The sequence below is a fragment of the Paralichthys olivaceus genome, chromosome 6, assembly GCF_024713975.1.
Source record: "Paralichthys olivaceus isolate ysfri-2021 chromosome 6, ASM2471397v2, whole genome shotgun sequence".
Classification (NCBI taxonomy): Eukaryota; Metazoa; Chordata; class Actinopteri; order Pleuronectiformes; family Paralichthyidae; genus Paralichthys; species Paralichthys olivaceus.
The window spans coordinates 3,777,594-4,047,652 of NC_091098.1; the positions used below are offsets into that span (position 1 = coordinate 3,777,594).

At 44.7% G+C, this 270,059-nt stretch overlaps 17 protein-coding genes, 10 long non-coding RNA genes and 97 other non-coding genes across 135 annotated transcripts in view; 36 read left to right on the plus strand and 88 right to left on the minus strand.

Annotated features, from left to right (window-relative positions):
* Positions 1 to 582: 582 nt before the first annotated feature.
* LOC138410516 (deoxyribonuclease gamma-like) lies at positions 583 to 6,556 on the minus strand. The gene is made up of 8 exons (XM_069526894.1): positions 6,360 to 6,556; positions 5,605 to 5,693; positions 5,360 to 5,449; positions 5,149 to 5,261; positions 4,935 to 5,047; positions 4,652 to 4,809; positions 1,935 to 2,031; positions 583 to 1,801 (listed from the first exon to the last, which is right to left on the minus strand). The coding sequence occupies exons 1-8, from the start codon at positions 6,507 to 6,509 to the stop codon at positions 1,652 to 1,654; spliced, it is 960 nt and encodes a 319-aa protein (XP_069382995.1). The 5' UTR covers positions 6,510 to 6,556; the 3' UTR covers positions 583 to 1,651.
* An 8,290-nt stretch (positions 6,557 to 14,846) lies between these two features.
* Positions 14,847 to 23,799, minus strand: LOC109646484 (deoxyribonuclease gamma-like). Of its 5 annotated transcripts, XM_069527106.1 has the most exons (10): positions 23,641 to 23,727; positions 22,645 to 22,742; positions 20,587 to 20,755; positions 19,830 to 19,918; positions 19,627 to 19,716; positions 19,416 to 19,528; positions 19,202 to 19,314; positions 18,919 to 19,076; positions 16,208 to 16,304; positions 14,847 to 16,073 (listed from the first exon to the last, which is right to left on the minus strand). In XM_069527106.1, exons 3-10 carry the CDS (start codon positions 20,734 to 20,736, stop codon positions 15,924 to 15,926), a joined length of 960 nt encoding a protein of 319 aa, XP_069383207.1. In that variant the 5' UTR covers positions 20,737 to 20,755; positions 22,645 to 22,742; positions 23,641 to 23,727; the 3' UTR covers positions 14,847 to 15,923. The 5 variants fall into 5 exon arrangements, with proteins under 5 accessions (XP_069383207.1, XP_069383206.1, XP_069383208.1 ...); XM_069527105.1 differs by lacking the exon at positions 22,645 to 22,742 and having other exon boundaries at positions 23,641 to 23,799; XM_069527107.1 differs by lacking the exons at positions 22,645 to 22,742; positions 23,641 to 23,727 and adding an exon at positions 23,459 to 23,620.
* LOC109646485 (uncharacterized) lies at positions 21,870 to 25,413 on the plus strand. Of its 3 annotated transcripts, XR_011243248.1 has the most exons (4): positions 23,721 to 23,851; positions 23,970 to 24,107; positions 24,206 to 24,318; positions 24,420 to 25,413. It is a non-coding gene; the product is annotated as an uncharacterized lncRNA (long non-coding RNA). The 3 variants fall into 3 exon arrangements; XR_002203924.2 differs by lacking the exons at positions 23,721 to 23,851; positions 23,970 to 24,107 and adding an exon at positions 21,870 to 22,010; XR_002203923.2 differs by lacking the exon at positions 23,721 to 23,851 and having other exon boundaries at positions 23,861 to 24,107.
* trnal-cag (transfer RNA leucine (anticodon CAG)) lies at positions 23,969 to 24,051 on the plus strand. Its single transcript has one exon. It is a non-coding gene; the product is annotated as a tRNA-Leu (tRNA).
* A 312-nt stretch (positions 25,414 to 25,725) lies between the features above and the next one.
* On the minus strand, positions 25,726 to 25,797 carry trnaq-uug (transfer RNA glutamine (anticodon UUG)). Its single transcript has one exon. It is a non-coding gene; the product is annotated as a tRNA-Gln (tRNA).
* Positions 25,798 to 26,761: 964 nt separating this feature from the next.
* Positions 26,762 to 26,833, minus strand: trnaq-cug (transfer RNA glutamine (anticodon CUG)). The gene has a single exon. It is a non-coding gene; the product is annotated as a tRNA-Gln (tRNA).
* A 346-nt stretch (positions 26,834 to 27,179) lies between these two features.
* Positions 27,180 to 27,262, plus strand: trnal-cag (transfer RNA leucine (anticodon CAG)). Its single transcript has one exon. It is a non-coding gene; the product is annotated as a tRNA-Leu (tRNA).
* A 689-nt stretch (positions 27,263 to 27,951) lies between these two features.
* Positions 27,952 to 28,023, minus strand: trnaq-uug (transfer RNA glutamine (anticodon UUG)). The gene has a single exon. It is a non-coding gene; the product is annotated as a tRNA-Gln (tRNA).
* Positions 28,024 to 28,987: 964 nt separating this feature from the next.
* On the minus strand, positions 28,988 to 29,059 carry trnaq-cug (transfer RNA glutamine (anticodon CUG)). Its single transcript has one exon. It is a non-coding gene; the product is annotated as a tRNA-Gln (tRNA).
* A 346-nt stretch (positions 29,060 to 29,405) lies between these two features.
* On the plus strand, positions 29,406 to 29,488 carry trnal-cag (transfer RNA leucine (anticodon CAG)). Its single transcript has one exon. It is a non-coding gene; the product is annotated as a tRNA-Leu (tRNA).
* Positions 29,489 to 30,177: 689 nt separating this feature from the next.
* trnaq-uug (transfer RNA glutamine (anticodon UUG)) lies at positions 30,178 to 30,249 on the minus strand. The gene has a single exon. It is a non-coding gene; the product is annotated as a tRNA-Gln (tRNA).
* Positions 30,250 to 31,213: 964 nt separating this feature from the next.
* Positions 31,214 to 31,285, minus strand: trnaq-cug (transfer RNA glutamine (anticodon CUG)). The gene has a single exon. It is a non-coding gene; the product is annotated as a tRNA-Gln (tRNA).
* A 346-nt stretch (positions 31,286 to 31,631) lies between these two features.
* Positions 31,632 to 31,714, plus strand: trnal-cag (transfer RNA leucine (anticodon CAG)). The gene has a single exon. It is a non-coding gene; the product is annotated as a tRNA-Leu (tRNA).
* Positions 31,715 to 32,401: 687 nt separating this feature from the next.
* trnaq-uug (transfer RNA glutamine (anticodon UUG)) lies at positions 32,402 to 32,473 on the minus strand. Its single transcript has one exon. It is a non-coding gene; the product is annotated as a tRNA-Gln (tRNA).
* Positions 32,474 to 33,437: 964 nt separating this feature from the next.
* On the minus strand, positions 33,438 to 33,509 carry trnaq-cug (transfer RNA glutamine (anticodon CUG)). Its single transcript has one exon. It is a non-coding gene; the product is annotated as a tRNA-Gln (tRNA).
* Positions 33,510 to 33,855: 346 nt separating this feature from the next.
* On the plus strand, positions 33,856 to 33,938 carry trnal-cag (transfer RNA leucine (anticodon CAG)). Its single transcript has one exon. It is a non-coding gene; the product is annotated as a tRNA-Leu (tRNA).
* A 687-nt stretch (positions 33,939 to 34,625) lies between these two features.
* Positions 34,626 to 34,697, minus strand: trnaq-uug (transfer RNA glutamine (anticodon UUG)). Its single transcript has one exon. It is a non-coding gene; the product is annotated as a tRNA-Gln (tRNA).
* Positions 34,698 to 35,661: 964 nt separating this feature from the next.
* trnaq-cug (transfer RNA glutamine (anticodon CUG)) lies at positions 35,662 to 35,733 on the minus strand. The gene has a single exon. It is a non-coding gene; the product is annotated as a tRNA-Gln (tRNA).
* A 361-nt stretch (positions 35,734 to 36,094) lies between these two features.
* Positions 36,095 to 36,747, plus strand: LOC138410543 (uncharacterized). Its single transcript, XR_011243250.1, has 2 exons — positions 36,095 to 36,456; positions 36,662 to 36,747. It is a non-coding gene; the product is annotated as an uncharacterized lncRNA (long non-coding RNA).
* A 125-nt stretch (positions 36,748 to 36,872) lies between these two features.
* Positions 36,873 to 41,490, minus strand: LOC138410540 (uncharacterized). Its single transcript, XM_069527104.1, has 4 exons — positions 40,115 to 41,490; positions 39,200 to 40,001; positions 38,914 to 39,123; positions 36,873 to 38,821 (listed from the first exon to the last, which is right to left on the minus strand). Exons 1-4 carry the CDS (start codon positions 40,130 to 40,132, stop codon positions 38,319 to 38,321), a joined length of 1,533 nt encoding a protein of 510 aa, XP_069383205.1. The 5' UTR covers positions 40,133 to 41,490; the 3' UTR covers positions 36,873 to 38,318.
* Positions 41,491 to 44,882: 3,392 nt separating this feature from the next.
* On the minus strand, positions 44,883 to 44,954 carry trnaq-uug (transfer RNA glutamine (anticodon UUG)). Its single transcript has one exon. It is a non-coding gene; the product is annotated as a tRNA-Gln (tRNA).
* Positions 44,955 to 45,918: 964 nt separating this feature from the next.
* On the minus strand, positions 45,919 to 45,990 carry trnaq-cug (transfer RNA glutamine (anticodon CUG)). Its single transcript has one exon. It is a non-coding gene; the product is annotated as a tRNA-Gln (tRNA).
* Positions 45,991 to 46,336: 346 nt separating this feature from the next.
* Positions 46,337 to 46,419, plus strand: trnal-cag (transfer RNA leucine (anticodon CAG)). Its single transcript has one exon. It is a non-coding gene; the product is annotated as a tRNA-Leu (tRNA).
* Positions 46,420 to 47,106: 687 nt separating this feature from the next.
* Positions 47,107 to 47,178, minus strand: trnaq-uug (transfer RNA glutamine (anticodon UUG)). Its single transcript has one exon. It is a non-coding gene; the product is annotated as a tRNA-Gln (tRNA).
* Positions 47,179 to 48,142: 964 nt separating this feature from the next.
* trnaq-cug (transfer RNA glutamine (anticodon CUG)) lies at positions 48,143 to 48,214 on the minus strand. Its single transcript has one exon. It is a non-coding gene; the product is annotated as a tRNA-Gln (tRNA).
* Positions 48,215 to 48,597: 383 nt separating this feature from the next.
* LOC138410591 (uncharacterized) lies at positions 48,598 to 49,214 on the plus strand. Its single transcript, XR_011243298.1, has 2 exons — positions 48,598 to 48,926; positions 49,132 to 49,214. It is a non-coding gene; the product is annotated as an uncharacterized lncRNA (long non-coding RNA).
* Positions 48,921 to 52,715, minus strand: LOC138410590 (uncharacterized). Its single transcript, XM_069527395.1, has 4 exons — positions 52,585 to 52,715; positions 51,670 to 52,471; positions 51,384 to 51,593; positions 48,921 to 51,291 (listed from the first exon to the last, which is right to left on the minus strand). Exons 1-4 carry the CDS (start codon positions 52,600 to 52,602, stop codon positions 50,789 to 50,791), a joined length of 1,533 nt encoding a protein of 510 aa, XP_069383496.1. The 5' UTR covers positions 52,603 to 52,715; the 3' UTR covers positions 48,921 to 50,788.
* Positions 52,716 to 57,354: 4,639 nt separating this feature from the next.
* Positions 57,355 to 57,426, minus strand: trnaq-uug (transfer RNA glutamine (anticodon UUG)). Its single transcript has one exon. It is a non-coding gene; the product is annotated as a tRNA-Gln (tRNA).
* A 964-nt stretch (positions 57,427 to 58,390) lies between these two features.
* On the minus strand, positions 58,391 to 58,462 carry trnaq-cug (transfer RNA glutamine (anticodon CUG)). Its single transcript has one exon. It is a non-coding gene; the product is annotated as a tRNA-Gln (tRNA).
* Positions 58,463 to 58,808: 346 nt separating this feature from the next.
* trnal-cag (transfer RNA leucine (anticodon CAG)) lies at positions 58,809 to 58,891 on the plus strand. The gene has a single exon. It is a non-coding gene; the product is annotated as a tRNA-Leu (tRNA).
* A 689-nt stretch (positions 58,892 to 59,580) lies between these two features.
* trnaq-uug (transfer RNA glutamine (anticodon UUG)) lies at positions 59,581 to 59,652 on the minus strand. Its single transcript has one exon. It is a non-coding gene; the product is annotated as a tRNA-Gln (tRNA).
* A 964-nt stretch (positions 59,653 to 60,616) lies between these two features.
* On the minus strand, positions 60,617 to 60,688 carry trnaq-cug (transfer RNA glutamine (anticodon CUG)). The gene has a single exon. It is a non-coding gene; the product is annotated as a tRNA-Gln (tRNA).
* A 346-nt stretch (positions 60,689 to 61,034) lies between these two features.
* On the plus strand, positions 61,035 to 61,117 carry trnal-cag (transfer RNA leucine (anticodon CAG)). Its single transcript has one exon. It is a non-coding gene; the product is annotated as a tRNA-Leu (tRNA).
* Positions 61,118 to 61,807: 690 nt separating this feature from the next.
* trnaq-uug (transfer RNA glutamine (anticodon UUG)) lies at positions 61,808 to 61,879 on the minus strand. Its single transcript has one exon. It is a non-coding gene; the product is annotated as a tRNA-Gln (tRNA).
* Positions 61,880 to 62,843: 964 nt separating this feature from the next.
* trnaq-cug (transfer RNA glutamine (anticodon CUG)) lies at positions 62,844 to 62,915 on the minus strand. The gene has a single exon. It is a non-coding gene; the product is annotated as a tRNA-Gln (tRNA).
* A 346-nt stretch (positions 62,916 to 63,261) lies between these two features.
* trnal-cag (transfer RNA leucine (anticodon CAG)) lies at positions 63,262 to 63,344 on the plus strand. The gene has a single exon. It is a non-coding gene; the product is annotated as a tRNA-Leu (tRNA).
* A 690-nt stretch (positions 63,345 to 64,034) lies between these two features.
* On the minus strand, positions 64,035 to 64,106 carry trnaq-uug (transfer RNA glutamine (anticodon UUG)). The gene has a single exon. It is a non-coding gene; the product is annotated as a tRNA-Gln (tRNA).
* Positions 64,107 to 65,070: 964 nt separating this feature from the next.
* Positions 65,071 to 65,142, minus strand: trnaq-cug (transfer RNA glutamine (anticodon CUG)). Its single transcript has one exon. It is a non-coding gene; the product is annotated as a tRNA-Gln (tRNA).
* A 361-nt stretch (positions 65,143 to 65,503) lies between these two features.
* LOC138410593 (uncharacterized) lies at positions 65,504 to 66,156 on the plus strand. Its single transcript, XR_011243299.1, has 2 exons — positions 65,504 to 65,865; positions 66,071 to 66,156. It is a non-coding gene; the product is annotated as an uncharacterized lncRNA (long non-coding RNA).
* Positions 66,157 to 66,281: 125 nt separating this feature from the next.
* Positions 66,282 to 69,696, minus strand: LOC138410592 (uncharacterized). Its single transcript, XM_069527397.1, has 5 exons — positions 69,566 to 69,696; positions 68,651 to 69,452; positions 68,365 to 68,574; positions 67,746 to 68,272; positions 66,282 to 67,596 (listed from the first exon to the last, which is right to left on the minus strand). The coding sequence occupies exons 1-5, from the start codon at positions 69,581 to 69,583 to the stop codon at positions 66,514 to 66,516; spliced, it is 2,640 nt and encodes an 879-aa protein (XP_069383498.1). The 5' UTR covers positions 69,584 to 69,696; the 3' UTR covers positions 66,282 to 66,513.
* Positions 69,697 to 74,329: 4,633 nt separating this feature from the next.
* trnaq-uug (transfer RNA glutamine (anticodon UUG)) lies at positions 74,330 to 74,401 on the minus strand. The gene has a single exon. It is a non-coding gene; the product is annotated as a tRNA-Gln (tRNA).
* A 964-nt stretch (positions 74,402 to 75,365) lies between these two features.
* trnaq-cug (transfer RNA glutamine (anticodon CUG)) lies at positions 75,366 to 75,437 on the minus strand. Its single transcript has one exon. It is a non-coding gene; the product is annotated as a tRNA-Gln (tRNA).
* Positions 75,438 to 75,783: 346 nt separating this feature from the next.
* Positions 75,784 to 75,866, plus strand: trnal-cag (transfer RNA leucine (anticodon CAG)). Its single transcript has one exon. It is a non-coding gene; the product is annotated as a tRNA-Leu (tRNA).
* Positions 75,867 to 76,556: 690 nt separating this feature from the next.
* Positions 76,557 to 76,628, minus strand: trnaq-uug (transfer RNA glutamine (anticodon UUG)). The gene has a single exon. It is a non-coding gene; the product is annotated as a tRNA-Gln (tRNA).
* A 964-nt stretch (positions 76,629 to 77,592) lies between these two features.
* trnaq-cug (transfer RNA glutamine (anticodon CUG)) lies at positions 77,593 to 77,664 on the minus strand. Its single transcript has one exon. It is a non-coding gene; the product is annotated as a tRNA-Gln (tRNA).
* Positions 77,665 to 79,035: 1,371 nt separating this feature from the next.
* Positions 79,036 to 83,460, minus strand: LOC138410561 (uncharacterized). Its single transcript, XM_069527295.1, has 6 exons — positions 82,465 to 83,460; positions 82,046 to 82,373; positions 81,131 to 81,932; positions 80,845 to 81,054; positions 80,268 to 80,752; positions 79,036 to 80,118 (listed from the first exon to the last, which is right to left on the minus strand). Exons 1-6 carry the CDS (start codon positions 82,986 to 82,988, stop codon positions 79,036 to 79,038), a joined length of 3,432 nt encoding a protein of 1,143 aa, XP_069383396.1. The 5' UTR covers positions 82,989 to 83,460.
* Positions 83,461 to 87,824: 4,364 nt separating this feature from the next.
* On the minus strand, positions 87,825 to 87,896 carry trnaq-cug (transfer RNA glutamine (anticodon CUG)). The gene has a single exon. It is a non-coding gene; the product is annotated as a tRNA-Gln (tRNA).
* A 361-nt stretch (positions 87,897 to 88,257) lies between these two features.
* Positions 88,258 to 88,910, plus strand: LOC138410596 (uncharacterized). Its single transcript, XR_011243300.1, has 2 exons — positions 88,258 to 88,619; positions 88,825 to 88,910. It is a non-coding gene; the product is annotated as an uncharacterized lncRNA (long non-coding RNA).
* Positions 88,911 to 89,035: 125 nt separating this feature from the next.
* On the minus strand, positions 89,036 to 91,054 carry LOC138410594 (uncharacterized). Its single transcript, XM_069527398.1, has 2 exons — positions 90,500 to 91,054; positions 89,036 to 90,350 (listed from the first exon to the last, which is right to left on the minus strand). The coding sequence occupies exons 1-2, from the start codon at positions 91,052 to 91,054 to the stop codon at positions 89,268 to 89,270; spliced, it is 1,638 nt and encodes a 545-aa protein (XP_069383499.1). The 3' UTR covers positions 89,036 to 89,267.
* A 50-nt stretch (positions 91,055 to 91,104) lies between these two features.
* LOC138410595 (uncharacterized) lies at positions 91,105 to 93,010 on the minus strand. Its single transcript, XM_069527399.1, has 3 exons — positions 92,320 to 93,010; positions 91,405 to 92,206; positions 91,105 to 91,328 (listed from the first exon to the last, which is right to left on the minus strand). Exons 1-3 carry the CDS (start codon positions 92,335 to 92,337, stop codon positions 91,105 to 91,107), a joined length of 1,044 nt encoding a protein of 347 aa, XP_069383500.1. The 5' UTR covers positions 92,338 to 93,010.
* Positions 93,011 to 97,079: 4,069 nt separating this feature from the next.
* trnaq-uug (transfer RNA glutamine (anticodon UUG)) lies at positions 97,080 to 97,151 on the minus strand. Its single transcript has one exon. It is a non-coding gene; the product is annotated as a tRNA-Gln (tRNA).
* Positions 97,152 to 98,115: 964 nt separating this feature from the next.
* trnaq-cug (transfer RNA glutamine (anticodon CUG)) lies at positions 98,116 to 98,187 on the minus strand. Its single transcript has one exon. It is a non-coding gene; the product is annotated as a tRNA-Gln (tRNA).
* Positions 98,188 to 98,533: 346 nt separating this feature from the next.
* Positions 98,534 to 98,616, plus strand: trnal-cag (transfer RNA leucine (anticodon CAG)). The gene has a single exon. It is a non-coding gene; the product is annotated as a tRNA-Leu (tRNA).
* Positions 98,617 to 99,306: 690 nt separating this feature from the next.
* On the minus strand, positions 99,307 to 99,378 carry trnaq-uug (transfer RNA glutamine (anticodon UUG)). Its single transcript has one exon. It is a non-coding gene; the product is annotated as a tRNA-Gln (tRNA).
* Positions 99,379 to 100,342: 964 nt separating this feature from the next.
* On the minus strand, positions 100,343 to 100,414 carry trnaq-cug (transfer RNA glutamine (anticodon CUG)). Its single transcript has one exon. It is a non-coding gene; the product is annotated as a tRNA-Gln (tRNA).
* Positions 100,415 to 100,760: 346 nt separating this feature from the next.
* Positions 100,761 to 100,843, plus strand: trnal-cag (transfer RNA leucine (anticodon CAG)). Its single transcript has one exon. It is a non-coding gene; the product is annotated as a tRNA-Leu (tRNA).
* Positions 100,844 to 101,533: 690 nt separating this feature from the next.
* On the minus strand, positions 101,534 to 101,605 carry trnaq-uug (transfer RNA glutamine (anticodon UUG)). The gene has a single exon. It is a non-coding gene; the product is annotated as a tRNA-Gln (tRNA).
* Positions 101,606 to 102,569: 964 nt separating this feature from the next.
* Positions 102,570 to 102,641, minus strand: trnaq-cug (transfer RNA glutamine (anticodon CUG)). Its single transcript has one exon. It is a non-coding gene; the product is annotated as a tRNA-Gln (tRNA).
* Positions 102,642 to 102,987: 346 nt separating this feature from the next.
* Positions 102,988 to 103,070, plus strand: trnal-cag (transfer RNA leucine (anticodon CAG)). Its single transcript has one exon. It is a non-coding gene; the product is annotated as a tRNA-Leu (tRNA).
* A 690-nt stretch (positions 103,071 to 103,760) lies between these two features.
* On the minus strand, positions 103,761 to 103,832 carry trnaq-uug (transfer RNA glutamine (anticodon UUG)). Its single transcript has one exon. It is a non-coding gene; the product is annotated as a tRNA-Gln (tRNA).
* A 964-nt stretch (positions 103,833 to 104,796) lies between these two features.
* On the minus strand, positions 104,797 to 104,868 carry trnaq-cug (transfer RNA glutamine (anticodon CUG)). Its single transcript has one exon. It is a non-coding gene; the product is annotated as a tRNA-Gln (tRNA).
* A 346-nt stretch (positions 104,869 to 105,214) lies between these two features.
* trnal-cag (transfer RNA leucine (anticodon CAG)) lies at positions 105,215 to 105,297 on the plus strand. The gene has a single exon. It is a non-coding gene; the product is annotated as a tRNA-Leu (tRNA).
* Positions 105,298 to 105,987: 690 nt separating this feature from the next.
* trnaq-uug (transfer RNA glutamine (anticodon UUG)) lies at positions 105,988 to 106,059 on the minus strand. The gene has a single exon. It is a non-coding gene; the product is annotated as a tRNA-Gln (tRNA).
* A 964-nt stretch (positions 106,060 to 107,023) lies between these two features.
* Positions 107,024 to 107,095, minus strand: trnaq-cug (transfer RNA glutamine (anticodon CUG)). The gene has a single exon. It is a non-coding gene; the product is annotated as a tRNA-Gln (tRNA).
* A 666-nt stretch (positions 107,096 to 107,761) lies between these two features.
* On the minus strand, positions 107,762 to 111,967 carry LOC138410598 (uncharacterized). The gene is made up of 4 exons (XM_069527402.1): positions 110,541 to 111,967; positions 110,255 to 110,464; positions 109,699 to 110,162; positions 107,762 to 109,549 (listed from the first exon to the last, which is right to left on the minus strand). The coding sequence occupies exons 1-4, from the start codon at positions 111,259 to 111,261 to the stop codon at positions 108,467 to 108,469; spliced, it is 2,478 nt and encodes an 825-aa protein (XP_069383503.1). The 5' UTR covers positions 111,262 to 111,967; the 3' UTR covers positions 107,762 to 108,466.
* Positions 111,968 to 116,218: 4,251 nt separating this feature from the next.
* Positions 116,219 to 116,290, minus strand: trnaq-uug (transfer RNA glutamine (anticodon UUG)). The gene has a single exon. It is a non-coding gene; the product is annotated as a tRNA-Gln (tRNA).
* An 819-nt stretch (positions 116,291 to 117,109) lies between these two features.
* trnaq-cug (transfer RNA glutamine (anticodon CUG)) lies at positions 117,110 to 117,181 on the minus strand. Its single transcript has one exon. It is a non-coding gene; the product is annotated as a tRNA-Gln (tRNA).
* Positions 117,182 to 117,527: 346 nt separating this feature from the next.
* On the plus strand, positions 117,528 to 117,610 carry trnal-cag (transfer RNA leucine (anticodon CAG)). The gene has a single exon. It is a non-coding gene; the product is annotated as a tRNA-Leu (tRNA).
* Positions 117,611 to 118,300: 690 nt separating this feature from the next.
* Positions 118,301 to 118,372, minus strand: trnaq-uug (transfer RNA glutamine (anticodon UUG)). Its single transcript has one exon. It is a non-coding gene; the product is annotated as a tRNA-Gln (tRNA).
* Positions 118,373 to 119,336: 964 nt separating this feature from the next.
* trnaq-cug (transfer RNA glutamine (anticodon CUG)) lies at positions 119,337 to 119,408 on the minus strand. The gene has a single exon. It is a non-coding gene; the product is annotated as a tRNA-Gln (tRNA).
* A 346-nt stretch (positions 119,409 to 119,754) lies between these two features.
* Positions 119,755 to 119,837, plus strand: trnal-cag (transfer RNA leucine (anticodon CAG)). Its single transcript has one exon. It is a non-coding gene; the product is annotated as a tRNA-Leu (tRNA).
* Positions 119,838 to 120,527: 690 nt separating this feature from the next.
* trnaq-uug (transfer RNA glutamine (anticodon UUG)) lies at positions 120,528 to 120,599 on the minus strand. Its single transcript has one exon. It is a non-coding gene; the product is annotated as a tRNA-Gln (tRNA).
* Positions 120,600 to 121,563: 964 nt separating this feature from the next.
* trnaq-cug (transfer RNA glutamine (anticodon CUG)) lies at positions 121,564 to 121,635 on the minus strand. The gene has a single exon. It is a non-coding gene; the product is annotated as a tRNA-Gln (tRNA).
* Positions 121,636 to 121,981: 346 nt separating this feature from the next.
* On the plus strand, positions 121,982 to 122,064 carry trnal-cag (transfer RNA leucine (anticodon CAG)). Its single transcript has one exon. It is a non-coding gene; the product is annotated as a tRNA-Leu (tRNA).
* Positions 122,065 to 122,754: 690 nt separating this feature from the next.
* trnaq-uug (transfer RNA glutamine (anticodon UUG)) lies at positions 122,755 to 122,826 on the minus strand. Its single transcript has one exon. It is a non-coding gene; the product is annotated as a tRNA-Gln (tRNA).
* A 964-nt stretch (positions 122,827 to 123,790) lies between these two features.
* trnaq-cug (transfer RNA glutamine (anticodon CUG)) lies at positions 123,791 to 123,862 on the minus strand. Its single transcript has one exon. It is a non-coding gene; the product is annotated as a tRNA-Gln (tRNA).
* A 346-nt stretch (positions 123,863 to 124,208) lies between these two features.
* Positions 124,209 to 124,291, plus strand: trnal-cag (transfer RNA leucine (anticodon CAG)). Its single transcript has one exon. It is a non-coding gene; the product is annotated as a tRNA-Leu (tRNA).
* A 690-nt stretch (positions 124,292 to 124,981) lies between these two features.
* Positions 124,982 to 125,053, minus strand: trnaq-uug (transfer RNA glutamine (anticodon UUG)). The gene has a single exon. It is a non-coding gene; the product is annotated as a tRNA-Gln (tRNA).
* Positions 125,054 to 126,017: 964 nt separating this feature from the next.
* trnaq-cug (transfer RNA glutamine (anticodon CUG)) lies at positions 126,018 to 126,089 on the minus strand. Its single transcript has one exon. It is a non-coding gene; the product is annotated as a tRNA-Gln (tRNA).
* A 346-nt stretch (positions 126,090 to 126,435) lies between these two features.
* trnal-cag (transfer RNA leucine (anticodon CAG)) lies at positions 126,436 to 126,518 on the plus strand. The gene has a single exon. It is a non-coding gene; the product is annotated as a tRNA-Leu (tRNA).
* Positions 126,519 to 127,208: 690 nt separating this feature from the next.
* On the minus strand, positions 127,209 to 127,280 carry trnaq-uug (transfer RNA glutamine (anticodon UUG)). The gene has a single exon. It is a non-coding gene; the product is annotated as a tRNA-Gln (tRNA).
* Positions 127,281 to 128,244: 964 nt separating this feature from the next.
* trnaq-cug (transfer RNA glutamine (anticodon CUG)) lies at positions 128,245 to 128,316 on the minus strand. The gene has a single exon. It is a non-coding gene; the product is annotated as a tRNA-Gln (tRNA).
* A 346-nt stretch (positions 128,317 to 128,662) lies between these two features.
* trnal-cag (transfer RNA leucine (anticodon CAG)) lies at positions 128,663 to 128,745 on the plus strand. Its single transcript has one exon. It is a non-coding gene; the product is annotated as a tRNA-Leu (tRNA).
* Positions 128,746 to 129,435: 690 nt separating this feature from the next.
* On the minus strand, positions 129,436 to 129,507 carry trnaq-uug (transfer RNA glutamine (anticodon UUG)). The gene has a single exon. It is a non-coding gene; the product is annotated as a tRNA-Gln (tRNA).
* A 964-nt stretch (positions 129,508 to 130,471) lies between these two features.
* trnaq-cug (transfer RNA glutamine (anticodon CUG)) lies at positions 130,472 to 130,543 on the minus strand. The gene has a single exon. It is a non-coding gene; the product is annotated as a tRNA-Gln (tRNA).
* A 346-nt stretch (positions 130,544 to 130,889) lies between these two features.
* On the plus strand, positions 130,890 to 130,972 carry trnal-cag (transfer RNA leucine (anticodon CAG)). Its single transcript has one exon. It is a non-coding gene; the product is annotated as a tRNA-Leu (tRNA).
* Positions 130,973 to 131,662: 690 nt separating this feature from the next.
* trnaq-uug (transfer RNA glutamine (anticodon UUG)) lies at positions 131,663 to 131,734 on the minus strand. Its single transcript has one exon. It is a non-coding gene; the product is annotated as a tRNA-Gln (tRNA).
* A 964-nt stretch (positions 131,735 to 132,698) lies between these two features.
* trnaq-cug (transfer RNA glutamine (anticodon CUG)) lies at positions 132,699 to 132,770 on the minus strand. Its single transcript has one exon. It is a non-coding gene; the product is annotated as a tRNA-Gln (tRNA).
* Positions 132,771 to 133,116: 346 nt separating this feature from the next.
* trnal-cag (transfer RNA leucine (anticodon CAG)) lies at positions 133,117 to 133,199 on the plus strand. The gene has a single exon. It is a non-coding gene; the product is annotated as a tRNA-Leu (tRNA).
* Positions 133,200 to 133,889: 690 nt separating this feature from the next.
* trnaq-uug (transfer RNA glutamine (anticodon UUG)) lies at positions 133,890 to 133,961 on the minus strand. Its single transcript has one exon. It is a non-coding gene; the product is annotated as a tRNA-Gln (tRNA).
* A 964-nt stretch (positions 133,962 to 134,925) lies between these two features.
* Positions 134,926 to 134,997, minus strand: trnaq-cug (transfer RNA glutamine (anticodon CUG)). Its single transcript has one exon. It is a non-coding gene; the product is annotated as a tRNA-Gln (tRNA).
* A 346-nt stretch (positions 134,998 to 135,343) lies between these two features.
* On the plus strand, positions 135,344 to 135,426 carry trnal-cag (transfer RNA leucine (anticodon CAG)). The gene has a single exon. It is a non-coding gene; the product is annotated as a tRNA-Leu (tRNA).
* Positions 135,427 to 136,116: 690 nt separating this feature from the next.
* On the minus strand, positions 136,117 to 136,188 carry trnaq-uug (transfer RNA glutamine (anticodon UUG)). Its single transcript has one exon. It is a non-coding gene; the product is annotated as a tRNA-Gln (tRNA).
* Positions 136,189 to 137,152: 964 nt separating this feature from the next.
* On the minus strand, positions 137,153 to 137,224 carry trnaq-cug (transfer RNA glutamine (anticodon CUG)). The gene has a single exon. It is a non-coding gene; the product is annotated as a tRNA-Gln (tRNA).
* Positions 137,225 to 137,570: 346 nt separating this feature from the next.
* Positions 137,571 to 137,653, plus strand: trnal-cag (transfer RNA leucine (anticodon CAG)). Its single transcript has one exon. It is a non-coding gene; the product is annotated as a tRNA-Leu (tRNA).
* Positions 137,654 to 138,343: 690 nt separating this feature from the next.
* On the minus strand, positions 138,344 to 138,415 carry trnaq-uug (transfer RNA glutamine (anticodon UUG)). The gene has a single exon. It is a non-coding gene; the product is annotated as a tRNA-Gln (tRNA).
* A 964-nt stretch (positions 138,416 to 139,379) lies between these two features.
* On the minus strand, positions 139,380 to 139,451 carry trnaq-cug (transfer RNA glutamine (anticodon CUG)). The gene has a single exon. It is a non-coding gene; the product is annotated as a tRNA-Gln (tRNA).
* Positions 139,452 to 139,797: 346 nt separating this feature from the next.
* Positions 139,798 to 139,880, plus strand: trnal-cag (transfer RNA leucine (anticodon CAG)). The gene has a single exon. It is a non-coding gene; the product is annotated as a tRNA-Leu (tRNA).
* Positions 139,881 to 140,570: 690 nt separating this feature from the next.
* Positions 140,571 to 140,642, minus strand: trnaq-uug (transfer RNA glutamine (anticodon UUG)). The gene has a single exon. It is a non-coding gene; the product is annotated as a tRNA-Gln (tRNA).
* Positions 140,643 to 141,606: 964 nt separating this feature from the next.
* trnaq-cug (transfer RNA glutamine (anticodon CUG)) lies at positions 141,607 to 141,678 on the minus strand. Its single transcript has one exon. It is a non-coding gene; the product is annotated as a tRNA-Gln (tRNA).
* A 367-nt stretch (positions 141,679 to 142,045) lies between these two features.
* Positions 142,046 to 142,645, plus strand: LOC138410541 (uncharacterized). Its single transcript, XR_011243249.1, has 2 exons — positions 142,046 to 142,352; positions 142,558 to 142,645. It is a non-coding gene; the product is annotated as an uncharacterized lncRNA (long non-coding RNA).
* Positions 142,646 to 150,760: 8,115 nt separating this feature from the next.
* Positions 150,761 to 150,832, minus strand: trnaq-uug (transfer RNA glutamine (anticodon UUG)). The gene has a single exon. It is a non-coding gene; the product is annotated as a tRNA-Gln (tRNA).
* A 964-nt stretch (positions 150,833 to 151,796) lies between these two features.
* Positions 151,797 to 151,868, minus strand: trnaq-cug (transfer RNA glutamine (anticodon CUG)). The gene has a single exon. It is a non-coding gene; the product is annotated as a tRNA-Gln (tRNA).
* Positions 151,869 to 152,235: 367 nt separating this feature from the next.
* LOC138410432 (uncharacterized) lies at positions 152,236 to 152,835 on the plus strand. Its single transcript, XR_011243126.1, has 2 exons — positions 152,236 to 152,542; positions 152,748 to 152,835. It is a non-coding gene; the product is annotated as an uncharacterized lncRNA (long non-coding RNA).
* A 1,500-nt stretch (positions 152,836 to 154,335) lies between these two features.
* On the minus strand, positions 154,336 to 156,825 carry LOC138410567 (uncharacterized). Its single transcript, XM_069527318.1, has 5 exons — positions 156,578 to 156,825; positions 156,159 to 156,486; positions 155,244 to 156,045; positions 154,958 to 155,167; positions 154,336 to 154,865 (listed from the first exon to the last, which is right to left on the minus strand). Exons 1-5 carry the CDS (start codon positions 156,823 to 156,825, stop codon positions 154,405 to 154,407), a joined length of 2,049 nt encoding a protein of 682 aa, XP_069383419.1. The 3' UTR covers positions 154,336 to 154,404.
* A 4,120-nt stretch (positions 156,826 to 160,945) lies between these two features.
* Positions 160,946 to 161,017, minus strand: trnaq-uug (transfer RNA glutamine (anticodon UUG)). The gene has a single exon. It is a non-coding gene; the product is annotated as a tRNA-Gln (tRNA).
* Positions 161,018 to 161,981: 964 nt separating this feature from the next.
* Positions 161,982 to 162,053, minus strand: trnaq-cug (transfer RNA glutamine (anticodon CUG)). The gene has a single exon. It is a non-coding gene; the product is annotated as a tRNA-Gln (tRNA).
* Positions 162,054 to 162,420: 367 nt separating this feature from the next.
* Positions 162,421 to 163,020, plus strand: LOC138410431 (uncharacterized). The gene is made up of 2 exons (XR_011243125.1): positions 162,421 to 162,727; positions 162,933 to 163,020. It is a non-coding gene; the product is annotated as an uncharacterized lncRNA (long non-coding RNA).
* A 1,500-nt stretch (positions 163,021 to 164,520) lies between these two features.
* Positions 164,521 to 166,189, minus strand: LOC138410526 (uncharacterized). Its single transcript, XM_069526965.1, has 3 exons — positions 165,429 to 166,189; positions 165,143 to 165,352; positions 164,521 to 165,050 (listed from the first exon to the last, which is right to left on the minus strand). Exons 1-3 carry the CDS (start codon positions 166,147 to 166,149, stop codon positions 164,590 to 164,592), a joined length of 1,392 nt encoding a protein of 463 aa, XP_069383066.1. The 5' UTR covers positions 166,150 to 166,189; the 3' UTR covers positions 164,521 to 164,589.
* A 4,941-nt stretch (positions 166,190 to 171,130) lies between these two features.
* On the minus strand, positions 171,131 to 171,202 carry trnaq-uug (transfer RNA glutamine (anticodon UUG)). The gene has a single exon. It is a non-coding gene; the product is annotated as a tRNA-Gln (tRNA).
* Positions 171,203 to 172,166: 964 nt separating this feature from the next.
* Positions 172,167 to 172,238, minus strand: trnaq-cug (transfer RNA glutamine (anticodon CUG)). Its single transcript has one exon. It is a non-coding gene; the product is annotated as a tRNA-Gln (tRNA).
* A 367-nt stretch (positions 172,239 to 172,605) lies between these two features.
* Positions 172,606 to 173,205, plus strand: LOC138410430 (uncharacterized). The gene is made up of 2 exons (XR_011243124.1): positions 172,606 to 172,912; positions 173,118 to 173,205. It is a non-coding gene; the product is annotated as an uncharacterized lncRNA (long non-coding RNA).
* A 1,500-nt stretch (positions 173,206 to 174,705) lies between these two features.
* On the minus strand, positions 174,706 to 177,195 carry LOC138410570 (uncharacterized). Its single transcript, XM_069527320.1, has 5 exons — positions 176,948 to 177,195; positions 176,529 to 176,856; positions 175,614 to 176,415; positions 175,328 to 175,537; positions 174,706 to 175,235 (listed from the first exon to the last, which is right to left on the minus strand). The coding sequence occupies exons 1-5, from the start codon at positions 177,193 to 177,195 to the stop codon at positions 174,775 to 174,777; spliced, it is 2,049 nt and encodes a 682-aa protein (XP_069383421.1). The 3' UTR covers positions 174,706 to 174,774.
* A 4,118-nt stretch (positions 177,196 to 181,313) lies between these two features.
* Positions 181,314 to 181,385, minus strand: trnaq-uug (transfer RNA glutamine (anticodon UUG)). The gene has a single exon. It is a non-coding gene; the product is annotated as a tRNA-Gln (tRNA).
* Positions 181,386 to 182,349: 964 nt separating this feature from the next.
* Positions 182,350 to 182,421, minus strand: trnaq-cug (transfer RNA glutamine (anticodon CUG)). Its single transcript has one exon. It is a non-coding gene; the product is annotated as a tRNA-Gln (tRNA).
* Positions 182,422 to 183,672: 1,251 nt separating this feature from the next.
* LOC109630604 (uncharacterized) lies at positions 183,673 to 185,351 on the minus strand. The gene is made up of 5 exons (XM_069527328.1): positions 184,724 to 185,351; positions 184,581 to 184,633; positions 184,349 to 184,417; positions 183,829 to 184,256; positions 183,673 to 183,742 (listed from the first exon to the last, which is right to left on the minus strand). The coding sequence occupies exons 1-5, from the start codon at positions 184,830 to 184,832 to the stop codon at positions 183,673 to 183,675; spliced, it is 729 nt and encodes a 242-aa protein (XP_069383429.1). The 5' UTR covers positions 184,833 to 185,351.
* A 9,973-nt stretch (positions 185,352 to 195,324) lies between these two features.
* LOC138410427 (uncharacterized) lies at positions 195,325 to 196,125 on the minus strand. The gene is made up of 3 exons (XR_011243121.1): positions 195,657 to 196,125; positions 195,469 to 195,541; positions 195,325 to 195,378 (listed from the first exon to the last, which is right to left on the minus strand). It is a non-coding gene; the product is annotated as an uncharacterized lncRNA (long non-coding RNA).
* Positions 196,126 to 200,036: 3,911 nt separating this feature from the next.
* Positions 200,037 to 203,723, minus strand: LOC138410574 (uncharacterized). The gene is made up of 3 exons (XM_069527330.1): positions 203,670 to 203,723; positions 203,101 to 203,338; positions 200,037 to 203,008 (listed from the first exon to the last, which is right to left on the minus strand). Exons 1-3 carry the CDS (start codon positions 203,721 to 203,723, stop codon positions 202,527 to 202,529), a joined length of 774 nt encoding a protein of 257 aa, XP_069383431.1. The 3' UTR covers positions 200,037 to 202,526.
* A 3,938-nt stretch (positions 203,724 to 207,661) lies between these two features.
* cfap206 (cilia and flagella associated protein 206) lies at positions 207,662 to 214,883 on the plus strand. Of its 2 annotated transcripts, none has more exons than XM_069526862.1 (12): positions 207,662 to 208,051; positions 208,257 to 208,340; positions 208,653 to 208,743; positions 209,112 to 209,300; positions 210,192 to 210,359; positions 210,663 to 210,877; positions 211,112 to 211,189; positions 211,987 to 212,185; positions 212,303 to 212,443; positions 212,754 to 212,947; positions 213,592 to 213,735; positions 214,392 to 214,883. In XM_069526862.1, the coding sequence occupies exons 1-12, from the start codon at positions 207,944 to 207,946 to the stop codon at positions 214,611 to 214,613; spliced, it is 1,833 nt and encodes a 610-aa protein (XP_069382963.1). In that variant the 5' UTR covers positions 207,662 to 207,943; the 3' UTR covers positions 214,614 to 214,883. The 2 variants fall into 2 exon arrangements, with proteins under 2 accessions (XP_069382963.1, XP_019944528.2); XM_020088969.2 differs by having other exon boundaries at positions 207,663 to 208,051; positions 211,070 to 211,189.
* An 861-nt stretch (positions 214,884 to 215,744) lies between these two features.
* Positions 215,745 to 215,816, minus strand: trnaq-cug (transfer RNA glutamine (anticodon CUG)). The gene has a single exon. It is a non-coding gene; the product is annotated as a tRNA-Gln (tRNA).
* Positions 215,817 to 217,713: 1,897 nt separating this feature from the next.
* Positions 217,714 to 224,866, minus strand: rpl10 (ribosomal protein L10). Of its 2 annotated transcripts, none has more exons than XM_069526863.1 (7): positions 224,670 to 224,866; positions 221,412 to 221,443; positions 220,498 to 220,556; positions 219,651 to 219,758; positions 218,658 to 218,796; positions 218,262 to 218,424; positions 217,714 to 217,912 (listed from the first exon to the last, which is right to left on the minus strand). In XM_069526863.1, exons 2-7 carry the CDS (start codon positions 221,432 to 221,434, stop codon positions 217,757 to 217,759), a joined length of 648 nt encoding a protein of 215 aa, XP_069382964.1. In that variant the 5' UTR covers positions 221,435 to 221,443; positions 224,670 to 224,866; the 3' UTR covers positions 217,714 to 217,756. The 2 variants fall into 2 exon arrangements, with proteins under 2 accessions (XP_069382964.1, XP_019945128.1); XM_020089569.2 differs by lacking the exon at positions 224,670 to 224,866 and adding an exon at positions 221,567 to 221,606.
* On the minus strand, positions 218,015 to 218,147 carry LOC138410640 (small nucleolar RNA SNORA70). The gene has a single exon (XR_011243341.1). It is a non-coding gene; the product is annotated as a small nucleolar RNA SNORA70 (small nucleolar RNA).
* LOC138410641 (small nucleolar RNA SNORA70) lies at positions 219,916 to 220,046 on the minus strand. Its single transcript, XR_011243342.1, has one exon. It is a non-coding gene; the product is annotated as a small nucleolar RNA SNORA70 (small nucleolar RNA).
* A 14,847-nt stretch (positions 224,867 to 239,713) lies between the features above and the next one.
* flna (filamin A, alpha (actin binding protein 280)) overlaps positions 239,714 to 270,059 on the plus strand; it is a 46,919-nt gene continuing 16,573 nt past the window's right edge. For all 4 annotated transcript variants that reach the window (XM_020089065.2, XM_069526864.1, XM_020089066.2 and 1 more), the window contains exons 1-21: positions 239,714 to 239,990; positions 247,069 to 247,546; positions 259,143 to 259,394; positions 260,459 to 260,556; positions 261,782 to 261,929; positions 262,205 to 262,323; positions 262,418 to 262,495; positions 263,163 to 263,325; positions 263,481 to 263,681; positions 265,730 to 265,867; positions 266,194 to 266,320; positions 266,407 to 266,543; positions 266,667 to 266,863; positions 267,003 to 267,116; positions 267,286 to 267,429; positions 267,732 to 267,855; positions 268,197 to 268,357; positions 268,480 to 268,570; positions 268,926 to 269,095; positions 269,436 to 269,553; positions 269,950 to 270,059. The exon at positions 269,950 to 270,059 is cut by the window's right edge and continues 3 nt beyond it. In XM_020089065.2, the coding sequence (XP_019944624.1) occupies positions 247,177 to 247,546; positions 259,143 to 259,394; positions 260,459 to 260,556; positions 261,782 to 261,929; positions 262,205 to 262,323; positions 262,418 to 262,495; positions 263,163 to 263,325; positions 263,481 to 263,681; positions 265,730 to 265,867; positions 266,194 to 266,320; positions 266,407 to 266,543; positions 266,667 to 266,863; positions 267,003 to 267,116; positions 267,286 to 267,429; positions 267,732 to 267,855; positions 268,197 to 268,357; positions 268,480 to 268,570; positions 268,926 to 269,095; positions 269,436 to 269,553; positions 269,950 to 270,059 (3,060 nt within the window). In that variant the 5' untranslated portion in view covers positions 239,714 to 239,990; positions 247,069 to 247,176. The remainder of the gene's footprint in view (positions 239,991 to 247,068; positions 247,547 to 259,142; positions 259,395 to 260,458; positions 260,557 to 261,781; positions 261,930 to 262,204; positions 262,324 to 262,417; positions 262,496 to 263,162; positions 263,326 to 263,480; positions 263,682 to 265,729; positions 265,868 to 266,193; positions 266,321 to 266,406; positions 266,544 to 266,666; positions 266,864 to 267,002; positions 267,117 to 267,285; positions 267,430 to 267,731; positions 267,856 to 268,196; positions 268,358 to 268,479; positions 268,571 to 268,925; positions 269,096 to 269,435; positions 269,554 to 269,949) is intronic.

Genomic DNA, 270,059 nt, shown 5'->3' on the forward strand with positions numbered 1-270,059 from the left:
AGTTTGAAGTATGATGGAACGTAAATGTATTGAGGAATTATGGTCAGTAATGGAATCTGAGTAAACATATTGTATATCAAGCAGTCTTGTAATCATAGTCCATGATCAGCAGCCACCACGATCAGGATCCACCATCATAATACATCATCATGATCCACTGCCGCCATCAGGATGCACCGTCAGCTGCCACTTCAATCAATGTCCACCACTATGATCAGAGGCCAGCACGATACAGGATCCGCCATTATGATTATGATCTCTGATTCGCGATCCACCATCATAAACCACGATGTGGATGATAAGGCACAGGGACTCCGGGGAAGAAGTGGGAAGCTAGCTCAACAACTCAACAAGTTTTTGACATTGCAGTGAGTCGCAGATAAAAAATTAGTTTGGTAAAATGTGTAGAATCATCTTCAATCCTGTGCATCAAGTACACAGGCATAATCATGAAAAGGATGCTTTCTTTCTTTTTCACAAGAGACCATGTTCCCTAACACTATCAAGGTTTTAAGATACATTTAAAAAGAGGGAGAACATCTATTCTCAAAACACACACAACGAGAGAACCAAACCAAAATGTCAGGAAAAGTATTTACAAAGTGCAATGTTTATTCCATTCATAAGAAATCAACATTTAATAATAGTGCTTTGTCAAAGATAAGATTTTTTCGAATACAAAATGTCATAACAAACCTTTTACACATATGCATATGGGAAGTGAATATTGCAGGTCAAAGTTCACTAAAGTTGAACTCCACAGGAAGCCACGCTACAGATTTGCTGCAGCACATGTTTATTCGCCTCCTCACTTGCACATTTGTGTATACGTGATTATGCTATCTTTTGTGTTTACTTGTTGTACTCATATGAGCAACATGAGTTAACACCATCTGAAAATATTTGCCCAGGGACTGCTGGATGAAGTGACAACTGTTTCTGCATTGTACGTGTTGTAGAAATGCTGGAGAAGCCAGCGTAGTTGTGTGATGTTCCAAAAGAGCATCCGGAGGTAAACACAGCTTGGGGAATTTCCTCCAGCAAACGCGTCTGGATGACTGTTGTTTCTAGGGCTTCCTGAGGATGACTAGATAGCCTGCTAAATCGGGTTGAACTTGTTCAACTGTGGGTTTCATTCTCAACGCTGCTTGGCTTTCGTGACATCAAATCACACAAATCTTTCGCTCAAGTTTATTAAATGGAATATTTCAACTCAAGTGAGTGAAGTGAGTAATGCTAATTATGCATCTATTGCGTCACATTTTTGACTGGTTTGGTGTGAATGCATCGTCATGCTTGACCTATCATCATCATCATCATCATTAAAAGAGCTGTTTTCCTGAGTTTTTATTGCTATAGTGCTATAATGTAAATATTCTTTTGTTTGAATCATACTGAGGACTCCTGCAGGAACACAGCTATGAATTACTGCGCAATATGTTGAATTATAGAACAGTTGTGTAATTCCCAGGTTTTTTCTTTTCTAACCCTGAACCTGAAACATGGAGGGCTATTTCTGTGGAGTGTTCACAGTGACAATGTTTGGCACGTCTACACATTGCATACTCATACAGTTCTCATAAGTCCATGAAGTAAGCTGTCCTGAGATTGTCCTCAAACATAAAGCTGCACAGGGTATATTGTTCAGTTATCATGTGAACACTTGAGAGAAAAAATGACTGAGCACAAACAAAGAGAGGAACTTTGTGCTGGTTAGAGAAGTTGCATCATTGAAAGGGAATCTTGACTTGACGACCTTCAGCAGAACCTCCACTGGGTAGTGATCACTGACCTCCAGTGCCTGAGCAGAAACCACATAAGAAACAGTTTGCAAACCACACACACATCCACAGACCTGAGTTTGACCTTGATTTGTTTTTTTGTGTGTATATTTTACTGGTTTACTTCAGTTGGTCTAACACACAAACTGTTACCTGCTCTTCTGTGAGTCGGTACTCTGTTTGGAAGTTAAATGGTTTGGCTGAAAGAGGTACAATTTCCCTGGTAAATGCTCCCCCGTGCACAACGATCCTGAGAGAGAATGGACATAAAGTGATATACTGTATACTTATACTGATATATATATACTGATATATTCTCATTTCAAATAAGAAAGGTATATTAAAGTGTGAAAAGTCAGCTATCATTTGTTTTCCTGTTCAAAAACAACACAACAGGCCAATTTAGCATTTTTCTAATGTCCATAAACATTAAAAGCTACATTAAAAACAGTGGAAAAGCAGCTCGTTTTTTGATTTGATGTAGTTTCCATTTTTCAGTTTTCCCTTGTGAATCAAAGACGACCACTGACTGAGATCAAAGAAAAGGTTGAACAGGAAGTCAGATGAAATTGTCATAATAAAGGTGAAAGGTGACAGAACTTTATTGTCAGAACAATTCACTTTTGGCCCAGGCCCGGCACGTCCATATAGGCGAACTAGGCGATTGCCTAGAGCGGTACTTTGGCAAGAGCGGCGAAATGTAAATGGATGAGGAAATGTCAATCACGCTGCATCCCCAGGTGCCTCTTTCGCCATTTTACATGTGCTGTAATGACTCATGATATGGATCTGCAAAATGCATGTTGCGCATTCATACTTCAATACTGTTGGCACTTAAAGCACACTAGCGTTGCACTAGCACTTAGGCCCAATCCCATTTCACCATCATTGCCCCTACCCCTTAGCCCTTCCCCTTCGTTTTGCGCATTCACGTGAAGGGGTAGGCTGTCCCAATACCTGTAGGGCTAAGGAGTAGGGCTCTTATAACCCTAGAAACTGAGATTTTTCCGACCCTCACTTCAAACGAAGCGGTAGCCAGAATGCCTTGTGAATCACCAGCAAGCTGGGAGAGACCCACAAATGTAGTATTTTCTCCATTAATAAAGATTTAAAAATTCTGATAATGATTGTATTATTTTATTTAAATATCACACATCAATATTGTTGTTGTTTTTCACAACAACCTTTTTAAAAAAAGATCACAACCGCGCTTGTGTTAGCATGCTTGCATTTTTTTTTGCATGATAATCCCGTATTTTCACGTAATTTCATATCTCTCTTTGAAGACACCCGATGTATTTAATTAAACCAGCATATAGAAGCAATGTTACTGTACTGAAATGCTCCTAATAACAAAGCATCCTGGCAGGGTTGCAAACAGACCACTGCTAGCCGCCTGTGTGCTTTTGATTTATATGTGAAATAATGCAGAGTATCCAAGCTTTTCAATTTCAAATGTGATCGATTCACCTGCATTAGCATAGATGCTATTTTGATATTATAGGTTTGTCACTTTAGTAACTGCAAACAATAGCATTGGTTTATTTAATACCTCAACAATGTTATTACAATAACATCCCCGGCAAAACTTTGTCTCGACTGTTTACATTGGCGATGACTTTTGATGACTTTTCGCCACAACTTTATGATGTAACCGCTTCTTGAAGGGCAGTCCCAATTTATAGGGGAAGATTTCAACCCCTACCCCTTGTGACTCCGTTTCAAAGGGCAAGATAACCCTCGAAAACTAGGGGTAGGGGTAGCGCCAAGGGATGAATTGGGATTGGGCCTTTATGTGTACGGCATATTGACATTTGTGTTGTTGCTGGTATGGTACGTTGCAAAAAGAGGGGCAGCAAAAAATGTTTTCAACAGAAGTGCACACACCAGGCCTGCTCTGGCCTGAGATTAAGATAAAGTTCCATATTCCCTGCCTAAATAAACTAGCAGAGGTCCTCCTGAAGGTTGTGATATTGACATGGTTTTCAATAACAATATACAATAATTAATAAAATAACTTTGATAATACATATTAAATTAGGTCCATATCCTTTATCACTGCATGCTGACATTACTGACTAATTTTTATCTACACGTTATAGCAGCTAACGAAGGCTACTACCAATTAAACTATATTTATTTGACATAATTTAAAACAGCATAATTTCAGTGTGATATAAATTCATTTGAAAGGAGTTGTTGGGATCATTGGCTTCGGCGCTATTTGCACATGAACAGTGCGACAGGAGCTTCTCTGCTCAGACGTGTTCACAACAACACAGAAATCTCTGGAGTATTCAGCTGAGGGGTGGTGCAGCAGGCAGAGGCAGGATGTAACATATTCATTCTGCTTTGGAGATCACATGTTTTTGTTTACAGCACCAGCATTGGCCCTTATCATCAAAAGCTCTCAACATCTTTGTCAGTGTCTTCTAAGGTTCACTGTATGGATCTGCCTTTTTCGTCCTGAGATATATGCATTTTCTTTTTCAGTTTTGCATCTGTCACTTGTTAGTAATGTCAGTCTCCTCCAGAGAATCTCCTGCTGTTCTCTTACATCGGCTCAATAGGACACTCTGTGGATTTTTTTACGATGGCACTTGCCGGAGAAACTCCACAGAAAATCCAGAGGTTCTCACTCAGATGTTTGCATTCTCATGTACAGCCCGTCCGAGGAATGTCTGGACAATATATTTCACTGAGTTCTAAAAGCAGCTATTGAGAGGTGGAAGGATTGAGTACACACAGAGACACAAACCAACAGTCACTGTGACAGTACACTAAGCAATGCAAATACACCACCTTTAAGTGAAGACCAAATTTATATGTAAATGACATTGAAAAGCGTGTAGTAATATGTGTGAGGTCACCTGTCGTAGGTGCAGGAGGTGGTCGATCGCACGGTGGTGTCAATTTTATCTTTGATGAGCCAAACAAGATCCGTGTCTGTAATCAGACGCACATTCTTCCTGTTCTTCTTAGCAAGGTAGCCACAGTCAGCATTGAAGTCACCAAGAAGCATCACATTCTGCTCACATGCACACAAACACAACAACACTCATGGTCACAAAATCTTACATGACTGAGCTTTGAAATTCCGTTATTTCAAAAGGATGCCAGTTGCCAGTGACCTTCAGCAGAACAAGCTTTTACCTCAGTTTTCCACATCTTTTTCACATGTTGTAAAACATCATACAGTGCATCAAGCTCCTTAGTGGTGTTGACTGGAGTGGTGTGCTGAGGTATGAGGACAAACTCCTTTATAGCTGAATATGTAAATAAGAGAGGAAGGATACAGGTGTTTATATTCAGAATCATCACCATGTGTTTTATTTTTGACATGAATAATGAGTGTTTGATAACTGACCTGTCTTGGGGGCTTTGAAACGGACAACAAAAGGTTCTCTGGAAAAAGCATCAACATCTCCTGGTCGATCATCGGGATATTGATACTGGCCAGTGAGACTCACTGTATCAGTCCTGCACACATCAGCATACAGACACAGTACAACATCGACATTACAGGCTGTACTCAAACACTCTGATCGAGCAGCAAAGTAGCCAGTCAATGATATCACCTGTAAACGAACACGTACTGCTCCTGGTATGAGTCAGATCTGCCCAGCCTCTCACTGGCTGCAGCATCGTACTTATGTTCAGTATCATAGCTGAGGATAGAAGAGACAATGGAGGCAACTGTTAATATTGCTCTTTCAGTTCTGTGTGTGTGTGTGTGTGTGTGTGTGTGTGTGTGTGTGTGTGTGTGTGTGTGTGTGTGTGTGTGTGTGTGTGTGCGTGTGTGTGAAAGCAAGTGATTATTCACCTGTTGAGGCGTGTAAGCAGCTTTGGTAAAGCTGTCTCTTTGCTGTCTCTCACTTCCTGAAGCAGACACACATCACAGCGAGCGATGATCTGGAACAGATATATAATAAAGGTATAAACTCTGAAAAAGTTTCATGCCAGTTTTTGTGTTTATAGCTCACGAATCACAGTGTACTATGAGTGCTGCAGTGTAGTAAGTGAGATTCCTGCTACATTTCAACTGCCTTGTCTTGCTATAAATACTGAAGTCCTCAGCTGATATCATGATGTCACACGGTGACGTGTCATTTGTTTCCTTGATGAATTTGTAAAACGATTATTCATACCGAGGGCCTGTGAGCCTGAGCTGATATCACAAGTTTTCACTGTTCACCAGATTCCTATCATCTTAGTAACTGAAGTGATAGCTGCACACTCTCTCCTGGCTGAGCCAAATATTTTGTTTCACAGCAACAATGATAGTATATGCTCTCATATACTCAATGTCATTTATTTCTTAGTGTCTCTTATGAACAAATTAGTTACCCCCTCATTCACTAACTATTGTTCTCTTACTAATGTTTTTTCCCTGATTTCAGTATCCAGACAGTAATTTACTGATACACTGCACATATCAAATAATTACACAGTAATTTGAGGGCTTTAATCTAAAAATAAAAATAAAAAAGAATACAATAATTTACCTATAATGCTCAAGACAGAGATAAGAAATACAAATATCAGTATTTCAGGTAAATCCATCTGACTTAGTCCTACCCTGGTAAGAGTGTGCATGACAGTGCTCTTCTTGGACTTGGAATCCCCAAAGTGATGGAGGTTGAAGGCACAGACTCTAAAGTCCGAACCCCCCCGAACAATCGTCACACCAGAGAGGAAGGAGAGCAGGACAAGAGAAGACCACCTCATGGTACAGAGTTGTAAGAGACTGTAACATTTGAGAACAATGACAAAGGCACAGTTACATTTTATTATTATTCATTTTAGATTTCTTTGCTGTAAATTGTCTGTCTGTATTTCTGCTTGTTCTTCTGTAATTGTTTATTGATCTATCTAATTCATTGTACAGTGGGCTTGTCTTCTAGTGGGGTAGGGATCTTCCCTGCTGAGTTTTTTTTTTTAATTAGCTGGGGTTGAGTATTTTATCTTTTGTGCGTATGTATTATTGAAAGTGCTCAATTAGCTAATTGTTTTAGATGATAAATGGCTGATTCTACAGTAACAAAAATCCATTCTTAGCAATTATATGCGAATGATAACATCATTGTAAATATGTCCTATAATTTCTCCTAAATGCTACAAACTGGACCTTTAAAGCAGACAAAAACATGATTATATTCACTACAATTTTTTGGTATTAATTGCAATATTTATTTGTTTGATATTCAATGTTGGGACTGGTTTCTCCCAGTTAAAGAGGGAGTTTTTCAGCTCCACAGTCGCCAAAGGGCTTGCTCATTGTGGGAACTGTTGGGTTAATATGGCAGCTTCTGACTCTGCAACCTATGAGAGTAGGTATTTAGTTCAATTTAGTTTAAAAACAAATAAATACATAAAGAGAATAAAAAAGGCACAGAGGTAATGACATCTGGTCTACTGAGTGGGCCACATGGCTTTCACAGCACTGCCATACAAGCCAGTAGCCAGTCAGATTTACTTTTAGCCTTTCTCAACGCTATTCAGATTAATAGGCTGGAATACTTGATTACACCAAGGTACAATTTAAGTTATTATTTTCATTACAACAACCTGTTATATTCTCCCCTGCTTTGTAGCATTAAATTGATTCATTTTCAGATCCTCTGTCAGTTGTTTAGAGGATCTTGTTTTTGTGTGTCACATAATTTATCAGGCTCTGTAAATTCATTTTTGGAAGTCTCTATGCCAATCTAACAAGTGCAGCAAAAACAAATTTACTAAACAAATCCTTGCATTTTTAGTCATGAGGACGTACACACCAGCCAATTAAAAACATATTACTATAATGTCACTGCTGTCCACATTCACATTAAATAGATTATATTTGATCATCAATTGTATTGTTTCAAGTCGTGGTGTCATTTCTTCAAAATAAAATAAACTGAGCTGCCAACAGTCAACCCTCAGAAGACAATGCATTTCCAAGCAGAGGTTGAATCCTTGCCGAAGGTGGATGAAATTAATTTCGCATCACTTCCTAAAGGCATCTCCAAACAGGACAGAAGTGAGAGAGAGGAGATTCAGTTTAATAATTATTTAATAATAATTAATAATAGTTTAATAATAATAACATTTATTTTATGGATTTTACTCTATTTTATTTTTCACTTGAACACAGAGTTAAAAAGACAACATTTTGTGGCTGGTATGTATATATGTAATGTATATGTAAAGTACAAGGTGACATATTGCATTTCTTTGTGACACTGTATATTCACAGAATCACTTCCTGTTTATCAATTTGACCTCAAAGCTAAATGTTTTTGTTTTGATGCAGTTTGATGTTTGAATTTCAAAAAGCTGTGAACTATGGCCTGAAGGTTGTGTCAATGGCTTAACAGACCTGAAATAGCTGCAGTGTTGTGTATGTAAAAATAACATCATTCAAACCTATTCAAAGCCACACACGTGAACAGTAAATAAGCAAATTCTGTTTCATCTCATGTAAATATTGAATATAAAATCTTAATGCAGATAAACCAGGTGGGATGAATGAAAACGTAACACTACATCCTAGACTGTTAATAAAAAGCTGTGCACACTACGTCCAACACGCAAACGATAGAAAGGCCTGGAGTTTTTCTGTTTTACTACTATTAACATTTGCTTTATTCTATGTAACATGTTTCCAAACCAAGGTAACAGTTATTTGGGGTATTTTTTCAACAAGGGATTAGTTAGAGATATTGCAGGGAGAAATGGAACAGTCAGGAGCAACCCTAGTGAGCTGTTAGATGAAGAGGTGCAGTCAACAGGCCACACATCTCGTTTTCTCAGCCAGGCAACCAATTATTTTCTCTTTGTGCTACTATTAACAGAACAGAATTGTCAACTTCAACAGGAAATCAGATCACAGTTGCACACATAATGATGTAAGAGGCCAATTTTGGGCCGATGTCTTTATTACAAACATCTAGGATCATTTGTTCTATCAATATTCCATCCTTTGAGTTTGATGCAAAGGACACCATTCTCTGGGGCTTTGATTTTGATGTAAAGGCATTCTTCTTTTGTGCCTTCAATGTGCTTTGATGTTAGGGTTTACAAAGCATCATTTTCCCCATAGTAGGTGTAATGCCTCACATTGTTTTATCATTAATATTTACTTAGAGACATTTCAGTGAAGAGGATCGAGTAGAAATCTCAGCATGAATAGGAATAAAGTGACCGAAAGCAATGGAACGCTTCTAACGTTCAATCAATCAATGGATGATATTAATTTCCCACCACTACAAAGAGAGATCTATAAACCAGACAGAAGTGAAATTGGGGAGAATAATAAGCCAACTACATCTAAAAAGAAGAGGATTGTCCTGAGTATAAAGTCAGAAGAGATAAATGAAGAAAAGATTATCCCGAGGACAGAGTCAGCAGAAACAATTGAAGACCAGACTGTCCTGAGGAAAGAGACAACAAAGACAATTGAAGACCAGACTGTCCTGACGAAAGAGACAAGTGAAGACCAGACTGTCCTGACGAAAGAGACAATTGAAGACCAGACTGTCCTGACGAAAGAGACAATTGAAGACCAGACTGTCCTGGGGATGGAGGAAGAAGCAAAAGAGTTTCAGCCTCCATCTCCACAGGCAGAGGCATGGACTTCTCAGTCCACAGGAACACAGTTTGCTGGGACAGCTGATGTTTCTGCACACACAGAGGCATCTGCATTTGTGTCTGCATCTGTGCCTGAGTTTGAATCTGGCAGTGGGGTTGATTTGACCACACATGCCTACTCTGAACTCTTAAATCAGCTCCTGCATGAGAAGCACATGAAAAGGACCGCTCAGGTACAGGAAAATGAAGACCTCGTCAGAAAGGCAAAGGATATAGAGCAAGAAATTGTATATATTTATGCAACTAAAGTGGGTCTAGGGAAGGAAGTTTCACGACTGAGGATGCTTCAGTCAAGTGGAAACCAAAAGGTCAGCGACCTTGAGAGAGCTGTCCAAACTGAAAGAGAGAAAACAATGGAGGAAGAGACATGCCTCGCCAGAGAGATTGAGGAAAGATCCAAAATCCAAACCTCCCTGGTTCAAGCCCATGACCAACTGGAAAAGTCAAGATGCCTTTGGGAGCATGAGAAGTCCCAAATCTTGGCTACACATAGTCAGGAAACCTCCAGGCTCAAGGCAGCTCTGCTACAGGAACAGGAAGGAAGAAGGAAGGAAAGACTCCAGTGGCAGTCGGAAATGTCCACACTTCAGGTGGCTCTCAACACCACTAAGCAAGCTCTGAAGGCAATGGAGGAGAAGGTGATAGAGAGCAAATCAAAGAAGCCATCTTTGCTGAGACGATTTTTCCAGCTCTTTAAAAGAACCAGGAAAACAAACACTTGCACTTAATCACTGTTGTGACTATGTACTCATTAAACGTGGCACCATTAACTGGTGTTGTGGCAGTCGACCATGCCACGGGGTACCCACCACGACAGCCGGAGATGAACCAGTCCAACTGGGAGCACTGGGTGCTCAGCAACATCTTTTTATTTAATTTAATTTACAAAGAGAACTGACAAAACACTTAACTTAAAGGGTCCAGCACTTTCTGCTGGACCTTTAGCTTCGCCCAGTCTCTTCCCCAGTGTGTTCCACGAGGCAGCTCTGCTGCTGCCTTTTCAAGCATGAGGATCAATCAGCTAACACCCACCCTTCAAAGGAAGGGAAAAGATTATTGAATAAGTCTCATGAAATTACTGACTACAAATTTGGAACTCTGATTAATAATTAAATAAATAACTATAATCAGAATTACCAAATGTGCATGTCTATGAGCCCTTTTTGTGTGGGATTGTGTTTCAGGGTTAAAAAAAAGTGCATCTAAAAAAACGAGTGTAAAAAGAATTTACCCTTGAGGGATCAATAAAGTATCTCTTCTCTTTCTTGACAGTATAGAGGTTGGCAAAATTCACACTGATGCAACATTTATTATGAAAAAATAAAAGTATAAACACACAAACTAACAAAAAAGTGTAACTACCATATACATATGTGTGTGTGTGTGTGTGTGTGTGTGTGTGTGTGTGTGTGTGTGTGTGTGTGTGTGTGTGTGTGTGTGTGTGTGTGTGTGACTGAGATTCAAAATGGCAGCTGGCCACTATGAAGACAAAAGGCCCCCCGGAGTGAGACCATGTGGCTGAGATCACATGTAGGTGTTAAGTTTGTGGAGATGAGTGTGTGAGGTGTTGGTGCCAGGTTAAAGAAAGTAGTAAAATGCATGCAAAGAAAATGAAAAGCCTAACAGAACAAACATTAACTTTCAAATAACAAATTACCAAATATCACAACAACACAAGTCAAACTTCTAACCCATCCATGAAAAAGGGGGAAAGATCCTTTTTGGATGTGCTGTGTGAAGTCCAGTGAAGTGGTCTTGTTGGTTTGTGGCTCCTGTTGATCATCTGCTGGTCAGACCTTGTGTCCTGGCCAGTTGTGCTGAAGTTCTTAGGCAGGCTCTCGTGTCACTGCCTTTGGAAGGTTTTAGCAGTCTGCTCCAGGCAGGCCTGCTTGAAGTTGAGGAGCTTGTGTAGGGAGGAAGTCTCCCTGGCTGGGAGAGCAGGGCCAGAACCTACTCCTCCAGGAGCGGTCAGCAGGGGAAGAGGCAGAAGAGAGAAGAGAGCCAGAAGAAGGGAAACTCATTTTATATTGGCCTTGTGACCTCATGGGTCATGGGGCACACAGTGACCAATAGTGGTTGAGAGTTGTCTTCAGGAGCAGTTTTACCACCTATGTGTGAAGATGAAGCACCCTGGGAGACTGAGTTCTGGAAGCTCTCCTTTGTGTCCAGCGCAAAGGAGACATGCAGTCAGGCTTTTGCCTACACATGTAGGCCCAACTATGGTTCACCAATAACAGGTCCCAACAACTCAGAACTCTCCTTCATCCTCTCTCCTGTTGCTCTGACCTTCTCCCTTTATCCTTTTAAGCTGCTCCTCACTTTCAATGGGACATTGTTGAAGCCTGCAGTCTTATATATATATACATATATTCAATTCAATTTTATTTGTATAGCGCCAAATCATAATATACATTATCTCAAGGCACTTTATATAGAAGGTCAAGACCTTAAAATCGTATTAATATAGAGAAACCCAACAGTTCCCACAATGAGCAGCACTTTGGTGACTGTGGAGGAAAAACTCCCTCATTAACAGAGAGAAACCTCTAGAAGAACCAGGCTCAATGTGGGCGGTCATCTGCTTCGACCGGTTGGGGTGAGCAAAGAAAAAGGGGGGAGGAGAGGAGAGATGGGTGGAAAAGAGGGGAGAGAAGAGAGAGGGAGATAGTGGAGAGGGGGAAGTAGGGGAGCGATAAAAGACCGGGAACACTTGAGCACCATCAGGTATTAGATCTGACTAGTTAAAATGTAAACAACAGTGTAAAGACATTTAATTATTATTGATAACAGACACAATTCATATCATAATGAATTACTGAGATATTGTAATTAATAATAGTAATGATGGTAAAGTTGTTGTCCTGAGGTTCCGGGGTCAGAGATATCTGAAATGAGAGAGAGAAAGAGAGAGAGAGACTATGGGAGTACAAAGTGAACAAGTCATTGACATGTATTAAAATAAATAAATGAATGAATGAGGATCAATCAGCTAACAGTATATATACAATACAGCGACATGTCCTCATCATACGCACTGATGCGTGCTCGGACGATACGTACAGCGCGGGGGGAAAAAAACAAAACAAAAAACAGCGCGCACATGCCGGGAGGCGCTCCCTTAAAGAGAATCAAGATGTTCCTGAGAAAATACAATGGGACAGGAACGTCTGAATGCACTGGCCATGCTTTCCATGCAGAGAGAACTTGTCAGGAACATGCCTGATTTCAATGAGAGGGTAATTGATCACTTTACCTGCTTGAAAGAGAGATGAGAAACATTTCAAGTGATAAGTGAGTGTGTTATTAAATGGTGAGTTGTGTTATGTTGTACTCTCCAAATGTTGAATCATAAATAGCTGTATTGTATATATACTGAATATGTTCTGGAAAAATTGGATTAGTTACAGTTTTGATGATAGTGTGGAAGTGTTTTATTGTGGAACCAAATGTATTGTATTTGAGACATTCTGGTGTTGCCATCTAGTGGTTGAACATGAAAACCCAATTAAACAATGCAATGTAACACTGTAAAGTTAGCCATCTGACTTTTATTTGTTATTATTTTACCCATTGAACAGGTCATCTCAGCCATCATTGCAACAGTTGCCCCCCCTGAGAAATTTGTCAGGAGCTGCCACTGCCTAGTAGTTACATTAACATCTGCATATACTCAATATCTGACTGTTAAATCAAATGAATTCAGTATGTTTCAAAAATATTATTGTCACGTAACATAGAACTGAACATATATGTATTGCAGATATGTATAATGTTCTCTTGTTTAAATAAATAAAAGTAGGGCTGCATTTCTAAATAAATAAAATGTAAAAATTGTGCATGTTCAAATAAAGTGCTTAACTTAAGATAAATCAAATAAAGAAAGCAAAGGCTTGAATTTCCCTTTTTCTGTTTCACATCTTGCCTCAACAGTCTCAACCAATTTTACAGAGAATAAATCTCAACACATCTTAACAACTGAAGTTTTAGAATCACTTCTTCCCCTCTTTTATCCCACTCCTCCACTTTTTTGCTCAGTGAGAGAATTGAGCTCTAGCTCGTCCTGCCAGGATTTGAAATCTGGGTTTCAAAGGAGTCAGGGCCATTCTCATACAGATGTGGAGGTGCTCATTGGTGAGCCTTGAACAATATTTACTTTTGATAATGTTCATTATGGAGCAAGTGCCACAGTTTCTGAACGTTGGCTCAGTAGTATCACGTGGGGTGGCTTAACGCGCATGCGATTGGTCTGTGCGTTTTAAGTCTAAATCATAACCATCTGTTTTGGCTGTACTGTAGGTCCGGGTCTGGGACGGCTTCTGGGTCTGGATTCGGACCGCGGTCTATCTGTTAGTGACCTATGCCATAAATGATTCATGCATGTTGACAGCACAAATGTAAAACTGGATTTTAATCTTGTCCTGTAGACAGCATTTTTATTCAAGTTTCCTAAAGTTTTCAAAAACATTTTCCTCATTGGTTTTAACGTATTTATCCTAATGTAGATTCAGTGTGGAGCATGTACAAGATGGTTTCACAGGCAGTGCCTTGGAATGACAGCAGCTGGAATACCAAACAAAGATACTCCTTGGTATTTTCAGTCAATCAATCAGTCAAATTTTATTTGTATAGCCCATATTCACAAATCACAACTCGTCTCATCGGGCTTTAACAAGGCGTGACATCCTCTGTCCTTTACCCTCAACAAGAATAAGAAAAAACAAACAAAAAAAACTTTTAACGGGGGAAAAAGTGTGAGGGATCCCTCTCACAGGACGGACAGAAGTGCAATAGATGCAATGTGTAATGGAGAACATCAGAAAAATATTATTTACATCATTGGTTAGAATAAACAGTTTGAAGTATGATGGAACGTAAATGTATTGAGGAATTATGGTCAGTAATGGAATCTGAGAAGATATATTGTATATCAAGCAGTCTTGTAATCATAGTCCATGATCAGCAGCCACCATGATCAGGATCCACCATCATAATACATCATCATGATCCACTGCCGCCATCAGGATGCACCGTCAGCTGCCACTTCAATCAATGTCCACCACTATGATCAGAGGCCAGCACGATACAGGATCCGCCATTATGATTATGATCTCTGATTCGCGATCCACCATCATAAACCACGATGTGGATGATAAGGCACAGGGACTCCGGGGAAGAAGTGGGAAGCTAGCTCAACAACTCAACAAGTTTTTGACATTGCAGTGAGTCGCAGATAAAAAATTAGTTTGGTAAAATGTGTAGAATCATCTTCAATCCTGTGCATCAAGTACACAGGCATAATCATGAAAAGGATGCTTTCTTTCTTTTTCACAAGAGACCATGTTCCCTAACACTATCAAGGTTTTAAGATACATTTAAAAAGAGGGAGAACATCTATTCTCAAAACACACACAACGAGAGAACCAAACCAAAATGTCAGGAAAAGTATTTACAAAGTGCAATGTTTATTCCATTCATAAGAAATCAACATTTAATAATAGTGCTTTGCCAAAGATAAGATTTTTTCGAATACAAAATGTCATAACAAACCTTTTACACATATGCATATGGGAAGTGAATATTGCAGGTCAAAGTTCACTTAAGTTGAACTCCACAGGAAGCCACGCTACAGATTTGCTGCAGCACATGTTTATTCGCCTCCTCACTTGCACATTTGTGTATACGTGATTATGCTATCTTTTGTGTTTACTTGTTGTACTCATATGAGCAACATGAGCTAACACCATCTGAAAATATTTGCCCAGGGACTGCTGGATGAAGTGACAACTGTTTCTGCATTGTACGTGTTGTAGAAATGCTGGAGAAGCCAGCGTAGTTGTGTGATGTTCCAAAAGAGCATCCGGAGGTAAACACAGCTTGGGGAATTTTACCATCTCCTCCAGGAAACGCGTCTGGATGACTGTTGTTTCTAGGGCTTCCTGAGGATGACTAGATAGCCTGCTAAATCGGGTTGAACTTGTTCAACTGTGGGTTTCATTCTCAACGCTGCTTGGCTTTCGTGATATCAAATCACACAAATCTTTCGCTCAAGTTTATTAAATGGAATATTTCAACTCAAGTGAGTGAAGTGAGTAATGCTAATTATGCATCTATTGCGTCACATTATTGACTGGTTTGGTGTGAATGCATCGTCATGCTTGACCTATCATCATCATCATCATCATTAAAAGAGCTGTTTTCCTGAGTTTTTATTGCTATAGTGCTATAATGTAAATATTCTTTTGTTTGAATCATACTGAGGACTCCTGCAGGAACACAGCTATGAATTACTGCGCAATATGTTGAATTATAGAACAGTTGTGTAATTCCCAGGTTTTTTCTTTTCTAACCCTGAACCTGAAACATGGAGGGCCATTTCTGTGGAGTGTTCACAGTGACAATGTTTGGCACGTCTACACATTGCATACTCATACAGTTCTCATAAGTCCATGAAGTAAGCTGTCCTGAGATTGTCTTCAAACATAAAGCTGCACAGGGTATATTGTTCAGTTATCATGTGAACACTTGAGAGAAAAAATGACTGAGCACAAACAAAGAGAGGAACTTTGTGCTGGTTAGAGAAGTTGCATCATTGAAGGGGAATCTTGACTTGACGACCTTCAGCAGAACCTCCACTGGGTAGTGATCACTGACCTCCAGTGCCTGAGCAGAAACCACATAAGAAACAGTTTGCAAACCACACACACATCCACAGACCTGAGTTTGACCTTGATTTGTTTTTTTTGTGTGTATATTTTACTGGTTTACTTCAGTTGGTCTAACACACAAACTGTTACCTGCTCTTCTGTGAGTCGGTACTCTGTTTGGAAGTTAAATGGTTTGGCTGAAAGAGGTACAATTTCCCTGGTAAATGCTCCCCCGTGCACAACGATCCTGAGAGAGAATGGACATAAAGTGATATACTGTATACTTATACTGATATATATATACTGATATATTCTCATTTCAAATAAGAAAGGTATATTAAAGTGTGAAAAGTCAGCTATCATTTGTTTTCCTGTTCAAAAACAACACAACAGGCCAATTTAGCATTTTTCTAATGTCCATAAACATTAAAAGCTACATTAAAAACAGTGGAAAAGCAGCTCGTTTTTTGATTTGATGTAGTTTCCATTTTTCAGTTTTCCCTTGTGAATCAAAGACGACCACTGACTGAGATCAAAGAAAAGGTTGAACAGGAAGTCAGATGAAATTGTCATAATAAAGGTGAAAGGTGACAGAACTTTATTGTCAGAACAATTCACTTTTGGCCCAGGCCCGGCGCGTCCATATAGGCGAACTAGGCGATTGCCTAGAGCGGCACTTTGGCAAGAGCGGCGAAATGTAAATGGATGAGGAAATGTCAATCACGCTGCATCCCCAGGTGCCTCTTTCGCCATTTTACATGTGCTGTAATGACTCATGATATGGATCTGCAAAATGCATGTTGCGCATTCATACTTCAATACTGTTGGCACTTAAAGCACACTAGCGTTGCACTAGCACTTAGGCCCAATCTCATTTCACCATCATTGCCCCTACCCCTTAGCCCTTCCCCTTCGTTTTGCGCATTCACGTGAAGGGGTAGGCTGTCCCAATACCTGTAGGGCTAAGGAGTAGGGCTCTTATAACCCTAGAAACTGAGATTTTTCCGACCCTCACTTCAAACGAAGCGGTAGCCAGAATGCCTTGTGAATCACCAGCAAGCTGGGAGAGACCCACAAATGTAGTATTTTCTCCATTAATAAAGATTTAAAAATTCTGATAATGATTGTATTATTTTATTTAAATATCACGCATCAATATTGTTGTTGTTTTTCACAACAACCTTTTTAAAAAAAGATCACAACCGCGCTTGTGTTAGCATGCTTGCATTTTTTTTGCATGATAATCCCGTATTTTCACGTAATTTCATATCTCTCTTTGAAGACACCCGATGTATTTAATTGAACCAGCATATAGAAGCAATGTTACTGTACTGAAATGCTCCTAATAACAAAGCATCCTGGCAGGGTTGCAAACAGACCACTGCTAGCCGCCTGTGTGCTTTTGATTTATATGTGAAATAATGCAGAGTATCCAAGCTTTTCAATTTCAAATGTGATTGATTCACCTGCATTAGCATAGATGCTATTTTGATATTATAGGTTTGTCACTTTAGTAACTGCAAACAATAGCATTGGTTTATTTAATACCTCGACAATGTTATCACAATAACATCCCCGGCAAAACTTTGTCTCGACTGTTTACATTGGCGACTACTGATGACTTTTCGCCACAACTTTATGATGTAACCGCTTCTTGAAGGGCAGTCCCAATTTATAGGGGAAGATTTCAACCCCTACCCCTTGTGACTCCGTTTCAAAGGGCAAGATAACCCTCGAAAACTAGGGGTAGGGGTAGCGCCAAGGGATGAAATGGGATGGGGCCTTTATGTGTACGGCATATTGACATTTGTGTTGTTGCTGGTATGGTACGTTGCAAAAAGAGGGGCAGCAAAAAATGTTTTCAACAGAAGTGCACACACCAGGCCTGCTCTGGCCTGAGATTAAGATAAAGTTCCATATTCCCTGCCTAAATAAACTAGCAAAGGTCCTCCTGAAGGTTGTGATATTGACATGGTTTTCAATAACAATATACAATAATTAATAAAATAACTTTGATAATACATATTAAATTAGGTCCATATCCTTTATCACTGCATGCTGACATTACTGACTAATTTTTATCTACACGTTATAGCAGCTAACGAAGGCTACTACCAATTAAACTATATTTATTTGACATAATTTAAAACAGCATAATTTCAGTGTGATATAAATTCATTTGAAAGGAGTTGTTGGGATCATTGGCTTCGGCGCTATTTGCACATGAACAGTGCCACAGGAGCTTCTCCGCTCAGACGTGTTCACAACAACACAGAAATCTCTGGAGTATTCAGCTGAGGGGTGGTGCAGCAGGCAGAGGCAGGATGTAACATATTCATTCTGCTTTGGAGATCACGTTTTTGTTTACAGCACCACCATTGGCCCTTATCATCAAAAGCTCTCAACATCTTTGTCAGTGTCTTCTAAGGTTCACTGTATGGATCTGCCTTTTTCGTCCTGAGATATATGCATTTTCTTTTTCAGTTTTGCATCTGTCACTTTTTAGTAATGTCAGTCTCCTCCAGAGAATCTCCTGCTCTTCTCTTACATCGGCTCAATAGGACACTCTGTGGATTTTTTTACGATGGCACTTGCCGGAGAAACTCCACAGAAAATCCAGAGGTTCTCATTCAGATGTTTGCATTCTCATGTACAGCCCGTCCGAGGAATGTCTGGACAATATATTTCACTGAGTTCTAAAAGCAGCTATTGAGAGGTGGAAGGATTGAGTACACACAGAGACACAAACCAACAGTCACTGTGACAGTACACTAAGCAATGCAAATACACCACCTTCAAGTGAAGACCAAATTTATACGTAAATGACATTGAAAAGCGTGTAGTAATATGTGTGAGGTCACCTGTCGTAGGTGCAGGAGGTGGTCGATCGCACGGTGGTGTCAATTTTATCTTTGATGAGCCAAACAAGATCCGTGTCTGTAATCAGACGCACATTCTTCCTGTTCTTCTTAGCAAGGTAGCCACAGTCAGCATTGAAGTCACCAAGAAGCATCACATTCTGCTCACATGCACACAAACACAACAACACTCATGGTCACAAAATCTTACATGACTGAGCTTTGAAATTCCGTTATTTCAAAAGGATGCCAGTTGCCAGTGACCTTCAGCAGAACAAGCTTTTACCTCAGTTTTCCACATCTTTTTCACATGTTGTAAAACATCATACAGTGCATCAAGCTCCTTAGTGGTGTTGACTGGAGTGGTGTGCTGAGGTATGAGGACAAACTCCTTTATAGCTGAATATGTAAATAAGAGAGGAAGGATACAGGTGTTTATATTCAGAATCATCACCATGTGTTTTATTTTTGACATGAATAATGAGTGTTTGATAACTGACCTGTCTTGGGGGCTTTGAAACGGACAACAAAAGGTTCTCTGGAAAAAGCATCAACATCTCCTGGTCGATCATCGGGATACTGATACTGGCCAGTGAGACTCACTGTATCAGTCCTGCACACATCGGCATACAGACACAGTACAACATCGACATTACAGGCTGTACTTAAACACTCTGATCGAGCAGCAAAGTAGCCAGTCAATGATATCACCTGTAAACGAACACGTACTGCTCCTGGTATGAGTCAGATCTGCCCAGCCTCTCACTGGCTGCAGCATCGTACTTATGTTCAGTATCATAGCTGAGGATAGAAGAGACAATGGAGGCAACTGTTAATATTGCTCTTTCAGTTCTGTGTGTGTGTGTGTGTGTGTGTGTGTGTGTGCGTGTGTGTGAAAGCAAGTGATTATTCACCTGTTGAGGCGTGTAAGCAGCTTTGGTAAAGCTGTCTCTTTGCTGTCTCTCACTTCCTGAAGAAGACACACATCACAGCGAGCGATGATCTGGAACCGATATATAATAAAGGTATAAACTCTGAAAAAGTTTCATGCCAGTTTTTGTGTTTATAGCTCACGAATCACAGTGTACTATGAGTGCTGCAGTGTAATAAGTGAGTTTCCTGCTACATTTCAACTGCCTTGTCTTGCTATAAATACTGAAGTCCTCAGCTGATATCATGATGTCACACGGTGACGTGTCATTTGTTTCCTTGATGAATTTGTAAAACGATTATTCATACCGAGGGCCTGTGAGCCTGAGCTGATATCACAAGTTCTCACTGTTCACCAGATTCCTATCATCTTAGTAACTGAAGTGATAGCTGCACACTCTTTCTCCTGGCTGAGCCAAATATTTTGTTTCACAGCAACAATGATAGTATATGCTCTCATATACTCAATGTCATTTATTTCTTAGTGTCTCTTATGAACAAATTAGTTACCCCCTCATTCACTAACTATTGTTCTCTTACTAATGTTTTTTCCCTGATTTCAGTATCCAGACAGTAATTTACTGATACACTGCACATATCAAATAATTACACAGTAATTTGAGGGCTTTAATCTAAAAATAAAAATAAAAAAGAATACAATAATTTACCTATAATGCTCAAGACAGAGATAAGAAATACAAATATCAGTATTTCAGGTAAATCCATCTGACTTAGTCCTACCCTGGTAAGAGTGTGCATGACAGTGCTCTTCTTGGACTTGGAATCCCCAAAGTGATGGAGGTTGAAGGCACAGACTCTAAAGTCAGAACCCCCCCGAACAATCGTCACACCAGAGAGGAAGGAGAGCAGGACAAGAGAAGACCACCTCATGGTACAGAGTTGTAAGAGACTGTAACATTTGAGAACAATGACAAAGGCACAGTTACATTTTATTATTATTCATTTTAGATTTCTTTGCTGTAAATTGTCTGTCTGTATTTCTGCTTGTTCTTCTGTAATTGTTTATTGATCTATCTAATTCATTGTACAGTGGGCTTGTCTTCTAGTGGGGTAGGGATCTTCCCTGCTGAGTTTTTTTTTTTAATTAGCTGGGGTTGAGTATTTTATCTTTTGTGCGTATGTATTATTGAAAGTGCTCAATTGGTTAATTGTTTTAGGTGATAAATGGCTGATTCTACAGTAACAAAAATCCATTCTTAGCAATTATATGCGAATGATAACATCATTGTAAATATGTCCTATAATTTCTCCTAAATGCTACAAACTGGACCTTTAAAGCAGACAAAAACATGATTATATTCACTACAATTTTTTGGTATTAATTGCAATATTTATTTGTTTGATATTCAATGATTTTTTTTGACACACATATCAATTAATTAATGGCTTTAAATGTATTTACAATGGCAAGTCAACCTGGACAAACTTTGTCACTCATTACTCAGGTCATGTAGAAAAAAAGCTGTCAAAAGCAGCGTCCTAGCAGAGAAAACACCATTTTTATGTGGCGCTCTTGATAAAGAACGGCGTGAAATATGGCGTTCTGGTGGGGTGAACGTAGGCCTGGGCCGATAATCAATAAATCAATTAATCGCACGATAAATTAAAATGAACTCGATAATTTTGCCGGCCTCGATATATCGCCATGTGCACGCGCGTTTGTTTTCCTCGCCTCTCGCCTCCAAGCAGGCTGGATGACAAGAGGGTTCACTCTGTGCTCGGTCTCAGCACCTGGGGGCGTTGGTTGCGGAATGAACGGAGTGAACCCTCCTGTCAGTCATCCAGCCTCTTTGTCACTGTGGGGGGAGGCGGGGCCGCTAGCATTAGCTACACATGCTACACGCACAGAGTGCAGCGAGTGAGCGTCGTGCGGAGCAACGCGAGGAGAAAAGATGATTGCAAAGTCAAAACGCCGCAGCCCCGGTGTGGCAGCCAGTTCAAAAGTGGTGGCAACGACAAAAAGGCAACACAACAAAGTTGCATGTCCACCTGAAGCATCACCTACCAAAGTGCAGCTCGAGATGCGGAGCCTTCGTCCCGACAGTCAACACTCGCTGAGGCGTTCGGTCGACAAAGTCAATATAAACGGAACAGCGCAAAATGGTGTGCGCTCATTGAAAGTGAAGTTCGCTACATCGCTAAAGGTAAAAAACACTGAGAAATAAAAGTTTACTGTCTTTGAAAGGGTGTGTCAGTATCATGATATATTATCATGTTGACAGTAATATCGTTTATCGGCGATAATTCGCGTGACAATATATCGTCCAGCAAAATTTGTTATCGTCCCAGGCCTGGGTGAACGATGCTTTTTACGCTGCTATGTTAAGCGAGGGAAAGCGGTGTAAAACACAGCACCTTGTGTGCTCATTGGTGGCCTTTTTGCGCGTGCAGTGTGACACTTGCACACTTTCGGCAGGTTGACTTGCCACAGAAACGTTGGTGAGATCGTTTGTGAATCCAGCGACGTTAGTCTCAAAAAACCCACACACAAATGTAAAGCGATCCACACACACAAATGCATACTAATCCACACACAAATGCAGAAATATATCTGTGAAACTTTTTCTATTCGTGATTTGTTTTTAAAATTAATATACATTGATAACTATTTGTGTGTGGATTGGAATGTATTTGTGAATCCTTCTGTGCCTTTGTGAATATCGAGACTGATCTGACCCCATATTGTAGCCACACAGTCTGTGTGACAATGAGAGTCAGCAGCTAAATGACCTCACAGTGGGTTTATGAAGTGTTTGTTAGTGAAATGTAACACTTAACTGCAGTTAAACAAAACCACTGTGTACTTTGGTCTCAGTCCTCTCTGTTTCTCTGATCTATCTGTCCATTGTCTGACTCAGCACTCATAGCGGGGCTTCCTGTTTTTGTAAAGAGAAACATGTAATGACATCCCCAAACATCAACACTTATGATGAGTCTGTGAGGAAGGCTGTTGCAGAGTGAGCTAACAGATAAACACATTTAGTCAAATATTGGTTAGTTGTTGACATGTATTCACAAAGCATTTATCTTTTATCCCCAAATCCTAATACCACTGTCATGTCTGTTTGTAAAGTATGGTGCTAGAGCTGTTGAAACATGTAGCTTCCAAAGTTCACAAGTACTTACATTTCAGGAAGCTAACTAACACAACATATCTGCAGAGATTATAATGTAAAAATGTAAAATAGTGTGTTATATTTAGTCAGTTGATACAGGCAAGGCTGTTCATAGATCCTACAAATAGAATCCAACTCATGTGATTTCACAATTTCTGCTTCATTTTGTCAGAGCTATGTAGCTGTGCATATGTCTACACACTCAAACATTAGATTGTTTGATTCATGCTACACACAGCCACACAGAAAATAGAGCCATGTGGCAGATCCAGGGGCAGGAGAGGATTCAAGTGCTGCCCCACTCATATTCAGATTTAGACTGCTAAAACAGAACATGACGTCATCGGGGGGAAATTCGACATATTCAACTGTGGGTAATACCCTTCTGCTTTCCACCGGCACACCAGTCAGGTTAATTAACTATACACAATAGATATGTAGTAATAACATAGCTATACTCATAACTGTTCACATACCGCCTGCATACACTGTCCTTCTGAAGTGGAGGACTTGTTGAAATGTGAGAAGTTTCAGTATGACACACACACACACACACACACACACACACACACTCACGCACACACACACAGACAAAGACAGAGACCCATTCAGAGTTATTTCCTCGAGTCCCTCTTTTAAAGTACGCAGCTGAACTTACCAGCTCGCTGCTTCTGGATCTCCACGGTTTGTTTGTTTCTGACACCACCTCCTCTTTTGTGAAACCTGAAGCTGGCTCGGCCATAGGTTTCCTGTGGGAGGGATTTGAGTCGAACTGCAGTCTGCAGTCGAGGCTGTGCTGGATCCCTGTCAACAGCTCACAAATATTGACTTGTTTCTTGTTATATCTGTGTCTAAAACAGCTGTGATGGGTAGGTAACTCTTGATCATTTAGTGAATTAGGAGTTACGATAGCACGATTGCAGCTACATACCTAATATGTAGTGTGACAACAGATTAGTCTGACTCATCATTGCTCTCGGTACTCAGTCAGGATGGCCGAGCGGTCTAAGGCGCTGCGTTCAGGTCGCAGTCTCCTCTGGAGGCGTGGGTTCGAGTCCCACTTCTGACATTGTCCTTTTTGTTTGTTCCTGACTCATACCAGGAGCGGTACGTGTTCGTTTACAGGTGATATCATTGACTGGCTACTTTGCTGCCCGATCAGAGTGTTTAAGTACAGCCTGTAATGTCGATGTTGTACTCTGTCTTTATGCCGATGTGTGCAGGACTGATACAGTGAGTCTCACTGGCCAGTATCAGTATCCCGATGATCGACCAGGAGATGTTGATGCTTTTTCCAGAGAACCTTTTGTTGTCCGTTTCAAAGCCCCCAAGACAGGTCAGTTATCAAACACTCATTTTTCATGTCAAAAATAAAACACATGGTGATGATTCTGAATATAAACACCTGTATCCTGCCTCTCTTATCTACATATTCAGCTATAAAGGAGTTTGTCCTCATACCTCAGCACACCACTCCAGTCAACACCACTAAGGAGCTCGATGCACTGTATGATTGGCTGTGAAATGTGACAGCATTATGTCACAGTGGACCAAGTGGACCTCTGAACATGGTGCCTGTTCACTTCCTACATAGATCTGGAGCCAATTAAAGAGTCAAAACAACTCTTTACCCCATATTACATAATGAGGTTACAGATAATTCCAAAACCTTATTAAAAAAAGAGGAGTGGTTTGAAGATAATCTGTTATACAGTTATAAACCTTTAATCACACTGATATACAGAGTACATGCAGACTGGAGATGGTTTCTGGTAACTGTCTTTATTTCTTTAACATCCTCAAATTATTACTTCTGGTGCAATGTCCCACAACCAGAATCAGCTTTATTGGCCATGTAGGCATATACATACAAGGAATTTGACTCAGTTTTTTGTCATTGCGCTCAATGTACAAATAAACAAAAAAAAACAAGAACAAAGCAGAACAAGGTTAAGCATTAAGTGAAGTTGTAATTCTTAGATGCTTTTTTCTGTTGTTCCATTTAAAAAAAATGTATTTATTAACCATTTCATGAATATATTTATGAATAGTTCTCTTCAGCATAAACGTTTGTATAGGCCAAACATTAACAGAATACTCACAGAAAATACTTTTCAGTTGTTTTGTAAATTTTGGTGCCCTCTAGTGGATGTTCACAAATCATCAGAAATAAAAACAAATATAAAAGTCATTTCAATCCCCTGATGTGGAATGCACTAAACAAATATATATAAAGGTCAAACGCACCATAGCAGGAAACTCTATACATTTTTTTTTATTCTGTAGAGTAATTTCTTCTTTGATAGACTGTATATGTGTCTCTATTACTTCAACATTTCTGTCCTGTTATTTTCAAATCTATTTTGTTGTTACTTCCAGTGATTAACTAATGGTTATATGTCCCCTCTGTGTAAAATAAAGACATCTTTTATGGAGGACATGTCGCTCTGAAAACACAGACCGTTCACACCTCTGCCCTCTGGCAGATAGTACAGAGGTGTGAAGTGCAGGACAGCAGGGTAATACAGCATGGCAAAAGGATACCTGGCCTATAATGTGCCTCTGCAGCAATTCTGAAGCATCAGTGAGCATAATTTGCTTGCTTTCTGTTGTGGCTCCAAAAAATGCCAATGTGGCTTTGTAGTACGAGTCCCTGAACTCCTGCCACGTTGATGGAATGAGAAAAATCCTCTTCTCTCCCTCCTCCCTATTTCGTGAGTAGGGTTTACGTAAACCAACTCTCAGGTTCCACCGAGACTTGAACTCGGATCACTGGATTCAAAGTCCAGAGTGCTGACCATTACACCATGGAACCACAAAAGAGTTGGAAGTTATTTTTGCCGCCGCCCGTTCTGGATCACTGCAGATGCGCTCCATAGGCCAGGTATCCTTTGATAGTGCTACCGCAAGTCCTCCCTCCTCCCTCACCCTTTATTCAACATGTAGAAAACCCTACTCACTGTTTTAATCACACTCCATCAAAATGATTGGCTAAAGAATGCAAGTGTGCATCATGCGAGAGGTCATACTACTGTTATGTGAAATATCTGTGTAGCAGCAAGCATGCTGCTGACCAAAGTGCAGGACAGCAGGGTAATACAGCACGGAAAAGGAAACCTGGCCTATAATGTGCATCCGCAGCAATCCTGAAGCATGGGCGAGGATAATTTGCTGCAGAGAGTGGTAAAGACTGCTGAGAGGATTGTCAGGACATCACTCCCCTCTCTGCAGGACATCTACCACTGCAGTGTCCACAGAAGAGCCTGCTCTATTGTTGAGGACTCCACCCACCTCCAACACAGACCGTTCCCACCTCTGCCCTCTGGCAGACAGTACAGAGGTGTGAAGTGCAGGACAGCAGGGTAATACAGCATGGCAAAAGGATACCTGGCCTATAATGTGCCTCTGCAGCAATTCTGAAGCATCGGTGAGGATAGTTTGCTTGCTTTCTGTTGTGGCTCCATTGGGTAATGTTCAGCACTCCGGACTTTGAATAAAGTGATCCGAGTTAAAGTCTCGACGGAAACTGAATTTCAGATTTTCTAAGTCCTTCTCTTGAGATATGGAGGATGTTTCTCATATGCACAATGTGGCAGGAGATCAGGTGGTCAGTTGAGTTTACATCAACACAGAAACCTCAGGTTTATTAAAGTTACGGTGAGGTAACATACGAAGTTTGCCATGGCCATTACATTGACACCGGTGTCCCTGCTGTTTTCTCACATGGGCTCATTTGAACATAATCTGGTGAAACTCAACATAAAGTCTCTCTCAAAACCAGGTCCCACCGAGACTTGAACTCGGATCACTGGATTCAGAGTCCAGAGTGCTGACCATTACACCATGGAACCATTGCACATGAGTACAAAAGTTATTCGTGGGTGTCTGCATCAGTAATGACCTCACCTGGACACTCAACACCACCCAGCCGCTCAAGAAAGCACTACCGCGGTTGCACTTCCGAAAGAGGCTGAGGAAATTTGGCTTGTCCCCGAATATCTTCTGCAACTTCTACAGCTGCAGTACTGAGAGCATCTTGACCAGCTGCCTCAGCGTGTGGTATGTTAGCACCACTTCAATGGACCGCAAGTGCCTGCAGAGAGTGGTAAAGCCTGCTGAGAGGATGTCATGTGTTAGAAACATCATTAACACACCCACCTCCGACATCCCCGAAATCCTCTTGGGTGAGCTCTTGCAGTCAGGATGGCCGAGCGGTCTAAGGCGCTGCGTTCAGGTCGCAGTCTCCCCTGGAGGCGTGGGTTCAAATCCCACTTCTGACATTGTGCTTTTCATTTGGGCGTAGCCTGCAGCAAGACATCAGTACTTTGAAATGTCTGGACATCTGTTCCAGGTGGACATCTCTATATATGGTGTCTGTTGACTTCCTACATAGCTATGAGACCTCCGTTGAAAAAGCCTTGTTCTTGGTGGCACAGCCAGGGTATCACGCTGTATTACAGTATCTCACCATGTGGTGCATCTAGCAATTTGGGCCCCCAAGGCGAAGGGACACGTGTGGTTTCCCCCGCATCTGTTGTTTTTCACTTTTATTTCTTATTCATCTAAGAAAGTTCTACTTGTAACTTCTTCCCAACCCTACAAAACATATTATCAGTTTCACAAATATACTCACAGTAAAATGAATTTGGTTTTCCAGCAGAATCCATGACAGAAGTTGATGATGGGCCTCTGTCTTCTACCACCAGCTCTCCAGGTTCTTGACCTCTTCTCTGAAGATGGTTTTTATTGATCCATTCAGCATAAGTTACCATGGTGATTTATCCCGATAAGAAGTGAACGACCTTCGTAGGAGTGGAAACCCTGAATTTAACCTGAAGTTATCCCGAAAAATGCCAATGTGGCTTTGTAGTACGAGTCCGAGAAGTCCTGCCACGTTGATGGAATGAGAAAAATCCTCTTCCCTCCCTCCTCCCTATTTCGTGAGTAGGGTTTACGTAAACCAACTCTCAGGTTCCACCGAGACTTGAACTCGGATCACTGGATTCAAAGTCCAGAGTGCTGACCATTACACCATGGAACCACAAAAGAGTTGGAAGTTATTTTTGCCGCCGCCGGTTCTGGATCACTGCAGATGCGCGTCATAGGCCAGGTATCCTTTGATAGTGCTACCGCAAGTCCTCCCTCCTCCCTCACCCTTTATTCAACATGTAGAAAACCCTACTCACTGTTTTAATCACACTCCATCAAAATGATTGGCTAAAGAATGCAAGTGTGCATCATGCGAGAGGTCATACTACTGTTATGTGAAATATCTGTGTAGCAGCAAGCATGCTGCTGACCAAAGTGCAGGACAGCAGGGTAATACAGCACGGAAAAGGAAACCTGGCCTATAATGTGCATCCGCAGCAATCCTGAAGCATGGGCGAGGATAATTTGCTGCAGAGAGTGGTAAAGACTGCTGAGAGGATTGTCAGGACATCACTCCCCTCTCTGCAGGACATCTACCACTGCAGTGTCCACAGAAGAGCCTGCTCTATTGTTGAGGACTCCACCCACCTCCAACACAGACCGTTCCCACCTCTGCCCTCTGGCAGACAGTACAGAGGTGTGAAGTGCAGGACAGCAGGGTAATACAGCATGGCAAAAGGATACCTGGCCTATAATGTGCCTCTGCAGCAATTCTGAAGCATCGGTGAGGATAGTTTGCTTGCTTTCTGTTGTGGCTCCATTGGGTAATGTTCAGCACTCCGGACTTTGAATAAAGTGATCCGAGTTAAAGTCTCGACGGAAACTGAATTTCAGATTTTCTAAGTCCTTCTCTTGAGATATGGAGGATGTTTCTCATATGCACAATGTGGCAGGAGATCAGGTGGTCAGTTGAGTTTACATCAACACAGAAACCTCAGGTTTATTAAAGTTACGGTGAGGTAACATACGAAGTTTGCCATGGCCATTACATTGACACCGGTGTCCCTGCTGTTTTCTCACATGGGCTCATTTGAACATAATCTGGTGAAACTCAACATAAAGTCTCTCTCAAAACCAGGTCCCACCGAGACTTGAACTCGGATCACTGGATTCAGAGTCCAGAGTGCTGACCATTACACCATGGAACCATTGCACATGAGTACAAAAGTTATTCGTGGGTGTCTGCATCAGTAATGACCTCACCTGGACACTCAACACCACCCAGCCGCTCAAGAAAGCACTACCGCGGTTGCACTTCCGAAAGAGGCTGAGGAAATTTGGCTTGTCCCCGAATATCTTCTGCAACTTCTACAGCTGCAGTACTGAGAGCATCTTGACCAGCTGCCTCAGCGTGTGGTATGTTAGCACCACTTCAATGGACCGCAAGTGCCTGCAGAGAGTGGTAAAGCCTGCTGAGAGGATGTCATGTGTTAGAAACATCATTAACACACCCACCTCCGACATCCCCGAAATCCTCTTGGGTGAGCTCTTGCAGTCAGGATGGCCGAGCGGTCTAAGGCGCTGCGTTCAGGTCGCAGTCTCCCCTGGAGGCGTGGGTTCGAATCCCACTTCTGACATTGTGCTTTTCATTTGGGCGTAGCCTGCAGCAAGACATCAGTGCTTTGAAATGTCTGGACATCTGTTCCAGGTGGACATCTCTATATATGGTGTCTGTTGACTTCCTACATAGCTATGAGACCTCCGTTGAAAAAGCCTTGTTCTTGGTGGCACAGCCAGGGTATCACGCTGTATTACAGTATCTCACCATGTGGTGCATCTAGCAATTTGGGCCCCCAAGGCGAAGGGACACGTGTGGTTTCCCCCGCATCTGTTGTTTTTCACTTTTATTTCTTATTCATCTAAGAAAGTTCTACTTGTAACTTCTTCCCAACCCTACAAAACATATTATCAGTTTCACAAATATACTCACAGTAAAATGAATTTGGTTTTCCAGCAGAATCCATGACAGAAGTTGATGATGGGCCTCTGTCTTCTACCACCAGCTCTCCAGGTTCTTGACCTCTTCTCTGAAGATGGTTTTTATTGATCCATTCAGCATAAGTTACCATGGTGATTTATCCCGATAAGAAGTGAACGACCTTCGTAGGAGTGGAAACCCTGAATTTAACCTGAAGTTATCCCGAAAAATGCCAATGTGGCTTTGTAGTACGAGTCCGAGAAGTCCTGCCACGTTGATGGAATGAGAAAAATCCTCTTCCCTCCCTCCTCCCTATTTCGTGAGTAGGGTTTACGTAAACCAACTCTCAGGTTCCACCGAGACTTGAACTCGGATCACTGGATTCAAAGTCCAGAGTGCTGACCATTACACCATGGAACCACAAAAGAGTTGGAAGTTATTTTTGCCGCCGCCCGTTCTGGATCACTGCAGATGCGCGTCATAGGCCAGGTATCCTTTGATAGTGCTACCGCAAGTCCTCCCTCCTCCCTCACCCTTTATTCAACATGTAGAAAACCCTACTCACTGTTTTAATCACACTCCATCAAAATGATTGGCTAAAGAATGCAAGTGTGCATCATGCGAGAGGTCATACTACTGTTATGTGAAATATCTGTGTAGCAGCAAGCATGCTGCTGACCAAAGTGCAGGACAGCAGGGTAATACAGCACGGAAAAGGAAACCTGGCCTATAATGTGCATCCGCAGCAATCCTGAAGCATGGGCGAGGATCATTTGCTGCAGAGAGTGGTAAAGACTGCTGAGAGGATTGTCAGGACATCACTCCCCTCTCTGCAGGACATCTACCACTGCAGTGTCCACAGAAGAGCCTGCTCTATTGTTGAGGACTCCACCCACCTCCAACACAGACCGTTCCCACCTCTGCCCTCTGGCAGACAGTACAGAGGTGTGAAGTGCAGGACAGCAGGGTAATACAGCATGGCAAAAGGATACCTGGCCTATAATGTGCCTCTGCAGCAATTCTGAAGCATCGGTGAGGATAGTTTGCTTGCTTTCTGTTGTGGCTCCATTGGGTAATGTTCAGCACTCCGGACTTTGAATAAAGTGATCCGAGTTAAAGTCTCGACGGAAACTGAATTTCAGATTTTCTAAGTCCTTCTCTTGAGATATGGAGGATGTTTCTCATATGCACAATGTGGCAGGAGATCAGGTGGTCAGTTGAGTTTACATCAACACAGAAACCTCAGGTTTATTAAAGTTACGGTGAGGTAACATACGAAGTTTGCCATGGCCATTACATTGACACCGGTGTCCCTGCTGTTTTCTCACATGGGCTCATTTGAACATAATCTGGTGAAACTCAACATAAAGTCTCTCTCAAAACCAGGTCCCACCGAGACTTGAACTCGGATCACTGGATTCAGAGTCCAGAGTGCTGACCATTACACCATGGAACCATTGCACATGAGTACAAAAGTTATTCGTGGGTGTCTGCATCAGTAATGACCTCACCTGGACACTCAACACCACCCAGCCGCTCAAGAAAGCACTACCGCGGTTGCACTTCCGAAAGAGGCTGAGGAAATTTGGCTTGTCCCCGAATATCTTCTGCAACTTCTACAGCTGCAGTACTGAGAGCATCTTGACCAGCTGCCTCAGCGTGTGGTATGTTAGCACCACTTCAATGGACCGCAAGTGCCTGCAGAGAGTGGTAAAGCCTGCTGAGAGGATGTCATGTGTTAGAAACATCATTAACACACCCACCTCCGACATCCCCGAAATCCTCTTGGGTGAGCTCTTGCAGTCAGGATGGCCGAGCGGTCTAAGGCGCTGCGTTCAGGTCGCAGTCTCCCCTGGAGGCGTGGGTTCGAATCCCACTTCTGACATTGTGCTTTTCATTTGGGCGTAGCCTGCAGCAAGACATCAGTACTTTGAAATGTCTGGACATCTGTTCCAGGTGGACATCTCTATATATGGTGTCTGTTGACTTCCTACATAGCTATGAGACCTCCGTTGAAAAAGCCTTGTTCTTGGTGGCACAGCCAGGGTATCACGCTGTATTACAGTATCTCACCATGTGGTGCATCTAGCAATTTGGGCCCCCAAGGCGAAGACACGTGTGGTTTCCTCCGCATCTGTTGTTTTTCACTTTTATTTCTTATTCATCTAAGAAAGTTCTACTTGTAACTTCTTCCCAACCCTACAAAACATATTATCAGTTTCACAAATATACTCACAGTAAAATGAATTTGGTTTTCCAGCAGAATCCATGACAGAAGTTGATGATGGGCCTCTGTCTTCTACCACCAGCTCTCCAGGTTCTTGACCTCTTCTCTGAAGATGGTTTTTATTGATCCATTCAGCATAAGTTACCATGGTGATTTATCCCGATAAGAAGTGAACGACCTTCGTAGGAGTGGAAACCCTGAATTTAACCTGAAGTTATCCCGAAAAATGCCAATGTGGCTTTGTAGTACGAGTCCGAGAAGTCCTGCCACGTTGATGGAATGAGAAAAATCCTCTTCCCTCCCTCCTCCCTATTTCGTGAGTAGGGTTTACATAAACCAACTCTCAGGTTCCACCGAGACTTGAACTCGGATCACTGGATTCAAAGTCCAGAGTGCTGACCATTACACCATGGAACCACAAAAGAGTTGGAAGTTATTTTTGCCGCCGCCCGTTCTGGATCACTGCAGATGCGCGTCATAGGCCAGGTATCCTTTGATAGTGCTACCGCAAGTCCTCCCTCCTCCCTCACCCTTTATTCAACATGTAGAAAACCCTACTCACTGTTTTAATCACACTCCATCAAAATGATTGGCTAAAGAATGCAAGTGTGCATCATGCGAGAGGTCATACTACTGTTATGTGAAATATCTGTGTAGCAGCAAGCATGCTGCTGACCAAAGTGCAGGACAGCAGGGTAATACAGCACGGAAAAGGAAACCTGGCCTATAATGTGCATCCGCAGCAATCCTGAAGCATGGGCGAGGATCATTTGCTGCAGAGAGTGGTAAAGACTGCTGAGAGGATTGTCAGGACATCACTCCCCTCTCTGCAGGACATCTACCACTGCAGTGTCCACAGAAGAGCCTGCTCTATTGTTGAGGACTCCACCCACCTCCAACACAGACCGTTCCCACCTCTGCCCTCTGGCAGACAGTACAGAGGTGTGAAGTGCAGGACAGCAGGGTAATACAGCATGGCAAAAGGATACCTGGCCTATAATGTGCCTCTGCAGCAATTCTGAAGCATCGGTGAGGATAGTTTGCTTGCTTTCTGTTGTGGCTCCATTGGGTAATGTTCAGCACTCCGGACTTTGAATAAAGTGATCCGAGTTAAAGTCTCGACGGAAACTGAATTTCAGATTTTCTAAGTCCTTCTCTTGAGATATGGAGGATGTTTCTCATATGCACAATGTGGCAGGAGATCAGGTGGTCAGTTGAGTTTACATCAACACAGAAACCTCAGGTTTATTAAAGTTACGGTGAGGTAACATACGAAGTTTGCCATGGCCATTACATTGACACCGGTGTCCCTGCTGTTTTCTCACATGGGCTCATTTGAACATAATCTGGTGAAACTCAACATAAAGTCTCTCTCAAAACCAGGTCCCACCGAGACTTGAACTCGGATCACTGGATTCAGAGTCCAGAGTGCTGACCATTACACCATGGAACCATTGCACATGAGTAAAAAAGTTATTCGTGGGTGTCTGCATCAGTAATGACCTCACCTGGACACTCAACACCACCCAGCCGCTCAAGAAAGCACTACCGCGGTTGCACTTCCGAAAGAGGCTGAGGAAATTTGGCTTGTCCCCGAATATGTTCTGCAACTTCTACAGCTGCAGTACTGAGAGCATCTTGACCAGCTGCCTCAGCGTGTGGTATGTTAGCACCACTTCAATGGACCGCAAGTGCCTGCAGAGAGTGGTAAAGCCTGCTGAGAGGATGTCATGTGTTAGAAACATCATTAACACACCCACCTCCGACATCGCCGAAATCCTCTTGGGTGAGCTCTTGCAGTCAGGATGGCCGAGCGGTCTAAGGCGCTGCGTTCAGGTCGCAGTCTCCCCTGGAGGCGTGGGTTCGAATCCCACTTCTGACATTGTGCTTTTCATTTGGGCGTAGCCTGCAGCAAGACATCAGTACTTTGAAATGTCTGGACATCTGTTCCAGGTGGACATCTCTATATATGGTGTCTGTTGACTTCCTACATAGCTATGAGACCTCCGTTGAAAAAGCCTTGTTCTTGGTGGCACAGCCAGGGTATCACGCTGTATTACAGTATCTCACCATGTGGTGCATCTAGCAATTTGGGCCCCCAAGGCGAAGACACGTGTGGTTTCCTCCGCATCTGTTGTTTTTCACTTTTATTTCTTATTCATCTAAGAAAGTTCTACTTGTAACTTCTTCCCAACCCTACAAAACATATTATCAGTTTCACAAATATACTCACAGTAAAATGAATTTGGTTTTCCAGCAGAATCCATGACAGAAGTTGATGATGGGCCTCTGTCTTCTACCACCAGCTCTCCAGGTTCTTGACCTCTTCTCTGAAGATGGTTTTTATTGATCCATTCAGCATAAGTTACCATGGTGATTTATCCCGATAAGAAGTGAACGACCTTCGTAGGAGTGGAAACCCTGAATTTAACCTGAAGTTATCCCGAAAAATGCCAATGTGGCTTTGTAGTACGAGTCCGAGAAGTCCTGCCACGTTGATGGAATGAGAAAAATCCTCTTCCCTCCCTCCTCCCTATTTCGTGAGTAGGGTTTACGTAAACCAACTCTCAGGTTCCACCGAGACTTGAACTCGGATCACTGGATTCAAAGTCCAGAGTGCTGACCATTACACCATGGAACCACAAAAGAGTTGGAAGTTATTTTTGCCGCCGCCCGTTCTGGATCACTGCAGATGCGCGTCATAGGCCAGGTATCCTTTGATAGTGCTACCGCAAGTCCTCCCTCCTCCCTCACCCTTTATTCAACATGTAGAAAACCCTACTCACTGTTTTAATCACACTCCATCAAAATGATTGGCTAAAGAATGCAAGTGTGCATCATGCGAGAGGTCATACTACTGTTATGTGAAATATCTGTGTAGCAGCAAGCATGCTGCTGACCAAAGTGCAGGACAGCAGGGTAATACAGCACGGAAAAGGAAACCTGGCCTATAATGTGCATCCGCAGCAATCCTGAAGCATGGGCGAGGATAATTTGCTGCAGAGAGTGGTAAAGACTGCTGAGAGGATTGTCAGGACATCACTCCCCTCTCTGCAGGACATCTACCACTGCAGTGTCCACAGAAGAGCCTGCTCTATTGTTGAGGACTCCACCCACCTCCAACACAGACCGTTCCCACCTCTGCCCTCTGGCAGACAGTACAGAGGTGTGAAGTGCAGGACAGCAGGGTAATACAGCATGGCAAAAGGATACCTGGCCTATAATGTGCCTCTGCAGCAATTCTGAAGCATCGGTGAGGATAGTTTGCTTGCTTTCTGTTGTGGCTCCATTGGGTAATGTTCAGCACTCCGGACTTTGAATAAAGTGATCCGAGTTAAAGTCTCGACGGAAACTGAATTTCAGATTTTCTAAGTCCTTCTCTTGAGATATGGAGGATGTTTCTCATATGCACAATGTGGCAGGAGATCAGGTGGTCAGTTGAGTTTACATCAACACAGAAACCTCAGGTTTATTAAAGTTACGGTGAGGTAACATACGAAGTTTGCCATGGCCATTACATTGACACCGGTGTCCCTGCTGTTTTCTCACATGGGCTCATTTGAACATAATCTGGTGAAACTCAACATAAAGTCTCTCTCAAAACCAGGTCCCACCGAGACTTGAACTCGGATCACTGGATTCAGAGTCCAGAGTGCTGACCATTACACCATGGAACCATTGCACATGAGTACAAAAGTTATTCGTGGGTGTCTGCATCAGTAATGACCTCACCTGGACACTCAACACCACCCAGCCGCTCAAGAAAGCACTACCGCGGTTGCACTTCCGAAAGAGGCTGAGGAAATTTGGCTTGTCCCCGAATATCTTCTGCAACTTCTACAGCTGCAGTACTGAGAGCATCTTGACCAGCTGCCTCAGCGTGTGGTATGTTAGCACCACTTCAATGGACCGCAAGTGCCTGCAGAGAGTGGTAAAGCCTGCTGAGAGGATGTCATGTGTTAGAAACATCATTAACACACCCACCTCCGACATCCCCGAAATCCTCTTGGGTGAGCTCTTGCAGTCAGGATGGCCGAGCGGTCTAAGGCGCTGCGTTCAAGCTGGGGAACAATCGTCCGTCAAGGAGGGGGAAGAAGGGGGGAGAGAGGGGGGAAAGAAAAAAGAAGAAAAAAGAAGAGAAAAGGGAGAAAAAGGGAAAAAATGAGAAAAAGAGGAAAAATGAGGAGATTTTGTGTCCATATCTATTTGTTCCATGTATTTCTAGCTGCCTGGAAGCAAAAAGCTAACTTTTGACATTTTGACCTTGCCCGAGGCGGGACTCGAACCGCCGAACTGTGGAATTTAAAGGGAAACTCTCAATGGAGGAGAGTGGCTCCCCCTGCTGCGTCACCGTGACGCACACACTGCTGACACTCCCAGGTGTTTGAGGGGTTCCCCAGGTATGAAGCTGGGCTAGCCCAAAAGTTTAGGTTGTAAATTATTAGACAATATATAACTACTACAAAGAAACGGCTGCTTTTAAGGTTCTTCCCTGCACCTTGTAGTAGTAATAGTAACTTAGTGTCAATATTTTGATAAATTATTTATGTGTAATATGTGTAAAGTGTAATGATTTTTTGCTTTTCTTCTCTCACCTACCTGCAGGACCAAAAAGCTCACTGTCACAGGCTCATCACATGACTTGGATAGCGTCTGAAACCTCTCTTGTTAATAAAATACTATGTTACTTTTATTGTTGTCATTATTTCTTATTTTCATTATTGTTGTTATTATTAATATTAGGACACTTTTGCTGTACACCAGTTTTGTTTGTTCAGAGAAAAAAGAAACAAAGAAACACTTAAAAAGAGAAAAAAGATTTAATTAAAAAAAGAGCAAAAAAAGTTCAACAAATGCAATGAAAAAGTAGAAAAATCTATTATTTACAGTAAGCACACACTATATATATCAATACTTTAACAAACAACATTTTAAACTATTTACAAAACAACCATTATTTAAAATTATTAATTAAATACACACACAATACTACTACACTATATACAACTACTATTTACAACTCTTTACTATTTACAATACATACATGATCACTTGTTCAACTTTTTTCTCATTTCCTCCAACCATTGAGCTTTGGGAACAGGATCAGACAGAGGACAGTACACTGTGCCACGGTACTGACTGTGTCCAGTGTCAGCAGTGCGGAACTGACCACACTTTTTACAGGTGTTTGCCTCTACTGTCCGCCTGTATGGTCTCTTCAGGGCTGTGCCAGCTTCCACTGTGCGTTTAGCTGCGCTGCTTTGTGGCTGAGCTACAGACACAGGGCGGACCACTGGCAAAAGGTTGAGAGTTTGTCCTGCTGGATTGAGGATCTGAGGGGAGGGGGTTTGAAATGTTCGTGGTGCTGGAGGAGGTGTGACAAATAAATGTCCCTTTGGCACGATGGAGCGCGGGCGCTGACTCCAAACTGCCTGTCTCTGCTGTGCCTGCCCTGCTGTACTCTCAGGCAGCCGGTATTGATGTTCACGATGAGCTGGCTTGGGCACAGCAGGAAGCACTCTTGCATCCAGAAGAGGCTCGTTGGACACAGGTAGTGCTGGTGGCAAAGCCCCGGTGCCCTGAAGCAGCACAGACAGCTCCTGTCGCTTCTGTCGCTTATTGTGCCACTGAACAAGGGTGTTCTGGTTAACCTCCACCAGCTGAATGGCTGTTCCCTGCATCACCAGGGAGTTACCAACCACGAGCTGTCTGATTTTATGGTAGTCCCTGAGAATTAGGGACCACCTGGAATCAGCCGTCCTGCCTCGCCGTACTGGGTTCGGGTGGAGATTGCAGAGCCTGATGAAAATGTTTTCCACCAAACGGCAGCAGTCAGGCCACTGAGCCGGTGCACTGCTTGCTCCCAACATGCAACGGGTGGTGCTCTCCACACCAGGAGTTGTTGAGGGCTTCTTTGGTGTTCGAAACCGTCCACTCAAAAGTCTCTCCTGGTGTCGTGCTGCATACACCACCCGCTGCTTGTCCACATCATCCAGGCTCCCCCACAGTGCGATGATTGTGTCCGTCTGCTGGTTGGTGAGACAGAGAGCAGACTGTTCCCGCAGCTCTACCAAATACTCAGCAAGTCTGTCCACATGCTGGTACCCAGGAACATTCTGCTCATCAACAGCCTAGGCAAAGGATAAAACACGTTAGAAAATATTAATGTAAAACCTTCATTGACACTGAGCTTTCATGACACTGTATTAATGCTGTGGGTTTTATAAAATATATGTACAGTTATCTATAGATCGACACTATTCTAAATTGAGACACTTACCATATCGTCAGAGGACGAACCCGTGGACACAGTGGATGAGGCAAAGGTGGATGTGGCGGAGGTCACGGTGGATGCGGCGGAGGTCACGGTGGATGCGGCGGAGGTCACGGTGGATGCGGCGGAGGTCACGGCGGATGCGGCGGAGGTCACGGTGGATGTGGCGGAGGTCATGGTGGATGTGGCGGGAACCAGGATGGATCTGCTGGGAGCCAGGGAGGAGACGCTGGAGGCCAGGCTGCTGACCAGTGAACCGACAGCAGATGTGGTAGTGGAGGGATGAGGAGTCCGAGAGGCTGGAGCCTGAGGGACCTCCAGGTCCAGCACTGTGGGGTCACCTGTGAGGTCAGAGAACCCCTCATCCTCCTCCACGCTGTCCTCCACTTCATGCTGCTCAACCAGTTTAGCAGTCTCCTCTGAATCAGGATGCATGTCCTGCAGTGCCTGACCTGTCTGCCTGAACAGGTACTGCACCCCGATGAGCTCTCCTGAAACAACATATGAAAAATGGATCATTTACAAAAGTTAACAGGAGGTTTTAAAACCGAGCAGAAATACTAGTGTGTTCACAGATGCTTACCAGTGTAGCACGAGGGTGGACTAAACTCTGGTGCCACCTTCCTGCCAAACAGCTTCTGATAATTGCTGTTGACACAGTGAAGCAGGTCACCAGAGTAGCTGCGTAAAGATGATGGTCCGGCAGCTAGAGCAGCACTACCCCGATCCTGGTTCCACCGATGCAGTCCTTCCAGCAGGTAGGCCTGAAAATTCAGGCTGTTGGCACTGGTTCCTAGAAGTAAATTTTTAAAGATTAAATTCTAAAGTATTATTAGACTAAATGAGCAACATGTCTGAGGGACACAAACCTGGAATGAAGCGGTTCAGGTGGAGGTGAAAGGACTCGAGAGATGTGGAGCCTCGAGCACATCTGAAGGTGGGCAACCGCACCCCTCCCTTTGTGAGCTCCCCTGTTTTGGCGTACAGAGCAACACCTGGCAGGTCCTGGATGCACTTTACATGTTTCTTCTGGACACGCCAAATGTGCTCTATCCTCTCCCTGTCAAACAGGGGAACTCCAAGGGAGTCGTTCCCATTGGTCCCCATGAGTCCCTGCAACAGATTCTCCAGCAGCCGGACGGTGGTCTCCTCACCACGGGTCCTCCTCCGACAGTGAAGAGCCAGCTCCTCCCTGGTCAGGTATTTGCTGAGGTCAGTATCCGTGATGGAAGACAGGCCCTGGGATTGAAGCTGCTGTCTTTTAGCTACACGCAACAGAGCCAAATCAGTTGCATCCCACTCGAATATGCACGCAGACAGACGTGACATAAACAGAGGGTACAGTTGATGAGCATCTGTTGCACATCCCAGGGCCAGACGGCGCATGAAGTGCCAGATATCCAGCCTTATGGAGAGGGCTGGCCACCCGCTGAATCTGGCCTTCAGCTTTGTCTCCTCTGCCTCAGCACAGCAGCCACAGTCCACGTAGAGGGCGACAGGAGGATCCACTCGAGCCTGCTGGTACCTCTTCACCAAGTCAGCTGCCATCAGGTCCAGGCCAGCTCCCTCCTGAGCGGTCAGCACACTCATGAGTATCTGGCCATGCTCATTTCCCACAGAGGTGAGCCAGAGCGCTGTCCCCTTGGCCTTTCCGGCCAGCTTCTTGGTGATCTGAAGGACACAAAATATATAGGACCTCAGTGAACATGATTAAAAAAATACTGAAATACAGGATGCATTTAATAATCAGTAGCCTAATTTTAAAGAAAAAAAGATTGTTTAACCTTTTTGGTTGAATCCATTTTAAGGATGGTGCCATGTGTTGACGTGATTGTGGCCTTGATGTGGTCCAGCCTTGTAAGAATGTCCTGGCTGTACACGGACAAGAGCCACTTACAACTTGGCACCACAGCAGGCTCTGGAGGCTCAGGGAATGCTATGGGCAACAGTCCGGGGCGCTGGAGGAAGTCCACACACTCTGTGGTGTACCGTGCCACCCGATTCAGCCACTCCTCTGTGTGGTTCTCCTTCAGCTGCTTCAGGAGTCTCGTGGGACTGTTACCCAGGCCTCTCTCCCGCAGAAGCCGGATCACCCGGATGTCACAGGCAAACCTTGGTCACAGATAGGATACAAGATATATCAGTTGGAATGTTTTACATCATTCTATTTGACAAGGCAAAGGGGAAAAGAAACGTTACTCACTTTTGTGTGAGGATGACCCGAAACTCTGAACGGTGAGCCAAGTCCAGCTGTGTGAGGACAGTCTGGCTCCATGAGACATGGTTGGCTCTACATTTGGTGCAGGTCAGAGTCTCTGTCACCATGTTGTAGATCCTGTCCACGTCCAGGACCCGTCGTGCTCTCTTGTGCAACCCTGCTCCTGTGAGCTGGTGCTGGCCACAGGCAGGGTTGGGACAGACCACCTTCACCTTCCACAACTTATATGGCATCCACACCAGCAGTGGATGCGCAAAAAAGCGGTCCGGTGCAGGAGCCTGGTGGTACAGCTGGCTTGGCTGTGGAGGATGGTACCAGAGCTTCAGGTTTTGCTGAAGCTCCAGTTTCCCCTTGGGCCCCACCTTCAAGAGGGTCTTTGCAATCCACTTGTGGTCTGCAGTTGGCAAGCCCTCTGACCACAGGCGGGGCAGCTGGGGAGTCGCTGGAGCTTCAGGTGTGTCAGTCCTGGGGTCCGCAGTCTGGGCAAAGACAAAATAACACATGAACATGCTTGATACTTGTAAAAAGAACTGCAGATGCTCTATGATATATGAAATGCTAAATTACTTACTGACACAGAAGCACACACTGCTGCAGGACCTGGTACAACCACCTGAGCAGCTGTCTGAGGGTCTGGAGCCTGTAACAGCATGGCAAGAGTCACACACAATCAAACCTTCAGTTATTATTCTACAGTATATAGTATAGCAATTTTATTTGACTGTTTTATATTATATATTTATATCATTGTTTATTTGATTGATTGTGTGTCACAGTGCAGATTCAAATAAAGGCAATATTATTTTCAAGTTATTTATTGGATCACAAATTAAGTACTGAAGAATATTTGTTTTGCTGTAACCGTGACTGTTTCTCCACCTTGCGTTTTGCAAGGGACTGTTCATTTGTATTTAGATTGATTTTTGACACATTTCTCTGATATTGCAGATGCAGTAGATGACTTTACTGCTGCCCTACTGATCATAGTAAGTAGTATACTTGCATGTTCATCACATGACACAATTAATCAGTTAATGAATTAATTAAAAGCAATAAGTGTGACACCATGTGTCACACTTATTGCTAACTCTGTGATCAAGGCGGGATCATCATCAAAGCACCTCCAACTGTACCATGGTTGTATGAGCATCCAAAAACACAGCTGTACTTCTTTCTGTTACATATCCAACAAGATGTTCTGTGTTGTTGTGTTCTGTTTCTGAAACTACACATGAACTACTTGGATGTTTCAGGTTGGAATGTCAGTATGATAGGAGGGAATGAGGGGCACGAATAGTAATTTTGTATGCATGTTGTATGTTAATTTTGTATGCATTATAAGTTGTTTTGGAGCTGATCTCTCTCTCTCTTTCTCTCTCTCTCAGGCACACACCACACACACGGCTACCTAGGCTGGATTGAGAAACCTGGTGTCTTAAGAGTGAGTCGTAACTCTCCTGCCAATGTTCTTGGACTTCCACACTAACAGTAACTACAGTTTTGTAACATGTACTGTATAGTGATGTTCATTATACTGATATTTTTTTTAATTTGAACTGTTTTGCCCAGACTTTATATTTACCAAACCTTTTTTTATATTTAACATGCAATTGCACTGCATGTGAAGGTTTTGCATGTCAACTTTACACTCAAATAAAAAGTAAAGAGCAGTAAGAAGCTGTGAAGGGTTTTCTCTTACATACAAATCAGTAGGTTTATTTTATTATGGTTCGCCATCTGCTTGTAGCCATGTTTCAAACAGAGATTTTGTGAAAGTGGCATCTATTAACATGTTTTCCTTAACAAAAGTGCCTTTAATTTCTAACCGTGTACACAATAATTCAGCCTAGGTACTTTTTGATTTGAATGTTTTTTACTATTCTTAATAATCTTGTATAGACACACTGTAATAGACTGTATTCAAACAGGTGTGATTACTCACTGAGACAGCAATGTTGGCTGCTGAACTGGAGCTTGCTTCAGCAGAGTCGGTGACTTGGGTCTGTAAAGCATTCAGTCATAAGTCACTTGCATTAATAACACAGCTGCATTAATAAAACAGGTTGCTTTTTGATCTCTTCTTACCTGGGATACTTTTCGGGCTCTGCAGAGATTTGGCTTTGCAGCAGCAACATGAGCACCACCGAATCTTGGCTTGGTGAACTGGAAGGGAATAAAAACACCACCAGACTGTATCATTAGAGGACTATACTGTCAAACTATAATCCTGTGAGTCAGACATTCGTGGTCAGTTACGAGTGTCTAAATGTCCAAATACCATTGCCAAATTCAATAATGGTTGCTGCTTCGGTCCTCCTGCTCCCAGAACCTGTCCCACAGCAGCACTTTGTCCTACAGCGGTGTGGACTGGACCCACAGCTGGACTCTGCTGACCCATGGTACGCTGTGGCGGACCAGCCGCTGAAGTGGTGCTCTGGGTCAGACCCACTGCTGCAGGTCGTTGCTGCGTGGGCCCCTGAGCAGCACTCGCTCCGGTTGGCTGTTGGTTCGTTACAGAATAGATTTATCATAATTAGCATCTGCACTGATATGCATGCGCACACACACAAACATATGAACACACACTGCTTGAGTCTTGAACTGACCAGTGTTACCTTCGGAGCGTGGAATCCACAGGTACACTTCCTGAGCTGACCAAACAAGGACATCTGTCCATGCGTCTGCATGGGACATTTCTCAATCTAAAAATAACAGTTGATATAAATGAACACAGACACAGAGCTGATGTAAATGACTTGCTCATGACATGTTTATTAACTCATTGGCTTTCACTGTATTTTCTATCATGAGTAAAAGTATGATTAGAGTACATAACAAGCAATAAAATAAACTGCGCAGTGCTCTTACCCTTTGATACAGCTCGTACCATTTCTTCTGTCTGGGAGCTGGCCTGTTCCCCTCACCTGCCGGCCAGGCCCCAGTGCTGGCAAACTTCTTCAGCCGGGACATCCACTCTGAGTCCGCCATCGCCTTGTGTGTCTTTGGCTTGGTAGAAGATGCCTTCAGGGACGCGAATGAATGAATGCACGTCTTTAACAGCCATGACAACACACGTGTCAGGTATAAAAGCCGGACCAGCGGCATCATAACGCTGTAATAACCCTGTGAATGCTACCTGTGTGCACTCTACGACGAATACATTAGGACGGGTCACCGCGTCTGACGACACGCCATTGTAAGTTAACAACATGACAATTAGCACTGTGCAAACGACGTGACAACACACGCGCGCGAGGTGAAATCACTTCTAGGCTCAAACTGACGTCTTATAACGTGAACAGAAGTGTATAAGATGCGTAAATACTCACCATGTCGACTGAACAGACGTGCTTTATTCTCTTCTCGTTTCGAACGCTCCGCTCCTGCGCCGTATTCACCGCTCTAAACGCCCCCTGTCGGCCACGATAAATAAAATCCCCCGTCCAACATTTCCGCCCCGTGATTGGTCAAATGTTGGACCGGGGGAAGAATTCGGCGAAATGATTGGTCGTTGAATGTTGGACTTTCGAATCCGATTGGCTCTCGGAGATCAACATTGCGAATGTTGGACGGACGCTTCTGCGGCTGCTGGCGTTCAGGTCGCAGTCTCCCCTGGAGGCGTGGGTTCAAATCCCACTTCTGACATTGTGCTTTTCATTTGGGCGTAGCCTGCAGCAAGACATCAGTACTTTGAAATGTCTGGACATCTGTTCCAGGTGGACATCTCTATATATGGTGTCTGTTGACTTCCTACATAGCTATGAGACCTCCGTTGAAAAAGCCTTGTTCTTGGTGGCACAGCCAGGGTATCACGCTGTATTACAGTATCTCACCATGTGGTGCATCTAGCAATTTGGGCCCCCAAGGCGAAGGGACACGTGTGGTTTCCTCCGCATCTGTTGTTTTTCACTTTTATTTCTTATTCATCTAAGAAAGTTCTACTTGTAACTTCTTCCCAACCCTACAAAACATATTATCAGTTTCACAAATATACTCACAGTAAAATGAATTTGGTTTTCCAGCAGAATCCATGACAGAAGTTGATGATGGGCCTCTGTCTTCTACCACCAGCTCTCCAGGTTCTTGACCTCTTCTCTGAAGATGGTTTTTATTGATCCATTCAGCATAAGTTACCATGGTGATTTATCCCGATAAGAAGTGAACGACCTTCGTAGGAGTGGAAACCCTGAATTTAACCTGAAGTTATCCCGAAAAATGCCAATGTGGCTTTGTAGTACGAGTCCGAGAAGTCCTGCCACGTTGATGGAATGAGAAAAATCCTCTTCCCTCCCTCCTCCCTATTTCGTGAGTAGGGTTTACGTAAACCAACTCTCAGGTTCCACCGAGACTTGAACTCGGATCACTGGATTCAAAGTCCAGAGTGCTGACCATTACACCATGGAACCACAAAAGAGTTGGAAGTTATTTTTGCCGCCGCCCGTTCTGGATCACTGCAGATGCGCGTCATAGGCCAGGTATCCTTTGATAGTGCTACCGCAAGTCCTCCCTCCTCCCTCACCCTTTATTCAACATGTAGAAAACCCTACTCACTGTTTTAATCACACTCCATCAAAATGATTGGCTAAAGAATGCAAGTGTGCATCATGCGAGAGGTCATACTACTGTTATGTGAAATATCTGTGTAGCAGCAAGCATGCTGCTGACCAAAGTGCAGGACAGCAGGGTAATACAGCACGGAAAAGGAAACCTGGCCTATAATGTGCATCCGCAGCAATCCTGAAGCATGGGCGAGGATAATTTGCTGCAGAGAGTGGTAAAGACTGCTGAGAGGATTGTCAGGACATCACTCCCCTCTCTGCAGGACATCTACCACTGCAGTGTCCACAGAAGAGCCTGCTCTATTGTTGAGGACTCCACCCACCTCCAACACAGACCGTTCCCACCTCTGCCCTCTGGCAGACAGTACAGAGGTGTGAAGTGCAGGACAGCAGGGTAATACAGCATGGCAAAAGGATACCTGGCCTATAATGTGCCTCTGCAGCAATTCTGAAGCATCGGTGAGGATAGTTTGCTTGCTTTCTGTTGTGGCTCCATTGGGTAATGTTCAGCACTCCGGACTTTGAATAAAGTGATCCGAGTTAAAGTCTCGACGGAAACTGAATTTCAGATTTTCTAAGTCCTTCTCTTGAGATATGGAGGATGTTTCTCATATGCACAATGTGGCAGGAGATCAGGTGGTCAGTTGAGTTTACATCAACACAGAAACCTCAGGTTTATTAAAGTTACGGTGAGGTAACATACGAAGTTTGCCATGGCCATTACATTGACACCGGTGTCCCTGCTGTTTTCTCACATGGGCTCATTTGAACATAATCTGGTGAAACTCAACATAAAGTCTCTCTCAAAACCAGGTCCCACTGAGACTTGAACTCGGATCACTGGATTCAGAGTCCAGAGTGCTGACCATTACACCATGGAACCATTGCACATGAGTAAAAAAGTTATTCGTGGGTGTCTGCATCAGTAATGACCTCACCTGGACACTCAACACCACCCAGCCGCTCAAGAAAGCACTACCGCGGTTGCACTTCCGAAAGAGGCTGAGGAGATTTGGCTTGTCCCCGAATATGTTCTGCAACTTCTACAGCTGCAGTACTGAGAGCATCTTGACCAGCTGCCTCAGCGTGTGGTATGTTAGCACCACTTCAATGGACCGCAAGTGCCTGCAGAGAGTGGTAAAGCCTGCTGAGAGGATGTCATGTGTTAGAAACATCATTAACACACCCACCTCCGAGATCCCCGAAATCCTCTTGGGTGAGCTCTTGCAGTCAGGATGGCCGAGCGGTCTAAGGCGCTGCGTTCAGGTCGCAGTCTCCCCTGGAGGCGTGGGTTCGAATCCCACTTCTGACATTGTGCTTTTCATTTGGGCGTAGCCTGCAGCAAGACATCAGTACTTTGAAATGTCTGGACATCTGTTCCAGGTGGACATCTCTATATATGGTGTCTGTTGACTTCCTACATAGCTATGAGACCTCCGTTGAAAAAGCCTTGTTCTTGGTGGCACAGCCAGGGTATCACGCTGTATTACAGTATCTCACCATGTGGTGCATCTAGCAATTTGGGCCCCCAAGGCGAAGACACGTGTGGTTTCCTCCGCATCTGTTGTTTTTCACTTTTATTTCTTATTCATCTAAGAAAGTTCTACTTGTAACTTCTTCCCAACCCTACAAAACATATTATCAGTTTCACAAATATACTCACAGTAAAATGAATTTGGTTTTCCAGCAGAATCCATGACAGAAGTTGATGATGGGCCTCTGTCTTCTACCACCAGCTCTCCAGGTTCTTGACCTCTTCTCTGAAGATGGTTTTTATTGATCCATTCAGCATAAGTTACCATGGTGATTTATCCCGATAAGAAGTGAACGACCTTCGTAGGAGTGGAAACCCTGAATTTAACCTGAAGTTATCCCGAAAAATGCCAATGTGGCTTTGTAGTACGAGTCCGAGAAGTCCTGCCACGTTGATGGAATGAGAAAAATCCTCTTCCCTCCCTCCTCCCTATTTCGTGAGTAGGGTTTACGTAAACCAACTCTCAGGTTCCACCGAGACTTGAACTCGGATCACTGGATTCAAAGTCCAGAGTGCTGACCATTACACCATGGAACCACAAAAGAGTTGGAAGTTATTTTTGCCGCCGCCCGTTCTGGATCACTGCAGATGCGCGTCATAGGCCAGGTATCCTTTGATAGTGCTACCGCAAGTCCTCCCTCCTCCCTCACCCTTTATTCAACATGTAGAAAACCCTACTCACTGTTTTAATCACACTCCATCAAAATGATTGGCTAAAGAATGCAAGTGTGCATCATGCGAGAGGTCATACTACTGTTATGTGAAATATCTGTGTAGCAGCAAGCATGCTGCTGACCAAAGTGCAGGACAGCAGGGTAATACAGCACGGAAAAGGAAACCTGGCCTATAATGTGCATCCGCAGCAATCCTGAAGCATGGGCGAGGATAATTTGCTGCAGAGAGTGGTAAAGACTGCTGAGAGGATTGTCAGGACATCACTCCCCTCTCTGCAGGACATCTACCACTGCAGTGTCCACAGAAGAGCCTGCTCTATTGTTGAGGACTCCACCCACCTCCAACACAGACCGTTCCCACCTCTGCCCTCTGGCAGACAGTACAGAGGTGTGAAGTGCAGGACAGCAGGGTAATACAGCATGGCAAAAGGATACCTGGCCTATAATGTGCCTCTGCAGCAATTCTGAAGCATCGGTGAGGATAGTTTGCTTGCTTTCTGTTGTGGCTCCATTGGGTAATGTTCAGCACTCCGGACTTTGAATAAAGTGATCCGAGTTAAAGTCTCGACGGAAACTGAATTTCAGATTTTCTAAGTCCTTCTCTTGAGATATGGAGGATGTTTCTCATATGCACAATGTGGCAGGAGATCAGGTGGTCAGTTGAGTTTACATCAACACAGAAACCTCAGGTTTATTAAAGTTACGGTGAGGTAACATACGAAGTTTGCCATGGCCATTACATTGACACCGGTGTCCCTGCTGTTTTCTCACATGGGCTCATTTGAACATAATCTGGTGAAACTCAACATAAAGTCTCTCTCAAAACCAGGTCCCACCGAGACTTGAACTCGGATCACTGGATTCAGAGTCCAGAGTGCTGACCATTACACCATGGAACCATTGCACATGAGTACAAAAGTTATTCGTGGGTGTCTGCATCAGTAATGACCTCACCTGGACACTCAACACCACCCAGCCGCTCAAGAAAGCACTACCGCGGTTGCACTTCCGAAAGAGGCTGAGGAAATTTGGCTTGTCCCCGAATATCTTCTGCAACTTCTACAGCTGCAGTACTGAGAGCATCTTGACCAGCTGCCTCAGCGTGTGGTATGTTAGCACCACTTCAATGGACCGCAAGTGCCTGCAGAGAGTGGTAAAGCCTGCTGAGAGGATGTCATGTGTTAGAAACATCATTAACACACCCACCTCCGACATCCCCGAAATCCTCTTGGGTGAGCTCTTGCAGTCAGGATGGCCGAGCGGTCTAAGGCGCTGCGTTCAAGCTGGGGAACAATCGTCCGTCAAGGAGGGGGAAGAAGGGGGGAGAGAGGGGGGAAAGAAAAAAGAAGGAAAAGGGAGAAAAAGGGAAAAAATGAGAAAAAGAGGAAAAATGAGGAGATTTTGTGTCCATATCTATTTGTTCCATGTATTTCTAGCTGCCTGGAAGCAAAAAGCTAACTTTTGACATTTTGACCTTGCCCGAGGCGGGACTCGAACCGCCGAACTGTGGAATTTAAAGGGAAACTCTCAATGGAGGAGAGTGGCTCCCCCTGCTGCGTCACCGTGACGCACACACTGCTGACACTCCCAGGTGTTTGAGGGGTTCCCCAGGTATGAAGCTGGGCTAGCCCAAAAGTTTAGGTTGTAAATTATTAGACAATATATAACTACTACAAAGAAACGGCTGCTTTTAAGGTTCTTCCCTGCACCTTGTAGTAGTAATAGTAACTTAGTGTCAATATTTTGATAAATTATTTATGTGTAATATGTGTAAAGTGTAATGATTTTTTGCTTTTCTTCTCTCACCTACCTGCAGGACCAAAAAGCTCACTGTCACAGGCTCATCACATGACTTGGATAGCGTCTGAAACCTCTCTTGTTAATAAAATACTATGTTACTTTTATTGTTGTCATTATTTCTTATTTTCATTATTGTTGTTATTATTAATATTAGGACACTTTTGCTGTACACCAGTTTTGTTTGTTCAGAGAAAAAAGAAACAAAGAAACACTTAAAAAGAGAAAAAAGATTTAATTAAAAAAAGAGCAAAAAAAGTTCAACAAATGCAATGAAAAAGTAGAAAAATCTATTATTTACAGTAAGCACACACTATATATATCAATACTTTAACAAACAACATTTTAAACTATTTACAAAACAACCATTATTTAAAATTATTAATTAAATACACACACAATACTACTACACTATATACAACTACTATTTACAACTCTTTACTATTTACAATACATACATGATCACTTGTTCAACTTTTTTCTCATTTCCTCCAACCATTGAGCTTTGGGAACAGGATCAGACAGAGGACAGTACACTGTGCCACGGTACTGACTGTGTCCAGTGTCAGCAGTGCGGAACTGACCACACTTTTTGCAGGTGTTTGCCTCTACTGTCCGCCTGTATGGTCTCTTCAGGGCTGTGCCAGCTTCCACTGTGCGTTTAGCTGCGCTGCTTTGTGGCTGAGCTACAGACACAGGGCGGACCACTGGCAAAAGGTTGAGAGTTTGTCCTGCTGGATTGAGGATCTGAGGGGAGGGGGTTTGAAATGTTCGTGGTGCTGGAGGAGGTGTGACAAATAAATGTCCCTTTGGCACGATGGAGCGCGGGCGCTGACTCCAAACTGCCTGTCTCTGCTGTGCCTGCCCTGCTGTACTCTCAGGCAGCCGGTATTGATGTTCACGATGAGCTGGCTTGGGCACAGCAGGAAGCACTCTTGCATCCGGAAGAGGCTCGTTGGACACAGGTAGTGCTGGTGGCAAAGCCCCGGTGCCCTGAAGCAGCACAGACAGCTCCTGTCGCTTCTGTCGCTTATTGTGCCACTGAACAAGGGTGTTCTGGTTAACCTCCACCAGCTGAATGGCTGTTCCCTGCATCACCAGGGAGTTACCAACCACGAGCTGTCTGATTTTATGGTAGTCCCTGAGAATTAGGGACCACCTGGAATCAGCCGTCCTGCCTCGCCGTACTGGGTTCGGGTGGAGATTGCAGAGCCTGATGAAAATGTTTTCCACCAAACGGCAGCAGTCAGGCCACTGAGCCGGTGCACTGCTTGCTCCCAACATGCAACGGGTGGTGCTCTCCACACCAGGAGTTGTTGAGGGCTTCTTTGGTGTTCGAAACCGTCCACTCAAAAGTCTCTCCTGGTGTCGTGCTGCATACACCACCCGCTGCTTGTCCACATCATCCAGGCTCCCCCACAGTGCGATGATTGTGTCCGTCTGCTGGTTGGTGAGACAGAGAGCAGACTGTTCCCGCAGCTCTACCAAATACTCAGCAAGTCTGTCCACATGCTGGTACCCAGGAACATTCTGCTCATCAACAGCCTAGGCAAAGGATAAAACACGTTAGAAAATATTAATGTAAAACCTTCATTGACACTGAGCTTTCATGACACTGTATTAATGCTGTGGGTTTTATAAAATATATGTACAGTTATCTATAGATCGACACTATTCTAAATTGAGACACTTACCATATCGTCAGAGGACGAACCCGTGGACACAGTGGATGAGGCAAAGGTGGATGTGGCGGAGGTCACGGTGGATGCGGCGGAGGTCACGGTGGATGCGGCGGAGGTCACGGTGGATGCGGCGGAGGTCACGGCGGATGCGGCGGAGGTCACGGTGGATGTGGCGGAGGTCATGGTGGATGTGGCGGGAACCAGGATGGATCTGCTGGGAGCCAGGGAGGAGACGCTGGAGGCCAGGCTGCTGACCAGTGAACCGACAGCAGATGTGGTAGTGGAGGGATGAGGAGTCCGAGAGGCTGGAGCCTGAGGGACCTCCAGGTCCAGCACTGTGGGGTCACCTGTGAGGTCAGAGAACCCCTCATCCTCCTCCACGCTGTCCTCCACTTCATGCTGCTCAACCAGTTTAGCAGTCTCCTCTGAATCAGGATGCATGTCCTGCAGTGCCTGACCTGTCTGCCTGAACAGGTACTGCACCCCGATGAGCTCTCCTGAAACAACATATGAAAAATGGATCATTTACAAAAGTTAACAGGAGGTTTTAAAACCGAGCAGAAATACTAGTGTGTTCACAGATGCTTACCAGTGTAGCACGAGGGTGGACTAAACTCTGGTGCCACCTTCCTGCCAAACAGCTTCTGATAATTGCTGTTGACACAGTGAAGCAGGTCACCAGAGTAGCTGCGTAAAGATGATGGTCCGGCAGCTAGAGCAGCACTACCCCGATCCTGGTTCCACCGATGCAGTCCTTCCAGCAGGTAGGCCTGAAAATTCAGGCTGTTGGCACTGGTTCCTAGAAGTAAATTTTTCAAGATTAAATTCTAAAGTATTATTAGACTAAATGAGCAACATGTCTGAGGGACACAAACCTGGAATGAAGCGGTTCAGGTGGAGGTGAAAGGACTCGAGAGATGTGGAGCCTCGAGCACATCTGAAGGTGGGCAACCGCACCCCTCCCTTTGTGAGCTCCCCTGTTTTGGCGTACAGAGCAACACCTGGCAGGTCCTGGATGCACTTTACATGTTTCTTCTGGACACGCCAAATGTGCTCTATCCTCTCCCTGTCAAACAGGGGAACTCCAAGGGAGTCGTTCCCATTGGTCCCCATGAGTCCCTGCAACAGATTCTCCAGCAGCCGGACGGTGGTCTCCTCACCACGGGTCCTCCTCCGACAGTGAAGAGCCAGCTCCTCCCTGGTCAGGTATTTGCTGAGGTCAGTATCCGTGATGGAAGACAGGCCCTGGGATTGAAGCTGCTGTCTTTTAGCTACACGCAACAGAGCCAAATCAGTTGCATCCCACTCGAATATGCACGCAGACAGACGTGACATAAACAGAGGGTACAGTTGATGAGCATCTGTTGCACATCCCAGGGCCAGACGGCGCATGAAGTGCCAGATATCCAGCCTTATGGAGAGGGCTGGCCACCCGCTGAATCTGGCCTTCAGCTTTGTCTCCTCTGCCTCAGCACAGCAGCCACAGTCCACGTAGAGGGCGACAGGAGGATCCACTCGAGCCTGCTGGTACCTCTTCACCAAGTCAGCTGCCATCAGGTCCAGGCCAGCTCCCTCCTGAGCGGTCAGCACACTCATGAGTATCTGGCCATGCTCATTTCCCACAGAGGTGAGCCAGAGCGCTGTCCCCTTGGCCTTTCCGGCCAGCTTCTTGGTGATCTGAAGGACACAAAATATATAGGACCTCAGTGAACATGATTAAAAAAATACTGAAATACAGGATGCATTTAATAATCAGTAGCCTAATTTTAAAGAAAAAAAGATTGTTTAACCTTTTTGGTTGAATCCATTTTAAGGATGGTGCCATGTGTTGACGTGATTGTGGCCTTGATGTGGTCCAGCCTTGTAAGAATGTCCTGGCTGTACACGGACAAGAGCCACTTACAACTTGGCACCACAGCAGGCTCTGGAGGCTCAGGGAATGCTATGGGCAACAGTCCGGGGCGCTGGAGGAAGTCCACACACTCTGTGGTGTACCGTGCCACCCGATTCAGCCACTCCTCTGTGTGGTTCTCCTTCAGCTGCTTCAGGAGTCTCGTGGGACTGTTACCCAGGCCTCTCTCCCGCAGAAGCCGGATCACCCGGATGTCACAGGCAAACCTTGGTCACAGATAGGATACAAGATATATCAGTTGGAATGTTTTACATCATTCTATTTGACAAGGCAAAGGGGAAAAGAAACGTTACTCACTTTTGTGTGAGGATGACCCGAAACTCTGAACGGTGAGCCAAGTCCAGCTGTGTGAGGACAGTCTGGCTCCATGAGACATGGTTGGCTCTACATTTGGTGCAGGTCAGAGTCTCTGTCACCATGTTGTAGATCCTGTCCACGTCCAGGACCCGTCGTGCTCTCTTGTGCAACCCTGCTCCTGTGAGCTGGTGCTGGCCACAGGCAGGGTTGGGACAGACCACCTTCACCTTCCACAACTTATATGGCATCCACACCAGCAGTGGATGCGCAAAAAAGCGGTCCGGTGCAGGAGCCTGGTGGTACAGCTGGCTTGGCTGTGGAGGATGGTACCAGAGCTTCAGGTTTTGCTGAAGCTCCAGTTTCCCCTTGGGCCCCACCTTCAAGAGGGTCTTTGCAATCCACTTGTGGTCTGCAGTTGGCAAGCCCTCTGACCACAGGCGGGGCAGCTGGGGAGTCGCTGGAGCTTCAGGTGTGTCAGTCCTGGGGTCCGCAGTCTGGGCAAAGACAAAATAACACATGAACATGCTTGATACTTGTAAAAAGAACTGCAGATGCTCTATGATATATGAAATGCTAAATTACTTACTGACACAGAAGCACACACTGCTGCAGGACCTGGTACAACCACCTGAGCAGCTGTCTGAGGGTCTGGAGCCTGTAACAGCATGGCAAGAGTCACACACAATCAAACCTTCAGTTATTATTCTACAGTATATAGTATAGCAATTTTATTTGACTGTTTTATATTATATATTTATATCATTGTTTATTTGATTGATTGTGTGTCACAGTGCAGATTCAAATAAAGGCAATATTATTTTCAAGTTATTTATTGGATCACAAATTAAGTACTGAAGAATATTTGTTTTGCTGTAACCGTGACTGTTTCTCCACCTTGCGTTTTGCAAGGGACTGTTCATTTGTATTTAGATTGATTTTTGACACATTTCTCTGATATTGCAGATGCAGTAGATGACTTTACTGCTGCCCTACTGATCATAGTAAGTAGTATACTTGCATGTTCATCACATGACACAATTAATCAGTTAATGAATTAATTAAAAGCAATAAGTGTGACACCATGTGTCACACTTATTGCTAACTCTGTGATCAAGGCGGGATCATCATCAAAGCACCTCCAACTGTACCATGGTTGTATGAGCATCAAAAAACACAGCTGTACTTCTTTCTGTTACATATCCAACAAGATGTTCTGTGTTGTTGTGTTCTGTTTCTGAAACTACACATGAACTACTTGGATGTTTCAGGTTGGAATGTCAGTATGATAGGAGGGAATGAGGGGCACGAATAGTAATTTTGTATGCATGTTGTATGTTAATTTTGTATGCATTATAAGTTGTTTTGGAGCTGATCTCTCTCTCTCTTTCTCTCTCTCTCTCAGGCACACACCACACACACGGCTACCTAGGCTGGATTGAGAAACCTGGTGTCTTAAGAGTGAGTCGTAACTCTCCTGCCAATGTTCTTGGACTTCCACACTAACAGTAACTCCAGTTTTGTAACATGTACTGTATAGTGATGTTCATTATACTGATATTTTTTTTAATTTGAACTGTTTTGCCCAGACTTTATATTTACCAAACCTTTTTTTATATTTAACATGCAATTGTACTGCATGTGAAGGTTTTGCATGTCAACTTTACACTCAAATAAAAAGTAAAGAGCAGTAAGAAGCTGTGAAGGGTTTTCTCTTACATACAAATCAGTAGGTTTATTTTATTATGGTTCGCCATCTGCTTGTAGCCATGTTTCAAACAGAGATTTTGTGAAAGTGGCATCTATTAACATGTTTTCCTTAACAAAAGTGCCTTTAATTTCTAACCGTGTACACAATAATTCAGCCTAGGTACTTTTTGATTTGAATGTTTTTTACTATTCTTAATAATCTTGTATAGACACACTGTAATAGACTGTATTCAAACAGGTGTAATTACTCACTGAGACAGCAATGTTGGCTGCTGAACTGGAGCTTGCTTCAGCAGAGTCGGTGACTTGGGTCTGTAAAGCATTCAGTCATAAGTCACTTGCATTAATAACACAGCTGCATTAATAAAACAGGTTGCTTTTTGATCTCTTCTTACCTGGGATACTTTTCGGGCTCTGCAGAGATTTGGCTTTGCAGCAGCAACATGAGCACCACCGAATCTTGGCTTGGTGAACTGGAAGGGAATAAAAACACCACCAGACTGTATCATTAGAGGACTATACTGTCAAACTATAATCCTGTGAGTCAGACATTCGTGGTCAGTTACGAGTGTCTAAATGTCCAAATACCATTGCCAAATTCAATAATGGTTGCTGCTTCGGTCCTCCTGCTCCCAGAACCTGTCCCACAGCAGCACTTTGTCCTACAGTGGTGTGGACTGGACCCACAGCTGGACTCTGCTGACCCATGGTACGCTGTGGCGGACCAGCCGCTGAAGTGGTGCTCTGGGTCAGACCCACTGCTGCAGGTCGTTGCTGCGTGGGCCCCTGAGCAGCACTCGCTCCGGTTGGCTGTTGGTTCGTTACAGAATAGATTTATCATAATTAGCATCTGCACTGATATGCATGCGCACACACACAAACATATGAACACACACTGCTTGAGTCTTGAACTGACCAGTGTTACCTTCGGAGCGTGGAATCCACAGGTACACTTCCTGAGCTGACCAAACAAGGACATCTGTCCATGCGTCTGCATGGGACATTTCTCAATCTAAAAATAACAGTTGATATAAATGAACACAGACACAGAGCTGATGTAAATGACTTGCTCATGACATGTTTATTAACTCATTGGCTTTCACTGTATTTTCTATCATGAGTAAAAGTATGATTAGAGTACATAACAAGCAATAAAATAAACTGCGCAGTGCTCTTACCCTTTGATACAGCTCGTACCATTTCTTCTGTCTGGGAGCTGGCCTGTTCCCCTCACCTGCCGGCCAGGCCCCAGTGCTGGCAAACTTCTTCAGCCGGGACATCCACTCTGAGTCCGCCATCGCCTTGTGTGTCTTTGGCTTGGTAGAAGATTCCTTCAGGGACGCGAATGAATGAATGCACGTCTTTAACAGCCATGACAACACACGTGTCAGGTATAAAAGCCGGACCAGCGGCATCATAACGCTGTAATAACCCTGTGAATGCTACCTGTGTGCACTCTACGACGAATACATTAGGACGGGTCACCGCGTCTGACGACACGCCATTGTAAGTTAACAACATGACAATTAGCACTGTGCAAACGACGTGACAACACACGCGCGCGAGGTGAAATCACTTCTAGGCTCAAACTGACGTCTTATAACGTGAACAGAAGTGTATAAGATGCGTAAATACTCACCATGTCGACTGAACAGACGTGCTTTATTCTCTTCTCGTTTCGAACGCTCCGCTCCTGCGCCGTATTCACCGCTCTAAACGCCCCCTGTCGGCCACGATAAATAAAATCCCCCGTCCAACATTTCCGCCCCGTGATTGGTCAAATGTTGGACCGGGGGAAGAATTCGGCGAAATGATTGGTCGTTGAATGTTGGACTTTCGAATCCGATTGGCTCTCGGAGATCAACATTGCGAATGTTGGACGGACGCTTCTGCGGCTGCTGGCGTTCAGGTCGCAGTCTCCCCTGGAGGCGTGGGTTCGAATCCCACTTCTGACATTGTGCTTTTCATTTGGGCGTAGCCTGCAGCAAGACATCAGTACTTTGAAATGTCTGGACATCTGTTCCAGGTGGACATCTCTATATATGGTGTCTGTTGACTTCCTACATAGCTATGAGACCTCCGTTGAAAAAGCCTTGTTCTTGGTGGCACAGCCAGGGTATCACGCTGTATTACAGTATCTCACCATGTGGTGCATCTAGCAATTTGGGCCCCCAAGGCGAAGGGACACGTGTGGTTTCCTCCGCATCTGTTGTTTTTCACTTTTATTTCTTATTCATCTAAGAAAGTTCTACTTGTAACTTCTTCCCAACCCTACAAAACATATTATCAGTTTCACAAATATACTCACAGTAAAATGAATTTGGTTTTCCAGCAGAATCCATGACAGAAGTTGATGATGGGCCTCTGTCTTCTACCACCAGCTCTCCAGGTTCTTGACCTCTTCTCTGAAGATGGTTTTTATTGATCCATTCAGCATAAGTTACCATGGTGATTTATCCCGATAAGAAGTGAACGACCTTCGTAGGAGTGGAAACCCTGAATTTAACCTGAAGTTATCCCGAAAAATGCCAATGTGGCTTTGTAGTACGAGTCCGAGAAGTCCTGCCACGTTGATGGAATGAGAAAAATCCTCTTCCCTCCCTCCTCCCTATTTCGTGAGTAGGGTTTACGTAAACCAACTCTCAGGTTCCACCGAGACTTGAACTCGGATCACTGGATTCAAAGTCCAGAGTGCTGACCATTACACCATGGAACCACAAAAGAGTTGGAAGTTATTTTTGCCGCCGCCCGTTCTGGATCACTGCAGATGCGCGTCATAGGCCAGGTATCCTTTGATAGTGCTACCGCAAGTCCTCCCTCCTCCCTCACCCTTTATTCAACATGTAGAAAACCCTACTCACTGTTTTAATCACACTCCATCAAAATGATTGGCTAAAGAATGCAAGTGTGCATCATGCGAGAGGTCATACTACTGTTATGTGAAATATCTGTGTAGCAGCAAGCATGCTGCTGACCAAAGTGCAGGACAGCAGGGTAATACAGCACGGAAAAGGAAACCTGGCCTATAATGTGCATCCGCAGCAATCCTGAAGCATGGGCGAGGATAATTTGCTGCAGAGAGTGGTAAAGACTGCTGAGAGGATTGTCAGGACATCACTCCCCTCTCTGCAGGACATCTACCACTGCAGTGTCCACAGAAGAGCCTGCTCTATTGTTGAGGACTCCACCCACCTCCAACACAGACCGTTCCCACCTCTGCCCTCTGGCAGACAGTACAGAGGTGTGAAGTGCAGGACAGCAGGGTAATACAGCATGGCAAAAGGATACCTGGCCTATAATGTGCCTCTGCAGCAATTCTGAAGCATCGGTGAGGATAGTTTGCTTGCTTTCTGTTGTGGCTCCATTGGGTAATGTTCAGCACTCCGGACTTTGAATAAAGTGATCCGAGTTAAAGTCTCGACGGAAACTGAATTTCAGATTTTCTAAGTCCTTCTCTTGAGATATGGAGGATGTTTCTCATATGCACAATGTGGCAGGAGATCAGGTGGTCAGTTGAGTTTACATCAACACAGAAACCTCAGGTTTATTAAAGTTACGGTGAGGTAACATACGAAGTTTGCCATGGCCATTACATTGACACCGGTGTCCCTGCTGTTTTCTCACATGGGCTCATTTGAACATAATCTGGTGAAACTCAACATAAAGTCTCTCTCAAAACCAGGTCCCACCGAGACTTGAACTCGGATCACTGGATTCAGAGTCCAGAGTGCTGACCATTACACCATGGAACCATTGCACATGAGTAAAAAAGTTATTCGTGGGTGTCTGCATCAGTAATGACCTCACCTGGACACTCAACACCACCCAGCCGCTCAAGAAAGCACTACCGCGGTTGCACTTCCGAAAGAGGCTGAGGAGATTTGGCTTGTCCCCGAATATGTTCTGCAACTTCTACAGCTGCAGTACTGAGAGCATCTTGACCAGCTGCCTCAGCGTGTGGTATGTTAGCACCACTTCAATGGACCGCAAGTGCCTGCAGAGAGTGGTAAAGCCTGCTGAGAGGATGTCATGTGTTAGAAACATCATTAACACACCCACCTCCGACATCGCCGAAATCCTCTTGGGTGAGCTCTTGCAGTCAGGATGGCCGAGCGGTCTAAGGCGCTGCGTTCAGGTCGCAGTCTCCCCTGGAGGCGTGGGTTCGAATCCCACTTCTGACATTGTGCTTTTCATTTGGGCGTAGCCTGCAGCAAGACATCAGTACTTTGAAATGTCTGGACATCTGTTCCAGGTGGACATCTCTATATATGGTGTCTGTTGACTTCCTACATAGCTATGAGACCTCCGTTGAAAAAGCCTTGTTCTTGGTGGCACAGCCAGGGTATCACGCTGTATTACAGTATCTCACCATGTGGTGCATCTAGCAATTTGGGCCCCCAAGGCGAAGGGACACGTGTGGTTTCCTCCGCATCTGTTGTTTTTCACTTTTATTTCTTATTCATCTAAGAAAGTTCTACTTGTAACTTCTTCCCAACCCTACAAAACATATTATCAGTTTCACAAATATACTCACAGTAAAATGAATTTGGTTTTCCAGCAGAATCCATGACAGAAGTTGATGATGGGCCTCTGTCTTCTACCACCAGCTCTCCAGGTTCTTGACCTCTTCTCTGAAGATGGTTTTTATTGATCCATTCAGCATAAGTTACCATGGTGATTTATCCCGATAAGAAGTGAACGACCTTCGTAGGAGTGGAAACCCTGAATTTAACCTGAAGTTATCCCGAAAAATGCCAATGTGGCTTTGTAGTACAAGTCCGAGAAGTCCTGCCAAGTTGATGGAATGAGAAAAATCCTCTTCCCTCCCTCCTCCCTATTTCGTGAGTAGGGTTTACGTAAACCAACTCTCAGGTTCCACCGAGACTTGAACTCGGATCACTGGATTCAAAGTCCAGAGTGCTGACCATTACACCATGGAACCACAAAAGAGTTGGAAGTTATTTTTGCCGCCGCCCGTTCTGGATCACTGCAGATGCGCTCCATAGGCCAGGTATCCTTTGATAGTGCTACCGCAAGTCCTCCCTCCTCCCTCACCCTTTATTCAACATGTAGAAAACCCTACTCACTGTTTTAATCACACTCCATCAAAATGATTGGCTAAAGAATGCAAGTGTGCATCATGCGAGAGGTCATACTACTGTTATGTGAAATATCTGTGTAGCAGCAAGCATGCTGCTGACCAAAGTGCAGGACAGCAGGGTAATACAGCACGGAAAAGGAAACCTGGCCTATAATGTGCATCCGCAGCAATCCTGAAGCATGGGCGAGGATCATTTGCTGCAGAGAGTGGTAAAGACTGCTGAGAGGATTGTCAGGACATCACTCCCCTCTCTGCAGGACATCTACCACTGCAGTGTCCACAGAAGAGCCTGCTCTATTGTTGAGGACTCCACCCACCTCCAACACAGACCGTTCCCACCTCTGCCCTCTGGCAGACAGTACAGAGGTGTGAAGTGCAGGACAGCAGGGTAATACAGCATGGCAAAAGGATACCTGGCCTATAATGTGCCTCTGCAGCAATTCTGAAGCATCGGTGAGGATAGTTTGCTTGCTTTCTGTTGTGGCTCCATTGGGTAATGTTCAGCACTCCGGACTTTGAATAAAGTGATCCGAGTTAAAGTCTCGACGGAAACTGAATTTCAGATTTTCTAAGTCCTTCTCTTGAGATATGGAGGATGTTTCTCATATGCACAATGTGGCAGGAGATCAGGTGGTCAGTTGAGTTTACATCAACACAGAAACCTCAGGTTTATTAAAGTTACGGTGAGGTAACATACGAAGTTTGCCATGGCCATTACATTGACACCGGTGTCCCTGCTGTTTTCTCACATGGGCTCATTTGAACATAATCTGGTGAAACTCAACATAAAGTCTCTCTCAAAACCAGGTCCCACCGAGACTTGAACTCGGATCACTGGATTCAGAGTCCAGAGTGCTGACCATTACACCATGGAACCATTGCACATGAGTAAAAAAGTTATTCGTGGGTGTCTGCATCAGTAATGACCTCACCTGGACACTCAACACCACCCAGCCGCTCAAGAAAGCACTACCGCGGTTGCACTTCCGAAAGAGGCTGAGGAAATTTGGCTTGTCCCCGAATATCTTCTGCAACTTCTACAGCTGCAGTACTGAGAGCATCTTGACCAGCTGCCTCAGCGTGTGGTATGTTAGCACCACTTCAATGGACCGCAAGTGCCTGCAGAGAGTGGTAAAGCCTGCTGAGAGGATGTCATGTGTTAGAAACATCATTAACACACCCACCTCCGACATCCCCGAAATCCTCTTGGGTGAGCTCTTGCAGTCAGGATGGCCGAGCGGTCTAAGGCGCTGCGTTCAGGTCGCAGTCTCCCCTGGAGGCGTGGGTTCGAATCCCACTTCTGACATTGTGCTTTTCATTTGGGCATAGCCTGCAGCAAGACATCAGTACTTTGAAATGTCTGGACATCTGTTCCAGGTGGACGTCTCTATATATGGTGTCTGTTGACTTCCTACATAGCTATGAGACCTCCGTTGAAAAAGCCTTGTTCTTGGTGGCACAGCCAGGGTATCACGCTGTATTACAGTATCTCACCATGTGGTGCATCTAGCAATTTGGGCCCCCAAGGCGAAGGGACACGTGTGGTTTCCTCCGCATCTGTTGTTTTTCACTTTTATTTCTTATTCATCTAAGAAAGTTCTACTTGTAACTTCTTCCCAACCCTACAAAACATATTATCAGTTTCACAAATATACTCACAGTAAAATGAATTTGGTTTTCCAGCAGAATCCATGACAGAAGTTGATGATGGGCCTCTGTCTTCTACCACCAGCTCTCCAGGTTCTTGACCTCTTCTCTGAAGATGGTTTTTATTGATCCATTCAGCATAAGTTACCATGGTGATTTATCCCGATAAGAAGTGAACGACCTTCGTAGGAGTGGAAACCCTGAATTTAACCTGAAGTTATCCCGAAAAATGCCAATGTGGCTTTGTAGTACGAGTCCGAGAAGTCCTGCCACGTTGATGGAATGAGAAAAATCCTCTTCCCTCCCTCCTCCCTATTTCGTGAGTAGGGTTTTACGTAAACCAACTCTCAGGTTCCACCGAGACTTGAACTCGGATCACTGGATTCAAAGTCCAGAGTGCTGACCATTACACCATGGAACCACAAAAGAGTTGGAAGTTATTTTTGCCGCCGCCCGTTCTGGATCACTGCAGATGCGCGTCATAGGCCAGGTATCCTTTGATAGTGCTACCGCAAGTCCTCCCTCCTCCCTCACCCTTTATTCAACATGTAGAAAACCCTACTCACTGTTTTAATCACACTCCATCAAAATGATTGGCTAAAGAATGCAAGTGTGCATCATGCGAGAGGTCATACTACTGTTATGTGAAATATCTGTGTAGCAGCAAGCATGCTGCTGACCAAAGTGCAGGACAGCAGGGTAATACAGCACGGAAAAGGAAACCTGGCCTATAATGTGCATCCGCAGCAATCCTGAAGCATGGGCGAGGATCATTTGCTGCAGAGAGTGGTAAAGACTGCTGAGAGGATTGTCAGGACATCACTCCCCTCTCTGCAGGACATCTACCACTGCAGTGTCCACAGAAGAGCCTGCTCTATTGTTGAGGACTCCACCCACCTCCAACACAGACCGTTCCCACCTCTGCCCTCTGGCAGACAGTACAGAGGTGTGAAGTGCAGGACAGCAGGGTAATACAGCATGGCAAAAGGATACCTGGCCTATAATGTGCCTCTGCAGCAATTCTGAAGCATCGGTGAGGATAGTTTGCTTGCTTTCTGTTGTGGCTCCATTGGGTAATGTTCAGCACTCCGGACTTTGAATAAAGTGATCCGAGTTAAAGTCTCGACGGAAACTGAATTTCAGATTTTCTAAGTCCTTCTCTTGAGATATGGAGGATGTTTCTCATATGCACAATGTGGCAGGAGATCAGGTGGTCAGTTGAGTTTACATCAACACAGAAACCTCAGGTTTATTAAAGTTACGGTGAGGTAACATACGAAGTTTGCCATGGCCATTACATTGACACCGGTGTCCCTGCTGTTTTCTCACATGGGCTCATTTGAACATAATCTGGTGAAACTCAACATAAAGTCTCTCTCAAAACCAGGTCCCACCGAGACTTGAACTCGGATCACTGGATTCAGAGTCCAGAGTGCTGACCATTACACCATGGAACCATTGCACATGAGTAAAAAAGTTATTCGTGGGTGTCTGCATCAGTAATGACCTCACCTGGACACTCAACACCACCCAGCCGCTCTCGAAAGCACTACCGCGGTTGCACTTCCGAAAGAGGCTGAGGAAATTTGGCTTGTCCCCGAATATCTTCTGCAACTTCTACAGCTGCAGTACTGAGAGCATCTTGACCAGCTGCCTCAGCGTGTGGTATGTCAGCACCACTTCAATGGACCGCAAGTGCCTGCAGAGAGTGGTAAAGCCTGCTGAGAGGATGTCATGTGTTAGAAACATCATTAACACACCCACCTCCGACATCCCCGAAATCCTCTTGGGTGAGCTCTTGCAGTCAGGATGGCCGAGCGGTCTAAGGCGCTGCGTTCAGGTCGCAGTCTCCCCTGGAGGCGTGGGTTCGAATCCCACTTCTGACATTGTGCTTTTCATTTGGGCATAGCCTGCAGCAAGACATCAGTACTTTGAAATGTCTGGACATCTGTTCCAGGTGGACGTCTCTATATATGGTGTCTGTTGACTTCCTACATAGCTATGAGACCTCCGTTGAAAAAGCCTTGTTCTTGGTGGCACAGCCAGGGTATCACGCTGTATTACAGTATCTCACCATGTGGTGCATCTAGCAATTTGGGCCCCCAAGGCGAAGGGACACGTGTGGTTTCCTCCGCATCTGTTGTTTTTCACTTTTATTTCTTATTCATCTAAGAAAGTTCTACTTGTAACTTCTTCCCAACCCTACAAAACATATTATCAGTTTCACAAATATACTCACAGTAAAATGAATTTGGTTTTCCAGCAGAATCCATGACAGAAGTTGATGATGGGCCTCTGTCTTCTACCACCAGCTCTCCAGGTTCTTGACCTCTTCTCTGAAGATGGTTTTTATTGATCCATTCAGCATAAGTTACCATGGTGATTTATCCCGATAAGAAGTGAACGACCTTCGTAGGAGTGGAAACCCTGAATTTAACCTGAAGTTATCCCGAAAAATGCCAATGTGGCTTTGTAGTACGAGTCCGAGAAGTCCTGCCACGTTGATGGAATGAGAAAAATCCTCTTCCCTCCCTCCTCCCTATTTCGTGAGTAGGGTTTTACGTAAACCAACTCTCAGGTTCCACCGAGACTTGAACTCGGATCACTGGATTCAAAGTCCAGAGTGCTGACCATTACACCTTGGAACCACAAAAGAGTTGGAAGTTATTTTTGCCGCCGCCCGTTCTGGATCACTGCAGATGCGCGTCATAGGCCAGGTATCCTTTGATAGTGCTACCGCAAGTCCTCCCTCCTCCCTCACCCTTTATTCAACATGTAGAAAACCCTACTCACTGTTTTAATCACACTCCATCAAAATGATTGGCTAAAGAATGCAAGTGTGCATCATGCGAGAGGTCATACTACTGTTATGTGAAATATCTGTGTAGCAGCAAGCATGCTGCTGACCAAAGTGCAGGACAGCAGGGTAATACAGCACGGAAAAGGAAACCTGGCCTATAATGTGCATCCGCAGCAATCCTGAAGCATGGGCGAGGATCATTTGCTGCAGAGAGTGGTAAAGACTGCTGAGAGGATTGTCAGGACATCACTCCCCTCTCTGCAGGACATCTACCACTGCAGTGTCCACAGAAGAGCCTGCTCTATTGTTGAGGACTCCACCCACCTCCAACACAGACCGTTCCCACCTCTGCCCTCTGGCAGACAGTACAGAGGTGTGAAGTGCAGGACAGCAGGGTAATACAGCATGGCAAAAGGATACCTGGCCTATAATGTGCCTCTGCAGCAATTCTGAAGCATCGGTGAGGATAGTTTGCTTGCTTTCTGTTGTGGCTCCATTGGGTAATGTTCAGCACTCCGGACTTTGAATAAAGTGATCCGAGTTAAAGTCTCGACGGAAACTGAATTTCAGATTTTCTAAGTCCTTCTCTTGAGATATGGAGGATGTTTCTCATATGCACAATGTGGCAGGAGATCAGGTGGTCAGTTGAGTTTACATCAACACAGAAACCTCAGGTTTATTAAAGTTACGGTGAGGTAACATACGAAGTTTGCCATGGCCATTACATTGACACCGGTGTCCCTGCTGTTTTCTCACATGGGCTCATTTGAACATAATCTGGTGAAACTCAACATAAAGTCTCTCTCAAAACCAGGTCCCACCGAGACTTGAACTCGGATCACTGGATTCAGAGTCCAGAGTGCTGACCATTACACCATGGAACCATTGCACATGAGTAAAAAAGTTATTCGTGGGTGTCTGCATCAGTAATGACCTCACCTGGACACTCAACACCACCCAGCCGCTCAAGAAAGCACTACCGCGGTTGCACTTCCGAAAGAGGCTGAGGAAATTTGGCTTGTCCCCGAATATCTTCTGCAACTTCTACAGCTGCAGTACTGAGAGCATCTTGACCAGCTGCCTCAGCGTGTGGTATGTCAGCACCACTTCAATGGACCGCAAGTGCCTGCAGAGAGTGGTAAAGCCTGCTGAGAGGATGTCATGTGTTAGAAACATCATTAACACACCCACCTCCGACATCCCCGAAATCCTCTTGGGTGAGCTCTTGCAGTCAGGATGGCCGAGCGGTCTAAGGCGCTGCGTTCAAGCTGGGGAACAATCGTCCGTCAAGGAGGGGGAAGAAGGGGGGAGAGAGGGGGGAAAGAAAAAAGAAGAAAAAAGAAGAGAAAAGGGAGAAAAAGGGAAAAAATGAGAAAAAGAGGAAAAATGAGGAGATTTTGTGTCCATATCTATTTGTTCCATGTATTTCTAGCTGCCTGGAAGCAAAAAGCTAACTTTTGACATTTTGACCTTGCCCGAGGCGGGACTCGAACCGCCGAACTGTGGAATTTAAAGGGAAACTCTCAATGGAGGAGAGTGGCTCCCCCTGCTGCGTCACCGTGACGCACACACTGCTGACACTCCCAGGTGTTTGAGGGGTTCCCCAGGTATGAAGCTGGGCTAGCCCAAAAGTTTAGGTTGTAAATTATTAGACAATATATAACTACTACAAAGAAACGGCTGCTTTTAAGGTTCTTCCCTGCACCTTGTAGTAGTAATAGTAACTTAGTGTCAATATTTTGATAAATTATTTATGTGTAATATGTGTAAAGTGTAATGATTTTTTGCTTTTCTTCTCTCACCTACCTGCAGGACCAAAAAGCTCACTGTCACAGGCTCATCACATGACTTGGATAGCGTCTGAAACCTCTCTTGTTAATAAAATACTATGTTACTTTTATTGTTGTCATTATTTCTTATTTTCATTATTGTTGTTATTATTAATATTAGGACACTTTTGCTGTACACCAGTTTTGTTTGTTCAGAGAAAAAAGAAACAAAGAAACACTTAAAAAGAGAAAAAAGATTTAATTAAAAAAAGAGCAAAAAAAGTTCAACAAATGCAATGAAAAAGTAGAAAAATCTATTATTTACAGTAAGCACACACTATATATATCAATACTTTAACAAACAACATTTTAAACTATTTACAAAACAACCATTATTTAAAATTATTAATTAAATACACACACAATACTACTACACTATATACAACTACTATTTACAACTCTTTACTATTTACAATACATACATGATCACTTGTTCGACTTTTTTCTCATTTCCTCCAACCATTGAGCTTTGGGAACAGGATCAGACAGAGGACAGTACACTGTGCCACGGTACTGACTGTGTCCAGTGTCAGCAGTGCGGAACTGACCACACTTTTTACAGGTGTTTGCCTCTACTGTCCGCCTGTATGGTCTCTTCAGGGCTGTGCCAGCTTCCACTGTGCGTTTAGCTGCGCTGCTTTGTGGCTGAGCTACAGACACAGGGCGGACCACTGGCAAAAGGTTGAGAGTTTGTCCTGCTGGATTGAGGATCTGAGGGGAGGGGGTTTGAAATGTTCGTGGTGCTGGAGGAGGTGTGACAAATAAATGTCCCTTTGGCACGATGGAGCGCGGGCGCTGACTCCAAACTGCCTGTCTCTGCTGTGCCTGCCCTGCTGTACTCTCAGGCAGCCGGTATTGATGTTCACGATGAGCTGGCTTGGGCACAGCAGGAAGCACTCTTGCATCCGGAAGAGGCTCGTTGGACACAGGTAGTGCTGGTGGCAAAGCCCCGGTGCCCTGAAGCAGCACAGACAGCTCCTGTCGCTTCTGTCGCTTATTGTGCCACTGAACAAGGGTGTTCTGGTTAACCTCCACCAGCTGAATGGCTGTTCCCTGCATCACCAGGGAGTTACCAACCACGAGCTGTCTGATTTTATGGTAGTCCCTGAGAATTAGGGACCACCTGGAATCAGCCGTCCTGCCTCTCCGTACTGGGTTCGGGTGGAGATTGCAGAGCCTGATGAAAATGTTTTCCACCAAACGGCAGCAGTCAGGCCACTGAGCCGGTGCACTGCTTGCTCCCAACATGCAACGGGTGGTGCTCTCCACACCAGGAGTTGTTGAGGGCTTCTTTGGTGTTCGAAACCGTCCACTCAAAAGTCTCTCCTGGTGTCGTGCTGCATACACCACCCGCTGCTTGTCCACATCATCCAGGCTCCCCCACAGTGCGATGATTGTGTCCGTCTGCTGGTTGGTGAGACAGAGAGCAGACTGTTCCCGCAGCTCTACCAAATACTCAGCAAGTCTGTCCACATGCTGGTACCCAGGAACATTCTGCTCATCAACAGCCTAGGCAAAGGATAAAACACGTTAGAAAATATTAATGTAAAACCTTCATTGACACTGAGCTTTCATGACACTGTATTAATGCTGTGGGTTTTATAAAATATATGTACAGTTATCTATAGATCGACACTATTCTAAATTGAGACACTTACCATATCGTCAGAGGACGAACCCGTGGACACAGTGGATGAGGCAAAGGTGGATGTGGCGGAGGTCATGGTGGATGTGGCGGAGGTCACGGTGGATGCGGCGGAGTTCACGGTGGATGCGGCGGAGGTCACGGTGGATGCGGCGGAGGTCACGGTGGATGCGGCGGAGGTCACGGTGGATGTGGCGGAGGTCATGGTGGATGTGGCGGAGGTCATGGTGGATGTGGCGGGAACCAGGATGGATCTGCTGGGAGCCAGGGAGGAGACGCTGGAGGCCAGGCTGCTGACCAGTGAACCGACAGCAGATGTGGTAGTGGAGGGATGAGGAGTCCGAGAGGCTGGAGCCTGAGGGACCTCCAGGTCCAGCACTGTGGGGTCACCTGTGAGGTCAGAGAACCCCTCATCCTCCTCCACGCTGTCCTCCACTTCATGCTGCTCAACCAGTTTAGCGGTCTCCTCTGAATCAGGATGCATGTCCTGCAGTGCCTGACCTGTCTGCCTGAACAGGTACTGCACCCCGATGAGCTCTCCTGAAACAACATATGAAAAATGGATCATTTACAAAAGTTAACAGGAGGTTTTAAAACCGAGCAGAAATACTAGTGTGTTCACAGATGCTTACCAGTGTAGCACGAGGGTGGACTAAACTCTGGTGCCACCTTCCTGCCAAACAGCTTCTGATAATTGCTGTTGACACAGTGAAGCAGGTCACCAGAGTAGCTGCGTAAAGATGATGGTCCGGCAGCTAGAGCAGCACTACCCCGATCCTGGTTCCACCGATGCAGTCCTTCCAGCAGGTAGGCCTGAAAATTCAGGCTGTTGGCACTGGTTCCTAGAAGTAAATTTTTAAAGATTAAATTCTAAAGTATTATTAGACTAAATGAGCAACATGTCTGAGGGACACAAACCTGGAATGAAGCGGTTCAGGTGGAGGTGAAAGGACTCAAGAGATGTGGAGCCTCGAGCACATCTGAAGGTGGGCAACCGCACCCCTCCCTTTGTGAGCTCCCCTGTTTTGGCGTACAGAGCAACACCTGGCAGGTCCTGGATGCACTTTACATGTTTCTTCTGGACACGCCAAATGTGCTCTATCCTCTCCCTGTCAAACAGGGGAACTCCAAGGGAGTCGTTCCCATTGGTCCCCATGAGTCCCTGCAACAGATTCTCCAGCAGCCGGACGGTGGTCTCCTCACCACGGGTCCTCCTCCGACAGTGAAGAGCCAGCTCCTCCCTGGTTAGGTATTTGCTGAGGTCAGTATCCGTGATGGAAGACAGGCCCTGGGATTGAAGCTGCTGTCTTTTAGCTACACGCAACAGAGCCAAATCAGTTGCATCCCACTCGAATATGCACGCAGACAGACGTGACATAAACAGAGGGTACAGTTGATGAGCATCTGTTGCACATCCCAGGGCCAGACGGCGCATGAAGTGCCAGATATCCAGCCTTATGGAGAGGGCTGGCCACCCGCTGAATCTGGCCTTCAGCTTTGTCTCCTCTGCCTCAGCACAGCAGCCACAGTCCACGTAGAGGGCGACAGGAGGATCCACTCGAGCCTGCTGGTACCTCTTCACCAAGTCAGCTGCCATCAGGTCCAGGCCAGCTCCCTCCTGAGCGGTCAGCACACTCATGAGTATCTGGCCATGCTCATTTCCCACAGAGGTGAGCCAGAGCGCTGTCCCCTTGGCCTTTCCGGCCAGCTTCTTGGTGATCTGAAGGACACAAAATATATAGGACCTCAGTGAACATGATTAAAAAAATACTGAAATACAGGATGCATTTAATAATCAGTAGCCTAATTTTAAAGAAAAAAAGATTGTTTAACCTTTTTGGTTGAATCCATTTTAAGGATGGTGCCATGTGTTGACGTGATTGTGGCCTTGATGTGGTCCAGCCTTGTAAGAATGTCCTGGCTGTACACGGACAAGAGCCACTTACAACTTGGCACCACAGCAGGCTCTGGAGGCTCAGGGAATGCTATGGGCAACAGTCCGGGGCGCTGGAGGAAGTCCACACACTCTGTGGTGTACCGTGCCACCCGATTCAGCCACTCCTCTGTGTGGTTCTCCTTCAGCTGCTTCAGGAGTCTCGTGGGACTGTTACCCAGGCCTCTCTCCCGCAGAAGCCGGATCACCCGGATGTCACAGGCAAACCTTGGTCACAGATAGGATACAAGATATATCAGTTGGAATGTTTTACATCATTCTATTTGACAAGGCAAAGGGGAAAAGAAACGTTACTCACTTTTGTGTGAGGATGACCCGAAACTCTGAACGGTGAGCCAAGTCCAGCTGTGTGAGGACAGTCTGGCTCCATGAGACATGGTTGGCTCTACATTTGGTGCAGGTCAGAGTCTCTGTCACCATGTTGTAGATCCTGTCCACGTCCAGGACCCGTCGTGCTCTCTTGTGCAACCCTGCTCCTGTGAGTTGGTGCTGGCCACAGGCAGGGTTGGGACAGACCACCTTCACCTTCCACAACTTATATGGCATCCACACCAGCAGTGGATGCGCAAAAAAGCGGTCCGGTGCAGGAGCCTGGTGGTACAGCTGGCTTGGCTGTGGAGGATGGTACCAGAGCTTCAGGTTTTGCTGAAGCTCCAGTTTCCCCTTGGGCCCCACCTTCAAGAGGGTCTTTGCAATCCACTTGTGGTCTGCAGTTGGCAAGCCCTCTGACCACAGGCGGGGCAGCTGGGGAGTCGCTGGAGCTTCAGGTGTGTCAGTCCTGGGGTCCGCAGTCTGGGCAAAGACAAAATAACACATGAACATGCTTGATACTTGTAAAAAGAACTGCAGATGCTCTATGATATATGAAATGCTAAATTACTTACTGACACAGAAGCACACACTGCTGCAGGACCTGGTACAACCACCTGAGCAGCTGTCTGAGGGTCTGGAGCCTGTAACAGCATGGCAAGAGTCACACACAATCAAACCTTCAGTTATTATTCTACAGTATATAGTATAGCAATTTTATTTGACTGTTTTATATTATATATTTATATCATTGTTTATTTGATTGATTGTGTGTCACAGTGCAGATTCAAATAAAGGCAATATTATTTTCAAGTTATTTATTGGATCACAAATTAAGTACTGAAGAATATTTGTTTTGCTGTAACCGTGACTGTTTCTCCACCTTGCGTTTTGCAAGGGACTGTTCATTTGTATTTAGATTGATTTTTGACACATTTCTCTGATATTGCAGATGCAGTAGATGACTTTACTGCTGCCCTACTGATCATAGTAAGTAGTATACTTGCATGTTCATCACATGACACAATTAATCACTTAATGAATTAATTAAAAGCAATAAGTGTGACACCATGTGATCAAGGCAGGATCATCATCAAAGCACCTCCAACTGTACCATGGTTGTATGAGCATCAAAAAACACAGCTGTACTTCTTTCTGTTACATATCCAACAAGATGTTCTGTGTTGTTGTGTTCTGTTTCTGAAACTACACATGAACTACTTGGATGTTTCAGGTTGGAATGTCAGTATGATAGGAGGGAATGAGGGGCACGAATAGTAATTTTGTATGCATGTTGTATGTTAATTTTGTATGCATTATAAGTTGTTTTGGAGCTGATCTCTCTCTCTCTTTCTCTCTCTCTCTCAGGCACACACCACACACACGGCTACCTAGGCTGGATTGAGAAACCTGGTGTCTTAAGAGTGAGTCGTAACTCTCCTGCCAATGTTCTTGGACTTCCACACTAACAGTAACTACAGTTTTGTAACATGTACTGTATAGTGATGTTCATTATACTGATATTTTTTTTAATTTGAACTGTTTTGCCCAGACTTTATATTTACCAAACCTTTTTTTATATTTAACATGCAATTGTACTGCATGTGAAGGTTTTGCATGTCAACTTTACACTCAAATAAAAAGTAAAGAGCAGTAAGAAGCTGTGAAGGGTTTTCTCTTACATTGCAATCACAGGATTGAAAAATCAGTAGGTTTATTTTATTATGGTTCGCCATCTGCTTGTAGCCATGTTTCAAACAGAGATTTTGTGAAAGTGGCATCTATTAACATGTTTTCCTTAACAAAAGTGCCTTTAATTTCTAACCGTGTACACAATAATTCAGCCTAGGTACTTTTTGATTTGAATCTTTTTTACTATTCTTAATAATCTTGTATAGACACACTGTAATAGACTGTATTCAAACAGGTGTGATTACTCACTGAGACAGCAATGTTGGCTGCTGAACTGGAGCTTGCTTCAGCAGAGTCGGTGACTTGGGTCTGTAAAGCATTCAGTCATAAGTCACTTGCATTAATAACACAGCTGCATTAATAAAACAGGTTGCTTTTTGATCTCTTCTTACCTGGGATACTTTTCGGGCTCTGCAGAGATTTGGCTTTGCAGCAGCAACATGAGCACCACCGAATCTTGGCTTGGTGAACTGGAAGGGAATAAAAACACCACCAGACTGTATCATTAGAGGACTATACTGTCAAACTATAATCCTGTGAGTCAGACATTCGTGGTCAGTTACGAGTGTCTAAATGTCCAAATACCATTGCCAAATTCAATAATGGTTGCTGCTTCGGTCCTCCTGCTCCCAGAACCTGTCCCACAGCAGCACTTTGTCCTACAGCGGTGTGGACTGGACCCACAGCTGGACTCTGCTGACCCATGGTACGCTGTGGCGGACCAGCCGCTGAAGTGGTGCTCTGGGTCAGACCCACTGCTGCAGGTCGTTGCTGCGTGGGCCCCTGAGCAGCACTCGCTCCGGTTGGCTGTTGGTTCGTTACAGAATAGATTTATCATAATTAGCATCTGCACTGATATGCATGCGCAAACACACAAACATATGAACACACACTGCTTGAGTCTTGAACTGACCAGTGTTACCTTCGGAGCGTGGAAGCCACAGGTACACTTCCTGAGCTGACCAAACAAGGACATCTGTCCATGCGTCTGCATGGGACATTTCTCAATCTAAAAATAACAGTTGATATAAATGAACACAGACACAGAGCTGATGTAAATGACTTGCTCATGACATGTTTATTAACTCATTGGCTTTCACTGTATTTTCTATCATGAGTAAAAGTATGATTAGAGTACATAACAAGCAATAAAATAAACTGCGCAGTGCTCTTACCCTTTGATACAGCTCGTACCATTTCTTCTGTCTGGGAGCTGGCCTGTTCCCCTCACCTGCCGGCCAGGCCCCAGTGCTGGCAAACTTCTTCAGCCGGGACATCCACTCTGAGTCCGCCATCGCCTTGTGTGTCTTTGGCTTGGTAGAAGATGCCTTCAGGGACGCGAATGAATGAATGCACGTCTTTAACAGCCATGACAACACACGTGTCAGGTATAAAAGCCGGACCAGCGGCATCATAACGCTGTAATAACCCTATGAATGCTACCTGTGTGCACTCTACGACGAATACATTAGGACGGGTCACCGCGTCTGACGACACGCCATTGTAAGTTAACAACATGACAATTAGCACTGTGCAAACGACGTGACAACACACGCGCGCGAGGTGAAATCACTTCTAGGCTCAAACTGACGTCTCATAACGTGAACAGAAGTGTATTAGATGCGTAAATACTCACCATGTCGACTGAACAGACGTGCTTTATTCTCTTCTCGTTTCGAACGCTCCGCTCCTGCGCCGTATTCACCGCTCTAAACGCCCCCTGTCGGCCACGATAAATAAAATTCCCCGTCCAACATTTCCGCCCCGTGATTGGTCAAATGTTGGACCGGGGGAAGAATTCGGCGAAATGATTGGTCGTTGAATGTTGGACTTTCGAATCCGATTGGCTCTCGGAGTCCAACATTGCGAATGTTGGACGGACGCTTCTGCGGCTGCTGGCGTTCAGGTCGCAGTCTCCCCTGGAGGCGTGGGTTCGAATCCCACTTCTGACATTGTGCTTTTCATTTGGGCATAGCCTGCAGCAAGACATCAGTACTTTGAAATGTCTGGACATCTGTTCCAGGTGGACGTCTCTATATATGGTGTCTGTTGACTTCCTACATAGCTATGAGACCTCCGTTGAAAAAGCCTTGTTCTTGGTGGCACAGCCAGGGTATCACGCTGTATTACAGTATCTCACCATGTGGTGCATCTAGCAATTTGGGCCCCCAAGGCGAAGGGACACGTGTGGTTTCCTCCGCATCTGTTGTTTTTCACTTTTATTTCTTATTCATCTAAGAAAGTTCTACTTGTAACTTCTTCCCAACCCTACAAAACATATTATCAGTTTCACAAATATACTCACAGTAAAATGAATTTGGTTTTCCAGCAGAATCCATGACAGAAGTTGATGATGGGCCTCTGTCTTCTACCACCAGCTCTCCAGGTTCTTGACCTCTTCTCTGAAGATGGTTTTTATTGATCCATTCAGCATAAGTTACCATGGTGATTTATCCCGATAAGAAGTGAACGACCTTCGTAGGAGTGGAAACCCTGAATTTAACCTGAAGTTATCCCGAAAAATGCCAATGTGGCTTTGTAGTACGAGTCCGAGAAGTCCTGCCACGTTGATGGAATGAGAAAAATCCTCTTCCCTCCCTCCTCCCTATTTCGTGAGTAGGGTTTTACGTAAACCAACTCTCAGGTTCCACCGAGACTTGAACTCGGATCACTGGATTCAAAGTCCAGAGTGCTGACCATTACACCTTGGAACCACAAAAGAGTTGGAAGTTATTTTTGCCGCCGCCCGTTCTGGATCACTGCAGATGCGCGTCATAGGCCAGGTATCCTTTGATAGTGCTACCGCAAGTCCTCCCTCCTCCCTCACCCTTTATTCAACATGTAGAAAACCCTACTCACTGTTTTAATCACACTCCATCAAAATGATTGGCTAAAGAATGCAAGTGTGCATCATGCGAGAGGTCATACTACTGTTATGTGAAATATCTGTGTAGCAGCAAGCATGCTGCTGACCAAAGTGCAGGACAGCAGGGTAATACAGCACGGAAAAGGAAACCTGGCCTATAATGTGCATCCGCAGCAATCCTGAAGCATGGGCGAGGATCATTTGCTGCAGAGAGTGGTAAAGACTGCTGAGAGGATTGTCAGGACATCACTCCCCTCTCTGCAGGACATCTACCACTGCAGTGTCCACAGAAGAGCCTGCTCTATTGTTGAGGACTCCACCCACCTCCAACACAGACCGTTCCCACCTCTGCCCTCTGGCAGACAGTACAGAGGTGTGAAGTGCAGGACAGCAGGGTAATACAGCATGGCAAAAGGATACCTGGCCTATAATGTGCCTCTGCAGCAATTCTGAAGCATCGGTGAGGATAGTTTGCTTGCTTTCTGTTGTGGCTCCATTGGGTAATGTTCAGCACTCCGGACTTTGAATAAAGTGATCCGAGTTAAAGTCTCGACGGAAACTGAATTTCAGATTTTCTAAGTCCTTCTCTTGAGATATGGAGGATGTTTCTCATATGCACAATGTGGCAGGAGATCAGGTGGTCAGTTGAGTTTACATCAACACAGAAACCTCAGGTTTATTAAAGTTACGGTGAGGTAACATACGAAGTTTGCCATGGCCATTACATTGACACCGGTGTCCCTGCTGTTTTCTCACATGGGCTCATTTGAACATAATCTGGTGAAACTCAACATAAAGTCTCTCTCAAAACCAGGTCCCACCGAGACTTGAACTCGGATCACTGGATTCAGAGTCCAGAGTGCTGACCATTACACCATGGAACCATTGCACATGAGTAAAAAAGTTATTCGTGGGTGTCTGCATCAGTAATGACCTCACCTGGACACTCAACACCACCCAGCCGCTCAAGAAAGCACTACCGCGGTTGCACTTCCGAAAGAGGCTGAGGAAATTTGGCTTGTCCCCGAATATCTTCTGCAACTTCTACAGCTGCAGTACTGAGAGCATCTTGACCAGCTGCCTCAGCGTGTGGTATGTCAGCACCACTTCAATGGACCGCAAGTGCCTGCAGAGAGTGGTAAAGCCTGCTGAGAGGATGTCATGTGTTAGAAACATCATTAACACACCCACCTCCGACATCCCCGAAATCCTCTTGGGTGAGCTCTTGCAGTCAGGATGGCCGAGCGGTCTAAGGCGCTGCGTTCAGGTCGCAGTCTCCCCTGGAGGCGTGGGTTCGAATCCCACTTCTGACATTGTGCTTTTCATTTGGGCATAGCCTGCAGCAAGACATCAGTACTTTGAAATGTCTGGACATCTGTTCCAGGTGGACGTCTCTATATATGGTGTCTGTTGACTTCCTACATAGCTATGAGACCTCCGTTGAAAAAGCCTTGTTCTTGGTGGCACAGCCAGGGTATCACGCTGTATTACAGTATCTCACCATGTGGTGCATCTAGCAATTTGGGCCCCCAAGGCGAAGGGACACGTGTGGTTTCCTCCGCATCTGTTGTTTTTCACTTTTATTTCTTATTCATCTAAGAAAGTTCTACTTGTAACTTCTTCCCAACCCTACAAAACATATTATCAGTTTCACAAATATACTCACAGTAAAATGAATTTGGTTTTCCAGCAGAATCCATGACAGAAGTTGATGATGGGCCTCTGTCTTCTACCACCAGCTCTCCAGGTTCTTGACCTCTTCTCTGAAGATGGTTTTTATTGATCCATTCAGCATAAGTTACCATGGTGATTTATCCCGATAAGAAGTGAACGACCTTCGTAGGAGTGGAAACCCTGAATTTAACCTGAAGTTATCCCGAAAAATGCCAATGTGGCTTTGTAGTACGAGTCCGAGAAGTCCTGCCACGTTGATGGAATGAGAAAAATCCTCTTCCCTCCCTCCTCCCTATTTCGTGAGTAGGGTTTTACGTAAACCAACTCTCAGGTTCCACCGAGACTTGAACTCGGATCACTGGATTCAAAGTCCAGAGTGCTGACCATTACACCTTGGAACCACAAAAGAGTTGGAAGTTATTTTTGCCGCCGCCCGTTCTGGATCACTGCAGATGCGCGTCATAGGCCAGGTATCCTTTGATAGTGCTACCGCAAGTCCTCCCTCCTCCCTCACCCTTTATTCAACATGTAGAAAACCCTACTCACTGTTTTAATCACACTCCATCAAAATGATTGGCTAAAGAATGCAAGTGTGCATCATGCGAGAGGTCATACTACTGTTATGTGAAATATCTGTGTAGCAGCAAGCATGCTGCTGACCAAAGTGCAGGACAGCAGGGTAATACAGCACGGAAAAGGAAACCTGGCCTATAATGTGCATCCGCAGCAATCCTGAAGCATGGGCGAGGATCATTTGCTGCAGAGAGTGGTAAAGACTGCTGAGAGGATTGTCAGGACATCACTCCCCTCTCTGCAGGACATCTACCACTGCAGTGTCCACAGAAGAGCCTGCTCTATTGTTGAGGACTCCACCCACCTCCAACACAGACCGTTCCCACCTCTGCCCTCTGGCAGACAGTACAGAGGTGTGAAGTGCAGGACAGCAGGGTAATACAGCATGGCAAAAGGATACCTGGCCTATAATGTGCCTCTGCAGCAATTCTGAAGCATCGGTGAGGATAGTTTGCTTGCTTTCTGTTGTGGCTCCATTGGGTAATGTTCAGCACTCCGGACTTTGAATAAAGTGATCCGAGTTAAAGTCTCGACGGAAACTGAATTTCAGATTTTCTAAGTCCTTCTCTTGAGATATGGAGGATGTTTCTCATATGCACAATGTGGCAGGAGATCAGGTGGTCAGTTGAGTTTACATCAACACAGAAACCTCAGGTTTATTAAAGTTACGGTGAGGTAACATACGAAGTTTGCCATGGCCATTACATTGACACCGGTGTCCCTGCTGTTTTCTCACATGGGCTCATTTGAACATAATCTGGTGAAACTCAACATAAAGTCTCTCTCAAAACCAGGTCCCACCGAGACTTGAACTCGGATCACTGGATTCAGAGTCCAGAGTGCTGACCATTACACCATGGAACCATTGCACATGAGTACAAAAGTTATTCGTGGGTGTCTGCATCAGTAATGACCTCACCTGGACACTCAACACCACCCAGCCGCTCAAGAAAGCACTACCGCGGTTGCACTTCCGAAAGAGGCTGAGGAAATTTGGCTTGTCCCCGAATATCTTCTGCAACTTCTACAGCTGCAGTACTGAGAGCATCTTGACCAGCTGCCTCAGCGTGTGGTATGTCAGCACCACTTCAATGGACCGCAAGTGCCTGCAGAGAGTGGTAAAGCCTGCTGAGAGGATGTCATGTGTTAGAAACATCATTAACACACCCACCTCCGACATCCCCGAAATCCTCTTGGGTGAGCTCTTGCAGTCAGGATGGCCGAGCGGTCTAAGGCGCTGCGTTCAAGCTGGGGAACAATCGTCCGTCAAGGAGGGGGAAGAAGGGGGGAGAGAGGGGGGAAAGAAAAAAGAAGAAAAAAGAAGAGAAAAGGGAGAAAAAGGGAAAAAATGAGAAAAAGAGGAAAAATGAGGAGATTTTGTGTCCATATCTATTTGTTCCATGTATTTCTAGCTGCCTGGAAGCAAAAAGCTAACTTTTGACATTTTGACCTTGCCCGAGGCGGGATTCGAACCGCCGAACTGTGGAATTTAAAGGGAAACTCTCAATGGAGGAGAGTGGCTCCCCCTGCTGCGTCACCGTGACGCACACACTGCTGACACTCCCAGGTGTTTGAGGGGTTCCCCAGGTATGAAGCTGGGCTAGCCCAAAAGTTTAGGTTGTAAATTATTAGACAATTTATAACTACTACAAAGAAACGGCTGCTTTTAAGGTTCTTCCCTGCACCTTGTAGTAGTAATAGTAACTTAGTGTCAATATTTTGATAAATTATTTATGTGTAATATGTGTAAAGTGTAATGATTTTTTGCTTTTCTTCTCTCACCTACCTGCAGGACCAAAAAGCTCACTGTCACAGGCTCATCACATGACTTGGATAGCGTCTGAAACCTCTCTTGTTAATAAAATACTATGTTACTTTTATTGTTGTCATTATTTCTTATTTTCATTATTGTTGTTATTATTAATATTAGGACACTTTTGCTGTACACCAGTTTTGTTTGTTCAGAGAAAAAAGAAACAAAGAAACACTTAAAAAGAGAAAAAAGATTTAATTAAAAAAAGAGCAAAAAAAGTTCAACAAATGCAATGAAAAAGTAGAAAAATCTATTATTTACAGTAAGCACACACTATATATATCAATACTTTAACAAACAACATTTTAAACTATTTACAAAACAACCATTATTTAGAATTATTAATTAAATACACACACAATACTACTACACTATATACAACTACTATTTACAACTCTTTACTATTTACAATACATACATGATCACTTGTTCGACTTTTTTCTCATTTCCTCCAACCATTGAGCTTTGGGAACAGGATCAGACAGAGGACAGTACACTGTGCCACGGTACTGACTGTGTCCAGTGTCAGCAGTGCGGAACTGACCACACTTTTTGCAGGTGTTTGCCTCTACTGTCCGCCTGTATGGTCTCTTCAGGGCTGTGCCAGCTTCCACTGTGCGTTTAACTGCGCTGCTTTGTGGCTGAGCTACAGACACAGGGCGGACCACTGGCAAAAGGTTGAGAGTTTGTCCTGCTGGATTGAGGATCTGAGGGGAGGGGGTTTGAAATGTTCGTGGTGCTGGAGGAGGTGTGACAAATAAATGTCCCTTTGGCACGATGGAGCGCGGGCGCTGACTCCAAACTGCCTGTCTCTGCTGTGCCTGCCCTGCTGTACTCTCAGGCAGCCGGTATTGATGTTCACGATGAGCTGGCTTGGGCACAGCAGGAAGCACTCTTGCATCCGGAAGAGGCTCGTTGGACACAGGTAGTGCTGGTGGCAAAGCCCCGGTGCCCTGAAGCAGCACAGACAGCTCCTGTCGCTTCTGTCGCTTATTGTGCCACTGAACAAGGGTGTTCTGGTTAACCTCCACCAGCTGAATGGCTGTTCCCTGCATCACCAGGGAGTTACCAACCACGAGCTGTCTGATTTTATGGTAGTCCCTGAGAATTAGGGACCACCTGGAATCAGCCGTCCTGCCTCTCCGCACTGGGTTCGGGTGGAGATTGCAGAGCCTGATGAAAATGTTTTCCACCAAACGGCAGCAGTCAGGCCACTGAGCCGGTGCACTGCTTGCTCCCAACATGCAACGGGTGGTGCTCTCCACACCAGGAGTTGTTGAGGGCTTCTTTGGTGTTCGAAACCGTCCACTCAAAAGTCTCTCCTGGTGTCGTGCTGCATACACCACCCGCTGCTTGTCCACATCATCCAGGCTCCCCCACAGTGCGATGATTGTGTCCGTCTGCTGGTTGGTGAGACAGAGAGCAGACTGTTCCCGCAGCTCTACCAAATACTCAGCAAGTCTGTCCACATGCTGGTACCCAGGAACATTCTGCTCATCAACAGCCTAGGCAAAGGATAAAACACGTTAGAAAATATTAATGTAAAACCTTCATTGACACTGAGCTTTCATGACACTGTATTAATGCTGTGGGTTTTATAAAATATATGTACAGTTATCTATAGATCGACACTTTTCTAAATTGAGACACTTACCATATCGTCAGAGGACGAACCCGTGGACACAGTGGATGAGGCAAAGGTGGATGTGGCGGAGGTCATGGTGGATGTGGCGGAGGTCACGGTGGATGCGGCGGAGTTCACGGTGGATGCGGCGGAGGTCACGGCGGATGTGGCGGAGGTCACGGTGGATGTGGCGGAGGTCATGGTGGATGTGGCGGGAACCAGGATGGATCTGCTGGGAGCCAGGGAGGAGACGCTGGAGGCCAGGCTGCTGACCAGTGAACCGACAGCAGATGTGGTAGTGGAGGGATGAGGAGTCCGAGAGGCTGGAGCCTGAGGGACCTCCAGGTCCAGCACTGTGGGGTCACCTGTGAGGTCAGAGAACCCCTCATCCTCCTCCACGCTGTCCTCCACTTCATGCTGCTCAACCAGTTTAGCGGTCTCCTCTGAATCAGGATGCATGTCCTGCAGTGCCTGACCTGTCTGCCTGAACAGGTACTGCACCCCGATGAGCTCTCCTGAAACAACATATGAAAAATGGATCATTTACAAAAGTTAACAGGAGGTTCTAAAACCGAGCAGAAATACTAGTGTGTTCACAGATGCTTACCAGTGTAGCACGAGGGTGGACTAAACTCTGGTGCCACCTTCCTGCCAAACAGCTTCTGATAATTGCTGTTGACACAGTGAAGCAGGTCACCAGAGTAGCTGCGTAAAGATGATGGTCCGGCAGCTAGAGCAGCACTACCCCGATCCTGGTTCCACCGATGCAGTCCTTCCAGCAGGTAGGCCTGAAAATTCAGGCTGTTGGCACTGGTTCCTAGAAGTAAATTTTTAAAGATTAAATTCTAAAGTATTATTAGACTAAATGAGCAACATGTCTGAGGGACACAAACCTGGAATGAAGCGGTTCAGGTGGAGGTGAAAGGACTCGAGAGATGTGGAGCCTCGAGCACATCTGAAGGTGGGCAACCGCACCCCTCCCTTTGTGAGCTCCCCTGTTTTGGCGTACAGAGCAACACCTGGCAGGTCCTGGATGCACTTTACATGTTTCTTCTGGACACGCCAAATGTGCTCTATCCTCTCCCTGTCAAACAGGGGAACTCCAAGGGAGTCGTTCCCATTGGTCCCCATGAGTCCCTGCAACAGATTCTCCAGCAGCCGGACGGTGGTCTCCTCACCACGGGTCCTCCTCCGACAGTGAAGAGCCAGCTCCTCCCTGGTCAGGTATTTGCTGAGGTCAGTATCCGTGATGGAAGACAGGCCCTGGGATTGAAGCTGCTGTCTTTTAGCTACACGCAACAGAGCCAAATCAGTTGCATCCCACTCGAATATGCACGCAGACAGACGTGACATAAACAGAGGGTACAGTTGATGAGCATCTGTTGCACATCCCAGGGCCAGACGGCGCATGAAGTGCCAGATATCCAGCCTTATGGAGAGGGCTGGCCACCCGCTGAATCTGGCCTTCAGCTTTGTCTCCTCTGCCTCAGCACAGCAGCCACAGTCCACGTAGAGGGCGACAGGAGGATCCACTCGAGCCTGCTGGTACCTCTTCACCAAGTCAGCTGCCATCAGGTCCAGGCCAGCTCCCTCCTGAGCGGTCAGCACACTCATGAGTATCTGGCCATGCTCATTTCCCACAGAGGTGAGCCAGAGCGCTGTCCCCTTGGCCTTTCCGGCCAGCTTCTTGGTGATCTGAAGGACACAAAATATATAGGACCTCAGTGAACATGATTAAAAAAATACTGAAATACAGGATGCATTTAATAATCAGTAGCCTAATTTTAAAGAAAAAAAGATTGTTTAACCTTTTTGGTTGAATCCATTTTAAGGATGGTGCCATGTGTTGACGTGATTGTGGCCTTGATGTGGTCCAGCCTTGTAAGAATGTCCTGGCTGTACACGGACAAGAGCCACTTACAACTTGGCACCACAGCAGGCTCTGGAGGCTCAGGGAATGCTATGGGCAACAGTCCGGGGCGCTGGAGGAAGTCCACACACTCTGTGGTGTACCGTGCCACCCGATTCAGCCACTCCTCTGTGTGGTTCTCCTTCAGCTGCTTCAGGAGTCTCGTGGGACTGTTACCCAGGCCTCTCTCCCGCAGAAGCCGGATCACCCGGATGTCACAGGCAAACCTTGGTCACAGATAGGATACAAGATATATCAGTTGGAATGTTTTACATCATTCTATTTGACAAGGCAAAGGGGAAAAGAAACGTTACTCACTTTTGTGTGAGGATGACCCGAAACTCTGAACGGTGAGCCAAGTCCAGCTGTGTGAGGACAGTCTGGCTCCATGAGACATGGTTGGCTCTACATTTGGTGCAGGTCAGAGTCTCTGTCACCATGTTGTAGATCCTGTCCACGTCCAGGACCCGTCGTGCTCTCTTGTGCAACCCTGCTCCTGTGAGTTGGTGCTGGCCACAGGCAGGGTTGGGACAGACCACCTTCACCTTCCACAACTTATATGGCATCCACACCAGCAGTGGATGCGCAAAAAAGCGGTCCGGTGCAGGAGCCTGGTGGTACAGCTGGCTTGGCTGTGGCGGATGGTACCAGAGCTTCAGGTTTTGCTGAAGCTCCAGTTTCCCCTTGGGCCCCACCTTCAAGAGGGTCTTTGCAATCCACTTGTGGTCTGCAGTTGGCAAGCCCTCTGACCACAGGCGGGGCAGCTGGGGAGTCGCTGGAGCTTCAGGTGTGTCAGTCCTGGGGTCCGCAGTCTGGGCAAAGACAAAATAACACATGAACATGCTTGATACTTGTAAAAAGAACTGCAGATGCTCTATGATATATGAAATGCTTAATTACTTACTGACACAGAAGCACACACTGCTGCAGGACCTGGTACAACCACCTGAGCAGCTGTCTGAGGGTCTGGAGCCTGTAACAGCATGGCAAGAGTCACACACAATCAAACCTTCAGTTATTATTCTACAGTATATAGTATAGCAATTTTATTTGACTGTTTTATATTATATATTTATATCATTGTTTATTTGATTGATTGTGTGTCACAGTGCAGATTCAAATAAAGGCAATATTATTTTCAAGTTATTTATTGGATCACAAATTAAGTACTGAAGAATATTTGTTTTGCTGTAACCGTGACTGTTTCTCCACCTTGCGTTTTGCAAGGGACTGTTCATTTGTATTTAGATTGATTTTTGACACATTTCTCTGATATTGCAGATGCAGTAGATGACTTTACTGCTGCCCTACTGATCATAGTAAGTAGTATACTTGCATGTTCATCACATGACACAATTAATCAGTTAATGAATTAATTAAAAGCAATAAGTGTGACACCATGTGTCACACTTATTGCTAACTCTGTGATCAAGGCGGGATCATCATCAAAACACCTCCAACTGTACCATGGTTGTATGAGCATCAAAAAACACAGCTGTACTTCTTTCTGTTACATATCCAACAAGATGTTCTGTGTTGTTGTGTTCTGTTTCTGAAACTACACATGAACTACTTGGATGTTTCAGGTTGGAATGTCAGTATGATAGGAGGGAATGAGGGGCACGAATAGTAATTTTGTATGCATGTTGTATGTTAATTTTGTATGCATTATAAGTTGTTTTGGAGCTGATCTCTCTCTCTCTTTCTCTCTCTCTCTCAGGCACACACCACACACACGGCTACCTAGGCTGGATTGAGTGAGTCGTAACTCTCCTGCCAATGTTCTTGGACTTCCACACTAACAGTAACTACAGTTTTGTAACATGTACTGTATAGTGATGTTCATTATACTGATATTTTTTTTAATTTGAACTGTTTTGCCCAGACTTTATATTTACCAAACCTTTTTTTATATTTAACATGCAATTGTACTGCATGTGAAGGTTTTGCATGTCAACTTTACACTCAAATAAAAAGTAAAGAGCAGTAAGAAGCTGTGAAGGGTTTTCTCTTACATACAAATCAGTAGGTTTATTTTATTATGGTTCGCCATCTGCTTGTAGCCATGTTTCAAACAGAGATTTTGTGAAAGTGGCATCTATTAACATGTTTTCCTTAACAAAAGTGCCTTTAATTTCTAACCGTGTACACAATAATTCAGCCTAGGTACTTTTTGATTTGAATGTTTTTTACTATTCTTAATAATCTTGTATAGACACACTGTAATAGACTGTATTCAAACAGGTGTAATTACTCACTGAGACAGCAATGTTGGCTGCTGAACTGGAGCTTGCTTCAGCAGAGTCGGTGACTTGGGTCTGTAAAGCATTCAGTCATAAGTCACTTGCATTAATAACACAGCTGCATTAATAAAACAGGTTGCTTTTTGATCTCTTCTTACCTGGGATACTTTTCGGGCTCTGCAGAGATTTGGCTTTGCAGCAGCAACATGAGCACCACCGAATCTTGGCTTGGTGAACTGGAAGGGAATAAAAACACCACCAGACTGTATCATTAGAGGACTATACTGTCAAACTATAATCCTGTGAGTCAGACATTCGTGGTCAGTTACGAGTGTCTAAATGTCCAAATACCATTGCCAAATTCAATAATGGTTGCTGCTTCGGTCCTCCTGCTCCCAGAACCTGTCCCACAGCAGCACTTTGTCCTACAGTGGTGTGGACTGGACCCACAGCTGGACTCTGCTGACCCATGGTACGCTGTGGCGGACCAGCCGCTGAAGTGGTGCTCTGGGTCAGACCCACTGCTGCAGGTCGTTGCTGCGTGGGCCCCTGAGCAGCACTCGCTCCGGTTGGCTGTTGGTTCGTTACAGAATAGATTTATCATAATTAGCATCTGCACTGATATGCATGCGCACACACACAAACATATGAACACACACTGCTTGAGTCTTGAACTGACCAGTGTTACCTTCGGAGCGTGGAATCCACAGGTACACTTCCTGAGCTGACCAAACAAGGACATCTGTCCATGCGTCTGCATGGGACATTTCTCAATCTAAAAATAACAGTTGATATAAATGAACACAGACACAGAGCTGATGTAAATGACTTGCTCATGACATGTTTATTAACTCATTGGCTTTCACTGTATTTTCTATCATGAGTAAAAGTATGATTAGAGTACATAACAAGCAATAAAATAAACTGCGCAGTGCTCTTACCCTTTGATACAGCTCGTACCATTTCTTCTGTCTGGGAGCTGGCCTGTTCCCCTCACCTGCCGGCCAGGCCCCAGTGCTGGCAAACTTCTTCAGCCGGGACATCCACTCTGAGTCCGCCATCGCCTTGTGTGTCTTTGGCTTGGTAGAAGATGCCTTCAGGGACGCGAATGAATGAATGCACGTCTTTAACAGCCATGACAACACACGTGTCAGGTATAAAAGCCGGACCAGCGGCATCATAACGCTGTAATAACCCTGTGAATGCTACCTGTGTGCACTCTACGACGAATACATTAGGACGGGTCACCGCGTCTGACGACACGCCATTGTAAGTTAACAACATGACAATTAGCACTGTGCAAACGACGTGACAACACACGCGCGCGAGGTGAAATCACTTCTAGGCTCAAACTGACGTCTTATAACGTGAACAGAAGTGTATAAGATGCGTAAATACTCACCATGTCGACTGAACAGACGTGCTTTATTCTCTTCTCGTTTCGAACGCTCCGCTCCTGCGCCGTATTCACCGCTCTAAACGCCCCCTGTCGGCCACGATAAATAAAATCCCCCGTCCAACATTTCCGCCCCGTGATTGGTCAAATGTTGGACCGGGGGAAGAATTCGGCGAAATGATTGGTCGTTGAATGTTGGACTTTCGAATCCGATTGGCTCTCGGAGATCAACATTGCGAATGTTGGACGGACGCTTCTGCGGCTGCTGGCGTTCAGGTCGCAGTCTCCCCTGGAGGCGTGGGTTCGAATCCCACTTCTGACATTGTGCTTTTCATTTGGGCATAGCCTGCAGCAAGACATCAGTACTTTGAAATGTCTGGACATCTGTTCCAGGTGGACGTCTCTATATATGGTGTCTGTTGACTTCCTACATAGCTATGAGACCTCCGTTGAAAAAGCCTTGTTCTTGGTGGCACAGCCAGGGTATCACGCTGTATTACAGTATCTCACCATGTGGTGCATCTAGCAATTTGGGCCCCCAAGGCGAAGGGACACGTGTGGTTTCCTCCGCATCTGTTGTTTTTCACTTTTATTTCTTATTCATCTAAGAAAGTTCTACTTGTAACTTCTTCCCAACCCTACAAAACATATTATCAGTTTCACAAATATACTCACAGTAAAATGAATTTGGTTTTCCAGCAGAATCCATGACAGAAGTTGATGATGGGCCTCTGTCTTCTACCACCAGCTCTCCAGGTTCTTGACCTCTTCTCTGAAGATGGTTTTTATTGATCCATTCAGCATAAGTTACCATGGTGATTTATCCCGATAAGAAGTGAACGACCTTCGTAGGAGTGGAAACCCTGAATTTAACCTGAAGTTATCCCGAAAAATGCCAATGTGGCTTTGTAGTACGAGTCCGAGAAGTCCTGCCACGTTGATGGAATGAGAAAAATCCTCTTCCCTCCCTCCTCCCTATTTCGTGAGTAGGGTTTTACGTAAACCAACTCTCAGGTTCCACCGAGACTTGAACTCGGATACCTGGCCAGAGTGCTGACCATTACACCTTGGAACCACAAAAGAGTTGGAAGTTATTTTTGCCGCCGCCCGTTCTGGATCACTGCAGATGCGCGTCATAGGCCAGGTATCCTTTGATAGTGCTACCGCAAGTCCTCCCTCCTCCCTCACCCTTTATTCAACATGTAGAAAACCCTACTCACTGTTTTAATCACACTCCATCAAAATGATTGGCTAAAGAATGCAAGTGTGCATCATGCGAGAGGTCATACTACTGTTATGTGAAATATCTGTGTAGCAGCAAGCATGCTGCTGACCAAAGTGCAGGACAGCAGGGTAATACAGCACGGAAAAGGAAACCTGGCCTATAATGTGCATCCGCAGCAATCCTGAAGCATGGGCGAGGATCATTTGCTGCAGAGAGTGGTAAAGACTGCTGAGAGGATTGTCAGGACATCACTCCCCTCTCTGCAGGACATCTACCACTGCAGTGTCCACAGAAGAGCCTGCTCTATTGTTGAGGACTCCACCCACCTCCAACACAGACCGTTCCCACCTCTGCCCTCTGGCAGACAGTACAGAGGTGTGAAGTGCAGGACAGCAGGGTAATACAGCATGGCAAAAGGATACCTGGCCTATAATGTGCCTCTGCAGCAATTCTGAAGCATCGGTGAGGATAGTTTGCTTGCTTTCTGTTGTGGCTCCATTGGGTAATGTTCAGCACTCCGGACTTTGAATAAAGTGATCCGAGTTAAAGTCTCGACGGAAACTGAATTTCAGATTTTCTAAGTCCTTCTCTTGAGATATGGAGGATGTTTCTCATATGCACAATGTGGCAGGAGATCAGGTGGTCAGTTGAGTTTACATCAACACAGAAACCTCAGGTTTATTAAAGTTACGGTGAGGTAACATACGAAGTTTGCCATGGCCATTACATTGACACCGGTGTCCCTGCTGTTTTCTCACATGGGCTCATTTGAACATAATCTGGTGAAACTCAACATAAAGTCTCTCTCAAAACCAGGTCCCACCGAGACTTGAACTCGGATCACTGGATTCAGAGTCCAGAGTGCTGACCATTACACCATGGAACCATTGCACATGAGTACAAAAGTTATTCGTGGGTGTCTGCATCAGTAATGACCTCACCTGGACACTCAACACCACCCAGCCGCTCAAGAAAGCACTACCGCGGTTGCACTTCCGAAAGAGGCTGAGGAAATTTGGCTTGTCCCCGAATATCTTCTGCAACTTCTACAGCTGCAGTACTGAGAGCATCTTGACCAGCTGCCTCAGCGTGTGGTATGTTTGCACCACTTCAATGGACCGCAAGTGCCTGCAGAGAGTGGTAAAGCCTGCTGAGAGGATGTCATGTGTTAGAAACATCATTAACACACCCACCTCCGACATCCCCGAAATCCTCTTGGGTGAGCTCTTGCAGTCAGGATGGCCGAGCGGTCTAAGGCGCTGCGTTCAAGCTGGGGAACAATCGTCCGTCAAGGAGGGGGAAGAAGGGGGGAGAGAGGGGGGAAAGAAAAAAGAAGAAAAAAGAAGAGAAAAGGGAGAAAAAGGGAAAAAATGAGAAAAAGAGGAAAAATGAGGAGATTTTGTGTCCATATCTATTTGTTCCATGTATTTCTAGCTGCCTGGAAGCAAAAAGCTAACTTTTGACATTTTGACCTTGCCCGAGGCGGGACTCGAACCGCCGAACTGTGGAATTTAAAGGGAAACTCTCAATGGAGGAGAGTGGCTCCCCCTGCTGCGTCACCGTGACGCACACACTGCTGACACTCCCAGGTGTTTGAGGGGTTCCCCAGGTATGAAGCTGGGCTAGCCCAAAAGTTTAGGTTGTAAATTATTAGACAATATATAACTAGTACAAAGAAACGGCTGCTTTTAAGGTTCTTCCCTGCACCTTGTAGTAGTAATAGTAACTTAGTGTCAATATTTTGATAAATTATTTATGTGTAATATGTGTAAAGTGTAATGATTTTTTGCTTTTCTTCTCTCACCTACCTGCAGGACCAAAAAGCTCACTGTCACAGGCTCATCACATGACTTGGATAGCGTCTGAAACCTCTCTTGTTAATAAAATACTATGTTACTTTTATTGTTGTCATTATTTCTTATTTTCATTATTGTTGTTATTATTAATATTAGGACACTTTTGCTGTACACCAGTTTTGTTTGTTCAGAGAAAAAAGAAACAAAGAAACACTTAAAAAGAGAAAAAAGATTTAATTAAAAAAAGAGCAAAAAAAGTTCAACAAATGCAATGAAAAAGTAGAAAAATCTATTATTTACAGTAAGCACACACTATATATATCAATACTTTAACAAACAACATTTTAAACTATTTACAAAACAACCATTATTTAAAATTATTAATTAAATACACACACAATACTACTACACTATATACAACTACTATTTACAACTCTTTACTATTTACAATACATACATGATCACTTGTTCAACTTTTTTCTCATTTCCTCCAACCATTGAGCTTTGGGAACAGGATCAGACAGAGGACAGTACACTGTGCCACGGTACTGACTGTGTCCAGTGTCAGCAGTGCGGAACTGACCACACTTTTTACAGGTGTTTGCCTCTACTGTCCGCCTGTATGGTCTCTTCAGGGCTGTGCCAGCTTCCACTGTGCGTTTAGCTGCGCTGCTTTGTGGCTGAGCTACAGACACAGGGCGGACCACTGGCAAAAGGTTGAGAGTTTGTCCTGCTGGATTGAGGATCTGAGGGGAGGGGGTTTGAAATGTTCGTGGTGCTGGAGGAGGTGTGACAAATAAATGTCCCTTTGGCACGATGGAGCGCGGGCGCTGACTCCAAACTGCCTGTCTCTGCTGTGCCTGCCCTGCTGTACTCTCAGGCAGCCGGTATTGATGTTCACGATGAGCTGGCTTGGGCACAGCAGGAAGCACTCTTGCATCCGGAAGAGGCTCGTTGGACACAGGTAGTGCTGGTGGCAAAGCCCCGGTGCCCTGAAGCAGCACAGACAGCTCCTGTCGCTTCTGTCGCTTATTGTGCCACTGAACAAGGGTGTTCTGGTTAACCTCCACCAGCTGAATGGCTGTTCCCTGCATCACCAGGGAGTTACCAACCACGAGCTGTCTGATTTTATGGTAGTCCCTGAGAATTAGGGACCACCTGGAATCAGCCGTCCTGCCTCTCCGTACTGGGTTCGGGTGGAGATTGCAGAGCCTGATGAAAATGTTTTCCACCAAACGGCAGCAGTCAGGCCACTGAGCCGGTGCACTGCTTGCTCCCAACATGCAACGGGTGGTGCTCTCCACACCAGGAGTTGTTGAGGGCTTCTTTGGTGTTCGAAACCGTCCACTCAAAAGTCTCTCCTGGTGTCGTGCTGCATACACCACCCGCTGCTTGTCCACATCATCCAGGCTCCCCCACAGTGCGATGATTGTGTCCGTCTGCTGGTTGGTGAGACAGAGAGCAGACTGTTCCCGCAGCTCTACCAAATACTCAGCAAGTCTGTCCACATGCTGGTACCCAGGAACATTCTGCTCATCAACAGCCTAGGCAAAGGATAAAACACGTTAGAAAATATTAATGTAAAACCTTCATTGACACTGAGCTTTCATGACACTGTATTAATGCTGTGGGTTTTATAAAATATATGTACAGTTATCTATAGATCGACACTATTCTAAATTGAGACACTTACCATATCGTCAGAGGACGAACCCGTGGACACAGTGGATGAGGCAAAGGTGGATGTGGCGGAGGTCATGGTGGATGTGGCGGAGGTCACGGTGGATGCGGCGGAGTTCACGGTGGATGCGGCGGAGGTCACGGTGGATGCGGCGGAGGTCACGGCGGATGTGGCGGAGGTCACGGTGGATGTGGCGGAGGTCATGGTGGATGTGGCGGAGGTCATGGTGGATGTGGCGGGAACCAGGATGGATCTGCTGGGAGCCAGGGAGGAGACGCTGGAGGCCAGGCTGCTGACCAGTGAACCGACAGCAGATGTGGTAGTGGAGGGATGAGGAGTCCGAGAGGCTGGAGCCTGAGGGACCTCCAGGTCCAGCACTGTGGGGTCACCTGTGAGGTCAGAGAACCCCTCATCCTCCTCCACGCTGTCCTCCACTTCATGCTGCTCAACCAGTTTAGCGGTCTCCTCTGAATCAGGATGCATGTCCTGCAGTGCCTGACCTGTCTGCCTGAACAGGTACTGCACCCCAATGAGCTCTCCTGAAACAACATATGAAAAATGGATCATTTACAAAAGTTAACAGGAGGTTTTAAAACCGAGCAGAAATACTAGTGTGTTCACAGATGCTTACCAGTGTAGCACGAGGGTGGACTAAACTCTGGTGCCACCTTCCTGCCAAACAGCTTCTGATAATTGCTGTTGACACAGTGAAGCAGGTCACCAGAGTAGCTGCGTAAAGATGATGGTCCGGCAGCTAGAGCAGCACTACCCCGATCCTGGTTCCACCGATGCAGTCCTTCCAGCAGGTAGGCCTGAAAATTCAGGCTGTTGGCACTGGTTCCTAGAAGTAAATTTTTAAAGATTAAATTCTAAAGTATTATTAGACTAAATGAGCAACATGTCTGAGGGACACAAACCTGGAATGAAGCGGTTCAGGTGGAGGTGAAAGGACTCGAGAGATGTGGAGCCTCGAGCACATCTGAAGGTGGGCAACCGCACCCCTCCCTTTGTGAGCTCCCCTGTTTTGGCGTACAGAGCAACACCTGGCAGGTCCTGGATGCACTTTACATGTTTCTTCTGGACACGCCAAATGTGCTCTATCCTCTCCCTGTCAAACAGGGGAACTCCAAGGGAGTCGTTCCCATTGGTCCCCATGAGTCCCTGCAACAGATTCTCCAGCAGCCGGACGGTGGTCTCCTCACCACGGGTCCTCCTCCGACAGTGAAGAGCCAGCTCCTCCCTGGTCAGGTATTTGCTGAGGTCAGTATCCGTGATGGAAGACAGGCCCTGGGATTGAAGCTGCTGTCTTTTAGCTACACGCAACAGAGCCAAATCAGTTGCATCCCACTCGAATATGCACGCAGACAGACGTGACATAAACAGAGGGTACAGTTGATGAGCATCTGTTGCACATCCCAGGGCCAGACGGCGCATGAAGTGCCAGATATCCAGCCTTATGGAGAGGGCTGGCCACCCGCTGAATCTGGCCTTCAGCTTTGTCTCCTCTGCCTCAGCACAGCAGCCACAGTCCACGTAGAGGGCGACAGGAGGATCCACTCGAGCCTGCTGGTACCTCTTCACCAAGTCAGCTGCCATCAGGTCCAGGCCAGCTCCCTCCTGAGCGGTCAGCACACTCATGAGTATCTGGCCATGCTCATTTCCCACAGAGGTGAGCCAGAGCGCTGTCCCCTTGGCCTTTCCGGCCAGCTTCTTGGTGATCTGAAGGACACAAAATATATAGGACCTCAGTGAACATGATTAAAAAAATACTGAAATACAGGATGCATTTAATAATCAGTAGCCTAATTTTAAAGAAAAAAAGATTGTTTAACCTTTTTGGTTGAATCCATTTTAAGGATGGTGCCATGTGTTGACGTGATTGTGGCCTTGATGTGGTCCAGCCTTGTAAGAATGTCCTGGCTGTACACGGACAAGAGCCACTTACAACTTGGCACCACAGCAGGCTCTGGAGGCTCAGGGAATGCTATGGGCAACAGTCCGGGGCGCTGGAGGAAGTCCACACACTCTGTGGTGTACCGTGCCACCCGATTCAGCCACTCCTCTGTGTGGTTCTCCTTCAGCTGCTTCAGGAGTCTCGTGGGACTGTTACCCAGGCCTCTCTCCCGCAGAAGCCGGATCACCCGGATGTCACAGGCAAACCTTGGTCACAGATAGGATACAAGATATATCAGTTGGAATGTTTTACATCATTCTATTTGACAAGGCAAAGGGGAAAAGAAACGTTACTCACTTTTGTGTGAGGATGACCCGAAACTCTGAACGGTGAGCCAAGTCCAGCTGTGTGAGGACAGTCTGGCTCCATGAGACATGGTTGGCTCTACATTTGGTGCAGGTCAGAGTCTCTGTCACCATGTTGTAGATCCTGTCCACGTCCAGGACCCGTCGTGCTCTCTTGTGCAACCCTGCTCCTGTGAGTTGGTGCTGGCCACAGGCAGGGTTGGGACAGACCACCTTCACCTTCCACAACTTATATGGCATCCACACCAGCAGTGGATGCGCAAAAAAGCGGTCCGGTGCAGGAGCCTGGTGGTACAGCTGGCTTGGCTGTGGAGGATGGTACCAGAGCTTCAGGTTTTGCTGAAGCTCCAGTTTCCCCTTGGGCCCCACCTTCAAGAGGGTCTTTGCAATCCACTTGTGGTCTGCAGTTGGCAAGCCCTCTGACCACAGGCGGGGCAGCTGGGGAGTCGCTGGAGCTTCAGGTGTGTCAGTCCTGGGGTCCGCAGTCTGGGCAAAGACAAAATAACACATGAACATGCTTGATACTTGTAAAAAGAACTGCAGATGCTCTATGATATATGAAATGCTAAATTACTTACTGACACAGAAGCACACACTGCTGCAGGACCACAACCACCTGAGCAGCTGTCTGAGGGTCTGGAGCCTGTAACAGCATGGCAAGAGTCACACACAATCAAACCTTCAGTTATTATTCTACAGTATATAGTATAGCAATTTTATTTGACTGTTTTATATTATATATTTATATCATTGTTTATTTGATTGATTGTGTGTCACAGTGCAGATTCAAATAAAGGCAATATTATTTTCAAGTTATTTATTGGATCACAAATTAAGTACTGAAGAATATTTGTTTTGCTGTAACCGTGACTGTTTCTCCACCTTGCGTTTTGCAAGGGACTGTTCATTTGTATTTAGATTGATTTTTGACACATTTCTCTGATATTGCAGATGCAGTAGATGACTTTACTGCTGCCCTACTGATCATAGTAAGTAGTATACTTGCATGTTCATCACATGACACAATTAATCAGTTAATGAATTAATTAAAAGCAATAAGTGTGACACCATGTGATCAAGGCAGGATCATCATCAAAGCACCTCCAACTGTACCATGGTTGTATGAGCATCAAAAAACACAGCTGTACTTCTTTCTGTTACATATCCAACAAGATGTTCTGTGTTGTTGTGTTCTGTTTCTGAAACTACACATGAACTACTTGGATGTTTCAGGTTGGAATGTCAGTATGATAGGAGGGAATGAGGGGCACGAATAGTAATTTTGTATGCATGTTGTATGTTAATTTTGTATGCATTATAAGTTGTTTTGGAGCTGATCTCTCTCTCTCTTTCTCTCTCTCTCTCAGGCACACACCACACACACGGCTACCTAGGCTGGATTGAGAAACCTGGTGTCTTAAGAGTGAGTCGTAACTCTCCTGCCAATGTTCTTGGACTTCCACACTAACAGTAACTACAGTTTTGTAACATGTACTGTATAGTGATGTTCATTATACTGATATTTTTTTTAATTTGAACTGTTTTGCCCAGACTTTATATTTACCAAACCTTTTTTTATATTTAACATGCAATTGTACTGCATGTGAAGGTTTTGCATGTCAACTTTACACTCAAATAAAAAGTAAAGAGCAGTAAGAAGCTGTGAAGGGTTTTCTCTTACATTGCAATCACAGGATTGAAAAATCAGTAGGTTTATTTTATTATGGTTCGCCATCTGCTTGTAGCCATGTTTCAAACAGAGATTTTGTGAAAGTGGCATCTATTAACATGTTTTCCTTAACAAAAGTGCCTTTAATTTCTAACCGTGTACACAATAATTCAGCCTAGGTACTTTTTGATTTGAATGTTTTTTACTATTCTTAATAATCTTGTATAGACACACTGTAATAGACTGTATTCAAACAGGTGTAATTACTCACTGAGACAGCAATGTTGGCTGCTGAACTGGAGCTTGCTTCAGCAGAGTCGGTGACTTGGGTCTGTAAAGCATTCAGTCATAAGTCACTTGCATTAATAACACAGCTGCATTAATAAAACAGGTTGCTTTTTGATCTCTTCTTACCTGGGATACTTTTCGGGCTCTGCAGAGATTTGGCTTTGCAGCAGCAACATGAGCACCACCGAATCTTGGCTTGGTGAACTGGAAGGGAATAAAAACACCACCAGACTGTATCATTAGAGGACTATACTGTCAAACTATAATCCTGTGAGTCAGACATTCGTGGTCAGTTACGAGTGTCTAAATGTCCAAATACCATTGCCAAATTCAATAATGGTTGCTGCTTCGGTCCTCCTGCTCCCAGAACCTGTCCCACAGCAGCACTTTGTCCTACAGCGGTGTGGACTGGACCCACAGCTGGACTCTGCTGACCCATGGTACGCTGTGGCGGACCAGCCGCTGAAGTGGTGCTCTGGGTCAGACCCACTGCTGCAGGTCGTTGCTGCGTGGGCCCCTGAGCAGCACTCGCTCCGGTTGGCTGTTGGTTCGTTACAGAATAGATTTATCATAATTAGCATCTGCACTGATATGCATGCGCACACACACAAACATATGAACACACACTGCTTGAGTCTTGAACTGACCAGTGTTACCTTCGGAGCGTGGAAGCCACAGGTACACTTCCTGAGCTGACCAAACAAGGACATCTGTCCATGCGTCTGCATGGGACATTTCTCAATCTAAAAATAACAGTTGATATAAATGAACACAGACACAGAGCTGATGTAAATGACTTGCTCATGACATGTTTATTAACTCATTGGCTTTCACTGTATTTTCTATCATGAGTAAAAGTATGATTAGAGTACATAACAAGCAATAAAATAAACTGCGCAGTGCTCTTACCCTTTGATACAGCTCGTACCATTTCTTCTGTCTGGGAGCTGGCCTGTTCCCCTCACCTGCCGGCCAGGCCCCAGTGCTGGCAAACTTCTTCAGCCGGGACATCCACTCTGAGTCCGCCATCGCCTTGTGTGTCTTTGGCTTGGTAGAAGATGCCTTCAGGGACGCGAATGAATGAATGCACGTCTTTAACAGCCATGACAACACACGTGTCAGGTATAAAAGCCGGACCAGCGGCATCATAACGCTGTAATAACCCTATGAATGCTACCTGTGTGCACTCTACGACGAATACATTAGGACGGGTCACCGCGTCTGACGACACGCCATTGTAAGTTAACAACATGACAATTAGCACTGTGCAAACGACGTGACAACACACGCGCGCGAGGTGAAATCACTTCTAGGCTCAAACTGACGTCTCATAACGTGAACAGAAGTGTATTAGATGCGTAAATACTCACCATGTCGACTGAACAGACGTGCTTTATTCTCTTCTCGTTTCGAACGCTCCGCTCCTGCGCCGTATTCACCGCTCTAAACGCCCCCTGTCGGCCACGATAAATAAAATTCCCCGTCCAACATTTCCGCCCCGTGATTGGTCAAATGTTGGACCGGGGGAAGAATTCGGCGAAATGATTGGTCGTTGAATGTTGGACTTTCGAATCCGATTGGCTCTCGGAGTCCAACATTGCGAATGTTGGACGGACGCTTCTGCGGCTGCTGGCGTTCAGGTCGCAGTCTCCCCTGGAGGCGTGGGTTCGAATCCCACTTCTGACATTGTGCTTTTCATTTGGGCATAGCCTGCAGCAAGACATCAGTACTTTGAAATGTCTGGACATCTGTTCCAGGTGGACGTCTCTATATATGGTGTCTGTTGACTTCCTACATAGCTATGAGACCTCCGTTGAAAAAGCCTTGTTCTTGGTGGCACAGCCAGGGTATCACGCTGTATTACAGTATCTCACCATGTGGTGCATCTAGCAATTTGGGCCCCCAAGGCGAAGGGACACGTGTGGTTTCCTCCGCATCTGTTGTTTTTCACTTTTATTTCTTATTCATCTAAGAAAGTTCTACTTGTAACTTCTTCCCAACCCTACAAAACATATTATCAGTTTCACAAATATACTCACAGTAAAATGAATTTGGTTTTCCAGCAGAATCCATGACAGAAGTTGATGATGGGCCTCTGTCTTCTACCACCAGCTCTCCAGGTTCTTGACCTCTTCTCTGAAGATGGTTTTTATTGATCCATTCAGCATAAGTTACCATGGTGATTTATCCCGATAAGAAGTGAACGACCTTCGTAGGAGTGGAAACCCTGAATTTAACCTGAAGTTATCCCGAAAAATGCCAATGTGGCTTTGTAGTACGAGTCCGAGAAGTCCTGCCACGTTGATGGAATGAGAAAAATCCTCTTCCCTCCCTCCTCCCTATTTCGTGAGTAGGGTTTTACGTAAACCAACTCTCAGGTTCCACCGAGACTTGAACTCGGATCACTGGATTCAAAGTCCAGAGTGCTGACCATTACACCATGGAACCACAAAAGAGTTGGAAGTTATTTTTGCCGCCGCCCGTTCTGGATCACTGCAGATGCGCGTCATAGGCCAGGTATCCTTTGATAGTGCTACCGCAAGTCCTCCCTCCTCCCTCACCCTTTATTCAACATGTAGAAAACCCTACTCACTGTTTTAATCACACTCCATCAAAATGATTGGCTAAAGAATGCAAGTGTGCATCATGCGAGAGGTCATACTACTGTTATGTGAAATATCTGTGTAGCAGCAAGCATGCTGCTGACCAAAGTGCAGGACAGCAGGGTAATACAGCACGGAAAAGGAAACCTGGCCTATAATGTGCATCCGCAGCAATCCTGAAGCATGGGCGAGGATCATTTGCTGCAGAGAGTGGTAAAGACTGCTGAGAGGATTGTCAGGACATCACTCCCCTCTCTGCAGGACATCTACCACTGCAGTGTCCACAGAAGAGCCTGCTCTATTGTTGAGGACTCCACCCACCTCCAACACAGACCGTTCCCACCTCTGCCCTCTGGCAGACAGTACAGAGGTGTGAAGTGCAGGACAGCAGGGTAATACAGCATGGCAAAAGGATACCTGGCCTATAATGTGCCTCTGCAGCAATTCTGAAGCATCGGTGAGGATAGTTTGCTTGCTTTCTGTTGTGGCTCCATTGGGTAATGTTCAGCACTCCGGACTTTGAATAAAGTGATCCGAGTTAAAGTCTCGACGGAAACTGAATTTCAGATTTTCTAAGTCCTTCTCTTGAGATATGGAGGATGTTTCTCATATGCACAATGTGGCAGGAGATCAGGTGGTCAGTTGAGTTTACATCAACACAGAAACCTCAGGTTTATTAAAGTTACGGTGAGGTAACATACGAAGTTTGCCATGGCCATTACATTGACACCGGTGTCCCTGCTGTTTTCTCACATGGGCTCATTTGAACATAATCTGGTGAAACTCAACATAAAGTCTCTCTCAAAACCAGGTCCCACCGAGACTTGAACTCGGATCACTGGATTCAGAGTCCAGAGTGCTGACCATTACACCATGGAACCATTGCACATGAGTAAAAAAGTTATTCGTGGGTGTCTGCATCAGTAATGACCTCACCTGGACACTCAACACCACCCAGCCGCTCAAGAAAGCACTACCGCGGTTGCACTTCCGAAAGAGGCTGAGGAAATTTGGCTTGTCCCCGAATATCTTCTGCAACTTCTACAGCTGCAGTACTGAGAGCATCTTGACCAGCTGCCTCAGCGTGTGGTATGTCAGCACCACTTCAATGGACCGCAAGTGCCTGCAGAGAGTGGTAAAGCCTGCTGAGAGGATGTCATGTGTTAGAAACATCATTAACACACCCACCTCCGACATCCCCGAAATCCTCTTGGGTGAGCTCTTGCAGTCAGGATGGCCGAGCGGTCTAAGGCGCTGCGTTCAGGTCGCAGTCTCCCCTGGAGGCGTGGGTTCGAATCCCACTTCTGACATTGTGCTTTTCATTTGGGCATAGCCTGCAGCAAGACATCAGTACTTTGAAATGTCTGGACATCTGTTCCAGGTGGACGTCTCTATATATGGTGTCTGTTGACTTCCTACATAGCTATGAGACCTCCGTTGAAAAAGCCTTGTTCTTGGTGGCACAGCCAGGGTATCACGCTGTATTACAGTATCTCACCATGTGGTGCATCTAGCAATTTGGGCCCCCAAGGCGAAGGGACACGTGTGGTTTCCTCCGCATCTGTTGTTTTTCACTTTTATTTCTTATTCATCTAAGAAAGTTCTACTTGTAACTTCTTCCCAACCCTACAAAACATATTATCAGTTTCACAAATATACTCACAGTAAAATGAATTTGGTTTTCCAGCAGAATCCATGACAGAAGTTGATGATGGGCCTCTGTCTTCTACCACCAGCTCTCCAGGTTCTTGACCTCTTCTCTGAAGATGGTTTTTATTGATCCATTCAGCATAAGTTACCATGGTGATTTATCCCGATAAGAAGTGAACGACCTTCGTAGGAGTGGAAACCCTGAATTTAACCTGAAGTTATCCCGAAAAATGCCAATGTGGCTTTGTAGTACGAGTCCGAGAAGTCCTGCCACGTTGATGGAATGAGAAAAATCCTCTTCCCTCCCTCCTCCCTATTTCGTGAGTAGGGTTTTACGTAAACCAACTCTCAGGTTCCACCGAGACTTGAACTCGGATCACTGGATTCAAAGTCCAGAGTGCTGACCATTACACCTTGGAACCACAAAAGAGTTGGAAGTTATTTTTGCCGCCGCCCGTTCTGGATCACTGCAGATGCACGTCATAGGCCAGGTATCCTTTGATAGTGCTACCGCAAGTCCTCCCTCCTCCCTCACCCTTTATTCAACATGTAGAAAACCCTACTCACTGTTTTAATCACACTCCATCAAAATGATTGGCTAAAGAATGCAAGTGTGCATCATGCGAGAGGTCATACTACTGTTATGTGAAATATCTGTGTAGCAGCAAGCATGCTGCTGACCAAAGTGCAGGACAGCAGGGTAATACAGCACGGAAAAGGAAACCTGGCCTATAATGTGCATCCGCAGCAATCCTGAAGCATGGGCGAGGATCATTTGCTGCAGAGAGTGGTAAAGACTGCTGAGAGGATTGTCAGGACATCACTCCCCTCTCTGCAGGACATCTACCACTGCAGTGTCCACAGAAGAGCCTGCTCTATTGTTGAGGACTCCACCCACCTCCAACACAGACCGTTCCCACCTCTGCCCTCTGGCAGACAGTACAGAGGTGTGAAGTGCAGGACAGCAGGGTAATACAGCATGGCAAAAGGATACCTGGCCTATAATGTGCCTCTGCAGCAATTCTGAAGCATCGGTGAGGATAGTTTGCTTGCTTTCTGTTGTGGCTCCATTGGGTAATGTTCAGCACTCCGGACTTTGAATAAAGTGATCCGAGTTAAAGTCTCGACGGAAACTGAATTTCAGATTTTCTAAGTCCTTCTCTTGAGATATGGAGGATGTTTCTCATATGCACAATGTGGCAGGAGATCAGGTGGTCAGTTGAGTTTACATCAACACAGAAACCTCAGGTTTATTAAAGTTACGGTGAGGTAACATACGAAGTTTGCCATGGCCATTACATTGACACCGGTGTCCCTGCTGTTTTCTCACATGGGCTCATTTGAACATAATCTGGTGAAACTCAACATAAAGTCTCTCTCAAAACCAGGTCCCACCGAGACTTGAACTCGGATCACTGGATTCAGAGTCCAGAGTGCTGACCATTACACCATGGAACCATTGCACATGAGTAAAAAAGTTATTCGTGGGTGTCTGCATCAGTAATGACCTCACCTGGACACTCAACACCACCCAGCCGCTCAAGAAAGCACTACCGCGGTTGCACTTCCGAAAGAGGCTGAGGAAATTTGGCTTGTCCCCGAATATCTTCTGCAACTTCTACAGCTGCAGTACTGAGAGCATCTTGACCAGCTGCCTCAGCGTGTGGTATGTCAGCACCACTTCAATGGACCGCAAGTGCCTGCAGAGAGTGGTAAAGCCTGCTGAGAGGATGTCATGTGTTAGAAACATCATTAACACACCCACCTCCGACATCCCCGAAATCCTCTTGGGTGAGCTCTTGCAGTCAGGATGGCCGAGCGGTCTAAGGCGCTGCGTTCAGGTCGCAGTCTCCCCTGGAGGCGTGGGTTCGAATCCCACTTCTGACATTGTGCTTTTCATTTGGGCATAGCCTGCAGCAAGACATCAGTACTTTGAAATGTCTGGACATCTGTTCCAGGTGGACGTCTCTATATATGGTGTCTGTTGACTTCCTACATAGCTATGAGACCTCCGTTGAAAAAGCCTTGTTCTTGGTGGCACAGCCAGGGTATCACGCTGTATTACAGTATCTCACCATGTGGTGCATCTAGCAATTTGGGCCCCCAAGGCGAAGGGACACGTGTGGTTTCCTCCGCATCTGTTGTTTTTCACTTTTATTTCTTATTCATCTAAGAAAGTTCTACTTGTAACTTCTTCCCAACCCTACAAAACATATTATCAGTTTCACAAATATACTCACAGTAAAATGAATTTGGTTTTCCAGCAGAATCCATGACAGAAGTTGATGATGGGCCTCTGTCTTCTACCACCAGCTCTCCAGGTTCTTGACCTCTTCTCTGAAGATGGTTTTTATTGATCCATTCAGCATAAGTTACCATGGTGATTTATCCCGATAAGAAGTGAACGACCTTCGTAGGAGTGGAAACCCTGAATTTAACCTGAAGTTATCCCGAAAAATGCCAATGTGGCTTTGTAGTACGAGTCCGAGAAGTCCTGCCACGTTGATGGAATGAGAAAAATCCTCTTCCCTCCCTCCTCCCTATTTCGTGAGTAGGGTTTTACGTAAACCAACTCTCAGGTTCCACCGAGACTTGAACTCGGATCACTGGATTCAAAGTCCAGAGTGCTGACCATTACACCTTGGAACCACAAAAGAGTTGGAAGTTATTTTTGCCGCCGCCCGTTCTGGATCACTGCAGATGCGCGTCATAGGCCAGGTATCCTTTGATAGTGCTACCGCAAGTCCTCCCTCCTCCCTCACCCTTTATTCAACATGTAGAAAACCCTACTCACTGTTTTAATCACACTCCATCAAAATGATTGGCTAAAGAATGCAAGTGTGCATCATGCGAGAGGTCATACTACTGTTATGTGAAATATCTGTGTAGCAGCAAGCATGCTGCTGACCAAAGTGCAGGACAGCAGGGTAATACAGCACGGAAAAGGAAACCTGGCCTATAATGTGCATCCGCAGCAATCCTGAAGCATGGGCGAGGATCATTTGCTGCAGAGAGTGGTAAAGACTGCTGAGAGGATTGTCAGGACATCACTCCCCTCTCTGCAGGACATCTACCACTGCAGTGTCCACAGAAGAGCCTGCTCTATTGTTGAGGACTCCACCCACCTCCAACACAGACCGTTCCCACCTCTGCCCTCTGGCAGACAGTACAGAGGTGTGAAGTGCAGGACAGCAGGGTAATACAGCATGGCAAAAGGATACCTGGCCTATAATGTGCCTCTGCAGCAATTCTGAAGCATCGGTGAGGATAGTTTGCTTGCTTTCTGTTGTGGCTCCATTGGGTAATGTTCAGCACTCCGGACTTTGAATAAAGTGATCCGAGTTAAAGTCTCGACGGAAACTGAATTTCAGATTTTCTAAGTCCTTCTCTTGAGATATGGAGGATGTTTCTCATATGCACAATGTGGCAGGAGATCAGGTGGTCAGTTGAGTTTACATCAACACAGAAACCTCAGGTTTATTAAAGTTACGGTGAGGTAACATACGAAGTTTGCCATGGCCATTACATTGACACCGGTGTCCCTGCTGTTTTCTCACATGGGCTCATTTGAACATAATCTGGTGAAACTCAACATAAAGTCTCTCTCAAAACCAGGTCCCACCGAGACTTGAACTCGGATCACTGGATTCAGAGTCCAGAGTGCTGACCATTACACCATGGAACCATTGCACATGAGTACAAAAGTTATTCGTGGGTGTCTGCATCAGTAATGACCTCACCTGGACACTCAACACCACCCAGCCGCTCAAGAAAGCACTACCGCGGTTGCACTTCCGAAAGAGGCTGAGGAAATTTGGCTTGTCCCCGAATATCTTCTGCAACTTCTACAGCTGCAGTACTGAGAGCATCTTGACCAGCTGCCTCAGCGTGTGGTATGTCAGCACCACTTCAATGGACCGCAAGTGCCTGCAGAGAGTGGTAAAGCCTGCTGAGAGGATGTCATGTGTTAGAAACATCATTAACACACCCACCTCCGACATCCCCGAAATCCTCTTGGGTGAGCTCTTGCAGTCAGGATGGCCGAGCGGTCTAAGGCGCTGCGTTCAGGTCGCAGTCTCCCCTGGAGGCGTGGGTTCGAATCCCACTTCTGACATTGTGCTTTTCATTTGGGCATAGCCTGCAGCAAGACATCAGTACTTTGAAATGTCTGGACATCTGTTCCAGGTGGACGTCTCTATATATGGTGTCTGTTGACTTCCTACATAGCTATGAGACCTCCGTTGAAAAAGCCTTGTTCTTGGTGGCACAGCCAGGGTATCACGCTGTATTACAGTATCTCACCATGTGGTGCATCTAGCAATTTGGGCCCCCAAGGCGAAGGGACACGTGTGGTTTCCTCCGCATCTGTTGTTTTTCACTTTTATTTCTTATTCATCTAAGAAAGTTCTACTTGTAACTTCTTCCCAACCCTACAAAACATATTATCAGTTTCACAAATATACTCACAGTAAAATGAATTTGGTTTTCCAGCAGAATCCATGACAGAAGTTGATGATGGGCCTCTGTCTTCTACCACCAGCTCTCCAGGTTCTTGACCTCTTCTCTGAAGATGGTTTTTATTGATCCATTCAGCATAAGTTACCATGGTGATTTATCCCGATAAGAAGTGAACGACCTTCGTAGGAGTGGAAACCCTGAATTTAACCTGAAGTTATCCCGAAAAATGCCAATGTGGCTTTGTAGTACGAGTCCGAGAAGTCCTGCCACGTTGATGGAATGAGAAAAATCCTCTTCCCTCCCTCCTCCCTATTTCGTGAGTAGGGTTTTACGTAAACCAACTCTCAGGTTCCACCGAGACTTGAACTCGGATCACTGGATTCAAAGTCCAGAGTGCTGACCATTACACCTTGGAACCACAAAAGAGTTGGAAGTTATTTTTGCCGCCGCCCGTTCTGGATCACTGCAGATGCGCGTCATAGGCCAGGTATCCTTTGATAGTGCTACCGCAAGTCCTCCCTCCTCCCTCACCCTTTATTCAACATGTAGAAAACCCTACTCACTGTTTTAATCACACTCCATCAAAATGATTGGCTAAAGAATGCAAGTGTGCATCATGCGAGAGGTCATACTACTGTTATGTGAAATATCTGTGTAGCAGCAAGCATGCTGCTGACCAAAGTGCAGGACAGCAGGGTAATACAGCACGGAAAAGGAAACCTGGCCTATAATGTGCATCCGCAGCAATCCTGAAGCATGGGCGAGGATCATTTGCTGCAGAGAGTGGTAAAGACTGCTGAGAGGATTGTCAGGACATCACTCCCCTCTCTGCAGGACATCTACCACTGCAGTGTCCACAGAAGAGCCTGCTCTATTGTTGAGGACTCCACCCACCTCCAACACAGACCGTTCCCACCTCTGCCCTCTGGCAGACAGTACAGAGGTGTGAAGTGCAGGACAGCAGGGTAATACAGCATGGCAAAAGGATACCTGGCCTATAATGTGCCTCTGCAGCAATTCTGAAGCATCGGTGAGGATAGTTTGCTTGCTTTCTGTTGTGGCTCCATTGGGTAATGTTCAGCACTCCGGACTTTGAATAAAGTGATCCGAGTTAAAGTCTCGACGGAAACTGAATTTCAGATTTTCTAAGTCCTTCTCTTGAGATATGGAGGATGTTTCTCATATGCACAATGTGGCAGGAGATCAGGTGGTCAGTTGAGTTTACATCAACACAGAAACCTCAGGTTTATTAAAGTTACGGTGAGGTAACATACGAAGTTTGCCATGGCCATTACATTGACACCGGTGTCCCTGCTGTTTTCTCACATGGGCTCATTTGAACATAATCTGGTGAAACTCAACATAAAGTCTCTCTCAAAACCAGGTCCCACCGAGACTTGAACTCGGATCACTGGATTCAGAGTCCAGAGTGCTGACCATTACACCATGGAACCATTGCACATGAGTACAAAAGTTATTCGTGGGTGTCTGCATCAGTAATGACCTCACCTGGACACTCAACACCACCCAGCCGCTCAAGAAAGCACTACCGCGGTTGCACTTCCGAAAGAGGCTGAGGAAATTTGGCTTGTCCCCGAATATCTTCTGCAACTTCTACAGCTGCAGTACTGAGAGCATCTTGACCAGCTGCCTCAGCGTGTGGTATGTCAGCACCACTTCAATGGACCGCAAGTGCCTGCAGAGAGTGGTAAAGCCTGCTGAGAGGATGTCATGTGTTAGAAACATCATTAACACACCCACCTCCGACATCCCCGAAATCCTCTTGGGTGAGCTCTTGCAGTCAGGATGGCCGAGCGGTCTAAGGCGCTGCGTTCAGGTCGCAGTCTCCCCTGGAGGCGTGGGTTCGAATCCCACTTCTGACATTGTGCTTTTCATTTGGGCATAGCCTGCAGCAAGACATCAGTACTTTGAAATGTCTGGACATCTGTTCCAGGTGGACGTCTCTATATATGGTGTCTGTTGACTTCCTACATAGCTATGAGACCTCCGTTGAAAAAGCCTTGTTCTTGGTGGCACAGCCAGGGTATCACGCTGTATTACAGTATCTCACCATGTGGTGCATCTAGCAATTTGGGCCCCCAAGGCGAAGGGACACGTGTGGTTTCCTCCGCATCTGTTGTTTTTCACTTTTATTTCTTATTCATCTAAGAAAGTTCTACTTGTAACTTCTTCCCAACCCTACAAAACATATTATCAGTTTCACAAATATACTCACAGTAAAATGAATTTGGTTTTCCAGCAGAATCCATGACAGAAGTTGATGATGGGCCTCTGTCTTCTACCACCAGCTCTCCAGGTTCTTGACCTCTTCTCTGAAGATGGTTTTTATTGATCCATTCAGCATAAGTTACCATGGTGATTTATCCCGATAAGAAGTGAACGACCTTCGTAGGAGTGGAAACCCTGAATTTAACCTGAAGTTATCCCGAAAAATGCCAATGTGGCTTTGTAGTACGAGTCCGAGAAGTCCTGCCACGTTGATGGAATGAGAAAAATCCTCTTCCCTCCCTCCTCCCTATTTCGTGAGTAGGGTTTTACGTAAACCAACTCTCAGGTTCCACCGAGACTTGAACTCGGATCACTGGATTCAAAGTCCAGAGTGCTGACCATTACACCTTGGAACCACAAAAGAGTTGGAAGTTATTTTTGCCGCCGCCCGTTCTGGATCACTGCAGATGCGCGTCATAGGCCAGGTATCCTTTGATAGTGCTACCGCAAGTCCTCCCTCCTCCCTCACCCTTTATTCAACATGTAGAAAACCCTACTCACTGTTTTAATCACACTCCATCAAAATGATTGGCTAAAGAATGCAAGTGTGCATCATGCGAGAGGTCATACTACTGTTATGTGAAATATCTGTGTAGCAGCAAGCATGCTGCTGACCAAAGTGCAGGACAGCAGGGTAATACAGCACGGAAAAGGAAACCTGGCCTATAATGTGCATCCGCAGCAATCCTGAAGCATGGGCGAGGATCATTTGCTGCAGAGAGTGGTAAAGACTGCTGAGAGGATTGTCAGGACATCACTCCCCTCTCTGCAGGACATCTACCACTGCAGTGTCCACAGAAGAGCCTGCTCTATTGTTGAGGACTCCACCCACCTCCAACACAGACCGTTCCCACCTCTGCCCTCTGGCAGACAGTACAGAGGTGTGAAGTGCAGGACAGCAGGGTAATACAGCATGGCAAAAGGATACCTGGCCTATAATGTGCCTCTGCAGCAATTCTGAAGCATCGGTGAGGATAGTTTGCTTGCTTTCTGTTGTGGCTCCATTGGGTAATGTTCAGCACTCCGGACTTTGAATAAAGTGATCCGAGTTAAAGTCTCGACGGAAACTGAATTTCAGATTTTCTAAGTCCTTCTCTTGAGATATGGAGGATGTTTCTCATATGCACAATGTGGCAGGAGATCAGGTGGTCAGTTGAGTTTACATCAACACAGAAACCTCAGGTTTATTAAAGTTACGGTGAGGTAACATACGAAGTTTGCCATGGCCATTACATTGACACCGGTGTCCCTGCTGTTTTCTCACATGGGCTCATTTGAACATAATCTGGTGAAACTCAACATAAAGTCTCTCTCAAAACCAGGTCCCACCGAGACTTGAACTCGGATCACTGGATTCAGAGTCCAGAGTGCTGACCATTACACCATGGAACCATTGCACATGAGTACAAAAGTTATTCGTGGGTGTCTGCATCAGTAATGACCTCACCTGGACACTCAACACCACCCAGCCGCTCAAGAAAGCACTACCGCGGTTGCACTTCCGAAAGAGGCTGAGGAAATTTGGCTTGTCCCCGAATATCTTCTGCAACTTCTACAGCTGCAGTACTGAGAGCATCTTGACCAGCTGCCTCAGCGTGTGGTATGTTAGCACCACTTCAATGGACCGCAAGTGCCTGCAGAGAGTGGTAAAGCCTGCTGAGAGGATGTCATGTGTTAGAAACATCATTAACACACCCACCTCCGACATCCCCGAAATCCTCTTGGGTGAGCTCTTGCAGTCAGGATGGCCGAGCGGTCTAAGGCGCTGCGTTCAAGCTGGGGAACAATCGTCCGTCAAGGAGGGGGAAGAAGGGGGGAGAGAGGGGGGAAAGAAAAAAGAAGAAAAAAGAAGAGAAAAGGGAGAAAAAGGGAAAAAATGAGAAAAAGAGGAAAAATGAGGAGATTTTGTGTCCATATCTATTTGTTCCATGTATTTCTAGCTGCCTGGAAGCAAAAAGCTAACTTTTGACATTTTGACCTTGCCCGAGGCGGGACCCGAACCGCCGAACTGTGGAATTTAAAGGGAAACTCTCAATGGAGGAGAGTGGCTCCCCCTGCTGCGTCACCGTGACGCACACACTGCTGACACTCCCAGGTGTTTGAGGGGTTCCCCAGGTATGAAGCTGGGCTAGCCCAAAAGTTTAGGTTGTAAATTATTAGACAATATATAACTACTACAAAGAAACGGCTGCTTTTAAGGTTCTTCCCTGCACCTTGTAGTAGTAATAGTAACTTAGTGTCAATATTTTGATAAATTATTTATGTGTAATATGTGTAAAGTGTAATGATTTTTTGCTTTTCTTCTCTCACCTACCTGCAGGACCAAAAAGCTCACTGTCACAGGCTCATCACATGACTTGGATAGCGTCTGAAACCTCTCTTGTTAATAAAATACTATGTTACTTTTATTGTTGTCATTATTTCTTATTTTCATTATTGTTGTTATTATTAATATTAGGACACTTTTGCTGTACACCAGTTTTGTTTGTTCAGAGAAAAAAGAAACAAAGAAACACTTAAAAAGAGAAAAAAGATTTAATTAAAAAAAGAGCAAAAAAAGTTCAACAAATGCAATGAAAAAGTAGAAAAATCTATTATTTACAGTAAGCACACACTATATATATCAATACTTTAACAAACAACATTTTAAACTATTTACAAAACAACCATTATTTAAAATTATTAATTAAATACACACACAATACTACTACACTATATACAACTACTATTTACAACTCTTTACTATTTACAATACATACATGATCACTTGTTCAACTTTTTTCTCATTTCCTCCAACCATTGAGCTTTGGGAACAGGATCAGACAGAGGACAGTACACTGTGCCACGGTACTGACTGTGTCCAGTGTCAGCAGTGCGGAACTGACCACACTTTTTACAGGTGTTTGCCTCTACTGTCCGCCTGTATGGTCTCTTCAGGGCTGTGCCAGCTTCCACTGTGCGTTTAGCTGCGCTGCTTTGTGGCTGAGCTACAGACACAGGGCGGACCACTGGCAAAAGGTTGAGAGTTTGTCCTGCTGGATTGAGGATCTGAGGGGAGGGGGTTTGAAATGTTCGTGGTGCTGGAGGAGGTGTGACAAATAAATGTCCCTTTGGCACGATGGAGCGCGGGCGCTGACTCCAAACTGCCTGTCTCTGCTGTGCCTGCCCTGCTGTACTCTCAGGCAGCCGGTATTGATGTTCACGATGAGCTGGCTTGGGCACAGCAGGAAGCACTCTTGCATCCAGAAGAGGCTCGTTGGACACAGGTAGTGCTGGTGGCAAAGCCCCGGTGCCCTGAAGCAGCACAGACAGCTCCTGTCGCTTCTGTCGCTTATTGTGCCACTGAACAAGGGTGTTCTGGTTAACCTCCACCAGCTGAATGGCTGTTCCCTGCATCACCAGGGAGTTACCAACCACGAGCTGTCTGATTTTATGGTAGTCCCTGAGAATTAGGGACCACCTGGAATCAGCCGTCCTGCCTCGCCGTACTGGGTTCGGGTGGAGATTGCAGAGCCTGATGAAAATGTTTTCCACCAAACGGCAGCAGTCAGGCCACTGAGCCGGTGCACTGCTTGCTCCCAACATGCAACGGGTGGTGCTCTCCACACCAGGAGTTGTTGAGGGCTTCTTTGGTGTTCGAAACCGTCCACTCAAAAGTCTCTCCTGGTGTCGTGCTGCATACACCACCCGCTGCTTGTCCACATCATCCAGGCTCCCCCACAGTGCGATGATTGTGTCCGTCTGCTGGTTGGTGAGACAGAGAGCAGACTGTTCCCGCAGCTCTACCAAATACTCAGCAAGTCTGTCCACATGCTGGTACCCAGGAACATTCTGCTCATCAACAGCCTAGGCAAAGGATAAAACACGTTAGAAAATATTAATGTAAAACCTTCATTGACACTGAGCTTTCATGACACTGTATTAATGCTGTGGGTTTTATAAAATATATGTACAGTTATCTATAGATCGACACTATTCTAAATTGAGACACTTACCATATCGTCAGAGGACGAACCCGTGGACACAGTGGATGAGGCAAAGGTGGATGTGGCGGAGGTCACGGTGGATGCGGCGGAGGTCACGGTGGATGCGGCGGAGGTCACGGCGGATGCGGCGGAGGTCACGGTGGATGTGGCGGAGGTCATGGTGGATGTGGCGGGAACCAGGATGGATCTGCTGGGAGCCAGGGAGGAGACGCTGGAGGCCAGGCTGCTGACCAGTGAACCGACAGCAGATGTGGTAGTGGAGGGATGAGGAGTCCGAGAGGCTGGAGCCTGAGGGACCTCCAGGTCCAGCACTGTGGGGTCACCTGTGAGGTCAGAGAACCCCTCATCCTCCTCCACGCTGTCCTCCACTTCATGCTGCTCAACCAGTTTAGCGGTCTCCTCTGAATCAGGATGCATGTCCTGCAGTGCCTGACCTGTCTGCCTGAACAGGTACTGCACCCCGATGAGCTCTCCTGAAACAACATATGAAAAATGGATCATTTACAAAAGTTAACAGGAGGTTTTAAAACCGAGCAGAAATACTAGTGTGTTCACAGATGCTTACCAGTGTAGCACGAGGGTGGACTAAACTCTGGTGCCACCTTCCTGCCAAACAGCTTCTGATAATTGCTGTTGACACAGTGAAGCAGGTCACCAGAGTAGCTGCGTAAAGATGATGGTCCGGCAGCTAGAGCAGCACTACCCCGATCCTGGTTCCACCGATGCAGTCCTTCCAGCAGGTAGGCCTGAAAATTCAGGCTGTTGGCACTGGTTCCTAGAAGTAAATTTTTAAAGATTAAATTCTAAAGTATTATTAGACTAAATGAGCAACATGTCTGAGGGACACAAACCTGGAATGAAGCGGTTCAGGTGGAGGTGAAAGGACTCGAGAGATGTGGAGCCTCGAGCACATCTGAAGGTGGGCAACCGCACCCCTCCCTTTGTGAGCTCCCCTGTTTTGGCGTACAGAGCAACACCTGGCAGGTCCTGGATGCACTTTACATGTTTCTTCTGGACACGCCAAATGTGCTCTATCCTCTCCCTGTCAAACAGGGGAACTCCAAGGGAGTCGTTCCCATTGGTCCCCATGAGTCCCTGCAACAGATTCTCCAGCAGCCGGACGGTGGTCTCCTCACCACGGGTCCTCCTCCGACAGTGAAGAGCCAGCTCCTCCCTGGTCAGGTATTTGCTGAGGTCAGTATCCGTGATGGAAGACAGGCCCTGGGATTGAAGCTGCTGTCTTTTAGCTACACGCAACAGAGCCAAATCAGTTGCATCCCACTCGAATATGCACGCAGACAGACGTGACATAAACAGAGGGTACAGTTGATGAGCATCTGTTGCACATCCCAGGGCCAGACGGCGCATGAAGTGCCAGATATCCAGCCTTATGGAGAGGGCGGGCCACCCGCTGAATCTGGCCTTCAGCTTTGTCTCCTCTGCCTCAGCACAGCAGCCACAGTCCACGTAGAGGGCGACAGGAGGATCCACTCGAGCCTGCTGGTACCTCTTCACCAAGTCAGCTGCCATCAGGTCCAGGCCAGCTCCCTCCTGAGCGGTCAGCACACTCATGAGTATCTGGCCATGCTCATTTCCCACAGAGGTGAGCCAGAGTGCTGTCCCCTTGGCCTTTCCGGCCAGCTTCTTGGTGATCTGAAGGACACAAAATATATAGGACCTCAGTGAACATGATTAAAAAAATACTGAAATACAGGATGCATTTAATAATCAGTAGCCTAATTTTAAAGAAAAAAAGATTGTTTAACCTTTTTGGTTGAATCCATTTTAAGGATGGTGCCATGTGTTGACGTGATTGTGGCCTTGATGTGGTCCAGCCTTGTAAGAATGTCCTGGCTGTACACGGACAAGAGCCACTTACAACTTGGCACCACAGCAGGCTCTGGAGGCTCAGGGAATGCTATGGGCAACAGTCCGGGGCGCTGGAGGAAGTCCACACACTCTGTGGTGTACCGTGCCACCCGATTCAGCCACTCCTCTGTGTGGTTCTCCTTCAGCTGCTTCAGGAGTCTCGTGGGACTGTTACCCAGGCCTCTCTCCCGCAGAAGCCGGATCACCCGGATGTCACAGGCAAACCTTGGTCACAGATAGGATACAAGATATATCAGTTGGAATGTTTTACATCATTCTATTTGACAAGGCAAAGGGGAAAAGAAACGTTACTCACTTTTGTGTGAGGATGACCCGAAACTCTGAACGGTGAGCCAAGTCCAGCTGTGTGAGGACAGTCTGGCTCCATGAGACATGGTTGGCTCTACATTTGGTGCAGGTCAGAGTCCTGTCACCATGTTGTAGATCCTGTCCACGTCCAGGACCCGTCGTGCTCTCTTGTGCAACCCTGCTCCTGTGAGTTGGTGCTGGCCACAGGCAGGGTTGGGACAGACCACCTTCACCTTCCACAACTTATATGGCATCCACACCAGCAGTGGATGCGCAAAAAAGCGGTCCGGTGCAGGAGCCTGGTGGTACAGCTGGCTTGGCTGTGGAGGATGGTACCAGAGCTTCAGGTTTTGCTGAAGCTCCAGTTTCCCCTTGGGCCCCACCTTCAAGAGGGTCTTTGCAATCCACTTGTGGTCTGCAGTTGGCAAGCCCTCTGACCACAGGCGGGGCAGCTGGGGAGTCGCTGGAGCTTCAGGTGTGTCAGTCCTGGGGTCCGCAGTCTGGGCAAAGACAAAATAACACATGAACATGCTTGATACTTGTAAAAAGAACTGCAGATGCTCTATGATATATGAAATGCTAAATTACTTACTGACACAGAAGCACACACTGCTGCAGGACCTGGTACAACCACCTGAGCAGCTGCCTGAGGGTCTGGAGCCTGTAACAGCATGGCAAGAGTCACACACAATCAAACCTTCAGTTATTATTCTACAGTATATAGTATAGCAATTTTATTTGACTGTTTTATATTATATATTTATATCATTGTTTATTTGATTGATTGTGTGTCACAGTGCAGATTCAAATAAAGGCAATATTATTTTCAAGTTATTTATTGGATCACAAATTAAGTACTGAAGAATATTTGTTTTGCTGTAACCGTGACTGTTTCTCCACCTTGCGTTTTGCAAGGGACTGTTCATTTGTATTTAGATTGATTTTTGACACATTTCTCTGATATTGCAGATGCAGTAGATGACTTTACTGCTGCCCTACTGATCATAGTAAGTAGTATACTTGCATGTTCATCACATGACACAATTAATCAGTTAATGAATTAATTAAAAGCAATAAGTGTGACACCATGTGATCAAGGCAGGATCATCATCAAAGCACCTCCAACTGTACCATGGTTGTATGAGCATCAAAAAACACAGCTGTACTTCTTTCTGTTACATATCCAACAAGATGTTCTGTGTTGTTGTGTTCTGTTTCTGAAACTACACATGAACTACTTGGATGTTTCAGGTTGGAATGTCAGTATGATAGGAGGGAATGAGGGGCACGAATAGTAATTTTGTATGCATGTTGTATGTTAATTTTGTATGCATTATAAGTTGTTTTGGAGCTGATCTCTCTCTGTCTTTCTCTCTCTCTCTCAGGCACACACCACACACACGGCTACCTAGGCTGGATTGAGAAACCTGGTGTCTTAAGAGTGAGTCGTAACTCTCCTGCCAATGTTCTTGGACTTCCACACTAACAGTAACTACAGTTTTGTAACATGTACTGTATAGTGATGTTCATTATACTGATATTTTTTTTAATTTGAACTGTTTTGCCCAGACTTTATATTTACCAAACCTTTTTTTATATTTAACATGCAATTGTACTGCATGTGAAGGTTTTGCATGTCAACTTTACACTCAAATAAAAAGTAAAGAGCAGTAAGAAGCTGTGAAGGGTTTTCTCTTACATTGCAATCACAGGATTGAAAAATCAGTAGGTTTATTTTATTATGGTTCGCCATCTGCTTGTAGCCATGTTTCAAACAGAGATTTTGTGAAAGTGGCATCTATTAACATGTTTTCCTTAACAAAAGTGCCTTTAATTTCTAACCGTGTACACAATAATTCAGCCTAGGTAATTTTTGATTTGAATGTTTTTTACTATTCTTAATAATCTTGTATAGACACACTGTAATAGACTGTATTCAAACAGGTGTAATTACTCACTGAGACAGCAATGTTGGCTGCTGAACTGGAGCTTGCTTCAGCAGAGTCGGTGACTTGGGTCTGTAAAGCATTCAGTCATAAGTCACTTGCATTAATAACACAGCTGCATTAATAAAACAGGTTGCTTTTTGATCTCTTCTTACCTGGGATACTTTTCGGGCTCTGCAGAGATTTGGCTTTGCAGCAGCAACATGAGCACCACCGAATCTTGGCTTGGTGAACTGGAAGGGAATAAAAACACCACCAGACTGTATCATTAGAGGACTATACTGTCAAACTATAATCCTGTGAGTCAGACATTCGTGGTCAGTTACGAGTGTCTAAATGTCCAAATACCATTGCCAAATTCAATAATGGTTGCTGCTTCGGTCCTCCTGCTCCCAGAACCTGTCCCACAGCAGCACTTTGTCCTACAGCGGTGTGGACTGGACCCACAGCTGGACTCTGCTGACCCATGGTACGCTGTGGCGGACCAGCCGTTGAAGTGGTGCTCTGGGTCAGACCCACTGCTGCAGGTCGTTGCTGCGTGGGCCCCTGAGCAGCACTCGCTCCGGTTGGCTGTTGGTTCGTTACAGAATAGATTTATCATAATTTGCATCTGCACTGATATGCATGCGCACACACACAAACATATGAACACACACTGCTTGAGTCTTGAACTGACCAGTGTTACCTTCGGAGCGTGGAATCCACAGGTACACTTCCTGAGCTGACCAAACAAGGACATCTGTCCATGCGTCTGCATGGGACATTTCTCAATCTACAAATAACAGTTGATATAAATGAACACAGACACAGAGCTGATGTAAATGACTTGCTCATGACATGTTTATTAACTCATTGGCTTTCACTGTATTTTCTATCATGAGTAAAAGTATGATTAGAGTACATAACAAGCAATAAAATAAACTGCGCAGTGCTCTTACCCTTTGATACAGCTCGTACCATTTCTTCTGTCTGGGAGCTGGCCTGTTCCCCTCACCTGCCGGCCAGGCCCCAGTGCTGGCAAACTTCTTCAGACGGGACATCCACTCTGAGTCCGCCATCGCCTTGTGTGTCTTTGGCTTGGTAGAAGATGCCTTCAGGGACGCGAATGAATGAATGCACGTCTTTAGCAGCCATGACAACACACGTGTCAGGTATAAAAGCCGGACCAGCGGCATCATAACGCTGTAATAACCCTATGAATGCTACCTGTGTGCACTCTACGACGAATACATTAGGACGGGTCACCGCGTCTGACGACACGCCATTGTAAGTTAACAACATGACAATTAGCACTGTGCAAACGACGTGACAACACACGCGCGCGAGGTGAAATCACTTCTAGGCTCAAACTGACGTCTCATAACGTGAACAGAAGTGTATTAGATGCGTAAATACTCACCATGTCGACTGAACAGACGTGCTTTATTCTCTTCTCGTTTCGAACGCTCCGCTCCTGCGCCGTATTCACCGCTCTAAACGCCCCCTGTCGGCCACGATAAATAAAATTCCCCGTCCAACATTTCCGCCCCGTGATTGGTCAAATGTTGGACCGGGGGAAGAATTCGGCGAAATGATTGGTCGTTGAATGTTGGACTTTCGAATCCGATTGGCTCTCGGAGTCCAACATTGCGAATGTTGGACGGACGCTTCTGCGGCTGCTGGCGTTCAGGTCGCAGTCTCCCCTGGAGGCGTGGGTTCGAATCCCACTTCTGACATTGTGCTTTTCATTTGGGCATAGCCTGCAGCAAGACATCAGTACTTTGAAATGTCTGGACATCTGTTCCAGGTGGACGTCTCTATATATGGTGTCTGTTGACTTCCTACATAGCTATGAGACCTCCGTTGAAAAAGCCTTGTTCTTGGTGGCACAGCCAGGGTATCACGCTGTATTACAGTATCTCACCATGTGGTGCATCTAGCAATTTGGGCCCCCAAGGCGAAGGGACACGTGTGGTTTCCTCCGCATCTGTTGTTTTTCACTTTTATTTCTTATTCATCTAAGAAAGTTCTACTTGTAACTTCTTCCCAACCCTACAAAACATATTATCAGTTTCACAAATATACTCACAGTAAAATGAATTTGGTTTTCCAGCAGAATCCATGACAGAAGTTGATGATGGGCCTCTGTCTTCTACCACCAGCTCTCCAGGTTCTTGACCTCTTCTCTGAAGATGGTTTTTATTGATCCATTCAGCATAAGTTACCATGGTGATTTATCCCGATAAGAAGTGAACGACCTTCGTAGGAGTGGAAACCCTGAATTTAACCTGAAGTTATCCCGAAAAATGCCAATGTGGCTTTGTAGTACGAGTCCGAGAAGTCCTGCCACGTTGATGGAATGAGAAAAATCCTCTTCCCTCCCTCCTCCCTATTTCGTGAGTAGGGTTTTACGTAAACCAACTCTCAGGTTCCACCGAGACTTGAACTCGGATCACTGGATTCAAAGTCCAGAGTGCTGACCATTACACCATGGAACCACAAAAGAGTTGGAAGTTATTTTTGCCGCCGCCCGTTCTGGATCACTGCAGATGCGCGTCATAGGCCAGGTATCCTTTGATAGTGCTACCGCAAGTCCTCCCTCCTCCCTCACCCTTTATTCAACATGTAGAAAACCCTACTCACTGTTTTAATCACACTCCATCAAAATGATTGGCTAAAGAATGCAAGTGTGCATCATGCGAGAGGTCATACTACTGTTATGTGAAATATCTGTGTAGCAGCAAGCATGCTGCTGACCAAAGTGCAGGACAGCAGGGTAATACAGCACGGAAAAGGAAACCTGGCCTATAATGTGCATCCGCAGCAATCCTGAAGCATGGGCGAGGATCATTTGCTGCAGAGAGTGGTAAAGACTGCTGAGAGGATTGTCAGGACATCACTCCCCTCTCTGCAGGACATCTACCACTGCAGTGTCCACAGAAGAGCCTGCAATTCTGAAGCATCGGTGAGGATAGTTTGCTTGCTTTCTGTTGTGGCTCCATTGGGTAATGTTCAGCACTCCGGACTTTGAATAAAGTGATCCGAGTTAAAGTCTCGACGGAAACTGAATTTCAGATTTTCTAAGTCCTTCTCTTGAGATATGGAGGATGTTTCTCATATGCACAATGTGGCAGGAGATCAGGTGGTCAGTTGAGTTTACATCAACACAGAAACCTCAGGTTTATTAAAGTTACGGTGAGGTAACATACGAAGTTTGCCATGGCCATTACATTGACACCGGTGTCCCTGCTGTTTTCTCACATGGGCTCATTTGAACATAATCTGGTGAAACTCAACATAAAGTCTCTCTCAAAACCAGGTCCCACCGAGACTTGAACTCGGATCACTGGATTCAGAGTCCAGAGTGCTGACCATTACACCATGGAACCATTGCACATGAGTACAAAAGTTATTCGTGGGTGTCTGCATCAGTAATGACCTCACCTGGACACTCAACACCACCCAGCCGCTCAAGAAAGCACTACCGCGGTTGCACTTCCGAAAGAGGCTGAGGAAATTTGGCTTGTCCCCGAATATCTTCTGCAACTTCTACAGCTGCAGTACTGAGAGCATCTTGACCAGCTGCCTCAGCGTGTGGTATGTTAGCACCACTTCAATGGACCGCAAGTGCCTGCAGAGAGTGGTAAAGCCTGCTGAGAGGATGTCATGTGTTAGAAACATCATTAACACACCCACCTCCGACATCCCCGAAATCCTCTTGGGTGAGCTCTTGCAGTCAGGATGGCCGAGCGGTCTAAGGCGCTGCGTTCAGGTCGCAGTCTCCCCTGGAGGCGTGGGTTCGAATCCCACTTCTGACATTGTGCTTTTCATTTGGGCATAGCCTGCAGCAAGACATCAGTACTTTGAAATGTCTGGACATCTGTTCCAGGTGGACGTCTCTATATATGGTGTCTGTTGACTTCCTACATAGCTATGAGACCTCCGTTGAAAAAGCCTTGTTCTTGGTGGCACAGCCAGGGTATCACGCTGTATTACAGTATCTCACCATGTGGTGCATCTAGCAATTTGGGCCCCCAAGGCGAAGGGACACGTGTGGTTTCCTCCGCATCTGTTGTTTTTCACTTTTATTTCTTATTCATCTAAGAAAGTTCTACTTGTAACTTCTTCCCAACCCTACAAAACATATTATCAGTTTCACAAATATACTCACAGTAAAATGAATTTGGTTTTCCAGCAGAATCCATGACAGAAGTTGATGATGGGCCTCTGTCTTCTACCACCAGCTCTCCAGGTTCTTGACCTCTTCTCTGAAGATGGTTTTTATTGATCCATTCAGCATAAGTTACCATGGTGATTTATCCCGATAAGAAGTGAACGACCTTCGTAGGAGTGGAAACCCTGAATTTAACCTGAAGTTATCCCGAAAAATGCCAATGTGGCTTTGTAGTACGAGTCCGAGAAGTCCTGCCACGTTGATGGAATGAGAAAAATCCTCTTCCCTCCCTCCTCCCTATTTCGTGAGTAGGGTTTTACGTAAACCAACTCTCAGGTTCCACCGAGACTTGAACTCGGATCACTGGATTCAAAGTCCAGAGTGCTGACCATTACACCATGGAACCACAAAAGAGTTGGAAGTTATTTTTGCCGCCGCCCGTTCTGGATCACTGCAGATGCGCGTCATAGGCCAGGTATCCTTTGATAGTGCTACCGCAAGTCCTCCCTCCTCCCTCACCCTTTATTCAACATGTAGAAAACCCTGCTCACTGTTTTAATCACACTCCATCAAAATGATTGGCTAAAGAATGCAAGTGTGCATCATGCGAGAGGTCATACTACTGTTATGTGAAATATCTGTGTAGCAGCAAGCATGCTGCTGACCAAAGTGCAGGACAGCAGGGTAATACAGCACGGAAAAGGAAACCTGGCCTATAATGTGCATCCGCAGCAATCCTGAAGCATGGGCGAGGATCATTTGCTGCAGAGAGTGGTAAAGACTGCTGAGAGGATTGTCAGGACATCACTCCCCTCTCTGCAGGACATCTACCACTGCAGTGTCCACAGAAGAGCCTGCTCTATTGTTGAGGACTCCACCCACCTCCAACACAGACCGTTCCCACCTCTGCCCTCTGGCAGACAGTACAGAGGTGTGAAGTGCAGGACAGCAGGGTAATACAGCATGGCAAAAGGATACCTGGCCTATAATGTGCCTCTGCAGCAATTCTGAAGCATCGGTGAGGATAGTTTGCTTGCTTTCTGTTGTGGCTCCATTGGGTAATGTTCAGCACTCCGGACTTTGAATAAAGTGATCCGAGTTAAAGTCTCGACGGAAACTGAATTTCAGATTTTCTAAGTCCTTCTCTTGAGATATGGAGGATGTTTCTCATATGCACAATGTGGCAGGAGATCAGGTGGTCAGTTGAGTTTACATCAACACAGAAACCTCAGGTTTATTAAAGTTACGGTGAGGTAACATACGAAGTTTGCCATGGCCATTACATTGACACCGGTGTCCCTGCTGTTTTCTCACATGGGCTCATTTGAACATAATCTGGTGAAACTCAACATAAAGTCTCTCTCAAAACCAGGTCCCACCGAGACTTGAACTCGGATCACTGGATTCAGAGTCCAGAGTGCTGACCATTACACCATGGAACCATTGCACATGAGTAAAAAAGTTATTCGTGGGTGTCTGCATCAGTAATGACCTCACCTGGACACTCAACACCACCCAGCCGCTCAAGAAAGCACTACCGCGGTTGCACTTCCGAAAGAGGCTGAGGAAATTTGGCTTGTCCCCGAATATCTTCTGCAACTTCTACAGCTGCAGTACTGAGAGCATCTTGACCAGCTGCCTCAGCGTGTGGTATGTTAGCACCACTTCAATGGACCGCAAGTGCCTGCAGAGAGTGGTAAAGCCTGCTGAGAGGATGTCATGTGTTAGAAACATCATTAACACACCCACCTCCGACATCCCCGAAATCCTCTTGGGTGAGCTCTTGCAGTCAGGATGGCCGAGCGGTCTAAGGCGCTGCGTTCAGGTCGCAGTCTCCCCTGGAGGCGTGGGTTCGAATCCCACTTCTGACATTGTGCTTTTCATTTGGGCATAGCCTGCAGCAAGACATCAGTACTTTGAAATGTCTGGACATCTGTTCCAGGTGGACGTCTCTATATATGGTGTCTGTTGACTTCCTACATAGCTATGAGACCTCCGTTGAAAAAGCCTTGTTCTTGGTGGCACAGCCAGGGTATCACGCTGTATTACAGTATCTCACCATGTGGTGCATCTAGCAATTTGGGCCCCCAAGGCGAAGGGACACGTGTGGTTTCCTCCGCATCTGTTGTTTTTCACTTTTATTTCTTATTCATCTAAGAAAGTTCTACTTGTAACTTCTTCCCAACCCTACAAAACATATTATCAGTTTCACAAATATACTCACAGTAAAATGAATTTGGTTTTCCAGCAGAATCCATGACAGAAGTTGATGATGGGCCTCTGTCTTCTACCACCAGCTCTCCAGGTTCTTGACCTCTTCTCTGAAGATGGTTTTTATTGATCCATTCAGCATAAGTTACCATGGTGATTTATCCCGATAAGAAGTGAACGACCTTCGTAGGAGTGGAAACCCTGAATTTAACCTGAAGTTATCCCGAAAAATGCCAATGTGGCTTTGTAGTACGAGTCCGAGAAGTCCTGCCACGTTGATGGAATGAGAAAAATCCTCTTCCCTCCCTCCTCCCTATTTCGTGAGTAGGGTTTTACGTAAACCAACTCTCAGGTTCCACCGAGACTTGAACTCGGATCACTGGATTCAAAGTCCAGAGTGCTGACCATTACACCATGGAACCACAAAAGAGTTGGAAGTTATTTTTGCCGCCGCCCGTTCTGGATCACTGCAGATGCGCGTCATAGGCCAGGTATCCTTTGATAGTGCTACCGCAAGTCCTCCCTCCTCCCTCACCCTTTATTCAACATGTAGAAAACCCTGCTCACTGTTTTAATCACACTCCATCAAAATGATTGGCTAAAGAATGCAAGTGTGCATCATGCGAGAGGTCATACTACTGTTATGTGAAATATCTGTGTAGCAGCAAGCATGCTGCTGACCAAAGTGCAGGACAGCAGGGTAATACAGCACGGAAAAGGAAACCTGGCCTATAATGTGCATCCGCAGCAATCCTGAAGCATGGGCGAGGATCATTTGCTGCAGAGAGTGGTAAAGACTGCTGAGAGGATTGTCAGGACATCACTCCCCTCTCTGCAGGACATCTACCACTGCAGTGTCCACAGAAGAGCCTGCTCTATTGTTGAGGACTCCACCCACCTCCAACACAGACCGTTCCCACCTCTGCCCTCTGGCAGACAGTACAGAGGTGTGAAGTGCAGGACAGCAGGGTAATACAGCATGGCAAAAGGATACCTGGCCTATAATGTGCCTCTGCAGCAATTCTGAAGCATCGGTGAGGATAGTTTGCTTGCTTTCTGTTGTGGCTCCATTGGGTAATGTTCAGCACTCCGGACTTTGAATAAAGTGATCCGAGTTAAAGTCTCGACGGAAACTGAATTTCAGATTTTCTAAGTCCTTCTCTTGAGATATGGAGGATGTTTCTCATATGCACAATGTGGCAGGAGATCAGGTGGTCAGTTGAGTTTACATCAACACAGAAACCTCAGGTTTATTAAAGTTACGGTGAGGTAACATACGAAGTTTGCCATGGCCATTACATTGACACCGGTGTCCCTGCTGTTTTCTCACATGGGCTCATTTGAACATAATCTGGTGAAACTCAACATAAAGTCTCTCTCAAAACCAGGTCCCACCGAGACTTGAACTCGGATCACTGGATTCAGAGTCCAGAGTGCTGACCATTACACCATGGAACCATTGCACATGAGTAAAAAAGTTATTCGTGGGTGTCTGCATCAGTAATGACCTCACCTGGACACTCAACACCACCCAGCCGCTCAAGAAAGCACTACCGCGGTTGCACTTCCGAAAGAGGCTGAGGAAATTTGGCTTGTCCCCGAATATCTTCTGCAACTTCTACAGCTGCAGTACTGAGAGCATCTTGACCAGCTGCCTCAGCGTGTGGTATGTTAGCACCACTTCAATGGACCGCAAGTGCCTGCAGAGAGTGGTAAAGCCTGCTGAGAGGATGTCATGTGTTAGAAACATCATTAACACACCCACCTCCGACATCCCCGAAATCCTCTTGGGTGAGCTCTTGCAGTCAGGATGGCCGAGCGGTCTAAGGCGCTGCGTTCAGGTCGCAGTCTCCCCTGGAGGCGTGGGTTCGAATCCCACTTCTGACATTGTGCTTTTCATTTGGGCATAGCCTGCAGCAAGACATCAGTACTTTGAAATGTCTGGACATCTGTTCCAGGTGGACGTCTCTATATATGGTGTCTGTTGACTTCCTACATAGCTATGAGACCTCCGTTGAAAAAGCCTTGTTCTTGGTGGCACAGCCAGGGTATCACGCTGTATTACAGTATCTCACCATGTGGTGCATCTAGCAATTTGGGCCCCCAAGGCGAAGGGACACGTGTGGTTTCCTCCGCATCTGTTGTTTTTCACTTTTATTTCTTATTCATCTAAGAAAGTTCTACTTGTAACTTCTTCCCAACCCTACAAAACATATTATCAGTTTCACAAATATACTCACAGTAAAATGAATTTGGTTTTCCAGCAGAATCCATGACAGAAGTTGATGATGGGCCTCTGTCTTCTACCACCAGCTCTCCAGGTTCTTGACCTCTTCTCTGAAGATGGTTTTTATTGATCCATTCAGCATAAGTTACCATGGTGATTTATCCCGATAAGAAGTGAACGACCTTCGTAGGAGTGGAAACCCTGAATTTAACCTGAAGTTATCCCGAAAAATGCCAATGTGGCTTTGTAGTACGAGTCCGAGAAGTCCTGCCACGTTGATGGAATGAGAAAAATCCTCTTCCCTCCCTCCTCCCTATTTCGTGAGTAGGGTTTTACGTAAACCAACTCTCAGGTTCCACCGAGACTTGAACTCGGATCACTGGATTCAAAGTCCAGAGTGCTGACCATTACACCATGGAACCACAAAAGAGTTGGAAGTTATTTTTGCCGCCGCCCGTTCTGGATCACTGCAGATGCGCGTCATAGGCCAGGTATCCTTTGATAGTGCTACCGCAAGTCCTCCCTCCTCCCTCACCCTTTATTCAACATGTAGAAAACCCTGCTCACTGTTTTAATCACACTCCATCAAAATGATTGGCTAAAGAATGCAAGTGTGCATCATGCGAGAGGTCATACTACTGTTATGTGAAATATCTGTGTAGCAGCAAGCATGCTGCTGACCAAAGTGCAGGACAGCAGGGTAATACAGCACGGAAAAGGAAACCTGGCCTATAATGTGCATCCGCAGCAATCCTGAAGCATGGGCGAGGATCATTTGCTGCAGAGAGTGGTAAAGACTGCTGAGAGGATTGTCAGGACATCACTCCCCTCTCTGCAGGACATCTACCACTGCAGTGTCCACAGAAGAGCCTGCTCTATTGTTGAGGACTCCACCCACCTCCAACACAGACCGTTCCCACCTCTGCCCTCTGGCAGACAGTACAGAGGTGTGAAGTGCAGGACAGCAGGGTAATACAGCATGGCAAAAGGATACCTGGCCTATAATGTGCCTCTGCAGCAATTCTGAAGCATCGGTGAGGATAGTTTGCTTGCTTTCTGTTGTGGCTCCATTGGGTAATGTTCAGCACTCCGGACTTTGAATAAAGTGATCCGAGTTAAAGTCTCGACGGAAACTGAATTTCAGATTTTCTAAGTCCTTCTCTTGAGATATGGAGGATGTTTCTCATATGCACAATGTGGCAGGAGATCAGGTGGTCAGTTGAGTTTACATCAACACAGAAACCTCAGGTTTATTAAAGTTACGGTGAGGTAACATACGAAGTTTGCCATGGCCATTACATTGACACCGGTGTCCCTGCTGTTTTCTCACATGGGCTCATTTGAACATAATCTGGTGAAACTCAACATAAAGTCTCTCTCAAAACCAGGTCCCACCGAGACTTGAACTCGGATCACTGGATTCAGAGTCCAGAGTGCTGACCATTACACCATGGAACCATTGCACATGAGTAAAAAAGTTATTCGTGGGTGTCTGCATCAGTAATGACCTCACCTGGACACTCAACACCACCCAGCCGCTCAAGAAAGCACTACCGCGGTTGCACTTCCGAAAGAGGCTGAGGAAATTTGGCTTGTCCCCGAATATCTTCTGCAACTTCTACAGCTGCAGTACTGAGAGCATCTTGACCAGCTGCCTCAGCGTGTGGTATGTTAGCACCACTTCAATGGACCGCAAGTGCCTGCAGAGAGTGGTAAAGCCTGCTGAGAGGATGTCATGTGTTAGAAACATCATTAACACACCCACCTCCGACATCCCCGAAATCCTCTTGGGTGAGCTCTTGCAGTCAGGATGGCCGAGCGGTCTAAGGCGCTGCGTTCAGGTCGCAGTCTCCCCTGGAGGCGTGGGTTCGAATCCCACTTCTGACATTGTGCTTTTCATTTGGGCATAGCCTGCAGCAAGACATCAGTACTTTGAAATGTCTGGACATCTGTTCCAGGTGGACGTCTCTATATATGGTGTCTGTTGACTTCCTACATAGCTATGAGACCTCCGTTGAAAAAGCCTTGTTCTTGGTGGCACAGCCAGGGTATCACGCTGTATTACAGTATCTCACCATGTGGTGCATCTAGCAATTTGGGCCCCCAAGGCGAAGGGACACGTGTGGTTTCCTCCGCATCTGTTGTTTTTCACTTTTATTTCTTATTCATCTAAGAAAGTTCTACTTGTAACTTCTTCCCAACCCTACAAAACATATTATCAGTTTCACAAATATACTCACAGTAAAATGAATTTGGTTTTCCAGCAGAATCCATGACAGAAGTTGATGATGGGCCTCTGTCTTCTACCACCAGCTCTCCAGGTTCTTGACCTCTTCTCTGAAGATGGTTTTTATTGATCCATTCAGCATAAGTTACCATGGTGATTTATCCCGATAAGAAGTGAACGACCTTCGTAGGAGTGGAAACCCTGAATTTAACCTGAAGTTATCCCGAAAAATGCCAATGTGGCTTTGTAGTACGAGTCCGAGAAGTCCTGCCACGTTGATGGAATGAGAAAAATCCTCTTCCCTCCCTCCTCCCTATTTCGTGAGTAGGGTTTTACGTAAACCAACTCTCAGGTTCCACCGAGACTTGAACTCGGATCACTGGATTCAAAGTCCAGAGTGCTGACCATTACACCATGGAACCACAAAAGAGTTGGAAGTTATTTTTGCCGCCGCCCGTTCTGGATCACTGCAGATGCGCGTCATAGGCCAGGTATCCTTTGATAGTGCTACCGCAAGTCCTCCCTCCTCCCTCACCCTTTATTCAACATGTAGAAAACCCTGCTCACTGTTTTAATCACACTCCATCAAAATGATTGGCTAAAGAATGCAAGTGTGCATCATGCGAGAGGTCATACTACTGTTATGTGAAATATCTGTGTAGCAGCAAGCATGCTGCTGACCAAAGTGCAGGACAGCAGGGTAATACAGCACGGAAAAGGAAACCTGGCCTATAATGTGCATCCGCAGCAATCCTGAAGCATGGGCGAGGATCATTTGCTGCAGAGAGTGGTAAAGACTGCTGAGAGGATTGTCAGGACATCACTCCCCTCTCTGCAGGACATCTACCACTGCAGTGTCCACAGAAGAGCCTGCTCTATTGTTGAGGACTCCACCCACCTCCAACACAGACCGTTCCCACCTCTGCCCTCTGGCAGACAGTACAGAGGTGTGAAGTGCAGGACAGCAGGGTAATACAGCATGGCAAAAGGATACCTGGCCTATAATGTGCCTCTGCAGCAATTCTGAAGCATCGGTGAGGATAGTTTGCTTGCTTTCTGTTGTGGCTCCATTGGGTAATGTTCAGCACTCCGGACTTTGAATAAAGTGATCCGAGTTAAAGTCTCGACGGAAACTGAATTTCAGATTTTCTAAGTCCTTCTCTTGAGATATGGAGGATGTTTCTCATATGCACAATGTGGCAGGAGATCAGGTGGTCAGTTGAGTTTACATCAACACAGAAACCTCAGGTTTATTAAAGTTACGGTGAGGTAACATACGAAGTTTGCCATGGCCATTACATTGACACCGGTGTCCCTGCTGTTTTCTCACATGGGCTCATTTGAACATAATCTGGTGAAACTCAACATAAAGTCTCTCTCAAAACCAGGTCCCACCGAGACTTGAACTCGGATCACTGGATTCAGAGTCCAGAGTGCTGACCATTACACCATGGAACCATTGCACATGAGTAAAAAAGTTATTCGTGGGTGTCTGCATCAGTAATGACCTCACCTGGACACTCAACACCACCCAGCCGCTCAAGAAAGCACTACCGCGGTTGCACTTCCGAAAGAGGCTGAGGAAATTTGGCTTGTCCCCGAATATCTTCTGCAACTTCTACAGCTGCAGTACTGAGAGCATCTTGACCAGCTGCCTCAGCGTGTGGTATGTTAGCACCACTTCAATGGACCGCAAGTGCCTGCAGAGAGTGGTAAAGCCTGCTGAGAGGATGTCATGTGTTAGAAACATCATTAACACACCCACCTCCGACATCCCCGAAATCCTCTTGGGTGAGCTCTTGCAGTCAGGATGGCCGAGCGGTCTAAGGCGCTGCGTTCAGGTCGCAGTCTCCCCTGGAGGCGTGGGTTCGAATCCCACTTCTGACATTGTGCTTTTCATTTGGGCATAGCCTGCAGCAAGACATCAGTACTTTGAAATGTCTGGACATCTGTTCCAGGTGGACGTCTCTATATATGGTGTCTGTTGACTTCCTACATAGCTATGAGACCTCCGTTGAAAAAGCCTTGTTCTTGGTGGCACAGCCAGGGTATCACGCTGTATTACAGTATCTCACCATGTGGTGCATCTAGCAATTTGGGCCCCCAAGGCGAAGGGACACGTGTGGTTTCCTCCGCATCTGTTGTTTTTCACTTTTATTTCTTATTCATCTAAGAAAGTTCTACTTGTAACTTCTTCCCAACCCTACAAAACATATTATCAGTTTCACAAATATACTCACAGTAAAATGAATTTGGTTTTCCAGCAGAATCCATGACAGAAGTTGATGATGGGCCTCTGTCTTCTACCACCAGCTCTCCAGGTTCTTGACCTCTTCTCTGAAGATGGTTTTTATTGATCCATTCAGCATAAGTTACCATGGTGATTTATCCCGATAAGAAGTGAACGACCTTCGTAGGAGTGGAAACCCTGAATTTAACCTGAAGTTATCCCGAAAAATGCCAATGTGGCTTTGTAGTACGAGTCCGAGAAGTCCTGCCACGTTGATGGAATGAGAAAAATCCTCTTCCCTCCCTCCTCCCTATTTCGTGAGTAGGGTTTTACGTAAACCAACTCTCAGGTTCCACCGAGACTTGAACTCGGATCACTGGATTCAAAGTCCAGAGTGCTGACCATTACACCATGGAACCACAAAAGAGTTGGAAGTTATTTTTGCCGCCGCCCGTTCTGGATCACTGCAGATGCGCGTCATAGGCCAGGTATCCTTTGATAGTGCTACCGCAAGTCCTCCCTCCTCCCTCACCCTTTATTCAACATGTAGAAAACCCTGCTCACTGTTTTAATCACACTCCATCAAAATGATTGGCTAAAGAATGCAAGTGTGCATCATGCGAGAGGTCATTGTACTGTTATGTGAAATATCTGTGTAGCAGCAAGCATGCTGCTGACCAAAGTGCAGGACAGCAGGGTAATACAGCACGGAAAAGGAAACCTGGCCTATAATGTGCATCCGCAGCAATCCTGAAGCATGGGCGAGGATCATTTGCTGCAGAGAGTGGTAAAGACTGCTGAGAGGATTGTCAGGACATCACTCCCCTCTCTGCAGGACATCTACCACTGCAGTGTCCACAGAAGAGCCTGCTCTATTGTTGAGGACTCCACCCACCTCCAACACAGACCGTTCCCACCTCTGCCCTCTGGCAGACAGTACAGAGGTGTGAAGTGCAGGACAGCAGGGTAATACAGCATGGCAAAAGGATACCTGGCCTATAATGTGCCTCTGCAGCAATTCTGAAGCATCGGTGAGGATAGTTTGCTTGCTTTCTGTTGTGGCTCCATTGGGTAATGTTCAGCACTCCGGACTTTGAATAAAGTGATCCGAGTTAAAGTCTCGACGGAAACTGAATTTCAGATTTTCTAAGTCCTTCTCTTGAGATATGGAGGATGTTTCTCATATGCACAATGTGGCAGGAGATCAGGTGGTCAGTTGAGTTTACATCAACACAGAAACCTCAGGTTTATTAAAGTTACGGTGAGGTAACATACGAAGTTTGCCATGGCCATTACATTGACACCGGTGTCCCTGCTGTTTTCTCACATGGGCTCATTTGAACATAATCTGGTGAAACTCAACATAAAGTCTCTCTCAAAACCAGGTCCCACCGAGACTTGAACTCGGATCACTGGATTCAGAGTCCAGAGTGCTGACCATTACACCATGGAACCATTGCACATGAGTAAAAAAGTTATTCGTGGGTGTCTGCATCAGTAATGACCTCACCTGGACACTCAACACCACCCAGCCGCTCAAGAAAGCACTACCGCGGTTGCACTTCCGAAAGAGGCTGAGGAAATTTGGCTTGTCCCCGAATATCTTCTGCAACTTCTACAGCTGCAGTACTGAGAGCATCTTGACCAGCTGCCTCAGCGTGTGGTATGTTAGCACCACTTCAATGGACCGCAAGTGCCTGCAGAGAGTGGTAAAGCCTGCTGAGAGGATGTCATGTGTTAGAAACATCATTAACACACCCACCTCCGACATCCCCGAAATCCTCTTGGGTGAGCTCTTGCAGTCAGGATGGCCGAGCGGTCTAAGGCGCTGCGTTCAGGTCGCAGTCTCCCCTGGAGGCGTGGGTTCGAATCCCACTTCTGACATTGTGCTTTTCATTTGGGCATAGCCTGCAGCAAGACATCAGTACTTTGAAATGTCTGGACATCTGTTCCAGGTGGACGTCTCTATATATGGTGTCTGTTGACTTCCTACATAGCTATGAGACCTCCGTTGAAAAAGCCTTGTTCTTGGTGGCACAGCCAGGGTATCACGCTGTATTACAGTATCTCACCATGTGGTGCATCTAGCAATTTGGGCCCCCAAGGCGAAGGGACACGTGTGGTTTCCTCCGCATCTGTTGTTTTTCACTTTTATTTCTTATTCATCTAAGAAAGTTCTACTTGTAACTTCTTCCCAACCCTACAAAACATATTATCAGTTTCACAAATATACTCACAGTAAAATGAATTTGGTTTTCCAGCAGAATCCATGACAGAAGTTGATGATGGGCCTCTGTCTTCTACCACCAGCTCTCCAGGTTCTTGACCTCTTCTCTGAAGATGGTTTTTATTGATCCATTCAGCATAAGTTACCATGGTGATTTATCCCGATAAGAAGTGAACGACCTTCGTAGGAGTGGAAACCCTGAATTTAACCTGAAGTTATCCCGAAAAATGCCAATGTGGCTTTGTAGTACGAGTCCGAGAAGTCCTGCCACGTTGATGGAATGAGAAAAATCCTCTTCCCTCCCTCCTCCCTATTTCGTGAGTAGGGTTTTACGTAAACCAACTCTCAGGTTCCACCGAGACTTGAACTCGGATCACTGGATTCAAAGTCCAGAGTGCTGACCATTACACCATGGAACCACAAAAGAGTTGGAAGTTATTTTTGCCGCCGCCCGTTCTGGATCACTGCAGATGCGCGTCATAGGCCAGGTATCCTTTGATAGTGCTACCGCAAGTCCTCCCTCCTCCCTCACCCTTTATTCAACATGTAGAAAACCCTGCTCACTGTTTTAATCACACTCCATCAAAATGATTGGCTAAAGAATGCAAGTGTGCATCATGCGAGAGGTCATACTACTGTTATGTGAAATATCTGTGTAGCAGCAAGCATGCTGCTGACCAAAGTGCAGGACAGCAGGGTAATACAGCACGGAAAAGGAAACCTGGCCTATAATGTGCATCCGCAGCAATCCTGAAGCATGGGCGAGGATCATTTGCTGCAGAGAGTGGTAAAGACTGCTGAGAGGATTGTCAGGACATCACTCCCCTCTCTGCAGGACATCTACCACTGCAGTGTCCACAGAAGAGCCTGCTCTATTGTTGAGGACTCCACCCACCTCCAACACAGACCGTTCCCACCTCTGCCCTCTGGCAGACAGTACAGAGGTGTGAAGTGCAGGACAGCAGGGTAATACAGCATGGCAAAAGGATACCTGGCCTATAATGTGCCTCTGCAGCAATTCTGAAGCATCGGTGAGGATAGTTTGCTTGCTTTCTGTTGTGGCTCCATTGGGTAATGTTCAGCACTCCGGACTTTGAATAAAGTGATCCGAGTTAAAGTCTCGACGGAAACTGAATTTCAGATTTTCTAAGTCCTTCTCTTGAGATATGGAGGATGTTTCTCATATGCACAATGTGGCAGGAGATCAGGTGGTCAGTTGAGTTTACATCAACACAGAAACCTCAGGTTTATTAAAGTTACGGTGAGGTAACATACGAAGTTTGCCATGGCCATTACATTGACACCGGTGTCCCTGCTGTTTTCTCACATGGGCTCATTTGAACATAATCTGGTGAAACTCAACATAAAGTCTCTCTCAAAACCAGGTCCCACCGAGACTTGAACTCGGATCACTGGATTCAGAGTCCAGAGTGCTGACCATTACACCATGGAACCATTGCACATGAGTAAAAAAGTTATTCGTGGGTGTCTGCATCAGTAATGACCTCACCTGGACACTCAACACCACCCAGCCGCTCAAGAAAGCACTACCGCGGTTGCACTTCCGAAAGAGGCTGAGGAAATTTGGCTTGTCCCCGAATATCTTCTGCAACTTCTACAGCTGCAGTACTGAGAGCATCTTGACCAGCTGCCTCAGCGTGTGGTATGTCAGCACCACTTCAATGGACCGCAAGTGCCTGCAGAGAGTGGTAAAGCCTGCTGAGAGGATGTCATGTGTTAGAAACATCATTAACACACCCACCTCCGACATCCCCGAAATCCTCTTGGGTGAGCTCTTGCAGTCAGGATGGCCGAGCGGTCTAAGGCGCTGCGTTCAGGTCGCAGTCTCCCCTGGAGGCGTGGGTTCGAATCCCACTTCTGACATTGTGCTTTTCATTTGGGCATAGCCTGCAGCAAGACATCAGTACTTTGAAATGTCTGGACATCTGTTCCAGGTGGACGTCTCTATATATGGTGTCTGTTGACTTCCTACATAGCTATGAGACCTCCGTTGAAAAAGCCTTGTTCTTGGTGGCACAGCCAGGGTATCACGCTGTATTACAGTATCTCACCATGTGGTGCATCTAGCAATTTGGGCCCCCAAGGCGAAGGGACACGTGTGGTTTCCTCCGCATCTGTTGTTTTTCACTTTTATTTCTTATTCATCTAAGAAAGTTCTACTTGTAACTTCTTCCCAACCCTACAAAACATATTATCAGTTTCACAAATATACTCACAGTAAAATGAATTTGGTTTTCCAGCAGAATCCATGACAGAAGTTGATGATGGGCCTCTGTCTTCTACCACCAGCTCTCCAGGTTCTTGACCTCTTCTCTGAAGATGGTTTTTATTGATCCATTCAGCATAAGTTACCATGGTGATTTATCCCGATAAGAAGTGAACGACCTTCGTAGGAGTGGAAACCCTGAATTTAACCTGAAGTTATCCCGAAAAATGCCAATGTGGCTTTGTAGTACGAGTCCGAGAAGTCCTGCCACGTTGATGGAATGAGAAAAATCCTCTTCCCTCCCTCCTCCCTATTTCGTGAGTAGGGTTTTACGTAAACCAACTCTCAGGTTCCACCGAGACTTGAACTCGGATCACTGGATTCAAAGTCCAGAGTGCTGACCATTACACCATGGAACCACAAAAGAGTTGGAAGTTATTTTTGCCGCCGCCCGTTCTGGATCACTGCAGATGCGCGTCATAGGCCAGGTATCCTTTGATAGTGCTACCGCAAGTCCTCCCTCCTCCCTCACCCTTTATTCAACATGTAGAAAACCCTACTCACTGTTTTAATCACACTCCATCAAAATGATTGGCTAAAGAATGCAAGTGTGCATCATGCGAGAGGTCATACTACTGTTATGTGAAATATCTGTGTAGCAGCAAGCATGCTGCTGACCAAAGTGCAGGACAGCAGGGTAATACAGCACGGAAAAGGAAACCTGGCCTATAATGTGCATCCGCAGCAATCCTGAAGCATGGGCGAGGATCATTTGCTGCAGAGAGTGGTAAAGACTGCTGAGAGGATTGTCAGGACATCACTCCCCTCTCTGCAGGACATCTACCACTGCAGTGTCCACAGAAGAGCCTGCTCTATTGTTGAGGACTCCACCCACCTCCAACACAGACCGTTCCCACCTCTGCCCTCTGGCAGACAGTACAGAGGTGTGAAGTGCAGGACAGCAGGGTAATACAGCATGGCAAAAGGATACCTGGCCTATAATGTGCCTCTGCAGCAATTCTGAAGCATCGGTGAGGATAGTTTGCTTGCTTTCTGTTGTGGCTCCATTGGGTAATGTTCAGCACTCCGGACTTTGAATAAAGTGATCCGAGTTAAAGTCTCGACGGAAACTGAATTTCAGATTTTCTAAGTCCTTCTCTTGAGATATGGAGGATGTTTCTCATATGCACAATGTGGCAGGAGATCAGGTGGTCAGTTGAGTTTACATCAACACAGAAACCTCAGGTTTATTAAAGTTACGGTGAGGTAACATACGAAGTTTGCCATGGCCATTACATTGACACCGGTGTCCCTGCTGTTTTCTCACATGGGCTCATTTGAACATAATCTGGTGAAACTCAACATAAAGTCTCTCTCAAAACCAGGTCCCACCGAGACTTGAACTCGGATCACTGGATTCAGAGTCCAGAGTGCTGACCATTACACCATGGAACCATTGCACATGAGTACAAAAGTTATTCGTGGGTGTCTGCATCAGTAATGACCTCACCTGGACACTCAACACCACCCAGCCGCTCAAGAAAGCACTACCGCGGTTGCACTTCCGAAAGAGGCTGAGGAAATTTGGCTTGTCCCCGAATATCTTCTGCAACTTCTACAGCTGCAGTACTGAGAGCATCTTGACCAGCTGCCTCAGCGTGTGGTATGTTAGCACCACTTCAATGGACCGCAAGTGCCTGCAGAGAGTGGTAAAGCCTGCTGAGAGGATGTCATGTGTTAGAAACATCATTAACACACCCACCTCCGACATCCCCGAAATCCTCTTGGGTGAGCTCTTGCAGTCAGGATGGCCGAGCGGTCTAAGGCGCTGCGTTCAGGTCGCAGTCTCCCCTGGAGGCGTGGGTTCGAATCCCACTTCTGACATTGTGCTTTTCATTTGGGCATAGCCTGCAGCAAGACATCAGTACTTTGAAATGTCTGGACATCTGTTCCAGGTGGACGTCTCTATATATGGTGTCTGTTGACTTCCTACATAGCTATGAGACCTCCGTTGAAAAAGCCTTGTTCTTGGTGGCACAGCCAGGGTATCACGCTGTATTACAGTATCTCACCATGTGGTGCATCTAGCAATTTGGGCCCCCAAGGCGAAGGGACACGTGTGGTTTCCTCCGCATCTGTTGTTTTTCACTTTTATTTCTTATTCATCTAAGAAAGTTCTACTTGTAACTTCTTCCCAACCCTACAAAACATATTATCAGTTTCACAAATATACTCACAGTAAAATGAATTTGGTTTTCCAGCAGAATCCATGACAGAAGTTGATGATGGGCCTCTGTCTTCTACCACCAGCTCTCCAGGTTCTTGACCTCTTCTCTGAAGATGGTTTTTATTGATCCATTCAGCATAAGTTACCATGGTGATTTATCCCGATAAGAAGTGAACGACCTTCGTAGGAGTGGAAACCCTGAATTTAACCTGAAGTTATCCCGAAAAATGCCAATGTGGCTTTGTAGTACGAGTCCGAGAAGTCCTGCCACGTTGATGGAATGAGAAAAATCCTCTTCCCTCCCTCCTCCCTATTTCGTGAGTAGGGTTTTACGTAAACCAACTCTCAGGTTCCACCGAGACTTGAACTCGGATCACTGGATTCAAAGTCCAGAGTGCTGACCATTACACCATGGAACCACAAAAGAGTTGGAAGTTATTTTTGCCGCCGCCCGTTCTGGATCACTGCAGATGCGCGTCATAGGCCAGGTATCCTTTGATAGTGCTACCGCAAGTCCTCCCTCCTCCCTCACCCTTTATTCAACATGTAGAAAACCCTGCTCACTGTTTTAATCACACTCCATCAAAATGATTGGCTAAAGAATGCAAGTGTGCATCATGCGAGAGGTCATACTACTGTTATGTGAAATATCTGTGTAGCAGCAAGCATGCTGCTGACCAAAGTGCAGGACAGCAGGGTAATACAGCACGGAAAAGGAAACCTGGCCTATAATGTGCATCCGCAGCAATCCTGAAGCATGGGCGAGGATCATTTGCTGCAGAGAGTGGTAAAGACTGCTGAGAGGATTGTCAGGACATCACTCCCCTCTCTGCAGGACATCTACCACTGCAGTGTCCACAGAAGAGCCTGCTCTATTGTTGAGGACTCCACCCACCTCCAACACAGACCGTTCCCACCTCTGCCCTCTGGCAGACAGTACAGAGGTGTGAAGTGCAGGACAGCAGGGTAATACAGCATGGCAAAAGGATACCTGGCCTATAATGTGCCTCTGCAGCAATTCTGAAGCATCGGTGAGGATAGTTTGCTTGCTTTCTGTTGTGGCTCCATTGGGTAATGTTCAGCACTCCGGACTTTGAATAAAGTGATCCGAGTTAAAGTCTCGACGGAAACTGAATTTCAGATTTTCTAAGTCCTTCTCTTGAGATATGGAGGATGTTTCTCATATGCACAATGTGGCAGGAGATCAGGTGGTCAGTTGAGTTTACATCAACACAGAAACCTCAGGTTTATTAAAGTTACGGTGAGGTAACATACGAAGTTTGCCATGGCCATTACATTGACACCGGTGTCCCTGCTGTTTTCTCACATGGGCTCATTTGAACATAATCTGGTGAAACTCAACATAAAGTCTCTCTCAAAACCAGGTCCCACCGAGACTTGAACTCGGATCACTGGATTCAGAGTCCAGAGTGCTGACCATTACACCATGGAACCATTGCACATGAGTAAAAAAGTTATTCGTGGGTGTCTGCATCAGTAATGACCTCACCTGGACACTCAACACCACCCAGCCGCTCAAGAAAGCACTACCGCGGTTGCACTTCCGAAAGAGGCTGAGGAAATTTGGCTTGTCCCCGAATATCTTCTGCAACTTCTACAGCTGCAGTACTGAGAGCATCTTGACCAGCTGCCTCAGCGTGTGGTATGTCAGCACCACTTCAATGGACCGCAAGTGCCTGCAGAGAGTGGTAAAGCCTGCTGAGAGGATGTCATGTGTTAGAAACATCATTAACACACCCACCTCCGACATCCCCGAAATCCTCTTGGGTGAGCTCTTGCAGTCAGGATGGCCGAGCGGTCTAAGGCGCTGCGTTCAGGTCGCAGTCTCCCCTGGAGGCGTGGGTTCGAATCCCACTTCTGACATTGTGCTTTTCATTTGGGCATAGCCTGCAGCAAGACATCAGTACTTTGAAATGTCTGGACATCTGTTCCAGGTGGACGTCTCTATATATGGTGTCTGTTGACTTCCTACATAGCTATGAGACCTCCGTTGAAAAAGCCTTGTTCTTGGTGGCACAGCCAGGGTATCACGCTGTATTACAGTATCTCACCATGTGGTGCATCTAGCAATTTGGGCCCCCAAGGCGAAGGGACACGTGTGGTTTCCTCCGCATCTGTTGTTTTTCACTTTTATTTCTTATTCATCTAAGAAAGTTCTACTTGTAACTTCTTCCCAACCCTACAAAACATATTATCAGTTTCACAAATATACTCACAGTAAAATGAATTTGGTTTTCCAGCAGAATCCATGACAGAAGTTGATGATGGGCCTCTGTCTTCTACCACCAGCTCTCCAGGTTCTTGACCTCTTCTCTGAAGATGGTTTTTATTGATCCATTCAGCATAAGTTACCATGGTGATTTATCCCGATAAGAAGTGAACGACCTTCGTAGGAGTGGAAACCCTGAATTTAACCTGAAGTTATCCCGAAAAATGCCAATGTGGCTTTGTAGTACGAGTCCGAGAAGTCCTGCCACGTTGATGGAATGAGAAAAATCCTCTTCCCTCCCTCCTCCCTATTTCGTGAGTAGGGTTTTACGTAAACCAACTCTCAGGTTCCACCGAGACTTGAACTCGGATCACTGGATTCAAAGTCCAGAGTGCTGACCATTACACCATGGAACCACAAAAGAGTTGGAAGTTATTTTTGCCGCCGCCCGTTCTGGATCACTGCAGATGCGCGTCATAGGCCAGGTATCCTTTGATAGTGCTACCGCAAGTCCTCCCTCCTCCCTCACCCTTTATTCAACATGTAGAAAACCCTACTCACTGTTTTAATCACACTCCATCAAAATGATTGGCTAAAGAATGCAAGTGTGCATCATGCGAGAGGTCATACTACTGTTATGTGAAATATCTGTGTAGCAGCAAGCATGCTGCTGACCAAAGTGCAGGACAGCAGGGTAATACAGCACGGAAAAGGAAACCTGGCCTATAATGTGCATCCGCAGCAATCCTGAAGCATGGGCGAGGATCATTTGCTGCAGAGAGTGGTAAAGACTGCTGAGAGGATTGTCAGGACATCACTCCCCTCTCTGCAGGACATCTACCACTGCAGTGTCCACAGAAGAGCCTGCTCTATTGTTGAGGACTCCACCCACCTCCAACACAGACCGTTCCCACCTCTGCCCTCTGGCAGACAGTACAGAGGTGTGAAGTGCAGGACAGCAGGGTAATACAGCATGGCAAAAGGATACCTGGCCTATAATGTGCCTCTGCAGCAATTCTGAAGCATCGGTGAGGATAGTTTGCTTGCTTTCTGTTGTGGCTCCATTGGGTAATGTTCAGCACTCCGGACTTTGAATAAAGTGATCCGAGTTAAAGTCTCGACGGAAACTGAATTTCAGATTTTCTAAGTCCTTCTCTTGAGATATGGAGGATGTTTCTCATATGCACAATGTGGCAGGAGATCAGGTGGTCAGTTGAGTTTACATCAACACAGAAACCTCAGGTTTATTAAAGTTACGGTGAGGTAACATACGAAGTTTGCCATGGCCATTACATTGACACCGGTGTCCCTGCTGTTTTCTCACATGGGCTCATTTGAACATAATCTGGTGAAACTCAACATAAAGTCTCTCTCAAAACCAGGTCCCACCGAGACTTGAACTCGGATCACTGGATTCAGAGTCCAGAGTGCTGACCATTACACCATGGAACCATTGCACATGAGTACAAAAGTTATTCGTGGGTGTCTGCATCAGTAATGACCTCACCTGGACACTCAACACCACCCAGCCGCTCAAGAAAGCACTACCGCGGTTGCACTTCCGAAAGAGGCTGAGGAAATTTGGCTTGTCCCCGAATATCTTCTGCAACTTCTACAGCTGCAGTACTGAGAGCATCTTGACCAGCTGCCTCAGCGTGTGGTATGTTAGCACCACTTCAATGGACCGCAAGTGCCTGCAGAGAGTGGTAAAGCCTGCTGAGAGGATGTCATGTGTTAGAAACATCATTAACACACCCACCTCCGACATCCCCGAAATCCTCTTGGGTGAGCTCTTGCAGTCAGGATGGCCGAGCGGTCTAAGGCGCTGCGTTCAGGTCGCAGTCTCCCCTGGAGGCGTGGGTTCGAATCCCACTTCTGACATTGTGCTTTTCATTTGGGCATAGCCTGCAGCAAGACATCAGTACTTTGAAATGTCTGGACATCTGTTCCAGGTGGACGTCTCTATATATGGTGTCTGTTGACTTCCTACATAGCTATGAGACCTCCGTTGAAAAAGCCTTGTTCTTGGTGGCACAGCCAGGGTATCACGCTGTATTACAGTATCTCACCATGTGGTGCATCTAGCAATTTGGGCCCCCAAGGCGAAGGGACACGTGTGGTTTCCTCCGCATCTGTTGTTTTTCACTTTTATTTCTTATTCATCTAAGAAAGTTCTACTTGTAACTTCTTCCCAACCCTACAAAACATATTATCAGTTTCACAAATATACTCACAGTAAAATGAATTTGGTTTTCCAGCAGAATCCATGACAGAAGTTGATGATGGGCCTCTGTCTTCTACCACCAGCTCTCCAGGTTCTTGACCTCTTCTCTGAAGATGGTTTTTATTGATCCATTCAGCATAAGTTACCATGGTGATTTATCCCGATAAGAAGTGAACGACCTTCGTAGGAGTGGAAACCCTGAATTTAACCTGAAGTTATCCCGAAAAATGCCAATGTGGCTTTGTAGTACGAGTCCGAGAAGTCCTGCCACGTTGATGGAATGAGAAAAATCCTCTTCCCTCCCTCCTCCCTATTTCGTGAGTAGGGTTTTACGTAAACCAACTCTCAGGTTCCACCGAGACTTGAACTCGGATCACTGGATTCAAAGTCCAGAGTGCTGACCATTACACCATGGAACCACAAAAGAGTTGGAAGTTATTTTTGCCGCCGCCCGTTCTGGATCACTGCAGATGCGCGTCATAGGCCAGGTATCCTTTGATAGTGCTACCGCAAGTCCTCCCTCCTCCCTCACCCTTTATTCAACATGTAGAAAACCCTGCTCACTGTTTTAATCACACTCCATCAAAATGATTGGCTAAAGAATGCAAGTGTGCATCATGCGAGAGGTCATACTACTGTTATGTGAAATATCTGTGTAGCAGCAAGCATGCTGCTGACCAAAGTGCAGGACAGCAGGGTAATACAGCACGGAAAAGGAAACCTGGCCTATAATGTGCATCCGCAGCAATCCTGAAGCATGGGCGAGGATCATTTGCTGCAGAGAGTGGTAAAGACTGCTGAGAGGATTGTCAGGACATCACTCCCCTCTCTGCAGGACATCTACCACTGCAGTGTCCACAGAAGAGCCTGCTCTATTGTTGAGGACTCCACCCACCTCCAACACAGACCGTTCCCACCTCTGCCCTCTGGCAGACAGTACAGAGGTGTGAAGTGCAGGACAGCAGGGTAATACAGCATGGCAAAAGGATACCTGGCCTATAATGTGCCTCTGCAGCAATTCTGAAGCATCGGTGAGGATAGTTTGCTTGCTTTCTGTTGTGGCTCCATTGGGTAATGTTCAGCACTCCGGACTTTGAATAAAGTGATCCGAGTTAAAGTCTCGACGGAAACTGAATTTCAGATTTTCTAAGTCCTTCTCTTGAGATATGGAGGATGTTTCTCATATGCACAATGTGGCAGGAGATCAGGTGGTCAGTTGAGTTTACATCAACACAGAAACCTCAGGTTTATTAAAGTTACGGTGAGGTAACATACGAAGTTTGCCATGGCCATTACATTGACACCGGTGTCCCTGCTGTTTTCTCACATGGGCTCATTTGAACATAATCTGGTGAAACTCAACATAAAGTCTCTCTCAAAACCAGGTCCCACCGAGACTTGAACTCGGATCACTGGATTCAGAGTCCAGAGTGCTGACCATTACACCATGGAACCATTGCACATGAGTAAAAAAGTTATTCGTGGGTGTCTGCATCAGTAATGACCTCACCTGGACACTCAACACCACCCAGCCGCTCAAGAAAGCACTACCGCGGTTGCACTTCCGAAAGAGGCTGAGGAAATTTGGCTTGTCCCCGAATATCTTCTGCAACTTCTACAGCTGCAGTACTGAGAGCATCTTGACCAGCTGCCTCAGCGTGTGGTATGTTAGCACCACTTCAATGGACCGCAAGTGCCTGCAGAGAGTGGTAAAGCCTGCTGAGAGGATGTCATGTGTTAGAAACATCATTAACACACCCACCTCCGACATCCCCGAAATCCTCTTGGGTGAGCTCTTGCAGTCAGGATGGCCGAGCGGTCTAAGGCGCTGCGTTCAGGTCGCAGTCTCCCCTGGAGGCGTGGGTTCGAATCCCACTTCTGACATTGTGCTTTTCATTTGGGCATAGCCTGCAGCAAGACATCAGTACTTTGAAATGTCTGGACATCTGTTCCAGGTGGACGTCTCTATATATGGTGTCTGTTGACTTCCTACATAGCTATGAGACCTCCGTTGAAAAAGCCTTGTTCTTGGTGGCACAGCCAGGGTATCACGCTGTATTACAGTATCTCACCATGTGGTGCATCTAGCAATTTGGGCCCCCAAGGCGAAGGGACACGTGTGGTTTCCTCCGCATCTGTTGTTTTTCACTTTTATTTCTTATTCATCTAAGAAAGTTCTACTTGTAACTTCTTCCCAACCCTACAAAACATATTATCAGTTTCACAAATATACTCACAGTAAAATGAATTTGGTTTTCCAGCAGAATCCATGACAGAAGTTGATGATGGGCCTCTGTCTTCTACCACCAGCTCTCCAGGTTCTTGACCTCTTCTCTGAAGATGGTTTTTATTGATCCATTCAGCATAAGTTACCATGGTGATTTATCCCGATAAGAAGTCAACGACCTTCGTAGGAGTGGAAACCCTGAATTTAACCTGAAGTTATCCCGAAAAATGCCAATGTGGCTTTGTAGTACGAGTCCGAGAAGTCCTGCCACGTTGATGGAATGAGAAAAATCCTCTTCCCTCCCTCCTCCCTATTTCGTGAGTAGGGTTTTACGTAAACCAACTCTCAGGTTCCACCGAGACTTGAACTCGGATCACTGGATTCAAAGTCCAGAGTGCTGACCATTACACCATGGAACCACAAAAGAGTTGGAAGTTATTTTTGCCGCCGCCCGTTCTGGATCACTGCAGATGCGCGTCATAGGCCAGGTATCCTTTGATAGTGCTACCGCAAGTCCTCCCTCCTCCCTCACCCTTTATTCAACATGTAGAAAACCCTACTCACTGTTTTAATCACACTCCATCAAAATGATTGGCTAAAGAATGCAAGTGTGCATCATGCGAGAGGTCATACTACTGTTATGTGAAATATCTGTGTAGCAGCAAGCATGCTGCTGACCAAAGTGCAGGACAGCAGGGTAATACAGCACGGAAAAGGAAACCTGGCCTATAATGTGCATCCGCAGCAATCCTGAAGCATGGGCGAGGATCATTTGCTGCAGAGAGTGGTAAAGACTGCTGAGAGGATTGTCAGGACATCACTCCCCTCTCTGCAGGACATCTACCACTGCAGTGTCCACAGAAGAGCCTGCTCTATTGTTGAGGACTCCACCCACCTCCAACACAGACCGTTCCCACCTCTGCCCTCTGGCAGACAGTACAGAGGTGTGAAGTGCAGGACAGCAGGGTAATACAGCATGGCAAAAGGATACCTGGCCTATAATGTGCCTCTGCAGCAATTCTGAAGCATCGGTGAGGATAGTTTGCTTGCTTTCTGTTGTGGCTCCATTGGGTAATGTTCAGCACTCCGGACTTTGAATAAAGTGATCCGAGTTAAAGTCTCGACGGAAACTGAATTTCAGATTTTCTAAGTCCTTCTCTTGAGATATGGAGGATGTTTCTCATATGCACAATGTGGCAGGAGATCAGGTGGTCAGTTGAGTTTACATCAACACAGAAACCTCAGGTTTATTAAAGTTACGGTGAGGTAACATACGAAGTTTGCCATGGCCATTACATTGACACCGGTGTCCCTGCTGTTTTCTCACATGGGCTCATTTGAACATAATCTGGTGAAACTCAACATAAAGTCTCTCTCAAAACCAGGTCCCACTGAGACTTGAACTCGGATCACTGGATTCAGAGTCCAGAGTGCTGACCATTACACCATGGAACCATTGCACATGAGTAAAAAAGTTATTCGTGGGTGTCTGCATCAGTAATGACCTCACCTGGACACTCAACACCACCCAGCCGCTCAAGAAAGCACTACCGCGGTTGCACTTCCGAAAGAGGCTGAGGAAATTTGGCTTGTCCCCGAATATCTTCTGCAACTTCTACAGCTGCAGTACTGAGAGCATCTTGACCAGCTGCCTCAGCGTGTGGTATGTTAGCACCACTTCAATGGACCGCAAGTGCCTGCAGAGAGTGGTAAAGCCTGCTGAGAGGATGTCATGTGTTAGAAACATCATTAACACACCCACCTCCGACATCCCCGAAATCCTCTTGGGTGAGCTCTTGCAGTCAGGATGGCCGAGCGCTGCGTTCAAGCTGGGGAACAATCGTCCGTCAAGGAGGGGGGAGAGAGGGGGGAAAGAAAAAAGAAGAAAAAAGAAGAGAAAAGGGAGAAAAAGGGAAAAAATGAAAATTTGTGTCCATATCTATTTGTTCCATGTATTTCTAGCTGCCTGGAAGCAAAAAGCTAACTTTTGACATTGCCCGAGGCGGGATTCGAACCACCGAACTGTGGAATTTAAAGGGAAACGCTCAATGGAGGAGAGTGGCTCCCCCTGCTGCGTCACCGTGACGCACACACTGCTGACACTCCCAGGTGTTTGAGGTGTTCCCCAGGTATGAAGCTGGGCTAGCCCAAAAGTTTAGGTTGTAAATTATTAGACAATATATAACTACTACAAAGAAATGGCTGCTTTTAAGGTTCTTCCCTGCACCTTGTAGTAGTAATAGTAACTTAGTGTCAATATTTTGATAAATTATTTATGTGTAATATGTGTGAAGTGTAATGATTTTTTGCTTTTCTTCTCTCACCTACCTGCAGGACCAAAAAGCTCACTGTCACAGGCTCATCACATGACTTGGATAGCGTCTGAAACCTCTCTTGTTAATAAAATACTATGTTACTTTTATTGTTGTCATTATTTCTTATTTTCATTATTGTTGTTATTATTAATATTAGGACACTTTTGCTGTACACCAGTTTTGTTTGTTCAGAGAAAAAAGAAACAAATATACACTTAAAAAGATAAAAAAGATTTAATTAAAAAAAGAGCAAAAAAAGTTCAACAAATGCAATGAAAAAGTAGAAAAATCTATTATTTACAGTAAGCACACACTATATATATCAATACTTTAACAAACAACATTTTAAACTATTTACAAAACAACCATTATTTAGAATTATTAATTAAATACACACACAATACTACTACACTATATACAACTACTATTTACAACTCTTTACTATTTACAATACATACATGATCACTTGTTCAACTTTTTTCTCATTTCCTCCAACCATTGAGCTTTAGGAACAGGATCAGACAGAGGACAGTACACTGTGCCACGGTACTGACTGTGTCCAGTGTCAGCAGTGCGGAACTGACCACACTTTTTGCAGGTGTTTGCCTCTACTGTCCGCCTGTATGGTCTCTTCAGGGCTGTGCCAGCTTCCACTGTGCGTTTAGCTGCGCTGCTTTGTGGCTGAGCTACAGACACAGGGAGGACCACTGGCAAAAGGTTTAGAGTTTGTCCTGCTGGATTGAGGATCTGAGGGGAGGGGGTTTGAAATGGTCGTGGTGCTGGAGGAGGTGTGACAAATAAATGTCCCTTTGGCACGATGGAGCGCGGGCGCTGACTCCAAACTGCCTGTCTCTGCTGTGCCTGCCCTGCTGTACTCTCAGGCAGCCGGTATTGATGTTCACGATGAGCTGGCTTGGGCACAGCAGGAAGCACTCTTGCATCCGGAAGAGGCTCGTTGGACACAGGTAGTGCTGGTGGCAAAGCCCCGGTGCCCTGAAGCAGCACAGACAGCTCCTGTCGCTTCTGTCGCTTATTGTGCCACTGAACAAGGGTGTTCTGGTTAACCTCCACCAGCTGAATGGCTGTTCCCTGCATCACCAGGGAGTTACCAACCACGAGCTGTCTGATTTTATGGTAGTCCCTGAGAATTAGGGACCACCTGGAATCAGCCGTCCTGCCTCGCCGTACTGGGTTCGGGTGGAGATTGCAGAGCCTGATGAAAATGTTTTCCACCAAACGGCAGCAGTCAGGCCACTGAGCCGGTGCACTGCTTGCTCCCAACATGCAACGGGTGGTGCTCTCCACACCAGGAGTTGTTGGGGGCTTCTTTGGTGTTCGAAACCGTCCACTCAAAAGTCTCTCCTGGTGTCGTGCTGCATACACCACCCGCTGTTTGTCCACATCATCCAGGCTCCCCCACAGTGCGATGATTGTGTCCGTCTGCTGGTTGGTGAGACAGAGAGCAGACTGTTCCCGCAGCTCTACCAAATACTCAGCAAGTCTGTCCACATGCTGGTACCCAGGAACATTCTGCTCATCAACAGCCTAGGCAAAGGATAAAACACGTTAGAAAATATAAATGTAAAACCTTCATTGACACTGAGCTTTCATGACACTGTATTAATGCTGTGGGTTTTATAAAATATATGTACAGTTATCTATAGATCGACACTATTCTAAATTGAGACACTTACCATATGGTCAGAGGACGAACCCGTGGACACAGTGGATGAGGCAAAGGTGGATGTGGCGGAGGTCACGGTGGATGCGGCGGAGGTCACGGTGGATGCGGCGGAGGTCACGGCGGATGCGGCGGAGGTCACGGTGGATGTGGCGGGAACCAGGATGGATCTGCTGGGGGCCAGGGAGGAGACGCTGGAGGCCAGGCTGCTGACCAGTGAACCGACAGCAGATGTGGTAGTGGAGGGATGAGGAGTCCGAGAGGCTGGAGCCTGAGGGACCTCCAGGTCCAGCACTGTGGGGTCACCTGTGAGGTCAGAGAACCCCTCATCCTCCTCCACGCTGTCCTCCACTTCATGCTGCTCAACCAGTTTAGCAGTCTCCTCTGAATCAGGATGCATGTCCTGCAGTGCCTGACCTGTCTGCCTGAACAGGTACTGCACCCCGATGAGCTCTCCTGAAACAACATATGAAAAATGGATCATTTACAAAGGTTAACAGGAGGTTTTAAAACCGAGCAGAAATACTAGTGTGTTCACAGATGCTTACCAGTGTAGCACGAGGGTGGACTAAACTCTGGTGCCACCTTCCTGCCAAACAGCTTCTGATAATTGCTGTTGACACAGTGAAGCAGGTCACCAGAGTAGCTGCGTAAAGATGATGGTCCGGCAGCTAGAGCAGCACTACCCCGATCCTGGTTCCACCGATGCAGTCCTTCCAGCAGGTAGGCCTGAAAATTCAGGCTGTTGGCACTGGTTCCTAGAAGTAAATTTTTAAAGATTAAATTCTAAAGTATTATTAGACTAAATGAGCAACATGTCTGAGGGACACAAACCTGGAATGAAGCGGTTCAGGTGGAGGTGAAAGGACTCGAGAGATGTGGAGCCTCGAGCACATCTGAAGGTGGGCAACCGCACCCCTCCCTTTGTGAGCTCCCCTGTTTTGGCGTACAGAGCAACACCTGGCAGGTCCTGGATGCACTTTACATGTTTCTTCTGGACACGCCAAATGTGCTCTATCCTCTCCCTGTCAAACAGGGGAACTCCAAGGGAGTCGTTCCCATTGGTCCCCATGAGTCCCTGCAACAGATTCTCCAGCAGCCGGACGGTGGTCTCCTCACCACGGGTCCTCCTCCGACAGTGAAGAGCCAGCTCCTCCCTGGTCAGGTATTTGCTGAGGTCAGTATCCGTGATGGAAGACAGGCCCTGGGATTGAAGCTGCTGTCTTTTAGCTACACGCAACAGAGCCAAATCAGTTGCATCCCAATCGAATATGCACGCAGACAGACGTGACATAAACAGAGGGTACAGTTGATGAGCATCTGTTGCACATCCCAGGGCCAGACGGCGCATGAAGTGCCAGATATCCAGCCTTATGGAGAGGGCGGGCCACCCGCTGAATCTGGCCTTCAGCTTTGTCTCCTCTGCCTCAGCACAGCAGCCACAGTCCACATAGAGGGCGACAGGAGGATCCACTCGAGCCTGCTGGTACCTCTTCACCAAGTCAGCTGCCATCAGGTCCAGTTCAGCTCCCTCCTGAGCGGTCAGCACACTCATGAGTATCTGGCCATGCTCATTTCCCACAGAGGTGAGCCAGAGCGCTGTCCCCTTGGCCTTTCCGGCCAGCTTCTTGGTGATCTGAAGGACACAAAATATATAGGACTTCAGTGAACATGATTAAAAAAATACTGAAATACAGGATGCATTTAATAATCAGTAGCCTAATTTTAAAGAAAAAAAGATTGTTTAACCTTTTTGGTTGAATCCATTTTAAGGATGGTGCCATGTGTTGACGTGATTGTGGCCTTGATGTGGTCCAGCCTTGTAAGAATGTCCTGGCTGTACACGGACAAGAGCCACTTACAACTTGGCACCACAGCAGGCTCTGGAGGCTCAGGGAATGCTATGGGCAACAGTCCGGGGCGCTGGAGGAAGTCCACACACTCTGTGGTGTACCGTGCCACCCGATTCAGCCACTCCTCTGTGTGGTTCTCCTTCAGCTGCTTCAGGAGTCTCGTGGGACTGTTACCCAGGCCTCTCTCCCGCAGAAGCCGGATCACCCGGATGTCACAGGCAAACCTTGGTCACAGATAGGATACAAGATATATCAGTTGGAATGTTTTACATCATTCTATTTGACAAGGCAAAGGGGAAAAGAAACGTTACTCACTTTTGTGTGAGGATGACCCGAAACTCTGAACGGTGAGCCAAGTCCAGCTGTGTGAGGACAGTCTGGCTCCATGAGACATGGTTGGCTCTACATTTGGTGCAGGTCAGAGTCTCTGTCACCATGTTGTAGATCCTGTCCACGTCCAGGACCCGTCGTGCTCTCTTGTGCAACCCTGCTCCTGTGAGTTGGTGCTGGCCACAGGCAGGGTTGGGACAGACCACCTTCACCTTCCACAACTTATATGGCATCCACACCAGCAGTGGATGTGCAAAAAAGCGGTCCGGTGCAGGAGCCTGGTGGTACAGCTGGCTTGGCTGTGGAGGATGGTACCAGAGCTTCAGGTTTTGCTGAAGCTCCAGTTTCCCCTTGGGCCCCACCTTTAAGAGGGTCTTTGCAATCCACTTGTGGTCTGCAGTTGGCAAGCCCTCTGACCACAGGCGGGGCAGCTGGGGAGTCGCTGGAGCTTCAGGTGTGTCAGTCCTGGGGTCCGCAGTCTGGGCAAAGACAAAATAACACATGAACATGCTTGATACTTGTAAAAAGAACTGCAGATGCTCTATGATATATGAAATGCTAAATTACTTACTGACACAGAAGCACACACTGCTGCAGGACCTGGTACAACCACCTGAGCAGCTGTCTGAGGGTCTGGAGCCTGTAACAGCATGGCAAGAGTCACACACAATCAAACCTTCAGTTATTATTCTACAGTATATAGTATAGCAATTTTATTTGACTGTTTTATATTATATATTTATATCATTGTTTATTTGATTGATTGTGTGTCACAGTGCAGATTCAAATAAAGGCAATATTATTTTCAAGTTATTTATTGGATCACAAATTAAGTACTGAAGAATATTTGTTTTGCTGTAACCGTGACTGTTTCTCCACCTTGCGTTTTGCAAGGGACTGTTCATTTGTATTTAGATTGATTTTTGACACATTTCTCTGATATTGCAGATGCAGTAGATGACTTTACTGCTGCCCTACTGATCATAGTAAGTAGTATACTTGCATGTTCATCACATGACACAATTAATCACTTAATGAATTAATTAAAAGCAATAAGTGTGACACCATGTGTCACACTTATTGCTAACTCTGTGATCAAGGCGGGATCATCATCAAAGCACCTCCAACTGTACCATGGTTGTATGAGCATCAAAAAACACAGCTGTACTTCTTTCTGTTACATATCCAACAAGATGTTCTGTGTTGTTGTGTTCTGTTTCTGAAACTACACATGAACTACTTGGATGTTTCAGGTTGGAATGTCAGTATGATAGGAGGGAATGAGGGGCACGAATAGTAATTTTGTATGCATGTTGTATGTTAATTTTGTATGCATTATAAGTTGTTTTGGAGCTGATCTCTCTCTGTCTTTCTCTCTCTCTCTCAGGCACACACCACACACACGGCTACCTAGGCTGGATTGAGAAACCTGGTGTCTTAAGAGTGAGTCGTAACTCTCCTGCCAATGTTCTTGGACTTCCACACTAACAGTAACTACAGTTTTGTAACATGTACTGTATAGTGATGTTCATTATACTGATATTTTTTTTAATTTGAACTGTTTTGCCCAGACTTTATATTTACCAAACCTTTTTTTATATTTAACATGCAATTGTACTGCATGTGAAGGTTTTGCATGTCAACTTTACACTCAAATAAAAAGTAAAGAGCAGTAAGAAGCTGTGAAGGGTTTTCTCTTACATTGCAATCACAGGATTGAAAAATCAGTAGGTTTATTTTATTATGGTTCGCCATCTGCTTGTAGCCATGTTTCAAACAGAGATTTTGTGAAAGTGGCATCTATTAACATGTTTTCCTTAACAAAAGTGCCTTTAATTTCTAACCGTGTACACAATAATTCAGCCTAGGTAATTTTTGATTTGAATGTTTTTTACTATTCTTAATAATCTTGTATAGACACACTGTAATAGACTGTATTCAAACAGGTGTAATTACTCACTGAGACAGCAATGTTGGCTGCTGAACTGGAGCTTGCTTCAGCAGAGTCGGTGACTTGGGTCTGTAAAGCATTCAGTCATAAGTCACTTGCATTAATAACACAGCTGCATTAATAAAACAGGTTGCTTTTTGATCTCTTCTTACCTGGGATACTTTTCGGGCTCTGCAGAGATTTGGCTTTGCAGCAGCAACATGAGCACCACCGAATCTTGGCTTGGTGAACTGGAAGGGAATAAAAACACCACCAGACTGTATCATTAGAGGACTATACTGTCAAACTATAATATAATCCTGTGAGTCAGACATTCGTGGTCAGTTACGAGTGTCTAAATGTCCAAATACCATTGCCAAATTCAATAATGGTTGCTGCTTCGGTCCTCCTGCTCCCAGAACCTGTCCCACAGCAGCACTTTGTCCTACAGCGGTGTGGACTGGACCCACAGCTGGACTCTGCTGACCCATGGTACGCTGTGGCGGACCAGCCGTTGAAGTGGTGCTCTGGGTCAGACCCACTGCTGCAGGTCGTTGCTGCGTGGGCCCCTGAGCAGCACTCGCTCCGGTTGGCTGTTGGTTCGTTACAGAATAGATTTATCATAATTTGCATCTGCACTGATATGCATGCGCACACACACAAACATATGAACACACACTGCTTGAGTCTTGAACTGACCAGTGTTACCTTCGGAGCGTGGAATCCACAGGTACACTTCCTGAGCTGACCAAACAAGGACATCTGTCCATGCGTCTGCATGGGACATTTCTCAATCTACAAATAACAGTTGATATAAATGAACACAGACACAGAGCTGATGTAAATGACTTGCTCATGACATGTTTATTAACTCATTGGCTTTCACTGTATTTTCTATCATGAGTAAAAGTATGATTAGAGTACATAACAAGCAATAAAATAAACTGCGCAGTGCTCTTACCCTTTGATACAGCTCGTACCATTTCTTCTGTCTGGGAGCTGGCCTGTTCCCCTCACCTGCCGGCCAGGCCCCAGTGCTGGCAAACTTCTTCAGACGGGACATCCACTCTGAGTCCGCCATCGCCTTGTGTGTCTTTGGCTTGGTAGAAGATGCCTTCAGGGACGCGAATGAATGAATGCACGTCTTTAGCAGCCATGACAACACACGTGTCAGGTATAAAAGCCGGACCAGCGGCATCATAACGCTGTAATAACCCTATGAATGCTACCTGTGTGCACTCTACGACGAATACATTAGGACGGGTCACCGCGTCTGACGACACGCCATTGTAAGTTAACAACATGACAATTAGCACTGTGCAAACGACGTGACAACACACGCGCGCGAGGTGAAATCACTTCTAGGCTCAAACTGACGTCTCATAACGTGAACAGAAGTGTATTAGATGCGTAAATACTCACCATGTCGACTGAACAGACGTGCTTTATTCTCTTCTCGTTTCGAACGCTCCGCTCCTGCGCCGTATTCACCGCTCTAAACGCCCCCTGTCGGCCACGATAAATAAAATTCCCCGTCCAACATTTCCGCCCCGTGATTGGTCAAATGTTGGACCGGGGGAAGAATTCGGCGAAATGATTGGTCGTTGAATGTTGGACTTTCGAATCCGATTGGCTCTCGGAGTCCAACATTGCGAATGTTGGACGGACGCTTCTGCGGCTGCTGGCGTTCAGGTCGCAGTCTCCCCTGGAGGCGTGGGTTCGAATCCCACTTCTGACATTGTGCTTTTCATTTGGGCATAGCCTGCAGCAAGACATCAGTACTTTGAAATGTCTGGACATCTGTTCCAGGTGGACGTCTCTATATATGGTGTCTGTTGACTTCCTACATAGCTATGAGACCTCCGTTGAAAAAGCCTTGTTCTTGGTGGCACAGCCAGGGTATCACGCTGTATTACAGTATCTCACCATGTGGTGCATCTAGCAATTTGGGCCCCCAAGGCGAAGGGACACGTGTGGTTTCCTCCGCATCTGTTGTTTTTCACTTTTATTTCTTATTCATCTAAGAAAGTTCTACTTGTAACTTCTTCCCAACCCTACAAAACATATTATCAGTTTCACAAATATACTCACAGTAAAATGAATTTGGTTTTCCAGCAGAATCCATGACAGAAGTTGATGATGGGCCTCTGTCTTCTACCACCAGCTCTCCAGGTTCTTGACCTCTTCTCTGAAGATGGTTTTTATTGATCCATTCAGCATAAGTTACCATGGTGATTTATCCCGATAAGAAGTGAACGACCTTCATAGGAGTGGAAACCCTGAATTTAACCTGAAGTTATCCCGAAAAATGCCAATGTGGCTTTGTAGTACGAGTCCGAGAAGTCCTGCCACGTTGATGGAATGAGAAAAATCCTCTTCCCTCCCTCCTCCCTATTTCGTGAGTAGGGTTTTACGTAAACCAACTCTCAGGTTCCACCGAGACTTGAACTCGGATCACTGGATTCAAAGTCCAGAGTGCTGACCATTACACCATGGAACCACAAAAGAGTTGGAAGTTATTTTTGCCGCCGCCCGTTCTGGATCACTGCAGATGCGCGTCATAGGCCAGGTATCCTTTGATAGTGCTACCGCAAGTCCTCCCTCCTCCCTCACCCTTTATTCAACATGTAGAAAACCCTACTCACTGTTTTAATCACACTCCATCAAAATGATTGGCTAAAGAATGCAAGTGTGCATCATGCGAGAGGTCATACTACTGTTATGTGAAATATCTGTGTAGCAGCAAGCATGCTGCTGACCAAAGTGCAGGACAGCAGGGTAATACAGCACGGAAAAGGAAACCTGGCCTATAATGTGCATCCGCAGCAATCCTGAAGCATGGGCGAGGATAATTTGCTGCAGAGAGTGGTAAAGACTGCTGAGAGGATTGTCAGGACATCACTCCCCTCTCTGCAGGACATCTACCACTGCAGTGTCCACAGAAGAGCCTGCTCTATTGTTGAGGACTCCACCCACCTCCAACACAGACCGTTCCCACCTCTGCCCTCTGGCAGACAGTACAGAGGTGTGAAGTGCAGGACAGCAGGGTAATACAGCATGGCAAAAGGATACCTGGCCTATAATGTGCCTCTGCAGCAATTCTGAAGCATCGGTGAGGATAGTTTGCTTGCTTTCTGTTGTGGCTCCATTGGGTAATGTTCAGCACTCCGGACTTTGAATAAAGTGATCCGAGTTAAAGTCTCGACGGAAACTGAATTTCAGATTTTCTAAGTCCTTCTCTTGAGATATGGAGGATGTTTCTCATATGCACAATGTGGCAGGAGATCAGGTGGTCAGTTGAGTTTACATCAACACAGAAACCTCAGGTTTATTAAAGTTACGGTGAGGTAACATACGAAGTTTGCCATGGCCATTACATTGACACCGGTGTCCCTGCTGTTTTCTCACATGGGCTCATTTGAACATAATCTGGTGAAACTCAACATAAAGTCTCTCTCAAAACCAGGTCCCACCGAGACTTGAACTCGGATCACTGGATTCAGAGTCCAGAGTGCTGACCATTACACCATGGAACCATTGCACATGAGTAAAAAAGTTATTTGTGGGTGTCTGCATCAGTAATGACCTCACCTGGACACTCAACACCACCCAGCCGCTCAAGAAAGCACTACCGCGGTTGCACTTCCGAAAGAGGCTGAGGAAATTTGGCTTGTCCCCGAATATCTTCTGCAACTTCTACAGCTGCAGTACTGAGAGCATCTTGACCAGCTGCCTCAGCGTGTGGTATGTTAGCACCACTTCAATGGACCGCAAGTGCCTGCAGAGAGTGGTAAAGCCTGCTGAGAGGATGTCATGTGTTAGAAACATCATTAACACACCCACCTCCGACATCCCCGAAATCCTCTTGGGTGAGCTCTTGCAGTCAGGATGGCCGAGCGCTGCGTTCAAGCTGGGGAACAATCGTCCGTCAAGGAGGGGGGAGAGAGGGGGGAAAGAAAAAAGAAGAAAAAAGAAGAGAAAAGGGAGAAAAAGGGAAAAAATGAAAATTTGTGTCCATATCTATTTGTTCCATGTATTTCTAGCTGCCTGGAAGCAAAAAGCTAACTTTTGACATTGCCCGAGGCGGGATTCGAACCACCGAACTGTGGAATTTAAAGGGAAACGCTCAATGGAGGAGAGTGGCTCCCCCTGCTGCGTCACCGTGACGCACACACTGCTGACACTCCCAGGTGTTTGAGGTGTTCCCCAGGTATGAAGCTGGGCTAGCCCAAAAGTTTAGGTTGTAAATTATTAGACAATATATAACTACTACAAAGAAATGGCTGCTTTTAAGGTTCTTCCCTGCACCTTGTAGTAGTAATAGTAACTTAGTGTCAATATTTTGATAAATTATTTATGTGTAATATGTGTGAAGTGTAATGATTTTTTGCTTTTCTTCTCTCACCTACCTGCAGGACCAAAAAGCTCACTGTCACAGGCTCATCACATGACTTGGATAGCGTCTGAAACCTCTCTTGTTAATAAAATACTATGTTACTTTTATTGTTGTCATTATTTCTTATTTTCATTATTGTTGTTATTATTAATATTAGGACACTTTTGCTGTACACCAGTTTTGTTTGTTCAGAGAAAAAAGAAACAAATATACACTTAAAAAGATAAAAAAGATTTAATTAAAAAAAGAGCAAAAAAAGTTCAACAAATGCAATGAAAAAGTAGAAAAATCTATTATTTACAGTAAGCACACACTATATATATCAATACTTTAACAAACAACATTTTAAACTATTTACAAAACAACCATTATTTAGAATTATTAATTAAATACACACACAATACTACTACACTATATACAACTACTATTTACAACTCTTTACTATTTACAATACATACATGATCACTTGTTCAACTTTTTTCTCATTTCCTCCAACCATTGAGCTTTAGGAACAGGATCAGACAGAGGACAGTACACTGTGCCACGGTACTGACTGTGTCCAGTGTCAGCAGTGCGGAACTGACCACACTTTTTGCAGGTGTTTGCCTCTACTGTCCGCCTGTATGGTCTCTTCAGGGCTGTGCCAGCTTCCACTGTGCGTTTAGCTGCGCTGCTTTGTGGCTGAGCTACAGACACAGGGAGGACCACTGGCAAAAGGTTTAGAGTTTGTCCTGCTGGATTGAGGATCTGAGGGGAGGGGGTTTGAAATGGTCGTGGTGCTGGAGGAGGTGTGACAAATAAATGTCCCTTTGGCACGATGGAGCGCGGGCGCTGACTCCAAACTGCCTGTCTCTGCTGTGCCTGCCCTGCTGTACTCTCAGGCAGCCGGTATTGATGTTCACGATGAGCTGGCTTGGGCACAGCAGGAAGCACTCTTGCATCCGGAAGAGGCTCGTTGGACACAGGTAGTGCTGGTGGCAAAGCCCCGGTGCCCTGAAGCAGCACAGACAGCTCCTGTCGCTTCTGTCGCTTATTGTGCCACTGAACAAGGGTGTTCTGGTTAACCTCCACCAGCTGAATGGCTGTTCCCTGCATCACCAGGGAGTTACCAACCACGAGCTGTCTGATTTTATGGTAGTCCCTGAGAATTAGGGACCACCTGGAATCAGCCGTCCTGCCTCGCCGTACTGGGTTCGGGTGGAGATTGCAGAGCCTGATGAAAATGTTTTCCACCAAACGGCAGCAGTCAGGCCACTGAGCCGGTGCACTGCTTGCTCCCAACATGCAACGGGTGGTGCTCTCCACACCAGGAGTTGTTGGGGGCTTCTTTGGTGTTCGAAACCGTCCACTCAAAAGTCTCTCCTGGTGTCGTGCTGCATACACCACCCGCTGTTTGTCCACATCATCCAGGCTCCCCCACAGTGCGATGATTGTGTCCGTCTGCTGGTTGGTGAGACAGAGAGCAGACTGTTCCCGCAGCTCTACCAAATACTCAGCAAGTCTGTCCACATGCTGGTACCCAGGAACATTCTGCTCATCAACAGCCTAGGCAAAGGATAAAACACGTTAGAAAATATAAATGTAAAACCTTCATTGACACTGAGCTTTCATGACACTGTATTAATGCTGTGGGTTTTATAAAATATATGTACAGTTATCTATAGATCGACACTATTCTAAATTGAGACACTTACCATATCGTCAGAGGACGAACCCGTGGACACAGTGGATGAGGCAAAGGTGGATGTGGCGGAGGTCACGGTGGATGCGGCGGAGGTCACGGTGGATGCGGCGGAGGTCACGGCGGATGCGGCGGAGGTCACGGTGGATGTGGCGGGAACCAGGATGGATCTGCTGGGGGCCAGGGAGGAGACGCTGGAGGCCAGGCTGCTGACCAGTGAACCGACAGCAGATGTGGTAGTGGAGGGATGAGGAGTCCGAGAGGCTGGAGCCTGAGGGACCTCCAGGTCCAGCACTGTGGGGTCACCTGTGAGGTCAGAGAACCCCTCATCCTCCTCCACGCTGTCCTCCACTTCATGCTGCTCAACCAGTTTAGCAGTCTCCTCTGAATCAGGATGCATGTCCTGCAGTGCCTGACCTGTCTGCCTGAACAGGTACTGCACCCCGATGAGCTCTCCTGAAACAACATATGAAAAATGGATCATTTACAAAGGTTAACAGGAGGTTTTAAAACCGAGCAGAAATACTAGTGTGTTCACAGATGCTTACCAGTGTAGCACGAGGGTGGACTAAACTCTGGTGCCACCTTCCTGCCAAACAGCTTCTGATAATTGCTGTTGACACAGTGAAGCAGGTCACCAGAGTAGCTGCGTAAAGATGATGGTCCGGCAGCTAGAGCAGCACTACCCCGATCCTGGTTCCACCGATGCAGTCCTTCCAGCAGGTAGGCCTGAAAATTCAGGCTGTTGGCACTGGTTCCTAGAAGTAAATTTTTAAAGATTAAATTCTAAAGTATTATTAGACTAAATGAGCAACATGTCTGAGGGACACAAACCTGGAATGAAGCGGTTCAGGTGGAGGTGAAAGGACTCGAGAGATGTGGAGCCTCGAGCACATCTGAAGGTGGGCAACCGCACCCCTCCCTTTGTGAGCTCCCCTGTTTTGGCGTACAGAGCAACACCTGGCAGGTCCTGGATGCACTTTACATGTTTCTTCTGGACACGCCAAATGTGCTCTATCCTCTCCCTGTCAAACAGGGGAACTCCAAGGGAGTCGTTCCCATTGGTCCCCATGAGTCCCTGCAACAGATTCTCCAGCAGCCGGACGGTGGTCTCCTCACCACGGGTCCTCCTCCGACAGTGAAGAGCCAGCTCCTCCCTGGTCAGGTATTTGCTGAGGTCAGTATCCGTGATGGAAGACAGGCCCTGGGATTGAAGCTGCTGTCTTTTAGCTACACGCAACAGAGCCAAATCAGTTGCATCCCAATCGAATATGCACGCAGACAGACGTGACATAAACAGAGGGTACAGTTGATGAGCATCTGTTGCACATCCCAGGGCCAGACGGCGCATGAAGTGCCAGATATCCAGCCTTATGGAGAGGGCGGGCCACCCGCTGAATCTGGCCTTCAGCTTTGTCTCCTCTGCCTCAGCACAGCAGCCACAGTCCACATAGAGGGCGACAGGAGGATCCACTCGAGCCTGCTGGTACCCCTTCACCAAGTCAGCTGCCATCAGGTCCAGTTCAGCTCCCTCCTGAGCGGTCAGCACACTCATGAGTATCTGGCCATGCTCATTTCCCACAGAGGTGAGCCAGAGCGCTGTCCCCTTGGCCTTTCCGGCCAGCTTCTTGGTGATCTGAAGGACACAAAATATATAGGACTTCAGTGAACATGATTAAAAAAATACTGAAATACAGGATGCATTTAATAATCAGTAGCCTAATTTTAAAGAAAAAAAGATTGTTTAACCTTTTTGGTTGAATCCATTTTAAGGATGGTGCCATGTGTTGACGTGATTGTGGCCTTGATGTGGTCCAGCCTTGTAAGAATGTCCTGGCTGTACACGGACAAGAGCCACTTACAACTTGGCACCACAGCAGGCTCTGGAGGCTCAGGGAATGCTATGGGCAACAGTCCGGGGCGCTGGAGGAAGTCCACACACTCTGTGGTGTACCGTGCCACCCGATTCAGCCACTCCTCTGTGTGGTTCTCCTTCAGCTGCTTCAGGAGTCTCGTGGGACTGTTACCCAGGCCTCTCTCCCGCAGAAGCCGGATCACCCGGATGTCACAGGCAAACCTTGGTCACAGATAGGATACAAGATATATCAGTTGGAATGTTTTACATCATTCTATTTGACAAGGCAAAGGGGAAAAGAAACGTTACTCACTTTTGTGTGAGGATGACCCGAAACTCTGAACGGTGAGCCAAGTCCAGCTGTGTGAGGACAGTCTGGCTCCATGAGACATGGTTGGCTCTACATTTGGTGCAGGTCAGAGTCTCTGTCACCATGTTGTAGATCCTGTCCACGTCCAGGACCCGTCGTGCTCTCTTGTGCAACCCTGCTCCTGTGAGTTGGTGCTGGCCACAGGCAGGGTTGGGACAGACCACCTTCACCTTCCACAACTTATATGGCATCCACACCAGCAGTGGATGTGCAAAAAAGCGGTCCGGTGCAGGAGCCTGGTGGTACAGCTGGCTTGGCTGTGGAGGATGGTACCAGAGCTTCAGGTTTTGCTGAAGCTCCAGTTTCCCCTTGGGCCCCACCTTTAAGAGGGTCTTTGCAATCCACTTGTGGTCTGCAGTTGGCAAGCCCTCTGACCACAGGCGGGGCAGCTGGGGAGTCGCTGGAGCTTCAGGTGTGTCAGTCCTGGGGTCCGCAGTCTGGGCAAAGACAAAATAACACATGAACATGCTTGATACTTGTAAAAAGAACTGCAGATGCTCTATGATATATGAAATGCTAAATTACTTACTGACACAGAAGCACACACTGCTGCAGGACCTGGTACAACCACCTGAGCAGCTGTCTGAGGGTCTGGAGCCTGTAACAGCATGGCAAGAGTCACACACAATCAAACCTTCAGTTATTATTCTACAGTATATAGTATAGCAATTTTATTTGACTGTTTTATATTATATATTTATATCATTGTTTATTTGATTGATTGTGTGTCACAGTGCAGATTCAAATAAAGGCAATATTATTTTCAAGTTATTTATTGGATCACAAATTAAGTACTGAAGAATATTTGTTTTGCTGTAACCGTGACTGTTTCTCCACCTTGCGTTTTGCAAGGGACTGTTCATTTGTATTTAGATTGATTTTTGACACATTTCTCTGATATTGCAGATGCAGTAGATGACTTTACTGCTGCCCTACTGATCATAGTAAGTAGTATACTTGCATGTTCATCACATGACACAATTAATCACTTAATGAATTAATTAAAAGCAATAAGTGTGACACCATGTGTCACACTTATTGCTAACTCTGTGATCAAGGCGGGATCATCATCAAAGCACCTCCAACTGTACCATGGTTGTATGAGCATCAAAAAACACAGCTGTACTTCTTTCTGTTACATATCCAACAAGATGTTCTGTGTTGTTGTGTTCTGTTTCTGAAACTACACATGAACTACTTGGATGTTTCAGGTTGGAATGTCAGTATGATAGGAGGGAATGAGGGGCACGAATAGTAATTTTGTATGCATGTTGTATGTTAATTTTGTATGCATTATAAGTTGTTTTGGAGCTGATCTCTCTCTGTCTTTCTCTCTCTCTCTCAGGCACACACCACACACACGGCTACCTAGGCTGGATTGAGAAACCTGGTGTCTTAAGAGTGAGTCGTAACTCTCCTGCCAATGTTCTTGGACTTCCACACTAACAGTAACTACAGTTTTGTAACATGTACTGTATAGTGATGTTCATTATACTGATATTTTTTTTAATTTGAACTGTTTTGCCCAGACTTTATATTTACCAAACCTTTTTTTATATTTAACATGCAATTGTACTGCATGTGAAGGTTTTGCATGTCAACTTTACACTCAAATAAAAAGTAAAGAGCAGTAAGAAGCTGTGAAGGGTTTTCTCTTACATTGCAATCACAGGATTGAAAAATCAGTAGGTTTATTTTATTATGGTTCGCCATCTGCTTGTAGCCATGTTTCAAACAGAGATTTTGTGAAAGTGGCATCTATTAACATGTTTTCCTTAACAAAAGTGCCTTTAATTTCTAACCGTGTACACAATAATTCAGCCTAGGTACTTTTTGATTTGAATGTTTTTTACTATTCTTAATAATCTTGTATAGACACACTGTAATAGACTGTATTCAAACAGGTGTAATTACTCACTGAGACAGCAATGTTGGCTGCTGAACTGGAGCTTGCTTCAGCAGAGTCGGTGACTTGGGTCTGTAAAGCATTCAGTCATAAGTCACTTGCATTAATAACACAGCTGCATTAATAAAACAGGTTGCTTTTTGATCTCTTCTTACCTGGGATACTTTTCGGGCTCTGCAGAGATTTGGCTTTGCAGCAGCAACATGAGCACCACCGAATCTTGGCTTGGTGAACTGGAAGGGAATAAAAACACCACCAGACTGTATCATTAGAGGACTATACTGTCAAACTATAATCCTGTGAGTCAGACATTCGTGGTCAGTTACGAGTGTCTAAATGTCCAAATACCATTGCCAAATTCAATAATGGTTGCTGCTTCGGTCCTCCTGCTCCCAGAACCTGTCCCACAGCAGCACTTTGTCCTACAGCGGTGTGGACTGGACCCACAGCTGGACTCTGCTGACCCATGGTACGCTGTGGCGGACCAGCCGTTGAAGTGGTGCTCTGGGTCAGACCCACTGCTGCAGGTCGTTGCTGCGTGGGCCCCTGAGCAGCACTCGCTCCGGTTGGCTGTTGGTTCGTTACAGAATAGATTTATCATAATTTGCATCTGCACTGATATGCATGCGCACACACACAAACATATGAACACACACTGCTTGAGTCTTGAACTGACCAGTGTTACCTTCGGAGCGTGGAATCCACAGGTACACTTCCTGAGCTGACCAAACAAGGACATCTGTCCATGCGTCTGCATGGGACATTTCTCAATCTACAAATAACAGTTGATATAAATGAACACAGACACAGAGCTGATGTAAATGACTTGCTCATGACATGTTTATTAACTCATTGGCTTTCACTGTATTTTCTATCATGAGTAAAAGTATGATTAGAGTACATAACAAGCAATAAAATAAACTGCGCAGTGCTCTTACCCTTTGATACAGCTCGTACCATTTCTTCTGTCTGGGAGCTGGCCTGTTCCCCTCACCTGCCGGCCAGGCCCCAGTGCTGGCAAACTTCTTCAGACGGGACATCCACTCTGAGTCCGCCATCGCCTTGTGTGTCTTTGGCTTGGTAGAAGATGCCTTCAGGGACGCGAATGAATGAATGCACGTCTTTAGCAGCCATGACAACACACGTGTCAGGTATAAAAGCCGGACCAGCGGCATCATAACGCTGTAATAACCCTATGAATGCTACCTGTGTGCACTCTACGACGAATACATTAGGACGGGTCACCGCGTCTGACGACACGCCATTGTAAGTTAACAACATGACAATTAGCACTGTGCAAACGACGTGACAACACACGCGCGCGAGGTGAAATCACTTCTAGGCTCAAACTGACGTCTCATAACGTGAACAGAAGTGTATTAGATGCGTAAATACTCACCATGTCGACTGAACAGACGTGCTTTATTCTCTTCTCGTTTCGAACGCTCCGCTCCTGCGCCGTATTCACCGCTCTAAACGCCCCCTGTCGGCCACGATAAATAAAATTCCCCGTCCAACATTTCCGCCCCGTGATTGGTCAAATGTTGGACCGGGGGAAGAATTCGGCGAAATGATTGGTCGTTGAATGTTGGACTTTCGAATCCGATTGGCTCTCGGAGTCCAACATTGCGAATGTTGGACGGACGCTTCTGCGGCTGCTGGCGTTCAGGTCGCAGTCTCCCCTGGAGGCGTGGGTTCGAATCCCACTTCTGACATTGTGCTTTTCATTTGGGCATAGCCTGCAGCAAGACATCAGTACTTTGAAATGTCTGGACATCTGTTCCAGGTGGACGTCTCTATATATGGTGTCTGTTGACTTCCTACATAGCTATGAGACCTCCGTTGAAAAAGCCTTGTTCTTGGTGGCACAGCCAGGGTATCACGCTGTATTACAGTATCTCACCATGTGGTGCATCTAGCAATTTGGGCCCCCAAGGCGAAGGGACACGTGTGGTTTCCTCCGCATCTGTTGTTTTTCACTTTTATTTCTTATTCATCTAAGAAAGTTCTACTTGTAACTTCTTCCCAACCCTACAAAACATATTATCAGTTTCACAAATATACTCACAGTAAAATGAATTTGGTTTTCCAGCAGAATCCATGACAGAAGTTGATGATGGGCCTCTGTCTTCTACCACCAGCTCTCCAGGTTCTTGACCTCTTCTCTGAAGATGGTTTTTATTGATCCATTCAGCATAAGTTACCATGGTGATTTATCCCGATAAGAAGTGAACGACCTTCATAGGAGTGGAAACCCTGAATTTAACCTGAAGTTATCCCGAAAAATGCCAATGTGGCTTTGTAGTACGAGTCCGAGAAGTCCTGCCACGTTGATGGAATGAGAAAAATCCTCTTCCCTCCCTCCTCCCTATTTCGTGAGTAGGGTTTTACGTAAACCAACTCTCAGGTTCCACCGAGACTTGAACTCGGATCACTGGATTCAAAGTCCAGAGTGCTGACCATTACACCATGGAACCACAAAAGAGTTGGAAGTTATTTTTGCCGCCGCCCGTTCTGGATCACTGCAGATGCGCGTCATAGGCCAGGTATCCTTTGATAGTGCTACCGCAAGTCCTCCCTCCTCCCTCACCCTTTATTCAACATGTAGAAAACCCTACTCACTGTTTTAATCACACTCCATCAAAATGATTGGCTAAAGAATGCAAGTGTGCATCATGCGAGAGGTCATACTACTGTTATGTGAAATATCTGTGTAGCAGCAAGCATGCTGCTGACCAAAGTGCAGGACAGCAGGGTAATACAGCACGGAAAAGGAAACCTGGCCTATAATGTGCATCCGCAGCAATCCTGAAGCATGGGCGAGGATAATTTGCTGCAGAGAGTGGTAAAGACTGCTGAGAGGATTGTCAGGACATCACTCCCCTCTCTGCAGGACATCTACCACTGCAGTGTCCACAGAAGAGCCTGCTCTATTGTTGAGGACTCCACCCACCTCCAACACAGACCGTTCCCACCTCTGCCCTCTGGCAGACAGTACAGAGGTGTGAAGTGCAGGACAGCAGGGTAATACAGCATGGCAAAAGGATACCTGGCCTATAATGTGCCTCTGCAGCAATTCTGAAGCATCGGTGAGGATAGTTTGCTTGCTTTCTGTTGTGGCTCCATTGGGTAATGTTCAGCACTCCGGACTTTGAATAAAGTGATCCGAGTTAAAGTCTCGACGGAAACTGAATTTCAGATTTTCTAAGTCCTTCTCTTGAGATATGGAGGATGTTTCTCATATGCACAATGTGGCAGGAGATCAGGTGGTCAGTTGAGTTTACATCAACACAGAAACCTCAGGTTTATTAAAGTTACGGTGAGGTAACATACGAAGTTTGCCATGGCCATTACATTGACACCGGTGTCCCTGCTGTTTTCTCACATGGGCTCATTTGAACATAATCTGGTGAAACTCAACATAAAGTCTCTCTCAAAACCAGGTCCCACCGAGACTTGAACTCGGATCACTGGATTCAGAGTCCAGAGTGCTGACCATTACACCATGGAACCATTGCACATGAGTAAAAAAGTTATTTGTGGGTGTCTGCATCAGTAATGACCTCACCTGGACACTCAACACCACCCAGCCGCTCAAGAAAGCACTACCGCGGTTGCACTTCCGAAAGAGGCTGAGGAAATTTGGCTTGTCCCCGAATATCTTCTGCAACTTCTACAGCTGCAGTACTGAGAGCATCTTGACCAGCTGCCTCAGCGTGTGGTATGTTAGCACCACTTCAATGGACCGCAAGTGCCTGCAGAGAGTGGTAAAGCCTGCTGAGAGGATGTCATGTGTTAGAAACATCATTAACACACCCACCTCCGACATCCCCGAAATCCTCTTGGGTGAGCTCTTGCAGTCAGGATGGCCGAGCGCTGCGTTCAAGCTGGGGAACAATCGTCCGTCAAGGAGGGGGGAGAGAGGGGGGAAAGAAAAAAGAAGAAAAAAGAAGAGAAAAGGGAGAAAAAGGGAAAAAATGAAAATTTGTGTCCATATCTATTTGTTCCATGTATTTCTAGCTGCCTGGAAGCAAAAAGCTAACTTTTGACATTGCCCGAGGCGGGATTCGAACCACCGAACTGTGGAATTTAAAGGGAAACGCTCAATGGAGGAGAGTGGCTCCCCCTGCTGCGTCACCGTGACGCACACACTGCTGACACTCCCAGGTGTTTGAGGTGTTCCCCAGGTATGAAGCTGGGCTAGCCCAAAAGTTTAGGTTGTAAATTATTAGACAATATATAACTACTACAAAGAAATGGCTGCTTTTAAGGTTCTTCCCTGCACCTTGTAGTAGTAATAGTAACTTAGTGTCAATATTTTGATAAATTATTTATGTGTAATATGTGTGAAGTGTAATGATTTTTTGCTTTTCTTCTCTCACCTACCTGCAGGACCAAAAAGCTCACTGTCACAGGCTCATCACATGACTTGGATAGCGTCTGAAACCTCTCTTGTTAATAAAATACTATGTTACTTTTATTGTTGTCATTATTTCTTATTTTCATTATTGTTGTTATTATTAATATTAGGACACTTTTGCTGTACACCAGTTTTGTTTGTTCAGAGAAAAAAGAAACAAATATACACTTAAAAAGATAAAAAAGATTTAATTAAAAAAAGAGCAAAAAAAGTTCAACAAATGCAATGAAAAAGTAGAAAAATCTATTATTTACAGTAAGCACACACTATATATATCAATACTTTAACAAACAACATTTTAAACTATTTACAAAACAACCATTATTTAGAATTATTAATTAAATACACACACAATACTACTACACTATATACAACTACTATTTACAACTCTTTACTATTTACAATACATACATGATCACTTGTTCAACTTTTTTCTCATTTCCTCCAACCATTGAGCTTTAGGAACAGGATCAGACAGAGGACAGTACACTGTGCCACGGTACTGACTGTGTCCAGTGTCAGCAGTGCGGAACTGACCACACTTTTTGCAGGTGTTTGCCTCTACTGTCCGCCTGTATGGTCTCTTCAGGGCTGTGCCAGCTTCCACTGTGCGTTTAGCTGCGCTGCTTTGTGGCTGAGCTACAGACACAGGGAGGACCACTGGCAAAAGGTTTAGAGTTTGTCCTGCTGGATTGAGGATCTGAGGGGAGGGGGTTTGAAATGGTCGTGGTGCTGGAGGAGGTGTGACAAATAAATGTCCCTTTGGCACGATGGAGCGCGGGCGCTGACTCCAAACTGCCTGTCTCTGCTGTGCCTGCCCTGCTGTACTCTCAGGCAGCCGGTATTGATGTTCACGATGAGCTGGCTTGGGCACAGCAGGAAGCACTCTTGCATCCGGAAGAGGCTCGTTGGACACAGGTAGTGCTGGTGGCAAAGCCCCGGTGCCCTGAAGCAGCACAGACAGCTCCTGTCGCTTCTGTCGCTTATTGTGCCACTGAACAAGGGTGTTCTGGTTAACCTCCACCAGCTGAATGGCTGTTCCCTGCATCACCAGGGAGTTACCAACCACGAGCTGTCTGATTTTATGGTAGTCCCTGAGAATTAGGGACCACCTGGAATCAGCCGTCCTGCCTCGCCGTACTGGGTTCGGGTGGAGATTGCAGAGCCTGATGAAAATGTTTTCCACCAAACGGCAGCAGTCAGGCCACTGAGCCGGTGCACTGCTTGCTCCCAACATGCAACGGGTGGTGCTCTCCACACCAGGAGTTGTTGGGGGCTTCTTTGGTGTTCGAAACCGTCCACTCAAAAGTCTCTCCTGGTGTCGTGCTGCATACACCACCCGCTGTTTGTCCACATCATCCAGGCTCCCCCACAGTGCGATGATTGTGTCCGTCTGCTGGTTGGTGAGACAGAGAGCAGACTGTTCCCGCAGCTCTACCAAATACTCAGCAAGTCTGTCCACATGCTGGTACCCAGGAACATTCTGCTCATCAACAGCCTAGGCAAAGGATAAAACACGTTAGAAAATATAAATGTAAAACCTTCATTGACACTGAGCTTTCATGACACTGTATTAATGCTGTGGGTTTTATAAAATATATGTACAGTTATCTATAGATCGACACTATTCTAAATTGAGACACTTACCATATCGTCAGAGGACGAACCCGTGGACACAGTGGATGAGGCAAAGGTGGATGTGGCGGAGGTCACGGTGGATGCGGCGGAGGTCACGGTGGATGCGGCGGAGGTCACGGCGGATGCGGCGGAGGTCACGGTGGATGTGGCGGGAACCAGGATGGATCTGCTGGGGGCCAGGGAGGAGACGCTGGAGGCCAGGCTGCTGACCAGTGAACCGACAGCAGATGTGGTAGTGGAGGGATGAGGAGTCCGAGAGGCTGGAGCCTGAGGGACCTCCAGGTCCAGCACTGTGGGGTCACCTGTGAGGTCAGAGAACCCCTCATCCTCCTCCACGCTGTCCTCCACTTCATGCTGCTCAACCAGTTTAGCAGTCTCCTCTGAATCAGGATGCATGTCCTGCAGTGCCTGACCTGTCTGCCTGAACAGGTACTGCACCCCGATGAGCTCTCCTGAAACAACATATGAAAAATGGATCATTTACAAAGGTTAACAGGAGGTTTTAAAACCGAGCAGAAATACTAGTGTGTTCACAGATGCTTACCAGTGTAGCACGAGGGTGGACTAAACTCTGGTGCCACCTTCCTGCCAAACAGCTTCTGATAATTGCTGTTGACACAGTGAAGCAGGTCACCAGAGTAGCTGCGTAAAGATGATGGTCCGGCAGCTAGAGCAGCACTACCCCGATCCTGGTTCCACCGATGCAGTCCTTCCAGCAGGTAGGCCTGAAAATTCAGGCTGTTGGCACTGGTTCCTAGAAGTAAATTTTTAAAGATTAAATTCTAAAGTATTATTAGACTAAATGAGCAACATGTCTGAGGGACACAAACCTGGAATGAAGCGGTTCAGGTGGAGGTGAAAGGACTCGAGAGATGTGGAGCCTCGAGCACATCTGAAGGTGGGCAACCGCACCCCTCCCTTTGTGAGCTCCCCTGTTTTGGCGTACAGAGCAACACCTGGCAGGTCCTGGATGCACTTTACATGTTTCTTCTGGACACGCCAAATGTGCTCTATCCTCTCCCTGTCAAACAGGGGAACTCCAAGGGAGTCGTTCCCATTGGTCCCCATGAGTCCCTGCAACAGATTCTCCAGCAGCCGGACGGTGGTCTCCTCACCACGGGTCCTCCTCCGACAGTGAAGAGCCAGCTCCTCCCTGGTCAGGTATTTGCTGAGGTCAGTATCCGTGATGGAAGACAGGCCCTGGGATTGAAGCTGCTGTCTTTTAGCTACACGCAACAGAGCCAAATCAGTTGCATCCCAATCGAATATGCACGCAGACAGACGTGACATAAACAGAGGGTACAGTTGATGAGCATCTGTTGCACATCCCAGGGCCAGACGGCGCATGAAGTGCCAGATATCCAGCCTTATGGAGAGGGCGGGCCACCCGCTGAATCTGGCCTTCAGCTTTGTCTCCTCTGCCTCAGCACAGCAGCCACAGTCCACATAGAGGGCGACAGGAGGATCCACTCGAGCCTGCTGGTACCTCTTCACCAAGTCAGCTGCCATCAGGTCCAGTTCAGCTCCCTCCTGAGCGGTCAGCACACTCATGAGTATCTGGCCATGCTCATTTCCCACAGAGGTGAGCCAGAGCGCTGTCCCCTTGGCCTTTCCGGCCAGCTTCTTGGTGATCTGAAGGACACAAAATATATAGGACTTCAGTGAACATGATTAAAAAAATACTGAAATACAGGATGCATTTAATAATCAGTAGCCTAATTTTAAAGAAAAAAAGATTGTTTAACCTTTTTGGTTGAATCCATTTTAAGGATGGTGCCATGTGTTGACGTGATTGTGGCCTTGATGTGGTCCAGCCTTGTAAGAATGTCCTGGCTGTACACGGACAAGAGCCACTTACAACTTGGCACCACAGCAGGCTCTGGAGGCTCAGGGAATGCTATGGGCAACAGTCCGGGGCGCTGGAGGAAGTCCACACACTCTGTGGTGTACCGTGCCACCCGATTCAGCCACTCCTCTGTGTGGTTCTCCTTCAGCTGCTTCAGGAGTCTCGTGGGACTGTTACCCAGGCCTCTCTCCCGCAGAAGCCGGATCACCCGGATGTCACAGGCAAACCTTGGTCACAGATAGGATACAAGATATATCAGTTGGAATGTTTTACATCATTCTATTTGACAAGGCAAAGGGGAAAAGAAACGTTACTCACTTTTGTGTGAGGATGACCCGAAACTCTGAACGGTGAGCCAAGTCCAGCTGTGTGAGGACAGTCTGGCTCCATGAGACATGGTTGGCTCTACATTTGGTGCAGGTCAGAGTCTCTGTCACCATGTTGTAGATCCTGTCCACGTCCAGGACCCGTCGTGCTCTCTTGTGCAACCCTGCTCCTGTGAGTTGGTGCTGGCCACAGGCAGGGTTGGGACAGACCACCTTCACCTTCCACAACTTATATGGCATCCACACCAGCAGTGGATGTGCAAAAAAGCGGTCCGGTGCAGGAGCCTGGTGGTACAGCTGGCTTGGCTGTGGAGGATGGTACCAGAGCTTCAGGTTTTGCTGAAGCTCCAGTTTCCCCTTGGGCCCCACCTTTAAGAGGGTCTTTGCAATCCACTTGTGGTCTGCAGTTGGCAAGCCCTCTGACCACAGGCGGGGCAGCTGGGGAGTCGCTGGAGCTTCAGGTGTGTCAGTCCTGGGGTCCGCAGTCTGGGCAAAGACAAAATAACACATGAACATGCTTGATACTTGTAAAAAGAACTGCAGATGCTCTATGATATATGAAATGCTAAATTACTTACTGACACAGAAGCACACACTGCTGCAGGACCTGGTACAACCACCTGAGCAGCTGTCTGAGGGTCTGGAGCCTGTAACAGCATGGCAAGAGTCACACACAATCAAACCTTCAGTTATTATTCTACAGTATATAGTATAGCAATTTTATTTGACTGTTTTATATTATATATTTATATCATTGTTTATTTGATTGATTGTGTGTCACAGTGCAGATTCAAATAAAGGCAATATTATTTTCAAGTTATTTATTGGATCACAAATTAAGTACTGAAGAATATTTGTTTTGCTGTAACCGTGACTGTTTCTCCACCTTGCGTTTTGCAAGGGACTGTTCATTTGTATTTAGATTGATTTTTGACACATTTCTCTGATATTGCAGATGCAGTAGATGACTTTACTGCTGCCCTACTGATCATAGTAAGTAGTATACTTGCATGTTCATCACATGACACAATTAATCACTTAATGAATTAATTAAAAGCAATAAGTGTGACACCATGTGTCACACTTATTGCTAACTCTGTGATCAAGGCGGGATCATCATCAAAGCACCTCCAACTGTACCATGGTTGTATGAGCATCAAAAAACACAGCTGTACTTCTTTCTGTTACATATCCAACAAGATGTTCTGTGTTGTTGTGTTCTGTTTCTGAAACTACACATGAACTACTTGGATGTTTCAGGTTGGAATGTCAGTATGATAGGAGGGAATGAGGGGCACGAATAGTAATTTTGTATGCATGTTGTATGTTAATTTTGTATGCATTATAAGTTGTTTTGGAGCTGATCTCTCTCTGTCTTTCTCTCTCTCTCTCAGGCACACACCACACACACGGCTACCTAGGCTGGATTGAGAAACCTGGTGTCTTAAGAGTGAGTCGTAACTCTCCTGCCAATGTTCTTGGACTTCCACACTAACAGTAACTACAGTTTTGTAACATGTACTGTATAGTGATGTTCATTATACTGATATTTTTTTTAATTTGAACTGTTTTGCCCAGACTTTATATTTACCAAACCTTTTTTTATATTTAACATGCAATTGTACTGCATGTGAAGGTTTTGCATGTCAACTTTACACTCAAATAAAAAGTAAAGAGCAGTAAGAAGCTGTGAAGGGTTTTCTCTTACATTGCAATCACAGGATTGAAAAATCAGTAGGTTTATTTTATTATGGTTCGCCATCTGCTTGTAGCCATGTTTCAAACAGAGATTTTGTGAAAGTGGCATCTATTAACATGTTTTCCTTAACAAAAGTGCCTTTAATTTCTAACCGTGTACACAATAATTCAGCCTAGGTAATTTTTGATTTGAATGTTTTTTACTATTCTTAATAATCTTGTATAGACACACTGTAATAGACTGTATTCAAACAGGTGTAATTACTCACTGAGACAGCAATGTTGGCTGCTGAACTGGAGCTTGCTTCAGCAGAGTCGGTGACTTGGGTCTGTAAAGCATTCAGTCATAAGTCACTTGCATTAATAACACAGCTGCATTAATAAAACAGGTTGCTTTTTGATCTCTTCTTACCTGGGATACTTTTCGGGCTCTGCAGAGATTTGGCTTTGCAGCAGCAACATGAGCACCACCGAATCTTGGCTTGGTGAACTGGAAGGGAATAAAAACACCACCAGACTGTATCATTAGAGGACTATACTGTCAAACTATAATCCTGTGAGTCAGACATTCGTGGTCAGTTACGAGTGTCTAAATGTCCAAATACCATTGCCAAATTCAATAATGGTTGCTGCTTCGGTCCTCCTGCTCCCAGAACCTGTCCCACAGCAGCACTTTGTCCTACAGCGGTGTGGACTGGACCCACAGCTGGACTCTGCTGACCCATGGTACGCTGTGGCGGACCAGCCGTTGAAGTGGTGCTCTGGGTCAGACCCACTGCTGCAGGTCGTTGCTGCGTGGGCCCCTGAGCAGCACTCGCTCCGGTTGGCTGTTGGTTCGTTACAGAATAGATTTATCATAATTTGCATCTGCACTGATATGCATGCGCACACACACAAACATATGAACACACACTGCTTGAGTCTTGAACTGACCAGTGTTACCTTCGGAGCGTGGAATCCACAGGTACACTTCCTGAGCTGACCAAACAAGGACATCTGTCCATGCGTCTGCATGGGACATTTCTCAATCTACAAATAACAGTTGATATAAATGAACACAGACACAGAGCTGATGTAAATGACTTGCTCATGACATGTTTATTAACTCATTGGCTTTCACTGTATTTTCTATCATGAGTAAAAGTATGATTAGAGTACATAACAAGCAATAAAATAAACTGCGCAGTGCTCTTACCCTTTGATACAGCTCGTACCATTTCTTCTGTCTGGGAGCTGGCCTGTTCCCCTCACCTGCCGGCCAGGCCCCAGTGCTGGCAAACTTCTTCAGACGGGACATCCACTCTGAGTCCGCCATCGCCTTGTGTGTCTTTGGCTTGGTAGAAGATGCCTTCAGGGACGCGAATGAATGAATGCACGTCTTTAGCAGCCATGACAACACACGTGTCAGGTATAAAAGCCGGACCAGCGGCATCATAACGCTGTAATAACCCTATGAATGCTACCTGTGTGCACTCTACGACGAATACATTAGGACGGGTCACCGCGTCTGACGACACGCCATTGTAAGTTAACAACATGACAATTAGCACTGTGCAAACGACGTGACAACACACGCGCGCGAGGTGAAATCACTTCTAGGCTCAAACTGACGTCTCATAACGTGAACAGAAGTGTATTAGATGCGTAAATACTCACCATGTCGACTGAACAGACGTGCTTTATTCTCTTCTCGTTTCGAACGCTCCGCTCCTGCGCCGTATTCACCGCTCTAAACGCCCCCTGTCGGCCACGATAAATAAAATTCCCCGTCCAACATTTCCGCCCCGTGATTGGTCAAATGTTGGACCGGGGGAAGAATTCGGCGAAATGATTGGTCGTTGAATGTTGGACTTTCGAATCCGATTGGCTCTCGGAGTCCAACATTGCGAATGTTGGACGGACGCTTCTGCGGCTGCTGGCGTTCAGGTCGCAGTCTCCCCTGGAGGCGTGGGTTCGAATCCCACTTCTGACATTGTGCTTTTCATTTGGGCATAGCCTGCAGCAAGACATCAGTACTTTGAAATGTCTGGACATCTGTTCCAGGTGGACGTCTCTATATATGGTGTCTGTTGACTTCCTACATAGCTATGAGACCTCCGTTGAAAAAGCCTTGTTCTTGGTGGCACAGCCAGGGTATCACGCTGTATTACAGTATCTCACCATGTGGTGCATCTAGCAATTTGGGCCCCCAAGGCGAAGGGACACGTGTGGTTTCCTCCGCATCTGTTGTTTTTCACTTTTATTTCTTATTCATCTAAGAAAGTTCTACTTGTAACTTCTTCCCAACCCTACAAAACATATTATCAGTTTCACAAATATACTCACAGTAAAATGAATTTGGTTTTCCAGCAGAATCCATGACAGAAGTTGATGATGGGCCTCTGTCTTCTACCACCAGCTCTCCAGGTTCTTGACCTCTTCTCTGAAGATGGTTTTTATTGATCCATTCAGCATAAGTTACCATGGTGATTTATCCCGATAAGAAGTGAACGACCTTCATAGGAGTGGAAACCCTGAATTTAACCTGAAGTTATCCCGAAAAATGCCAATGTGGCTTTGTAGTACGAGTCCGAGAAGTCCTGCCACGTTGATGGAATGAGAAAAATCCTCTTCCCTCCCTCCTCCCTATTTCGTGAGTAGGGTTTTACGTAAACCAACTCTCAGGTTCCACCGAGACTTGAACTCGGATCACTGGATTCAAAGTCCAGAGTGCTGACCATTACACCATGGAACCACAAAAGAGTTGGAAGTTATTTTTGCCGCCGCCCGTTCTGGATCACTGCAGATGCGCGTCATAGGCCAGGTATCCTTTGATAGTGCTACCGCAAGTCCTCCCTCCTCCCTCACCCTTTATTCAACATGTAGAAAACCCTACTCACTGTTTTAATCACACTCCATCAAAATGATTGGCTAAAGAATGCAAGTGTGCATCATGCGAGAGGTCATACTACTGTTATGTGAAATATCTGTGTAGCAGCAAGCATGCTGCTGACCAAAGTGCAGGACAGCAGGGTAATACAGCACGGAAAAGGAAACCTGGCCTATAATGTGCATCCGCAGCAATCCTGAAGCATGGGCGAGGATCATTTGCTGCAGAGAGTGGTAAAGACTGCTGAGAGGATTGTCAGGACATCACTCCCCTCTCTGCAGGACATCTACCACTGCAGTGTCCACAGAAGAGCCTGCTCTATTGTTGAGGACTCCACCCACCTCCAACACAGACCGTTCCCACCTCTGCCCTCTGGCAGACAGTACAGAGGTGTGAAGTGCAGGACAGCAGGGTAATACAGCATGGCAAAAGGATACCTGGCCTATAATGTGCCTCTGCAGCAATTCTGAAGCATCGGTGAGGATAGTTTGCTTGCTTTCTGTTGTGGCTCCATTGGGTAATGTTCAGCACTCCGGACTTTGAATAAAGTGATCCGAGTTAAAGTCTCGACGGAAACTGAATTTCAGATTTTCTAAGTCCTTCTCTTGAGATATGGAGGATGTTTCTCATATGCACAATGTGGCAGGAGATCAGGTGGTCAGTTGAGTTTACATCAACACAGAAACCTCAGGTTTATTAAAGTTACGGTGAGGTAACATACGAAGTTTGCCATGGCCATTACATTGACACCGGTGTCCCTGCTGTTTTCTCACATGGGCTCATTTGAACATAATCTGGTGAAACTCAACATAAAGTCTCTCTCAAAACCAGGTCCCACCGAGACTTGAACTCGGATCACTGGATTCAGAGTCCAGAGTGCTGACCATTACACCATGGAACCATTGCACATGAGTAAAAAAGTTATTTGTGGGTGTCTGCATCAGTAATGACCTCACCTGGACACTCAACACCACCCAGCCGCTCAAGAAAGCACTACCGCGGTTGCACTTCCGAAAGAGGCTGAGGAAATTTGGCTTGTCCCCGAATATCTTCTGCAACTTCTACAGCTGCAGTACTGAGAGCATCTTGACCAGCTGCCTCAGCGTGTGGTATGTTAGCACCACTTCAATGGACCGCAAGTGCCTGCAGAGAGTGGTAAAGCCTGCTGAGAGGATGTCATGTGTTAGAAACATCATTAACACACCCACCTCCGACATCCCCGAAATCCTCTTGGGTGAGCTCTTGCAGTCAGGATGGCCGAGCGCTGCGTTCAAGCTGGGGAACAATCGTCCGTCAAGGAGGGGGGAGAGAGGGGGGAAAGAAAAAAGAAGAAAAAAGAAGAGAAAAGGGAGAAAAAGGGAAAAAATGAAAATTTGTGTCCATATCTATTTGTTCCATGTATTTCTAGCTGCCTGGAAGCAAAAAGCTAACTTTTGACATTGCCCGAGGCGGGATTCGAACCACCGAACTGTGGAATTTAAAGGGAAACGCTCAATGGAGGAGAGTGGCTCCCCCTGCTGCGTCACCGTGACGCACACACTGCTGACACTCCCAGGTGTTTGAGGTGTTCCCCAGGTATGAAGCTGGGCTAGCCCAAAAGTTTAGGTTGTAAATTATTAGACAATATATAACTACTACAAAGAAATGGCTGCTTTTAAGGTTCTTCCCTGCACCTTGTAGTAGTAATAGTAACTTAGTGTCAATATTTTGATAAATTATTTATGTGTAATATGTGTGAAGTGTAATGATTTTTTGCTTTTCTTCTCTCACCTACCTGCAGGACCAAAAAGCTCACTGTCACAGGCTCATCACATGACTTGGATAGCGTCTGAAACCTCTCTTGTTAATAAAATACTATGTTACTTTTATTGTTGTCATTATTTCTTATTTTCATTATTGTTGTTATTATTAATATTAGGACACTTTTGCTGTACACCAGTTTTGTTTGTTCAGAGAAAAAAGAAACAAATATACACTTAAAAAGATAAAAAAGATTTAATTAAAAAAAGAGCAAAAAAAGTTCAACAAATGCAATGAAAAAGTAGAAAAATCTATTATTTACAGTAAGCACACACTATATATATCAATACTTTAACAAACAACATTTTAAACTATTTACAAAACAACCATTATTTAGAATTATTAATTAAATACACACACAATACTACTACACTATATACAACTACTATTTACAACTCTTTACTATTTACAATACATACATGATCACTTGTTCAACTTTTTTCTCATTTCCTCCAACCATTGAGCTTTAGGAACAGGATCAGACAGAGGACAGTACACTGTGCCACGGTACTGACTGTGTCCAGTGTCAGCAGTGCGGAACTGACCACACTTTTTGCAGGTGTTTGCCTCTACTGTCCGCCTGTATGGTCTCTTCAGGGCTGTGCCAGCTTCCACTGTGCGTTTAGCTGCGCTGCTTTGTGGCTGAGCTACAGACACAGGGAGGACCACTGGCAAAAGGTTTAGAGTTTGTCCTGCTGGATTGAGGATCTGAGGGGAGGGGGTTTGAAATGGTCGTGGTGCTGGAGGAGGTGTGACAAATAAATGTCCCTTTGGCACGATGGAGCGCGGGCGCTGACTCCAAACTGCCTGTCTCTGCTGTGCCTGCCCTGCTGTACTCTCAGGCAGCCGGTATTGATGTTCACGATGAGCTGGCTTGGGCACAGCAGGAAGCACTCTTGCATCCGGAAGAGGCTCGTTGGACACAGGTAGTGCTGGTGGCAAAGCCCCGGTGCCCTGAAGCAGCACAGACAGCTCCTGTCGCTTCTGTCGCTTATTGTGCCACTGAACAAGGGTGTTCTGGTTAACCTCCACCAGCTGAATGGCTGTTCCCTGCATCACCAGGGAGTTACCAACCACGAGCTGTCTGATTTTATGGTAGTCCCTGAGAATTAGGGACCACCTGGAATCAGCCGTCCTGCCTCGCCGTACTGGGTTCGGGTGGAGATTGCAGAGCCTGATGAAAATGTTTTCCACCAAACGGCAGCAGTCAGGCCACTGAGCCGGTGCACTGCTTGCTCCCAACATGCAACGGGTGGTGCTCTCCACACCAGGAGTTGTTGGGGGCTTCTTTGGTGTTCGAAACCGTCCACTCAAAAGTCTCTCCTGGTGTCGTGCTGCATACACCACCCGCTGTTTGTCCACATCATCCAGGCTCCCCCACAGTGCGATGATTGTGTCCGTCTGCTGGTTGGTGAGACAGAGAGCAGACTGTTCCCGCAGCTCTACCAAATACTCAGCAAGTCTGTCCACATGCTGGTACCCAGGAACATTCTGCTCATCAACAGCCTAGGCAAAGGATAAAACACGTTAGAAAATATAAATGTAAAACCTTCATTGACACTGAGCTTTCATGACACTGTATTAATGCTGTGGGTTTTATAAAATATATGTACAGTTATCTATAGATCGACACTATTCTAAATTGAGACACTTACCATATCGTCAGAGGACGAACCCGTGGACACAGTGGATGAGGCAAAGGTGGATGTGGCGGAGGTCACGGTGGATGCGGCGGAGGTCACGGTGGATGCGGCGGAGGTCACGGCGGATGCGGCGGAGGTCACGGTGGATGTGGCGGGAACCAGGATGGATCTGCTGGGGGCCAGGGAGGAGACGCTGGAGGCCAGGCTGCTGACCAGTGAACCGACAGCAGATGTGGTAGTGGAGGGATGAGGAGTCCGAGAGGCTGGAGCCTGAGGGACCTCCAGGTCCAGCACTGTGGGGTCACCTGTGAGGTCAGAGAACCCCTCATCCTCCTCCACGCTGTCCTCCACTTCATGCTGCTCAACCAGTTTAGCAGTCTCCTCTGAATCAGGATGCATGTCCTGCAGTGCCTGACCTGTCTGCCTGAACAGGTACTGCACCCCGATGAGCTCTCCTGAAACAACATATGAAAAATGGATCATTTACAAAGGTTAACAGGAGGTTTTAAAACCGAGCAGAAATACTAGTGTGTTCACAGATGCTTACCAGTGTAGCACGAGGGTGGACTAAACTCTGGTGCCACCTTCCTGCCAAACAGCTTCTGATAATTGCTGTTGACACAGTGAAGCAGGTCACCAGAGTAGCTGCGTAAAGATGATGGTCCGGCAGCTAGAGCAGCACTACCCCGATCCTGGTTCCACCGATGCAGTCCTTCCAGCAGGTAGGCCTGAAAATTCAGGCTGTTGGCACTGGTTCCTAGAAGTAAATTTTTAAAGATTAAATTCTAAAGTATTATTAGACTAAATGAGCAACATGTCTGAGGGACACAAACCTGGAATGAAGCGGTTCAGGTGGAGGTGAAAGGACTCGAGAGATGTGGAGCCTCGAGCACATCTGAAGGTGGGCAACCGCACCCCTCCCTTTGTGAGCTCCCCTGTTTTGGCGTACAGAGCAACACCTGGCAGGTCCTGGATGCACTTTACATGTTTCTTCTGGACACGCCAAATGTGCTCTATCCTCTCCCTGTCAAACAGGGGAACTCCAAGGGAGTCGTTCCCATTGGTCCCCATGAGTCCCTGCAACAGATTCTCCAGCAGCCGGACGGTGGTCTCCTCACCACGGGTCCTCCTCCGACAGTGAAGAGCCAGCTCCTCCCTGGTCAGGTATTTGCTGAGGTCAGTATCCGTGATGGAAGACAGGCCCTGGGATTGAAGCTGCTGTCTTTTAGCTACACGCAACAGAGCCAAATCAGTTGCATCCCAATCGAATATGCACGCAGACAGACGTGACATAAACAGAGGGTACAGTTGATGAGCATCTGTTGCACATCCCAGGGCCAGACGGCGCATGAAGTGCCAGATATCCAGCCTTATGGAGAGGGCGGGCCACCCGCTGAATCCGGCCTTCAGCTTTGTCTCCTCTGCCTCAGCACAGCAGCCACAGTCCACATAGAGGGCGACAGGAGGATCCACTCGAGCCTGCTGGTACCTCTTCACCAAGTCAGCTGCCATCAGGTCCAGTTCAGCTCCCTCCTGAGCGGTCAGCACACTCATGAGTATCTGGCCATGCTCATTTCCCACAGAGGTGAGCCAGAGCGCTGTCCCCTTGGCCTTTCCGGCCAGCTTCTTGGTGATCTGAAGGACACAAAATATATAGGACCTCAGTGAACATGATTAAAAAAATACTGAAATACAGGATGCATTTAATAATCAGTAGCCTAATTTTAAAGAAAAAAAGATTGTTTAACCTTTTTGGTTGAATCCATTTTAAGGATGGTGCCATGTGTTGACGTGATTGTGGCCTTGATGTGGTCCAGCCTTGTAAGAATGTCCTGGCTGTACACGGACAAGAGCCACTTACAACTTGGCACCACAGCAGGCTCTGGAGGCTCAGGGAATGCTATGGGCAACAGTCCGGGGCGCTGGAGGAAGTCCACACACTCTGTGGTGTACCGTGCCACCCGATTCAGCCACTCCTCTGTGTGGTTCTCCTTCAGCTGCTTCAGGAGTCTCGTGGGACTGTTACCCAGGCCTCTCTCCCGCAGAAGCCGGATCACCCGGATGTCACAGGCAAACCTTGGTCACAGATAGGATACAAGATATATCAGTTGGAATGTTTTACATCATTCTATTTGACAAGGCAAAGGGGAAAAGAAACGTTACTCACTTTTGTGTGAGGATGACCCGAAACTCTGAACGGTGAGCCAAGTCCAGCTGTGTGAGGACAGTCTGGCTCCATGAGACATGGTTGGCTCTACATTTGGTGCAGGTCAGAGTCTCTGTCACCATGTTGTAGATCCTGTCCACGTCCAGGACCCGTCGTGCTCTCTTGTGCAACCCTGCTCCTGTGAGTTGGTGCTGGCCACAGGCAGGGTTGGGACAGACCACCTTCACCTTCCACAACTTATATGGCATCCACACCAGCAGTGGATGTGCAAAAAAGCGGTCCGGTGCAGGAGCCTGGTGGTACAGCTGGCTTGGCTGTGGAGGATGGTACCAGAGCTTCAGGTTTTGCTGAAGCTCCAGTTTCCCCTTGGGCCCCACCTTTAAGAGGGTCTTTGCAATCCACTTGTGGTCTGCAGTTGGCAAGCCCTCTGACCACAGGCGGGGCAGCTGGGGAGTCGCTGGAGCTTCAGGTGTGTCAGTCCTGGGGTCCGCAGTCTGGGCAAAGACAAAATAACACATGAACATGCTTGATACTTGTAAAAAGAACTGCAGATGCTCTATGATATATGAAATGCTAAATTACTTACTGACACAGAAGCACACACTGCTGCAGGACCTGGTACAACCACCTGAGCAGCTGTCTGAGGGTCTGGAGCCTGTAACAGCATGGCAAGAGTCACACACAATCAAACCTTCAGTTATTATTCTACAGTATATAGTATAGCAATTTTATTTGACTGTTTTATATTATATATTTATATCATTGTTTATTTGATTGATTGTGTGTCACAGTGCAGATTCAAATAAAGGCAATATTATTTTCAAGTTATTTATTGGATCACAAATTAAGTACTGAAGAATATTTGTTTTGCTGTAACCGTGACTGTTTCTCCACCTTGCGTTTTGCAAGGGACTGTTCATTTGTATTTAGATTGATTTTTGACACATTTCTCTGATATTGCAGATGCAGTAGATGACTTTACTGCTGCCCTACTGATCATAGTAAGTAGTATACTTGCATGTTCATCACATGACACAATTAATCACTTAATGAATTAATTAAAAGCAATAAGTGTGACACCATGTGTCACACTTATTGCTAACTCTGTGATCAAGGCGGGATCATCATCAAAGCACCTCCAACTGTACCATGGTTGTATGAGCATCAAAAAACACAGCTGTACTTCTTTCTGTTACATATCCAACAAGATGTTCTGTGTTGTTGTGTTCTGTTTCTGAAACTACACATGAACTACTTGGATGTTTCAGGTTGGAATGTCAGTATGATAGGAGGGAATGAGGGGCACGAATAGTAATTTTGTATGCATGTTGTATGTTAATTTTGTATGCATTATAAGTTGCTTTGGAGCTGATCTCTCTCTCTCTTTCTCTCTCTCTCTCAGGCACACACCACACACACGGCTACCTAGGCTGGATTGAGAAACCTGGTGTCTTAGAGTGAGTCGTAACTCTCCTGCCAATGTTCTTGGACTTCCACACTAACAGTAACTACAGTTTTGTAACATGTACTGTATAGTGATGTTCATTATACTGATATTTTTTTTAATTTGAACTGTTTTGCCCAGACTTTATATTTACCAAACCTTTTTTTATATTTAACATGCAATTGTACTGCATGTGAAGGTTTTGCATGTCAACTTTACACTCAAATAAAAAGTAAAGTGCAGTAAGAAGCTGTGAAGGGTTTTCTCTTACATTGCAATCACAGGATTGAAAAATCAGTAGGTTTATTTTATTATGGTTCGCCATCTGCTTGTAGCCATGTTTCAAACAGAGATTTTGTGAAAGTGGCATCTATTAACATGTTTTCCTTAACAAAAGTGCCTTTAATTTCTAACCGTGTACACAATAATTCAGCCTAGGTACTTTTTGATTTGAATGTTTTTTACTATTCTTAATAATCTTGTATAGACACACTGTAATAGACTGTATTCAAACAGGTGTAATTACTCACTGAGACAGCAATGTTGGCTGCTGAACTGGAGCTTGCTTCAGCAGAGTCGGTGACTTGGGTCTGTAAAGCATTCAGTCATAAGTCACTTGCATTAATAACACAGCTGCATTAATAAAACAGGTTGCTTTTTGATCTCTTCTTACCTGGGATACTTTTCGGGCTCTGCAGAGATTTGGCTTTGCAGCAGCAACATGAGCACCACCGAATCTTGGCTTGGTGAACTGGAAGGGAATAAAAACACCACCAGACTGTATCATTAGAGGACTATACTGTCAAACTATAATCCTGTGAGTCAGACATTCGTGGTCAGTTACAAGTGTCTAAATGTCCAAATACCATTGCCAAATTCAATAATGGTTGCTGCTTCGGTCCTCCTGCTCCCAGAACCTGTCCCACAGCAGCACTTTGTCCTACAGTGGTGTGGACTGGACCCACAGCTGGACTCTGCTGACCCATGGTACGCTGTGGCGGACCAGCCGCTGAAGTGGTGCTCTGGGTCAGACCCACTGCTGCAGGTCGTTGCTGCGTGGGCCCCTGAGCAGCACTCGCTCCGGTTGGCTGTTGGTTCGTTACAGAATAGATTTATCATAATTAGCATCTGCACTGATATGCATGCGCAAACACACAAACATATGAACACACACTGCTTGAGTCTTGAACTGACCAGTGTTACCTTCGGAGCGTGGAAGCCACAGGTACACTTCCTGAGCTGACCAAACAAGGACATCTGTCCATGCGTCTGCATGGGACATTTCTCAATCTAAAAATAACAGTTGATATAAATGAACACAGACACAGAGCTGATGTAAATGACTTGCTCATGACATGTTTATTAACTCATTGGCTTTCACTGTATTTTCTATCATGAGTAAAAGTATGATTAGAGTACATAACAAGCAATAAAATAAACTGCGCAGTGCTCTTACCCTTTGATACAGCTCGTACCATTTCTTCTGTCTGGGAGCTGGCCTGTTCCCCTCACCTGCCGGCCAGGCCCCAGTGCTGGCAAACTTCTTCAGACGGGACATCCACTCTGAGTCCGCCATCGCCTTGTGTGTCTTTGGCTTGGTAGAAGATGCCTTCAGGGACGCGAATGAATGAATGCACGTCTTTAACAGCCATGACAACACACGTGTCAGGTATAAAAGCCAGACCAGCGGCATCATAACGCTGTAATAACCCTATGAATGCTACCTGTGTGCACTCTACGACGAATACATTAGGACGGGTCACCGCGTCTGACGACACGCCATTGTAAGTTAACAACATGACAATTAGCACTGTGCAAACGACGTGACAACACACGCGCGCGAGGTGAAATCACTTCTAGGCTCAAACTGACGTCTCATAACGTGAACAGAAGTGTATAAGATGCGTAAATACTCACCATGTCGACTGAACAGACGTGCTTTATTCTCTTCTCGTTTCGAACGCTCCGCTCCTGCGCCGTATTCACCGCTCTAAACGCCCCCTGTCGGCCACGATAAATAAAATTCCCCGTCCAACATTTCCGCCCCGTGATTGGTCAAATGTTGGACCGGGGGAAGAATTCGGCGAAATGATTGGTCGTTGAATGTTGGACTTTCGAATCCGATTGGCTCTCGGAGTCCAACATTGCGAATGTTGGACGGACGCTTCTGCGGCTGCTGGCGTTCAGGTCGCAGTCTCCCCTGGAGGCGTGGGTTCGAATCCCACTTCTGACATTGTGCTTTTCATTTGGGCGTAGCCTGCAGCAAGACATCAGTACTTTGAAATGTCTGGACATCTGTTCCAGGTGGACATCTCTATATATGGTGTCTGTTGACTTCCTACATAGCTATGAGACCTCCGTTGAAAAAGCCTTGTTCTTGGTGGCACAGCCAGGGTATCACGCTGTATTACAGTATCTCACCATGTGGTGCATCTAGCAATTTGGGCCCCCAAGGCGAAGGGACACGTGTGGTTTCCTCCGCATCTGTTGTTTTTCACTTTTATTTCTTATTCATCTAAGAAAGTTCTACTTGTAACTTCTTCCCAACCCTACAAAACATATTATCAGTTTCACAAATATACTCACAGTAAAATGAATTTGGTTTTCCAGCAGAATCCATGACAGAAGTTGATGATGGGCCTCTGTCTTCTACCACCAGCTCTCCAGGTTCTTGACCTCTTCTCTGAAGATGGTTTTTATTGATCCATTCAGCATAAGTTACCATGGTGATTTATCCCGATAAGAAGTGAACGACCTTCGTAGGAGTGGAAACCCTGAATTTAACCTGAAGTTATCCCGAAAAATGCCAATGTGGCTTTGTAGTACGAGTCCGAGAAGTCCTGCCACGTTGATGGAATGAGAAAAATCCTCTTCCCTCCCTCCTCCCTATTTCGTGAGTAGGGTTTACATAAACCAACTCTCAGGTTCCACCGAGACTTGAACTCGGATCACTGGATTCAAAGTCCAGAGTGCTGACCATTACACCATGGAACCACAAAAGAGTTGGAAGTTATTTTTGCCGCCACCCGTTCTGGATCACTGCAGATGCGCGTCATAGGCCAGGTATCCTTTGATAGTGCTACCGCAAGTCCTCCCTCCTCCCTCACCCTTTATTCAACATGTAGAAAACCCTACTCACTGTTTTAATCACACTCCATCAAAATGATTGGCTAAAGAATGCAAGTGTGCATCATGCGAGAGGTCATACTACTGTTATGTGAAATATCTGTGTAGCAGCAAGCATGCTGCTGACCAAAGTGCAGGACAGCAGGGTAATACAGCACGGAAAAGGACACCTGGCCTATAATGTGCATCCGCAGCAATCCTGAAGCATGGGCGAGGATAATTTGCTGCAGAGAGTGGTAAAGACTGCTGAGAGGATTGTCAGGACATCACTCCCCTCTCTGCAGGACATCTACCACTGCAGTGTCCACAGAAGAGCCTGCTCTATTGTTGAGGACTCCACCCACCTCCAACACAGACGGTTCCCACCTCTGCCCTCTGGCAGACAGTACAGAGGTGTGAAGTGCAGGACAGCAGGGTAATACAGCATGGCAAAAGGATACCTGGCCTATAATGTGCCTCTGCAGCAATTCTGAAGCATCGGTGAGGATAGTTTGCTTGCTTTCTGTTGTGGCTCCATTGGGTAATGTTCAGCACTCCGGACTTTGAATAAAGTGATCCGAGTTAAAGTCTCGACGGAAACTGAATTTCAGATTTTCTAAGTCCTTCTCTTGAGATATGGAGGATGTTTCTCATATGCACAATGTGGCAGGAGATCAGGTGGTCAGTTGAGTTTACATCAACACAGAAACCTCAGGTTTATTAAAGTTACGGTGAGGTAACATACGAAGTTTGCCATGGCCATTACATTGACACCGGTGTCCCTGCTGTTTTCTCACATGGGCTCATTTGAACATAATCTGGTGAAACTCAACATAAAGTCTCTCTCAAAACCAGGTCCCACTGAGACTTGAACTCGGATCACTGGATTCAGAGTCCAGAGTGCTGACCATTACACCATGGAACCATTGCACATGAGTAAAAAAGTTATTCGTGGGTGTCTACATCAGTAATGACCTCACCTGAACACTCAACACCACCCAGCCGCTCAAGAAAGCACTACCGCGGTTGCACTTCCGAAAGAGGCTGAGGAAATTTGGCTTGTCCCCGAATATCTTCTGCAACTTCTACAGCTGCAGTACTGAGAGCATCTTGGCCAGCTGCCTCAGCGTGTGGTATGTTAGCACCACTTCAATGGACCGCAAGTGTCTGGACACGCCAAATGTGCGCTATCCTCTCCCTGTCAAACAGGGGAACTCCAAGGGAGTCGTTCCCATTGGTCCCCATGAGTCCCTGCAACAGATTCTCCATCAGCCGGATGGTGGTCTACTCACCACGGGTCCTCCTCCGACAGTGAAGAGCCAGCTCCTCCCTGGTCAGGTATTTGCTGAGGTCAGTATCCGTGATGGAAGACAGGCCCTGGGATTGAAGCTGCTGGCTTTTTGCTACATGCAACAGAGCCAAATCAGTTGCATCCCACTCGAATATGCACGCAGACAGACGTGACATAAACAGAGGGTACAGTTGATGAGCATCTGTTGCACATCCCAGGGCCAGACGGCGCATGAAGTGCCAGATATCCAGCCTTATGGAGAGGGCTGGCCACCCGCTGAATCAGGCCTTCAGCTTTGTGTCCTTTGCCTCAGCACAGCAGCCACAGTCCACATAGAGGGCGACAGGAGGATCCACTCGAGCCTGCTGGTACCTCTTCACCAAGTCAGCTGCCATCAGGTCCAGGCCAGCTCCCTCCTGAGCGGTCAGCACACTCATGAGTATCTGGCCATGCTCATTTCCCACAGAGGTGAGCCAGAGCACTGTCCCCTTGGCCTTTCCGGCCAGCTTCTTGGTGATCTGAAGGACACAAAATATATAGGACTTCAGTGAACATGATAAAAAAAATACTGAAATACAGGATGCATTTAATAATCAGTGGCCTAATTTTAAAGAAAAAAAGATTGTTCAACCTTTTTGGTTGAATCCATTTTAAGGATGGTGCCATGTGTTGATGTGATTGTGGCCTTGATGTGGTCCAGCCTTGTAAGAATGTCCTGGCTGTACATGGACAAGAGCCACTTACAACTTGGCACCACAGCAGGCTCTGGAGGCTCAGGGAATACTATGGGCAACAGTCCGGGGCCCTGGAGGAAGTCCACACACTCTGTGGTGTGCCATGCCAATCGATTCAGCCACTCCTCTGTGTGGTTCTCCTTCAGCTACTTCAGGAGTCTTGTGGGACTGTTAGGCCTCTCTCCCGCAGAAGCCGGATCACCCAGATGTCACAGGCAAACCTTGGTCACAGATAGGATACAAGATATATCAGTTAGAATGTTTTACATCATTCTATTTGACAAGGCAAAGGGGAAAAGAAACTCACTTTTGTGTGAGGATGACCCGAAACTCTGAACGGTGAGCCAAGTCCAGCTGTGTGAGAACAGTCTGGCTCCATGAAACATGGTTGGCTCTACATTTGGTGCAGGTCAGAGTCTCTGTCACCATGTTGTAGATCCTGTCCATGTCCAGGACCCGTCGTGCTCTCTTGTGCAACCCTGCTCCTGTGAGTTGGAGCAGTGGATGTGCAAAGAAGCTGTCTGGTGCAGGAGCCTGGTGGTACAGCTGGCTTGGCTCTGGAGGATAGTACCAGAGCTTCAGGTTTTGCTGAAGCTCCATTTTCCCCTTGGGTCCCACCTTCAAGAGGGTCTTTGCAATCCATTTGTGGTCTGCAGTTGGCAAGCCCTCTGACCACAGGCGGGGCAGCTGGGGAGTCGCTGGAGCTTCAGGTGTGTCAGTCCTGGGGTCCGCAGTCTGGGCAAAGACAAAATAACACATGAACATGCTTGATATTTGTAAAAAGAACTGCAGATGCTCTATGCTATATGAAATGCTAAATTACTTACTGACACAGAAGCACACACTGCTGCAGGACCTGGTACAGCCACCTGAGCAGCTGTCTGAGGGTCTGGAGCCTGTAACAGCATGACAAGAGTCACACACAATCAAACCTTCAGTCATTATTCTACACAATCATTTAGCTTAGGTACTTTTTGATTTGAATGTTTTTTACTGTTCTTAATAATCTTGTCTAGACACACTGTAATAGACTGTATTCAAACAGGTGTAATTACTCACTGAGACAGCAATGTTGGCTGCTGAACTGGAGCTTGCTTCAGCAGAGTCGGTGACTTGGGTCTGTAAAGCATTCAGTCATAAGTCACTTGCATTAATAACACAGCTGCATTAATAAAACAGGTTGCTTTTTGATCTCTTCTTACCTGCGATACTTTTCGGGCTCAGATTTGGCTTTGCAGCAGCAACATGAGCACCACCAAATCTTGGCTTGGTGAACTGGAAGGGAATAAAAACACCACAAGACTGTATCATTAGAGGACTATATTGTCAAACTATAATCCTGTGAGTCAGACATTCATGGTCAGTTATGAGTGTCTAAGTGTCCAAATAACATTGCCAAATTCAATGATGGTCGCTGCTTCGGTCCTCCTGCTCCAAGAACCTGTCCCACAGCTGCACTTTGTCCTACAGTGCTGTGGACTGGACCCACAGCTGGACTCTGCTGACCCATGGTACTCTGTACCGGACCGGCTGCTGAAGTGGTGCTCTGGGTCAGACCCGCTGCTGCAGGTTGTTGACCCAGGACGCTCTGAACTGCTGCACTCTGCTGTCCCAAAGTGCTATGAACTGGACCCACTGCTCCAGTCCGTTGCTGTGTGGGCCCCTGAGCAGCACTTGCTCCAGTTGGCCGTTGGTTAATTACAGAATAGATTTATCATAATTAGCATCTGTACTGATATGCATGCACACACACAAACATATGAACACACACTGTTTGAGTCTTTAACTGACCAGTGTTCCCTTCGGAGCGTGGAATCCACAGGTACACTTCCTGAGCTGACCGAACAAGGACATCTGTCCATGCGTCTGCATGGGACATTTCTCAATCTAAAAATAACAGTTGATATAAATGAACACAGACACAGAGCTGATGTAAATGACTTGCTCATGACATGTTTATTAACTCATTGGCTTTCACTGTATTTTCTATCATGAGTAAAAGTATGATTAGAGTAAATAACAAGTAATAAAATAAAGTGTGCAGTGCTCTTACCCTTTGATACAGCTCGTACCACTTCTTCTGTCTGGGAGCTGGCCTGTTCCCTTCACCTGCCAGCCAGGCTCCAGTGCTGGCAAACTTCCTCAGACGGGACATCCACTCTGAGTCCGCCGTCGCCTTGTGTTTCTTTGGCTTGGTAGAAGATGCCTTCAGTGACGTGAATGAATGAATGAATGAATGCACATCTTTAACAGCCATGAAAACAACAACATATGTGTCAGATATAAAAGCCAGACCATCAGCATCATAACACTGTAATAATCTTATGAATGCTGCCTGTATACACTCTATGATGAATACATTAGGACGGGGCACCGCTTCTGACGTCATTGTTAGTTAACAACATGATAATTAGCACTATCCAGCGGTGATCCTGTAACAGCAGAGTAGCTGGCTGTCATATACACAAGTGATGAATGAAGCTAGGCCTACCATACAAATAGAAAGTGATAATTAAGCTCAGAAAAAACGAGCGTTTAGACAAGATGGACTAACAGTATCGGAGGAAATGGAGATAGATTACGGAGGGGTCCTAACGTAGACAACTCGATTTTCACAGAGATTTCACAGAGCTGAAGAAATCTCTTCAAGCACTGGGGGTTGAGTATCGGATGCTGTTTCCAGCTACGCTGCGTGTCACACACGACAACAAGGTGCAACTTCTCAAAACTGTGGCTGAGGCACAGAGGTATGTTGAGGAGGTACAGAGAGAAAAGAGATGATGGACAAATGCATTATAATCTACAACCAAGATGCTAATGTTTGGTTATAAGGTTTGACAAATCAAAATACTAAATCTCTTTATACTTTTGTGTGGGGATTGGCGGCCTCTTGCTGTCCCAGGGAAGTTGGTATAGCATAATCTGGAGAGCTCTGTTTCATCCTATGAGTGATTTGTTAGATGCTTAGAAGGGGGAAAGTTAGGTTAGTTACTAAGAAGTCTCACATGTGCCCCATAGTGATGTTAAGGTCACAGCAGGAGTGTTCAGTTTTCTTTGCTATTAACCCTGCTGTTTATGTTGAGTGTTATTTTTCTCCACCACCACCAGAGAGATGTCTGTTTTATCCAGAGAGAACAGGGTCAGATAATTCATATGCTTAGAGTGATACAAGAGGGACGGTGCTCATCAGTGACAGAATAAGGAAAGTATAAATGTCAGACCCAAACTGTGTTAAGTTTTGTACTTATAATGTAAAAGGGATTCACCACCCAATCAAGCGGAAACAACTCTTACGTTTCTTAAAAAAGGACAAGGTGCAGATAGCTTTCTTACAGGAAACCCATTTAATAGATAAAGAGCACATTAAGCTAAAACGAGATTGGGTTGGCCAAGTTTATTATTCGTCATTCTCCTCCAATAGCAGAGGAGTTGCGATTTTGATTCACAAGGCTATTCCATTTGTACTTAGCTCATGTAAGCAAGATCCTGAGGGCAGATATATCCTTGTCCATGGTACAATTTACGGTATACATATTACAATGATGAACATATACGCCCCCAACCCACCTCCTCCTTCATTTTGGACCAAGGTAGCAACAGAACTAGAGGAGTTTAGATGTTCTGTCACACTGTTGGGTAGCGACTGTAATTGCTGTCAGGATGATAGCAAGGACAGATCCCGAGCAGATAGACACAGAAATAGAAGCTCAGATACCTCCATAGCTAAAATGCTAAACGACATAAATCTGATTGATATATGGAGAGTTCTGAACCCAACAGCAAGGGACTATACATTTTACTCCAACCCGCACAGGTCCTACTCTCGAATTGACCATTTCTTCATACCACCACATATTATAGGACAGGCGATTTCATGTAATATAGGCTCTATTCATATTAGCGACCATGCCCCAGTTTATTTAGAAATGGCTCTAAGGTATGATATGGAGGGCCCGTGGAGATGGCGATTCCCCTCGTACCTTCTTAATGACAAAGATTTCAAGAAAAAGATGAAGGAGGAGATGGAATTATTTTTTGATAAGAATGATAACGGGGATACAAATCCAGAATTTCTATGGGAAGCTGCAAAGGCCGATGTCAGAGGAGTCACCATTTCATATATGGCGCCACGTAAAAAAGTGTTGTCGCTTAAGCAAAGGGAGCTGGAAGCGGAATTTAAAACAGCAGAATCTTCTCACAAGTCTAGCCCATCTAGAACAAATCTTATTAAAGTACAGACCGTTAGAGCACCGCTAAATTCAATCTGGAATGAAAAAGCCTCTAGGTCATTGTTTTATCAAAGGCAACGACTGTATGAATACGGTAACAAACCTAGAAAATATTTGGCACGCCTACTCAATCAGAGACAAAATAATAATACAATAGCAGGAATTAGAGATACAAAGGGAAAAAATTATGTTGATAAAAAAGACATAAATTCTGTTTTCGTGTCATTTTATAAAACACTGTATACATCTGACAATAACAGCACTAAGGATGAACTTGATACGTTTTTTTCTAAAATCCAACTACCAACTCTGACAGAGGAAGAGCAAAGAGACTTGGGAAAACCCATCCAGGAGATTGAAATATTACAAGCAATATCCTTGATGCACTGTGGAAAGTCCCCAGGCCCTGATGGGCTGCCGGTGGAATGGTTTAAGGCCTATAAAGACAAACTCACACCATACCTTGCTAAGACCTTTAATTATAGCTTTAACACAGCTCATCATCTGCCCGAAACTATGTCGTTAGCCAGTATTTGTCTTATCTTGAAAAAAGATAAAGATTCTGAAGATCCGGCGTCGTATTGATGTGGAGGTGAAGGTGCAGAGAGAGCACCTTCACCTGCACCACAGAGGATCAGTCAGCACAGGTGAGAGCTGTTAGCTGATTGATCCTCATGCTTGAAAAGGCAGCAGCAGAGCTGCCTCGGGAGAACACACACTGGGGAAGAGAGACTTGGGGAAGCTAACGGTCCAGCAGAAAGTGCTGGACCCTTTAAGTTCAAAATTTTGTCAATTCTGTTGGCCTGCATTAAAAAGATGTTGCTGAGCACGCAATGGGTGGACTGGTTCGTCTCTGGCTGTCGTGGTGGGAACCCTGTGGCATGGTCTACTACCACAATTGACTTTGAGGCTTGAACCACTAATACAGACTTTGGTAAAACCTGATCAAACGGGTTTCATAAAAGGGAGGACCTCCTCTGATAACATAATAAAGCTTTTGAATATAATTCAGATGGCCAGCAAAAATGCATGGCTTGATAGTCTCATTGGATTCTTTAAAGGCTTTCGATAGGATTGAATGGCCCTAAAGCTACTGTTTCGGTCACACAAAGCAACTGTAACCACTAACTCCTATTGCTCGAGCTCTTTCTCGCTGGGACGTGGGACACAACAGGGTTGTCCTCTGAGCCCCTTATTGTTTGCTCTCGCCATCGAACCCCTAGCTGAGCTAATAAGGTCAACACCAGCAATTAAAGGTTTTCTGGTCGATGGTAAAACACATAAAATTTCTCTGTATGCAGATGACGTACTTCTGTACCTGGTCGACATTGACACTACAATTCCGATTCTACTTGACTGTCTGCAGCAGTTTGGACACATTTCAGGTTTTAAAGTGAATTTAACTAAAACTGAGGCCATGCCTGTGGGATCTGTAGCAGGCTCTGCCCCACCTGGTGGCTTCCCTTTCCACTGGTCACCTAAGGAGATAACATGTTTTGGAATTAAAATTGGCCCCTCCCTTAGAAAATCGATCAAGCTTAATTTTAGCCCAATTGTACTGCGCATTAGGGAAGACCTGGTTGGGAAGGATAAACGTACTTAAAATGATTATTTTACCCAGGTTGTTGTACCCACTACAAATGCTGCCAAACTCAATTTCTAATAACTTCTAGCAACTTGGATAAATTATTTACACAGTTCATATGGCAGGGTAAAAGGGTCAGGATGAAAATAGGCAGGCTGCAGATACATAAAGATAATGGTGGACTGGAGGTCCAGAACATACGCTATTATTATTGGGCAGCTCAAATGAGGTATATATATGAATGGATAAACCCGGCGTAACTAATACATGGATTGACATTGAATCCAGAAACTGTGGTATACTGACGTTGAAGGTGTGCCCCTTTGTGAATCATAAAAAAGCCAAAAATAAGTTCATTGTTTTGAATACATTGGATATATGGAACAAAATTAAGGTTAATTTCAAACTTAAAAAACATTTTTCACTCCTGGCTCCTATATGGAGAAATCCAGATTTTGATACCCTCATGTCAGGATGCAACATTTAAGGATTGGCAGGAAAAAGGACTAGACCAGCTTGCCAAACTATTTACAGGAGGAATAATGGAGCCATTTGACAGTTTGAAGATTAAATATTCTCTGTGGAAGTCCCATTTCTTCCTATTCCTACAAATTCATCATCATATAATCAAGAACATGCAAACCTTTAGCTCATCCTTCTTGGAAAATCTACTTATTCAACCTTTGCCAAAAAGATTTATTTCCTGTATGTATGAAGCTTTTGATGTAAACTCAAACTATTCCAACGACCATATACGAAGACAGTGGCAAATTGATTTGGATTGCCAGATAGATGAGGATACTTGGACTACAATCATAAAACACACATTAACCATCCTGAGCTGTAATAATGACAGAGAGAGACAATTTAAAATATTTCACAGGCTCCACTATACACCTATATTGAGGGGCAGGCTTGGTCTCAGTTCCTCTAACTGTAATAAATGTGATAGAGAAATTGGTACTTATGCACACTTGTTTTGGAAAGGCTCAAAGTTACAAGTGTTTTGGACAGAGGTGAAGAAAGAGCTACACACTCTGATTGGGCATAACTTGGACTTATCACCTCTTCAGTGTGTTTTAGCAGCCAAAGTGCCGAACGCGAGAAATCATCATAATGCAAAACTCATCGGAATACTCTTGTATATGGCAAGAAAGACTATTCTCAAGTTTTGGATTCATAAGGACATTCCTACACTGGACGATCGGTACAAGGAGGTAATGAGCATAGTCCCTCTGGAAGAACTGACTTATACCCTTCATGACAACATGGGAGCTTTCACAAGGGTATGGCAACCTGTTTTAGATGTTGTGGACCCCTCTGGTCTGAGCTTTAATGTTCCTCAATAAGTGATGCAACATGGATGTCGCCGACATAGCTTAGAATTGGGTGTCAATCTGGTGGTGTGTTTATGTTTATGTGTGTGTATGTTTATATGTAAGCTTTCTTTTGTTGTATAAAAAAGTATGGTTCTGTAGGAACTATATGTAAAGGACAATATGTGGACTGCTGAACCTCAATAAAAAAAGATTAAAAAAAAAATAAAGAAAAAAGATTTAATTAAAAAAGACCAAAAAAAGTTCAACAAATGCAATGAAAAAGTAGAAAAATCAATTATTTACAGTAAGCACACTATATATATATATCAATACTTTAACAAACAACATTTTAAACTATTTACAAAACAACCATTATTTAGAATTATTAATTAAATACACACAATACTACTACACTATATACAACTACTATTTACAACTCTTTACTATTTACAATACATACATGATCACTTGTTAGACTTTTTTCTCATTTCCTCCAACCATTGAGCTTTAGGAACAGGATCAGACAGAGGACAGTACACTGTGCCACGGTACTGACTGTGTCCAGTGTCAGCAGTGCGGAACTGACCACACTTTTTGCAGGTGTTTGCCTCTACTGTCCGCCTTTATGGTCTCTTCAGGGCTGTGCCAGCTTCCACTGTGCGTTTAGCTGCGCTGCTTTGTGGCTGAGCTACAGACACAGGGAGGACCACTGGCAAAAGGTTTAGAGTTTGTCCTGCTGGATTGAGGATCTGAGGGGAGGGGGTTTGAAATGGTCGTGGTGCTGGAGGAGGTGTGACAAATAAATGTCCCTTTGGCACGATGGAGCGCGGGCGCTGACTCCAAACTGCCTGTCTCTGCTGTGCCTGCCCTGCTGTACTCTCAGGCAGCCGGTATTGATGTTCACGATGAGCTGGCTTGGGCACAGCAGGAAGCACTCTTGCATCCGGAAGAGGCTCGTTGGACACAGGTAGTGCTGGTGGCAAAGCCCCGGTGCCCTGAAGCAGCACAGACAGCTCCTGTCGCTTCTGTCGCTTATTGTGCCACTGAACAAGGGTGTTCTGGTTAACCTCCACCAGCTGAATGGCTGTTCCCTGCATCACCAGGGAGTTACCAACCACGAGCTGTCTGATTTTATGGTAGTCCCTGAGAATTAAGGACCACCTGGAATCAGCTGTCCTGCCTCTCCGTACTGGGTTCGGGTGGAGATTGCGGAGCCTGATGAAAATGTTTTCCACCAAACGACAGCAGTCAGGCCACTGAGCCTGTGCACTGCTTGCTCCCAACATGCAACGGGTGATGCTCTCCACACCAGGAGTTGTTGAGGGCTTCTTCGGTGTTCGAAATCATCCACTCAAAAGTCTCATCTGGTTTCGTGCTGCATACACCACCCGCTGCTTGTCCACATAATCCAGGCTCCCCCACAGTGCGATGATTGTGTCCGTCTGCTGGTTGGTGAGACAGAGAGCAGACTGTTCCCGCAGCTCTACCAAATACTCAGCAAGTCTGTCCACATGCTGGTACCCAGGAACATTCTGCTCATCAACAGCCTAGGCAAAGGATGAAACATGTTAGAAAATATTAATGTAAAACCTTCATTGACACTGAGCTTTCATGACACTGTATTAATGCTGTGGGTTTTATGAAATATATGTACAGTTATCTATAGATCGACACTATTCTAAATTGAGACACTTACCATATCGTCAGAGGACGAACCCGTTGGCACAGGGGATGAGGCAAAGGTGGATGTGGCGATCGGGTCATGGTGGATGTGGCGGAGTTCATGGTGGATGTGGCGAAGGTCATGGTGGATGTGGTGGAGGTCATGGTGGATGTGGCGGAGGTCGTGGTGGATGTGGCGGGAACCAGGATGGATCTGCTGGGGGCCAGGGAGGAGACGCTGGAGGCCAGACTGCTGACCAGTGAACCGACAGCAGATGTGGTAGTGGATGGATGAGGAGACAGAGAGGCTGGAGCCTGAGGGACCTCCAGGTCCAGCACTGTGGGGTCACCTGTGAGGTCAGAGAACCCCTCATCCTCCTCCACGCTGTCCTCCACTTTATGCTGCCCAACCAGTTGAGCAGTCTCCTCTGAATCAGGATGTCCTGCAGTGCCTGACCTGTCTGCCTGAACAGGTACTGCACCCCGATGAGCTATCCTGAAACAACATATGAAAAATTGATCATTTACAAAAGTTAACAGGAGGTTTTAAAACCGAGCAGAAATACTAATGTGTTCACAGATGCTTACCAGTGTAGCACGAGCGTGGACTAAACTCTGGTGCCACCTTCCTGCCAAACAGCTTCTGATAATTGCTGTTGACACAGTGAAGCAGGTCACCAGAGTAGCTGCGTAAAGATGATGGTCCGGCAGCTAGAGCAGCACTATCCCGATCCTGGCTCCACCGATGTAGTCCTTCCAGCAGGTAGGCCTGAAAATTCAGGCTGTTGGCACTGGTTCCTAGAAGTACATTTTTAAAGATTAAATTCTGAAGTATTATTAGACTAAATGAGCAACATGTCTGAGGGACACAAACCTGGAATGAAGCGGTTCAGGTGGAGGTGAAAGGACTCGAGAAATGTGGAGCCTCGAGCACATCTGAAGGTGGGCAACCGCACCCCTCCCTTTGTGAGCTCCCCTGTTTTGGCGTACAGAGCAACACCTGGCAGGTCCTGGATGCACTTTACATGTTTCTTCTGGACACGCCAAATGTGTTCTATCCTCTCCCTGTCAAACAGGGGAACTCCAAGAGAGTCGTTCCCATTGGTCCCCATGAGTCCCTGCAACAGATTCTCCAGCAGCCGGATGGTGGTGTCCTCACCACGGGTCCTCCTCCGACAGTGAAGAGCCAGCTCCTCCCTGGTCAGGTATTTGCTGAGGTCAGTATCCGTGATGGAAGACAGGCCCTGGGATTGAAGCTGCTGGCTTTTTGCTACATGCAACAGAGCCAAATCAGTTGCATCCCACTCGAATATGCACGCAGACAGACGTGACATAAACAGAGGGTAGAGTCTGTTGCACATCCCAGGGCCAGACGGCGCATGAAGTGCCAGATATCAAGCCTTATGGAGAGGGCTGGCCACCCACTGAATCTGGCCTTCAGCTTTGTGTCCTCTGCCTCAGCACAGCAGCCACAGTCTACGTAGAGGGTGACAGGAGGATCCACTTGAGCCTGCTGGTACCTCTTCACCAAGTCAGCTGCCATCAGGTCCAGGCCAGCTCCCTCCTGAGCGGTCAGCACACTCATGAGTATCTGGCCATGCTCATTTCCCACAGAGGTGAGCCAGAGCGCTGTCCCCTTGGCCTTTCTGGCCAGCTTCTTGGTGATCTGAAGGACACAAAATATACAGGACCTCAGTGAACATGATAAAAAAAATACTGAAATACAGGATGCATTTAATAATCAGTAGCCTAATTTTAAAGAAAAAAAGATTGTTTAACCTTTTTGGTTGAATCCATTTTAAGGATGGTGCCATGTGTCGATGTGATTGTGGCCTTGATGTGGTCCAGCCTTGTAAGAATGTCCTGGCTGTACACGGACAAGAGCCACTTACAACTTGGCACCACAGCAGGCTCTGGAGGCTCAGGGAATGCTATGGGCAACAGTCCGGGGCACTGGAGCAAGTCCACACACTCTGTGGTGTGCCGTGCCACCCAATTCAGCCACTCCTCTGTGTGGTTCTCCTTCAGCTGCTTCAGGAGTCTTGTGGGACTGTTACCCAGGCCTCTCTCCCGCAGAAGCCGGATCACCCGGATGTCACAGGCAAACCTTGGTCACAGATAGGATACAAGATATATCAGTTAGAATGTTTTACATCATTCTATTTGACAAAGCAAAGGAGAAAAGAAACGTTCCTCACTTTTGTGTGAGGATGACCCGAAACTCTGAACGGTGAGCCAAGTCCAGCTGTGTGAGGACAGTCTGGCTCCATGAAACATGGTTGGCTCTACATTTGGTGCAGGTCAGAGTCTCTGTCACCATGTTGTAGATCCTGTCCACGTCCAGGACCCGTCGTGCTCTCTTGTGCAACCCTGCTCCTGTGAGTTGGTGCAGGCCACAGGCAGGGTTGGGACAGACCACCTTCATCTTCCACAGCTTATATGGCATCCACACCAGCAGTGGATGCGCAAAAAAGCGGTCCGGTGCAGGAGCCTGGTGGTACAGCTGGCTTGGCTGTGGAGGATAGTACCAGAGCTTCAGGTTTTGCTGAAGCTCCAGTTTCCCCTTGGGTCCCACCTTCAAGAAGGTCTTTGCAATCCATTTGTGGTCTGCAGTTGGCAAGCCCTCTGACCACAGGCGGGGCAGCTGGGGAGTCGCTGGAGCTTCAGGTGTGTCAGTCCTGGGGTCTGGGCAAAGACAAAATAACACATGAACATGCTTGATACTTGTAAAAAGAACTGCAGATGCTCTATGCTATATGAAATGCTAAATTACTTACTGACACAGAAGCACGCACTGCTGCAGGACCTGGTACAGCCACCTGAGCAGCTGTCTGAGGGTCTGGAGCCTTTAACAGCATGGCAAGAGTCACACACAATCAAACCTTCAGTTATTATTCTACACAGTAATTTAGTTTAGGTACTTTTTGATTTGAATGTTTTTTACTATTCTTAATAATCTTGTATAGACATACTGTAATATACTGTATTCAAACAGGTGTAATTACTCACTGAGACAGCAATGTTGGCTGCTGAACTGGAGCTTGCTTCAGCAGAGTCGGTGACTTGGGTCTGTAAAGCATTCAGTCATAAGTAACTTGCATTTATAACACAGCTGCATTAATAAAACAGGTTGCTTTTTGATCTCTTCTTACCTGCGATACTTTTCGGGCTCAGATTTGGCTTTGCAGCAGCAACATGAGCACCACCAAATCTTGGCTTGGTGAACTGGAAGGGAATAAAAACACCACAAGACTGTATCATTAGAGGACTATATTGTCAAACTATAATCCTGTGAGTCAGACATTCATGGTCAGTTATGAGTGTCTAAGTGTCCAAATACCATTGCCAAATTCAATGATGGTCGCTGCTTTGGTCCTCCTGCTCCAAGAACCTGTCCCACAGCTGCACTTTGTCCTACAGTGCTGTGGACTGGACCCACAGCTGGACTCTGCTGACCCATGGTACTCTGTACCAGACCGGCTGCTGAAGTGGTGCTCTGGGTCAGACCCGCTGCTGCAGGTCGTTGACCCAGGACGCTCTGAACTGCTGCACTCTGCTGTCCCAAAGTGCTATGAACTGGACCCACTGCTCCAGTCCGTTGCTGTGTGGGCCCCTGAGCAGCACTTGCTCCGGTTGGCCGTTGGTTAATTACAGAATAGATTTATCATAATTAGCATCTGTACTGATATGCATGCACACACACAAACATATGAACACACACTGTTTGAGTCTTTAACTGACCAGTGTTACCTTCGGAGCGTGGAATCCACAGGTACACTTCCTGAACTGACCAAACAAGGACATCTGTCCATGCGTCTGCATGGGACATTTCTCAATCTAAAAATAACAGTTGATATAAATGAACACAGACACATATCTGATGTAAATGACTTGCTCATGACATGTTTATTAACTCATTGGCTTTCACTGTATTTTCTATCATGAGTAAAAGTATGATTAGAGTAAATAACAAGTAATAAAATAAACTGCGCAGTGCTCTTACCCTTTGATACAGCTTGTACCACTTCTTCTGTCTGGGAGCTGGCCTGTTCCCTTCACCTGCCGGCCAGGCTCCAGTGCTGGCAAACTTCCTCAGACGGGACATCCACTCTGAGTCCGCCGTCGCCTTGTGTTTCTTTGGCTTGGTAGAAGATGCCTTCAGTGACGTGAATGAATGAATGAATGAATGCACATCTTTAACAGCCATGAAAACAACAACATATGTGTCAGATATAAAAGCCAGACCATCAGCATCATAACGCTGTAATAATCCTATGAAGGCTGCCTGTATACACTCTATGATGAATACATTAGGACGGGGCACCGCTTCTGACGGCACGCCATTGTTAGTTAACAACATGATAATTAGCACTATCCAGCGGTGATCCTGTAACAGCAGAGTAGCTGGCTGTCATATACACAAGTGATGAATGAAGCTAGGCCTACCATACAAATAGAAAGTGATAATTAAGCTCAGAAAAAACGAGCATTTAGACAAGATGGACTAACAGTATTGGAGGAAATGGAGATAGATTACGGAGTGGTCCTAACGTAGACAACTCGATTTTCACAGAGATTTCACAGAGCTGAAGAAATCTCTTCAAGCACTGGGGGTTGAGTATCGGATGCTGTTTCCAGCTACGCTGCGTGTCACACACGACAACAAGGTGCAACTTCTCAAAACTGTGGCTGAGGCACAGAGGTATGTTGAGGAGGTACAGAGAGAAAAGAGATGATGGACAAATGCATTATAATCTACAACCAAGATGCTAATGTTTGGTTATAAGGTTTGACAAATCAAAATACTAAATCTCTTTATACTTTTTTGTTGGGATTGGCGGCCTCTTGCTGTCCCAGGGAAGTTGGTATAGCATAATCTGGAGAGCTCTGTTTCATCCTACGAGTGATTTGTTAGGTGCTTAGAAGGGGGAAAGTTAGGTTAGTTACTAAGAAGTCTCACATGTGCCCCATAGTGATGTTAAGGTCACAGCAGGAGTGTTCAGTTTTCTTTGCTATTAACCCTGCTGTTTGTGTTGAGTGTTATTTTTCTCCACCACCACCAGAGAGATGTCTGTTTTATCCAGAGAGAACAGGGTCAGATAATTCATATGCTTAGAGTGATACAAGAGGGACAGTGCTCATCAGTGACAGAATAAGGAAAGTATAAATGTCAGACCCAAACTGTGTTAAGTTTTGTACTTATAATGTAAAAGGGATTCACCACCCAATCAAGCGGAAACAACTCTTACGTTTCTTAAAAAAGGACAAGGTGCAGATAGCTTTCTTACAGGAAACCCATTTAACAGATAAAGAGCACATTAAGCTAAAACGAGATTGGGTTGGCCAAGTTTATTATTCGTCATTCTCCTCCAATAGCAGAGGAGTTGCGATTTTGATTCACAAGGCTATTCCATTTGTACTTAGCTCATGTAAGCAAGATCCTGAGGGCAGATATATCCTTGTCCATGGTACAATTTACGGTATACATATTACAATGATGAACATATACGCCCCCAACCCACCTCCTCCTTCATTTTGGACCAAGGTAGCAACAGAACTAGAGGAGTTTAGATGTTCTGTCACACTGTTGGGTAGCGACTGTAATTGCTGTCAGGATGATAGCAAGGACCGATCCCGAGCAGATAGACACAGAAATAGAAGCTCAGATACCTCCATAGGTAAAATGCTAAACGACATAAATCTGATTGATATATGGAGAGTTCTGAACCCAACAGCTAGGGACTATACATTTTACTCCAACCCGCACAGGTCCTACTCTCGAATTGACCACTTCTTCATACAACCACATATTATAGGACAGGCGATTTCATGTAATATAGGCTCTAAGTCTAGCCCATCTAGAACAAATCTTATTAAAGTACAGACCGTTAGAGCAGCGCTAAATTCAATCTGGAATGAAAAAGCCTCTAGGTCATTGTTTTATCAAAGGCAACGACTGTATGAATAAGGTAACAAACCTAGAAAATATTTGGCACGCCTACTCAATCAGAGACAAAATAATAATACAATAGCAGGAATTAGAGATACAAAGGGAAAAAATTATGTTGATAAAAAAGACATAAATTCTGTTTTCGTGTCATTTTATAAAACACTGTATACATCTGACAATAACAGCACTAAGGATGAACTTGATACGTTTTTTTCTAAAATCCAACTACCAACTCTGACAGAGGAAGAGCAAAGAGACTTGGGAAGGTGCGGAGAGAGCATCTTCACCTGCACCACAGAGGATCAGTCAGCACAGGTGAGAGCTGTTAGCTGATTGATCCTCATGCTTGAAAAGGCAGCAGCAGAGCTGCCTCGGGAGAACACACACTGGGGAAGAGAGACTTGGGGAAGCTAAAGGTCCAGCAGAAAGTGCTGGACCCTTTAAGTTCAATATTTTGTCAATTCTGTTGGCCTGCATTAAAAAGATGTTGCTGAGCACGCAATGGGTGGACTGGTTCGTCTCTGGCTGTCGTGGTGGGAACCCCGTGGCATGGTCTACTACCACAATTGACTTTGAGGCTTGAACCACTAATACAGACTTTGGTAAAACCTGATCAAACGGGTTTCATAAAAGGGAGGACCTCCTCTGATAACATAATAAAGCTTTTGAATATAATTCAGATGGCCAGCAAAAATGCATGGCTTGATAGTCTCATTGGATTCTTTAAAGGCTTTCGATAGGATTGAATGGCCCTAAAGCTGCTGTTTCGGTCACACAAAGCAACTGTAACCACTAACTCCTATTGCTCGAGCTCTTTCTCGCTGGGATGTGGGACACCACAGGGTTGTCCTCTGAGCCCCTTATTGTTGGCTCTCGCCATCGAACCCCTAGCTGAGCTAATAAGGTCAACACCGGCAATTAAAGGTTTTCTGGTCGATGGTAAAACACATAAAATTTCTCTGTATGCAGATGACGTACTTCTGTACCTGGTCGACATTGACACTACAATTCCGATTCTACTTGACTGTCTGCAGCAGTTTGGACACATTTCAGGTTTTAAAGTGAATTTAACTAAAACTGAGGCCATGCCTGGGGGATCTGTAGCAGGCTCTGCCCCACCTGGTGGCTTCCCTTTCCACTGGTCACCTAAGGAGATAACATGTTTTGGAATTAAAATTGGCCCCTCCCTTAGAAAATCGATCAAGCTTAATTTTAGCCCAATTATACTGCGCATTAGGGAAGACCTGGTTGGGAAGGATAAACGTACTTAAAATGATTATTTTACCCAGGTTGTTGTACCCACTACAAATGCTGCCAAACTCAATTCCTAATAACTTCTAGCAACTTGGATAAATTATTTACACAGTTCATATGGCAGGGTAAAAGGGTCAGGATGAAAATGTGCAGGCTTCAGAGACATAAAGATAATGGTGGACTGGGGGTCCAGAACATACGCTATTATTATTGGGCAGCTCAAATGAGGTATATATATGAATGGGTAAAACCAGACGTAACTAATACATGGATTGACATTGAATCCAGAAACTGTGGTATACTGACGTTGAAGGTGTGCCCCTTTGTGAATCATAAAAAAGCAAAAAATAATTTCATTGTTTTTAATACATTGGATACATGGAACAAAGTTAAGGTTAATTTCAAACTTAAAAAACATTTTTCACTCCTGGCTCCTATATGGAGAAATCCAGATTTTTTTACCCTCATGTCAGGATGCAACATTTAAGGATTGGCAGGAAAAAGCACTAGACCAGCTTGCCAAACTATTTACAGGAGGAATAATGGAGCCATTTGACAGTTTGAAGATTAAATATTCTCTGTGGAAGTCCCATTTCTTCCGATTCCTACAAATTCATCATCATATAATCAAGAACATGCAAACCTTTAGCTCATCCTTTTTGGAAAATCTACTTATTCAACCTTTGCCAAAAAGATTTATTTCCTGTATGTATGAAGCTTTTGATGTAAACTCAAACTATTCCAACGACCATATACGAAGACAGTGGCAAATTGATTTGGATTGCCAGATAGATGAGGATACTTGGACTACAATCATAAAACACACATTAACCATCCTGAGCTGTAATAATGACAGAGAGAGACAATTTAAAATATTTCACAGGCTCCACTATACACCTCTGTTGAGGGGCAGGCTTGGTCTCAGTTCCTCTAACTGTAATAAATGTGATAGAGAAATTGGTACTTATGCACACATGTTTTGGAAAGGCTCAAAGTTACAAGTGTTTTGGACAGAGGTGAAGAAAGAGCTAGACACTCTGATTGGGCATAACTTGGACTTATCACCTCTTCAGTGTGTTTTAGCAGCCAAAGTGCCGAACGCAAGAAATCATCATAATGCAAAACTCATCGGAATACTCTTGTATATGGCAAGAAAGACTATTCTCAAGTTTTGGATTCATAAGGACATTCCTACATTGGACGATCGGTACAAGGAGGTAATGAGCATAGACCCTCTGGAAGAACTGACTTATACCCTTCATGACAACATGGGAGCTTTCGCAAGGGGATGGCAACCAGTTTTAGATGTTGTGGACCCCTCTGGTCTGAGCTTTAATGTTCCTCAATAAGTGATGCAACATGGATGTCGCTGACATAGCTTAGAATTGGGTGTCAATCTGGTGGTGTGTTTATGTTTATGTGTGTGTATGTTTATATGTAAGCTTTCTTTTGTTGTATAAAAAAGTATGGTTCTGCAGGAACTATATGTAAAGGACAATATGTGGACTGCTGAACCTCAATAAAAAAAGATTTAAAAAAAAATAAAGAAAAAAGATTTAATTAAAAAAAGACCAAAAAAAGTTCAACAAATGCAATGAAAAAGTAGAAAAATCTATTATTTACAGTTAGCACACATTATATATATATATATATCAATACTTTAACAAACAACATTTTAAACTATTTACAAAACAACCATTATTTAGAATTATTAATTAAATACACACACAATACTACTACACTATATACAACTACTATTTACAACTCTTTACTATTTACAATACATACATGATCACTTGTTAGACTTTTTTCTCATTTCCTCCAACCATTGAGCTTTAGGAACAGGATCAGACAGAGGACAGTACACTGTGCCATGGTACTGACTGTGTCCAGTGTCAGCAGTGCGGAACTGACCACACTTTTTGCAGGTGTTTGCCTCTACTGTCCGCCTGTATGGTCTCTTCAGGGCTGTGCCAGCTTCCACTGTGCGTTTAGCTGCGCTGCTTTGTGGCTGAGCTACAGACACAGGGAGGACCACTGGCAAAAGGTTTAGAGTTTGTCCTGCTGGATTGAGGATCTGAGGGGAGGGGGTTTGAAATGGTCGTGGTGCTGGAGGAGGTGTGACAAATAAATGTCCCTTTGGCACGATGGAGCGCGGGCGCTGACTCCAAACTGCCTGTCTCTGCTGTGCCTGGCCTGCTGTACTCTCAGGCAGCCGGTATTGATGTTCACGATGAGCTGGCTTGGGCACAGCAGGAAGCACTCTTGCATCCGGAAGAGGCTCGTTGGACACAGGTAGTGCTGGTGGCAAAGCCCCGGTGCCCTGAAGCAGCACAGACAGCTCCTGTCGCTTCTGTCGCTTATTGTGCCACTGAACAAGTGTGTTCTGGTTAACCTCCACCAGCTGAATGGCTGTTCCCTGCATCACCAGGGAGTTACCAACCACAAGCTGTCTGATTTTATGGTAGTCCCTGAGAATTAGGGACCACCTGGAATCAGCCGTCCTGCCTCTCCGTACTGGGTTCGGGTGGAGATTGCAGAGCCTGATGAAAATGTTTTCCACCAAACGACAGCAGTCAGGCCACTGAGCCGGTGCACTGCTTGCTCCCAACATGCAACGGGTGGTGCTCTCCACACCAGGAGTTGTTGAGGGCTTCTTCGCTGTTCGAAACCGTCCACTCAAAAGTCTCTCCTGGTGTCGTGCTGCATACACAACCCGCTGCTTGTCCACATCATCCAGGCTCCCCCACAGTGCGATGATTGTGTCCGTCTGCTGGTTGGTGAGACAGAGAGCAGACTGTTCCCGCAGCTCTACCAAATACTCAGCAAGTCTGTCCACATGATGGTACCCAGGAACATTCTGCTCATCAACAGCCTAGGCAAAGGATGAAACATGTTAGAAAATATTAATGTAAAACCTTCATTGACACTGAGCTTTCATGACACTGTATTAATGCTGTGGGTTTTATAAAATATATGTACAGTTATCTATAGATCGACACTATTCTAAATTGAGACACTTACCATATCGTCAGAGGACGAACCCGTGGACACAGTGGATGAGGCAGAGGTGGATGTGGCGGAGGTCATGGTGGATGTGGCGGAGGTCACGGTGGATGTGGCGGAGGTCATGGTGGATGTGGCAGAGGTCATGGTGGATGTGGCAGAGGTCATGGTGGTTGTGGCGGGAACCAGGATGGATCTGCTGGGGGCCAAGGAGGAGACGCTGGAGGCCAGGCTGCTGACCAGTGAACCGACAGCAGATGTGGTAGTGGAGGGATGAGGAGTCAGAGAGGATGGAGCCTGAGGGACCTCCAGGTCCAGCACTGTGGGGTCACCTGTGAGGTCAGAGAACCCCTCATCCTCCTCCACGCTGTCCTCCACTTCATGCTGCTCAACCAGTTTAGCAGTCTCCTCTGAATCAGGATGCATGTCCTGCAGCGCCTGACCTGTCTGTCTGAACAGGTACTGCACCCCGATGAGCTCTCCTGAAACAACATATGAAAAATGGATCATTTACAAAAGTTAACAGGAGGTTTTAAAACCGAGCAGAAATACTAGTGTGTTCACAGATGCTTACCAGTGTAGCACGAGGGTGGACTAAACTCTGGTGCCACCTTCCTGCCAAACAGCTTCTGATAATTGCTGTTGACACAGTGAAGCAGGTCACCAGAGTAGCTGCGTAAAGATGATGGTCCGGCAGCTAGAGCAGCACTACCCCGATCCTGGTTCCACCGATGCAGTCCTTCCAGCAGGTAGGCCTGAAAATTCAGGCTGTTGGCACTGGTTCCTAGAAGTAAATTTTTAAAGATTAAATTCTAAAGTATTATTAGACTAAATGAGCAACATGTCCGAGGGACACAAACCTGGAATGAAGTGGTTCAGGTGGAGGTGAAAGGCAGACCCGCTGCTGCAGGTTGTTGACCCAGGACGCTCTGAACTGCTGCACTCTGCAGTCACAAAGTGCTATGAACTGGACCCACTGCTCCAGTCCGTTGCTGTGTGGGCCCCTGAGCAGCACTTGCTCCGGTTGGCCGTTGGTTAATTACAGAATAGATTTATCATAATTAGCATCTGTACTGATATGCATGCATACACACACAAACATATGAACACACACTGTTTGAGTCTTTAACTGACCAGTGTTACCTTCGGAGCGTGGAATCCACAGGTACACTTCCTGAGCTGACCGAACAAGGACATCTGTCCATGCGTCTGCATGGGACATTTCTCAATCTAAAAATAATAGTTGATATAAATGAACACAGACACAGAGCTGATGTAAATGACTTGCTCATGACATGTTTATTAACTCATTGGCTTTCACTGTATTTTCTATCATGAGTAAAAGTATGATTAGAGTAAATAACAAGTAATAAAATAAACTGTGCAGTGCTCTTACCCTTTGATACAGCTCGTACCACTTCTTCTGTCTGGGAGCTGGCCTGTTCCCTTCACCTGCCGGCCAGGCTCCAGTGCTGGCAAACTTCCTCAGACGGGACATCCACTCTGAGTCCACCATCGCCTTGTTTTTCTTTGGCTTGGTAGAAGATGCCTTCGGTGACGTGAATGAATGAATGAATGAATGAATGCACATCTTTAACAGCCATGAAAACAACAACATATGTGTCAGATATAAAAGCCAGACCACCAGCATCATAACGCTGTAATAATCTTATGAATGCTGCCTGTATACACTCTATGATGAATACATTAGGACAGGTCACCGCTTCTGACGGCACGCCATTGTTGGTTAACAACATGATAATTAGCACTATCCTAAACGACGTGACAACACACACACACGAGGTGAAATCACTTCTAGGCTTAAACTGACTGTTACCGGTGGTTCTTGGTTGGACCCCAAAGCAGACACTGAGAGTAGTCTAGTGTTAATGAAAAGTTTATTACTCACCAGGAAACAGAGCAGGCAGGCTGTGGAGGCAGGGTGCTGGCTGGCCGAACAATCCACAGGAAAACATGCACGAGGGAAAACAAAAACCGAGGAGCGGCAACAAGGCACACCGAGGAGTCTGTGTAGTAAAAGAAAACAATACTGGTTAAGTACGAAAACAAACCAAAACGAGGAGTAAGACTCAGAGGTCGACATCAAGGTACGCTACCGGACTAGACGGAATTAACTGGCAGAGTAGTGGAGTCAGGACCAGGCTTTTATGGAGGGGATGATGGGTGAATAATTGCAGGTGTGCCTTGTTAGCTGCAGTGAGGAAGCCAGCCACATCCCCTGCCACACACACCACCTGCAGGATAAGAACAGAACAGAAGGGGGAGACAGAGACAACACACCCAACACCAGAATCACCACACTGACGTCTTATAACCTGAACAGAAGTGCATTAGATGCGTAAATACTCACCATGTCGACTGAATAGACGTGATTTTTTTCCTTCTCGTTTTGAACGCACTGCTCCTGCGCCATATTCACTGCTCTAAACGCCCCCTGTCAGCCACGATGAATAAAATTCTCATCCAACATTTCCGCTCTGTGATTGGTCAAATGTTGGACCGGGGAAGAGTCCGGCGAAATGATTGGTTGAATGTTAGACTTGCAAATCCGATTGGCTCTTACAGTCCAATATTCACAATGTTGGACAGACGCTTCAGCAGCTGCTGGCGTTCAGGTCGCAGTCTCCCCTGGAGGCGTGGCTTCGAATCCCACTTCTGACATTGTGCTTTTCATTTGGGCATAGCCTGCAGCAAGACATCAGTACTTTGAAATGTCTGGACATCTGTTCCAGGTGGACATCTCTATATATGGTGTCTGTTGACTTCCTACATAGCTATGAGACCTCCGTTGAAAAAGCCTTGTTCTTGGTGGCACAGCCAGGGTATCATGCTGTATTACAGTATCTCACCATGTGGTGCATCTAGCAATTTGGGCCCCCAAGGCGAAGGGACACGTGTGGTTTCCTCCGCATCTGTTGTTTTTCACTTTTATTTCTTATTGATCTAAGAAAGTTCTACTTGTAACTTCTTCCCAACCCTACAAAACATATTATCAGTTTCACAAATATACTCACAGTAAAGTCTCTTTTTTATAAACAATATGATTTCTGTGCAATAAGAGTGCACCTTATTGTCACAGACACGTTCACATTGAAGATCGGTCATCTATGAATTTGGTTTTCCAGCAGAATCCATGATAGAAGTTGATGATGGGCCTCTGTCTTCTACCGCCAGCTCTCCAGGTTCTTGACCTCTTCTCTGAAGGTTGTTTTTATTGATCCATTCAGCATAAGTTACCATGGTGATTTATCCCGATAAATAAGTGAACGACCTTCGTAGGAGTGGAAACCCTGAATTTAACCTGAAGTTATCCCGAAAAATGGCTTTGTAGTACGAGTCCCTGAACTCCTGCCACATTGATGAAATGAGAAAAATCCATGCATATGCATATTGACAAATGCTTTTACATTATCTGATTCTGCCTTAGTTGTGTGCAGACCATAGACTGTATATAAAGAGGTGCAGACTCCTCCAGACGTCATCAAGTAACACAAGAGTAAAATTAATTTAAAAAATGATGATATGCATTACAAAAGCTATTTTATTTTTCACACTTTATTGTGAAAGTATTCATCCACAGATCTAGTCAGGTTAGTTTTGACCATGTGTCCGTCTCATTGTCCCCTCAGACCTGCCAGGTAGACCTGAGGCCTGGGCACGTTGCTCCCACTGTCTCTCTTGCTTTGACAGGCGGCGTACTTGGGCAGCCAGGTCTGAGTGACGTTTTCCCACTTCTTGTGGCTCAGATCAGTCTGTGCTGAGTTTGTCACTTTGGTCCGAAGAGCAGCCTTGAATTATGAAATGGAAACATGTATTGATCAATAAATTAACAAGGTAATTTTCGTCAGAGCAAAAATAGTTGTAAATAGACGAAAATAGTAATGAAAGGAAAAATATGTGTGAAAAAATCCAACAAGCTGTCCTTTGGTGCAGGGATGGCACATGTTGATACAAAAATGGAATTAAACCATGACACACTTACTGTGGAAAAAAAATAAAAGGCCTTTGCAGCGTGGCTAATGCATGGAAAGGTTTTTTTAAAAAGTTTAAAAATGTGACAAATATCAACTCAAGGACAGGGTGTCTGAACATGTTTATGTTTGCGGTATATCCTGGTCTGATAACTGATCTCTGTCTTCCTATAACTTGATTTGTCTCTGTAATGTGGTGTGTATATCTGTACATATTTCTGCTGGAGGTTATTTTCCTCTAATTCAATTTATTTCTACAGGTGTTAGCAGTGTTTTACTTAATACAGTGTCAATAAATCACATCAGGAATTTAGATGAGAATCAGCGCTTTCTTAAAACCATGCACTTGGCTACATTGATGAGGGTGAATCATTAGAGTGACAGACTAATGCATTTATCACCAATACACTGTTGAAGGAGTGTGTGTTCACAGATAGTTAACATGATGACAACTATTTGACACGGTTTTATCTTCATGATATTAATAGCAGTAATACAAAGTAACCCACCAGGAGAGTGCACTCATGTATGTGATAGTTCAGTCAGCACCACACTGACCTATCACCAAAGGGTTGAGGTTGCACCTGCAAGTGGGGTTGCAGTAGCTCATCCCCTGCACCTCCAAATATATACTTTTGGTTTCAAAATACTAAGATGGCGCTGGACAAAATGCCAAACTCTGTTGTAACGGTGGGTTGCCACTAAATGCTAAAGAGCAGAGGACTCATTGCAGGAGTGTCTGTCAGTGTCTTTTTATTTCTGTTATTTATTTAACAGAAGTACTAAAAAAGCAAAAAATTATTTTTACTCAGAGTTCGTTTTGAACCCTCAACACTTTATCAACACAAGTTTAACTGATAGATAAAAAATTTATTTTTAAAGAGATGGAGATACAGAGAGAGAGAGGAGAGCAGAGCAGAGGAGTCCGTGTGTTTCTTTTTAGTAGCAGCATCAGTTGCACAGTTGGTCTTAAACCTACAATCTCTTTTTCGATGTACAAGTGTTGCTACCAGTTGAGCCAATCACACATTATTTACAAACGCATATGAAAGTTGTAAAAATTTCTGATGGTCAGAGTCTGTCAGCTTCTCCACGGCTGTGCGTGTATTTCCACGCCAAACTCTGTGACACACTCAGCTCCTTCTCTGTGCTGTCACTGACGACTGGAACACTTTCACTTAGAGCGTCCGGCACTGCAGAGAGAATGCAAAAGGAAATAGAATCATTATCAAATGCAGTAGTGGTGATTACAACTTAGTCTCATGATGCAGCTGAAGACACTGTCGCGTAATTCCTCTCTGACAGGAACATGTCCTTTGTCCCACTGTCACGCGAACACTGTTACCGTGGCAACCAGCCATCAACAACCTGCGGAGGCCGTTAGCATCAAGCTGTAGTTGAGATAAGTTCCAGTCACTTTTAGAAATGTCGCGGGCTCACGCAGAAGACGTGATTAAAAACATTATCCACGAAATAGTGCGGGAGTGTGCGGCGAGGGGACATGTCGTGTCGGACACCTTGGCTGCTTTCATGGTCAGTATAACCCGAATACCAAGCTAGCTTGCTACCACCGCTAAATGCTAACGCTCCATGGTTAATCCACCCCGAAAGACTTAAGTAGTTTATAAACTCCCCTGATTTAATGAAAGTAGCGTATGGTGGTGTGTCGTGTCCCGTCACCCATGTGGACTGTCAGCTCATTTTAGATTTGATTTTAAAATGTTTACTGCACGTGCAGGTGAAAGCTGTTGTTCTGGACCCAAGAAATGGATTCAATGTTGATCGCACACTGACAAAACAAGATGTCCAGAAACTGGAGGAGGTTAGTTTTGATCAGTTTTGCGTTCCGAATAATATATATATATATATAAAATATTGTACATTTTATTTTGAGGATCTATGGCATTTAAATTAAAAGCACATATCTCCACACTTTATAATAATTTGGCATCAAAAGTAATATCTTTTTTTTTTGTCTTCTCATAGTCCAGTGTTTCATCATATTAAAGATCCATTTAGAAAGGTTTTAATAGTGTAATGTAAAATCCTTGGTGTTGAACTCTACAGAGCACATGACCTCCGTGTGGTTAATGAAAACTACAGCCCAGTTTCTAATCTGCAATATATTTGACAGTTGTGTCTGGATAAACTGATGGAAAAGTGCAGCCCCTCACTCGACACAATCAAAATGCAAGTGTATTTTGATATAAATTACACCTCCCGACGTAAGTAATTGTAACTATCACACTAATGTCTCCTGCTACTGCCGAGAACTGAAATACAAAATCATCATTCAATAATTTTATACAGTCTTACTATTTAACATAAGATTATTACAACACAGAACACAGTCCAGTCTTGTTTTAGGACTATCATCACATTTAGTTAACATTTCACAATAAACAGTCATACCTGCTTAATTTTAATGAAAAACTTTTTGGTCTTTTTACCCTGACTGGAGTGTTGAGAACTGATTGAAATGTTTCATTGTATTTCTTTTATATATAACATATTTACATACAAAAGTAAGCAAGAAAAGATATTTTGCAATATGAATATCATGACTAGGCAAGTACTTTGTGTGTTTGTGCAGGTGAGTTTCTTGAGGAAATCCAGCAGGTGGTAGCCTCCAGGCTCAGTCCTGTGAGCAGAGAGATCACTGACAGCAGGGTGAAAACACGGGACGAACTAGATGCTCTGTACCGTAGAATCATCACTTACATTGTGCTGCGCTCCGGCTTGGGCTCACCTACAGATGACAACACTCTGCAAGAGGCTACAGGTTTAACACCAAGTTGTTTTGTCTCTGTGTCTAAAGAATATGCAGTCAGTAAAAGTGTACAGATAGCATTGTGTGGGAATGTAGGATAAAGGGTAGTGCCACCAATTTTAACAACACACAAATATTGTTCCAGTTTCACAGATATCACAAGCCAGATCTATGAATTGTGCCATTCTCACCTAAAATATATCAAGTTTACCAAATACATTATTTCTGTAGAAAATCACAAACATTTTGAAAAACAACTCTAGTATCCACCTAATGATTCGGATCCACACCAAAATTGAATGGAATCCTCCCTTACCCATACTACATCCCTCCACCAAGTTTAGTGGTCATCTGTTCAGTAGTTTTAGTGTCATCATGCTAAATAACAAACAAACAAACAAACAAACATATGTCATAAAACATATGTAATAAAAAGAGTAGTCAATGATAAAATGTAATTTAACTAAAGGGACATTTACTTTCTAGCTTTACTAACAGATGTGAACATGTCCTCAGACTGTTTGGATGCAATCTGTTAAATGTCATAAATGATCTGTCACATTCACTAGAGTGTCTGTAACTGTGTTAGTTAGAAACATGTTATTTCTCTGGCTACAAATATTGTGACATGCTCTTGACTAATGAGGAGGACGACAGGGTCAAGTCTCTTGTCAACAAGACAACATGACCCCTGTGCACAAAGCCAAAAGACCAAACCCGTGCTCTGCACAGACCACAGACTCAACCCCATCCAACACCTTTGCAATGAACTGGATCGTATTTATTCACTTAACTTTCGTGTTGGACCTCACTAATGCCCTTGTGGCTGAATTTGCCACACATACCATTGCCATGCAGTACACAACAAATTGTATCCTTACTGTTGGTTTCTCTTTGTGCCAGCTGCTCTGCAAAGTGTGTTTCCTCCGACTGAACTGGGAACCTTCATGGTGCTCTCAAAGAAGGAAAAGGAGCAGCAGCTCAATGAGCTCACTATGATTGTAACAGGGATCCGACTCTTCAACAAAGCCAGCAAGAAGAGTGGAGAGGAAACTGACCTTCGCGAACTAAGTACACTACACCAGCATATTGACATAAAAAGCAATGTGTTCACTAAACTGAAAAATCCTGGATGCATGTTAGAATTATTAGCTAATGTGGTAAGATGATACAAATCCACCTCCTCACCTAAAAATCCCTTCATGCCCTGGCCCCCTAGTACTTGTCTGACATCCTCCATGCCATGCCTGAGAATCAAGCCCAGAAAAGTATTTTTTATTTTAAACCAATGTGTTAAGTTATGGATACATACATGTGTTATCACCACTACTGCATTTGATAATGATTCTATTTCCTTTTGCATTCTCTCTGCAGTGCCGGACGTTCTAAATGAAAGTCTTCCAGTCGTCAGTGACAGCATAGAGAAGGAGCTGAGTGTGTCACAGAGTTTGGCGTGGAAATACACGGCTGTGCTGGAGAAGCTGACAGACTCTGACCATCAGCCTGAAGAACTTGACGTGTCCTCTGTCTTGCTCAAACAGGCTCTCTACAACATCAGGCAGCATGAAGTATTCCTCAAAATGTTACTGGTGAGGTGACAGCAGCTTGTAGTTATAGTCTGGGTAACTGTGTTTTTTCATGTAGATTATGACAACATTCAGTAAAATCAATACACCACTTTTTTGTAGCTTTTTCACGAACAATGAAGAATAGATGAAGCCATGTTTTACATTCCTGAGTGGCATGTTTAAAGAATAAGTGTGTTTTGCATTCACTATCAGGCTGATGCATGTCTGTGTGCCAAGCATGTTGAATTCCTGCAGACGGAGTTCTCATCACAGATGAAGCTGCTGAAAGAAACAGTGCGGTCAAAGACAGCTGTACCCACTGCAAAAGTTTTTGTGAGTGTTTCTACTTGACACCTGCTGCGTACCAGCAGGCCTTACACATATTATCATTCATTGGGCTTATTATTTCACAGATACGACTTGTAGTTTTTTTTAATAAGAGTGAGTTGTTCTGCCTTCAGAGCTTAAATCTCTCACTTGTACATCAAAAAAGAGATTGTAGGTTTAAGACCAACTGTGTATTTTTTACTGATGCTGCTACTAAAAAGAAACAGTCCTCTGCTCTCCTCTCCCTCTCTCTCTCTCTCGCTCTGTCTTTCTTTGTATCTCTCTTTCTCCATCTCTTTAAAAATACAGGTTTTATCTACCAGTTAAACTTAAATATAAACACACTGACACACACACCTGCAATGATTCCTCTGCCTTTAGCCTTTAGTGGCAAGGTGCAGGGGATGAGCTACTGCACCCCCACTTGCAGGTGCAACCTCAACCCTTTGGACAGTACTAGCTTTCAATCACACTAAACACTAAATGACTCTAAATGGGACCATAATTTACAATATGAACATCATGCTGTATTGAGTCGTCCTCTGCTGGTCATTCGAGATATTACAGGTTTCAGGCACTTGCGCATCTGCTTCAATTTCCAGACCCAGAGTCTACGTCTATTTTTATATTAAGTCAGTGGCTTAGTCTGATTCCAGTAGTGGTACCTCTCGCTTGGTTATAAGTTAGTTTCTTTATATTCATCAGTTGTGATGCATATTATACTTATGTTATAAATGTAATAAAAATAATAATAATAATAATGACAATTACCTCATTTTGTAATTTCTCATATTTTCTTTCAGCCTCTGTTCAAAGCCCTGTCAGAGGTGTGGTCTGGACTTCGGGATGAGGCTGAGCTGCTGAGCATCCTCAATAAAATCATGCTCAATCTGCAGCCCCACCTCGCCTCTCAGGCCAAGATATTTTCTAAAGCTTATCTGGATGACCTGCTGGAGGCATCAGAGGTGAAGACAGATGAACAGAGACTGACTGAGTATTCAGGTATGGCTGATGTCACACTGCCTCTAAAGTGATGAATTCGACAATTCAAAAGTCATAAAACTGGACTCAATTGACTTGAGTTTACATATAGCTGGATTTCTTGCTTTTGTGTTTCAGATGAGCGTATTGTTCAAGCTGAGATGAAGACACAAGAATGGCTCCTGCCTGAAACAACAGCTAGTTTTAATGATCTGGTACTACAGTATAATGGAGTCTGTGGCTACACACTTGTGAACAGGGACGGGCTTCTTCTTCCAGGTACTGCTCTCATTATTACGGCTTTATTCTTTTATTATTAACCACCTCAACTAATTTGTTTCAGGATCATGCAGCAACAATTAAAAGAAGGTTAATTTATCCATGGTCTTCCTCATTAGAAACATTCGAAAAGGTTTACATAATCAAATGTTCAGACTCATCACTTTCCTCATGCTGTCCACTGCTGCAGCTCCTCTTTTCAGCCTCTGTCTCAACAAATGTGGGGCATTGTGATGTCACATAAAATCGTTATGATGCAAAAGTATTAAAAGTTTTGTCCTTTTAAGTTTTGAAGGTATGTCTTTTGCAGGTAATCCACACATTGGAGTCATGAGGCATAAAGGACAACTTTATGCTTTTAGCTCCAAAGAAGCAGCCTTGAAATTTGCCTCTCGTCCAGACGACTTCATTGCAGAGGTCACAGAAAAAGCCAAGCTCTCCCCTGAACTCATTCAACTTCTCAAACTCCACCAACAGTTCTCCTGCATCAGCCCTTACACTGAGGTGAGTCTTCTTTCTCTGGGTAATTAAACATAGGATTTCACAGTGTGACTGCTTTCAGACATGAACCGGCGACCCTCTGGAGGAATTATATGTGTGAAAGCCGGAGTGAGAGCTTCTGCGCTCTTTCTCTCTCTGGCTCCCAGTATAAAGTCAGCAGATGTGTGAACACAGCAGGAAATCCTCCGCAGGATGAACAAGGGTTGTCGATGATGCTTCTAACAGCCACAAAAATGAAAAAAACAAAGAGAACAAGATATATCAGAATGAAAAAGCCGAGCCATACAGGTAGAAGACACTGATGATGAAGATGTCAAGAGGTTTTTGTGATTGATCCGATCCTGGTGTCAATGTGCTGTAAACAAAAACATTTGTTCTCCGCAGCAGAATTAATACTTTACATTTGTCTGTTACTACCACCCATCACCTGAAGCTTCTGGATTCTGCTGTTGATTTGCTGTTATGATTGTGTCTGAGCGAATAATTTCCTGCTGTGTTGTTCATGTGTAAGACGTAAACAAAGTCTGGACCCAAGAGTTCCTCTAGAGGCCATGTCTGAAGACGGTTCTCGTCACTTTGGCATGATCTGGTGGTGGCATTAAAAGTGACACTGTGACAGTATCGGTTTCTAACTTGGAGTTTTGCAGATGCAGCCAGAAGAGAGTTTGCTGGTGAAGCCCATCACTAAGTGTGAGAGCAGCACACAGACTGACCTACACCCAGTGGAGACAAACAGAGTCAAGTCATATGAGTGGAATGAGTGGGAACTGCGGAAAAAAGCTATCAGACTGGTGAGCCTGGTGAATTCACACTGTCACACTATGTAGTTTTATAGGTTGCTCTTTTTTAAAATCTTTTTTGGCATCAAACAACATTCAGGATAAATAGGCAGGAGTTTAGACTGTGAAAACACACATTGATTTGAAATGATCCTGGCCCAACTTGTACTGCAACAAAATGAAGCACAATGTCATGTGGTGCTGCACTGACCTATCACATTCATGAGTGCACTTTCCTGGTCGGGTACTCTGTATTACTGCTTTATCTCATGAAGATAAAATAGTTGTCAAATAGTTGTCATCATGTTAAGTGTCTGTGAGCACACACTCCTTGAACAGTGTATTAGTGTCTGATAAATGCATTGGTCTGTAACGCCAACTGCACTTATAATGTTTCACCCCCATCAGTGTAGCCAAGTGCAAAGTTTTAACAAAGCACTGACTCTAAATTCCTGATGTGATTTATTGAGGCTGTCTCATGTACAACACTGCTGACACCTGTAGAAATAAACTGAATATGAGTAAAATAACCTAAATATGTACAGATATACACACCACGTTACAGAGACAATCAAGTTACCTTTCCACTACTAACACCTGTTTCGGCTCTGACGAAGATGACCTTGTTAATTTATTGATCAATACATGTTTCCATTTCATAATTCAAGGCTGATCTTCGGACCAAAGTGACAAACTCAGCACAGACTGATCTGAGCCACATGAGGCGGGAAAACGTCACTCAGACCTGGCTGCCCAAGGACGCCGCCTGTCAAAGCAAGAGAGACGGTGAGAGCAGCATGCCCAAGCCTCAGGTCTACCTGGCAGGTCTGAGGGGACAAAGAGACGGACACATGGTCAAAACTAACCTGACTAGATCTCTGGATGAATAATGCATATCATTATTTTTTTCTTCAATTTCACACTATGTTTACTCATTTAAATGTAGGCACATTAAAAGGGTGGTGGCCTGGAAAATACAATAAGCATTAACCTGCCTTGTCAAAGACCCCTTTATAATCCAATCCTACAACTTCCTATAACTTTTTTGCTGTAATACTTTTACACAGTGTGTTTCAGTGAGAAACTGTAGAGGAACTTTATTTTGTTGAATATACATGCCTTAATTCAACAATTAAAAAAAATAAAGACACAACATTGAATCCTTGAGTTATTTTCATATTTTTAAACTTGGTGTCATTCTGGACTCCACCCTCTCCTTCCAATCCCGCCTTCTTTCACATCAAAATCATCTCCGGCCTTCACTCCCCGACTCTGTGGCAGAAACCCTCATTCCTGTCTTCATCACCTGCCGCCTGGATTACTGTCACGGAAAATGACTGGATGATAATAGATGATGTCAATGGTCCCTTCGACAAGACACACAGAAGACATGAGGAAAGATAAAGAGCCACAGAGTGAAAGAATCAATATTTATCGAGCTAAAGAGTGAGTGTTTCAGTAACAGAAGAGAAGTGCAGCTGTGGAATTAACACACATTTCTTGTTTATTAACAGTGATTAAGGTGAACTTTTATACTCGTGCTAACTGAAGCTAAAGCTAGGTGATGCTAAACAAGATGCACCATCACTGAGCGCTGGTTTTCTGAGGACTGTTTCTGGATTTATGAGAGGATTCAAACTCTGCTGCTGTCTGGTTTCATGTGTCGGACCACCAACCGTTTCTTTACCTTGGATGGGTACTATATGATGGCTAATTATTAAAATCTCTATTCAGGAAATGAACAAGGTGTTTTACTTTTTGCTTCTTTCACAGATCAGCTGGTAAAGCAACTGCTGTATTTAAGTTATTTTATAGTATGCTAACATATTTCCATCTTTTTTTTAGGTTTTTGTTGTTTGTTGCCTCCAAAGATATCCATGATCTGGCCAGTTCAATCATAACACAACACACATCACTAAACTCGATCAAAGATCATCTAGTAATGTGTAATAAGTCAGGTCTTTTCTGAACAGTGTCATCGGTGCTGATGGACTGGACGAATGTGGGTCTCTCTCAAAATCAGGTCCCACCGAGATTTGAACTCGGATCGCTGGATTCAGAGTCCAGAGTGCTGACCATTACACCATGGAACCACCACACATGGTCTAGTGTTTAATAGCATGACTATGTGAGAAGCTTTCAAACTCTGCACTTGCACTCAAATAACTCCAGCTTGAATTTGCTCTGCATGTTCTCAAACCGTTTGCTTGAACTCAGACATTCAGTCACTTGAACAGATTTCCTGCGTTCTAATTTCAGCTCTCAGATTGTTTTGAGCAACGAGTCCGGTGAATTTTCCAACCAATAGAATGCCAGCAAATGTGATTCGTCATCACTACACCTGGTTTTCTAATTTCTAATGCCATTTCAGTTTGTAGACATGAAATGAAGGTTTGGTATGGGTAAAGATAAAGTTTGAGAAATAAAGTGGTACTTTTACCTGCGTCACGACGAAGTCTAAGATCAGTGTAGTTAATAATTGTACTTCTAAATGTAATTAGAAATAGTCAGACAGAAGAGGGTTACAGAAAATATTATTAAATATTAAATTTCTAAGTCATACGTCAGAACACGATCAAGAGTGTGATAAAAACAGTGATCAGTGATGTCTATCAGTGAATTAAGTTCAGAACTAAGGCTGTCATTAGCAATATTGTGATTTGCAATTGAGATTTACCAGGGTGAGAATGACTTTCAAATGTACCTGTAGGTTGAGGGTTGATTGATAAGTCAGACTTAAAGATTGCTGATACTGTACACTGTGTATACTTTAACTTACATTAATGTACAAATGTAAATCTATACATAACAGGTTTTTATTTCTACATATGTATATCTTTTATTTCATTTTAGTCTTACTTGATTTTATATTGCTATGTTTATACCTGCTTTTTGTTTTTTCACCTCTTTCTGCCGTGTTGTTTGTTTTTCCCTACGGGGAATAAAGTATTTCTAATTCTGATCACCTATAAGCTTGTATGTAGTATGCCAGACTGAAACTGTATTTTTAAGAAAAGGATTTCTTTTTTAATATTTATTCATCCAATCATACTTTACTCCATCTACCAGGGGGTCATAATTTGCTGGAATTGTCGCACTGAGCTCAGGAGAGATTTCAACAACCAAGTTATTAAAACATTCAGTAGTTCTCATAAATGGGACTATGTCTCTCCTCCTTATGAAGGAACAGTAGTACTGATTTGGAATTGTTAATTTTATATCCAGAAAACCCACCAATTGTCTATTAATCCCATCAGATTGAGAATATATATTTTTTTATTTGTCAGGTAGATTATTGTCTGCAAATAGAGAAATGCAATGCTTTATCCCCCCAATAGTAATCCCTGATGATCCTTTATCAATCAAATTTTATTTGTATAACCCCTTTTTCACGGATCACAATTTGTCTCATGGGGCTATACCTGCCCTTACAGCCATGGCTAGAGGTTCAATTGCTAACATGTATAGCAGTGGAGACAGAGTGCGCCCCTGTTGGGTTGATCTCTGTAAACTAAAGGGTTTCAAAATGGTATTATTATTTATGATATCAATTGTTGGGTTTAGTAGTTGAATCCATTTAAGAAACATTTTGGGAGTACTTCGAAAAGGTAGCCCCATTCTATGCTACCAAATGTTTGACATGCATCTACTGAAAGCATTTCTGCATCTTTTGCATTGTGTGTCTTCAGTTGGGAACTTGTTTGGTTTTAGTTTTAGGGTTATTAAAGCTAATCTCAATGAATCTGGGAGTGTTCCTTTAATAAAAGATTCATAAAACAAGGTTAGTACATATCTCATTTTTTCCTAATATCGCACAGCCCACAGTCACGGTGTAATATAATAATTTGTAATACAGCTCATTTGTAATCTCAATATGATTGTTCAGCTCAAGACCATGTATTTCTATTTGCTTTGAAATTTCCCTAGACTATTCAAGTCTGAATACATTTCATAGATAGTATTCCAGTGAAATAAAGTCAAAGTAGTCTCTTTTGTAATCAAACCCACTTTTATTGGTTGCCTGTTAGAAAGTCTACACAGCATGAAGAGCCTTCCAGCGGGACAGGGGGCCTCTGCTGGGGATGTACTTCACCCCACAGCCATCTGAGATCAAACGCTTCTCAGCCATCATTTCATCAAAGTCGCAGGCGTTGAACTTGGTGAAGCCATACTTCTTGGAGATATGGATCTAAGGGTGAGAACAGTGACTGGAGTAAGTTCAGGCCAATGACAGAACAAAAATTACAATGCCCTTTGAGTAAAAACCAGTGTCAGAGCCTTGGAAAAAAAAACTTGTCTCAGAGGTCCCTTAAAGCACTCAGCACCTCCCAGCTGAGGACATACACAACCAATGAGTTACTGTCTGCAGCCTTTGCACACTGGAACTGCACTGCAGCAGAACCGGTCGGCTTAATAAGCTGCAGATTTTCAGCTCTTTCCATTTCCCTCCAAGTGTTTCATGAAAATATTTTTACTTTTAAATAATAAATACATCACCAAAAGATTTGTGTGTTGAGACTGGCCATGTGCTGCCTTACCTTCTGGCGTCCAGGGAACTTAAACTTGGCTCTGCGCAGAGCCTCAACCACATGCTCCTTGTTCTGGGCCTTGGTGCGCACAGACATGATCACCTGACCGATGTTCACACGGGCCACAGTGCCCTGGGGTTTTCCAAAAGCACCGCGCATTCCAGTCTGGAGCCTGGGAACCAGAAGATTGAGAGATTTTGCTCAAATATCTTTCAGGAATACAAAACAGAACAGTAATTTCCACAGCCCAGTACAACCCAATACAAAGATCCAGCTTAGGAAATGTTTTTTTTTTAACAGCAGTTCTGAATCAAAAATAATCACATCCTTTGTTCACTGGCCTCTCCTTGGTGATGCCCACCAGAATGTAACCCTACACTCCATATATCAACAGCAGATTCTCACCTATCAGCTCCAGCACAGGACAACATTTTGTTGATGCGGATGACGTGGAAGGGATGCAGGCGCATGCGGATGTGGAAACCGTCCTTACCACAGGTCTTCACCATGTACTTGTTAGCACAGATACGAGCTGCCTCCAGAGCTACACAGAAGGGTGCGAGAAAAAACAACAATGATTTAGTGTCTCAACTTCAGCCTGCACAAATGGCATTTAAAATATATAACAGTAGTGAATGATCAATGAGTTATTCTTCCATTGAATTGGTGACTTTTTTTTAGAAATAAAATGAAAAAAAGGTTCCAAGTTTAATCCCATTTCCGTTAATTGTTCCTTTATCATCTCGTTATATGCCCAATATGTTCACAGATTCCTACATCTAAACCTGTATTTTCTATTTCTGTAAAACAGTTTCACAACTTGTGCAGAATTTACACATTCTGCATCCAATGTTAATGCTTATTAACTCTTTACTAAAAATTAGTCAGTTAGCTACAGGGACCTATTCTGTCCAATTTACTGGTAAAATCCAGAGGCAGTGGGTGAAGGTGTGAAGCCCTCGACAGACAGGCTGTCGTCCGGACTTTACCATGTTGAGCTGCTAGATACTGTCAACTCTGCTGTTGAGGTGTGACACATTCAGTGATATTGACTATTGGAAATGCCTAGGGATATCAGTGACAGTTTCCTCCAAAGTTTTGCTTTGACTCAACATGTTAATATGTTCAATCAAACAGATGTGACATCTTTAAATTGTCTGTATTGAGCATGCAAAGGTGGATCAGTTATCATGTACTTACAAGCATTTTTAGGTTAATGTTTGTTAAATGCTCACCCACTTCATTCAAATCAAGACCTTGAAGTAACAGTAGTTTTTTATTAAAGTTGGACTTAACTCAGTCCAATTTCTCTATTGCTTTGTTAAAATAAAAACTTTAATGACAGTTGTCAGGTCACATGGCCATCAACATTTGGTCACAGCTTATTGAACTACTCACCTTCTGAGGACAACTGCTCATACTCATCAGAGACCATGTGGCCGCACAGGGGGAACTCATCTACCTTGGCCCTCTTCCTGCCCAAGTCAAAGATTCTGATCTTAGGATCTACATACGAGGAAAAGAGGAAGACGAGAACAGGGAAGAAAATTAACCACAGATTTATACTCAATACTGACTACTTGATACAGGGAAAACCTGTGCTATAGTTCTGAAATCATACACTCAACATGTGAGTTAATCAAAAGGATTAACCATCACAGTTTTTTGTCTCAGTGGTCCCTTAAAGCACTCAGCACCACCCAGCTGAGGACATACACAACCAAAGAGTCACTGTCTGCAGCCTTTGCACACCAGAGACACATGGGAGGGAGAACTGGTCGGCTTAAGATGCAGAATTATCAGCAGCAGAAAATGCAAAACACTCAAGTCAAAAAAAGTAGTGCTGTGGTCAAACAAAAAATTGTGACAGACAGAAATCACACCTTCAACCAATCAATTGGATGCAGGGAAGAAAAGAAACATCTGTGCAGCCCCTGGTAGCCTTATTAGCCTGAATAAAACTCGAACATTGAAATATGCCACAGTGAGTACATTGTCATAGCTTCAAGCGTTAATTTAGAGCTTCCTAACCATCTGTTTAGCAAAATGCAGCTACACAGACGACTTGACAGTATTTACTACTTCTGAGCCAACTCAGATCAAACAATCATTAAATAAGACCTAATACTCATTAGAGCAGCAGGGCTTAACCTTGTGGAAGCAATTTAAAAAAAACTATATTTTCATTCATTGTAATGCCATGTTCAGGACAACACAGATGTTGAGTGAAGAGCAGAGATCTTACCAGGCACACCCCTGCAGAAACGGGACTTGGGGTAGGGCTTGTTCTTGCAGTAACGGTAGCTGTGAAAGACATTAAGGCTTACAAGTTAAACCACTGACCCAAACTATTGTCATTTTGTAGCTATTGTAATAATTTCTTAAGGATTTATTTTGTTACTGTCAACAATCCCCAGTTCAAGTTAGTAAGACTTTTCCTGTCTCAAGCCTAAACCCCATTAGCCCTACTCAGATTTACACATTTTATAGTTTTAAAACCACCTTTGTTAATCCCACAGCAGGGTAGAATGAACAACGCAATAAAACGGAAATAGAGCTTTAATTTCAGACTGAATTCATCATCTACACAAGACGATGGTGTATACAGGCCTGAGCTGAACTGAATCAGGAACTGGTCACACTCAGTGTTACAGATGTGTTCAGTAGTTTGAGCAACAAGGCTCAGAAAACTACACAGGCGACACTTTAACAACTGTGCTCTGGTAGTTTAATGCCAGACTACTGAATATCCATAATAGTTCAGTTAGCATACAGGATCCGTGTGTTTTTAATTTAGATCAAATGTGATGATTCATAGATGCACTAATGTTACTGACCACTCTGGTGTTTTAACCTGTAGCGAGTCCTACACCTAATGCACCTCATTAGCATTAGCCGCTAGCTGCTGTTAGCTCAACAAGCTAGCGTTTACTGGCAATGATGACGTTTAAGTCTCACTAAGGACAGGCACTCAGTAAGTTAACAACGACAGCCAACACAGAGAGCACCATGTTCTGATAAGACAGTAACCAGGCGGTCAGACAGCAGGTCTGCCGGCACGTCAGCACCGGGCACATGGTGCGCCCGGGAGCCGCTGCCATTTTCCTCCGACCCTCTCTCAAACGGCCCTGATCTCTAACGACGGAGCAGAGCACTCACCAGCGGGCTGGTCGGCGGCCCATGGTTGCAATCTGTAAATGAACAAACAAAAATGTGTTATTCGTGTTAATCCGCGACTAAAATCCCGAGTAAAAGCGTTTAATCTGTCTGTTCAACGGGGAGAAGGAGCAGACGCGCTGCCACCACGCACTCACCTAATGGAGGAAAGGAAGACGACCTCACTTCCGCTTTGTCATATGGACGAGCAAAATATATATCATATTGACGAACGAATTGTTTTTGCTTCATTGAGTATTTTTGCTATATGAAGCTATCGACACATAATAATAATTCAATTTTATCCGTATAAAAATTATTTGATCGCAGTTTTTTAATGTTTTAAGCTTCAAGTGAATGCTGGGAAGTGTAGTTCTATACGATAGTCTGAGACTCTAGGGCGACATCTACTGTATCCATGCTGTAGGTGTGCAGTTTGATTCATTCCACATGTAGAGAAGCTTCTTTTGATAATAATAATAAAAATAGTAATGATAATAATAATAACAGTAATAATAATAATAATGTATTGAAATAGAGAATATGAAATAGTGATATGTCAATAACCCTTACACCCACAATGAGTGCAATAATTCATATCTGTTCATACCTCCCCATAACTGCTGCTAAATCATGACTGCATATGTTTCTATTTCACCTTAGCACCTTATAATGTTTTATTATAATGTTTATTGGCACCTTTTCATGTTTTATTTAATTTTTTGCCCTAGTTAATGACATTTGTACTTTCTTGTTTATTTGCACTAGTGTATTGGTATTTTTGTATATTTTAGTTTCTCTTATTTTATTTTTTTCTGACACTATTACATGTTGAGCTGCTTGAGGTGCCTGGGATTCAAGATTTTCATTGCCAACATGTACGCTGTATCTGTTGTGCAGATGACAATAAAACCTTTTAACCCTGCAGTGTCATTATGGCGGAACTGTTCCTTCTTCACCCCCTCTTCACATCAGATCATCTAAAGTAACAAGAACAGTTCAGGTGTAATTGATAGTAATATAATTATCATAATATTTGCCTCAAAACATTTACAAACAGCTTGTCTTATTTCAAGGACATTTATATTGAACTGAAATACAATTTGTACGTACTTAAGTTAAGTAGAATTTTACTCCACTTAATATCTCTACCCCTAAAGATTACAGACATAAACACTATAGTGTTTCCTCTTTTTCTTCTGTTCAGTCCCATCCCCATGCTGATGTGCTCTTGGGGAAGACACTTAAACTCAAATTAACCCTGGTGGCTGTGCCAGCAGTGTGTCAATGATGTGTGAGAGTGTTGCACATACATGCACTGTATGAATGAATGTGTGAAAGTAAAGTGCTTTGAAATGTCATCAAGACTACAACCCCACTAATACAGACCATTTACCACAATGGTAGTGAAAAGTGCTTTGAGGAGTCAATAGTGGAAAAGCACTTTATAAATCTGCCTATTGTTAATTTTATCTTGTTTAAATTGGTGGAAGAAAAATACTGTACATTTCAATTTTGAACTACTTCAGTATATATTTCCATTTATGCCACTTTATATCTACTCTGCTATGTTGCTCAAAGAGACAGACAGACTAACAGTCAGATGCCACCGATAACAATATACTTGGTTAAACTATAATTACAACGAATTTGCTGATTAAAATATTACATCAAAATACAATATGTGCTTATGTAAACTGTCTTAGTGCAGGACTGATGCTTGTAAACTAATGTTTTATACTGTATTATTGGTAGAAAAAAAGAAAAAAAAGTAGTGACCTTAAAAAGATGAACATGTTTAATTTATAAAACTTATAAACCACATTTTAACATACACAGCACCATGGCCTGTAATTAGCTCACCCGAACTGAATACTGCTGCTTCTAACATTATTGATTATTTACCTGTGTATGTGGTCTGTGTGCTTTGCAGTATTTCACAAATGTCCACTGTGAACAAGGCCATCATTTATTATCATTCATCCACATCATATTGATATTTATCTTGTCCTGACAAATTTGATATTTCCCCCAAATTTCCCTTTGTCTTATCATTTTAGTTATATTTGAATTTGCTATGATCAATAGCACAGATAATACAATAAACATATAAAGGAAATAATTCCTTTTGTATTGACTCCACAGCCATGTGTCATGTGTGACAAAAGCTTTCACAGCTTTATTTCTTTACAAGTTGATGATTTAGTTAGTAGTACTGTTGCCTCATTGCCAACAACTATAGACACTTTCACCCCTTTGAAAAAGAAGAAAGTAAATCAGAGATGCACTCAAACAAAGAAGATATTTGCCAAGCCTCGATATCTTATAAGGAAGCTCTCTGAATGGTAACAATCAGTGATAAAATTCTCCACCTCCTCCCCATCAATGGCACAGACTCACTGTCCAGTGCAGAACCCATAGAACCAACTGTAGCACCAGATTTATAACTATCGTTTTCTTCAGAAGATCTTTCGAGAGCTGACTTCAAATTTCTCTTAATCCAAATCATCATCTTATCTGTTAGACCAAAACCCAACTAGACTTTTTAAGGAAGTTTTTCCTAAAATGAACAGTTCCATATTAAATCAGATTAATATGTCTTTGTTAACTGGCTACGTACCACAAGCTTTAAAGGTAGCGGTAAATTAACCTTTGTTATAAAGCCCACTCTTGACCCAGATGATTAAGCTAATTATAGACCCATATCAAACCTGCACTTCATTTCTAAAATCCTTGAGAAAGCTATGTGATTGCTTGCACAATGGTTTGTTCGAAGACTTTCGGTCAGGATTTAGAATTCATCACAGGAAAGAAACATTCCTAATAAAACGTACTAATGACCTTTTCATGGTATCAGACAATGGACTTGTCTTTATACTTGTACTGCTAAATCTTAGTGTCGCATTTGATCAAGATTCTGTTACAGAGACTGGAACGACATAAAGGGATTAAAGCAACAGCAGTAGGTTGGCTTAAGTCGTACCTGACAGTCACAACCATCTCTCCTCTCACACCAACCTGTCGCCCACATTGAGTCTGGTTCTGGAGGTTTGGTCTGGAGGTTTTTCTTTGAGATCCCAATGCACTCTACAAAATGGCCATTAGGGGACACTATAGTATCATAGATATATACATTTGTAAAATCTCTGTTCATCTGCGCCCTACTTTACTAATTCTTAAAAAGGAACAATGAGCTCATATCTAAACTCTTGTTAATGCAGAACAAATGTTCTGTAGCCAGGGAATGTGAGGAATTCTTACCTCGTCCTGGCTCTGTTCAGTGAGAGCTGCTCTAACATCCCTTTACATACCAAGGACTGTTTTCCTCAGGTCCTTAAAACACATGCTAAGGTTATTCAGTCTGTACATCATGTAAATGCTGCCCTAACACCCCTTTGAATTTAGTTTGTCTAAAGAAGATGGCGTTGTTAACTTTGTTAACTTCTATTCAGCCCAGCCCTGATTAGGAAGTGGCGATACACGGCCACTCCTTGCTGAGTGACTCAAACACATAGCGGATATGTCAGTCAGGAAAGCTGCTGAACTCTGACAGTGATCCCTGCACAGCCTCATGTGAAGGTCAGCTATCAGCACAGAGTCGCCTCTATCTTGTCTAGCCCTCCTGTTCTGTCTGAACCTCCTCCAGACTGTTTCTGTGCTCCCTAAACCTCACTCAGGAGCAAGGACGATAGTGTGACGATGGAAAGAAACCAAGCACCAAAAATGGTCCTACAGTGTGTGCCTGTTTCTGGTGGCCAATGACACACACACACACACACACACACAAACATACACACCCACACCCCCCCACACACACACACGACAGACATAGCCTATTGCTCAGGATTTCCATTTAGATCTAGGCTGCAAACTCAGGCAAATAAGCGGGGAAATGCTTATTCATCAATACTCAAATTTCAATCAATCAATCAAATGTATTTATATAGCACGGTATCACAACAAACAGTTATCTCAGGGTGCTGCTCAAAAGTCCAAGTCTTAAAAAAGCAAGCATGAGCAACAGCGGGGAGGATACTAAGGGTTAAATAAGTGAACTGATACCGCTTAATATTTTCAGACAAAATATGACTCCACAACCAGACACTTAGCTTAAAAACAGTAATCGATATTTTCCAAGGGGCTATGTCAGTTGTTGTTTTGTTTTCTAAAAGACTTTTCAAACTTTCATTACTTTTTATTATGTGTTATTGCGTGTTAATAGTTGAGCTCAGGTGCTACCAGATGGATGATTTAGCTGAGGAGAGCACCAGGCTTGCTGTTTTAATTCAACACCAAGCTGATGCTTATCCAGTCAAAAAGTAATCTTAAGAAACCCACCATATCTGTAAGATAGAACACCCAACTGAATGTAGTCTCCACTACTAAGACCATCTACTAAATGCTTGATAAACATGCAGATAAATGTGTAGCTGCGGATAAAAGTGTTAACATTGAATTTGCTTATACTGCCCACCACACCCTCACATACACACACACACACACACACACACACACACACACACACACACACATGCACTACCGACCACTGACTAATATGACTGATGAGGGTGTGACTGCTAACACCCTCTGTGTTAATCTGAAAACGGAAGTATTGTCTCTGCGAGTATGTTCTGGCAGCGTCTGTGTGTGTGTGTGTGTGTGTGTGTGTTTGTGTGTACATTCACGTGTAATTCAAGTTCATATGTGTGGGTTTGTGGTCATTTTCAAAATACAGGAGCTGTAGCAACATTTTGTGTCAGAGAATAAAATGAGATTAAGATGAGAGTGTGAAAATAGAGCTCAGGATGATGAAGTGATGGGTGGGGCTCTCAAAACTACAGTCACACACTTCAGATAGTGTCATTGAGCTAATAAGAGTCATAAATCCATTTACAAGTTGTTCAATTATTGTAGTATTCTTAATGTATTACATGATAAACTCCACCCAGCCTTATCCGTAAAGATTGGCTAGAGGAAGTTTTTATATGCCACCATATATAAAGTACATACAGTATATTATACCATGTTGCAAACATTACATAATTCAATTACTTTAAAGTCACACTTGTTTATATAATTTGAATATATTACAGTAAGTGTGGACAAGTGGACGGGTCAACATATATTGAAAAATATATATTCAAGGTAAATCCTCCAAACCATGGCATTGTGCAACAGGCTCTGAGAGAGTTTGTACCTGTTTACATTTCCCTGCAAACGGTCTTGTGTTCTTAGTTACCACCACACAAAACACCTCTGACAGGACCAGGACTCTGGTCTCTCTCTCTCTCTCTCTCTCTCTCTCTCTCACACACACACATTGATTGAATAAATCAGGAGACAGAAGGATGAAGGAGGGCATGCAGCTCTCACTACCGGGGTTGTGGAATATGTCAGATTTTGCAACACAAGGAATTTTTTGCAAAGTGGGCACATACTGTTTATCGGGAAGTGAAAATGAATTGTTGCCGAGGACACCAAAGCCAAAGAAAACATGAACAATGGATTCTGACTCATTCCATCTTCTTCCTTCATCATATGCTCTTTTCTTTCTCTTTATCCATTGAGATTCCTGCACATCACTTCTTCATCATGGAGACACCCCTGCGCTACAGAAAATGAAACGTCATGTTCCAGAAAAGGATATCTAATATCTGAAAAATGAATAACTAATGCGTCAGAAAATGCTCAAGATAAGGAAATCCTACATTCCCAAAAATTATTTCTAATGCTCCAGAAAAGGAAATCTAATTCTCTAGAGAAGGATATTTAAAATTTGAGAAAATGATTTCTAAAATTCAAGAAAAGGATATCCAATGCTCCAGAAAAGGATATCCAATGCTTCAAAAAAGGTTATCTAATGCTTCAGAGAATGGTATCTCATACCTCAGAAAAGGATATCTAATGCTAAAGAAAAGGATAAAATCTGATCCAAAAAGGCAGCTAACGCTCCAGAAAGGATATCTCATACCTAAGAAGAGAATATGTAATTCTCCAGAAAAGGATATGAACTGATATGATATTAAATGCTCCAGAGTATATGGTATATCAGGTATAACTATAGATTCGGAAGCTAGTATTTAGTAAACTATCAAGAGACTACTGGCATGACAAGTACCTTCATGTGTTGCCAAAGCAAGTGTAAGAAAACCCCCAAAAATAAAATACATCAAATAAATTCCAGAGGGTAAAATGAGAGTATAGGCAAAGACACTTGAAGCACTTAAATTTTTAAAAATGCAGATGTATTATATGTGATCACGTATTGTACTAATGGTGCAGCAGCCCACTTTGATATGGTTTCTCACCGTCTTTATGTCAGTGTCTCTTTGCAGGTCATGTCTCTGCAGGTCTGTGTGTCAGGCTCAACTGCTTCGGTAATGAGATCATATGATGTCATGCAGTTCACGTGGGAGCAGGCCTCCGTTCAGTCTGGCTGAGTCCTGGTGTGTGTGTGTACTTGTGTCCGCGTGTGTTCTTGTGTGCGAGACAGAGACACAGTTTGTAGAAATCCAGGTTAAATACATAATATAGACCAACTAGAAACAAGACAACTCCAGTGTTAATCCAATAAACCAAATATTTTCAACAGTGTATTCTACAAAAGTAAATTCTTGCCAATTCCCTCTCTGTGTTTCTCCTTCACATTCTCCTCTGTCCATAACTGTTTGTATCCAGAAGAATCCATTAGACAGTGCAGTAATCCACCAGATCTCACAGTGTGAGCTGAACAGCAGCCCTCTGCTTATTTCATCCAAATTCTAATTCATATCAAATCCCCCCCTTCTGCCTTAGATTTTCTTCATTTACTGTTTTAAATACACTATAGTACTTTACACTATAGACCCTTTTCACAGCAGCCATTTTAACATGAATTAGTATGTAAACACATATGTCACTAATCACATTCACAAATGTTGTGCTCTGTTTAGATGAACATTAATTTATGTGAAAATGGCTGCAGTGAAAATTGTATATTGTAGTGAATTGCAGGCATTTATAAAAAGTAGAAAGAGGAGATGCTGAAGAAACAGAGGAAAAAACAGAGGGGATGTTTATACTAGACAATTAGGGTTAAGGTGAAATGTCAGCGCCAAAGAGACAAATCATGAGGGTCAACCAGAAAACAATAACAAACTAGAAGCAATATATGATTCCAGCCCCCCTCTCACACACACACAAACACACACACACACACACACACACACACACACACACACACACACACACACACACACACACACAAACATTCATATCTCCATGTTTCACTAACATGCAGTCATAGACAGTCGTGCAGACACACACAAGGAACATATCATTTTACTCCGGGCCCTAGGATGACATCATTATTTGTTTCCTTTAACATCTGTTTCCAGTGAATCCAGTCCAGATGCAGGTGAAGAGGACGGCAGCCACCTTATATATCATCATGTGTTCATGCAGTGTGCCAGAACGGATGACTGACAGAGAGACAAAAGGGTTCCAGAAATACATTCACACACACAGCAGGTGTTATGTGCTCATCTGTGAGTGCATTACCTGTGTTTCCCTGCACTGGTGACGTAATGCATATAATTCACACAGTGTCACCTGGATGAGCAAGAGGAGACACACGCACACACGCACAAAGACACACACAGTCATTCACACGTAACTAACAAGTCAGTAAGGCCAATAGGGTCAGGATGATGTCATTGGGATCAGACATGAAACACTCCTCTGCCTGAGCAGGAGTGCTGTGTGTGTTTGTAGAAGCCTGACCCCTTGTACAGTATATGAGTGGGTACCTGTGTATATGCACACTTAACAAACATTTGCATGCACGTATATATCATGAATATTTTGTCTACACACATGAAGGCAACAACAGAAATCTGGAAGATTTAGCAGAACAGAGGTGGGAGGGGAGTGTGAGAGGGTGATCAGTCATTCATAGCAGCTCTCTCTCCACATTCCTCCCCCCATATATGGACAAAACTACTGGAGCCCATCTCTCAATCCACACACACACCCACACACGCACACACACAAATGCAGGAGCCACCAAACGACAAACAGTTGAGGGTTCTACATCTTCATGTGGCCAACGCTACAGAAACACCGCTCTGCTGCCCGACTCGAGGCAAAAACACTGATATCCAGGGTCTATCTCTCTGCATTGCTGCAAACCTCTGTTTGTTTGCTTTGCTCTTTTCCTCACACAGATTGTTTGACCTGATCGTCACTCTTCTCAAGAAACCTCTGTTTAGATGAGTTTGAGAGAGCAGAAGACCCAGGAGAGGCCCGCTGGTCATGAGGGAGTCCAGCAGTGCTTGCTTGGGGGAAGAGCCAGATAGACAGAAAAAAAAGAAGGGGAGAAACACAGTGATGGGGGTGGTGGTGGGGGGTGGTGGGTTTGGGGTTGGGAGGTGCAGTGAGGAGTGCTCAGGCAGGCTGAGAGAAACAGGAGCCGAGTCAGTGAGTGGAGGCAAAGTTAGAGAGGCAGAGAGAAAGGAAGGGAGAGCTTACCTTAAAAGGCTGTGTTTGTAGATGGAGAAGGGCGTCGGGGTGTTTAAATGTACTTGTGTATGTGCATTCCCGGGTTGTTAAATGTCTCCTACATATATTAACAGATGGCTGGAGGGGATTAAGAGGCTTTATAGAGCAGAATATAGACACAACTTCAGAGGGGATTCAGCCAGAAAGAGAGAGAGAGACCACCCTCCTCACAGCTGGACTTACATCACTTTTCAGTCCTTATCTTTATGATGAAGGAGGAACTGTGCGCATGCGTGCGTGTGTGTGTGTCTGTGTGAAGATTGTGTAGGTTAAGCTCAGGTTAAGGATAGGTTTGGCCAACTCGTGGTCATGCTCGAGTAAATCACCAGGAAATAACTGTTGAAAAGTCGATGTAATGTCCTCTGATGTCATGGAGACACAACTGTGTGTGTGTGTGTGTGTGTGTGTGTGTGTGTGTCTTGCCAAAATGGGCCCAGTAGCTACCAGCGATAGATTCCTGTAGTCTGATTCATTCAACTCTCTCAGGTCCTTTTAAAGACCGAATGTTTGTCCTGATGCTGAACACCTCTGTCCAGTTTCAATATCCACACAGCATTCACACAGACAGACAGGCAGATAGACAGATAGATAGATGGACTCCTCACAAAAAGTGATTCTCTACTGTAACTCACTAACAAGAGTGTGCTTATTACATGAACACACATACACACACTCATCCTGTGTCAGCCCCATGTAGTCATTACCCAACAGGAACTGAAGATCTGGGAATATGTCCAGATTTCTCTCTCTCTCTTTCTCTCTCTCTTTCTCTCTCTCTCGCTTACTCGCTCACTCTCTCTTTATATGGACGGAGAGGGAGTAAAAAGAAAGAGAGAGCTGGACCTCCAAGCTGAGTTACCAGAAGCTGCTCAAATGTGCCGCAGTCCATCCATCTCCACTGCTCATCTCCTTGTCCAAACCAGACCTGATTCCAAGTGTTTGTTTAATCTACACAGCGAACACGGTTGGGGTCTGCCATTTAGGCCTGTGCAGGCGTCACCGAAAGGTTTATACAATCAGAAGTTGTATTTACTTTGAGTACCAGCCTCAAACTACTGTATCTACTGTGGTCATTTAAACCCCTTCAACAGAGACTAAAGAGGTTTAGATTTTACATTCCAAATGTCCTACACTTTACATTTACAGTCAATTTAGGGAACAGTTCCTCCAATTCAGATAAGCAGGTTAGGATGGTAACTTTAGTATGTGGGCAGAGTCACACCTGTTGGAATGCAGGCGAATGATAAACACGAATTACATATCATTGCTTGCTGAATGTGGGCAGTGCAGGTTATGGTTGTGGTTGTTCGACAAGCGTTTTTTGAGTCGCAGTTTATAATTTTCATTTTCAACATCATCAAGTAGTGGCTGATTTTAAATATGGATATAAACAATGCATAGGTCTGAAATCCTTTGTTGTTTGATCAGTTGCTACATGCTCGTCCTTGTGTAGCTGCACACAACACTAACAACTCCTTACTGGTGGTCCAAATTAACAGACAGAATAATTACACCTGATGAGAGGGTCTGGTCTGTATGCGGTTATGAGCTGTTCAACCAAAGTTCTTGTTGCATTTTATTTCAGTTTATTTCAAGGTATGTGTGTGTGCGTGTGTGTGAGTGATGAGTTGAGAGAGATGAGTGCATATCATCCACATATGTGTATATTGTACTTACTACATATCCCACACACACACACACACACACACACACACTGCATACGTCTTATTATTCCAGAAGTTCCGTGTATGACTCAGACTGCTGCAGACATCAGTCTCAGTGACTCAGTGACATTATTTAGCTCGGACCTCACTGTTTTCTAAGAGTTCAAATCCTCACCGTACAGTTTACTTGTGGTCAGAATTGATACCACATATTGTGTTGAAGGTGTGTAGTAAGTGCAGGTGGGGGGAGGTTTAAGTGCTGGTTTGTGCTGTAATGACTGTATTACAATGGCTGTAATTGTGTGTGGTGTCTTGTTGCTTGTGCCAAAGACAGCATGGTGGTTTTACTGTTCATGTCTCTTCAGCTTGGCACACTTCATTTTGTATTATTTTGATCCATGTATCCATGTATTTCAATGACCCATGCTCATATTTATTAGCACGCATGATGAAACGTGTTAACAGTTAGGTGAGCATTCCTGTGGAAACCCTGTAGATCCACTATTCTTAAAAAACTGTTCGTCCGTTAAACCATCAAGATCGAGCAAGGTTTTCCAGATGACAATCTCTCTAGCTCTTCTTGGGGATCCTGAGTAAGTCCCAGGTGATTTCATGTAAAACTGTAAAAGCCTGAAACTGCTAGATCTTAAGCTACCCTTTTATAATAAGTCATCTTTACACCCACTCATGTAAACTGTAACTAATGGTTTCATCAAAGGTCTGTATTTACAAATGTAGTATAGATCTGTTGAGAGTCATTGGGGACACCTTTTGGCTGGCCACATAGTTCAGTCCTTTAACAGGTTAGGCACTGTTCATTAAAACAGCCATTAATGTATGCAACTTGTATAGAGGCAGCCTCATTATGTTTGAGAGTGACAAGCTGCTGTTATGACATTTTGTTTAGTTGTAGCCTACTTTATGGCCATCCCTCAGTCCTCTTTTAGCTCCGAAATGATTTTTTCTGATTTGCCCCACTCAGCTGGTCATAAAAGCCACTCCACATGTCACATGTCTAAATATGGACTCTGTTCCATTTAATGAGTATCGTCTTTCCATATTTACTCAATCTTTTAATTGGCGAGCCACTTTTAGGACATGTAAGAGTGTCTGTGAGTTTGAGTTTGATGGGGGGGTGGTGAGAGAGAGCTAAAGAATGCAAGTAAAGAGACATCGGTTTAATAACCTGTCAGTGGGATTTCATGTGCTGTTTGTCGATCTAATCTAAGAGCTCGGGCCTGTGTGTGTGTGAGAGAGAGAAAGAGAATGAGAGAGAGAGAACAAGGATCAGAAATTCAGTGCACATGAACCATTTTAGTCTCCTCGATCACGTCCACAATTTACCACTTTAGCTCCTTAACTGAAGAACAGAAAGAAGCTTTGTTGTCAGCTGAAGCCTAACTCTCTGATTTTAACTACTCTCTCTGAACCACTTGTATTGTCCTTTTACATCCTTCTTTGCACATATAAATACACTCGGCCTTCACTATTTGACTTTATTTAAGCATCAGTCTGATTTTCTATTTCTTTGGCTCACCTTTCCACCTTCATGCATCCTTAATAAATTATAGAAGTTGGAACCAAATGGCAGAACAGGATGACAGAGCTCTTTGACTTGCTCTCCCTTGTTCTTGCACATCCTCAGCAGCACCAGGAATAATCCTACCCGCTTTGGTCTTCTGTGGCCATCCATAAACATTTTAATCGTCTTCTGCAGACAGGAAGGCTCTCAGCATTAACTAATTAGATAACGCTTTTATTGTGCATGCTCAGTTCACTACTGTATTGGTGTTGAAGCATCCTCCTCTGTTTAAATGGTCTTTATTTATATAGTGCTTTTCTAGTCTTGATGACCACTTTACAGTACAGTTTATTGCCATTCACACACACAGTCAAACAGTACCATTCATACACTCTTTTCTATTGGGATCAAACTACCGACCTTCTGGTTAGACCCAGGAAGTATGTATTAGACAGAAATTAACCAAATACAATTTGAAAACAACTTATAGCATTATACGAGTAAACTATTATTATATAAGTAAATTATGTTTAACAATTTTATACAGGTTTTTTTCCCCCAGGATCTTGGATGGGGGGGCCAACCCAGTGCCACGTATTAACCAACCACCACTGGTTAGAGGACAACCGTTCTCAGCCACTGGCTAATGGCTGCTAACTGCCTAGCTGCTGCTAATTCACTGGTTTGAAAAAGTCATGTCTGATTATTATCTATGACCACATTGTTGTATGTAGATTGACCATATACTTATGATTGTAGATAAATAGAGAGATTGTAAGCATGAATGGTGTCAGCCCTGCGATCGACTGGCAACCTTGCAAGGAGTGTGCCGTCCTTCACCCAATCTCAGCTCACTGCTATGTCTTGATGAATCATTCCTGGTAAACTGTGAATTGGGGGCTTAGCTGAACATAAACAACGTCAAGCAGACTGTCACCCCACCGAGCTGACAAGAACAATCTGCATTATCTCCACTGACTGAAGATCTCAAATGCAAGGCATCACAGGAGCAGATCACTGCATCTAAATTTGGGTCAACTGGGACTGTCCCATGTCGAGGTCTCTGTCAAATGCACTCTCATTTTGCCCTAAAATGGAAGCCATATTTCCTTTGTATCCTCTGTATCCCAAAATGACATGTTGGCCAGTTGTTTCATGCAGAAGTTCTGTGTGAAGGACAAATGATCATGGGAACTCACTATGTTAGTAACTGCTAAATAAACCACACCAACTGTAACATGTATGAATTCCATGATTTAGAACCTGACCTGTTGTTGAGTTACAAATGACGATGACTTAATTTAGCATTCAGGCTTTCTAGTTGCAGGTCTGATATTTACAGAGAGGGAGTCCAGACTCAACTCTGACACAGTCTTTTCTTCATTATAAATTATGGGACATAACAGAACAGTTTAATGCATAATATGAGATATTTCAACATTAACATGTCTGGGAAAGATCATACTCAATTTAAAAAAGCCTAAAAGTGGCATCATATCCCTCTTGTGTACAGTATGTGTCACCATTGTGCTTGTCCACCAGAACTGTCAAAATGTACTTTTTCAAGCCAAATGTTTACGATACATGTTTAAGATCTTCAGCTCTGAAAGGGAGATTTTTGTCATCCAACATATGTATCTTAAGCTATCAGAGAACCATGATGAACAAACGTTAGTGGCATTTCAGCTCACAACCCCAGACGCCCTGTGTCCAGCAAGCAGCTGAGAGAGAAATACTGATTTTTAAAAGGAAGCTGCTTTTTACCAGCTTTAATGACTCGGTCTGTTTGTTTTTGAGAGGAGGAGACCTCTGAGGATAATTCAGATCCTGGTAAAAACAAACTCCTGAGTCATGAACACTTATGAAAGAATCCCGACCCAGAGAAGCAGTGATGACGGCAATGGTGCTGAGGATTCTTCATGATCCCTATAAAGACAAAACCATCCATGATTCCATTCTACCTTACAATGTCACCAAACTCTATCTTTTGTTATGTGATTTTCTGAGAAGAGACGGAAAATACAATTTTGTGTATTAATGCAGATACCATATGGTGTAAGTTGTCATTTTCACTGGTTTGTGTCAAGATGTGTGTGTGTCATTAGCCTAACAATGTTAGCAGAGCACAGTGTTGTGCACGTTGTTACAACATTCTAATAATGAAATATTAATAAATCTATATATTCGGCTTCATCTGTCTTGAAAAACATAATATGAAAACATGAGTGTGTATGTGTGTGTGTGTACGTGCATGCGTGTGTGTGTGTGTGTGTGTGCCCCAACAAATAAGCCTCTGGTGATGTAACTCCAACAAGCTGCATGCAGATGATGTCACTGACCGACTGGACGATCTCTCAACCACAATGGCAAACATCTGGTTCTTATTAGTACAAGCTGATTCTCTCTCACACACACACACACACAGCTGTATGACTCGCCTCTTTGTAGAACAATGAGTTGGGTTCAAGGGATAAGTTGAAAAATTCATGTTTTATAGTGTTTTCATAAAAATTCATCACCTCCCGCACTGTCTCTCTCTCTCTCACTCTCTCTCCTACCTCCTCTGCCTCTTTTTTCCATCTGCCTGTCAGTCCATCTTTTTTCCCTTCTTCATCCTCTCTATTGATCTTCCTGCCTCTTCTGGTTTAACAGCCAGAATAATTATTTACACTTTGAACAAGACTAAAGGCCACATTTTATTGCACTTTTGTCAAATATACTATTAATTGTAGGGTGAATTCCGGTCATCCGAGACATGTGGGACACCTAAGCCTGTTTATTTCCTGTTCCAACAAAATCTAATCTAGACGACTTTTACTATAGGTTCAGTATGGACATCATGTGACTAAAATCACATGACTTCATGGGTGTGATGTCCCAGAAAGGGGTGGGGTAAATGTCAATCAGGAGCATGGAATTGCTTGACAAGGTCATTGACATAAGATTCTGACGAGATTAATGCTCAGGATATAAATCTGTCATAAATGAGACAATGTTCCTAATTGTTTTGAAATTATATGTATGATGTATTCAAGCAACAAAATGTGCATTGAGTTGTTAGATGTTCCCCAAACATGTTTAGCTGTCCTATAGCATGCTTTGGGTAATCTGGATCTTCAGTTGTCAGACAAGAGTCTTTCCCTGTCTATTTAATATGATAACTCGAACATAATCAGTTTGCTCTCTGGGACCCAGATGATACAACAGCACAGAAGAGTGTCCTGTGGTCTGCAGCCATTTGTTTCACTAAACATGTGGAGAAGACAATGGGGTGAGTAATGATGATGATGATCTCTCATCTGCAAGGACTGTTTGTTCCCACAGTAGCCCCAATAGATATAATAAATGCTGTTTATTGAATTTTAAATATGAGACATAATAATATATAATATATATTATTTTTTAAATTAAATTAAAGTTTCTTATTATTTAGTCTAGGGTTCTTTATGAAATGAATAATATACATTTTCTTATTATTTTTCTTATACATTTTTTCATTATGATTTTTTAAAATTGGTTATATTGAGCTTAGCATGCAGACAAGTGGGTGATTTCTTTAAAGCTTAACACAAATGGTAAATGGTCTGTGTTTATATAGAGCTTTTCTAGTCTTTATGACCACTCAAAGCACTTTACAGTTCACCCATCTGCTCACACATTCATTCATTGCATTTATCAGCAGCACTTTTACTTTGCTGGGCAATTCAGGGTTCAGTATATTTCCTAAGGACCCTTCGGCATGCAGATGGGGAAGAATGGGAAAGAACTTTCTGGAGAGAGGATGAGCGCTCCCCCTTGCCACAGCTGCCCAAGTGTCCCAGATTACCAAGTGACCTTTCCTAGATTATTAAATTCAGGCAGAATTTTCTTTTTTGGCACAAATGCCAAAAATCTGTGCCATGTTTCATCTGAGTATGATATATCCATTCTTTCTCCTGGTGTGGTTAGATAACATCTTAAGATTTACAGAAAGATATAATTTGTTGATCTAATGTGTAAAACAGATATCTATATAATAAATCGGAGAAGTCAAAATTGCAAAAAATGTCACAGATTACCCAAATTCATCCTATATCAGAATTGAAAAGTTTTTGTTTGCTTATGATGAGGCTATTTTGCCCACAATATGCTAAGGCTCTGCTAATGTATGCTGATTGGTCCTTTAATGGTTCACAACTGATTGAGAGGACACCCTCCTCGATGGCACTCAGAGTCTAAGGCTACATCCATACTAAAACAGCGTTTTTGAACCAAAATGATCTCATCACACAAGTGTTTTGGCTCCCTATCAGTTTTAGTCTCCGTCTGTAACCACTTTCATTGATGGGCATCTGCCTTTCAGTGTAGACGGGAGGCATTTGGTTGTTGGTTCAAATAACAGCTTGTATCCTCACATACATACAGTTGTATGATTGTAAAACACAGAATTTAACTGCTGTTAGCAAAGTCAACAGGGTCATCAACACTCGTAACTGATTATCCATGTTGCATCGTACACTGGTAGCCAAGGCCCTTGCAGGTTGTTTTCTTCTGGGGGTGGGGGTGATTTGATAGGAGCCTGACAAATCCACAATTTCAATAACCCAATCAGCAAGCTGTTGTGGGTCTCAGCTAATATCTCAGTTTCTACTCATCCAGACTAAAACACTGTCCTGGAGGTCTTCAACTAAGTGTCAGCAATCAATCAATCAAATTTGATTTATATAGCCCATATTCACAAATCACAATTTGTCTCATAGGGCTTAACATCCTTTGTCCTTAACCCTCAACAAGTGTAAGGAAAAACTCAGCAGCATTTGCAAGCTAGTTGTATCTGTAGCAGATGAGTTTTCAACCAAAACACAGTGGTGTTGATGTCACCTCAGGAAGGTGAATGACCTAAAGAAGGAGCAGTAGGACCATAATGTTTGAAAGACAATATAAATCTAACTTGTAGCAGCTGCTCATGGGTCATGGTGGCGTTAATAACTATATTCCACCCCACAAGTACAGGCTCTGGTGAAACCAAAATGGTGAACACCATGAAGTTTCTTGTGGTGCATGATGTCATAAGTACTTACGGGAAGTTATTTCACTACACAGGTGCAAATCTAATCTAATGTTTACTTTGCAAATGTTCCAGTTCACTCTGGATTGCCTCATGGGCGCCCTCCTGCAAAACCTAAAAGATGAGAGTGGAAACGCTCCCTCTATTAAAAAAAAGTGGGTCATCAGGATAATTTATACTAATCCCTGTTCGTACCTGAATATGAAACTAAAACAACTAAGTGATTAGCTTAGCATTTAAGACTTGAAACGGGGAGACAGCCAACCCAACTCACTTCAAACGTCTACCTACCAGCTCCTCTAATTTTTACTAAGGAGTCAATGTCATGTAACTTTTTCAGTTTTCCAAACTGTTGAACTGTTCCCTTGAGGTAATCAGGTTTTCTATTAACTTACAATCACACAAACAAGAAAGGTTCATTCACACATATAATAATGTCGTTTCAGAGATATTCAAACAATTGTACTATTGTCTCCTTCAATTCTTCCGTCTGCAATCTCTCCACAATTCTCCTCCACTCTCACTTAAACCTCCCCAACATCTCTGCTTCCACCTCCTCCACCCCATCCTCCCACCAGACTGATGAACTGTGAGTAGAGGGCACAGCAGAGGCCGAACATTCTTGTTTCCTGAGCCAATGCTTAGCTGGAGACCACTCATGCACACACACACGCACATACACTCACACACACACACACACACGCACCTCCCTCCACCATGTTGAGTCAGAGCGGGGTTTGACAGGGAGAAACACAACTCCCCATGTTGTGCACTAGTTTGCCTGAACAATAACAGATAACAGGAAAGAGGGGACAGAGGAATCTCTCTCTCCCTCTTTTTCTCTTCATCTCTCTCTCACTCAAACAAACATACACATGTCACTTTTTAGGACACTACATAGATTTGCATTCATAACCCTAACCTTAAGTTAGAATGATTTATATTATGGGGACATGCTTTGTGTCTGCAAACAGCTGTAGGTCCCTACAACATGATATAGCTGGAAAACACACACACACACACACACACATGCACAGGCACGTACAGGTCTCTCTATAGTTGTGAGGATACTCATTGACATAAAGCAATCTCTAGCTCCTTACCCTAACCTCAACCATCACAACTAAATGCCTAACCGTAACCCAAACCTAATCTTAACCCTAACCAAATCCTAACCCTACCCCTAAAACCAAGTCTTATCCCTCAAACAAGCCATTGAAGGGGTGAGGACCGGCCGAAATGTCCTCTCCACTTCAAAATGTCCTCACAATGATGGTATTGAACCAAAATTGGCCCTCATAACTATAGAAAGACGTGCGCGCGCACACACACACACACACAAGGAGACACCATCCCCAGGTTAAGATAAAAAAAATGGGAGAAATAGGTGCACTTCTTGGGCCGGTGACATCATACCTTTACAATCCCTAAGGCGCGGTCATGGCGTCACCCATATTTTTGTAAAGAGGAGGCACAGAGAGAGGAACACCCCCAGCACCTCCGAGTCTTTACCCGTTTACCAATTAAGGCTCTCAGAGAGAGAGAGGGGGATCGAGGAGACGCAGAGGTAGAAAAGAGCTACAGAGTGGAGGAACTATCTCTTTCCTTCCTTTACGCCACCCGGCACAAGCAATACACCCATTTCCCCCCACTGGGACTGTTTGTGGGGAGGGAGGTCCGGGACCTCGGTGCAGCACACACACATACACACTCACCCACTCACACACACACACACACACAACCCGTGAGAGCTGCTGTGCGCACTGAGCGGAGAGACGGCGGAGAGTCCAGGATAACAGTCAGCAACACAGGTAAGAGTCTGTCCCGCTGCGAGGGACACGGATGACGCTTGTTTCTGTGAGACACTTGTCTTTCACCTTTCTAAAGATTGATAGAGTGTGGGGTGAGACATGGGGCTGTGAGGTTGTCTGTATGGCCGTAGCGTTAGGAGTGTGTTCGGGGCGCACGGAGCGCACCGACACAGATCCGGACCGGAGGGTCTCGCCGGACGCACCACTATCTTCTCCACCCTGCTTTACACCGTTAACGTCTTTTCTTGTGTTGTGACTGTTTGGCTCCGTCACAGGGAGCGCATCACCTCGTTCCTACACTTTGTTTATGAGCATCACAGCAGCAGCAGCATCTCCTTTACATTTAGGGTCTCCACACCAAATAAGGTAATACACCGACACTGACTGCAGATCTTCTTTACTCTGGGGGGGGGGCAGTGGTGACCACTTGCGCCCCCCGCCGCCGAGAGCGGGTCTCACAAGAGCAGGAGGTCCACCTGGTCCTCAAGTCTGCACATAGTTCTCCTCCTCAGCTCCTCACTCATGGTGTTTATCACAGGGGCTTCATTTAACTCCCCTTCACTGATAGAGAGGGAGGCAGAGAGCCCATTAGAGAGAGAGAGAGAGAGTTTATTGCCAGGTAGGTTTACACATACAAGGTATTTGCTGCAATGTGCATAAACATTGATATAAAATATAACAAAATAAAGGGAACTGTATAAAGATATTATAAACACTAGGAAAAAGATATGTGCAATATGAATGTGTATAGTCTCTCTTGACAGATTCAAGACTTTATCATGTGCACAACAGCGATGAAATTCTTGTGTCACAGGCTCCCTTCTAGCCATGCTCAAAAATAGCTGGGGGGAGCTTGAGACACGGCAGCCGTCCTCTGCGCCATCGTACTTTGAGGACATTACATTGCCTAACTCTGACTCATAACCCTAATCTAAACCTAAACCTAACTGTAACCTAACCTTAACCTTAATCTTAACTTTAACCTCAGCCTTATCATACCCTTAAAATATGTCCTCACCTTAAAACTGAATGATTTACATAAGGAAGACAAGTCCCCATATTATAATTCCAGATAACTGTAATTTAGGTACCCAATATCTGGACCACACACACACACACACACACACACACACACACACACACACACACTCACACACACACACACACACACACACACACACACACACACACACTCACACACACACACACACACACACACACACAGTCTTATGCTTTTATGTAAAATGGATGAAGCAGAACATAAATACAGAATAGATTTTTTTTTTTTTTAATTGTGAAATGCTCAGACAATAATGGACACAGGTGTATTTTGGGACCTGACTGGCTCAGGTCTTTATCTGCGGACAGTGACACTGTGAAGCAGGTTGTGTTGGTTTCACCAGTGTCTCTATGACAGAATGTGCAGTGCATTTTATTATTACAGCGGCTGGTTTCAGCTATAGAAACAATTCAAATGTTCTGTTTCTTATGTAAGACAGTACAGACAGTGTGGCATCTATTTCTGTTTCAGCGCCAAAGAAAAGTCTTTCTCAGGTCACAGTTATTTCATAAAGATGCCATGGAGCAATCCATATGTTTCACCTAATGATAGCTCCTCATAAATTTACACATTTGTGTTTTTAAACCCATTTGGTACAATATTTAGGTGGGCTGTGTGGAGGTAATCTTTTTTGATTGATACATCATCAGGAGATGAACCCCCCCTCAAAAAAAAGAAACTGAATTTGTGCGCTCGAGGGTTAAGAGCAGTTTCAAGAATTGTGTTAAATCCAGTTGAGTGTGATTATTCTGACATGGGACTGCTGTTGTGTTGAAGTGCTGTGCGAGTGTTGTCCTGAACATGGTTGCAACGAGGTCGGCCCCAGTCAAACTATGCTTCTCTTTTCTTTTTAACATCTTGTTTAATGGATGGTGATGAGACTGGAAGTCTGGAATGTGCCTCTTTGATTTTCTACATCAATAATTTCACACTGAAGTCATAACATTCCTGAACGTTGCTCATCAAAAGCACTGCTGAGAAAAGTTTGTTCTCAGATTAAAAGAGTTTGGCTAGTTACTGGAAGTGTCTCTCAAAAATGACTCTGTAGGTTTGGCCAAAAACTCGGGAGAGATTTCAATTTGGACTTGTTGCAACTTCATGGTTTCACATTGCCTTTATAATGAAGAGGTGATGAGGAGAAAAGGAAGAGGGTGCAGGCTTATAGGAAGAAAATAATGTAGACCAAACCTGTCCTTATTTAACACGTCTTGGCCTACTTTCACTCACTAATTGCCACACACATACGCACACACGCACACACACACACACACACAGACTGAGGGGAAAGCCTTCACTGAGCTGTATTCAGTGCATCTGACTTCTGCTTTCTCCACATGACTCTGTTGTGTGTGCGTGTCATGTGGTTTTGGTGTTGCTTTGCTGAGTGCCGCTGTGCTTGACTTGCGGCTGACCGGGTGTGGCAAGAGATGGTGAGAAGCCATGATGCTGTCATGATGGAAGCATCATTAGCAGAAGAGGATGTTAAGTTCACATTGATCTCAACAATCACCTCGAATAATCGAAACGTGTCTAATGTATTATCTTATCTACACCACAGACGGTCAGCACTTTTAATGTTCATATTAATTTATCAACATACATATTTAGCTTATCTGTCATATCTATTATGTATAATTTGTCAGTATGCAGCGTCATGAAGCTCCCCCTCTGCCATGCGATTCTGTTGATCCAGGATATTGAAAGCTTGTGCTACTGTTGCACTTATTGTCAGCTTTGGCTCAATGCGTAAGCAAAATGTAAAATAACAGTTATAACAGGATTAAGCTCCATTGCTCAGCTCACCCCCCTGGATTTGGTCCTTGCAGTCAGGACCTTGAGGCTTTTGAAAAACTCCACTTTTAAACCCAATTAAACCAACTTTTGGTGGAAGAAAAACAGTATGATCTATTTATTTAATGTGTTTTTTTTATCAGCGATGGGAGAAATATTCAAATCTTGGTTTAAATACCATTGTCTAAAAAGTAAGGTTCCTTTATTAAAAATGCTATTTGGAGCCAAATGCATCAACGGTTTCAAAAAATAGTTATAAAGGATTGTTTACTATATATCATTATTTAATTTTGCTGCGGGCAGTTATAGGAACTGAATACATTACTGCTTTGTTTGATAGTGCACCACTACATCATATTTGATAAGCTCCTGATGTAATTTGCATGTAAAATGTGAAAATTCGGAGAATTAAAAAGTAAGTTTTCGTGTAAAATACACAGTAAATGAAAATATTCTATATACAGTATGTATATATATCAACACAATACTTAGTTAATGTATTATTGTTTATCTTAGCCACTAGTCGATAGGATGTCCCCACACTGAAATGCAAACACCTACACGTAAGATGACGATTGATGAAGATATGTGAAAACGTGTCGGAGGGGATTTATAAATAAAACCCAACATGCAAACTTCATTATTCAAGCAAGAGTTGTGAATATGTCCAGAGTGAGTCCAGATTACAGAGACAGGAGAGAAGGAAACAAAAAGAAGAAGTGGACAACTTTAGAAAAGGGCAGGCCAAGGAGACGTGGAGCTAGTGAAGCTGAAAACTGTAGTGCCATGAATAAACACTAGAGGGAGGCACATGACAAATCATAGAGGTCGCTAAGTTTTCAGACTCTGACATGTAAATGTGTCTTGGTCCACTCGGTCTCTCCCCTCCCTGTGTATTGTCTCCTGTTTATTTGGCGAATTCCAGTGAAACAATAGGCCTCCACTCAGTGAATGTTTCACCAGCTCTCATTCTGTCCAGGCAACATTTTATTCTGCTTTTTGAAGTTCAGCATGAGCTGAGGCGGTGGAGGGGGCCTGAAAACATTTCTGTTTCAGCATGTCCATCAGTTTTTAAGCTTAAAGCTTTCTGCCATTTGTCTTAAATGCCTTGCTTTCCTTCATTGAATTCTGCTGCTGTTTTTGAATCTGCTCTGCTCTCCTGCTCTACATAATCTCTATCCACGGTCTTCTTAAATCGTATACTTTGATTGTGGCCAAAGCCTGTAAATGTTTGTGACAACTTTATATGTAATGAAAGTTGTAAAATGGAGCAAATTACACACCTAGATGGAAATGTCTACATCTTTTCTATTGTTTTAAATGGCTCAGTGTAGGTAAAAGCATATGGTGCCAGATATATATATGTGTGTCTTTCATTAACATGACTCTTTTATTGGGCCATTACTAAGGCTGGGAGTTCCAGGGTGAGGGGCATTCTTCAGATTCTCCCTTGACCAGACACACACAAACACACACATACATACACATACACACGCACACACACTGAGGCAAAGCATTCTTGATGGCTGCTGGCCACACTGTGGCTCCTGGCACTGAGCTCCTTATTTAGTCAAAAAAGCTGCAGAGTCACGTCTCTCCCTCTGTCTTTATAGCCCCTGCTGCTCTGTTACAGACAGACAAAAAATTCATCTGAAGATGTGAACTTGTGTATGTGTGTTGTTGTGATTTGTGAATTTTATCCAGCGATTGCTTGATATACAATAACAATATGCCGACTCACATATTTTACCAATACTGGCACTCCTCCATTTCGAATGTCATTGCTGCTCCCTTTATTTCTGTCAGACATTTTACCTTTCCATTATGTTAAAAACTGTTTCCTCTTATTAATGTTGTAAATATTATAATTTTGTTGATGAGTTTAGCTACACACCATCTATTGCACGTCTGTCTGTCCTGGGAGAGGGATCCCTTACCTGTGGCTCACTCTGAGGTTTCTACATATTTCCTGTTAATCTGTTTTTTTGGTCATTTTTCCTTACTCTTGTTGAGGGTTAAGGACTGAGGATGTTGCCCTATGAGAAAATTTGAAATTTGTGAATATGGGCCATACAAATAAAATTTGATTGATTCACTGTGGCACTTTCAGACAGATTAAACACAAAGAATGTTCAAATTGAAGCAGCAGAGGTCAAGATGTCCACATTTTTCATTCCTAGTATGAGTCAAGCTTGAAAAATGCAGCATCCTACAATTCCCATAATGCAACTCAATAAAAAGCCAAATTTATAACATTATGTCTGAGCCAGCCTCCGGTTCATTAGCTTCTATAACTCAGTTTTCTGGCACTCACTTTTCATATTCTGAGATAAATCTCTATCCACTACAGCAGCTGCTGCACGAAAATGAAAACTACAGCTTCCATTGAAAAATAGTGTTGCAACATAATCATATCCACACATCCATTGTCTATATTTGTCCTTCTTGAGGGTTGCATGGGGAAGCTTGAGCTGAGGTGAGGTTGGACCTGGACAGGTCGCTGGCATTTCACAGGGTTAACATACAGACATACATGCAAACTCCACACAGAAAGACTGTGGTTGAACCAGGATTCGAACCTGGAACCTTCTAGCTGTATATAATCATAATTTGGCTGTATTGTTATCTTTCTAGTTGTGATCTCTGTTTTGTAACTACTTAAGTCCTCTATCAGAAATAACAGTGAGAATAGCCCCTCCTTATCTCCTTGCTGTGTCTCTCATTCTCTATGTCTAACATGGGGAGAGATGTACACATGAGAAAGCTGCTCTCTAAGAGCTTCAAGTGAAATTAAAGAATGTCTCCGAAAGAATGTGCCCCCCAGTGCCATTGTTTCCTTTTTTCTGAAACTGCCTGCTGCTATGAAACACTCAGGCTGTCATTAGTGCATCATATAGTGCATATTTGGTGTGTGATCTCATCTGGCTGTTTGGTCAGCGCAGACAAACAGAGGAGGTGGATATGGCTGGTGTCTAGACACTCGCTGTCTGTAACCCCTTTAAAGATAAGGCTGCAGTGCACACACAGCACAGTGACGTCACACAAACACCCAGTTCACCCAGTCGAGAGCAGAAATTTAGGCCACGCTGAAAATATATGCACCCAATGTCACATTGCCTGCATGTAAATTGACAGGAAAGAACCGTTGAACAAAGCAGCAGGAGGCAGATCAGCAGACACAAACAAAACATAACTTTGACTCTGTGAGGAGTCACTGACCTGCATGTCCCAGTGGACAGCTCACATATTAACTGTGTTGCACTGATGCCTGCAGGGACCCATGAACATGCGTAAGTACACAGAGAGCTCAGGATTTGTTTCTCCAGTGGCTGCAGCATTTATTGTGAACCATGATGGAATGAAAGAGAGAGCATCACTAGGTGTTCAGGGATAAATCAGGGCTGGGAATGAAAAACTAATGCTGATCAAGTATTTCTACTGACCTTTGTTTGTGCCTGCTAGACTTAAAAATTACACAAGGAAGTGCAGTGTCGAGTTTGACGTGATTTGGACACGCAATACATTCAATATTTATAAAATATTAAATAATCAAGTGACCAGTGCTCTGTAGCAGTTAGTGGGGGCAGTGTAGTGGGTCTTCAGTATGTGGAGTGAGTTGAATCGTAGAATTGTTGGCAATTGGCGGCCTGAAGCCAATAATATCTGACTTCATTTCGATGAGCTTACTTTTTTCTATATTTCACCATATTGGACTTACACAGACATTTATAAAAGTCACTCAGGCTGATTTATGTCATGGCAGTTACATTGATAAAATCATGTCCTCTTCGTCAAGTTGTCTTCAAGTAAAAGTACAACGTTTGATTTGTTGCTGCAATGCTGTAATTTATATATATAACTTGGGTCTGAAGATGCAATCAACATGCAATGTGTGAAAAAATTGTATCAGTTCAGAAAAATCAGTCAAACTTGTATATAAACCACACACGTGAACAGTAATAAAGCAAATTCAGTTCATGGAAAACATTGACTATAAAATCTTCACTGCAGATAAACCAGGTAGGATGAACACAAAGTTTTCTAACTTCCCTCTGCACCATAGACTGTTTCTAAAAAGCTCTGCACACAAACAATAAAAAGTGGCAGTGTGTTGAAGAAGTGTTTGGTTTAGAACAGTCTCCTGTTTGAGCTGTCTTTTCTTCAGTCTTGTCTTCAGGCTGTAAGTCAGCCTCTCATGTTAACTCCGTTCTTTCTCTTTTCTCTCAGACTCAAGCTCGAGAGAGAGAGAGAGAGAGGGAGCGGCCACACAAAGTTGAGCAGACTCCACCCAGAAAAAAAAATCCAGCGAACCGAGAGACAGCCGAGACCATAAAAATGAGTGGTTCCCACCCCCGGCTCCACCAGAGCGCCGCGCCCGCTCCCAACGCTGTCTCCACGGACAAGGACGCAGAAATGCCCGCGACGGAGAAGGACCTGGCCGAGGATGCGCCGTGGAAGAAGATCCAGCAGAACACCTTCACCCGCTGGTGCAACGAACACCTGAAATGCGTCAACAAGCGCATCGGCAACCTGCAGACGGACCTGAGCGACGGGCTGCGGCTCATCGGGCTCCTGGAGGTGCTGTCCCAGAAGAAGATGTTCAGAAAGTACAACCAGAGGCCCACCTTTCGCCAGATGCAGCTGGAGAACGTGTCGGTGGCTCTGGAGTTCCTGGACAAGGAGAACATCAAGCTGGTGTCCATAGGTGGGTCAGACACACTGCTGGGTTGTAATGAATGGGTGCTTATAGTCTATATGCTGTCCCCACCTTCACTCAGGTGGCCTGTCCTCTGCTTCTCTGCTGGGGTGTGTTCACTCCATGTTTCATTTTCATGGAGAAATGAGCTGAGCAGCAGAACTGGACTGCACTGTCTACTTTAAAGAACCGTGCAGACCTGTGGGTGACACATGAGCATGTTGCTGCCCAGCGAGAAGAAAGAAATCAGTCAGCCTGTGAAGAAAAAGTGGTGAAAAGCCACTCCACAGTTAACTGTTGTGAAGAAGTGTGAGAGAAGTCTACAGTAAAGTTTCCAGTGTTGGTAAGATTACTGTGAGTGTGTGAGCAGGCGTTTCCCCCGGTGTCCAGGGCTGCTGAGCTTTTGTCTCTGGCTGTCCAGATTTGAGGCGGGTTGTTTTGGGAGGAGGGGGTCTGACTGTGCTGAGGGGCCCCAGGGTTTCTCTGTTCCCCTGCCGCCTGAGCTGGGCTGGGCTGGGCCGGTTCGAGCCAAACTGTGTGGGCCGGGATGTGCTTCAGGCCTAGTAGGACAGAAGAGCTGATCCTACACACAGACACACACACACAGACACACACACACAGACACACAGACACACACACACACACACACACACACACACACACACACACACACACACACACACACACAGAGACACAGGGCTATTGTCTGTGCTCATGTCGTGCAGTGGGCTGGGTCTCCACAGCATTAGACAGGACTTGGCTCAAGCTCTGTGACATAAAAGTGGGTTTAATGGGCTTTGCCTACATGCAGTTGCTTGCCTGCTCACAACACTGATGATTTTGCAGTTGTGCATCTGAATGCGGGCGAATAAAAGTCACTTAGCTGCAGTACAATAATAGGAAAGTACAGCCTTCTGATGTTGTGCTAGAGATACGTGGCTCAGTAACACACCCAAGGCTCCTTGATTAACTTCATCCAACTTTTAATATCATTTTCAAGTCAACCTTTATTTGAGAATGACTCTCCTCACACACCTGGAGTAAGGAGAGAGAAAACAACTCTCCTCTTCCTGAGACAAATGCTTTATCAGCATTTTTTGTGACCAACTGTGTGTGAATCAGATGGGAATGAGTCCCTGTCCCCCCCCCCCCCCCCCCCCCCCCCCCGGGGGGAAGTATTGCTCACTTTGTGGTTTCCACACACGCATGCACACGTTACCCCTCACTGCTGCAGCCAGCAGGTGAGACACTGGCTTCGGTAGAACCAGATCAGACACAATGAACCCCAGACTCCATCCCAGCAGAAAGGTAGAAGGTGGAGCTGCCGTGAACAGATCACATCATCAGTAGAGATGTTGTTGTGGTTGGTGATATAAGGCTGTAAGCCATACTTTGTAATGTTGTGCACCTCAGGAACATTTTCTTTTCCATATTAGGAGGGAGATTCCTGTTTGCTGCATTTTTCTTATCTTGATGTCAGCTGATTGATGGGTTTAAAATGCACTGCTGGTACTATACAGGGTGCAGTACCAGGAACCATGAGCCACCCTACTCATCCCTGTCTGTCTGTCTGTCTGCCCGTTTGCCTGTCTGTCTGTCAGTCCAGCTGACTCACCCTCGTCCAAGCTGCTCCTTCTGAGTCATTTAATCTGCAGATGACAGAGAAGTCTGCTCTCCTCTTTTACTTCCTCCTCTCATTTCAGAAGGGGGACACACCCAGCCAGCAACACTCACCACAAGTTACCAAACTGGCATCATTGCTCAGTATGATGTACACACTTCTGCCTTCTTTTCTGTACTTTAAACATCTGTCTGTTTTTCTGTTCTTCTTTACTTTAACTTCAAACTTAATTTTTTCCTATTGATGACCTTTCTCTGTGTGGGTGGGTGTGTGGGTGTGTGGGGTGTGACATGATGTTAATGTCCTGCAACCTTTCATTTCTCCTTTTATTCATATCATATATTGATATGCAACAGTAGTTTCTGTAACACTGTCATCATGAGTTACTAAAGACAAACTTTAGAAATTTGCTCCACCCAAAAAGCAACTAGGGTCATGGCGGTGGAGGGTTTGAACAGGACAAAAACTCCAAATAAAAATCATTGATAAATAATGTCATCTATACTACAGTAGGCAGTGTAAACTTTCAGAGCTTGAGGTGATATCCTCAAATGCCTTGCCCCAATCAACTGCCCAAAACCCCAATTATTTCAGTTTACAATTCAAGAAGAAAATACATTTTCAGAGGCTTGAAGAAGCTAATGTTTGGTATTTGTGCTTAATAGATGACTTCTAGTAAAGTTAAAAGTTAAGCTACGTGACCATTCTTTAAGTGTCTCCTGGCTTTACCTTCATATTTACCGCCCAGATGGTGTACTGGTACATTTTCTTTGCACTACATGTTAAACAAATGTTTTAAATGATGAATTGAATATTTAAATAGTCTTGGGTTAATTATCAGTCAACTACTTGTTCAAGCCCCAAGGTGAAGTTTCTATAACAGAGCTACCACAACTCTGTGCATCATTATCTGTGGTCTGCTCCACCAGCTTTAATCTTGACGCTCTGACACGTGTCATTAATGTCTCTGAGATGAAGGTTGTTAGTTGGAATAGTAACATCCTTTATCAGGCTGTGAACAGACAGAATCTCAACAATGAAACTCTGCTCTGGCCTGCACCGGCTGCAGTTTAGTGTTCGCTCTAATGACGGTTCAACCCAACAGGTGATCTCACTTTTTGCCTGGCACCAGACACATGACTACTGCTGAATCAGTCAGGAGTGACAAGGCTGCCATCTAGCAGCAAGTGGAGTGAGCCATGGGAGAGACAAAGACTGTAGCTCTTATTAACAGGCTCCCTGGTAGTCCATCATTAAATGCTAAAACACCCTGTGGTTTGCATGGGTCTGCATATTTAGTGATTTTCTTTGTTTCTTTGACATCTTTTAACCCATTATCTTTTATTATAGAGTTCTGCAAGGAATTTCCTCATGTGCATGTGGAGATACTGCTTACATGCATATTCGTCTGTTCATCACACCCATGTTTGTTCAAGCTCAATGATTTTGCCTCTCATCATCTGTGTGAGTGTGAGTGTGCGTGTGTGTTGTATTCTCTGAGGAGTTAATAAATGTAGTATAAAATGTGGTCAGGTAATGGTTACGGTTAGATATGAACTGGTCATGGATGTGTGTGTGCATGTGTATTTAAACACACAAAGAACTTACTGACTGTTTAATTAATTGATTGTGGTGCCATTTGTGCTACACCCCGCCCATATTTTAAAACCCTTCCAGACACATCTTTATGTTTGCTTACCTGAGCACTGTGTCAGTAAGGCGGTGGCGACAATGCCACCACATTACTGACACAATGACTGTCAGTGGCCACAGTTATTATAGGCACATGGGCAGGCTGTGAAACGAACAGAATTGTGGCGTAACTATGTACCTTGCTGCTTTCTGTCTTTGCCTGGGAGCAGAGACATACAGGTTGAGACAGACGCCTGCGTGGTAACAACCACATATCCTCACTGTTACATAATAATAAAATGTGTTCTATATTACTGAAACAAACCGAATTCTGTTCTGCAGAAGTTTTCTTGTCCTATTGGAAAAACTAGGACTATCTATAAAAATAATAATAGGAGAAATAATATAGTTTCCCTGTAACAATAAAAAAAGAATTTCTAAGCTATAAAACGCAGCCTGGCTCTGGTGGCTATTAGAGCTGCAATGAACGGCTGATTAGTCACAGAAAATTTACCGCTAGCTATTTTGATAAATAGTCAATTGGGACAGCAGCTGTAGCTCAAGAAGTGGAGCGGGTTGTCCACTAATTGGAAGCCCCAGCTCCTCCAGGCTGCATGTGTGTGTACAGATGTCATTGTGAGGACCACGTTGAGTAAAGAGCTTATGGATGGAGGGCATTTTGGGAAAGAGAAGGCATTATGGTTGGTCCTCTCTTTTTCAAACAGTTGATTGAGGGTTTAGATTAGATTTTAGGGTTAAAATTAGAATTAAGTATTTAGTTGTAATGGTAAAGGTAAGGGTAAGGGGCTAAGGAATGGATTAGTACAAAGTTGTGTGTGTGTGGTTATAAGTTCTAGAATGTGAAGATTTTTCATAGATGACAGCAAATTCATATTGTTGGGTTCTGTTGCTTTGCTTAAAGGTACAGTGTATAGAATTGAGTGAAATCTAGTGTTAAAATTGCATGTTGCAGCTGAACACCCCTCACCTCACCCTCCCCTTCCAAACATGTGAGAGAACCTGTGGTAGACTTCAGTTTGTCCAGTCTGGACTACTGTTAAAAACATGGCGGCCTCCATAGAGAGGACCTCCTCAATGTACATATATAGTATTTAAATATAAAGGGCCTTTTCTGGGGTAAAGAAAGCAACAATTCGTACAATTTTGATGAAACACACCAATGAAAACATCATGAGGATTATTTTAATTTGTGCCAATAGATCCCTTCCACCTAAATCTTACACACTGAACCTTTAAGGTCCTTGCATCAGGCATGGCTAGTGTATTAAAGTAAGCGTGTGTTCTGTTTTTATTCATATGATACAATTTTCTATTGCTCATGTTTCCATATGAAAAGTTTAGAAGAGGCACATTGTAGCTCACTGATCTACTAAAAGGAAAAGGATGAACCATCCGTAACCTTCTGTCGCATCACACGTCAGAGTGAGAATATCTCTACCATCAAGAAAAATCATCAATTCTGTATTCTTCTTTCTTTCAAGAAGCAATACTCTCCAGTTCTGATGTCACTGATGCTATAGCAGCATCTACGCTATCAATTCAGGAGAGTCGTCGTTGTTGTTCTCGCTGTCGTCACACAACTGTATCAGTCAAAAGTTTCTCCCTCATAGGACGATGATGGTCTAAACCTCTGTTGTTCAGAAACAAGAAAAACCCTTCACAGCCCACGACTTTACTCCTTAAGTTCCCCCTCCTTACTTTTACCAGCATCAAGCGTCTGTTTTCCGCTAAAGACCCTCTTTAAAACACATCGTACGTAACCGTCTCTGCAGCAGACAGCACACAGACAGTTAGAGACACGGTTCACTGTTTAGAATTGCCAAAACATGAGTTAATTCAGGTTTAAACTAATTACTATTTTATTATGAGTAATTACTGTGAAGCAATAATGCTAAGGCAGCTCCCTGGGCTCCTGTAACCGCATCATCAGGCGAGAGCGCACTATGTAGACCCGCTGGGACATCTAAATACAGCAGCTTGTTTACAGAGAGGCTGCTTGTGTTGGGGATCTCACACAGCATCAAATGTAATCTTTCTTTTTCAGGAACAGAATGGACGTGAGAGTGACTATGGTGGCGTAGGGCTGACAGGAATGTTGGCCAGATAGTTAGCAAACGGGAGAGTTTAGCCACCATGTTGGGTCAAAATGGATCACTTCCTGCCTGCTCATTATCATTAGCATAGCTTCCTGTGAGCAGGCGAAAGGGGACGTAGTGGATACCGAGGATTAGCGGAGTGCACATTTGCATTCAGCACCATGGTAATCAGGCTGTTGCAATACATCAGAGTTGGAAACCTTGCCCCTGCACCCCATGCCTCGTGTTCAGACTAAACACTCAGGCATAAAGCAACATATTTGTTAATGTACTCACAACAATCTGCACGTGTTAAAGGTTCATTGTGTAAGATTTAGGTGAAAGGGATCTATTGGCAGAGAATTTATATAAAATAATCTTAGTGATGTTTATACTGGTGTGTTTCATCTTAATTGTACAAATTGTTGTTTTCTTTACCCTAGAATGAACACCTTATATTTAAAAACTTTATATTTACATCAGGAGCAGGTCTTCTCGACAGAGGCCACCATGTTTTTTACATTAGTCCAAGCTGGCCAAACTAAACACCTTTTGAGTTTTTACGACAACTGAAGTCTACCAGGTTCTATTTCATGTTTGGAAGGGGGTTGAGATGAGGGGTGTTCAGCTGCAACATTCAATTTCACCACTATATGTCACTAAATTCTACACGTTGCCCCTTTAAATGAGTTATTGAATATATTTTTTTTTTATCAAACCAAGAAAACTGCACTGGATGATGGCTGTTGTTATAATGTTACAAGTAGGCTGGGGCTCTAGTGCCAGAAGAAAAACGTCTGGAGGGGATCTACTTTTCCAGACCTGAATCGTTTTTGCCAGACCAAGAACTATCAATTACTTGGAAACCCAGTCTCTGCTCTTAAGGTCGATCGTAGCTCTCAGATGTTTCCAGGAAACAAACAGTTGATTAAAGCCGTATGGTATTTATTAAACCTCCTCGTTCATCATTTTATGTGGTGCCCGTGTCCTCCTCTCACCTCCTCAGCCTCTGTCTTAGCCTGCCCCCACTCGCCACTCCCCTCATGTTTTTCATTTTTGTCTTTCCACGTCTGTCGCCCTCAAACTTCACTTTCTCTCAGCATCTCTGGTCTCGTCACACAAATGAACTTATCTCAGCCCATCCTATTCGGCTGCTCCTGTCAGTACAGGCTTTAAAAATGTCTCACGCAGCACTTTTCCTGCCTTCTCTCCTCTCTTTCTTGGCCCCCCACCCCCTCTGCTGTCCTGTCCTCCCTCCTCCCTCTGCCTGTAACCAGAGCCCAGCAAATGGGAGGGCGGCCAAGATCCAGTTTGCTTCTGCCCTTTTAAGGCTAAAAAACCAGGAGGAACTTTTTTTTCCAGCGGAGGGAGGGAGGATGACTGGAAGGAGTAGAAAGGAAGAGGAGGAAGTGTAGTAGCTCCAGTGTGGCTTGTTGCATGGAGTTAGAGGAGGGAGGGTGGGAGGGAGGGGAAGAAAAGAAAGAGAGCTCCAGGTCAAAGATTTTCAGCTTTTGGATGTTTGAGGATACAAACTGAATTCTTGTCACAGTTGTAAAGCGAATGCTTTAATCAGTCTTTTCATATTTTTCATGTTTCATGTCCTATAGGGCGACTTTGTGTAATAGGAACATAATAGAAAGGCGGACACTATACAGGCTGCCATATTAAACATGTGTAAATGAGTGTGTGTGTGTTTGAGAGATAAGGGCCGGGTGGAATGTGTAACATTTCCTCACTGTGTTCTGTCTGACTAGGTTTTCTCTGCCCACTTTTCCAGACATGAGTTGAGTGTGTGCCTGTGTTGTATTGTCTGAGGAGTTTGCCAGGTGATTGCCAACTTCATTTTTGCAGAACAAGAAGCAAACTCAGTGTTTCCAGAACGACTACAGATGTGTAGATGTGTGATGTATGGTAACCTGATAAACTGTCCTATGCTTTAGTTTCACTGCTCAGTTTTACCTCATTCCACTTCAGTTTTAGTCACTGAAGTGTGATTCACACTATTGACCAATACTTTTGGTGGAATGGAAAGTTGTTGATTCCCAAATGGTGCAACTTATTAGCTTAGTTGCACCAATCACTTGTATTTAAACTGCTCCAGTTTGAAGAAAGTTATGAAACATGGAGTCTGTTGCAGCTCATGGCTGTGAGAGCTAACCTCGTCACTATTGTACTGTGATTGATTAGCGCTTGCACTTTCCTGGCCGACCAGCATGTTAGTGGTCATCTCGCAGCAACAGTAGTTGACCTGGGTAGTTTCAACCTCAGGAACTTCTGCAGGAACTCCTTGTGTTTCCCCAGCAGGAACCAGGATCTAAAGTGCAAGCGCAAAATGTCTGTACTTTTTAGAAGTTCAGGAGCTTTAGGGGTGGGTATTGTAGTGCCGAACATTTATGATTGGTCGGAACAATTTTATTTTGCCATTTTTCTAAGCCTGAAGTTGCAAACTGACAGTTTACAGTTTTGGACCTGAAGAAAATGTATGACAGACGGAGCAACGAGGAAGTCCAGGCGTTGCTTAGCATTCGTCAAAATACTAGCAGCATATATTTTCCGAAGACACATGATTGAATGCTGGGCCACTGTAGTATGTGTGGGCCTTATCTCCATTCAAATTACAGTGCATACGTGAGTTAACAGTTACATGAATGGACATACTTTAAATGCAGATTAATTCATTCTCACAGTCCTGCGATTGTTTTCTATATTTGAAGATTATGCATCATGTCTGAATAGACACTATGAGCAGCACTATGAGTCAGGTAAGAGAGAGAGCTCTATCTAGACCTGCTGTGTGGTTTTGTCCTTTGCCTGACAAGATCGCGCAACTAAACTGCTCCAGATGTTGCATTACTACCTTAATACTGAACAGGACCATTCCCCCTTCTGTTGTCGCTCTTCTCTTCTTCCACCCCCTCTGCCTCCTTGAGAGGGGCCGGGTCAGGCCGTGGGTCAGGGGTTGTGATGATGTCATAGCAGTGTCACTGCCTGGGGTGGGGTTGGGGGTGGGAGAAGGGTCGGCGGGGGCTGCACCAGCGAGCCAAACAGATGAGTCATGGGAGTTTTGGGGGCAAAAGGAGCATCGACAGACACGCACACACTCCATATGGTAGCACCCACAGTCTGTGTGTGTGTGTGTGTGTGTGTGTGTGTGTGTGTCTTTCTCTCTTTCTCATAAGTACACACACACTAGATTCGGGGGGTGGGGATTGGGGGGGTTGTGAGTCAGCAAAGGGGCAGTCTGTGTCAGTCTGTGTCCGTATATGGGGCTCTCCGTCAGGCTAATGCACTGTGGCCTGCCGGGAATGCTCGCAGATTCCTTGCATGTTTAGTGGCTTTTGTGTGCGAGAGGCATGAATCAAAGAACAACACATAACCACGCATTATCAGACAGCGTGTGCCAATGTGTCCTGACAACACCCGGGATGAGGATGACAGGCCTGAACCGTGAAGTGATGCTTCACACTGGCAAGCTGTGATCAGTGCTCACTTACAGTAAGGCAGTGAGTGCTCATTAAACTCTGGTTACAATAGATTTTTTCAACCTTGAAAATGAGTGATGTATTTATATAGAGATAAAAATCAATATATCAAGTAATCATTAATTTGATACTGTGGCCTTTTCTGCACGTGTAGTATTGTTGTGCTCCTGTCCTGCTCTTGCTGTGGTGGCTGACAGGCGGCTTCACTATGTGACACACCCTTACTTTTCCTAATCTTGCATTCCTGCTGCAAGTACCAACCTGTGATACACATGTTCGCACCAGTCCCTCCCCCTAACAGTGCAAATGTAAATTTATAGCTGTCAGTCATTTTTATCTGTGTTTTCCGGCAACATTTGTCTCTGGTGCTTTCCATTTCTCCTTCACAATCAGATCTTCTGCTTCTTGCTTTCCATTTCCCTATCATTCCTGAGCAGACTGAGTTGCCACTCTGTCGCTATTCTGATGACCCAGCTCTGTCAAAGTTCCCATGGTGATGGGTTATTCAAACAGACCTGACCCCGCTCCATTTAATCACCATGCAGAGTGTATTTTTCCACTGGGAGCACCTGATATATCATGTGTAGCAGTGTGGGCAGCATGTGAGCACATCTTTCTCTGTTGGAACACAAATTCAGACGGACTTGATATACTTCTGTATGTAGGCAAAGAACTTCTCTAATATATTATCGCGTGAGGTAAAGGCTGCATGTGTCCCTGACTGGCTCGGTTGTCTTGATCATATTCCATCAAGACCCGCATATTTTCTGACCCCATCCGCAAACTCTTGCTGCAGCTCTTGGCCAGAGAGCTTTCTGGGCCTCCTACTGATGCAGTTAAATATTCAGCCTTTTCAGTAGCCCCAGCCCCCAACCGCAGCCCCAGCACTCTTATGCAAAAATACAGAAGAAAAAAAATCCTTCAAGACCTTGCCTTGCCTTGTTACTCACAACTATTTGAGTCTAGACGACAATAACAAAGTAAATTGAGTTGACACCAATGTGAGTAGAACTGGAATCAGACCAGCCTCAAGTGGTCCTGTCCAGTGTTTTTTTTAGTTTTTTAGTTTTTTAGGCTTCATTCTCTCATCTTGTTTCTGCAGCTCTTACCAGAGCACTGAAAAGTCTGAAATCACAAAGAAACTACCAACTGGACACAGCTGCTGTCAGAAGTAGGATTCACTCACATGTGTCTATTAGTGGAGCCCAACAGAACATACACTGCAGAGAACCCTCTTTTCCCTCCTTAACTATGTTCTCATCACCGTCCTCCCTGAGACACACAAACACACACTGCTCCACCCTTTCCTCAAGACTGGACGTCGGCAGTCATCCATCCTGATCAACTTCTCCTAGTGCAACATGTGTGTGCATGCTGTGTGTGTGGTTATCTTCCTTATGTACATGCTAGCTTCTGGTTGCATCACTTTCTCCTCAACAGCGGGGCGTGCGGTTCCATCTGTACACAGACGAACGCCTTAGATGGAATTTAGACCAACCAGACATATTACTAGATGTGCTATTGTGTCATTCTGGTCCAGTACAGACTGGTGTGTTAAAATTAGTATAAACCTATGTAAATGTGGTAATTATCCAAACTGTTTCCCCATAACATGATTGGTGAGAATATAAAAAAGGCCAACATTTTTTGCGGCAGATGGTTGCTAAAATAAAATAACAGGCATGTAGAACATTTTGAAATAGAGCCGGCAGAATATCATGATTCATGCAGAAAAGTCCCTCCATCTCCCTCTTCTGCTTACATCTCTGATGGAAAAAGTTGGTCTTATTTCCAAAGTTTCATATCCTTAATAGAGGAGGTGTATTATTAAAGTAGAGATACTAAAAGCAAAGCAACAGTGTTTTCTATCTTTGTGTAAATTTAGTAAATGAAGTTGCATTGGCACAGTGAAGCAGAACCACCATATTCATTTGAAGAGAGAACTAGGCAAATCACAGTGTCATCTTTGTCACTATGATTAGCCACATAGCCCTTTCCGTTGAGATATCATCTAAAGCAATAAAGACTGGAGCAGTTCATCCAAGCTGTAGTTCCATTCTCAACATCGACTCTTAACAAAGGCTGCACTTAGATTAGACGGCACAACATCGGCTGTTTTCAATCAATATTTTGGCTACATCATTATTACAAGTTTTTTGATTAAAAATGCATCAACTCTACTACAGATACTCCTGGTGTCCACACTAGTCCAGAGTTTTTGAGCTGAAAAAATGGCAACATTTGGAAACGCTGCTGCAGCGTTTTAGTCTAAATCATTGCGTGGACAGAAATCGTTTTACTACTACCAATAAAACATAGTTGTATGGATTTAGCCTTAGACCAATGGCATTTACCCATTTAGTGGTTTGAATCCAGATTGAAATCTCTACAAAAGACCATGAAGTACCATGTTAGAGGTCAGCATAAACTACTGTTATCTCTCTCCAGGCCAAAGTATGGTCTATGATTTCTAGCTATGCATTCTCCTCCTCCTTAAAGATGTACATTAGATAACAGATAACAGAGGCACTCCCAGGGGAAATGTGAAGTTTAAAGCGCAGATCATCAGATTGTGCTATCCCATCTACATTCTTTGTGTTCATCTTGAACTGACTTTACCTCCCTTTTTCAGTGCATGTAAAAGAAAAATCTGCCTTCATTTAATTTAAAACATTTTTTTTGAACAGGACAAGGACCCATCTGTCCTTTATGATTAGTCAGCATGGTAACATGAGCTCAAATCTAACCCTCCTCTCTTTTCCTCTGGATTCCAGACTCTAAAGCCATCGTGGATGGGAACCTAAAGCTGATCCTGGGTCTGATCTGGACCTTGATCCTGCATTACTCCATCTCTATGCCCATGTGGGATGAGGATGAGGAAACAGATGACGGCAGGCAGAAGACACCCAAGCAGAGGCTGCTGGGATGGATCCAGAACAAACTGCCCGAGCTTCCCATCACCAACTTCAACAGAGACTGGCAGACCGGCCGGGCCCTGGGTGCCCTGGTTGACAGCTGTGCTCCAGGTACGTGCGTGTGTCATAGAGAACATCTTTGTGGTTCTGTCTTGCTGAGGATGGTGGGGACATGTTTTGTGTGTTTCAGTGGAGAAGATGTTTAACCCAGCCAAGGGTTGATTGCTAAAAACATGAATTGTCCACATACACCAGTGATTGACAGCTGCAGATCTGAGGTCAGGTCAGGGAAAACATAAGAGGGTAGTTCTCATGTGTGGGAGGAAAAGCTGAGGGCAGAGCTGATCTGTGTGTAGAGGAGGGTGAGGACTGAACTCCCCCTTTTACAGTCCTGTTGAAGTAAGAGGAGAAGAGGAGACAGAGGCCAGGAGGGATGAAGGTGAGGGAAAGTGAGGCATACGGGAGGTTTCTGTTTACATAGTCGGGATGTTTGGCATACCTGTGGATCACCATCGGCCTCGAGCCTCAGATAAGGATTCAACTAAAGACGTTACATCTCTCCAGCTAGAGATTTCCCTGCAGTTTCCAAAAATAGCAGCGCACAGACTTGAGAGAACAAACAAAATGCTGACACAGACACATTGCCAAGATGTGTTTGTGTCAAAATCAATGACTATCACAACACGCAGTGGAGAAATTGAAGTAAGACATCTTGAGGAGCCTCAGGGACACAGACATGGCCTCACACCTACTTACTGCTGCAGATTCACCTTCAAGTGCTGATTAGGCTTGTTTTTGAATTCTCCCTTTATCTGCTGAAGGTCGTCAATGCTGCAGCCTTGGTGTCAACCTGTTATGTTTTTTGTGGAGTGAAGTTCATCTTTAGTAAATGTCATGGCTTTATACTGAAGGCAATAAACACAATATGTTCCCATCGCTCTTGCATTCACCTAGCTGGACAAAAATTACCGACAGATTATAATCATACTGTAATTTTGATTCACCTCAGCTGTGTCTCTCCTTTTTGCCAGCTTCAAACACACATTTCCCATTATCATTTTATTGTTTCTTTATATTGTCTTTATATTGCCATGCCATGTTTGTACTTAAATGGTAGGTTTTTGTCCTGCTTCTCCCTGTAGTGAACCCAACCTGGCTTTTTTTCTTTTCTGCAGGTCTGTGTCCTGACTGGGACCAGTGGGATCAGACCAAGCCAGTGGACAACGCCCGTGAGGCCATGCAGCAGGCCGACGACTGGCTGGGCATCCCACAGGTAAAACAGATTGCTTTACAGAGGGGCAAGAAATAAGAATAAATAATATTCTCTGTACAAATATAACTTTAAAGTCATGAGTAATACACTGGGGAATGCTGCTTGAATCTTACTTACACTTTTATAACCAAAGGCTTATGGCTAATGTTAATTAATGTCTGCAAACTTGAGACATTCAGTAGGCTGTATTGTTGTGTAGGGTCAAAACCTCTCAGTATAAACATACATACCTTATATACCCACTTTCAACGACCTCTGATTGGGATGGGAACCCTAAACAACCCTGATCTGGACACCCCAAGCTTTACTATTATTATAAGGCAGTAAATAGTTGGGGACTGTTTTTAAGATGCAGATAAATCTACATTTGCTATTGAATATTAATATATCAACATTATATTTTATTCTATATATAAATATATTAAATCCTGTTCATTTTCAATTAATTTGTTGACAATGAAAAATACAGAATATCACCTGCCCAAACCAAGGGCCCTGTCACACACATGCAAAGTGAATATCGCAGGTGAAAGTTCACCAACACAAAGGCATGCTGTGATTTGCCTCGCCACTGGACACAAATATTTTATTCGCATGCTCGCTCGCACTGATTAGAAGTGATCGGAAGGCAAAGGTTAACCGGGATATTATGTAGAGAGTCAACACAACTGTAAATAAAAAACGTTATTCCCTGTAGTGTTTGCTCAGAATGAAAAGTTAAACATTTGATTATGGACTTTACAAAATGTCGTGTTGCTTTGCTGGTTTGTGGGTTGCGTTGCTCCGGTGAATGTTTGACAGTGTTGTTGGCATGACTGGCACAATGCTGGCAGCTGGCACAGAATTGCGTGCTGACAGTTGGGTCTGTGGTCACCGTTGTTTCCGCCTGCAGCTCTGCTTCTGCTATGAAACTGGCTTTGTCTCTGCCCTTGCTGTTTGTGTGGGCTGTACAAATCAGACAGTAAGCATGTTTATGAGTATGTGCCAGCCGTTTCGTGTGTGAGTTTGCCACAGGTACTTTCTGAGCGGAGGTAGAGGTTGGGATGTGGTTCCATCACTGAATCTCAAATCAACTCAATATGTTTTTGTGGGTAGATGTCTCCATGGCAACTTTTCAAGCAAAGCTGCAGACTGTACATCTGTGACACCCCTTTTCCTTGTATGCAAATAAGGTAAAAACGACCCTTTAGTTTGGAAATAATTTCTCTTTTACCGTTTCTCGTAGGTGATAACCCCCGAAGAGATCGTTGACCCCAATGTGGACGAACATTCAGTCATGACCTACCTGTCCCAGTTCCCCAAGGGTAAACTGAAACCTGGTGCACCTCTCCGACCCAAACTCAACCCCAAGAAGGCCCGTGCCTATGGCCCAGGTACACGCGCACACACACACACACACACACACACACATACACACTCACACCAGCACATACAACCCAAGCTATGGATGCTGGCAATGACAAGTAATATCAGCTCATCTATTTACAGTAGCTTCTTCTGGACTATTGGACTTTATTGACATAGATGTTAAAAGTCATGCATGAAGTCAGCACCCACAGCCTCTTCTGTGTCAGTCAATGATCACAAACAATATATTCACGGGACAATTTTTAATGTGCCAACTCTCCGATCCCTCTGTCATCTGCAGGTGTCGAGCCTGTTGGTAATGTTGTGATGAAGAAAGCTGTGTTCACTGTGGAGACCATCAGTGCAGGAATGGGCGAGGTGCTGGTTTACGTGGAGGACCCTGCTGGACACCGAGAGGAGGTGGGACACTGGTAGCTTCATGGTGTTTGGTCCTCATGAGATATGGTCCTCTCACGTTTTTTTGTTACTCATGGCACTATTGTTTGTCCTGCAGGCTAAAGTGACAGCCAACAATGATAAGAACCGCACCTACTCCGTGTACTACATCCCTAAAGTTACAGGGATGCACAAGGTAAGTTTATATTTAATGCATAAGACTGACATAACTTGATTGTCATATGACTTTAAAGACCCATTTATTGATCTGTGTTGCTACAGTTTCATAATGAACAAAATATATTTTTAAGCTTCTCAGTGTCGATAGGTTGATTTGTTTGTCGCCACCGAGACAATGACAACACTGAAAACCACATAATGACAATACTTCGATCGGTAAAATCTTTCTTCATAGCTGCACACATTCATTCAATCCCTCCTGACTACATTCACTCTCTTCTCTCCCTCAGCTTGCACAGACAAACACCACTCAAACTGACTCAAACAAACACAAATATTGTTATCAGAAACATTTTTAAACTCAAAACGGGTATAAACATCATTTGGACCTCGAAACACAAAAGTACATGATAATTTGGATGTAGAGCGAGGAAGTGAGATGACAGTGGTCACTAGGGCTGTGATGGCACTGTAGTGTAATTCAATTATTTGAAGTGCTCACACTGTGGGACAGAAACTCCATGGCCAACTCTGCCTACTTGCAGAGAGACACCGATGCACATAAATGCTCACATATATAAACCGGGCTTTAGGGGCTGTGCGGTCTGTACTGTAATAGATCAAAGTCAGATCTTTCTTTTAAGTGGGAGCTAAATTTTCAATCTCTCCTTTCTGCTTTGTAGGTGACTGTGCTGTTTGCAGGGCAGCACATCTCTAAGAGCCCCTTTGAGGTGGAGGTCGGCATGGCTCAGGGAGACTCCAGCAAGGCTACGGCCCAGGGACCAGGCCTGGAGCCATCAGGAACCATCGCCAACAAGGCCACCTACTTTGATGTCTACACCGCAGGTAAATAACAGGGACCATGTGAGGGAGGTTTGGTTCTTCCACTACCGCCAGGTTAGAAGCTGAATCATCGCTTTGGGTGTGTTTTAGCATGTTTTGACTTATAATCTACTTTTTACTCTCCTTGTGTCTAATCATCGGCACACGATCTCTCTCAGGCGCTGGTGTTGGCGAGGTGGAGGTGGTGATCATGGACCCTGCCGGCAAGAAGAACACAGTGACATGCACCATCGAGGACAAGGGCAACAGTAGTCACCGCTGCACCTACAAACCCACTCAGGAGGGACAGCACATCGTCTATGTCACATTCGCTGGTGGTCAGATCAGCAAGAGTCCCTTCACAGTCAATGTGGGAGAGGGTAAGAGTTACACATGTAATTATTAGGCTATTGCCACACTTTAAAAATGCATCAACTCTGCTACAGATGTGCCTGGCGTCCACACTACTCCAGAATGGAAGTTTGGAAATGCTGCCGACCCCATTTTAGTTTGAAAACTCAGAAACTGAGATGTAGAAACTCCAAACTTAAAGCTGGCCCAATGCATAAGCGAACTAAGCAGTTGCTTAGGGCCCCTGGAGCCACGAGAGGGCCTCCAAAAGCCCTTGAAATGCCCGATAAGAAAGATCGACTTTTAAAATTATATATATATGTTAATATATTTATAATTATAAGTATGTAAATCATGTTAACGGACTGGCAAGTTAATACGACTGGTTTAATCTGTTCTTGCCACCGCTCTCAGAGCTGGTGTCACATTCATGCTCATGAATGCATACGCACTGTGCAACCAGAGTCAGACAGTCGATGAGGGCAGACACCCAGGGACCCCGGACAGCTCCACTGGCCCAGCCAGAGTGAGCACAGCCTGGCCATAGCACCACCTATGTAAAGTTACATCAGAGATCGTAAATATTTGCTCACTCTGCTGTTTTTGTTTCTTCGGTTGTGTCTAATGCTTTGACCTCTCTTCATGCCTCTCTACTGGATGTTGTGTCCTCTCTCCTCCCCTCCCTCCTCCCCTCCCTCCTTCCCTTCTTCTCTTCAATAGAGGCCTGCTGGTATCTGTCCTCTTTCTGGAAACGCCTCTTCCCTCTACTGTCATTTCCTGTTTCCTGGGATCTCTCTTGGTACCCACTGTGTGTGTGCGTGCATGTGTGTGTATGTGTAGATATTTCACCACCTCATCCTTTGCTCTGTATGGATGTTTTTGTGAAATTGCATGTCTTTACTTGCGACTCATGTCCTTGTGTAGACTTGCTTTTTTACGTGTGTCATCTGCCTGTAAAGCTCTAAACTCAAAATGACTCAATCATCTCCATTGCTATGTTTCCTTATTAGGAGATTTCTGCATGAGGAAATAATCTACTAGGACTTTCACCAACATATGCTCACATTTAGATGGAGGAACAACACCATCAAGCTGTTTGTGTTGTTTGTATTTGCCCAGGAGATGAGTGCCTCAGTTCTTCCAGCTCAGTTGTGGTTTTAAGTTTACACAGTGACACAATCCTCAAAGAATTATGTTTGGATTGCATGACCAGCATTGTTTAAAATATGGCTTTTGGCACAACATGGTTCGTATTTTCTTGAACTGAGCTTTTCTGAGGGATAGAACAAAAATTAAAGTTGCATTGGGTGTGTCCAACCCAGACAAAAGCACAGGATACTTAAAAACAAGGAGAGAAACACAGGATATGGATGATATAATATATAATATAATATAATTTAGAAAGTACTTCATCTATCATAAATATACCATTAGTAAGAACATGTTAACATTAGAAGTTAATCATTCTTATTTACATAGATCTTTTACATTTTTTAATGAAGTTTCATTGGTTGTAGAGGTTCTGCCATTAAAAACAGACCTACACACATGGCTTGCTGTTGTGAAAATTGATTTTAATACAATAAAATAGAATTGTTTCCTTTTTGCCAAGTTGTCCACTCCCTGGAAAATGCCTTGTGCCCCTTTGAATAGCCCATGTTCCTGCAGGACTTCCTTTGCTTCCTGCAGGGTGTCTAGCTGTGACTCAGGAGCTCCTATTTTATACACTTTTAATGAGGAGATAAGAAGCATACTCCACTTCCTGTGTGGAGATAAAGGCTCACTTCCTCCACTGTGGTCTATAATTTCACTCTCCAGACTAAGATGGATGGATAAGAGGCACTGAAGGGTGTGCAGGGTAGGCAGAAGGTGGGAAGGGACAGCTGAAAAGCACTTTCCACTAACCCTTCACTGTGATGGATGTACCGTTCAGATTCGGGTGGAAAAAGTTTTGGTTTCATATCATTCACCCTGCACCTCATTCCTCCGCTCCCCACTGAAACCACCACTCAACTCTCTTGTGGTCGTAATGTTGGAGTAATGCTGTTTCCCCCTCTCTCTCTCTCTCTCTCATCAGCATGTAATCCCAGCCTCTGCAAAGCTAAGGGCCGTGGTCTGCAGCCGAAGGGCCTGAGGGTGAAGGAGACTGCAGACTTTAAGGTTTACACTAAAGGAGCCGGCACCGGGGAGCTCAAGGTCACCATCAAGGGCCCAAGTGAGTTAAGCAACACACACCAGTGTCATTTTTTATCTTCTCCAACTGAGGAAACATCACATTAGGCAGCGTCTCAACAACAGTAAGTAGGTTTGAAACCAAAAGGGTTTTTATCTGTACACATACAGTATATCTGACACTTCCTGTGCCCATAGACCTGCAGTTCAGATGAGGATAAACTCTTAAAAAATGAAAGGTCCAAATAATAAATGACAAAATGTTGTGTTTTGAACTTTTTACGTTTCTTCAAAGAATCACTTCATGTAGGTCAAAGCCACATAAAAGTAGTTATCATCTGTGATACTAATGTGCATTACTGTTTACAGAGGGTCTGGAGGAGCCGTGTAAAAGGAAAGATCTCGGAGATGGTGTCTATGAATTTGAGTATTACCCCACCACAGCTGGGACATACACCATCACCATCACCTGGGGAGGACAGCACATCCCCCGCAGGTACACACTCACTCACGTCTAACAAATACCGTTGGAGTTGGAGCGTATATCTGTAATTTAAGGTCATTGCTCTCTGCTCTGTTTAGTCCCATCGAGGTCAAGATTGGTGCTGAGGCCGGCCAGCAGAAGGTGAGGGCCTGGGGTCCAGGACTGGAGGGTGGCGTTGTTGGCAAATCTGCCGACTTTGTCGTGGAAGCTGTTGGAGACAACGTTGGAACACTGGGTAAGTATCTCTGCAGGAGAGATGACAGAGATAACACAAGTATTTTTACAAATCCAAAGTTTAACGCTCAGTAGTGTGCTGAATAGCTCTTGTAAGCTATTTTTGTTTCTTTTGCATGTGCAGGTTTCTCTGTGGAAGGTCCATCTCAGGCCAAAATTGAATGTGACGACAAGGGAGATGGATCCTGTGACGTGCGCTACTGGCCCACAGAGGCTGGAGAGTACGCTGTGCATGTGCTCTGCAACAACGAAGACATCCAGCACTCTCCCTTCATGGCTGAGATCGTCAACCCACCAGGCAAAGACTTCTACCCTGACAAGGTTTGCACACGCCCACAGACACATGCAGTTACAGTATATTATGCAGCTGCTGAACAATCAAAATTGAAATGATATTAGTTAGTTTTTTTATCTTTAAATATTTTGTATTTCTAAAGCACCCTGAATGTGTTTATTCCAGGTTAAGGCCTATGGTCCAGGCCTTCAGAGCAGTGGCTTGGCTGTAGGAAAGCCAACAGAGTTCACAGTCGATGCAAAGCAGGGAGGAAAAGCTCCTCTGAAGATTGTGGCTCAGGTAGATTCTGTGTGTATCAGTATATGAGCAGATGTGTACTGCATGTGTAGTATAATCTGTTTCAGCCTCGGAAATATCTGTCTATCTATTTTACACATCTTCCTGCTGTAGATCTCTTCCACGCAAGTTCTTTTCTCAGTGTTAACTCTGGTTTTCCACACATGCACAGGATGGTGAAGGTGCTCCTATGGATGTCCAGGTTAAAGATAATGGCAATGGCACATACACCTGCACCTATACCCCACGTAAGCCCGTAAAACACACGGTCATGGTGTCCTGGGGAGGAGTCAACATACCCGACAGCCCATTCAGGGTGAGTGCAAGCACGCTCACACACACACACACATTTCCCTGTCTGTAGCTGTGAGGACACTCATTGACATAATGCATTCCCTAACCTAAACATGATTCTAACCCTATAACCAAGTCTGAACCCTCAAACAACCCTTTGTATTTTTGATGGTTCAATGATGGTATTGAACCAAAATTGGCCCTCATGACTATAGAAAGACAAACACACACACTTGTTCTTCCTTGCATTGACACTAAGATCATTAATAAGATCAGAAAAGTTTCTTTAGCCTTCATAAATTGTTTTGTTTTCCGTCACCACAGATGAACATCGGAGCAGGCTGTCATCCAAACAAGGTGAAGGTGTCAGGACCTGGTGTGGCCAAGACCGGCCTCAAGGCCTTTGAGCCCACGTACTTCACTGTGGACTGTGCAGAGGCTGGACAAGGTAAAGCCACATAAAACAGTAGAATTAAAATTCAATCAGCTCCCAGGCTGCAGTGCTCTGATAACTCCTTTGTACACTGCAGAGGAGAGTCTCTCACAGCAAATAAGAGAATAAAGCACAAGTGACAGAAGAGTGAATACAGAGCTTTTATTCAGCATCTGTTAATGTCGGTGCTTCAACTGGTTCTACTGCCTCCAAATGGCCAAAAAGTGAATTACTGCAGCAGACAACATTTTTCTCTTTGTAGGGGTTGTGTTAATTTTTTCCAAAATGGCTGCAGTAGACAGCTCAGGTCATCAGCTGTAATTCTGAATGTGTTATGACGACTATCGTCTCCTCAGGTGACATCAGCATAGGAATCAAGTGCGCCCCCGGAGTGGTTGGGCCCGCAGAGGCTGACATCGACTTTGACATCATTCGGAATGACAACGACACATTCACAGTCAAATACACTCCACCTGGAGCCGGCAGCTACACCATTATGGTTCTGTTTGCTGACCAGGTGAGTTTCAATCATGCATTGTGGTTGGATGTGCATGTGAATGGTCAAGGACTGAAGAATTTATTCAGTGTCTCGGTAAAAATGTGTGTTTGAATGCATGTTTGTTCTGTTTTTTTGTCCAGGCTATACCAATGACACCCATCAGGGTCAAAGTGGATCCTTCTCATGATGCCAGCAAAGTCAAGGCGGAGGGACCAGGACTCAGCCGCAGTGGTAAGAACACCTGTTCACCAGGTTGTTCAGTGTGACATATACTTATTTACCTCTGCGATCACTGACTCTGTAAAAAGATGGTGCGTCTCCATTTCCTGCAACTGTACAATAGTGAAAATATCACAGATAAAGGTGCTGTCGTCCTGTGCTGGAGACGTCATTTGGAGCCTGCACAGTAATATATTATCGAGATCATGCACATAAACCTGTGCGAACAATCGCAAGTCAATTTCAAAAAACAAATTGAAACTAAACTCATAAGGAGCATGAACACTGGATGTCGTCCATCTTTATTTACAGTCCCTAGGCCAGACTCGCGCAAACTGAATGAATGGTCTCGCTCTCTCTCTCTCAGGGGTTGAATTAAACAAGCCCACTCACTTCACTGTGAGCACTAAAGGAGCAGGAAAGGCAAACCTGGATTGCAACTTCAGCGGCCCGACCAAAGCAGAAGCCGTCAAGGACTTTGAAATCATCAACAACCATGACAACACACACACTGTGAAATACACACCTGTGCAGCAGGTAAGATACCAACCATCGTGGTGAGCATCCAGTCTCTCGTGTTTGTATTGTATTAACTCATAAAGAGCCTAAAAGCTTTTGTGGACAGAGATCGTTTTAGTTTGAAAGCGGCATCTACTTGGAAATGTTGGCTAGCTTATCACTCTTGGCTCTAGCTCCGTAGTAAATGAGGATACAGTATCAATCTACAAATCCAGTTTAAGAAAGTGAACAGGCACCAAAATGGGAATATTGTTTCTTATATTATTTTATACAGTAAATCAAAGCTGTATCAAACCATTACCTACTTCATAATCTGTGTGGTCACACGTGTGTGTCGATGCTTCCCTTCCTGCCCCAGGGTCCTCTGGGAGTTGCTGTGACCTACGGGGGAGATCACATCCCCAAGAGCCCCTTCAACGTTGGTGTGGCACCCACACTGGACCTCAGCAAGATCAACATCACAGGGCTTGGAGACAGTACGTTCCCTCTTGTCATTGTTCTTGCTCCTCCACCCCATTCGATTTCAGTTTTTACATGAAGCAGGATTTTACACTAGTTTATCACTAACAACTCAAGCTGAATGTTGTTTCTGTTGCTTAGTCATTTGTTTTCATTTTGTCTGGGATACAGAGTTAATTATCTCAACCAAGAAACCAAGATTTAGGTAAAAAATCTGACATTATACCTCAGTAGTCTAACTCACTAAGTCAATCATTTTATCATCTAAAAATGTGTCAAACCTACGATTTTTTTCTTTTTCTGGACATATGCAGCACCTGTGAGTCACATAATCATATAGAATAGTCTTTTTCCAGCTGGATCAGGAGTGTTGGTGTGTTTTCAAGTCTTCTGCGTTCTGTGTGTCTCCGTAGAAATGACCGTTGGCAAAGACAAGGAATTCGCTGTCAAATCAAAGGGTGCTGGGGGTCAGGGAAAGGTCGCCGCCAAGGTGACTGGACCGTTAGGAAAACCAGTGGCCAGC

What these genes read in the sequence shown, in the direction of transcription:
- LOC138410516 (XM_069526894.1), bottom strand. Translation starts at nt 6,509, where the DNA reads ATGAGGTGGTCTTCTCTTGTCCTGCTCTCCTTCCTCTCTGGTGTGACG. An exon ending in CAGTACGTGTTCGTTTACAG is followed by an intron (nt 5,262 to 5,359) that starts GTGATATCATTG and finishes TGATGTGTGCAG; the next exon opens with GACTGATACAGTGAGTCTCA. An exon ending in ACCGACTCACAGAAGAGCAG is followed by an intron (nt 1,802 to 1,934) that starts GTAACAGTTTGT and finishes GTTTCTGCTCAG; the next exon opens with GCACTGGAGGTCAGTGATCA.
- LOC109646484 (XM_069527105.1), bottom strand. Translation starts at nt 20,736, where the DNA reads ATGAGGTGGTCTTCTCTTGTCCTGCTCTCCTTCCTCTCTGGTGTGACG. An exon ending in TCATGCACACTCTTACCAGG is followed by an intron (nt 19,919 to 20,586) that starts GTAGGACTAAGT and finishes TATCGGTTCCAG; the next exon opens with ATCATCGCTCGCTGTGATGT. An exon ending in CTGCTTACACGCCTCAACAG is followed by an intron (nt 19,717 to 19,829) that starts GTGAATAATCAC and finishes TTCTATCCTCAG; the next exon opens with CTATGATACTGAACATAAGT.
- LOC138410540 (XM_069527104.1), bottom strand. An exon ending in CCTGAACCGCTTCATTCCAG is followed by an intron (nt 39,124 to 39,199) that starts GTTTGTGTCCCT and finishes ATTTACTTCTAG; the next exon opens with GAACCAGTGCCAACAGCCTG. An exon ending in TCCACCCTCGTGCTACACTG is followed by an intron (nt 38,822 to 38,913) that starts GTAAGCATCTGT and finishes ATGTTGTTTCAG; the next exon opens with GAGAGCTCATCGGGGTGCAG.
- LOC138410590 (XM_069527395.1), bottom strand. An exon ending in CCTGAACCGCTTCATTCCAG is followed by an intron (nt 51,594 to 51,669) that starts GTTTGTGTCCCT and finishes ATTTACTTCTAG; the next exon opens with GAACCAGTGCCAACAGCCTG. An exon ending in TCCACCCTCGTGCTACACTG is followed by an intron (nt 51,292 to 51,383) that starts GTAAGCATCTGT and finishes ATGTTGTTTCAG; the next exon opens with GAGAGCTCATCGGGGTGCAG.
- LOC138410592 (XM_069527397.1), bottom strand. An exon ending in TCCACCCTCGTGCTACACTG is followed by an intron (nt 68,273 to 68,364) that starts GTAAGCATCTGT and finishes ATGTTGTTTCAG; the next exon opens with GAGAGCTCATCGGGGTGCAG. An exon ending in GTTCGTCCTCTGACGATATG is followed by an intron (nt 67,597 to 67,745) that starts GTAAGTGTCTCA and finishes TCCTTTGCCTAG; the next exon opens with GCTGTTGATGAGCAGAATGT.
- LOC138410561 (XM_069527295.1), bottom strand. Translation starts at nt 82,988, where the DNA reads ATGTTCATGTGTTATTTTGTCTTTGCCCAGACTGCGGACCCCAGGACT. An exon ending in CCTGAACCGCTTCATTCCAG is followed by an intron (nt 81,055 to 81,130) that starts GTTTGTGTCCCT and finishes ATTTACTTCTAG; the next exon opens with GAACCAGTGCCAACAGCCTG. An exon ending in TCCACCCTCGTGCTACACTG is followed by an intron (nt 80,753 to 80,844) that starts GTAAGCATCTGT and finishes ATGTTGTTTCAG; the next exon opens with GAGAGCTCATCGGGGTGCAG.
- LOC138410594 (XM_069527398.1), bottom strand. Translation starts at nt 91,054, where the DNA reads ATGATCCATTTTTCATATGTTGTTTCAGGAGAGCTCATTGGGGTGCAG. An exon ending in GTTCGTCCTCTGACGATATG is followed by an intron (nt 90,351 to 90,499) that starts GTAAGTGTCTCA and finishes TCCTTTGCCTAG; the next exon opens with GCTGTTGATGAGCAGAATGT.
- LOC138410595 (XM_069527399.1), bottom strand. An exon ending in CCTGAACCGCTTCATTCCAG is followed by an intron (nt 91,329 to 91,404) that starts GTTTGTGTCCCT and finishes ATTTACTTCTAG; the next exon opens with GAACCAGTGCCAACAGCCTG.
- LOC138410598 (XM_069527402.1), bottom strand. Translation starts at nt 111,261, where the DNA reads ATGAGTGTGCTGACCGCTCAGGAGGGAGCTGGCCTGGACCTGATGGCA. An exon ending in CCTGAACCGCTTCATTCCAG is followed by an intron (nt 110,465 to 110,540) that starts GTTTGTGTCCCT and finishes ATTTACTTCTAG; the next exon opens with GAACCAGTGCCAACAGCCTG. An exon ending in TCCACCCTCGTGCTACACTG is followed by an intron (nt 110,163 to 110,254) that starts GTAAGCATCTGT and finishes ATGTTGTTTCAG; the next exon opens with GAGAGCTCATCGGGGTGCAG.
- LOC138410567 (XM_069527318.1), bottom strand. Translation starts at nt 156,825, where the DNA reads ATGCCATATAAGTTGTGGAAGGTGAAGGTGGTCTGTCCCAACCCTGCC. An exon ending in AAATGGATTCAACCAAAAAG is followed by an intron (nt 156,046 to 156,158) that starts GTTAAACAATCT and finishes TGTGTCCTTCAG; the next exon opens with ATCACCAAGAAGCTGGCCGG. An exon ending in CCTGAACCGCTTCATTCCAG is followed by an intron (nt 155,168 to 155,243) that starts GTTTGTGTCCCT and finishes ATTTACTTCTAG; the next exon opens with GAACCAGTGCCAACAGCCTG.
- LOC138410526 (XM_069526965.1), bottom strand. Translation starts at nt 166,149, where the DNA reads ATGAGTGTGCTGACCGCTCAGGAGGGAGCTGAACTGGACCTGATGGCA. An exon ending in CCTGAACCGCTTCATTCCAG is followed by an intron (nt 165,353 to 165,428) that starts GTTTGTGTCCCT and finishes ATTTACTTCTAG; the next exon opens with GAACCAGTGCCAACAGCCTG. An exon ending in TCCACCCTCGTGCTACACTG is followed by an intron (nt 165,051 to 165,142) that starts GTAAGCATCTGT and finishes ATGTTGTTTCAG; the next exon opens with GAGAGCTCATCGGGGTGCAG.
- LOC138410570 (XM_069527320.1), bottom strand. Translation starts at nt 177,195, where the DNA reads ATGCCATATAAGTTGTGGAAGGTGAAGGTGGTCTGTCCCAACCCTGCC. An exon ending in CGGGTCATCCTCACACAAAA is followed by an intron (nt 176,857 to 176,947) that starts GTGAGTAACGTT and finishes TCTGTGACCAAG; the next exon opens with GTTTGCCTGTGACATCCGGG. An exon ending in TCCACCCTCGTGCTACACTG is followed by an intron (nt 175,236 to 175,327) that starts GTAAGCATCTGT and finishes ATGTTGTTTCAG; the next exon opens with GAGAGCTCATCGGGGTGCAG.
- LOC109630604 (XM_069527328.1), bottom strand. Translation starts at nt 184,832, where the DNA reads ATGATACAGTCTTGTGGTGTTTTTATTCCCTTCCAGTTCACCAAGCCA. An exon ending in CAGTGTGTGCTTCTGTGTCA is followed by an intron (nt 184,257 to 184,348) that starts GTAAGTAATTTA and finishes GTCTTTGCCCAG; the next exon opens with ACTGCGGACCCCAGGACTGA. An exon ending in CGGGTCATCCTCACACAAAA is followed by an intron (nt 183,743 to 183,828) that starts GTGAGTTTCTTT and finishes TCTGTGACCAAG; the next exon opens with GTTTGCCTGTGACATCTGGG.
- LOC138410574 (XM_069527330.1), bottom strand. Translation starts at nt 203,723, where the DNA reads ATGTCCTTGTTCGGTCAGCTCAGGAAGTGTACCTGTGGATTCCACGCT. An exon ending in GTGGATTCCACGCTCCGAAG is followed by an intron (nt 203,339 to 203,669) that starts GTAACACTGGTC and finishes ATAATACTTTAG; the next exon opens with AATTTAATCTTTAAAAATTT. An exon ending in TCCACCCTCGTGCTACACTG is followed by an intron (nt 203,009 to 203,100) that starts GTAAGCATCTGT and finishes ATGTTGTTTCAG; the next exon opens with GAGAGCTCATCGGGGTGCAG.
- cfap206 (XM_020088969.2), top strand. Translation starts at nt 207,944, where the DNA reads ATGTCGCGGGCTCACGCAGAAGACGTGATTAAAAACATTATCCACGAA. An exon ending in GAGACTGACTGAGTATTCAG is followed by an intron (nt 212,186 to 212,302) that starts GTATGGCTGATG and finishes TTTGTGTTTCAG; the next exon opens with ATGAGCGTATTGTTCAAGCT. An exon ending in GGACGGGCTTCTTCTTCCAG is followed by an intron (nt 212,444 to 212,753) that starts GTACTGCTCTCA and finishes TGTCTTTTGCAG; the next exon opens with GTAATCCACACATTGGAGTC.
- rpl10 (XM_069526863.1), bottom strand. Translation starts at nt 221,434, where the DNA reads ATGGGCCGCCGACCAGCCCGCTG. An exon ending in GGCCGCCGACCAGCCCGCTG is followed by an intron (nt 220,557 to 221,411) that starts GTGAGTGCTCTG and finishes TGTCTTTCACAG; the next exon opens with CTACCGTTACTGCAAGAACA. An exon ending in TCCTGTGCTGGAGCTGATAG is followed by an intron (nt 218,425 to 218,657) that starts GTGAGAATCTGC and finishes TCTGGTTCCCAG; the next exon opens with GCTCCAGACTGGAATGCGCG.